The 274,791-nt window shown below is 50.4% G+C and overlaps 2 protein-coding genes, 1 long non-coding RNA gene and 1 other non-coding gene across 8 annotated transcripts; 1 reads left to right on the top strand and 3 right to left on the bottom strand.

The window, feature by feature from the left end:
- Window positions 1-31,971: 31,971 nt before the first annotated feature.
- Window positions 31,972-164,976, top strand: CORO2B (coronin 2B). 2 transcript variants are annotated; one of them, XM_042941570.1, is made up of 12 exons: window positions 31,972-32,023; window positions 101,886-102,086; window positions 141,688-141,804; window positions 151,109-151,258; window positions 151,923-152,087; window positions 154,103-154,219; window positions 154,345-154,449; window positions 154,989-155,085; window positions 158,635-158,747; window positions 159,086-159,176; window positions 159,378-159,517; window positions 162,998-164,976. In XM_042941570.1, exons 2-12 carry the CDS (start codon window positions 101,886-101,888, stop codon window positions 163,127-163,129), a joined length of 1,428 nt encoding a protein of 475 aa, XP_042797504.1. In that variant the 5' UTR covers window positions 31,972-32,023; the 3' UTR covers window positions 163,130-164,976. The 2 variants fall into 2 exon arrangements, with proteins under 2 accessions (XP_042797504.1, XP_042797503.1); XM_042941569.1 differs by lacking the exon at window positions 31,972-32,023 and adding an exon at window positions 32,561-32,635.
- Window positions 150,812-163,723, bottom strand: LOC122221869. Of its 4 annotated transcripts, XR_006203483.1 has the most exons (7): window positions 163,633-163,723; window positions 163,465-163,532; window positions 162,954-163,101; window positions 156,188-156,294; window positions 155,277-156,066; window positions 151,350-151,487; window positions 150,812-150,894 (listed from the first exon to the last, which is right to left on the bottom strand). It is a non-coding gene; the product is annotated as an uncharacterized LOC122221869 (long non-coding RNA). The 4 variants fall into 4 exon arrangements; XR_006203485.1 differs by lacking the exons at window positions 150,812-150,894; window positions 151,350-151,487 and having other exon boundaries at window positions 155,094-155,416; window positions 155,755-156,066; XR_006203482.1 differs by lacking the exons at window positions 150,812-150,894; window positions 151,350-151,487 and having other exon boundaries at window positions 155,094-156,066.
- Window positions 164,977-203,929: 38,953 nt separating the features above from the next.
- Window positions 203,930-244,162, bottom strand: ANP32A (acidic nuclear phosphoprotein 32 family member A). The gene is made up of 7 exons (XM_042941568.1): window positions 244,085-244,162; window positions 212,228-212,377; window positions 211,896-212,018; window positions 209,573-209,771; window positions 208,280-208,377; window positions 205,430-205,493; window positions 203,930-205,170 (listed from the first exon to the last, which is right to left on the bottom strand). The coding sequence occupies exons 1-7, from the start codon at window positions 244,136-244,138 to the stop codon at window positions 205,109-205,111; spliced, it is 750 nt and encodes a 249-aa protein (XP_042797502.1). The 5' UTR covers window positions 244,139-244,162; the 3' UTR covers window positions 203,930-205,108.
- A 21,282-nt stretch (window positions 244,163-265,444) lies between these two features.
- On the bottom strand, window positions 265,445-265,551 carry LOC122223298. The gene has a single exon (XR_006204183.1). It is a non-coding gene; the product is annotated as a U6 spliceosomal RNA (small nuclear RNA).
- Between the last annotated feature and the right edge of the window lie 9,240 nt (window positions 265,552-274,791).

Raw genomic sequence — 274,791 nt, 5'->3', positions numbered from 1 at the left:
AGAGCCTGATCGAGAGGTTGAGATGATAGGCTTCCTGAAGCTTTGCTGGATGTGTGTCTGGGTGGGGAAATGGTGCCTGGCCCTCCAGGGGAAGAGGACCCAGACTGCCCACCCCTTGGATGACCCTGGACAGGGTTCCTCTACTCAACCCTTCCTAAGGGTCACTGGCCCAGCTGGATGGAAAGGGGTGCGGTTAGGAGAAACTAAGGCATGACCCACAAGAGGCAGATTAGAGGGCACAGAGCAGGGATGCTCTGTGCTCTCCAGGGACTCATTCTGTGTGAGTGACTGGCCCCCAGCCCAAGCACCCAGGTACCTCACTCTCTGGGTCTGGGAATTGGGACACCCAGCAAGTGACCCCCAGGGGCTCTCCCTGTGGGCCCAAGACACAGCCTGGCATTAGAGGTGGCTCATCTCCTCCTGGAGATCCTTAGCCACAGGTCCCTACACAGGCTATGCACAAGGCTGTGCTGTCCCTCGCTCTTGTTTCCATCTCCAGGAGCAGAGAGAACAGAGAAGGACCGTCCCCCAGCTCTGCCTCTGCACCCCCTTCTTCTTCTCAACATCAGCCCCCTCCTGCATCCCCAACAGACCTGGGCCTTGACCAGACACCTCACTCCCTCTGAAGGTCCTGCATCGTCTCCAGGCAGCTCAGACCCCCAGAGCCCCTGGGAGGGACACTGAGTGGCTGAGACCCTGGGGCCAGGGAGCCACAGGGCCCTGACAGGTAGGTGGGGGCCTGGGCTGCTTCCATTTCTTCAGCCCACGGCCTCTTTGAAAGATGAAAGTTGACGACTAGAGTTACAAAGACTGCAGCTTCTTTTAAATACTTCTGGTTCCAGATTAAAAGTTGCCACATCTAAAACACGACAGTGACAATAACTCCCTGAGTATGACTTCTAAAGTTGAGATTTGGGGCCCTTCGTGAATGTAAGGCCCTCCTTACATTCTCCTTCCCTCTCCGTCCTATAGACCAAGATTAGCTACTGCGGGCTTGGGTGGGTTAGGGGAGGGGATAGCGGTACAGAGACTTGGCCCGAAGCGCGGAGCCCGGAGTCTGCTCCGTCTCTGCCCCCCGAGGTCCTGGAATCACAGAATGTCAGGCCCAGAAAGGGCCTTGGTGATCCGCTGGCTTAGATCCTCCCATTACAGGTGGAGAAACTAAGAACCAAGGAGGCGAAGTCCCTTGCTCAAAACACCCAGCAAGTGAGAGTCAGACCCAGGCCAGGATACCAGGTCTCCTGACTCCCAGGCTTTGCTGCAGTAAAAATGGGAAAGGAAAAATACCCAGGAAAGATTGAGGCTGAAACACCCCCTTGTTCCTCTGTCTTCACTTAGGCCAACTCAGCCCGCCTCTCTCCTGATGCCAAATCCATGACCCCGGCCACGGCGGTCACAGAAGCCGTCCCTTTCATCTGCTATCCTTGGTATTTGGACACAGAGGGAATCCGGTTCCATCTAAACACGAGAGCAATCTAGAAAGGGCACAAAGCTCCCAAGGGGCAGAAACGGCCATGAGAGGGATGGAGGGGGTGGGCCTCGTTGCTGGGCAACCAGCTTCATCTGTTGCCTCGGTGACAGTCCCATCAGAGGGAGGCTGTGTGCGAGTGTGTGCCTGCGAGTCTCCAGTCTTCTCAACACCAGCTGGCTGCAACCATCTTCTCCCCGATTGCAAACTGCCTCCTGGACACGATTGAGGCCCCCCCAAGCATGATCAGGACCCTCTCCTGCCTCATTCCCTGCCTTCTCCCCCATTCTCATCACAGAATCTCCCGTGATGAGCATCTCAGCCTCCCCAGGTCGTCAGCCTTTCCAATGACAACAGCATCCTTGATCTTGCCTCCAGACCTTCCCTCTAGCGGTTCTCCCAACCTGGTGGCTTGCTGGGTCGCTGCCTCCTAGGAGCAGAGGGGGTGGGGAAGAGGGAGGCTCACTGCTTGATCAGGATGCTTGCTTGGCTGGGGCAGAGGCTGCCTATGAGCGAGGCCCCCTGCCGTCGGCCTTCGGGTGCCTGAAGAAGCCAGACAGGTAGCCATTCATACACTTCAGTGAGCACCGCTGGCATGCCAGGCAACGTGCCAGGCCCTGGGAACATGGGAGCTCATAGGACGGTCCAGTCCCTGCGGTGTGGCCAAATGGGGGAGTCGGACAAGGAAACTGAGGGTAATACAGGTGGGTGTGGTCCGATAAAGAGATCTCTGGAAGCCGCGTAAGTACAAGGAGAGGTATCTCATCCTTAGCTGAGGAAGAGAGGGGTGTGCTAGGCTGAATAATGGCCCCCCAAAGATGTCCATGCCCTAAATCCCAGGACCTGCGAGGGTTACCTTATGTGGCAAACGTTTACAGGTGTGATTCAGTTAAGATTCATGAGATGGGAAGATGACCCTGGATGATCTGGGTGGGCCCAATGCAATCACAAGAGTCATAAAAAGGAGGCAGGGGCACCAGGTTGGGCATCTGACTTTAGCTCGGGTCATGATCTCGTGGTTTGTGAGTTTGAGCCCCGAGTCAGGCTCTGTGCTGACAGCTCAGGGCCTGGAGCCTGCTTCGGGTTCTGGATTCTCTCAAAAAATAAATAAACATTTAAAAAATTAAGAAAAAAAAGGAGGAGGAGGAGGAGGAGGAGGCAGGAGCATCAGAGAGAGAGGACCCAGGATGATGTAAACCAGAGGCTGGAGTGACTTGAGGAAGGGGTCATGAGGCAAGGAATACGGATGGCCTCAGAAGCCAAAAAAGGCAAAGATCAGATTTACTGCCTGAGCCCTCTGGGAGGAACAGAGCCCTGCCGACAGCTTGATTTCAGTCCTGTAAGACTCATTTTGGACTTTTGGCCTCCAGAACTATAAAAGAGTGAATTTTTTGTTGCTTTGAAGTTTATTTATTTGGAGAGAGAGAGAACGTGCACAAGCAGGAGAGGGGTGGAGAGAGAGGGAGACGGAGAATCCCAAGCAGGCTCCACACTGTCAGCTCAGAGCCCGATGCAGGGCTCGAACTCACAAACGATGAGATCGTGACCTGAGCCAAAGTCAAGAGTTGAACACTTCAACCAACTGAGCCACCCAGGTGCCTAAATGTTTGTTGTTTTAAACCACGGAGTTTGTGGTGGTTTGTTACAGAAGCCACAGGAAACTAACGTGAGGGGGAAGGCTTCTTGGAGGAGGTGATGTCCAGCAGAGTTTTGAAGAGTTAATAGGAGAGAATCCAGCAAAGGGGCAGAGGAATCAGCTTGGGGAAAGGCCCGAAAGCAGAAAGGCTCTTGGCACTCTCGTGCCCCATGCATGATACAGTGAGGATTTGGGGACGGGGTGCAGGGGGTGGGGAAGTGCTATCAGCGATGAGAAGGGAAACCAAGGCAGGGACCAGACCACGCAGGGCCTTACCAGCCATGAAAAGGAAGTGTGGATGTCTCCCTGAGAGAAATGGGGAGCCATTGAGGGTTATAAGCAGGGGGTGGCTGGATCCCATTGGAATCCTAGAAAGGTCATTCTGGCTTCCGAATGGAGAAAGGATTGCAGGGGACAAGAAGGACGTGGGGAGGCCAAGGTGAAGGCTGAGTAGCATTCCAGCAGGAAATGAGCTTGAAAGTGGCAGCTGGGAGAGGCAGTGACAGGGTGGAAGGAGCTCAGCAGACTGGTTGATCTGCTACTATGGAGAAGAGTCAAATAACACGGAGGGCTCGGCTTTGCCATTAGGTGGTGCCATCGGTCACATTTGGGGCACTGGGGGAAGCGGCTGGAGGAGGTCAAGGAGACTGGGCTCAGACACAGCTGTGGATGGACCACCAGGGGTGCGTGCCACAGGACGGGGGCAAGTGGGTGGACTCCCGAGCTGAATCTCATCTGGGCTCCACCGAGGGCTTCAAGCAAAGCCAAGCCCGCAGGAGGCCTGGAGATGCCTACCTGGAGGCCTGGGGGTCCCACCTGGAGAACTTGCGCTGCCAGGGCCTGAACAGATCTTACCTCCTCCCTCAGGCAGCCCTCCAGCCCAGGCCCTCTCCTCTTCGAAGACCCAGTGAAAGAAACATATCGGTTCTAAGACCCTACGACTGCCATTACTTGGGCTGGAGCATTTGGCCAGGTTCCTGGTCTTTGATTCCCTTCATTCCCCTGATAAACCACAGACAGAGTCAGTCTGGGTTTGAGGGAGGGCTTCCCTCACTGTCAGGGAGAGTTGGGGGCTACCATTAGCCCCCTTCACACCCTGCATGACCCCCATCTTGGGTTAGGGGGGCTCCATCAGCAAATGACTAGGAAACAAATGGAAAAAGACACTCACCTTTATGAGAAATCAAAGAAATGGCTATTTCACTGCGGAACGTCCTCAGGGTCAAAGGTGGCTGGGCTGGCGGAGATTCTGGGAGCCTGAAGCGTGTGTCTGGAGGGCAGCTTCAGAATCTGTAGCTCGGAAAAGGCTCATTTGTTTTTGCTCAGTAATTTCCCTGCTGGGAATGGGTCCTAAGGAAACCAGCAGGGATGTGGAAGAAAAGATCTATCTACAGAGCTGTATCTCATGGCCGTGTTATAATTGGGGAAATGGAAACAGTCTAACGAATAACAGGGCAATGGTTATGGAATTCAGGGTCCCTCGTAGGAAGATTATGAGGCCTTAAAAAAAGATGTTAGAAAAAAAAAACCTTAATGATGTAGGAAAATATGTGTAATGTAAAATACTTACATCATGTACAGTTGTCTTAATGGTATAAACAACTCCAGCAAGGAAAGTTGCAAAGAAAGAAACTTAAAAGCAATATGCCAAGGGGTGCCTGGGTGGCTCAGTCGGTTGAGCGTCCGACTTCAGCTCAGGTCTTGATCTCACAGCTTGTGAGTTTGAGCCCCGTGTCAGGCTCTGTGCTGACAGCTCGGAGCCTGGAGCCTCTTTCAGATTCTGTGCCTCCCTCTCTCTCTGCCCCAACCCACTCGCATTCTGTCTCTGTCTCTCCCAAAAATAAATAAACATTAAAAAAAAAAAAAAAAAAAGGCAATATGCCGAAGTGAAACCTTGATGGGCTATAAATCTGGTACTTTGGGTTTTTTTGTTTTGTTTTTGTTATTTTGTTTCCTCTGTTGTTGCCTCTCTGTGATTTTCTGAATTTTCTACATTTTCTACAATATATAGATATTACTTTCACAAAAAGAAAAAAATAATAATAAACCAAAAAATCTACTGGAAATCAAGAGCGGGTCTGCTTCCAAAGCCCGGGGCTTTCCTAGAACAGACCAGGGTCTAGACCTCACTCCACCACATCCCGTGAGACTCAAAGGGCAGGGAGCCCCTGGGTGCTCCTGGCTCTGACTCGAAGTCACCCGGTGCCCTGAAGGAAGAGAGGAGAGGCCTCATTCCCCCCTGCCCACGCCCCACATGCCCGATGCAGCCCCAACACTTTGCCCACACCCTTCGGTTTAACTTTCTTATCTGCCCTGTGGAAAGGGTATTGTTCTCACGTGGTAGGTGAGGAAACGGGGCTCAGAGAGCCTGAGGAAGCGGACAGGTAAGTTGCTCAAAGTCCCACAGCCAGGAAGGGTGGAGCCAGGGTTCAACCCCAACTACCCCAGTGTTTGGGCCTAAAGTTAGACGAGGCCGCCCTGACAACCGGTAAACGGCAGAGCTGGGATCTGAACCCAGGCTTGTCTGATGCCCAGGGGTTGCCTTTAACTAGAAGGCGTGGATTTAACTGGAACAACACGGTGCTTGCTGGCCCCGGGTGCACATTAGAGTCAAACCCGTGCAGCTTTGTAAGAATACAGATGCTGGGGCACCTGGCTGGCTCAGTCGGTTAAGTGTTGAACTTCGGCTCAGGTCATGATCCCCTGTCTGTGAGTTTGAGTCCCTTGTCGGGCTCTGTGCTGGCAGCTCAGAGGCTGGAGGCTGCTTCGAATTCTGTGTCTCTGTCTCTCTCAAAAATAAACACTAAAAAAAAAAAAAATTTTTTTTTAATACAGATGCTGATGGGGCACCTGGCTGCCTTAGTCGCTAAAGCAAGCGACCCTTGACCTCAGGATTGTGAGTTTGAGCCCCATGGTGTGGGTAGAGTTTACTTTAAAAAATTAATTAAAAAAAGATTTTTTTGTAAGGTTATTTATTTTGAGAGCCAGAGAGAGCAGAGGAGGGGCAGAGAGAGAGGGAGAAGGAGCGAGAGCATCCCCAGCAGGCTCCGTGCTGTTAGCACGGAGCCCAATGGGGGCTCAAACTCACGAACTGCGTGATCATGTCCTGAGCGGAAACCAAGAGTCGGATGCTTAACCGACTGAGCCACCCAGGAGCCCCCCCCCCCCAGTTTTTTTAATAATAAAGATACAGATGCTGAGGCCTTGCCCCCAAGCCAATTAAACCAGACTCTGGGTTGGGGCCTGGGCATCTGCATTTTTAATGTCCCCAGGTATTTTCAGTGTCCACACCGGATTCTCTCTAAAGTCCCTTCCTACTTGAACTTTCTGGAGGCTGTCTTGTCCAAGGTCACACAACTAATTAGAGATGAAGTGAGAGAGTGGGCCCAGACCTCTGGACCCCTGAGCAGGGCTCTCTGTCTGCTCCCTGCCCACTCTGGAAGGTCTGAAGAACAAGAACTCCTGTGCTATTTTTGGAAATGGAGAGATGGCTGTTTCAGCTGGTCCCCTGCCAGTCCCAGCCCTATGTACCAGACAGTTGTCTGACTTCTGCTTCTCTCTCTGGGGCCCGGGCCCAGCCTGCCGCACACCCCACCCTGCTGCACAGCGGGCGCTGGGGTGGGAGGCCCTTTCCCACACCGCCCAGCTTCAGGCAGGCCAAGTCGTCCCGCTTCGTGCGTACCTGTCCCCACCATCACTGAAAACGTTGTGTCGAGAAGGCCCCTGTGCCACTGCCTGCGTCCCGGGGAGCAGCCCGTGTCTTCTCCATGAGGTCACGGAACAGATTTGTTGGCCAATGAATGGGTAGGACTCGGAGGCTGAGAGCCTGGCTGCCCCTGGGTCATGGTCCTCCCAGCCTGTCCCCCACTGATGTCCCAGCAAGACCCTCCTCCTCAGTCTCTGCTCCCCACCCCCAGGCCAGCCAGCCGCTTGACCCCTAAACCCCTGAGTCCCCTGCATGTGCAACTGGTCCTCCGACCAGCCCTGCTTCCTCCTGGGTTGTTGGGAGGGTCAGAGTGGATGACAGGCTTGAACCCCAGTGACATGGCCTCCACGCTGGGTGACTTCAGACACCCAGGAGTCCTGATTCCCCCCACTCAGGTGCCCAGGAAGTCAGGGCTGGTGGAGGCTCGGCTCTCCCATCTTGAACCACACCAGGTGGCTTTCCACAAACGGCTAGTTCCCTTCCCCCACTTTCCCCCTCTCTGCAAAAACTGGAGAAGGTTCCAGGCCAGGCCCAGTTCTTTTTGCAAGTGAGCCAACAGAGGGAGTGGGGGAACAAACGAGCCTCCTACTCAAGGTGACCCAATCTGCTTATGTCAGAACTCACGGCTCTCCATCCCAAATCAGTGGTCTCCTCACCATGGACCGGGGGGCTGGCCATTACGGATGGCAGGCGACAGCCCCCCAGGACTCTGGGACTCACCTGCCTCTCACCTGGGTTGCCATCCTGTGTCTGGGCTCAGGAGTCTGTGTGCAAGATGTTGGGAGAGGGGCCCAGATTCTCAGGGTCACGGTGGGGATCAGGGAGCCAAAATGGACCCCCCCCACTCCCGCCATGGGATATGTGTGCCATTCTTCAGGCTGTCCTGGTTGCCCAAAAACAAAGGAAAGGGAAAACGTAATGGTTAACTGATAGAGGTCGCTGTCATGCAGGATGTGAGTCTCCATCAATTTATGAACGTCTTAATCATTTACAAGAAAAGGAGCAACCTCCAGGAGCCTATAGACTCAGTTTCCTGGAGCCCTACCATCCCCCTCCACAGTGACGTGGGGAGCAAAGGCAAGAAGAAAATGTAGATCAAATTAAATTTCTTTATAACCTGCAGCCTGCTGACAAATACTTGAGACAGGCAGCGTGAACCGTTCCTCCGAGAAAGTCCCAACTGTCTGGTCTTCCTGTTACTGCCTTACTAGGGGGAGAAACAATTTTAGCTCAACAATAGCAAGGCCTCCAGTATCCTAGGAATCCTCTTTAGCATATGAAAGTCCTTTTAGAAATCTCCTTTTCTCCTTCCCTTCCCCCAACCCCCAAGTATATAATCAGTCACTCCTCACAACCCCAGGGCAGCTCTTTCTACCCAGGGTCCATCCCACGTGCTTTAATAAAATCACCTTTTTTAATCTCCAGACCAAAGATGTCTGGAGAATTCTTCCCTGGCCGTTGGCTCTGGACCCCCACCCCTACTGCCAAACAGCATCAGTGGTAGGGGTTCTTGTTTTCCATCTTGATGAAATTTATGCGACACTGCATTGTCACCGACGAGAAGAGAAGGACTTTGTTCCCGGCCGATGGTTTCCCCAACTCTACAAAGACAAGAAGAGGTACACGGCCATCTCCCCTTTCCAATGCTCTTCTGATTATGCAAGGCAGAGTCTGGATGGAGGGAAGCAGGGGCTGGGTTCCCTCGGGAGTCAGAGGTCAAGGCCCGTCAGGTCAGTCTCAAGGCCACAGACGACCACCTGGTCCTCCCTCCACAACCTGAGTGCTAGGGAAGACGGTGTGGGCACGTTAGAACTGGAAAGAGTAAAGGTTGGTGCGTAAGGGGGGCAAGTTCAGAAAAGGAAAGGAGAGAAGGCCCACCTATCCCTGTACTCCTGGGAGTTCCTGGCTGGGACCCCAAAGGATGACAGGAGGTTCAGGGGCCGAGAAAGGAGACAAGTGCAGACGAAGGGAAACGCTCTCATTTTTACCGTCTTTCCACAATGCCTACTGATAATAAGGATGCATGGTGGGAAGAAAGATGAGGTCACGAGAGCCGGGCCGCCAGGAAAGAGCAGAGCTCTCACCTCCCGAGCTCCACAGGGAGCCAGCGGGGCAGGGCTCACCCAGGCTTCCAGTTGGGTGGGTCACCGCTGGGAGGCATGTCCCCCCTTTCCCAAACTAAGCCCTGGTGCAACACACACAGGATGCCCTTCCACACACAGTCAGTTGTTACCTTTAGTAATGCAAGTGTAAGCGTACAGGGGCGTGGGCCTTCCCAGCTAGAGATCCTCCATGCTCAAAAAGTCCACACATGTAAGGTTTATAAAGCCCAGACCCACATGGCTCAGGCCAGAGGTTCTGAGGTCAAATGGACCCCCAAGAGCAACCCCGGAAGAGCCAAAGCGCTTTGTGTGCGGAACAAGGTGAACCCCAGCCCATACCCCCAGGGGTGTCTGAATGGCTCTTTATTTCCATGAAATCACCTTCATTTTGCAGAGAGCTCAGCCCACCAGGTTGGAAAGAAGCCTGTTTGGTTATTATTGGGGGTCTTCTCCCCCTCCCAGAATTGCACCAGAATGGGAAGCATTCGTTCTGTGGCCCCGGCTGCCGACATCCTCACTCTCTAAGCCCACGTGATCCTTGGCCGGAGCCACCTCACAGACACCTGAGTACTTCCTGGGGCCCTCTTGAGGGACCAGTGGGCCTCTTGTCCCTACCTCTCAGAACCAGTCCCCTGCAGACCTCTCTCAAGGTCTTGGCATCCAAGCTGAGTCAGGCTTCCAGCTTTTGGAAGCTCTTGGAAACAAACAAACGGCTCTTGTTGGCCGTGAATGTCCCCGGGGTAGGAATATGCAAAGCCTAGCTGCCTCATTGAGAGGAAGGGGACACAGAGCTCAACACAAGATCTGTCCCACTTATGTTCTTGCCAGGGCTCTGAAGGGGACGCGTAGAGAATTGCTCTATGGAGTTTAATTCTCAACAGAAGCCTGGGAGGGCTGCAAATGAGGAAGCGGAGGTTCAGGGCTAATCCACCTAAGGTCCCACGTCTGGAAAATGGTGGTCTGACCTGCGCTTTGCATGCCCAGGTTTTCAAAATTAAGGCCACATCGTAACCATAACAGCACCTTCTCTGAGGGCTTACTAGAAACCAGTCACTGGTCTAAGTGCTTTACATGTAATCCAGGGAGGTAGACACCATTATTTTCGTTATCACTTTGAAACACAGAGAGGTTAAGTGAACGTCCAAGGCCACAGAGCTGATGGGTGGCAAAGCCGGGACTTGACCTTGGGCAGTCTGCCCTCAGAGTCTGCACTGCTAACCAGGCCTCCATAGGCAAGGACAAGGGTGTGGTGGATGATGGGTGAGAAAGTTGCTTGGCATCGTCCCCCTCCCAGGAATGTCATTCCTGCGTTCCCGTTAGACTGAGCAGGCTCCTGGGAGGTCCCAAAGGCATACCTCAAGTGGTGGGCGTTTGGGGACTGTGATGGGCCTTTGGCGGGAGGAGCGTGGTCCTGGCAGTTGAGGGATGTCTTAACCCAATGGCAGGCAGGGCAACCCAACAGGTACTTGTGGGCACCTCCTAGAACGGAATGGCAGGGAGGGTAGAGGGGGCACAGGGTCTTCTTCAGGGACCAGTGAGCGAGCTGGGGCTGGCAATGGCCTGGGGGAAGGGCAGGCAAGGGGAAGCTGACAGGTGAGGCTGGGTCCCAAACCGCTTTGGGGATACACTGAGGGGGGGTTCGGTGGGGATCCCCCCATACATAATGCATCTCTCAGCTAAACCCAGACTCTCTGGAAGCTGTCTCCTGCTGCCACTGCCTAGCAGGCCCAGGGGTTCTGCTGGAGCTCCAGATGGCTGGGAGGGTGGGGGTAAGAAGGAGAAAGCAACCGCCTTCCCCTGGAGAGGAGGAGGAGGATATGGGGCCACTGGCCTCCCTGCTAACTCCCTGTGGGCAGCTGTAGGAGAGGTAGGTGCAAAGAGCTGGACACATCTTGGAGCAAATCCCAGCTCTGCCCCGACTTGCTGTGTGATGTTGGGCCAGTTAATCCCCCTCTCTGAGCCTCGGTTCCCTCATCTCCAGGTCCTGCTACCCACCCCACTGAGGGGTTGTGGGGAATAAAAAGAAGCAATGGGTGAGGAAGTGACCCATACAGGCCACGGAGGGCGCGTGTTTCCCTTTCACCGCAGTACTGTCCTCATCTCGGCAAATATTTACAAAGCACGTTTCACGCTGGACGCTATTGCGTGCACTAAGAGAGGGGCGGGTCGGCAGATAAGTGTGAGACACAGCCGTGCTTTACCAGAAGAGCCATACATCTGAGGGGCAAGGAACAATCATAATCCAGTCACACCCCTGCTAGTTCAAAGCGGCAGGGTGTTTTACTAATGCTTTAATGCAGAAATTGTCCTGTGCTTTGTTTTGCCGGGAGCAGTTGCATAAGAAAAAATAAGAAACGGGCACATTTTCCCTGCCCCCTGGCAAGAGGAGTGATAGCCTCTGGGGGAGTTTAGGGCTCCCTGGCCCGGGGCAGCAGGTGGGACTTAAAAGCCTTTAATGAACTTACACACGGGCATTTGTCTTAGAAGCCCAGCCCATCTTTCTCAAAGTGTGATCAGTGGACTGAATCAGAAAGACGCGGAGCACAGACTTAAGCACATTCCTGGGCCCCCCTCCTACCCTGCTTTTGTAGCGTCTCTGCGATGGGGCATTTCAGCAAGCGGCCCTTGAGATCCAGAGCACGCAGAGGTCTGGGAAATCCTGCCAGGCCACTGGCAGGACAGGCTGGGGGGCACAAAATGCAGGATCGCATCGAGGGCATTGAAAGCTGGAGTTGGAAGGCTGGGGAGGTCAGAGGCCAGGCCACACGGAGCCCCTGAGGAGCCAGGGCCTGGGAGGGACGGCCTCAGTGAGCCCCGGAGGACCAGCCATGAGCTGGGAGACCTTGCAGCCTGCGGTGGGGGGGTCTCCCCCCGCAGTGGAACCAGGCCTGGGAGGACGTCTCTGCTCCCTGCAGCCCCTCTCGGGGAGTGTCAGTGCCAGCAGGGACTCCATGCAGCTGACGTGGTTCTCGAAGTGTAAAATGAAACAAACAAACGAGTGATAAAATAGATAAGTAAATAAAAATTTTAAGAATAAAATGAGGGCTGCCAGGGTGGCTCAGCCGGTGAAGCGTCCGACTCCTGATTTCGGCTCAGGTCACGAGCTCACGGTTCGGGGGTTCAAGCCCCACATTGGGCTCTGGCTGTGAGCACAGAGCCCTCTTCTGATCCTCTGTCTCCACCTCTCTCTGCCCACCCCCTGCCCCCGCTCACACTCTCTCTCTCTCTCTCTAAAATAAATAAACTTAAAAAAAACAATACAATAAAATAAAACGAAACAGACAACTCCTGTTCCATGTTAAACGCTCAGAGACCAAGAAAACCTGACACAGTGACTTGCGGGAATGTGAAAACTGAACTAACTGAATAGTCTGCTGACAACCAGATCAGGACTCACTTCAAGGCCCTCCGGTCCCCGGGCGCCTCCAGTTTAAACTCTGAACACTTTCCTCAGTCCCAGCCAGCTCGCTGCCTGCCTTAAAAATCCTGTCAGTACTCTTCCCAGATTTCCTCATTTTGGCCCCTGCTGACAGCCTGTGCGGGTGGACTCTCCCTTTCTGCAAGAGGTCTAAGAAACTGAGATTGACTTCATCAGCGGATCTCTGGTGTCTTTGGGGAAGTCCACGGTCAATTGCTTGCCAACAACCTTGGCTGGCGCCTGTGATGTAAAAAGAAATACAGATGGTCTTTGTCCCCCTGAGTCTTAAAACCCTTGGAATTTCCCAAATATTAGGAGGGTCATTCATTAGGAGTCCCTTTAGAGCACACCTCAATGTAGGCTAATGGGCTGACTTAGGATGGGGGCCCTGGATAGCCTCGGGATGGGGCTGGCCACCAGAAAGACCGAGTGATCAGAGGGTTAGAACATTCAGACCCAGACACCGACCTCCTGGAAAGGAGAAGGAGGTGGTGGCCACAGATTAGGCTCTATGTGACCAGCAGGAGTGGATGAGCTTCTGGACTCCTGGAGATGTGGGGAGGGGGCGTGCTCAGAGAGCATGGAAGTTCCGCACCTTTTCCCACATCCCTTGCCCTGGGCACCTCTTCCACTTGGCTCTTCCTGAGTTATATCCCTTGTATTGCACTGGTAAATGTACATAAATGCTTCTCTGAGTTCTAGGAACCGCTTTAGCAAACTGATCGAACCCAAGGAGGGGGTCGTGGGAACCTCCAATCCACAGCCAGTGACGGGGCACCTTGGGGGTTCAGTCACTTGGGAGACTGGCTCTTGATTTCAGCTCAGGTCATGATCTCACGGTTCGTGGGTTCAGGCCTCCTATCCGGCTCTGCACAGACAGTGGGTGAGGAGCCTGTTTGGGGTCCTCTCTCCCCCTCTCTCTGCCCCTTCCCCACTCGTGTGCATGCTCTCTCTCTCTCTCTCTCTCCCAAAATAAATAAATAAACTTAAAACAAAGCACAGGTGACAATGTGGGACTTGGGATTGGCATCTGAAAGGGCTGGAGGGTAATCTCTTAGGACTGTGCCCTTACCCTGCAGGATCTGATACGATCCCAGGTAGATAGTGTCAGAATTGAGTTAAATGTGTGGGACACCCGGTCAGTGTCCATGGAGAATTGCAGAATTGCTCAGTGGTATGAGAAAAAAACAAAACAAAACACTGGAGTTCCTCAATAAAGGTCAGTTTGGTTTAAGAAAATAAAGACTTGCCCCCCTTCCTACGCTCTGAAAGCCTGGGTTGAACCTTGCCTACTGAGTAGTGGCCCGAATAGGTAGGCTGGATAATGAGCCTCCCGAAGGAACCACCCTTGTTGATGCCTTGACTTTAGCCCAGTGAGACTGAGATTGGACTTTGGGCTTTCTGTAAGAGAATAAACTTGTGTTGTTGTTAAGCCACTAGGCTCGTGGTAATTCGTCAGAGCAGGAGTAAGGAGCTGTTACACCCGCCATGTGAGATAAAGGCTCTGAGATGGGCCGTGGGTGCAGCACGCTCAGTCCGTGTGGAAGAAACAACTTGCCTGGGCCAGGGGGACATGAGACTTCTGCGGTTCTTAGACAATTGGGTGAGGGAAGGGAATGGCCAGGTGGGAGGAGGGACCACAGTGCGGAGGGCCTTCTAGGCGAGAGTACCACAGTATAGGTTTCAGGCCAGAAAGGAATGGGCTCTGAAGGTCAGGCTTCCGGAAGGTCGCCTTGGCTGCAGAGAGGTGGAAGGACCAAAGGGGCTTGTGGGGGGCCAGCCACAGTTCGGGGAGCGCGGGTGAAGGCCAGTGTTAAGAAAGGGAGGAGGAGGGCAACTTTGACGGTACCCAAGCTGGCGCCCACAATTCGAGCTGACGGGACAAGATGGAGGGCAGAGGACAAGATAGTGTCACCCCCAGGGTCTATCTGTCTTTAATCCTTCTCCTCTCTGGGCCTCAGTCTCCCCGTTGGTAAAGTGATCCCTGACAGTCTCACGGTGAACCTGAGGCGGGAGCAAGACTGGCCCATGCTTCCCACCTGCCTCCCCTCCTGGGGGTGTAGTTCCAGAGGGTGTCCACCAGAGGGCGGGGCGGCCCACAGCCTCCTTCACGCCGGGACTCCGAGACCTCCCCGGGTTTCCGCCCAGGCGCACGCGACTGCCTGCGACTCTTGGCATCTGTGTCACTTTGAGTTCTGTCGTAGGAGTTACGGGTGCCGGAGGTTTGTCGGGGCTTAAACTTGTGGCAGCTGGGGAGGGAGGAAGCGGGACTGGCAGGGAGAGCGGCAGCCCCTGACCCGAGCCTCACTAAGTCTGGCCACTCAGCAGGGACCCCTGGAGCCCAGTCCGCAAGCTCCTTCCTGAAGAGGCCCAGGAGCCGCAGCGGCCTCCCCTCCCTCGAAGCACAAACAACCCACTTCCTGGGTCATCCCTTGCCGGCTGGTCCCCCCCTAGCTGCCCTCGGTAGGCCCTCCCCTTCAGGCACAGCTTCGGGGCCTGGGGGCCAGGCGGCCAGGCCTTCTGACTGATGGATTCAGTGTTGAGGGCAGAGCGAAGGACCACCTGAGGCGCCCAGAGGAACCAGGGCCCAGCCCTCCTCGCCCTGTGGTGGGGTTTGCACAAATTAGCACCCACTCTTTGGGTTTCCTATGGCACAATCAGGGTACTCTTCCGGGCCAGCTCCCCCCACCCCAGGGGGGCGGGTGAGGATTCAAAATGGGAGTGTGGGAGGGGCCACGTGTCCCCCAAAGGAATGGCACAGGAAGGGCAAGAGCCCTGAAGCCCTGTGGTTTTAAGGGGCTTGTGTGCTCCCCACACATGCTCCCAACACGACTCCACCTCCCCGTGTTGCTGGGGTCCCAGGAAAGGGAGCTTTGAAAGGGTTTTTTTTTTTTTTTTTTCCAGAATCAGTGAGGTCCGGGGGTGCTTGTAGAGGAGTGCTGGGCTACAGACTCTAGGCTGGGCTGGGTCCCTCCGCCCAGTGCCTCTCTGGCACCATGATGCCCATCTGCCATTGTGGAGCACTTGGGCAAGGGCCTGCTGCTCCACTCTCCTGGGTCCAGATGGCCGTCCTGTGCCCTCCTCTCCCGTGCTCTCCCCACTGCCCTCGCCCCCAGCCCCACTCAGAGCCAGGGCCTGGGTAAAAGCCAAGGCTGCCTCCCAGCACATTCTCCTTCCCGACTGGAGGGTCCTTGGTTGTCATGGAGACCAGGCCTGCCCACGTCCCTCAGCCTTCCGGCAGGGAGGGGGAGATGGCTGGGGTGCCCGAGTGGAAGAGGGACAGATATCCAGATAGAGATAGCAGGAGAAAATCCACCCCCCTCCACACATGCACACACACACACACACACACACACACACACACACTCACACGAGAGCCTGAGAAAGGACAGGCACAATGTATGAGGTTTGTCGTGACTGATCTGTTGTTGGGTTAAGAGAGTATAACCAAGTATGCAGATGTGTGCGGGGCCAGGTGTCTGTGTGAAGAGAACATGCCTCAGGGAGCCTGAGCGGACGAGAACATGTTTATCCGATGGTGTGTTAAGAGGTCCTGTTTGTACAGCACGCATGGGAAGGTGTATCTAGTAAAGACGTGCCTGTGAACGTGTACCCGAGCTGTGGTGACTGTGTGCACATGGGCAGGAGTGTGCATGCACTGTGGGGGGTGTGAGGGCTCGACTCCCTAGCTCCTACGCACTGGGTGAAAAGGTAGACTTTGGGTGCCGGTCATTGGGTAGACGATGAAGTATGGGTGGGAGAACCTTGGGAGAACCAGGAAGGAGCAGGGACCACGATGTAAAGACCTGACTAGCCCCCTTGCCTTCATGGTAAGATCGTGCTGCCTCTCTCCTTCCTCCTTTTCCCCAAACTGTAGGCCCCCTGTAGCAGGATTGTATTCCCCCCTTGAAGTGGGAGACCGTCCAAGCCAGGTCCTGGTTTGTCCCCTTAAATCAGAAGTTTCCAGAGTGTATGGCTTGACATTCTTATTGGAATAGGGTTCTCACTTAAATTTGAATTTCAAATAAAAAGGGAATAATTTTTTTAGTATAAACGCATCCCAAAGAGTACATGGAATTTACTTATACTAAAAAATTACTCATTGTGTCTTGAAATTCAAATTTAACTGGGTGTCCTATATTTTTATTTGCTAAATCTGGCAACCCTATCCTGGAAGCCCCCCAAAGACACAAATAGGTTGGAATGAAGGATAGAAAAAGATATTCTATGCAAATAGAGACCAAAATAGAGCTGAGAGGGTATACATACTAATATCAGACAAAATAAGATTTTAACTCAAAACTTGTTACCAGGGGCGCCTGGGTGGCTCAGTCGGTTCGGCGTCCGACTCTTGATTTCGGCTCAGGTCATGATCTTGTGTTTCATGGGTTTGAGTCCTGCATCAGGCTCTGTACTGACAGTGTGGAGCCTGCTTGGAATTCTCTCTCTGTCTCTCTGTCTCTGTACCCATGCTGTCTCTCTCTCTCTCTCAAAATAAATAAACTTTTTTAAAAAGTTGTTACCAGAGACAAGGACGCCGTATATTCATAAAAGGGTCAATCCAACAAGAAGTTATAACAACATAAACTAATGTGCATTTAGCAACAGAGTCCCAAAAAGATGAAGCAAACGTTGACAGAATTAAAGGGAGAAATATACAGTTATACAATAATAATAGAAGACTTTAATACCCCACTTTCAATAATTCATAGAACAACTGGAAAGAAGATCAATAAAGAAATAAAGGACTTGAACAGAGCTATAAACGAAATGGATCTGGAGGCACATACAGAACATTCTAGCCCACAACAGCAGAATCTGCATTCTCCAATGCTCATGGAACGTTCTCCAGGATAGACCATATGTTAGGTCACAAAACAAGCCTCCATGGATCTTAGAAAATTTAAATCATCCAGGCCATCTTCTCTGACCACAATGGAACGAAAGTAGAAACCAACAAATAGGGAAAACTGGGAAATTCACAGCTATGTGGAAATTAAACAATACACTCTTAAGTAACCAATGGGTCCAAGAAGAAATCACAAGGGAAATGGGAACATTAGAAAATACTTTGACACAATAAAAACAAAAACACAACATACCAGAAATTCTAGGATTCAGGGAAAGCAGTGCTTGGAGGGAAATTTGTAGCTGTAAATGCCTACATTGTGAAAGGAGAAACTTCTCAAATCAGGAATGTGACTTTATACTTTAGGAAACTAGAAAAAAGGGGCAGCTAGTGGCTCAGTTGGTGCAGCATGAGACTCTTGATCTCAGGGTTGTGAGTTCGAACCCCGAATACTTAAAAACACAATCTTAGGGGCACCTGGGTGGCTCAGTTGATTAGGCGTCCAACTCTGGCTCAGGTCATGATTTCGCAGTTCGTGAGTACGAGCCCCGCGTCAGGCTCTGTGCTGACAGCATGGAGCCTGCTTGGGATTCTCTCTATCCCTCTGTCTCTCTGCCCCTCCCCTGCTCAGGCGCTGTCTTCTCTCTCTCAAAAATAAACAAATAAACATTTTTTTTAAAGATTATGAGAATATGAACAATTAACTGTATGCCAAAAAAACTGGATGACCTAGATGAAATGAACAAATTCCTAGAAAGACACTAACTACCAAACCTGGCTCAAGAAGAAAATGAAAATCTGAACAGAATTATGAGAAGTAAAGAGACTGAGTCAATAAGGAAAAAGCTCCCAACAAAGCAAAGCCCAGAACCGAATGGCCTCACTGCTGAATTCTACCAATCATTTAAGGAAGAATCAACATCAATCTTTCTTCAATTTCTAAACAATAGAAGAGGTAGGAACACTTCTAACTCCATCTGTGAGGGCAGTGTTACCCTTATACCAAATCCAGACAAAGATGTTACAAGAAAGCTACAGGCCAATATTCCTTAAGAACATTAGATGGTCTAAGTTCCAAATAATTGCAGTATTTATTGTTAAATATGTGTGTGGATGGGGGTGTATTGTAAGTCAGCATTTTTTGCTTACTTACCCTTTAATAAACAGTGTTTTCAACATGTGAGTCAATATGGAGAAATTCAAATTATACAGCAGATCCTGTATATGTGAGTTTCCATATGGGATTGTTTGGAGAACAACTTAATTACAGCGAGATCTTTCAAACTTCCTCGCATAGTTTGTGTCTCAGTAGATTCAAAATCATCAGTGACTACAGGGTCATTGTCAAAATAAAGAATAGCACATGACTTCTTCAATTCTGTCATCTTTCTAATGGGTCCAATCATGTCAATATTCTCTACCTTTCAGTCATTTTCTCTGATTTTTGGAGAAGAAAAACTTCAGGTTTTGCCAAATAGAGTGAAATTTTTCTGGCGAAGGTATTTTACTGGAAATTTTTGACTATTGAGACATTTGTAAGCCACTGTAAGCCACTTAGTTTCAACTAAAGAAACAAAGATAGAAACATTGCAATTTCTACATTTTGTTGTGAAATAATCTCTACCAAATTGATCCTTATATTTAAGACTTTTCCTATTTGTTTATCTGTTGCTTCGTGTGGAAGGGAATCTTCAAGGGTAAGATTAATAATTGTTCTTTCATGAATTATGAGCAAAGATGAATGGACAAGTATGGCTTTAGTGTCATGAATTGAATATGATTTGGGAAGATTGATTTAGACATATTTACACATTTGCAGAGGCTATAATGTGATTATTTGCTACTATAACAGACTAATACAGAGATACAAGTTTTTCGCTATTTTCAAAAATATATTAATGTAACTAAAAAGTATTAATCATTGCTATTTTCCTTTTTTCATACTTTTATTTTTAAAAATTTTATTGGCATGAATAAATAAATGTATATATATACATGTATATGTATATATATGTATATGTGTGTGTATGTATGTGTGTGTGTGTATATATATATATATATATATATATATATATATATATATACACCTTTAAAACCCACTTTTAGGAGGACCTGGGTGGCTCAGTTGGTTAAGCATCCAACTTCAGCTTCAGCTCAGGTCATGATCTCGCAGTTTGTGGGTTCAAGACCCACATCAGACTCTCTGCTGTCAGCATGGAGCCCGCTTCAGATCCTCTGTCCCCCTCTCTTTCTGCCCTTCCCCTGCTCACACTGTCTCTCTCTCAAAAATAAATAAACATTAAAAAAAAAAAAACATTTTTACCATCTGTGTTTCTTTTCCAGCCATTTTTATTATTTCTTTCATTGCAAGAGCATAGCTACAAGTTCGCTGTGTCAGGGAAGGGATGACCCCCACACCAGATGTCAGATGCACTAGAAAGGGTCACTGCCTGGAAGAGGCACTTGTCTATGGCCCCAAGACCAGGCCTGCCTGATGCTCTGTGTCTGCCTCACTGCTTTCTGGAACCTTCCTGCCCAGCTAGGAATAATACCTGCTGGGGGGCCCCCAGTCTTAGCCGATGGTTCCACAACATCCCCCTCATCCCCTGGGCCTGGCTGCTTCCTCTGCCATGTGGTTCTCGGCCCCAAGCCAGCAGGGAGGCAGACCAGGGTGAGAGCAGAAGGGAGCCTCACGGTGTTAATTGCGCTAACGAATTCCTGCAGCCCCGTCTTTCCCTCTTTCCTTCACTGCTGCGGGGAGGCAGCTTTGCACTTTGCATCCTGAAGTCAAGCAGCCCCTTCCCCATGCCCTAGGTGCCCTGCACACATGAGAAGGGTGGGAACAAAGAGGGTGTTAATGTTAAAGATAGCACCTTCTCTGTGCCGGGGTCCTTCCTAAGCACTTTTCGTGGATGCTACTCATTTAAGCTTCGCAACAAGGCAGGCATTATTCGGAATCCCAATGTATAGCAGATAAGCAGCCAATATATCCTGAGTCTTTACTCTGTCCAGTCTCCATCCCAGGCCAGGGACAGACTTTGCCCCAGCAGGTGGCTGCTGTCAATCATTTTCTCTGTTTGATAGAAGAGGAAACAGGCCCGGAGAGGTTAGGTAATTCAACGAAGGTCACACAGCCAGCGAGTGGCAGAGACAGGATTTGGACTCAGATGGGGCTGATTCTAAAGTCTGACGCTCCTTACCACCACCCAAAACATCCTCTCTGAGGCGCCCCCACTTAAAATCCTGTCTCAATCTTGTGGATACAGGAGGTGCCTGTAGAGACCCCGGGCCGTCCCCTCCCCTCCAGCCTCGGGTCACACCTGCAGGGAGTCACATGCTGCAAAGACTTGCTTCTGGCCCTGGATGCCTCGCTGCTCCAGGCTCCTGCCTGCCCCCTCCCTACGCTGTGACCTATCCATTCTCCACAGGCCTCCTCCGTGGCGTGGCGAAAGAGCAACTTAGACTCCCCTGCTCCTGGCTTTCCTTTCCTGGCCTGGAATGTGGCAGCAGAAGTCACAAGGGGGGAGGAGCCCAGTAGTGCTGCCCGGTGCTCCTGGGGTGAATGTGGCAGGAGCCAGGGCGCTGGGGGCCCAGGTTTGGCCTCTCTTGACTATCGATTTGCTGGGGTCCAAAAGGAAGGATTTTGCAGGAACAGCTCAGCACAGTGTGCATTTCTCTCTCTCTCTTGCTCACTCATGCCTGACCCTACTGACCTCGTAGCAGCTCGAGGACCTGGGGGGCGGGGTACAGTGATGCAAAGTATTCAATAAAAAACTCCGACCCGCTGATCCCCACCCTCCTTCTTGGGTCTGACGCTTCCTGTTCTTTGACTTCCACGCTTCAATTTTCTCATCCGAAAGTGGGCATAAAAACAGAACCGGTTTCACAGAGTTCTTGTAAGGAATAAGTGAGATGACGTATGTCACATGCTTTAAAGGATAGTCCTGGCTCACGGTGAGTCCTAGAGGGATGTTGGTTATGGTCCTCATTTGTTATTATGAAGCTAATCCCCAGGGATCAGGCAACGGGGGGCCAACCCCTGAAGGCATGGGGTAAACCTGGAGATTGAATACAAGCATTGGGGCTTCCAGAAACTTCTTTGCCACCGACTAGCTGGTTGACCCAGGGCGAGCTGCCTGCTCCCCACCCCACCTGCTGCTCCCCGCCTTACCCCAATCCCATGCTTCAGTTTCTCACCTGCAAAATCCGGATGGTTGTAAGGATTAAATGAAATAATAAGTATAGAGTGCTTAACACAGTGCCTAGACATAAATGGTGGCTATTATCATCATTATCACTACTTACTCTCTGAGAGGTTGTCATGGGGACGGGAACAAAGAGCAAGTTTTTTTTTTTCTTGGTTTGCAACTAAGGACACAGGGACCCAAAAAGTCAAAATGACTGACCTGAACTCCACCGCCGATTTCTGGCACAGCTGGGATTTAAGAACATAGTATCACCAGTCCCTCATACTAATAAACTGACTTGCTGTCTACAAACTGTCTCCAGGGGCACAGGCTTGTTTATCCTAGCCTGAGACCTGGTCATTTTGCTTCCGTTATTTTTTTTTCTTTTTTTAATGTTTATTCATTTTTGAGAGAGAGAGAGAGCAGGGGAGGGACAGAGAGAGACGGAGGCACAGAATCCGAAGCAGGCTCCAGGCTCTGAGCTGTCAGCACAAAGCCCAACATGGGGCTTGAACTCATGAACCGTGAGATCATGACCTGAGCCGAAGTTGGACGCTCAACCGACTGAGCCACCCAGGCGCCCCTTGCCTCCGTTTTATAAAATGGGTTTTTATTGGGGCGCCTGGGGGCTCAGTCGGTTAAGGGTCCGACCTCAGCTCAGGTCATGGTCTCACGGTTTGTGAGTTCGAGCCCCGCATCAGGCTCTCCGCTGTCAGCGCAGAGCCTGCTTGGGATCCTCTGTCTCCCACCTAAGCCCCTCCCCTCCTTGCACTCTCTCTCTCTCTCTCTCAAAAGTACATAAACAGACATTTAAAATAGATTTTTATTTTTTAGGGCAGTTTTAGGCTGACGGCAAAATAGAGCAGAAAATACAGACTGCCCGCCCACCCCTGCCCCCAAACACAGACATCGCCTTTCTATCAACGTCCTGCACACGGCAGAGAGGGACATTTGCTACGATCCATAAACCTACACTGACACGTCATTGTCACCCAAAGTCCATAGTTTGCATCAGGGTTCCTGCCTGGTGTCGTTCAGTCTGTGGGTTTTGACAAATGCGTGATGTCCTGTGCCTACTGTTACAGGAGCTTACAGAATAGTTTCACTGTTCCAAAATCCTCTGTGCCCCGCCTATTCCTCCCGTCTCCCCCTTCGCCCCTGGCAGCCTCTGATCTGTTTGCTGTCTCCATAGCTTGCCTTTTCCAGAAGGTCATGTAGCTGGAATCATACCGTATGTGGCCTTTTCGGACGGACTTCCTTCACTTCATGACATGCGTGTCAGGTTCCTCCGTGTCTTTTCCTGGCTTCAGAGCTCATTTCTTTTTAGTGCTGAATGATATTCCGTTGTCTGGATGTACTGTTGAGGGTTACCCACTCCCCTGCTGAAGGACATCTTAGTTGCTTCCAAGTTTGGGCAATTATGAACGAGGCTGTTTACCGCTATAAACACCTCGTGTGGGTGTTTGTGTCGATGTAGGTTTTCAACTCCTTTGGGTAAATGCCAAGGAGCATAATCGCTGGATCGTATGGTAAGAGTATGTTTAGTCTGGTAAGACACCGTCACCCTGTCTTCCAAAGTGGCTGTGCCACCTTGCGTTTGCACCAGCGATGAAGGAGAGTCCCTGTGTCTCCACACCCTCACCCGTGTTTGGTGCTGTCACCCTGGGGAGCTTTGCTCCCATTTTGCAGGTGGGGAGACTGAGGTGCAGAGAGGGGAAGGCTTGGCCCCGGCAGTGACAGATCGTCCTCCCCCTCTCCCTTCTCCCCGTGCCAAAAACTCACAGTGTGGGGACCGATGTGTGTTCTTTGGCTCAGGAGTCATTTTTCCGGTGGGCTCTGTGCCCTTCCCAGCAGGCTCGGGGCAGAGTGTCACCTGCAGGGAGAGGCTTCTCTGGTGGTCACCTCAGCAAGCATCTTCGCAGAGGTGATCCTGGAACACAGGGCAAAGCTGCAGGCAGGGCTGTTTCTCTCTCCTTCCGTGGATGGTTGGGTGGTTATGGTAGGTGCTGTCTGGCTTACACTTCCCCTGGGGAACCCCAAGTAGGAAAGTCGGGGCCCTTCCATGCTCTCCTTTCTTTGTCCCCTGGGGGACCACAGAGACTGTGGAAGACAGGCCTGTCCCAGCTAAGCAGCAGGGGAGCACAGGGAAGGATCTGTGTCCAAAAAGACAAGAGACCAATGCGGTGCGGCAGAAAGAACCCAGGTTGGAGCCACACTGACCCAGAGGCGAATCTTGCCTCCATCACTGCCTCTTGGGTTGACCTTGGGCTCCAACTCTCCGAGCCTCCATTACTTCATCTGTAAAATGGTCATAAACCCCCTCTAGGACTGTGGGTAAAGACAGATGGAGACAATGGACCTAAAGGGACCCAGCCCCTGAAATGGCTCACCTTGAAATCCTTGACCTTGGGTCCCCATGTCTGATCATGGCAGAAAACACTCATCTTCCCACCTCCAGGGGGCCCCGGCAGGATTTTGTCCTTTGGGAAGGAAGTTTGGAGGAAGACGATTAGGAATTTGAATTAGCACATGCGGCTGCTGGCGACTAAAGACCATGCTCCGGGCTGAGGAAGAGTTTGGGGATGGAGATCATCTGTGAGCTTTTAGAGATGCAGAGTGTTCGTCCAGCCCCAGACCTATTGCACCAGAATCTACATGTTAACAAGATGCCCAGGGCGTTCATTCATGTTTGAGGAGCCCTGCCTTAACAGCAAGTTAAGAAGACACCCCCAGCTAGCCTTTACCTACCCCAGCCAATCCACGAGGAACTGTTGAGCACAGAAGGCCAAGGCAGAGAGGGAGAGAAAGAGGCAGAAAACAAAACCCTTCCCAGGACGGCAAAGATCTACCTAGGACAGTATTGCCCGCACCTCATGGAGTACCTTCTTCAAAACTTTTAAAATCCCCTGCTAGTTAGTACCTGACACCAGTCAGGGCCTACAGTGCCCCCAGTGCAAGATGCCTGGGAGCCTGGCCTGGACCCCACCTGAGCCTCAGTCCCCCATTCGTCTCCTTCGGGTACCCTTTCACCTTTCCCCCCAGGGCATGGGGTTGGCTAGATAACCCTCCACCAGGAGCACCGGGACTCACACTTGGGGAGCTGTCCCAGAGCCCTGTAACCAGCTCTCAACTCCGAGAGGGCGGACGGGTGGGTGGCTGGTTCCCACAATCGGGCTGGTGCTATCGTTTCTGCAGGGTGGAGGTCACGAGAGATGGCGCCACTGAAATGGGGCTGCCACACTGATGAGGAGCGATTCCCGTGCAGACTCAGGACAAGTTCAGGCCTCTGGGCTGCCATCAGTCTGCTGCTGACCCTCGGGCTCGAGCCCTGTGCGTGAGTCTGTGTGGTGGCTCTTGCCCATCCATGATTTGCCCATAGTGTCACCTCTGGCCTACAGCACAGTGTGACGGGAGTGTTAGCGAACGACCTTTGCCCCTTTGCCCTGGTGCCAGCCTCCGTGACCAGCCAGGGCACGTCTCCACCCCAGTGCAGTCTTCTGTGGCCTAAAGCACTTGTCATTCCCACCCTGGCATTCTGAATGGTCAACTTATGACCACAAAACGAATGATCCTTCTCGGTCTCCCACATATTGGGTAAGACTCGCATTTATGGGCATCATCAATAAAGCAGATGAAGACGCTTTGAGAAAGTCAGGGGAAGCCGCTGTTTCTGGACAACCCAACGGATGATGCAGCGTCATGACTGATGCAACTGGCATGAAAGAAACAGGAGCAGGGGGCTTCAGAGGTGAGCAGATCCATACCGTTCTGATAACGAGCAGGTTCCTAAGAACCGCGGCGTTGCGAATAATAACAGCGTTCTTGTCTTTTTTTCATGGTGGAAGGTAACGGATTAACCAGGAATGACATATAAAGAACAGGAAAAGAACAGGAAAACCAAGATATAAACAATCAAATTGTTTATATAGACATGGATCCTCCCCCAACACACAAATTTCCACAAGGCCCCCACGCGCCAAGGGCAGCTCCTTCCGGGGATGGAGATAAGCCTTGTTCTTGTGAACCAGAATCAGCACATCTTGCAGTGGGCAGAGACCTTGGCCACCATCTGGTCCAAAGCCTGCTCTTTACAAATGATAAGGGGCTGAAATGCAACAATGACACCTCGGGGTATTTAACACGGACGAGCTGGTGAGTGCTGGGAGCTCAGAAAAGGGAGAGGACAGAGTGTCCGGGTGACGGGGGTATCCTCGGAATGAAAGGGCTTTTTCTGCTGAGCCAACCTGGAGGAGACTGGCGCGGAACATTCCTTAGGCGGCGGTAGGGGAATCAGGCACCGAGGGGGAGAGTGAGTAGGACCTGGGGCGGGGGGGGGGGGGTGCGGGCACTGTCGGGGACTCGTCTGGCTGGAGTGCATCCGGGAAGGGCGGCTGGGCTGTAAGCGGATCTCTGAGACCCGTCTCTGAGTCTCTTGAGGCCCCACCCTTGCCCTCCAAATCGAAGAGCTTCTCTCCCATGAGGCAATCTGGATACATGCCATTCTCATTCCTGGGGGCGTCTTCGGGAAAGCCAAGGGGGGCTAACCCTGGGTGGTACCTGGAACCACTGAGTTTGCACACTGTTTCAAGCCAAAGCACGGAAATCCAAAGCCACGGCCCCTCTCTGAAGCTGTTTCAGGCCGACTCCCCTCGCCTCCTCCTGTCCCTGACGTGCCTGTAATCTTGTCTTCAGTGGAAAGATTTTAAAAGCCTCTGGCTAAGATTTTGAAGCCCAGGTTAACATTCAAGTACGTTGCCTGAGAGATGGAAATGAAACAGCCCCTTCCTCTCGGTTCTGTGTGGTTTGTAAAGCACCTTCTTACCCGTCTGCCAACGGGGCGCCCACCATACTCTATGGTGAAAATCAGTGTTTCTCAGAATCCCAGGAAGACTTATTTAAACACACTGCTGGACCGCACCTCCAGAGTTTCCGCATCAGTGAGCCTGGTGTGGGACCCAAGAATCTGCGTTTATAACCAGCTCTCAGGCGAAGCTGCTGCTGGTCTGGGACCCACACTTTGAGAACCACTGATATAGGTGTGATCAAAGTTGAGGTTCAAAAGGAACTCAAGGCTGGATATGTGGTTCCCAGGTCCCAGGTGGCTCTTTACAAGGAACCGCTCACACCCTCTGTTGGTAGTTGGGGGCATGGCAGGGTGGTTTTTCCCCTTTCTTCTTTTTTTCCCAAACATTTTTCATCTTTATCTATTTATTTCAACTAAGTTCATTTATTTATTCTGAGAGAAAGAGGGAGAGAGAGAGAGTAAGTGGGGAGGTGGCAGAGAGAGACAGAGAGAGAGAGAGAGAGAGAGAGAGAGAGAACCCCAGGCAGTCTCCGCACTGTCAGCACAGAGCCAGATGCGGGGTCCGAACCCACGAACCGTGAGACGGTGACCTGAGCCCAAGTGAGACGCTTCACCAACTGAGCTACCCAGGTGCCCCAAACATTTCCCAACTTTAATAAATGTTTGCCAGTCGGTATTTCTAGAGTAGATGGGTTTCTGTAATCTCATTCTGTAAATGAGTAAACCGAGGCTTGGCGAGGCCATGGGGCTTTGGTAAGCCACATGCTCACGCGTGGCAAAGCTTGAGCTAGAACTCAGACCTCCTGATTCCTTTCCCTGCACCCCGGAGGAGTCCTAACCCACAAGTTCCTCAGGCAGATACCCTGTCCCCAGTGCTCTGTCACTGAGATCCCATAACAGTTCTCCGCGACCAGTGTTGTTATTCTTCTCCGTGTTGGAGAGGAGGAGACCGAGGTACAAGGAGGTCAAACAACTGTTCTGATCACGCGGATAGTGTGGGGAAACCAGGATTTGAACCCAGACATCGTGGCCCCAGAGCGCAGCCCTTAACCGCTGCACGCTATGCAAGTAGGCGGTGTTTCTGGAACACGTCTGTCTCTGGGCTGCGCGTGCAGTGTCTGCCTGTGCAAACCGTCTTCCCTCCCTGCAACTAAACGTGTCTGTTTACCATCGTGGCCCCAGAGAGAGCTGGAAGAACAGACTGGGGGCAGGAGGCGGGGAGGCGCTGACCTCCGGCTTCCCTCCCTGAACCCCGTTCTGTGGCTCTTCCTCCTTCATCCACTTCCATGCCTCCCACATATGTGCAGCACGCCTATGGACACACACACCCACACGTGCTCACACAGGCTCACAGAGTGGGGCACGGGTGAAGAGCCTGTGGCCCAGGTGAGGGTGTCCCCAGCCAAGGACACACAGATGTGCCTACTTTCAGGAGGCTCACCGATCACCACCCCTCAGATACAGGGTGAAGGATGACACCCCACGTCGGGGGCCCCCTTGCCAAAGTCGGTATTATGTGCATTGTCTAGGGGCCAGGGAGAAAGGGAGTGAGGGACAAGGAGAGAGAGAGTGGGCGAGAGACGGACCGAGGCAGGGACAGGGACGTAGAGACAAAAGCACACACAGACATGAGAGGACAGGGGGGCAGAGCTGGAGGACAGACAGGAGGAAGAGAGAGCATGAATGTCCAGCGGAGGGAAGGCAAGAGGAAGGAGAGCCCCCAGCCAGGCATGAGGAGCAGCGGAGGGGGTGGGGGGTGAAGGGCAGAGTGGGAAAGGCAGGCATGAGTGGGGTCTGTTGGTGCAGAAGTGTGGAGAGGTCACAGACACGCAGATTCGAGGCATGGAAAGGCGGGGGCAGTGGCGACACGAGGTGGAGAGAACTCGGGAACTGAGGCAGGTAGCGGGGGAGAGAGACTGGGAAGACAATGGAAAAGAGATAGGAAGGGAGAACTGGGGACCAGGAGAATTGTATAGAGGGAAAGGGCCGAAGCGATGCGCTGGAACCACCGAGAAAAAGAGCAGTCCCTGTCCTCAAGCAGCTCCTCCTCCTCCAGGAAGCCCAACACACAAACAGGAAATGACAAAACAATGCGAAAGTGCAGAAGGAAGCTCCGGGAATATGGAAAGTGGCACAGAGGCTGGCATCTGAGCCATCACAGTCCTGGTCATAGTCCAGGGAGGCTCCCTGGAGGAGGCAGCATCGGAGGAAAGAAAGAGGAAGACTCCGATGGGCGCTGAGGGGGGAGCGATGGGCAAGCGTGTCACGGAGACAGGAAGCCTAGGGATTAAAGGGGCTGGGGTGTGCCTTGGAGGGCCCTGTTGGGGCTTCATCCTGAAGGCATCAGGGAGCCCCTGATGGATTTCAAGGAGGCAGGTCTGTGTGTGTTTCCTCAGGGAAGCCTGAGCTGCTGGGTAGAGAATGATTGGTGGGCACAAGATAGGAGGCAGGAGGATCAGTCAGGGAGGCCCAAGCAAAATAAATGGCTGCACTCGGCAGTGGTAGTGGAGATGGAGAGGAGGGGAAGGATTTGAGGGGCAGTGAGGTCTGCGGGGCCTGTCGACCGAGCACCCAAGGGCAGGCGGGATGTGCCTGTAGGTCAGCGGATGGCATGAACGAGGCGGCCAGTGAGCACAGGAGGAACACCTCCTTCCTCTGGGGCTCCATGGCTTTGGAAATTCCCCTCCGTTCCCTGCTACGGTGCAGCAGGTCTGGGATGTGTCCCCACGTCCGTGGGCAAAGACCAAGCCCTTCTCACTCCATACGGTGGCACCCAACATGACGCCCGGGCAAATGAACACGCTAGTCAGGGCGGAGCCTGACTTTGAGAGACCCAGCGCCTCACTCTGGGGTGCCGGGACCGGAGCCAAGGGGTTACTAAGGCAGAAGCTAAAGGCGACGTCTTATTGGATTGGTTGAGCCGTTACCCAGCATGTCCCATGTGTCAGCCATGCCTTGTGATTAGAAAGAGAGAACACATGGTCAGAGCCCATCCAAAGAGGACAAATCTACTTAGTTCTGGCCATTATGACACAGTTTGGATCAGGCCACTGTGGAGGTCGTGTCAGGAGAGCCACCTAGAGGAGGTGCCATTTGAGCTGGGCTTTGAAAGATGAATAGGAGTCTGCCAGGCAGAGAAAGTGGGGTAGAGGCATCCGAGGCCAAGGAGAGAGCATAGTCTAAAGCATCGAGGTGCCAAAGTGTCTAGGGGAGACAAGAGCTGCTGTCACGCACTCTCATTTACTCCCCAGTTTGCAGGGCATTCCCTCAGTTTCCCTCGGCTCCCATCGCAGCTCCGTGCCTGGTCCCAGAGATCACCTTCCCATTAGACCACCTGCACCCAACTCCTTTTTCAGGCTCTGCTTTCGGGAGACTCCAAACTAAGATGGGCTGCGGGGTGGGAGACCTGGGGCAGGAGGTATCGTGGTATAGACAACTGCACTACAGAAAACGCATTTCTGAGTATCTTCTCTGGGCCAAACCCTTGATTTGGCAAGTGGATGCAGAGTTCTTTGAGAGGGTCCTCACGCTCCCAGACCTCCGTCCTGACTGGGGAGATGAGACAAGAGGGGTGAGCCACCAGCACGTGAGGGATCAGGAACGTTTTCTGTCTGCCTTTGGAGCGCGTCACATGGGTTGTGGGCAGCAGATTGATGTTCCTAATTACATTTGGCTCAAGCTGATATTAAGTATTTGTCTCATTCCCAGAGCCCACAATGCCGGCGGATGGCGGGGAAGGTGCCAAGAGGGATGCTGGGTAGCTGAGGCTAACAATCTGGGATTTTAAATATCCATGAGAGATAAAAGTGGACAAGTCACAGCCATGGGGGAAGGGTGGCTGGTGTTCTTGAGTACCTTTAATGGCTTCCAAGAAGGACTGGAGGGGCCCTGGAAAAGGTCCTGAGGTCCATCTTCCTGTCTTGAAGGCTGACCTACCCAAGACCGTGGAGACAGGGAATGCAACCCATTTCTGATGCTGGATAGCTAGATGACAGAGCTGTTTTTGTGGATCTAATTTAAATTTCTTCTAATGCAGGTCAAAGGTTTATTTTGCTTGATTCGTTGTTAATGGCATTACAGATTCACCAAGCACCAACTGTTTGCGGGGGGGGGGGGGGCGTACTCAGTAAGAGGACATGCCTTCGTGCTCAGGACACTTGTCAGCTCACCGTCTCGACTGACGGCAAGCTCATGAAAACAAGACTAGGCACTCAGACCCAAAGGCAACAGGGGGAGTATGGGGGCTGGAGTTGCCAAGGGTACGGCTTCAAGCAATGTGGCCAAAGGCATGAAGTCCCACATGGAAATAGGAAGGGTGTGCACAGAGGAGCATCTGCTCCCCAAGAGAACTGGTAAGTCATTCCAACTCCTCACCTGTGGAACCAGGACTAAGAGCTGTCCTTCCACATCCTAGGACAAGTGTGAAGCTCAAACAAGGAAGCAGGTATGACTGCACCCCGGAAGCCACCGAGCCAAGGCACAAGGCTGATCTAAAAAGACTTCTGGGGGCGTCTGGGTGGCTCAGGTGGTTAAGCAGGGGTTCTTGATTTCAGCTTAGATCGTGATCTCAGGGTTTGTGAGAGCTGTGCTGTCAGCGCAGAGCCTGCTTGGGATTCTCTCTCTCTCTCTCTCTCTCTCTCTCTCTCTCTCTCTCTCTCCCCCCCCCCCCTCTGCCCCTTTCCTGCTCAGGCGCTCGCTCTCTGTCTCTCTCAAAAATAAATAACCATTTAAAAAATTAAAAAAGAAAAAACTTCTGTTCAAGTCCTATCTCCGTCACTGTGTAATCTTGGGCAGGTCCTCTCCCCTCTCTTGAGTCTGTTCACTCAACCAAATGAAGATGATAATTCCTTCCTCATACTCTTGCATGTAGGATTACAGGAGGAAATGAAAATAAAAATAGCAGGGCGATCCACAAAGCGCTCTACAGGTGCTGATTACTCTATTATTGTTGTAGTCTACTCGGTGGGCTCCTTGGAGGCAGGCAGCCGATCTCCCCTGTTCTGCCAGCACCTGCCACGGAGCAGGTGCCCCTACGCCACTTGGTCCACTGGGTCCTAGTTCATTACTTGCTACAATCGCGGTGGAGCTGGAAGCCAGCACTTCCGGGCTTGCAGAGGGAGAGGGGTGCGCGAAGATCCCTCCAGCCTCCGCCTCCGCCTCCGTGTCCACTAACCCCTCCTCTCCGGAGTCTCAGCGGTTCAGTATCTGCCAAACCTGTTCTGCTCAGGTGCTCGGGAGGGGGGCCTCCCTTCCAGTGGTTGTCCCTGAAGTCCATCAGCAGCTCCAGGGCATGGTGTGACCCAGGTCAGGACGAGCGCACCACGCAGGTCGCGCCTATGTTCCCCCAGAGCAGCGCTGCACCCAAGCGTGGACTCACCTAGGGCAGGGTTCGTCCAACCTCGAGAAGACAGCTTTTGTAACATGGGGTTCCGTGGAGACCTCGTGGCGACGCGGAAAGAGCGGGCGCCAGGAGAAGCGCCTGGAGCCAAGTATGGCCGTGTGCCCTTGTCTAAGTCACTTCCCAGTCTGGTCCTCAGTTTCCTCCTCTGTGAAACTGGCTGCAATTCCCTCTGGGCTGGCCAATCGCTGCGGGACTTAGGTTCAAAAGACTGCTAGCGCGGCCCCCCTCCCGCGACCCTGTGCGGGTCCGGCGAGGCCTGCGGCCGCCACGCCCCTCTCCGCTGCCGCGCGGCACTCTCGGCCGGGGCGGACGTCGCCAACCTCCAGGGGGCGAGCCCGCGGGCTTCTCGGCCCACGCGGCGCCTCGGTCGTCTGGCGTGTGACTTCAGCAGCGTCCCCGGGCCAACGGGGCCCTCGAGCGCCGGGGTGGCCGCGCGCGCCAGCAGCCAGCAGGTGCCAGGGCCCGGCCTCTCCCGGACGCGTGGCGTCCGCGGGCGCGAAGGGGTTAAGGCCGCGGGGCCAGGGCGCCAGGCCCGGGCTCCGGGAGCGGCGGTGCCCGGCGGCGGGCTAGCGAGCCCCAGGCGCAGGGCAGGGCAGCGGGCGGGCTTGCGCTTCCTCCTCCTCCTCCTCTTCCTCCTCCTCCTCCTCCTCTTCGTCGTCCTCCTCCTCCCTCCGCCTCCTCCTTTGTAGCGAGTTCCCGGCCCCTCTTCCTCCCCCCGCCCCCCAGCCTGGGCCCTCTCCCCCTCTCCCTTTCTTCCTGCCTCGCCTTCCTGCGGCGAAGGAGGCTCATCTATTATAAATGCACATTCGGGGCTGACATCAGCGGCGAGCGGCGGGCGAGCGCCGACGAGCGGTCCTGCGCGCTGCCCGCCCGGAGCGCGGCCCCAGGCTCAGCGGAGCCGCCCGCGGGGCGCGGGGAGCGGGGAGCGCGCCCAGAGCTGCCCGCGCCGCGCCGGACCGCTTCCCGCCGCCGCCTCGGGCCCGCGGTGGACCCCGGCCGCCGCCCCCGCACGCCGCGCCCGCGCCCCCGCACCGCCCCGGAGTTTCTGCATGACTGTCACAAAGGTAAGCGCCGCTCGCCCGCCCTGCGCCCGGGACCCGCCGGCGCCTGCAGCCCCCGGCCTCGGCTGCTGGGGGCGCGGGGGTGTGGGCGTGGGGAGGGGGGCACTGGTGCCGGGAAGGTGCGGCGCGCGCCTCCTCCGCTTCCCCGGTCCCTCCAGTCGTTCCGGGCCCCAGGGACTGCGGAGGGAAGGGGGTTGGATGCCGCTTTAGCAGCCGCGGTGGTTGGGACGACATCTCTCCGCACCGGCCCACCCGCGACTGCATTTTTAACCCTGCTTAGGATGCTGCATTTTTAACCCCTGGAGAGCAGTGTTAGGCGGCTGCGTGGTGTCCCCCATTGGAGCGCGCCACGGGGAGCGTCGCTGGCAGGACAGTGGGTGTGGGAACGGGTTTGTCGTCCTGGGGAAGGCCATCCGAGGGGAAAGCCCACCCCACCTGCTGGCCTCTGCCGCCCATCCCGTGAACTCTGGCCCCACTCCAGAGTTACTCAGTGGAGAAGGCGCTCCCCAGCCCCGGGAGTTGCTACCAGGGATAGGACAGGTTCTGTGGCGACTGGCTTAAAGAGGGAACGTGACAGGGAAGGGAGAGATGCGCATTCTGGCAGTTCCCATATTGGAGGAGAGTTCTTGGACTCTGGCACTGGGGCCCAGGTTCACTGGAGAGACTTCGGGGCCTCCCTGGTATGGAAAGCTGACCAGGGTGGTAGAAAGTGCCCAGGATTAGGACACCTGAGGAGACCTGAGTTCACTCCCCGGATCACCCCCAAACCCTGTGGATGACCTTGGCTGGGCCCTTCTGCTTTGGGCCTCAGTTTCCTCTTGTGGAATATGAGGACGATAATGTGGATCCTGGGGCTGGTGACAGACAGTGGAAGAACCAAGAAGAAGACCCAGGGTGTGAACCCACACTTCTCAGAGCGCTCCTTCAGGGTAAGGAGCTCACAGCCTGGCCTTGGCATTCGGTCCGGCAATCCACACACCCAAGGCCAGATTCCAGTAGCTGCCCACCTGGCTGTCAGAATCGGAGAGTCGGAGGCCAACATGGAGAGGGCAGCTTACTCGTGGTCAGAGTAGTGGACCAGATGGAGGGTCAGCTGTGGAGGTGATGGGAGGGGTGGTCCTGGCTCCTTCTGATAAGCCAGGGGCTACCACTGCCCCCATGAAATCTGCCTGCCATAAGACAGCATGTCTGTTCAGGGTCTTTGAGCTCAGTGCCCAAATTGTCTCTTAGAAACACTTCGGGAAGATGTGCCTGGGACTGAGGGTCTGCTTTGGCTAGACCTGCTTTGGCAGGGCTGGCTGGGAAGGATTATTATCATTAAGGTTATTAACGTCGAAGACGCAAGCAGGCCGAGGCAGAAGAGTAATGGATGGGCCTGGATGAGAGATAAAGGATACGAGATTTGTAATAATAGCACTCACATCTGACTCAATGCCTCCCCTGCGCCTCTTTATGTGCATGAGCTCAGGTAGTCTTCCTTCCCAGGAGGCCTGCAAGGAAGGAATGTTCAGCCCCCTTTAAGAGAGGAAGAAGCAGAGGCTCAGAGAGGTCAAGTGACTTGCCTAAGGTCACACAGCAAGTAAGTAGCAGAACTGGGGTTTGCCTTCAGATGCGTCTCAATCTATGGCCTGTGATCTTTCCATCGCTCTACACTGTTGAGTACCCTGGAGACTGGGTTATTCCCATGGAAGGGGGTCAGTCGTTGGAGGCTCAGGCCCTGGGGTGGAGACGCCATGAAGGAGGGTAGTTGTCTGCTAAATTCATTGGCAGGCCAAGCCTCTCGGTATCTAGTGATTATTCACTAATGCCCTCCCCTTTCCCCCACCCCCCGCCAAACCCTTCTGCATGTTTCTCCTGTTCTAACCAATGTGGCATCGGTTTAAACCAGCTCAGAGGATTAAATAAAATCCCCACTTTAACCCTATCTTCTCTCCCCTTGGCCAGCCCTTCACAGACCGGAAGTGTTCATGTGGGGAGGGCTACAAGAACAGGAGAAATGCAGGAGAGGGGTCTGGGGGCAGTCCTGCTGCCTGAGAGCCTGCCGGAAGAGGCTCCGCCATGATTTCCAGAAGAGCCACAGTGCCCTGGGAGTCTGAAGCCTGGCCTCTAGTCCTCAGTCACCCACACACAGGCTGTGTGATCTTGGGCCAGTCACTCCCATCTCTAAGCCTGTGTTTTCCCATCTGTGAGATGCAGCAGTGAGTTTCATTGATGTCTTGGGTCCCTTCTGCTGGGCCTTGGTACCGCTTCGGTGAGGAAGTCCGCTCTGATGGAGACTGGGGGGCTCTCTGTTCTGGGGAGGGGAGGGGAGGGGTGGGTCTAGTTATAGGCCAGATATGAAGAAGAATCCTGAAGGGGGTCTGGAAGGTGGAATCACTGCTTACCAACTGGAGCGACAGGCAGGGGAGGAATGGATTAGAGGGCGAGACCCCAGCCCTTGCCGAACCTCCTCGAGCCAAAGGTCCTCCCTCTCTGGCGAGCCTCGGCTGCCTCCCCCTTGGAGTCCTCGGGGCCAGGGTTAGGTGTGGATTGCAGCAGTTCTTATTAGCTCAGAGGGCCTGGAAAGTGCATAAGAGGAAACCAGATGACGAGTTGCTAGAACTTCAGTAGGACTTCCTGAGAGCAGGTGGGCCTCCGTTTTCCATTTACCATCCCCCCTCCCACACGTAGCCCAGCCGCCTTCGCCTTCGCGGTGAGGTCCAGCCGCTGAAGTGGCACATAGATCCTGGGCGGTTCTGGAGGGACCCCTGCCCTAAATGGCACTAGAGCTAAAGAGCCCTGCGGATCTCTGGAGGGTGGCCTTCTCGCCCGATGGCATGATTCCTGGTTGTGACGTTTTTTCAGCTCTATCTTATTGTGTGTAGTTTCATAAGCTGTCTTAGCTTCTTTATGTAACGAGGAGGAAAAGGAAGAAGAAAAGAAGGGATGCGGCTTCCCAGACCAGAACCATCCACGGGAGTAAGGTCCTTCCTGCCCCCAGTCTCAGTCCAGTATCTGTCCAGAGGGCAAGTCAGTGGTGAGGGAACGAAGGCCGCTTTCCCAGGAGCAGGATGATTTTGTTCTTTGCGTTCTCGCGCCTGCTCTTTATACTTTTTCTGTCTCTGTGCCATTTCAGTCATATGTCAGTGCTTCTCTGGTTCTAAATAGGTTTCTAAACTGCCATCAACTAGAAGAACAGAACAAAATACATTAGAATTGTGTGTAGAGCACAAGTCAACAGGCTATAAGAAAAGTCTGCACAGGCGCCTGGGTGGCTCCGTCGGTTAAAGCGTCCGACATCGGCTCAGGTCGTGATCTCGCGGTTCATGAGTTCGAGCCCCACATCGGGCTCTGTGCTGACAGCTCAGAGCCCGGAAGCTGCTTCGGATTCTGTGTCTCCCTCTCTCTCCGTCCCTCCCCCACCCGTGCCGTGTGTCTCTCTCTGTCTCACAAAAACAAATAAACATTAAAAAAAAATTTTTTTTTTTAAAGAAGTCTGCCAGCTGACATGCAGGACTTTGCAAACCCCTTTTGTTGCTTCTAGGGCCTTTGGAGTGATTTCTTGGCTTTTGTCTGGATGTGACCAGACTGGACCGTGGGGCTCGGAGGTAAGGAAGGTGATGACTTATAGTGACTGGGCTGCCTTGTTCCCAGGTGCGACTTGTTGGGTTAGACGCCAGTGAGCTCGGTGCTTTCTGCATTCCCACGGTCAGCTCAGGGGGTCAGCAGTCCAAGAACAAAGTGCCCTGAGGACCTCAGAAGGTCTTAGGAGAAGGAGTGAGTGCAAGGAGAAGACTCCAGATGCCAGCATCCCCCTCTAAGCAGCCAATTCCAGGTTCACAAGTGTTATCAGCAGTCACACCATGGCCCCTCGTTCTGTAGGTCACCCCTTCTCTCTTCTGTGCCTGTCCCAGCAGAGCACGGCTCAGGGAGGGGAGCCCATGGCTCCTCCTGAATGCAGTGGGACTGAGGACAGGGTTGCCTTGCCCAGGTAGTTACTAACAGGCCTTCATTTGGCAAGGTCATGTGTCTCTCGGGCCCTGAAGAGTGGCCCCAAGTCATCCAAATCTCTCCCTTGACAAATAGGGGAACTGAGACCCAAGGAGCAAATTATAACTTGCCTAAAGCAAGTGCTTTTCCCACCCGGCTGCCCTGCAAGGGGGCCCCCAGGCAGCCTGAGTGGGGACAGGGCCCCACTCCAGTCACCCTACTGCATCGTCCTGGCCTGGATGCTGGTGTCTGAGATTCCCTCTGCTGGGCAGCCACCCCCCTTGCTGAAAACTCCTCAGGGGTCAAGGTGTACGGGAGCCCTTGCTACACCCAGGGTCAGGATGGGGAGGAAGAGATACAAAGCCCTCTGCCTCCGACTCCTGGACCCAGGATCTAGCCTACCCAGGAGATGCCTGGACTCCCAGACATTCCACTTCCCAGCACTTCTTTCCTGTCTGGCCCTTACTGGGAGAAGAAATGAGAGAGCAAGCCTGTCACAGAGCCAGCTCAAAGGCGGAGACATTACCCGCACAGACCCAGCTCCCAGAAACCTGGGGGTGGCGTGGGGCTTCTGCTTCTCTGTTCCGTGTACCCATTATACCTCCTCCCTCCACTCAGTTCTTCTTCCAGAGCCCTGGCATTCTCATGCTGAAGGTCTGTGGCTAACATTCACGCATTCGTATCTGAGCTCCTATTCTGGGCCAGGCCCCGTGTGAGGCATTAAGGTCACAGAATGCCTGAGCCACAGGCCCTGCTGTCCAGAACCTTGGAGAAGATGGGTGGGGAAGGAGATGTGCCAAAGTCCTGAGTTAGGAGTCTCAGCGTCCAGCGGGCACAAGCCCGCTGTCGTCTGCATACTTTAAGTGTTCATAACTTCAGGATCTTTCCTTCCTTACTGTCTTTCCCTCCAGGCAATGCAGCTCACTCTCAGAAGAGCTCTGATGAGTTACTTTCTTCCCATATGTGCCCAGATGCCCCGTGTTCTCTTGCCTGGGGCATTGCCACCTTAGCACCTGTGGCAGCCCACAGAGGCATCTGGGATGCGTTGTGGGGCTCCCCAGGGCCCCAGAAGCCCCCTGGCTAGCTGGCCGTGTGGAGTCAGACTAGACTTGAGTTTGGCCGGTCTGGGAGTGTGGACACTGGCTAGACCAACGGCCTGGCAGCATCGGTCCCTGGCAGCTCGGAGATGGAGTGAGTTTTTCCATTTCTCTCCCAGGTTGGCTAGCCTGGAGCAGACATGGCCTCAGCCACCGCCGGCTCCTGGCACCGGGGCGGCCCAGATTCTGATTTGGATATGCTAGCCACAGAATTTGTCTGGTGTCCAGGAGATGAGAGAATGTGCAAATTCCCTCTGTGCCCAGCCCCCTCTCCTTCCGGCTTCTCCTGATCAGCTTGTTCTGTTCCCCTTCCTTTCCCTGCCTGGGGACCCTGCAGGCTCAGGCCCAGCCCCCCGAGTAGCCTGGAGCCTGGGAAGCTTAGAGCAGCTGGCACGGAGCAGGCCCTGCCAGGCAAGGACAGATGCAAATCCAGTGGCTTCCACATGAAAAGAAGCTGTTTAGAATGAGCCTCTCCTTTGTGGGCCTGGAGTGTGGAACCAGCTGCAGAGAAGGCACAAGTCCGTGGGGTGGGGACAATGGAGGAGGAGCCGTCACCCGCCTTTCTTTGCCCTCTCCCTCCCCCTCCCCCAGGAGGCCCCTGGAGGGGCCTTCCTAATTGGTTTCTGGCTGGCACCCTCCTTCCAATTAATTAACACAGCAACGGGAGGCACCCGGGTCTGCTTAGGACAGTCCCACTTACAGAAAACAAACATGGGCTACTGCACTGAATCCCTCCGAGGGTCCCAGGGTGAGGAGGGTTCCCCCTATTTACAGATGAATAAATAGAGTCTCCGAGTGAAAACATGGCCACACCCAAATCACAGAGCTAATGTGGGTCAGAGCTGGGATGCACACCCAGGTCTTCTGACTTTGAGCCAGAACCTTCACAATCCAATCACTCATGGTCCACATCCTATGAAGATTAATCACCGTCCTCACAAGAATAACAGTTATTAAGCAGGCATTGGGCACACTTGATCGCGTTGACTCTGTGCAACCATGAGATTGATTCTAGATCTGATGAGGTTGATTCTAGATCTGATCCCATTCTCCAGAAGATTCAGACGATCCCATTCTCCAGAAGAGGAAACTGAGGCTCAGTGAGCCTAAGTGAATTGCTCAAGGTTGCAGGTTTCGCGGGTGGGGGGGTGGGTGGGGATCTGTACCCGGCCATCTAAGTTCCAGGATTGTATTCTGTCCCCCACCCCCACCCCGTGGCAAAGGGCTCTTGTCTGGGCATCTGGGGCCCTGGCACCAAGGTGTGCTTGACAAGTGCTGCTTGCCTTGGAGGTGACATCTGTGGATGTGGTCTGTTTAGGCTTTCCTGTGGCCTTTGCTGGAGCTGGGAACCGTGTAAATAATTTGGGGGGAAAAAATGTAAGCTGAGCGAGTGAGGAGGAAGGTATCCTGCACGTGGCATCCGACATCAGACAGGGCCTCTTAGGCAAGGTGGCCAGCCCAGGGGGAGAACAAGTGTGATAGAGGCAGGGCCACCTTCTCCATTTCCACGAAGCTAGCTTTGTGTAGGGAACACACAGGTCTGTGGTCCAGACCTGCAGCCCTTACCCTCTTGAATATGCAAATTCCCTCTGTGCCCAGGGTGGGTGGCCCTCTGGAGATGGCCCCTGATTACCAGGGGGTGCTGGTGGCTGAGAATGCCAGCTTTAGAGTCAGACAGATGGCCCTGTATCATTTCCTTGCTGTTTGTTCTTGGGCAAGTTGCCTAACCTCTCTGAACATCTGTTTCCCCATCCATTAATTGGGATTGATAATAGTAGCACTTAAAAGGATTATTATAAAGATTAAATGAGCTGATCCGTGTGAAGCACTTACCACATGCCTGGCAGTTAGTGTTAGCTATTAACGTCGGGTAGACAGAAAATTAAACACGCTTACAATGAGTGTCCTGGGGCTTATGAGATGAGAAGTACAGGGAACTCTGGGAATAACAGCAGAGGGCCTGACCTAGTCAGAGGGGCGGGAAGGTGACTTTTAAGCTGATTCATGAAGGATGAGTAGGAGGTAGCCGGTGAGAGGGAGGAGCTGAGGAGTGGGTAACGGAGGTAAAGGCACAGGCAGATGCCGGGAGTCAGATCACTCGCCAGGAATGCTCCCCACATGCCAGCATTGTTGGTGAGAGCTCAGCACATGGATGGGTTCCTTTTATGCTCAGAGTGACTTTATGGTGTAGGTTACGGTCATCCCCACGTCAGGAATGAGGAAACAGGCACAGAGAGGCCAAGTAAGCTGCAGAAAGTTGCCCAGCCAGGCAGATTAGAGGCTGGTCCAGACGTGGGCCTCTGGACTCCCGCATTCTTTTTCTCCTCCTCTCTGTGGCTTCCTGATCTCGGGAGGATGGCTTTCCCGTGGGCCACTTCTTAAAGTCGACCTGGGCAAGGGGGGTACGGAAGTGCCACATTCAGTGGTCCAGCCTCTGCCGCCCCTCAGAGAGCCTCCCTGGTTAGAAGAGCTTTGTTTGGAAGGGCAGGGCCTCTCCTGGCTGGCAGGCAGCTCCAGGGAGGGGTCATTTGTTTTTCCAGAAGGAAACTTTGCTCTGGCAGGAAAATTTCCACCTTATATTTTTACTGGGCCCGATTCTAACCGGTTTTATTCTCGAAATCTTTATGATTATCTGGGCTGGCTCTTGGTCTTTAAAATAAAACTGTAGGGACATATACACACACGTATGTATGTATGTATGTGTGTGATGTTTCACAGGGCATGGCGCTCGGGCCACAAGGTGTGAACTTACTGGCCCCTGTGTGAGACAGATGATAACACCCTTGAAGGCTCCAGCTGCCCAGCAGGGGGATATGGGGACGCTCCCTCTGGATGGGTGCTCACACTAATCCCTAGAAACAAGCCCCCGTGCTCGGTGTTCAACTCCAGAGCTGTCTGAGGTCATCTGGTCCAGCCCTCTGCCTCCATGGCACTCCACGCTTTCTAGGAACATGAGGCTGACTCCTAATCTTAATTTAGACTCGTTTAACAAATACTAGTTTCTTGTAGGCAGTTCCCGGGCTGTCGCCGGGTGTTAGGTCCCTGCTTTCAAGAAGCTGACAGTGAAATAAGCAGTAACAACAGCAGAAGGCGCTGACCTTTCTAGGGTGCTTTGTTTATCCCGGGCACACAAAAAGTGTTTCGCGTGTATTTACTCATTTAATCTTCCGGTGTTCTTACTGTTCCCCTTCCTGTAGGTGCAGGCACAGAGGCCCAGAGAAGGAAGGGAGGTAACTTACTAAGGTCACCAAGCCGGTTGTGGGGGGTGGGGCGTGTAGCGTGCCTTCCAGGCCTTTCTTACCACTCAGTCTGGCAGGTAGCGGCAGGTAGCAATGACCCTGAGGCCTGTGGCCAGGTCAGGGGATCTGGAGGCAAAAGACTCGGGCTCTGCTCTTGTCTCTGCTCCTCCCTGCGTGACCTTGGGCTAGGCCCTCAACGTCTCTGAGCCTCTGTTTTTCTCATCTGTGAAAAGGAAATTCATTTCTCCACCTCACTAGGGCACGGTAATATGTAAGTAAGGCACTCTCTGTAGATGTCATGAGGGGGGTAGTTTAGTGTCTCTGTAATTGGCACCTGTCCTGCTCCCTTCCCCCACCAGTGTCCCACCGCTTTGGGAGTTAGGCAGTCCATCCAACAGCTAACCCCCTTCTCCCCTGCTGTTGTCCTGACTGAAAAACTGTTTCACACTGTGTCGGCAGAAAGGACCAGTTCATCTCCCCCAAACAGCCTCTATCTGTTTTAACTGTCAGGCTACTTTGGGGCCGATGAAAAGTTGCTTTTCCCTCTTCCTGTCCTATTTTGGCTGTTTTAATATGCTTGGGACAAATAATCTGGCTATAAAAATTGGATGTCCTGCTTTCGTTTGAAAAGTGAGGCGAATAAAGCCTCTAAACCTTGATCTGGATCCCTGCAGGCCCGAGCTCCCTGTGGAAGGTGGGGGAAGGTTTGTCCCAGAGCACAGTCTTGCCCAGGTCTCTGGGAAGAGAGACCCAGCCCCCACTGGCAAACGGCCTTGACCTTTGCTCCAGATACATCCTGGCACCCCTGAGGCTCAGACCCATTTTTCCTTTGAGTTTATAGAAAGAAAGACCCTCTACTAGCTTGAGGGACTTGCAGTAAACCATTTAAACATCTCGAATATGACTTCAGAACTAACAGCATTACGATCTGGGATCTGGGGGGAATTTCCAGGACAGCTGATGGAAAGAAAGGTGTTGGAGGAAGGGGACAAGAGGATTTAATTCCTGAGTTTTTGGTTTAGCTTCATGAAGAAAATGTTGTTCACACTTGCCCTGCTGACCTCCAGGTGAAAGATCACGTTGCAGGAATGCCTGGGGAAATTTGGGATTCCGAGAAATTTGGAATTCTGGGAAAGGGGATTTCTGTGTACCTGAGGGTCCATCTGATAACTTTTTATTATCACAACTGTGTCCTCTAAAGACCCTGGGTCTGCCTTCCTGCCATAGTCATTATAATGAGTGAGAACAAACTCAAGTTGTTATGGACTGAGGCTATTCTGTCAAATTGGCCTTTTCAGGGTCCGGATCTGCATTAATTCCCCTTTTCTGGGAGTTCCTGTGGGGCCCCGTCTCTACCACATCAGCTGTAGGTAAAGGCCCGATGTGTTCTGTTGTATGGGAATTGTTTTCGGAGCATGAACCTTGACTCCTTGACTTGATTGTGAGCTCTCAGGCCAGAGATGATGTCTGATTTTTTTGGTATCTTTCACAGCACTTGTCAAAGATGTGGTGTAGACTTTGGGGTAGCCGGTACAAAATACAAGGTTGGGTGGGATTTTGAGGAAGCCCAAACTATTCCCTGTATGTTGCTGCCTGGGCTAAATCCTTACTCCTGTAGGTCCGTGGACTGTGAGAGCTGGAAGGAACTCTGAAGAGGTGTAATGGGGTCCCCCATTTTGCAGAGGAGAAAAGTGAGGCCCTGAAAGGTTTACCTAAGGGGGCACAAGTGGCCAAGTAGGGAGTGGGGCTCCCTCTGGTTGATGGCAGGCTCAGGTTGGGTGAGTTTCAGTTCAGTCGGTTTTTCTAGGCCAAGGGCTGATTCAGAAGTAGGGGAAAGTTCTAGAAAGGAGACCCTGAGAACTTCACCTAGATGGCAGGGGGCACCCGAATGGAGAGGCTCAGCTCCCCAGGTAACCAGCCAGGACCACCCTGCCTGGCCGTGGCCATGGCAGAGGCAGTAGGAGTGAGCTCTGAGGCTCCTTCTGCTTGGCCAGGGGGCTGTGATTCCCGATATCTGGCAGCCAGGGGCCCCACGTTCCAGGCTGCCACCGTGGCCGCCACAGAGGCCCGTGAACCCCACTCTCCCTCCTGGAAGCCAGCCCTCCTGGCACGCTGGGCTGCAGGCAATCTTTCCCTCCTTTGTTTCTCTGAAACCATTAGAAGGGCCTCTGGGTTGGGAGCCTGGGTTGCTAAGAGCTTTCTTCTGGCCAGACCTTATCACTGGCTTGAGAAGTCTCCGGGCAAAGTTTTCCCTGGAACTCTGGCTTGGAGGGAGGGAGCCAGGGAGGGAGAGTGGGCGGAGGAAACAGAGGGGGCTCAGGAGCAGCAAACAAAGCCACCCCTCTGGGGGGCCCCTGGAGACCCAGAGTGCTGGACAGCAAGCTCTGTGGGCCTTTGCTTTAGAAAAGAGCAGGAATGATGTCGAGCCTGCCCCCCATGCTGAGTGTGTCGCATCGTTATCTCACGGACCCCACAATTCTGGTGTTACCCCCGCTTTACAGAGCGGGAGAACAAGCCTCAGAGAGGGCAGCAGTCGCCCCGGCTTGCACAGTGGGAAAGGGTGGACTGAGACCTGACCCTGACCTCTCTGACTGCACAGCCCCACGGACATGCAGAAACCTAGGGGCCCCCTGGCCAGATAGTGGGAGCTGACCGTGCTGTGTGATTGCTTTTTTAAGATCACCCTCCCAGCACCGTGCCCAGAACCACTACAGTCTTCAGTTCCTTTGGGCATTTCAGATGTTATTAAAATATAAGTTCCCCCAGGAGGGGTAATACCTTACTTAAGTGGTTATCATTGACTGGGCCCGGCCTGCAGATAGCAAGACCCGAGAATAATGAGACTGGCCACTCGGGAGAGGTTCCCAAGGAGGAGAGTGAGGCGGGAGGGGAGGACCAGTGAGCCAGATTTGCCGGGGTGACTGAGTGGCGAGGGTGGCCATCAGTCCAAGTTCCTCTCCACCCTGACTGCCCCGCTGTCCTGACCGCTGACTACCCTCCCCTTCCCCTAGGCAAATAAAATGAGGCCCTAGATTCGTTCAAAAAATATTTGCTGATGGGGCGCCTAGGTGGCTCGGTCGGTGAAGCATCCGACTCTTGGTTTCGGCTCAGGCCATGATCTCACGGTTCATGAGATCAAGCCCCACATCAGGCTCTGTGCTGATGGCGTGGAGCCTGCTTGGTATTCTCTCTCTCTCTCTCTCTCTCTCTCTCTCTCTCACTCCCTCTCCTTTCCTGGCACTCTCTCGATTTCTCTTTCTCTCAAATAATTAATTAAAAAAAAAAAAAGGGAAAAAAAAAGTTTCCTGAGCACCTGTGTGCTAGGCCCAAAGCATGCAGCACCCAGCATGAGGGTTACACTCAAGCAGTCCCCTCTGGGGGGAATCCCCGTCTAATGGGGGAGACAGGCCGCCCAGAGGGATACACAGCTGCGGGGATGTGGCAAAGGGAGGCCAGTGAGCTGCGGTGTGGGACGGCAGGGGTGTGTGCACAGAGTTCTGCAGCCAAGGGGACAGGCCGAGGAGGCCAGGGAAAGTTTCTGGAGAAAGGGAAGGTTTCTTCGCTCAGTCTCCGAGGATGAGTAGGCAGAAGCACATGAAGAGGAAGGAAGGGCATTCCAGGGAGAGGGGATGGCATGAACAAAAACATGGACATGCACACGGGTCTGGCTTATTCCACGAGAGGCAAGAACGGGGTGCGGCTGGGTGGAGAGGGCAGCTTAGTGAGCGGGGGAACAAGGCCCGAGGGGCAAAGGCAGGAGCCAGAGGGAGCTTTGGCTTGAGCCCTGTGGTGGCTCGAGGTGCCCCGGAGGGGTTTTCACGGAGGAGTGAAGTGATCAGATTCGCATTTTGGGTGGTCTGCCCCAGCCTGACCTTAGAGGACATTCCCAAAGCCTGGGCACAGCGAGGTGGGTGTAGGGGTTTCAGGTCCCCAGCCCGGATTCCCTGCATGTATCTCCCTGTGTCTGGGAGAGAGCACCTGTGCCCCTTCTCCCCCAAGGAGATACCCCTGGCGGGACCACTCCACGGTACTGGCCTCTCCCGTCTGCCTGGGGCTGCCTGAAAAGTTGGGTCTGGGGTTTGAGAAAACAGAAGGAGGGGACAGAGGGCCAGAAGTCTCCTGCTGGGAAGACGGCCTAGAGGGAAGACCTCTGCAGAGGGCTTCTAGCGGTCCTCCTAAACCCCAGCTAAACCCCCATTGGGTCAGTCTTGCCCCCCTCTGGTTGGGACTCTGTTTCCCCTTCTATCTTAGGATAACATCACCTAGTCCAAGGCTGGGTGCAAGAGAGAGCTTACGGATGTACTTACTCCCTGTTCTGCCCAGTCTCGGGCCCTGCCCCATCCTCCTCCCTCTGAGCCTAGCGCGCGCACACACACACACACACACACACATACACACACACACACCGCAGACTGCCAAGGTTGTGAAAAGCTAATAAAACTTGGGGATTGAGGATCAGGGTTAGAGTCCTGGTTCTGCCATCAGCTTGCCCTGTGACTTTGAGCAAGACCCTGAGCCCCTCTGAAACTTTGTGCTTATTCCCTCTCATTTGGTGTGAATATCAGCCCTTCGCACATGAGGGGGTTTTATCAGTCGGCCCTTTCCATGTCTCTTCCAGACCCCCCCACCTGTGCTCATTCTCCCTCCTTCGGCCAGAGAGCCCTTCTTCAACAAAAATTCTATCCACTTCTTATTGGTGACCTGGCGTAGGACAGGGTGGGGTGTGGTGTTAACTGGGATAGGGCACGAGAGAACCTTCTGGAGTGACGGTCGTCGGGCGAATACAGGCACGAGTAACAATTTTTCAAGCTGAACACTTAAGATCTGTGCACTGTGGGCACGTTGGGAATATTTTCATATGTTAATATTAAAATATGAATCTCTTATTTTCTTCTGTTAAATAATCATTGGTGTAATACATTTACCTATTAATAATACAGTGTTAATATTTCATATATTTATATTTGATTTTAAAAGCAAGCGGAAAAAAGATCCTTCCCAGCGTTCTGGTTCAAGCTTCATTGCCCTCCGTCTGTTCCTGTGTTCATTCCCTCTGCAAATGTTTGTGCTTCAGGCAGCCCAGGCATAGAGGTGTGTGCATTGTTGTGGGAGCTCAGAGGTGCAGGACCTGTAGTGGCCCCCATTGTCCTTAGAGGTGGTTCTCAACGCTGGTCGCACATCACCTGGGGAGGTCTGAACGCTTGCCCCCACGGCCGGCTTCGCGGGAGTGTGACCTGTGTGACACTGGGTCTAATGTTCTGCTGGCACTGTCTTGAAATGCTTATTCACTTTTGGTCAAGGGTCCCTACAAATTATGGGGGTTGGTCCTTTCTGCCCACCTTCCCCCCAGAATAATAGAATCCGAATCTCCGGGAGGGCGGTCCCAGGCATCAAGATTTCTTCAAAGCTGAATTCCCTTCTGGAGTCATGTCCAGGGGCAGCCCTCATCCCCAGACACCTGGCTGAAACAGAAGCTGGCACCTGGCTCTCTAGAGGCTTGTAACTGAGTTGGAACAATAAGACCTCACACGCGAGGGTGTCACAGGAGCAGTTCCCTCATGGCAGCGGTGGCAGGGACCCATGAGGGAGCTCAGGGAGGTGAGGGGGGGATCCTTGTGGGGGTGGGATGGTCTTGGAAGGCTTCCAGGAGAAGGTGGTGCATTCGCCCTCCTGAAAATGACGAGAGCAAAGAAGGGGAAAGGAGAAAAGGCAAAGGCAGATAGCATTTAGGGAGGGGAAGGACAGACGGGTCTAGGGGAGGGAGGGAGGAAGCAGGCTGACTGGAGTGTGCACTGTGACTTGCGTGGAGGGAGGTGTGGCTGGGAAGCCAGGGCAGGGCGGGGTTGGGAAGTGCAGGAAATGACCGTCTGAGGAGTCGGAATCCAGTTGGCAATGGGGAGCCGCTGAGTGTTCCGGCCCAAGAATGATGTGCTCCATGGACGTCCGAATGAATAAACAAAAGGAGGGTTTGGGGGAGCCTTCGGGGGACTGGCCTGCTCAATTGCCGAGGTTTCCAGCCTGAGCTCTGGTCCACCTGTTCTTGGACGCTCTGCACCCTCTTCCTCGTGGGCGGTGCCTGTCTGTGCAGGAACCTCGTGTCCCCTGCCGCGTGGTCTTGGGCAGCAGCGATTGAAGCGTCCCCAAAAACAACAGACACTGAGCAGACTATGTTCTCCCATTTCTAGGAACAGCAAGCAGTAGATGGGTAGGCGGGTGGGGTGCTTCTGGTAAAAAACAGGGCCGTTCTGTCCCGCTCCCACCAGGTTCCCAGGTTCCCCAACCCAGGTGGGCATCCCTGGCAGGAAGGGGGCTGTCCCTGCCATCGTGTACTTCCCGTGGCCTGGAGGACAACGCTTTGCCTGGGAAGGGGGTGAGGGTCCTGCCTGCAGTTGGGGAGCCCCCATTTCTGAGTAGCCAGCAGCAGAGCAAATGCAGATCTGTTTGTTTCTCAGCCTCCTGAAATATTTATGCAGGAAGATGAGAAAGGGGTTCTGTTTATTGAACGCATCCTCCAGGGAAGAAGCCGCAGGGAACGGGCTGCTTCCCGTGTCTGAGAGCCAATGAGCAGAGAAGGAATTTCTTTGGATTTAAAGCCAGACAGAGCCTGTGTGCTTGCAGAAGGAAGGGGGGGATTTCTGGAGGGGACAGAAGGCCCTCTAAACCCCCTACCTCCGGTCCCAGGAAAGCCTTTCTGCACATGCTTGCCTGGTGACTCCAAATAATAACAACTGAAATCTCAGCCTAGTTTCTATTCTGGGCTCTGCCTCTAACCTGCTGTGTGCCCCTGGGCAAGTTGCTTAACCTCTCTGGGTCTTCGTTTCCAACTCTGAAAAGAGAGAAGTATCTATGCAGTTCTGTCTCTCTGGTTAGTGTTTTTGGAGACTCAGATGGGCTGTGGAACGGGAAGCAGTGAAGGGGTAGGAAGGGGTGCAGGGAGCATTATACCATGCAAAAGTCCCAGTTCTGGTGTTCAAGGCCAGAGAACAGACTAGAGGCAGGACCGAATGGCCAGCCCAGCCAGCAGCCTCAGCTGTGACCTGCGGGCACCGGCCAGAGGGAATGCTCCCAGGACCAAAGCCCCCCGCCCCCCCCAGGACCCCTTCCCTCCTTCCTTCTCCAGCTGAGCCCCGCTGTTGATGTCCCTGAGAACTCTGGCAGGATTTCCTCCCAGGAAGGGGACGTGAGTGTCCAGTTTGTATCCCCTGGGAGTTGCGGGCACCAAGGAGCAAGGCTGAACTTTCCCCTGACAGTGGGACCGTCCTTGTCTTCTGAGAAGAAAGTCTGTGGCTCTGTGCCTCGAGCTTCATGGCAGGCCTCGGGTCACCTGCTGTCCACACTCAGGGCCCCGGGACTCCCTGTCCTCAGTTTGGCCCCTGGGGCAGGGCTTCAGAGGCTTCTCTTGGGTCTGGGGTTCTGTTCCCAGCTTCATCCCTGGCTTTTGCTGCTTCTGTGTCCCGCGGTGGGCCTTGCAAGAGGTAATAGTCAATCACAGCTTTCGCAGTAGAACAACCTGAATCTTAAGACACAGCACCATCCACTAAGCCCCTGCTCCGTGCCAGGCACTGCGCGGGCTCAGAGAACGCAGAGGGGACAGACTTCTCTGACCTTGGAGGAAGCTGGATTCTGCCTGGGAGGCCGACACAGATACCAGTGACGTGCTTGGGGCAGCGCTGGACGCAGTTCCTAAAGGCCGTGGGGCACTGGGGAGACTGGACAAGGCCTCTGAGAGGAGGTGATGTTTAAGTGTGATGTGCAGGACTTGGGAAAGGGCTGGAGCGGGGGCGTGCAGCGTGCGTAAAGGCAAGGATAGCCGCGCTCCTGGGGTATTCCAGAGTTTTGACGTTGTCCGGGGAGACTCCAGCGTGGAGGGTCAGGGGCTGGGAAGCTGGGGAGGGGGCTAAAGGAGTAGCCAGAGGGGAGGTGAAAATGGAGGCTGGGGCCTGTAGGGGATGAGTGGGTAAAGAACTTTTCATAGAAAAGAGACATGATGGGGGCGCCTGGGTGGCTCAGTCGGTTAAGCGTCCGACTTCGGCTCAGGTCACGATCTCGCGCTCCGTGGGTTCGAGCCCCGCGTCGGGCTCTGGGCTGACGGCTCAGAGCCTGGAGCCTGCTTCCGATTCTGTGTCTCCCTCTCTCTCTGCCCCTCCCCCGTTCATGCTCTGTCTCTCTCTGTCTCAAAAATAAATAAAACGTTAAAAAAAAAAAATTAAAAAAAAAAAAAAAAAGAAAAGAAAAGAGACACGATGGCGTCAGTAGATTCCATGACAATAAATATTCATTAAGCACATCCTAAGTGACAGGGCACAGCAACATCAGTGAACAGAAGAGAAAAAGGCCCTGCCCTCAGGGCATTGGCGCTGGAGGTGGAGGAGACAGGACAGAACAGAAATATAGAAATATTAGGATGTCAGGGGGTGGTAAACATTACTAAGAAAAATACATTAGGGTCGGGGCAGAGCAATGGAAGGGGCTATTTTAAACGCGGTGGCTCTGAAAAGGGGGACGCGGAGGCCCCGAGTGGAATGAGGGGAGGGATGGAACCACGTGGAATCTGGGAAGACCTTTGTGGCTGAGAGCAGCAAGCTCAAGGCTCAGAGGAGGAGGCTGCTGGTCACTGAGGGCACAACCAGAGTCCCTCGTCCGGGGCAGTGTGACGGGGAGAAGGTCAGAAAGGAGGCTGAGGCTGGGTCTGGGTCACACTGAGTCCTCCTCCCTCCGGCAGGCTGGCCCATGCTTCCTGCTCACTGATGTTTGTTGACTGACTGCTTGAGAGTGACCACTCATTGGAAGAAGGAGAGGAGGTGGGAAAGGTTGGGGGCTGGGAGCCCGGCAGCCACATTGAGCTGATGATCCGGGGCAGAGGCAGTGGCACCAGGGACGAGGACTGTCCATGCTTGGTGATCAGGTGGGAGGAGAGGCAGATTCCCGGAGCCGTCCAGAGAAGAGCCGGGTCCACAAATGCACGGGGCATTACCACTGGGGGCTCCCACATCCCCTCCCACGGCTGCTCGCCTGAGCCAGCCCAGCCCCTGATGGGGGGGGGGGCCCGCGAAGCAAAGCCAGAGCCTCACATCCCACTTGCCCTCTTGAGGATTCTCCAAACGGGGCTGCGTCCTCCGGCAGGACTGGCTGGGCTCCCCGCCCCCGCCAGCTTCACCGGGCGTCCAACCTCATTAGTATTTTGAGCAGAAGCATATTTATTATTTCCTGCGGGGAATTGGTGCCCTGCTCATTTCAAATTGAGTAAAACCAAAGAGCAATTAAGAGGCACAGCCTTCCCAGGTCAAGGAGGTGGGAGGGGAGAAGTGACGTTGCCGCTTTGCAGGCTGCTGGGCACCTCTGTTCTGGGTTGGCCAGGGTTTGGGCGGCGAAGAGGGAGGTGCTGTAGGATTTGAATTCACCAGTAACAAAATACTAATGATCAGTGTGTACTTGGTGCTGAGCAAACTGTTATACATGCATCTTATGACATTCTTTCAACAGCCCGTAGGGCAGCGGGGGATGGCTTGGGGTGCTGTTATGTCCACTTTGTGGATGAGAAAACTGAGGCTCAGAGCCTGTCCAAGGTCACACAACTGGTAAACTGATGGAGCCAGGGTTCCAGCCCATCCCCGCTGCCCTACAGAGTCCGTGTTAGCTGCCTGGCCGTTTTGTCCCTCAAAAATACTGCATGTAACCCAGAGCTTTTCTTCCTAATTTCTGTTTCCCTCCCATCAAGTAGGGAAAAAAGGACCAAACAAACAAAAAGCTCTCGTTGGGATGGAATGCACAGGCTTCACCAGAGTAACTAAGGTGAACCAGGGCAGGGAAGGGACACAGCTAACGTCCCGTCTGGACCGCGGTACCAATCCCAGGGGCCTACAGCTACACCCATTACTCTTGGTGGGCCTGGGGGCAGTGGACCTGATAGGGGGCCATCATGGGGGTCCGGGCAGGAGGCCCAAGCTGGCCAGATGGAAACCACAAGAGCTGGAGAGGAAACAGGACACGGGGTGACGTTTCGGAGGTGAGGAGTTGGTGGACGTGCGTAAGAGGGAGAAGTCAGCGGAACACTGGGGTTCCTGGGGCACAAACGAGGAGGCAACCCGGATCTGTGTCCCAGATCCAGCCCCCTCAACCAGACCATCTACCTGTTCCATAGTCTTGGCTCCGAGAGCACTTTCAGTTTCAGAAAATCAGATTCCCCCAGAGGCTGAAGCTCAGGAGGAAAGGGATGACAGCCATCTGGACCTGGGGGTGTCCCGGCTCCCAGGGAACAGAGCTGGGTTCTTGGCCAGAGAGAGAGAGATGGGGGAGGAGGCTGGGAGGGAGAGATTGAGAACAAACAGGAAGTTTTGGCATCTCTGCTTCTCTCTCTTGCAGGGTCAGTGATTTTTGCTAATAGCAACCTCCTGGAAAAAAAAAAAAAAATGGATCCCGTTTTCTCAGTAGAGTAGGGCTGCTTTCTAAAAAAAAACCCTAGACCTTAAAGAAGTCTGGGGTGGGGGCAAGTCCCTGGCAAGCGTCCCTCCCAGAGCCCACCAGGCCCTGGGGTCTCTCTGCCTTCTCTCCCCAGCTCCTTACTTCCCATTTGTAGCTCTGAAGCAAATTCCAACCCTCCTCACTCCCTTCCGCTCTCTGTGCCAGGCTCCTTGCTGGACACCAAGAGGCTAATCTGTCACCTGGTCTCTGTCTAGAATGCTGGGGGTTTTGTGCAGGAGCCTTGCCAGGAGAAAGCTCCTATTCTGCCTGAAACTTCTGGAAGCCGGGGACGTTGACACTGTTTGAGGGAAGCTGGGGGTCGAGAGCTAGGGGGAGGTGGGCTGGGGCAGCCCTGCTCTGAGCCTGTCCTGGGTTTAGGCCTCAGCTGGTCTGGGCTGTCCTGGCTTGGGGGTGGGCTGGGGGAAGGAGGCCCTACCACCCTGGGCTCCTGGAGTCCCTGGTCCACCTGGGTGGCAGTGTTCCCACTGTCCCGGACGCTTAGCTAGGTGTTCAAAGCCTTCCGTCTCTGACCGCGTTTACCTCCTTGGCTCCAGCCCAGACCCATCTGGCCGCATTGGTATGCTTGCTCTCCCCAAATTCAACTTGTGCTTTTCAGTTCCCTGTACTCAAAAGGGCCCCCAATCCCTGCTTTCAAGGCCCAGCCAAAAGGCCACCTCCTTCACGGAGCTTTCTCTGCTCTGTCCTCATTCCAGACCCCGTCCCTTGTCCCGTCACTGCTGTGTTGAGATGGTTATAGCTGAAGATGCCCTGCCTCCCCTACCGGAAGGCAAGCCCCCTGTCCTGAGTGGGAGGGAGCGTGGGATGCCACGGATCCCATGACGTTTTTCTCGTGCCTGGCCCATGTGTGTTCGGGCAGAGATTTTTGAATGACATGTTTGTGTTTTGCGCGGATAGAAGAATCTATTCTGCGCACGCAGCATAGCCTCAGCCATGTGAGATGCATTTGTTGGCAAATCTATCAAAGGGTGCAGAATAAAGCCTCCCAAGCCTGACCCCGGAAGGGCCTGGGACAGATATAGGGAGTTTATTCTTCTCCCTCCTATCCCCCGCAGCTAGCGCCTCGCTGCCCTTGAAGAATTCTAAAGGAGGGAAGTACTCCCCAGGGCCTCACAGACCCCCCGCCCACCCCTCCAAGAGAGGCAGTGGCCTGGTGACCTCGTAACAGCGGTATGCTCCCCTCGGGGGCCCTGCCATCCCCTGGGAGGCTGCCATATGCTTTCCGGACGTCCGGGCCTCATTATGCTCCAACTCAAAAATTCATCTTGTCTAATTGTGCTCAAGGCCTGAGTAAATTCAGGAACTATTCCCCAGGTTCTGGGGGCCTGGAGTTTCCATGGCAACGGAGGATGCGTCCTAATGAACTGCATCCTTGGAGACTGGCTAGGGGGTCCTGCCTGTCCCTCCATGTAGACTGTTGCTGCTTGGCGGAGGCCCCCTCCAGAGGGGGCCTGGGGCTGGGGAAAGGGGGTGGAGGCAGCCTCTGCAGAAGCCACCAAGACCCCTAAAATCCCCCAGTGCCGCAGGGATAAAAGACGCTCATAGATGATCTCACCACCTCATTGCAGGTCAGGGAGTTTCCCTTTCCTCCACAACCAAATAAACGAACACCCCTTCATCTAAAACACACACACACACACACACACACACACACACCCCAAATTCCATTGGTTTGAGTGCCCTTTGGTTGGCAAGTTTTTGAAAATCTGGAAGTTGCTCTCCTCCTTGAAGGCCTGGCTCAAATGCCACCTCCTCCAGGAAGCCTTCCTGGAATCTGTCTCTCCCAGCTACCTGTGCTTGGTCTGTGCCTCACGACTGTTTTTCAACACCGTTGCCGAGGAATGGACTTTGCCAAGTATACACCGGGTTTGCTTCATACCAGGTGGCAGGCTCCTCTCTGGAGCTTCAGATGTGGGGCCCCCCCTGGGGCTCAGAAGGAGAAAGGGGTCTTTGCTAGCAGCCTCTCTCTGCCCTCAGGCCCACCCTAAAGCCCAGGCCTGGGAGCTTCTCTGTTGATGTGGCCCCCAGGGCCTCCGGAGACCCTCCCGCCTCCCATGACTGAGGGTGACAGCCAGGGGACCACACTCTGCCTTCCTTATCTGGGGAAGAAGGGATGCCCTAAAACCAGGCCTTTGGGCAGAGTGGGAACAAAAAGGAGACTAGAAGAAATTAAGACAGCAAGCGGGGGACAGCTCTGGCCCAGCCCCCAGCCTCCGGGCTGCTGGGCCCTTTGGCCCTGCGCCTGGCCCCCTGCAGAAGAAGATTAGCGTGGGAGGAAGGCTGGGGGGGTGGGGATAGAGATGCAGACCCAGCAATTTTCTGAACATCCGCCACACTTCCTTCTCATCTGTCCTGCTGGCTCTTAGTTTCCAGAAGTGACCTGGAGACAGAGGAATGAGAGAGGGAGGAGGGTGCCTATCTGACTTTTAATTAAAAGGGAGAGGATACCTCCCAGCTGGCCTTTCGGGCAGTGGCACTCTATGACGTGGGTGTGTCCCTCAAGGGATGGGAGCAGTGGGCAAGTTTCTGGGTGTGTGAATGGCTGACAGACAGTAGAGATTTGAAATCTGTTCTCTGTATCCACTCCCCTTAAGGCAGCAGACTGTCCTTGAGCACCTGCTGTGTGCCAAGCCTTGGGCCAGGCCCTCTAGGGATGGAGCGGTGGATGAAGTGCGTCCCTGGCCTCTAGGGCTCCAAGGAGGGTGGTGGGGCCCGTGTGTCACTGGGCCTCCCTTCAGCCAACACCCCCTGAGCACCGCCTGTGTGCTGTGCCTTCTGATAAACACTGGGGGTACAGTGGTGAAGGTAGCAGCTTACAGTCAAGGGCAGCATGCCGGCGGGGAACGCAGGGTCTGACCCTCACAGCACTGGATGAGGAATGTAGGAATGAAGGAAGAACCAGGGGCCCAGAGGAGGAGCAGCTAACACAGTCTAGGGGGAATCAGGAGGCTTGCCTGCGAAGGTAGTTCTGAAGCAGAGGCCCAAAGGAAGAGGAGGGTTTGACCAAGAAAACAGTTGGGAAGAGGAAACCGGCATGTGCAAAGGCCCGGAAAAGAGAAACAGAGGCTCTGCAGAACAGGAAGGAGTTGAGTGTATCCAGGGCACATCGGGCCCCAGATGTGCCGGGGTGGGGCCGAGGCCAGCGAGGGCCACCGTAACCCAGCTTGCAAGGACTATGGACCTAATCCCAAGAACAGAGGAGGGAACTGCTTACTGGATTTACCCAGAGGAATGACACCATATTTATGTTTAAAGGGGCCACTCTTGCTTGTGTTGATTTTTTTTTTAATGTTTTTATTTATTTTTGAGACAGAGAGAGAGCATGAGCAGGGGAGGGGCAGAGAGAGAGGGAGACACAGAATCCAAAGCAGACTCCAGGCTCTGAGCTGTCACCACAAAGCCCGATGCGGGGCTCGAACTCACAGACTGTGAGATCATGACCTGAGCCGAAGTCGGACGTTCAACCAACTGAGCCACCCAGGTGCCCCGCTTGTGTTGATTTTTGATTAAAAAATTAAAAATATTCCCAGTGTTTCATGGAAGGTCACCCTCTCGGTGCCGTGAAAGGAAACAAGTGAGGGGCAGGGAGCTACCACAGCGTCTGGCTCAGGACACACGCACGTTACCTAGATGTTTTAATTCACCTTGACAACAGAAATATCAGGCCACTAAGGAGAGAGATGAGCACGTCACTGCCCTTTATGATGTATCTTTAACTCCCGTCTGTCCCTGTTGTGTCCCAGGTTAAGCAGGGGCCAGCCATCATGTCCATGGTTCCCAGCGCTCTTGTTGCCCTGCTTGGCGGGGGTCCCCTAGCTAGGTGGTTTCTCCTTTTATTGCCCCTCGTGGGGAAAGGTGTGAGGGCCATAGTTCTCCACTCTAGCGATGGAGGTTCAGCGAGAGAAGTAACTCCCACCCCCTTCCTCTCCAAGAACACAGAGAGGCAATTCCTTTCTGTTTTCTAACACATGGTTCATGGAAGCAAACCTGTTTCTGGGGCAAAGAGGGACCACTTGTACAAATCTTGCGCCTGTGCACACACACACACACACACACTATTATTTCTCTTGGTGGGGCACGTAATTTTATTTTCTGGGAGGCGCACAGAGTTTTGCAATCCCTTGCTTAGAAACAGCTACCCATTGGAGTAACACCTGTTTCCCTTGAGAGGGAAGACTTTAGAGAGCCCCCTGCCCCAGTTTGGGTTTGGGAGGGAGGTGACAGATGTCAGGTGGGGCCTTTAAGGAGGTATTAAGGTTGATTCAAGTAAAAAGGGTAGCCTTAATCCTGTAGGACTGATGTCCTTATAAGAAAAGGAGGAAGGGCATCTGGGTGGCTCAGTTGGCTAAGCATCTGACTTAGGCTCGGGTCGATTTGTGAGTTCGAGCCCCACATCAGGCTCTGTGCTGACGGCTTATGCTGACGGCTCAGAGCCCAGAGCCTGCTTCGAGTTCTGTGTCTCCTTCTCTTTCTGCCCCTCCCCAGCTTGCACTCTGTCTGTCTCTCACTCAAAAATAAATAAACATTAAAATTTTTTTTAAAAAAAACAAGGAAGAGACACAGGAGGGTGTGGAACACAGAGGAAAAGCCGTGTGAACACATACGCCAGGAGGAGAGGTCTCCCGGGAAACCAGCCTTGTTGGCACGTTGACCTTGGACTTCCAGCTTCCAGAGCCATGAGGTGGATTAAGCCAGCCAGCCTGGGGCATTCGGTTACGACAGCCCTAGCAGATGAACACATGTGGGGATGCTGGGGCTCCGTTGGGAGGTCAAGGTGGACAGAACATGGCGGGAGGAATTCAGAAGGGCAGCTGGTCTCCTTCGGAGGCTCATACTAGAACACATGCACCCTGGAGATTCAGAATAAAAGCGGGAGCTATGGGGTCAGACTGCCGGCATCCAAATCCTGGCTCCTTCCGCCTTCTAGCTGTGCGGTCAAGGACAGGTTGGAAACCCTCAGTTTCATCATCTGTAAATGGGGCTAATAACCGTAGTTGCTGTCCTTAACCCCCTGTTTTACAAGCAGCATTGTGAGCATTAAGTTTTTGCTTTTTTTTTAATTTTTACATCCTAAAACAGTGCAGAGTCTGTCCTAAGTAAGTCCTGCATAAACAGAACGCCCCTCTCCATCCTTATTGTGTTGGCTTGTCAGTGACATCACTTGTGGTGTCCTCTCATGTCACCTGAACTCCAGGGGCACCAGCCGTTGTCCAGAATACGTTAGGACCTACTTGAGAGCAGCGTTCATTACCAGCTTCTAAGGTCAGACAATCATTTGGAGCCTCAGGGCCAGTCTCCCCTCACTCCCCCAAACCATCTTCCCCACCTTGAAGGGACCAGGCTTGTGTCTAAGTGACTCCCCTTGTGGCTAAGGAGAGGAACCCTATTGATGAAAAAGATATGACCTCACTGAAGCTATCCCGAGGCAGTCCTACGCAGGATTTCATACCAGGAATATTTAAAAAGTGATTTTTTTGTTTAAAAAAAAAGAGTGATTTGATCTCAATGGTGTGGTTAGAATATGCACATGTCCTTTCCAGGGGGCTAGTCTGTGTATGTAGAAATAAGCCAGGACTCTCTGTGTGTATAAGCCCTGACTTAAAGCAACCATCCCTCTTCTGTATAAATTCAGCGAGTTCCTTGTGCTAGGATTCCGACAATCGGAAGTCCTGAGAAAAGGAGGCACTTCTGATATATTTGGTTCGACACCTCTGTCTGCCTTTCTATGCTGTATATTTATTATTTTGATAGTTACGAGACAACTAAGCAAACGTTTAAGAAGTCTTTTTAAAAAAGAGAGACAGAAACTCCAAACTTCCAGCTGCCCTGGACTGTCCTGGGTCCTGTGACTGTGTACTCCAGCGTCGTAGAAGTCATTATCAAAGACGCATAAAAGCAAAGGAGTGTCAGCCTTTTGAAAAGCAATTTGGCAACACGCATCACAAGCCATAAAAATGTCCATATCCTGTGACCTAGTAATCCCACTTCTGGGAATCTGTCCAAAAGAAATAATCCAAAGGCGGGGAAAGGCTCTGTGCATCAAAATGCTCATCATGGCATTATTTATAACAACAAAAGATTGGAAGCGAAATAAAGGCCTAACAATATGAGACTGGCTAAGTAAATGAGGCAGCATTTATTCAGTAGAACATTCTGCAGCCATTAAAAATTATAACACCAAAATGATATGGCAAAGTGGAAAGACGTTCATGTTAAGTGGAAAGGGAAGGATGCAGAGTTTTTTTGCACACCGCGATGATCACTGTGTAAAAGTTCTGTGGAAAGTACGGATGCTCTGAGGCTGAAAAATGGAGGGAGAGTGGACAGGACCTGGGGCCTGGGGAGAAGGGCGGGGGATTTGCAGGTGCTCTGAGGTTTGTGAGATCATCCGCTGGGTGGATGGAAGTCCTGTTTACTGGGAGTCCCAGTGGCAGAAGAGGGGCGGATAGAGGTGGGGAGGAGATCAGTAGTCCATTCCCACATGTCTGGGGAGCATCTGAACGGTTGGGTCTAGAACTCAGAAAAGAGGCCCAGGCCCTGGGGTAGAAAGCCCAGAGCCGGCAGCTTGTAGATGGTGTGAAATCCGAGTGTGGGTGACATCAGGCAGGAGTTTGGGGCAGTGGTTCTCACCCATGGCACTCTTATGTCGGGGTTGGGGGGGGGGGGCGGTCCTTCCTGGCAGGCAAGTTCAGAGTCTCTGGGTGGGGTCACATCAGCATTTGTTCAGAGCTCCCTGGTAATCCAGTGGTGGGGGCCGCAGGATCAAAGTGGAAGAGGAAAGGCGGGGTTTGAACCTGGCTGACACAGAGGACAGGAAAAAACGCTGAGGTAACAGAGAAGGTGTGGCCAAGGGAAGTCAAGGAGAGGGAATGGTGATCTGCACCAACTGCCGTCCAAAGGGCAGCATGAGGAGGCCTTGGCCTCTGCATTTAGCTGTGTGGATGAGGCCCTGCCAGCCCTGGGATTCCGGCTTCTAGAACCGCATGCATGGCCCTGCGGCGCCCAGCACAGGGCCTAACATGCAGGCAGCAGGCTTTAAGCATCCACTCTGCTGAACTGAACAGAACAGTTGTTGGTCGGTCACTTCCCTTAAAGTAAGCGTTTTCCATACCCCAAATTCTGGCACATGGTCTGCGAGATTTTTGAGCCGCTTCTGGGTGGAAGAGGCCACGGAGAAAATGCAGTGTGGATATAGAAGCATTGAAATGATGGGGATGTTTTGCTAGCTCATGGGTACAGCAGGGCAGAATATTTGGAACTGGGACAGACAGAAAAATCTGGAGCATAACTTAACACAGAGTTACACATCCCCCAGTCTCTCTGGTTAGCCTCTGATGGCTCCAGGTAGAGAGTGGTTTCTTGAGCACAGAGGGGTGGGCACGGAAGACGTTTCTGGCATCCCTTGGAGCTGCTGGCACAGGGCAGGCACTTGGTAGGTGTTGGGTACGTCCCTCATTAACTGTGGATGATTCAGAGCCATGGAAAGCGTGTCCCAAATCAGAGAGCACTACAAAAAGGAGCCTTGTCCCAAAATTCTGAGTGTCTCCCTGCTTTCCCTCTGGCTCACCAGGATAAAGACAGATACTAGGTTTGTTTGTTTGTTTGTTTGTTTGTTTTTTGTTTGTGTTGTTGTTTTTGGAGTTGGTGGAGGGGTTAGCAAGGAGTCTCGTGGATTCTGTCGGTCAGGCATTCAGACATGGCACAGGGAGACTAGTTTGTCTTCTGTTCCACAACGTCTGGAGTCTCAGCTAGGATAATGCACATGACGAGGGGGGACATGAACCTCTAAGGGGCTGGAGTCACCTGGAAGTTTCTTCACTCTGATGTCTGGTGCCTGAACTAGGGTGACTTAAAGGCAAGCTCATCTGGGGACTGGGGACTGGAGCATCTACACATGACAGCTCTGTGTGGCTTGGGCTTCCTCATGACATGGTGGCCTCAGAGCGCTCAGATTTTTTACGTGATGCTTCAGAAGCAAGCGTTCCAGCAAACAAGGCAGAGATGCATGGTCTCTTATGACCGAGCCTCAGAATCACACAGTCCCTTCCACACCTAGATTCAAGGGGAGGGGGACATGGAGCCCACCTCAAAGTCCTTTTCAAAAACTGCTTCTCCGGCTCTCTCCAAGGTGGATCAGACTAGATCTCCAGGAGCAGACATTGTCCTGTGTTCACGTCTCTGGCTTTCCCGAGACCCTCCGGTCTTTATCGTCTTCCAGTCACAACTCGGGCATGTACTTGCTGAAGTGGGGGCTGGGGAGTGGGGGGTCCCAGGGCTCAGCCGCAGCTGCTAGACCACCTCATACGGGGCTTTCTGGACTGAAATGCTGGCCTCCAAACCAGACCTGGCGGCCTTCCCAGGGCCCCTGCAGGCCTGGAGGAGGGAGTCACAGGCTGTCCTGTGACCTGGGCTGCGCAGGGCCCAGGGGGAAGTGATCCAGGTTTGGCCTCCTATGGCTGCCAGGCCAAATCCCAGCAGTGGTGGTTACAGTTTCCAGGTCTCCTGGGGAAAGGGCCAGCAGGGCACGTTCTCCATCCCCTATGCTCTGCTCCCCGGGCTGGGCCAATCTGCGCAGTATGACCTGATGGCTGGCCCACTAGCTGGCGGGGAACCCTGCTCTCTCCACCTTCTCGTGCGTGTGTGTGGGGGGGGGGGTGGGGGGAGGCATTTCTGTTTTTCAAGAATTTGACTCTTTATGCAGTGAAGTGATTTTTTTGGAAGATGATGTGAGGACCAAGGTCAGGGAACATACCCTCCTCTTCTTCCCCATTCCTTCTCTCCTAGAGAGGGATGACCCTCCGGAACCAGAACCCAGAGCCCCTGAGTGGTTGGAACCTCCAGGCTTCGTTCTCCACCCCTCCCCTTCCAGACTCCCGATCCCCCTTTCTCAGGACTGATGGGGCTGCAGGAGGTGACGTGGAATTCTTCCTCGTGTCACCATCATTGCCATCATTTTTCACCTCCCCTTGTGGGCATCATCCCAGCCCTTTACCCATCCAAGTAACGACTAAAGCTCGGGGAGAGAGAACCCCGACTCAGACCTGGTCCTCAAGGGGCAGCAGCGGGAGGCGCCCAGCGGGCTGGGGGAGTAGGGCAGGGGTCATGGACAAGCAGTGTTGACTTGCGCCTCTGGGCCTTGGCCCCAGCAGGTGGGGCCTGGAGAGGGGGAGGTGACAGGAATGGCCTTGTGGGGACCAGGGTGCAGGCCACCCCCATGGGGGCGTATTTGCTGCGGCAGGAGAATTGGTCTTCATCCGCCACGATCCCGCTCTTGAGCCTTTTCTGGCGGAAGGGGAGAGGATATGGTGACCTGAATCACACACGCCAGGCCGGTAGGAATGGGCCTGCATCTCTCTCTTGGCAGGGTCCGTGTTTAAGGGGCCCTGGCTGCGTGAGCGCTGGGAAAGGGGATCTATCAGTGGTCACACCAAGCAGCTAGTAGGTGGTCACAAGGGTCTGACCCAGGGTGGGGTCAACGGAGAGGAAAAGCAGAGGTGGAGTCGGGGAGCGTTGAGGTCTCCAGCTTCCCTTTGCTGCTGGCCTCCAGCTCCTTCCCATGCTTGGCTCTACGGCTTCTCACTCCCATTCTTTACCCAGAGCATCCCGTGTGACTCAAACAAGACATAAGAGCTACTGATGGAAGGCCGCGGCTCGGGCTGCCCGGGGGGTGAGCTGGGGTCAGTCGGTGAGGACATGGGACTGAGAGCTGCTTTTCACTGCACACGGTGTGGACGGACCTTCTGGGCCTCATCACGAGCTGTGATGGCAGACAGGATGGAATGGGGTGGGGGCGTGCCAGGAGGTCCCGTTCAGTACACTGGCTTGACCTGGAATCCGCGTGAATCATCCAGATTGGCCCCCTAGCCCAACCCCAAGGGGCTCCATAATTGTGCAACCAGCTTCTCCCCGCCACCCTCCCAGTTTTCTTAGTGGAAACCTGGCCAGAGACTCAGGCACAGAGAGAAAATGGTTGCGGTGGCGATTCCATTTGTTATTCAGAATTAACTAGGTGAATATCTGTGGGGTGAGTGTTGGAGATCTGTCCGAGGTGGACCCTGTCTTCAGGGAGCCACGAGCCCTCAGTAAATGCAAATGGGTGCAGCCCAGAAGTGGAGCTAGGGCCCCCAGGAAAGCACAGGGTCTCTGGTGTCTGGTTTACGAAGCAAGCAGTGAGCCACTCCCTGACCCCATGGGGGATGGGCTGGGGGCTGGCTTAGGTCCCAGGTGCACCCCTTCCCTGCCTACCCTTGATTTGACACCCAAGACCCCTTGCTGCCTGGCCCCACCCATCTTCCCAGGCTGATCTCCTGCCCTGCTCTCCAGATCCTCTGTTCTGCAGCAACAAGCTCCCCGCTCTTCCCCAAATGGCCCATGATCTTTCCCCTCTTTCCATGCCTTTGTGCCGTTTCCTCTACCCAAAATGCCAAGGCTGCCGCTCCCCTCCCTTGCCCCTGGTTCTGCGCTCCGATTCTGGAATCTGAGTTAAGCTTCGGGCAGACTCCCATGCCAGCTTTTCCTCGACGCCTTCCGCATCTTTCTGTCAGAATCAATCAGGCATTGTCCTGCCTCCTGTGCAGCACTGCGGTTAGTTGTTTAACTCGGACACTTACTGGATTGTGAGTTCTTTGAAGGCAAAAGTGGTGCTTTTTTTCTTAGAGGGAGGTTGAGACCTAGTGGGGTAACTTGGGTTAGGCTCTCAACTCAGCCACTTACCATTTTATGATCGTGGGCAGATGACCTAATAGGTCCGAGCCTCAGTTTTGTTGTCTGTAGAATGGAGACAGTAATACTTCCTAGGATTGTCACTAATGCTCAGGGTGGCTCGGTGCCTGACAAGTATCGCGTGTTCTGTAAGTGTGGTTCCCTTCTCCTATTCTGCTGGTCCTACTGTTGTGCCTTGCACAGATAATATGTTCAGTGATTGATGAATAAAACGAGTGGCTTGAGCCCAGAAATAAACCCAAAGCATATACAGTCAGCAAATGTTTGATAAGGACGCCAAGAATATACACAGTGTATATTCCCAAAACACTGTGGGAAAAACAGTGTTTTCAGTGGTGTCGAGAAAACTGGATATCCACCTGCCAAACAATGAAGTTGGACCCATATCTTAAAGCACACATAAAAATCAACTCAAGATGGATTAAAGACTTAAATGTAAGACATGAAACTGTAAAAATTCGGGGGGAAAAAACATAGGGAAAAGGCGCCTTTGCATTGGCCTTGGCAGTGATTTTTTAGATATGACACCAAAGCTCAGGCAACAAGAGCAAAAATAATAATTGGGACAACATCAAACCGAAAAGGTCTGCACAGCAAAGGAAACCATCTACAAAATGAAAAGGCAGCCCACAGATTGGGAGAAGACCTTTTCAAACTGTGTATCTGATAAGAGGTTAATATCCAAAATATATAAGGAACTCCTACAACTCAATAGGGAAAAGAACAAAACAACCTCATTTTAAAAAGTGGGCAAAATTTTTATTTTATTTTATTTTATTTTATTTTATTTTATTTTATTTTATTGAGAGCACAAGTGGGGGAAAGGGGCAGAGGGAGAGAGAGAGAGAGAGAGAGAGAGAGAGAGAATCCCAAGCAGTGCAGAGCCCTACACAGGACTCGATCCCATGACCCTGGGATCATGACCTGAGCTGAAATCAAGAGTCAGCCAGCCGCTGAACTGACTGAGCCACCCAGGCACCCCTGGCAAAGAATTTGAATAGACATTTTTTTTTTCCAGGAGAGACATACAAAGGGCCAACAGATACATGAAAAGGTGCTTACCATCCGTCATTATCAGAGAAATGCAAATCAGAACCATAATAAGATATGACCTCACACCTGTTCATATGGCTGTTATCAGAAAAATAAAAGGTGACAGGTGTTGATGAGGATGTAGAGAAGAGGAAGCCCTCAGGCATTGTTGGTGGAAATGTAAACTGGTGCAGCCACTATGGAAAAAAGTGTGAAAATTCCTCAAAAACACCAAAAGTAGAAATCCCATATGTTCCAGCAATTCCACTTCTGGATATATAGCCAAAGGAAATGAAATCATTACCTTGAATAGATATCCGCATCCCATGTTCATTGCAGCATTATATACAATAGCCAAGATATGGAAGCAGCCTAAATGACCATTGGGGGTGAATGGATAAGGAAATTGTGATATGTTCGTGATATTTGTGTGTGTGTGTGTGTGTGTGTGTGTGTGTGTGTGTGGAATGCAGCATGGCTCAGCCTTAAAGGAAGTCCTACCATTTGTGACAACGTGGATGAACCTGGAGGATGTTATGCTAAGTAAAATAAGCCACAGAAAGAAAGAAAAAAACTGTATGATCTCACTTATATGTAGAGTCTAAAAGAGCCAAATTCATGAAAGCAGAGAGCAGAATCGTGGTTACCAGGGGTGAGGAGGCGGGGAATAAGGGTTGGTCAAAGGGTACAAAGGGTACAAAGTGGCAGTTATATAGGATAAATAAATCTAGAGATCAAATGTACAACATGGTGACTATAGTCGATTAAATATTGGAAATTTGCTAAGAGAGTAGATTTCAGGTGCCTTGACTACACACACACACACACACACACACACACACACACAGCAACTGTGGAAACATGGATATGTTAGTTAGCTTGGCTATAGTGATCATTTCACTGCATATATGTATATCAAATCATTATGTTGTAGACCTTAAATATATACAATTATTATTTAAAAATAAAATAAAATAAAATAGTCTTTTAAATGAGCTACTTGATTGACTTGCATCTATTTTGGAACCATAAGATGTACAGATCAGAAGGGACCTTAAATACCATTTGGTTTATGCTCTCTGTTTCATATTTCCTGAAACTGAGGACTGGAGAGCACATGATGTACGGACGGGCACTTGAAGGAGTCTCATGGCAAACCTTAGTCCCCTGGTCCTAGTCCAAGGCTCTGACCATTCCTGACATGTTGGCTGTCCCTTGGGGCCACTGGGCATGGGCACGGCCAGGAGACATTCTCACAGGGATGTGGATCCTTTGTGACAATCCTGAATCTTCAAACACCTCTGCTCTCCCCACCGCACCCTTTTCCCCTACTCATCCAAGTACTTCTAGGGAGTTTGGCATGGTACCCAAAGACGATAGAGCCCTGGCATTTCCCTGGCTGTGCAGGGATGCAGCCATTAGCTCTAGCTTGCTGATTTCCCTGGAGAAGGTTGTCTCCCATCCCTCTCTTGTGCTCTTTGTTTTGGTGTCACGTCCCTTCTGCACTTTCCTTCATGCCCCCTCCTCTTCTGCGTCCTCCCCACTTCCCCAACCCCCCCCTCCCCGCCCGCTTTCTCCCTCCCCACAAGCACGCTGTGCCTTTAAGTTCTGTTGGTGGAAACATAGTCTCAGACTAGATCCCAGGTCCATCTTCTATACCTGAGGGTACACCGCTCCCAGGGTCCCATCTCTCAAGGAACTGATGTTTTCATTTCACTTATTCAAATGGCTTCTCACCTTGCAGAGTACCATACTCTACTCCCCAGGAGAAGAATTCTGGCTTCTGTGAGACAGGTTTGGGGGAGATCAGCATGGCATCAGGCTAGTCCAGAATGTTCACATCTAGAAACAGAGCATCAGAGTGCAAATGGGCCTTAGATCATCCTGTCCCTTGACTGCAACTCGGAGACCCCAGCCAACACCCACGTCAGGTAGCACCTTTCATTCGACACCCTGAAAGGGGCCAAGGAAATAACCCAAGAGGAAGAACAAAAGAAGCACTTTGCACAAAGTTTTATTTGTGTTAGCAAAAAATTGGGAAAAATTCCATGTTACATTCCATGAACATTTCATGAACAACAACCAAGCTAAGCCAACTGTGGTTCTTCAGCCTGAGGACAGGATACTGAGTATGACAGGTGTATGTGCTCACCATGATTTTGCCCCTTCCATTGTATTCATTTTTATATTTATTTTTTAAATGACGTTATCTTTTTTGTAGGGGCTCCTGGGTGGCTCAGTCGGTTAAGCGTCCGACTCTTGATCTCGGCTCAGGTCATGATCTCACGGTTTGTGGCGTTGAGCCCCGAGCCCAGCTCTGCACTGATGACGCGGACCCTGCTTGGGAGTCTGTCTCTCCTTCTCTCTGCTGCTCCCCTGCTCACTCCCTCTCTATCTCTGTCTCGCAAAATAAATAAACTTTAAAAAAAAACATCTTTTTTATATTATAAAAATGATATATGCTCATTTCAGAAATTTAGAAACTCAGAACAGTATAAAATGGAAATAAAATATCACCCTCTCAAGATACTACCCTTGGCATTTTAGTGCCTCTCCTTTCACTTACTGTTGTATTCTTCTTTTTCTTTTTCTTTTTAATGTTTGTTTATTTTTGAGAGAGAGAGAGAGAGAGCAAGGGAAGAGCAGAGAGAGAAGGAGAGAGAGAATCTCAAGCAGACTTTGCACTGTCAGCACAGAGGCCAACGGGGGGCTCACACCCACGAACTCTGGGATTGTGTCCTGAGCTGAGTGATCACTGACTGAACTACCCAGGCACCCCACTATTGTGTTTTTCCTGTTAGTGTATACGAGTATATCCTCCCCTGTGTGTTTTTTTTAAATTTTTTAAATGTTTTATTTATTTTTGAGACAGAGAGACAGGGTGTGAGCGAGGGAGCGGCAGAGAAAGAGAGAGACACGGAATCTGAGGCAGGCTCCAGGCTCTGAGCTGTCAACACAGAGCCAGATGCGGGGCTTGAACTCAAGAACCGCGAGATCATGACCTGAGCCGAAGTCGGACGCTTAACCGACTGAGCCACCTAGGCAACCCTGAACTTATTATTATAACATTGTGTCAGTGGCATTTCCCCATTGGCCATAATATTTTACATTTTATGAAATGGAATTGAGATGTCTTTTTTAATTGATAACATTTTATAGTTAATTACTTCATTTTTTTCTCCAAAGAACATAAAATAATAGTTGTGTAAGTGGTTGAATTGGATTTGATGAAATCTTATATAAAAGTCTATCATATAAATAGGAACATACTTGATTTTATCACCTTCTTATTCTTGGACATTCAAGTCGGTCCAGCTTCCTAATTTTTTTTAAATGTTTATTTTGAGAGAGATAGAGACAGCACAAGCAGGGGAGAGACAGAGAGAGAGGGAGGGAGAGAGAGAGAGAGAGAGAGAGAGAATCCCAAGCAGGCTCTGCACTGTCAGCACAGAGCCTGATATGGGGCTCTATCTCAGGAACCTCAAGATCATAACCTGAGCCAAAACCAAGAATCAGACGCTTGACCAACTGAGCCACCCAGGCGCCCCTCTACTTTTGAGAAACATCCAATTTGTGAAATGTGTCCACATTACTGGTTGTTTATTGGAGTGGATTCTCAAGAATAGATACAATGAGACAAAATGAATGAAGGTTTTAAAGGCTCTGGATGCCTTTACCGTGTATGTGTTGACAAGGATCAAAAGTGAATATAGAGGGATGGACGGGCATTGCCTTTGCCAAGTTCTTATTTTCTATGCAGTTCTTTGTGTGCAGTTATCAAAATGATGATCATAAGGACAAATTAGGAGTAACTCCATTTATTTATAGGGAAGGGGGTGCAGGATGGAAGGAGAGAGAGTGGGAGAGAATAGGAGACTGAGAACACCCAGCCCTGCAGGGGAGCCCTCAAATACTGGAATGGATGATGCACGAGTGAGTTCTCTGAGGTTTGGGGTGGGCAGGAGAGCTGTCGGGATGAGGGAAGATTGTTCGGTAAGATTTTGCACACCCCTAAGTTCCTGGGAGCTGGGATCTTCTACCGATTGGAGCACAACATCTAGAAAGAGCACTGAACAGGGTGGGGCCAGGAGACCTGGGTTCAAGCCTTGGTCTGCTGATACCTTGCTGTCTAGCCAACCTTGAACACGTGACTTGCCCTCCTCACACCTCAGTTTCCCTCTCTGTAAATGAGGGAGCGGGATTGGATGATCTTGGGATCCCTCCCATCTGCAAATGTATAGCTTGGGACTGCCCAGCATGTGGAGGGAGACAGGTGGCAGTGGCTGGTTCATAACTTACCTCAGCCCTCCCCACCCCTGGTGACCCACTTGTTCCTTGGGGCCAGGAACACCTTTTTTGGCATCCCTTACCCAGAGCCATTAACCACCCCTGGGACCGCACAGGGAATTAGTATGGCCAGGCTGAGCATAAGGTTGGACCCCCTCCCTAACCTCACCAAAACTGAGGACTCCTCAGAAACCCAGTGTTCTCCTCTCCCTGGAAAGTTTCAGGAGAGATAGTGGGAGTGATGGAAGATGGAAAGCTTTTAGTCCTCGCTTGTGTGGCTTATCCTCACTGGCCTCTCTAAATCACAAGTCAGAACTCCCCTCCCCCAGGCTCATGAAAGAGGGAGAAATGGGAATCAGAAACAGGAGTTGGGGCGGAGCTGCTCTAATAAAGACCCAGAGTGGCATAAACAACATGGCAGTTTATTTTTCTCTCACGTCACATCATCCAGATGTAAGTATCTGGCTGTCAAGGTGGCTCTCCTTTTCAAAATGGTTAGGGGCCCAGGTTCCTTCTCTCTTTTAGCTCTGTCACCTAAGATGGCTCACCCCATGCCCATGTTTCTACCTGCAGGAAGGGGGAAGAGAAAAGGAGGGTTCCCCTTTCCTTTAGAGGACAGGACCCGGAGTTGCCACATGGTACAAGTGCTCGCATCCTATTGGCCGGGACCTCATCACATGACCACACACTTGGCTGCAAAGGTGGCTGGGAAATGTAGTCTTCCCACACCCCCACACTCCCCCACACCCCCCCCCCCCTCTAAAAATTGAGACTGCATTACTATAAGAATAGGACAGAATTGAGGACGGGGGGTGGGTGGGTGGTGAGCAATTCCTGCAAAAAAAAAAAAAAAAAAAAAAAGATCTTAAAGCCCAGAGCTTCAGGGCTCCAAAAAGCAGCTTGTTAAAATGATTTAACCAAACTCAGATTTATCAAAATAGATTCAACCAATCAAAATAGAATGAACATGGCTCTTCCCTTACTCACCCCTCGCATGCCTTCCCTCTTTTCTTCCTACACAGCAAATCTTGAAGGACTAATCTTCAGTCCACGGGCGACTGAAGGCAAGGCTCTCCCCAAGGGTCGAGAACAGATTCGGAATTGCAAGCTTTTCCTTGAATTCTTGAGAGCCAGTGAAGTCCAGTTCCACAGAGTTTTGTTTTCACACACAACCAAAGGCTGCTTGCAAATATCCCCCTGTATTAAACAGGGATGATCAAACGATAGTATTTGTAAACCCAAATTATTACATTTGCAGAGTTTATGGGGGCGGGGAGGGGGGCTTGAAATCAGTATTCTACCAAGACTGGTGCCTTTGCAAGACCTTGGCAGAGCTCCTACTGTGTGCACCTTTATGGCTAGCTAGAACTCCCAGAATTCTCAGTAAGGTCATTTAGCTTCGGTGTCATCTTGAGCTGGCTGCAGTGTCCAATCGCTGCTTTCCCTGCTTTTATGTTATAAATTGCTATGAGTTTGGCTCCATCACTATTGACTTAATTTGTGGTGGGTTGGTTCGTGTAGCACCAGTGAGTTTATTTGCATATTTGAAACCTATAATTTTTCATTAACCGTTGTGTCTTCAAGTGTCATCTGTGGACCACCTGCATGCAAATCTCTTAGGCACTAGTTAAAATGCAGATTCCTGGGCTCTCACCCAAACCTCCTGACCCAGAGTCTCTGGGAGCAGGCTCCAGAATAAACATGTCCACGCCAGTGAGAACCTCTGAACACATTTTTATTTTTTATTATTTTTTTTAAATTTTTTTTTAAGGTTTTATTTATTTTTGAGACAGAGAGAGACAGAGCATGAACGGGGGAGGGGCAGAGAGAGAGGGAGACACAGAATCGGAAGCAGGCTCCAGGCTCTGAGCCGTCAGCCCAGAGCCCGACGCGGGGCTTGAACTCACAGACCGCGAGATCGTGACCTGAGCTGAAGTCGGACGCTTAACCGACTGAGCCACCCAGGCGCCCCGGAGATGCTCTTTTAAAGAAGGAATACGAGGGGGCGCCTGGGTGGCTTAGTCAGTTAAGCATCTCTCTCTCGATTTCGGCTCAGGTCATGATCTCACAGATCTCACAGGTCGTGATCTCACTGATGGTGCAGAGCCTGCTTGGGATTGTCTCTCTCTCTCTCTCTCTCTCTCTCTCTCTCTCTCTCTCTCTCTCTCTCTGTCTCCCTCTCTGTCTCTTCCTCTCTCTGACTTTCTGTCTCTCTGTCTCTCTAAAAATGAATAAGATAAACTTAAAAAAAATAAAGAGGGAACATGAGGACGAAGACAAGGCCACGTCACAAGGGAGAAGCAGCTAAGCCTGAGAGTCAAGGATGTGGCTGGGGGCTGCACTTGGAGGGTGTTTGGGAGGATTGCAGGACTCCCCGGGCTGTCTGGGGACCGCCTGGGTCTCCACCCTTGCACTGTGTGTTGGGGGAGGGGCCGGTTCCAGGGCCCCAGCAGCCCCTTTATCCGCTGCCCTCAGCTCTGACTGGAGCATTGTGTCCTGGCCGTGTCCTTCACAGCCTCTTAGTGACGGGCCTGTTGTCCAAAATGGGCCCGCGGCTGGTCCGGGCCTGCGCCCATGGATTATGCATCACCAGCTCAGACAAAGCTTCTGTGTGTGGGAGCCGGGTGGGGTGGGGGCTTGGCCCCTCACAGAGTTCTGTTTACCAGGCACTGGATGCCCAGAGGGTGGGATGCCGGCGGGCTCTGTGTACAGGAGGTGGGGTTTGCAGTGCGGCCTCTGGGACATCACTGATGGCACAGCAGACCTTCCTGGCTGAAACGGGACAGCCAGGGAGACAGTTGCTTCCACCTCCCAGCGCTCCCAGGCCTGCTTCAAATGCACCGTTGGGTCATGAGCTGAGGCTCTCTGGCCAACCCGGGCCCCCGCTAGCCCATAATTTCCTGGGGTGCCTGTGGTGTACCCCGAGGTCCTCAGGCATCCAGGAGACGGGACTGATGCCAACCTTCCTAATCAGAACGGACAGGGAATCAGTCCATTAACCTGGATGGGGAGCCTCTTGAAGGGTGCAGTTGGGGCTTGCTCCTCTCTGTATCCCCTAACTTGGGGGCCCAGGGCATGGCAACCACGCAGTAGATGCTTGTGGAATGAGGAAGGGTTTTTTGAGCCTTCGTGGTAGGCCCACAGGCTCAGGCTCGGGCTCAGAGGAGAAGCGGAAAGAAGACGCACAGCCCCCACTTCTGTGCTCACTCGCAGCCTGCCAGAAGACATAAACTTGAGGGGGATGAGACTGGCACGTTAGGGCCCCCACTGAGGGCCAGACCTGCTGGGAGGTTAACACGCAGGGCATACTCCCTCCTCTCAGCAGCCCTGTCCAAGGAGAGCTTTTCTGTATTCTGTGCTGGAGGAACCCTCTGTCCACTGCCCGCAGCCGACCGGAGCGCGGCGCGTTGTGCCCGAGACTGGTTGACCTTCGCTCGGTTAAGCATGGTACCCTGGCTGAGATGGCCCAAGGATGGCTCTACGCCTTGTGCTTTGGTAGTGAACGGTGCAACGATGGGCGTACCTGGGTTGCCGTGGGGGACATGACCGATCAGAATGATCTCAGAAGCCTTTTCAAAATAATGCCCACGCCTCTTCTCTACCACCCGGATGGTGATGTACATTTATAAGGGGTGGGGGGTTACGAATCTTGGGCAGGATGTATGTCGCTTGAGAAAGCCTCCCGGTTGTCCCACTTCCTTCTCAGACAGGTATTTAGCCTTATTTTTAGTGTTATTTATAGATGCTAGAATTTTACTGTGACTCCGGCAAAAAGACAAGGCTTTGCTCAAGGCCACCCAGCCTCCAAGGAGTCTTGCTGCCTGGCCCGCTGGCCTCTCTACCATGCCTCGCTCCCTGAAAGGCAGGCGGCTGCCCTGGATCCGAGTTCAGACCGCCGGCTGGATGCTGTGGGCCATTGGGCAAATCTCCCAAGCCATGGCTGGGACGATTCTGACACGCCGTGAGCGTGGCTGGGCAGCACATGGGCCGCGACACGTGCGGGGAATCCCATGCCGCAGTCGTCTGTGAGATTCCCATGTGCCAGGGCCCGGCACTGCCCAGGGCCCCAGATCCGGGTCCTCTCTCCTGGGCACCGGCAGTGTCATGGCAGACACACAAGGAGCGATCACCGTGTGCTGACGTGCATTTGGTTCTGGAACAAAACACACAGGCAGGCTAATTCCAATTGCGTGGATCGGAGAAGGCTGTCAGAACGGGGGTTTTGAAAGGAGGCAGTGTGTGTGTGTGTGTGTGTGTGTGTGTGTGTGTGCATGTGAGTGTGCATATGCGTATGTGCAGAAGTGTGTGCTAAGTGTGTGCACATGTTCGTTCACAGCAAATTCTGTGATCCCAGGTGACAGGTGACTGGCCCATCTTTTTGATGGACAAAGGACCAAAGAGATAAAGAAATAGTATCCAGGGGCCCCTGGGTGGTTAAGAGTCCGACTCTTGATTTTGGCTCAGGTCATGATCTCCCCGGTTTGTGAGTTCGTGCCCCGCATCGGCTTCTGTACTGACAGAAGACTGCTTGGGATTCCCTCTCCCCCTCTCTCTCTCTCTGCCTCTCCCTTGAAGGATTTGAGTGTTGGACTAGGGACCATGGACGTTGTTCTCCTAGTGGAGGGACATTGAAAGTGTTAGAGTGGAAGAGGATAGGGTCAGAAGGTTCTGTTTTTACTTGGAGGAAATCTCCGAGGGTTTCCGGGGAGGTGGGAAAGGAAGGAACTAACATATACTTACCTTCTCATTGACTCCTCCGAAGAACCGTGGACGTGGAGAGCAGTGTCCAGGGTCACCAGATAAGGCTCCGGGGATGTGAGGGGTTAAAAAAATGGCCCGGGAGTTGTTGGGGCTGAGTCACAGCCGACATGCCTGCCTCTGAGCCCATGGTTTCCCACGACACCAGCTCCCTCCTGCTCTGCAAAGCAGGACAGGTCTCTACCCCAACACAGGTGGCCACGGGGCAGGGGATGGGATCAGGGGAAGAGGCATGTGGGCCACTGTGGCCTCTGGTCTCTCCAGGCCCTGGAGTTGGGCCTGACAGCACCTCTCAGTCTGGAAAAGGACCTTTGTACTTGTCTGTGTGCTCCTCTGTCTAAACCACTATTTGTCCTCCTCTCTTCTCTCTTGGTCTGGGGACCAAGGGACTTGTTTCTAGCCCCATCTCTGCCACTACCTTGCTGTGTGACCTTGAGCAAGTCGCTTGCCCTCACTGGGCCTCCACATTCCCCCCTGTGAATGAAGAGCGGTGTGTGTGCCTGTCTGTGAGTATATGTGCGTGTGTGCGAGTGTGTGCCTGTGTGTGTTCTTTCTCAGCCAGACCAGAGGGGCTCTAGGCCTTTCCTTGCCGTGTTCTCTCCCCGTGGGGTGAGTGATGCTGGAGGGCGTCCTCAGTAGGTGGGCACTAAGCCACACTGTTCTTTTCCACCCACACCCAACCACCTCAGTTCTGAAATCCATCCTGGTTTGGCCACCATCCTGCTGGGTGGGTCCTGTGGCATGGGGGTTTATAGTTTGTAGTTGAATTTTGGGCACCCAGGATGCCCTGGTAAATATGCTATTCTGAATTACTGGATTTTCAGATCACTTCAATAGCGTTTACTGAAAAACAAAGGCAAACAAAGTAATGTTTATTGAGTATCTACTATGTGCCAGGCTCTGTACTAAGTACTGGGGACAAAGAAGTGAACCTGACTTGGTCCCTGCCCTCCAGGAACCCACAATTAGTGCCGTTGCTTTCAGACGTTCCTTGGCTATGGCTCCTAATTGGAAAAGCACTTTATATTGTCACCAACTATGCACGCACACACACACACACACACACACACACAAGTATATATTGTGCCTACAAAACCAAATCAAAAGTCAGGCCATGCACTCTGATATTTCTCAGTCTTTTCTACTCTGTCTCATTTTTGTTTTCAGTGCTGGTAACATCCTACCACTTTGATTTCACAACCTGCTGGTAGGAGGTCACCCTCGAGCATGAGAAACGCTGATTGAGTGTAGCATATAGCTCCTATATGGTATTGCGTATAAATTATGTGCTGTGGGGAAAGAGGGCAAGGAATGGGCTCTTTTGACTGGGAAAATCCGGGAAGGCCCCCAGTTCAAATGGCACTTGAGCTGGGTCTGGATGAATGATAGGGTTTCCTCAGAGAAATCTGCCTGTCAACAGAGAATGGGGAAAGCCAGCTGGACAGAAGTAACAGCAGGAGCACAGGCCAGGAGGGAGGAGTGCATTGGGGAGGAGCTCACGTTGATGCACCTGGCAAGCGCTTTGCCTGGGTTACTACATTCAGTTCTCATTATAAATACCAGGAGACAAGAACTCTTTATACCTTCATATTGTGGATGAGGAAATTGAGACTCAGAGAGGTTGTGTAACTTGCCTAGGGATCAGGTGGCTACTGAGGTAGAGGCAGAGCCCAGATTTGAACTCAGGCAGTTCTACTGACATTGAAATATGAAGCTCCTAGAGATGTGACCTTAAAGGTATTTGGGGGTTAATTCATGGGGATGCTTGAGTATAAGCCTGAAAATGTTTAATTTCACTCCAGAGGTAAGAGAAAAATAGTTTACCTTTTTCAGAAAGGGAAGGGACATGATCAAAGCTTTATTTGGGGGAAGATCCTCAGCATAGGACATGGGCTCAAAGAAAGACAGGGACACCTGTCAGGAGACGGGAGCAGCATTTTTCAGCCCACTTTTCAGTCTCAGGGACCATTATATCATATTTATCTCAGTGCACTTAAGGACATTGCTTATATATCATATGAAAGGAAAATAATTCGTGTTTCCTTTTTTACTTTGGCTGCTAGGAAGCTCAGAGTTCCAATCTGTGGTATTCTCCATGGAGCATTCAAGAGCTCCAATAAGCTTTTTATGTGTTTATTTTGCCTTGCCTTTATTCTGCTACCCTCACTTTCCTTTAATCTGAATTTCATCACTGCTTGATTTTTCATCTCACTGTAATGTATGCATTCTGGTATGCCTTAGAGCAGGCTTTAAATGAAATACAAGGGAAACCCACTGAAGCAACTGGGGAGCTTTTTTTGTTGTTGTTGTTCAGACAAGATTGGGAGCTCCCGGAGAGTAGGGATTGACTTACCGTCTCCCACATCTTCTGTCCCAGGGCTGGGTGCCAGATGAGTATATCACGTTGATGTAAACCTTAGGCCATCAGAGCCGCGAAGGGCCTAAAGCCTCCTTTCTCCCTCTGTTTCTCCAAGAACAGACAGGAACCACCAGGGATATACAAGATGGTTTCACTGGGGCCTGGGTGAGTGTGGTTGGGTTTAATTGTCACATATTTATTTAATGTGTACTAGAAAAAATGCAGCTGACACATCGAACCGGTTACATCCTGGATAATATCGCTGAGAAGGGGGCTTGCGCGGATATTTAAATTTTGGAAAGGATCAAGTTAAACAATATTCTTAAATAAATATGGCTCAGGTGATTTACAGAGATGGCAAGACGGTGTTGGCAATGGTACACAAATTGTGAAGTCTGGCAAACGCTGGTTCATTTTAACCCCTCTTCTGACACAGGACGAGGCAGAAGCCCAGAACACCCTCGCATGTGGGTCCTGTAGGTCATTTGAAGCCACGGGAAGAAAGAGAGCCTTCCTTCCAGCCTCATCTGGCCCCACATCATGCTTTTGAACCATTTTTATGTTTCCAAAATGCCTTCTGTCTTCTACTCACTTAATACCTTTTACCCCAGCCCTCCAAGGCAGACATAGCCGGAGTTGTTTCTCCCATTCTGTGGATGAACAAACTGAGGCCCAGAGCGGGGATCGCCCAGCCAGCTATGGAGGGACCGGGGTTAGCACAGTTCCAGGCCTTCCCGCTGTGTGTCAGGCAGGGTCAGGCGGGGAGCCAGGGTCCGTGTTGAAATCCTCCAACCAATTGTAGAAAGTCGGCTGGGTGAAAACAGGCCGTCTGCTGGCCAGTGTCCGTTTGGGAGCAGCTTGAGCCATGCTCGCTGCTGACTCCATGCCGCCCCGCTTCCCCAACGTTACTGCTTTCCAGAGGAGCCCAGATGTCCTCGCCTGCTTACGAGGGGGTTTGTTTCCCTGTTCCGTGTGGACGGATGATCTCAGCAGTGAACGTACTCCACTCTGACCACCGCCAATCTGCGAGCGCCCTGCGGGGGACCCTCCTGGCCATGAGTAATGAAACCACAGCATTTAGTGAGCGTCTTGGCCATGCCAGGCCCTGCGCTCACAGATGGACGCTCACGTTGAATGAGCCGCTGCTCTGCGGCCGCCAGGGACTCATGGTCTGGTGAGGGAGGCAGACGCATGAACAACTAGCCAGAAAGTAAAGTGCTAGAACGGAGGGAGGGACCAGCTCTGCCTGCCGGGGCTCAGAGAGGCTCCACAGAGCAGGAGACATTCGGATTGAACTGTGCCCTTGCATAGGGCTTGCATAGGGAGAGAGGAGAAGGCATTCCCGGCAAGGGGCCAGGCTGAGCAAAGGCCCAGCGGTGACCGGGAAGGGTACTGTCGGGCTGGGGTACTGAGCTGAGGGAGGCAGGAGCGGAGATAAGCAGGACCCCGCTGCTGCTCAGGGTTCCACGCTGGCACGGACCTGGAGACCAGCACAGGTGTGGCCGGGGTGAGAACGTGCCAAGGTTGGGATGACGGCTGGGCTGGAAGCAGCCTTTTGAGAACAAGTTGGGTCCATTTTGGTTTGGCTGTTGGTTTGTGTTAGGGACGCAACGTGGCTCAAGACAACAGGCTTTGGAGCCAGAAAGAACTAGATTCAAAGCCCAGCTTCGCTCCTACCAACCATGGGGCCTTGAACGAGTTGTTTCACCTTCCGAGCCTTGGTTTCCCATCTTTAAAATGGGAATAATGAGCCCTTCATCTCAGGAGGGAGAACTCAGTGAGACCAAGTCAGAGGAGGGCTTAGCCCAAACAAAGCCTGGTTTGTAGTGAGTGACTAGTATGTCGCCAATGTTGTCCGTGGTGACGGTGGCGACCGCCCAGGGAGTGGCTGTGTGTGTAAAGTGCACTTGAGAGTGTGCAAGTCTGGACTTCGGTGTGATTTTGAGACCGTCTGGGTGGAGTGTGTGACCACAGCGTGAGGATGCGAGGGCTGGTTTTACACACCCTGGAGTATAAGTCCCCCAGACGCCATTTGACTGAGGGCTGCCGGTGGCTGGAAAGGATGGGATGCTGTGGGAGTCCCGCCTCTGACACCTGTGCCAAATGACCTTCCAATTTCATTAATTGCCTCTGGAGATGGGGAACTCACCACTTGAAAATAATCCATTCTCTCATTGGACATCACTGGCTACTCATTCGAAACAAAATGAGTGGAGTGCCTTCCGAGTCACAAAACACATCTCTGTCCTTCCTTCCTTCATTCCTCCTTTTCTTCCCTCCTTCCTTCCTCCCTCCCTCCCTCCCTTTCTCCCCTCCTTCCTTCCTCCCTCCCTCCCTTTCTTCCCTCCTTCCTTCCTCCCTCCCTCCCTTTCTTCCCTCCTTCCTTCCTTCCTTCCTTCCTTCCCTCCTTCCTTCCTCCCTCCCTCCCTTTCTTCCCTCTTTCCTTCCTTCCTTCCTTCTTTCCTTCCTTCCTCCCTCCCTTTCTTCTTTCCTTCCTTCCTTCTTTCCTTCCCTCCTTCCTCCCTCCCTTTCTTCCCTCCTTCCTTCCTTCTTTCCTTCCTTCCTTTCTTCCTTCCTTCCTCCCTCCCTTTCTTCTTTTCTTCCTTTCTTCCTTCCTCCCTCCCTCCCTTTCTTCCCTCCTTCCTTCCTCCCTCCCTCCCTTTCTTCCCTCCTTCCTTCCTCCCTCCCTCCCTTTCTTCCCTCCTTCCTTCCTTCTTTCCTTCCTTCCTCCCTCCCTTTCTTCTTTCCTTCCTTCCTTCCTTCCTTCCTTCCTTCCTTCCTTCTTTCCTTCCTCCCTCCCTTTCTTCCCTCCTTCCTTCCTTCTTTCCTTCCTTCCTTTCTTCCTTCCTTCCTTCCTTCCTCCCTTTCTTCTTTTCTTCCTTTCTTTCTTCCTCCCTCCCTCCCTCCCTTCCTTTCTTCCTTCCTTCCTTTCTCCATAGATATTTGCTGAGCACCTACTACTACAACAACTATTCGAAACCCTGGGAGTGCCACAGGGAAACGAGGCGGACACGAGCTCTGTCTTCGGGGAGTTTACAGCTTCGTTGACCTTGTCTCACAACACCCCTGTGAGGCAGCCGTGGTAGGATCGCAATTGCTTCCGTCAAGGGGGCGCCTGGGTGGCTCAGTCGGTTAAGCGTCCGACTCTCGATCTCGGCCCAGGGCATGATCTCACAGTTCGTGGGTTCGAGCCCCACATCGGGCTCTGCACTGACAATGTGGAGCCTGCTTGGAATTCTCTCTCCCTGTCTCTCTGTCCCTACCCCAAACCTGGGCTCTCTTTCTCTCAAAATAAATAAATAAACTTAAAAAAAAAAAAGAATTGTTCCCATTTAACAGACTGGGAGACTGAGGATGGTGGTAGTGATGAAGACAGCAAAAACTTACAGAGGTCTGGAATGTGTCAGGTGCTTTATATACTTTATGGGAATCTAACCTTCACCTCAACCTTTTGAGGTAAGCACTATTAATATCATCCCCTTTTATACATGAGGAAACTGAGGCTCAAAGAAACTGAGGCTAGACGTCGCCTGCCCGGGGGTCACACGGCAAGGAAGTGGCCCGTCGTGCCCTCCCCGAGGGATTAAGGCTCTGAGATTTGCCAGAGTAGCAGAGCTGAGGCCAGAACTGAAGCAGCTGGACTGAGACCCCGGCCCTTTGCACCGTCGGGAGGTCCTTCGGGAACCCTGGCAGTGTCCCAGCGTGTGCAGGCTGACACGGGTGACCTCCAGCCCTCCCCACCCAGGGCCACGTGTGCCCTGGCCTCCTCAGCCCCACCTCGCTTCACCCCGAGGGGACAGAAGAGGGTGAGGTCAGCCTCTCCCAGCAGCGAGGTGCATGAGGCCGTCCCGGACGACGGCCAGGAGTCATCGCGGGCGGTGGGGCGGACTCTGGTGGGAGACGCCAAGGGCAGCCTGCAGACTCCTTTGCTCTGGAAATCTCGTCGGGCTTCCCCATCGCGGGCCAGATTTCAGCACCCTTGCTGCGACTGGGCACGGGGAGCACAAATGGGCTTCTTGGTGTGGGGATGGAGAGGAGACCCTTGCTGACTCCTCCCTCGCTGCCCACCCCTCCTCAGTTGGGCCTCCAACCGGAAGGAGGATTCCAAGCCCTGTAGCAGCAGGATGATGGAAGGCAGGAGGGATGGACCCCATCCTGGCAGGTGGCCTCTCCTCACTCTCTGACTCTCTTATCTCATCCGATCAGTGGGGATTAAAGACGCCGGCTGCCCGGTGTAGATGAGGTAATCCGTGTCGGAGATGCTCTGTAAGCCTGAAGCACCCTACAAGGTTAGACGGAATGGACGATGAACACGATCAGCAGCACAAAGAGTAATGGGGATGTAGGATCATCAGGACCTTCGGAAGGTGCCACCCACCGTGTTTTCTCCGCCCAAGCTCATATCAGGAAGCACTGTCTCCAGGACCCAAAGCCGATATACCACGTATCTCGAGTATTAGTGTTGCACTGAATCACCCGAGGGGCTTTTTAAACATCAGACTGGCAGGTTCTGGGTCAGCCCCAGAAGATTCTAAATCCAGCGGCTCTGGGGGTAGGGCCGGGGTCTCTGTTTCCCCTCCAATGCTAGTGGCTGAAGGCCACACCTGTGCAGAGTGGGGACACTACGGGACGAGTGGCAGCGTGCCCAGGGAGGCTTCCTCTGTGCCACACTAACCGGTGGGTGTCCAGAGCGCTGTCACTGCATGGGCAAAGGGACCGGGTCTCCTCAGGGCACCTCACAGGGCCCTCGGAGTCTCTAAACTTGAAGTTTTCCCATAGTTTCTGGTATGCAACTTTCTGTACTGGGGACCAGGACAAAAATGTCTCCGAGTAATTTTTTTAAACGCCGGGTTTATTGAGGTATGATTTCCATGCAATAAAAATCATCCTTTTTAGGGTGCAGTTCCGCGGGTTTCAGCAGTGACCTAGAGTTGCGTAGCCACCGTCGATTATGACATAGAACATTTCCGTCACACCCTCCCCCAGATTCTGTCCCACAGCTTTGGAGTCAACCCCCCCTTCCCACCTCTGGACCTTGCCACTGATCTGTTTTCTGTCTTTATTGTCTTGTCTTTTCCAGAATATCAGATAAGTGCAGTGTTTGTGCCTGGCTCGCTTGGGTCAGCGTAACATATTTGAGATTTGCCCGCGGCCCACTATATCAATAGTTTCTCCCTTCTTATCCCTGCGTAGTATCCCGTTGAATGGACGTGCCACAGTTCATCTTCCTGGGGTAATTTAATCGTCCCTGGCTTTCATCCACAAATGCTATCTAGCAAGAAATGCGATTTGTTTGGTTCACATGCAGACCTTTCTGCTCTGGCTGCTTCAAAAGTCAAAGTAGACTCACTGTTCAGCAATACTCTTTAAATTAGCTACTACATGCTTCTCTCCGGGGGCATAGGTCAAGTGTGTACAAGAGTTACAAGAACCGTAATGGGGAGAGGTGGCTTAGGCATAAGTGGAACACCCCACTTCCCTTCTGAAGGAGCAGCAGCGGGGAACGTGGACTCAGAAAGGAGTCTGGATTTTTAGATGAAGTATCCTGATTTGGGGGCACCTGGCTGGCTCAGTCAGTTAAGCGTCCGACTTCGGCTCAGGTCATGATCTCACGGTTCGTGGGTTCAAGCCCCGCGTCGGGTCTGTGCCGATAGCTCAGAGCCTGGAGCCTGAGTCGGATTCTGTGTCTCCCTCTCTCTCTGCCCCACTCCCACTTGCTCTCTGTCTCTCTCTCTCTCTCTCTCTCTCTCTCAAAAATAAAATAAAAACATTAAAAAAATTTTTTAATATATCCTGATTTTTTTAATGTTGGCAAGTAATGTTTTTAATCACCGTGCTGACCCTTTAGCCCCACATCTGCGGGCCAGATTGAGTCCGTGGATCTCTGTCTCATGGCCTGTGGCTTTTGCTGTGCTGAGTCCCAGGGATGCAGAGAGGAAGGATTCTTGCCTCTGAGTTGATCATGTACCAGTGGGAGAAACCAGACTGGAAGAGCAGTAAGGGTTCCATGGGCCACGTAAAAAGATATTTTGAGAAGACAGCCCTGTACCTTGTACCCAGGACTATCAGGAAAGCCTCCCCAGATGAGGTGACCTTGAGGTGGACCTTGACGCATGAGTAGGAGTTCGCCCACAGGAGGGACATGCCATTCACGAGGATTAGCCTGGGCAAGAAATGTGGGCACAGAAGAGGCTGGACCCCGCGGAGACTGGTGGGTCGTCAGGTGTGAGGGAGCACTTTGGGCACAGTGATTGATTTAGTTATCAGTGTCTTTCATGGACTTGACCCTGAAATACTGTATTTTCAAGTCAGGAGGTCAGCACCGCCCCGGGTTGTTTTGCTCTCATAACGTATTCTACCAAAGGCCTAACTGTCCATTGTCCTGGAAATCCTGCCACGACCTTCGGTGGACGAGCTGTGGCACTATGGCCAGCATCTCACCCCTTTCCCTTGGAGGCCCGGGGCCCTGGGGCTCTCTGCCTCTTTCTACCAGATGCGCTTGGAGGGCCAAACCCAGCTCCTGGGAAGGATTGAAGACCAAATTGCCCAAACGTGTAAATAACTGAAAAGCCGCACCAACGGCTCGGGGAGTTGGAAGGATGTCATTAAGCCTTGAGGTCGGAAACACCGAGGGGGCAAGGGTCAGCGTCCTGAAGGAGGTGACGAAAACCTGAGACGCGTCCCGACTCACGTTCATGTTCTGAGGCTGCTCTGGCTGCAGCACGTGGGGCCTGGTGCCACGTGCGAGGCAGCCTGACCCGGTTGAGCTTCGCTCTTTTCACCTCCCCTGTGCCCCCTGGGGAGGAGTGATGTCGGCAGAGAGGGGATGATGACACAGGTACAGGGTTCCTGGCCTTGAAGTGAGGTGAGGAGGGGGCAGGATAGAGGATAGAGGCAGGGACCTCACACCAGTCACTGCCTTTACAGCGGTGGCTCTTTCTTCTCGCCGAGGGGGGAGCTCTTAAAAATGCAGACGCCCTGGCCCCATCATTGGTGATTCCATCCCCTTGGCCGGGATGGTCCAGGTATCAGCACGTGCTAAAAAGGAGCTCCCCAGGTGGATTCAGGGTGCTGCGAGGGCTGAGAACCACTGCTTTGGAGAACAGCCGGGAGGCCCTGGAGGGGTGACTTACCGATTTGAAGGATGGGTAGGAGGCCGTTTAGCATCCAGAGTGCAGGGAACAGCTGTGAGCCCAGGGCCCGGAGTCAGACTCCTGGTTTAACTCCCAGTCCAACCGCGGGACCCTAGCAAGGCACTTACCTTCTCTCTGCCTCCATTCCCGCATCTGCAAAATGGGCACAGCGATGTTGGCCTAATAAAGGTACCGGGGAGTAAAGGTCATTCAAGTGCATCGCTTCTAATGGTGCCCGACACGTAGTAGGCTCTGAGTAAATGTTATTTGTGAAATCACTTCTTACTTACGAAATTTCACTTTTACTTGTTTATGTATTTGGTTGGCTTTATTCTGTGGCTCCCTGACTGTTTGTACCCCGTGTGGGTTTCGTAGGGGGAGCCATCGACGACCAAGACCTCATCCTAACCCTCGGGGAATTTAGAGGGAAGACCTGAGCACGTGAAAAGCGGCGTGCCAGGGCAGGGCAACTTATTCTTAGTGCCCACGGGCCCTGTGAAGCGACCTTCAGTGTGGCAGGTCCCCAAGAAGGAGGAGCGTGTTGGCGGGGGGGTGGGGGGGGCACTGGGGCTGTGTGGGGGAGACGCGTCGGATTCCAGGACACAGAGAGAAAAGTGCAGGTGTCCCCTTGGGCCATTTTGGGTCGGGGAAGGGAAGTAACCACGCGCCAGAGACTCTAATGGGGACACTAAGAGAATCTGGCTGCAGCATCAGTGGTTAGTGGAGAGGAGACTGGAGCACTGGTTTGCTGAGTGGCATCGTGACAGGTCTGGTCTTTCCCCAGGGTGCAGGATGCAGTGTGGGGTTGGGGAGATGTGGGCAGGAGGTGAGCAGGGAGAAAAGGGGCCTGGACAGACCCCGGCTGAGCCCCGCCTGAGGGGATGACCGGGTGCTGGCCAAGCCGGGCCCGCGGAAGGAAGGAAGGGTGGCCCGGGGTGTGCCCCCTGGTGAGGCAGAGCCCCTGTCCTGGTGGGAGGGAGCTGCAGTCTCCCCATCGCCCTCCACATCCAGCTGGGCCCTCCTGTTTTCACCTTCCTGCCCACTCTGGCGTCTCATCAGTGGTTCTTCAACGATCAGGTCACAGAAGAGGTGGAAGGGAGCTGTGTCTCATTTATTCACTTATTCACTCAACAAACAAGCGTTCGTTAAGCCTCTGCTGTACGTAAGGCCCCACGGGGAATGCAGACATTACAGACCTGGTCCTTGCTGTCCGGGAGCCTACAGTCGAAGAGTCCTTGGCCTCATTGTGCTGTGACTGTAACACAAAGTAGGCATAATGGGGTGGGGCGGGGCTGGAAATACAAAGTGTTCTTTTTTTATTATTCTTTTTTTAAAGGTTCATTTATTTTTTTAATAAATTTTTTAAATGTTTATTTATTTTTGAGAGAGAGAGAGCAGGGGAAAGGGAGAGAGAGGGGGCAGAGGATCTGAAGCGGGCTCCAGGCTGACGGCAGAGAGCCAGGCTTGGGGCTCAAACCCACAAACCAAGAGATCGTGACCTGAGCCGAAGTTGGCCGCTTAACCAACTGAGCCACCCAGGTGCCTCAAAGTTTATTTATTTTTGAGACAGAGAAAGAGAGAGTGCACATGTGCATGCGTGCACACAAGTGGGAGAGGGGTAGAGAGAGGAGGGAAGAGAGAATCCCAAGCAGGCTCCACACTGTCAGCACAGAGCCCGATTAGGGGCTCAAACATGCAAAATGAGATCGTGACCTGAGCCAAAGTCGGATGCTCAATGGACTAAACCACCCAGGCTCCCTTAGAAATATAAAGCGTTCTGGTGGCTCAGTTGGTTAAGCGGCCAACTTCGGCTCAGGTCACGATCTCACAGTCCGTGAGTTCGAGCCCCGCGTCGGGCTCTGTGCTGACAGCTCGGAGCCTGGAGCCTGTTTCAGATTCTGTGTCTCCCTCTCTCTCTGCCCCTCCCCTGCTCACTCTCTGTCTCTCTCTCTCTCTCTCTCAACAATAAAAATAAACATTAAAAAAAAGTAACAATGATAAATGTTCGACAATAATGACGCATTGACATAACGACAACTACGGAACGCCTTCTGTGTGCCCAGCACAGTGCATGCCTTATCTCATTTAATGCCCACAATAGCCACCAAGAAGCTGTATGGCCTGTTTGTTGAGCATACACCCGGTGCAGCTGGAAGGCTTGGGTTCAAGTCTCCCCTCTGTCTCTTCCCTATGTGACTTCGGGCAAGTTACTTAACCTTGTGCCTCAGTTTCCTCCCCTGTAATTGGGGGAGATAATAGCACTGACTGTAGCTCTTAATTGCTATGAAGAGTAAGTTAGTATTTGCAAAATGCTTAGAATAGCGTCTGACAGATAGCAAGCACAACGCATTATATTGCTTCATCCAAGTTAGGAACAAGGAAACAAGAACAGCTTAGTCAAGGGACCTCACAGTAGCTAAGTGTGTTGGGCACATAATGTGTGTCAGGTAACGTCTGGAGCATTCTACAGGCGTTTCCGCACTTAATTCCCACATCGAACCACCACTGTGGTTTTAGGAAGTACGACCTATTGCCTTATTTGTCTGGCAACTTGTGACCGTAGTCGGTTGTTGGTAGAGAAAGACCTCTAACCGGGGCAGGATGAGAACATGAGACCGTAGTGCCCGCAGGCCCCTCCCATGTCTCCCGGGATAGGTGTGTGGTTCATCTCCAGACAGAACAGGGAGTTAGAATTGGGTGATAGAAGCACTATGACGTTAGCATTGGCAGAGAAGAGTCAAGGGTGTGAGACCTGCCAGGAGGCGCTGGCTGAGCCATGGGATTATACTGGGGAGTACTAAGTAGGTCTTGGTGTTTTGTGAGCTGGTCTGCCCCACATTGGAAGTTCTGGAGTAGTCAGAGTCCGAGAATAACATTTAGGTCAGAAACACAGAAAGGTAATTGGAAAGGCCCTGTGCGTGGCCACCATGTACAGTTGTGCAAGTTGTGCCCTGCACAAAAGAATCTGGCAGAGGAGCGAGTCTAGCGCATGCTTCGCCCCCCACGTTACGGGCTCTGGTCTGGATCTGCATCTGCCCGGAGAGGGGGCACCATTTTCTATTTTCACAAAGTGCCCCACAGACTGGGGTGGTCCTGATTCCTTGGGAGGGATGGATAGACTTTATCTGCAGGGATGAGTCTGCGGAGGTCAGTGGTTGCCAGTGGGCTGGCACCTGACGACCTGCCGCTTTGGCTTCCATCGTGACCGGGAGGACCCGAAGCAAAGAACATAGCCTGGGCCCGGGACAGGGCTGAGACGATGTAGATGGAAGGCTGGGCACCGAGCAACTTCTGGGGCTTCCTGGCGTGCTCACGACGTGGCTGGGGACCCGCAGAAGTGTCAGTGACAGAGCAGCCCCTGTGGGGATCCCATCAGGAAGGTTTGGATGGGGCTGAAGAAGAAGCTGAGCCTGTGACCCTGACCCCAGCTCACCATAGAGTCAGGGAGGTGGCGCTCTTGAGCCGTGTGTGTGTGTGTGTGTGTGTGTGTGTGTGTGTGTGTGTGCACTCACATCCAAGTGTGTCAATACCACGAGGGAAAGGAGAAAGAGGACTTCCGAAAGCAAGAATCCCAGTGGGCCGTGGGAGGGTGTCCTGCCAGAGGTACCGCCGCCTTTCGGAGCCACCCAACGGCCATGTTTTGTCACCCACTTTGCCGTTATGTTGGAAGGGAAGAGGCAGGGTGCTCGTGCTTGCTCCTCGCCCCCCAGGCTCCTGCCAGATGTTTTATACACATGACCTCATTTTCCCCTCCACCCCTCTTCCTCGTGGTTTCTGTAGCAATGACAGCTTTCAGGGGAATAAAACAGCGGGGAGGGGATCTCCTTTCAAGTCTCCACAGCGTTGCAGACCCACAGCGTGGCATGTGGGGTGTCTGGGTAGCAGCAGGCAATGGGCATCTGATTCTCGCTCCCCACCCCCGCCGTGATCATCGCTATTACCCTCCCCCGATCCTTGGGACATTTCCAGCATGTTCTGCCACACAGGAGGCAGAGGCAGCTGCCTCGGCCCACCCCGAGGAGCTGTAGGAGAGGGACGAAAACCTTGCAGGGGAATGTAGGGGTCCGCGCTTTTCTTCCCCCCTCTGGCAGAGGCCCCGGGCCGGGTGTGGGCTGGGCGTTGTGGTGTCTGGGCCTCCTCACGGTCTCCGGAATCACTGGAGTTTTGGCTGTGGGGGCAGAGCCTCTGAGACCTAGAGACCTCATGGAGACATGTCGTAGGCAGTGTCCACAGACTCAGCCATCTGCTGCCTCCTGCTCTTGCTTCTTTTATCAGCTGGGATGCTTTGGGCTGCAAGTAGCAAAACAAAACGAAACAAAGACAAATAGAAACAAACCAACAAATGAGAACAAAAACAAAAAACAGAACAAAAGGGCAACCGGGAATGCCTCGAGCTGTAGGCATATGTCTGTTTTATTGAACGAGAGGCGCGGAGCGGGGAGGACCAGTGGCCAGGTGGGGGCTGCTGCCAGGCGATGCCCCAGGTGCTCAGGCAGGGTGAGTCCACAGGGTCAGGGTGCTCGGTGCAGGAACCTCTCGAAGCCAGCGCCCATGCTGGAGGAAGTCCCGACGCATATGCGCCTTCTCTTGAGCTGCCAGAGACGGTTGTTGACCTTCCGCGTTGCTGGAGGGGCTTCTCTGTTGGTTCGTAGAAACAGACTCTATTACCCGTTAGTAATGGAAGGCAAGAGAGTGACTGGCGGGCAGGCCTCACAGACTCCCAGGGGCAGCCACACGACCGGGCATCAGAAGCCTGGAATGACGTTGCAGATCTGCGCATGCACAGGATCCCTCGGGCCATCCTGTTGGCTCAAGTTTGGCCTCTGGGACAGTGATGAGAGCCCTCTTCCTCTGCCTCTGGCCTCTGGCCTCTGGCCTCCTCTTCCTTGGGAAGGGACTGGCAGCACCCTCCCCCACGCCAGCCCACGCTCTGTAACCCCAGGGGGCGCTCTTCACACGGTCAAGTGTGCAGTGCACGGCCTTCGCGGCCTTCCATGGCCGCCCTGACAGCTCGGATGTGCAGAGAGGATACAGAGTCTTTATTTTCTCCAAAGCTGATGTGATCTCATTCAGAAGCCCCGCCTCGCAGAGTCATGGTGATCAAACACATTCAGGCCAGTCCGGGGCGGGGAGGGGGTAGGCGGTCACTGGCATAGCCTTGTGAGGCAAAGCCTCAGCCTCTTTGGGTAATTTAGCTTCTGCTTGAGTGATTCCAGAGGGCTCATCTTTCAGAGCTCCTCCTCGTCTGGCTCTTTTTCAAAATGACATCTGTGGCTATAGGTGGTTGGGGCTTATGTGACCTCAGGTGTTGGGAAGGGGGACCTCTGGCTCTGTGCTGCTCCTTAGACATGTCCTGACTAACAACCACTGAGGTGTGGCTGGTCTGTCCTGTCCTGGAGCATTCTTTGAGCACCTGCCACTGAAGTCTGCAACTGACGAACTCAGGGTCCATTTTTTTCTCGGCCCCGACGGTCCCAAAAAGTGAGCTTTGTCTCACATCCATCTTGCCCCCAGCCTCTGATGCAGTTAGCTTGCCCCTGCCATGGCAACTTCTTGGTGGCCCATGGCTTTTACACCTTCCATGTCCTCCTTCAGGGACGTGCAGGGGCGGACTGGTGGGTTCTCTCCACCAGCCAAGAGCTGAAGGGGGCTCAGGCTTGCACACCCAGCCCCCTGTGGCCCTTCCCCTGGGCCATCTTAATCCTGCGAGGCCACTTCTTCTTTGAATAGCAGTTTCTCTCCTTCCAGAATCCTTTTTTTTAAGGTTATTTGTTTTGATGGGGCACCTGGGTGGCTCGGTCGGTTGAGCATCTGACTTCATTCAGCTCGGGTCACCATCTCGTGGTTCGTCAATTCACATCCCACATCGGGCTCCCTGCTGCTGGTGCAGAGCTTACTTTAGATCCTCTGTCCCTCACTCTCTGCCCCTCCCCTGCTGGTGCTCTCTCAAAACTAAATAAAACATCTTAATAAAAAAAAGGTTTATTGGCGTGCCTGGGTGGCTCAGTTGGTTAAGCGTCCGACTTTGGCTCGGTCTGTGAGTTCAAGCCCCGCGTCGGGCTCTGTGCTGACCGCTCAGAGCCTGGAGCCTGCTTGGGGTTCTGTGTCTCCCTCTCTCTCTGAGCGCCACCCTCCTCCCCCCGCTTGTGCTCACGCGCTCTCTCTCTCTCTCTCTCTCAAAAATAAACACTGAAATATTTATTATATACTAGAGAGAGAGAAAAAGCGCAAGTGGGGTAGGGCAGAGAGAGAAGAGAGACCAAGAATCCCAAGCAGGCTCCGCACCACCACTCCAGCGTGGAGCCCGAACCCACGAACCGAGAGATCGTGACCTGAGCTGAGGTTAGACCCTTAACCGACTGAGGCACCCAGGCTCCCCTTCTTCCAGAATCCTAACCAAGAAGTTGGAGCGAAACTCCTCACCCCTCTGCCCTGAGTGCGCCCTCCAACCTAGCGAGCGCATCGCCCCTGAGATTTTGGCGCAAAGTGTGGCAGATCAGGCCGCACACCTGAACATGAACTTCGCTTCTCATTGCCCTTCACACCCTCAGCCTCTGTCTGTGAGAAGGGGGCTTCCCAGCCTTCCTCTGCTGTCTCACCAGAGTTAGCCAAGGGAGACTCTTCAAGTTGCTAAGGGCAGGGAGACCGGAATGGAGAAAAGCCTCTTAACTCCGGTTCTTAAGATTGTTGTGGAGCTACAAAATTCTATTTTGGATGTCAGAACCTGCATGTTTTTTATTCCTGCTTTGACCGCCCTAAGCCGCTCTGGATGAATGGATGCTGCCAAGAGGAAGAGGGGCAAGGTCACAATTAGCAAGTGTCAAGGAGCGAAGCTTGCTTACATATCTAAAAAGGAAGAGTGACCCTCTTTATGCCTCTCTGTGCCCTCTTCTCCTTACCCCTTCCTTCTGCTTGTGACTTCTGCCTCGGCCACCAACTGCTGGCTCACGTAGCTCACATTTAAACCATCCAAGGAAGGGGGCGGCTGGGTGGCTCAGACGGTTGAGCATTTGACTTCGGCTCGTGGTTCATGAGTTCGAGCCCCGCATCGGGCTCTGTGCTGACAGCTCGGAGCCTGGAGTCTGCTTCGGATTCTGTGTCTCCCTCTCTCTCTGTCCCTCCCCTCCCTAAAAAACAAACAAACAAACAAACGTCCTCCAAGGAAGGAGCTGAGTGGCTGAGCCAATCACCACTGAGTGTGGGTCTCCCTTGCCGTACAGAGCTCTGGAGCTTAGCTAGAGGTCCTTGTGGGACACAGCATGGCCCCCTAGATGAGGCTGTGTTCCTCGTGAGTCTGGCCGGCAGTGGCTATCCTAGGGGATTCGTTGGCCAAAGATCCAAGAAGGTTCCCCTTAGTAGATGCTTTTTATAAGGCAATGAGTGAAAGGTAGAGAACATCATGAGACCTTCATCAGTCAGTTGGTTTTTTAAACAAACACCTTTTTATTTTCTCCGTGACATTAAGTTTAATCAAAAAGTTTCCACTCTCTTTTCTAGACCATCAGCTGATGAAGTTTCTCCAGTGTCTTGGAGAAAATGGTAATTCCTATGCACACACACACACGCACACCCCACACACTTGCACACGCACATCCCTAGGGGACTGGTGAGCCGCACAAAGAATTTATCTCCAAATAAGCTGTGTGCAGGGGCGCCTGGGTGGCTCAGTCAGTTAAGCGTCCAACTTCCGCTCAGGTCACGATCTCACGGCTCGCGAGTTCGAGCCCCGCATCGGGCTCGGCTCTGTGCTGACAGCTCAGAGCCTGGAGCCTGCTTCGGATTCTGTCTCCATCTCTCGGGCCCTGCCCCCTCCCCAAACAAATAAATATTAAAATAAATAAATAAGCCGTGTGCAGGTGGCCTGGTGTCTGCTTCTCTGTGGGCAGGCTGATGCTCTGCCCTGTCTATACCCAAGATGATTAACGGTAGCGTAACGGTCTTCGGCTTTCCCTTTCTAATTTGGGGCACTGAGACATGGGTCGCCTCCCTCTGTTCTCTAGCAGAGACACTAGTCCATAGCAAGAAGACCATCCCGCTCTTCCGTGCCCTCCCTGCATTGCATTCCAGATAAATTATCTCTCGGGAAGGGGAAGGCCCAAGCCAAGTGACCACATTCCTCCTGCAACAGTTTATCAGCCCGTCTTTGCCTGCGCTGACGGGTGACAGGGAGCCAAGGTCTCATTCCGAGAGGTAGGCCGTCCCAGGGAGCCCTGGCTACGGAGACCGACAAGCGGAAACCTTGGACCCTGGGAAAGCTCATGGAACTCCGCCCACAGGCAGCACTGAATGCCCCCTTCCCAGGAAGCATGCTTGGCACATTGTTTTTGGAGGTTTCCTTGACTGTGCTGGGTCCGACCTCACACACATATGAGCCCTGAGGTGCGCTGGCTTGGGGACACCCGAATGAGCAGATCCCTCCACGGGGAAGGACCCCTGCAATGCAGGTGTTCCGGGGGCTGGGCCGGGAGTCCTGCACATGAGATCCCAAATCATCCTAAGCATCAGGCAGGACATTTCACGGGTGAGGTGCCTTTGGGGGGGGTCTCCCCAGCTCAGCCTATAGCCTCAACTACCGAACAATATTTAAAAAAAAAAAAGTTGCTTAGCCTCACCTACCAAGAAACCAGAGGGCCGTGGAGCAGGGTGGGAGGAAAACCTCAGTGAAAACCTCAGTGGAAAGAGAATTGGGCTGAGAACCAGAAGGCTCAAGGGGAATCCCACCAGCCTTATTAAGCACGGACTGCATATGCCTGGCCTTGTGCTCCGCAGTCTAGGAATGTAGAATAAATCCCTCAAGGAACACATTAGGCCAACTCTTGGACTGACCCACCCTACAGCAGGGTGGCTGTTAAGGGCAAATGATATCCCTTCAAGTACTATTTAAGGTACAAATGGATTTATATAGTAACTTTGGTTCACAAAGTGCTTCCACACTTGTCATTATATTTCACTGGGGCCTCACAGCTATCCTAGGGAAAATGGACGAATTCTATCCATTTCACAGATGGGGAAACTGAGACTCAGCAAAGCAAAGGGATTTACGAAAGGTCACAGAACCGGGGCTTCCGAGGGCACAGTGCCCCTTGCACCGAAGCTTAGGGGCTTCCTTCACTCCGGGATCACCTGGCAACTTTCTAGAAGGCAGAGTCTCAGGCAGCACCCACCCTGGACTTCCTGAATCACACGCTCTGGAATTGGGGCCCAGGGGGTTAGGCTTTAACAAGCCCTCACTCAAGGTTGAACCAGAACACTGCATATCTGCAGACCACCTGGGATCTAACTAAACTGGATTCTGCTTTAGTTCCAAGTGGGGCCAGGATTCTGCATTTCTTTTTTTTTTTTAATTGTTTTTAATTTATTTTTGAGACAGAGAGAGAGAGAGCACAAGTTGGGGAGGTGCAGAGAGAGAGGGAGACAGAGGATCCAAAGCAGTCTCCACACTGACAGCAGAAAGCCTGATGTGGGGCTCGAACCCACAGACCGTGAGACCATGATCTGAGCCAAAGTCGGATGCCCCCAGGTAATACCCGTGCTGTCAGTCCACAGACAGTACAATGAACAGTGGGGATCACCTGCGGAGCTTCATTCAAATGCGGATTCCCTGGCCCCCCTCGCAGAGAATGCGATCCGGAAGTGGAGCCCAGGAAGCTGAATTTCCACAGATACCCCAGGAGACTCTGAGATCACTGGCCTGGGACTCACACTCTCAGGATCCCTTCTCTGGCGTTCAGGCTTGAGGACATCCACCCCAGCCTCGTTTTCAAAGGTTTTCCTCCTCCACTCCCCGTCTCCACCAGCCCTGAACCACCCACTGATCCCCTGCCAAACTGTGGGTTAAGGGGTGTGAGTGGGAGGCCATCCCTGAGCCAGTGGGGCCCTCCGTTCCTCAAAATAGGTCAGAAGTCTGGCACAGACCGGGCTCAGTGGCTGCAAATAGAAACCATCTGTTGGGCCTGGGCTTTGAGCTCCACTGCCCCTCCCTCACTGGGCAGAGGAATATAGAACCCCAGTGGTGGGTGGGTGCTTCTCTGGGCAAGGCCTGCCCACTCGGGACACTCCCACCGGGTCCGCATGCAGAGGAAATTGGCAGCCCCATGGAATACACACTGTACCCCTTCACCCTTCCTCACCCTTCACCCCCAGCAGGCGTCTTGCAGTGTGGACCGGTCATCATCGTATCACCTTGCTGTGTGATCTTGGACAAATCCCTTTCCCATTCTGAGCCTTAGTCTCTGAAACGAGAGGCTGGATTTTAGGGGACCCAAGGGTGCTTTTCTGCTCCGACAGGCTGTGTGGTTGGTTCCATGAAAGCCTTTGCGTGTCAGGACCCGCATGCAGGAAAAGCTGGGCCCATAGAGGGGCAGACATCTCCCCAGCTTGCTGCCCAGGTCGGATCTTACGAGTTGGGATCTTGTCCTGCAGATCCCCACGGGGGGATGGGCAAGGTTTGTGATCTGGGAGCATCAGGGGAGCTTTTGGAGGCTATGAGGGGCAGTGACAGAGTCGCTTTTCCTCATTCCTGTCATCCCTTCATTCGTTCACGTGTTTACTAAACCTTTATCCATACCGTATTGAGCCTGATGGTGAGCCCTGGAAAAATGAGGAAGAACGAGACATAATCCCTGCCCTCCGTAACATCCAGCGAGATTGGGGAGCAAACACGGGTGTGAGATCTGAGTTCCGATCCCATGTCGGCTCTTGCTGTCAGTGCGAGGAGGCCAGGGAAAGGGGAGCACAGGACAGAATCTGGGAGCTTCAGGAAAGACTTCCCAGCTCGGGAGCCATCCTGAGGGCGGTGGGAGGCTGTCCTGAAGAGCCAGGAGCAGCGCAGGCCGGCAGCCTCCTCCTCACGTGTCCGGTCCCGCTCAGCGGAACAGGAAAGACGGCAGGGATTCGGGGCAGAAGCCTGCTCCAGGAATAGACTGCACGTCTGGCCAGACTTGCGTTGGGTGATAGGCAGCGTGCAGCATCTATGGGATGCTATCTGTATCCTCCCATCTGCAGGCTGTTGAGAAGGTGCCGTCCCAACCAAGTTCATTCCCGTTTTGACCTGCTCTCTGACAGCATGAGGGAGGGAGACAGGACAGAGCGGGGAGGGATCCCATTGCACGGCGGAGGAGGGCTTGGGCGAGAGGCTCTGGGAGCCGGTGGGAGCGCCGGCCCGGCACCCAGGCCTTCCACATCTGCTGGGGGTGGAGAGAAGGTCATTGGGGTGACCCCAGACCATGGTCTTCCCGGTCCCTCTACATTCTTTCTGGTCAGTAACTATTGGGTCAGTAACTGTTGGGTCAGTAACTATTGGGAGATTCAGTTTGATTATTAGCCTCTACTAGGATGTGACTTCTGGGGGCCAAGCAAGATTCTACCGCCGCTGTCCGATCGAGTTTTTTGCGATGATGAAAATGCTCCGTAATCTGTCCTGCTCAGTGTGTTGGCCGCTAGCCACATATGGCTACTGAACACTCGAAATGTGGTTAGTCCGACTAAGAAACTGAATTTTTAATTTGATTTTATTTAAAGTTTTTTCTATGTTTATTTATTTTTGAGAGAGAGAGACAGAGCATGAGCGGGGGTGGGCAGAGAGAGAGGGAGACAACAGAATCCGAAGCAGGCTCCAGGCTCTGAGCTGTGAGCACAGAGCCCGACGCGGGGCTCGAACCCACAGACCGTGAGATCATGACCTGAGCCGAAGTCAGACGCTCAACCGACTGAGCCACCCAGAGGGCCCAGAGCTGTTTGTATTCAAGTCGAGAAGGAAGCTGGGAGCACCTTCATGCTATAGGTTGGGACTGCACTTTGGAACCCTGGGCCTACGTGGAAGTCAATTTGAGAACCTCTGGTGTGAGGAACATGCCAGAAACCTGCATTCCAGCTCAGGTCATGATCCCAGGGTTGTGGGTTAGAGCCCACATGCTGAGCATTGGAGCCTACTTAAGATTCTCTCTCTCTCTCTCTCTCTCTCTCTCTCCCCCCCCTCCCCGACTTGTGCACTCTCTCTCTCAATACATACACACATACATACATACATACGTAAGCAAATAGTTCCAACTTTGCCTGTTTATTACCCTGTGTGTCCAGTCCCGGGTTCGGGAAAGCAGAGCCAGCTCAGAAATGGAGGAGGGCCAGGTGACCAGCATGCGGGCTCAGGGCCCCCACACGTTGTGGGCACCTCTCCGCTGTGTCCTCACGTCCCGTCCTCACAGAGATTTGGGATGGAGGTGTGGCTGATGCCCACACGTTGCACAAAGAGGCCACTGATCCGGGAGAAGGAAGGCGGCTCGTCCCATGTCACACAGCCTGTGATCCCAACAAGACTGAACGTGTCAGCCTTTCTCTGGCAGCACGTGGCCAGAAAGTGGCTCTCCCATAGATCCCGATGGGCCAGCGCAGATCCCCGTGGCCTCCTGGGCTCTCTGGCTGACCGCTCTCCCCCCTCGCAGCCGCGAGCTCCCCCCTCACCTGAGTCGGAGACGTTTTTGTGTTCCAGTTAAAGGACTACATTTCAGTCACCATCATCTAGAAAATGTACCCGCTGGCCACAATAAATCATTTCTAGGATCGGAGGACAGGATACAATTTGCTTCCATGTGGAGTGTACATAGTGATTATCTCAGAGGAGAAAAAAGCCAGCCTCCATTTCTTAAGAGGCTACAAGGGCCATTCAGCTGCGAAATGAATGCTCCTTCCTTCCGGGCCCTCCTCCTCTCGGAGGGAGACCGGGATGGCACTGGGCCCAGGGAGAGGCCGCCAGGGAGCAGGCCCAGCAGCTGTGCACATCTGGAGGCCAGAGCCTCTCCCTCCCTCCTCCTGACCCTCAGCCCAGCCCCCTCCTCCTCCTCCTGGCGGATCCTGGCCTCCCCAAGTAAACACTTAATTGAGGTCAGAGCCTCTCCCTTACAGGAGAAGGGGAGAGGCTGGGCCTAGTGTTTGGCAAGCATCTGCCCTGTGCCAGTCACCTTGTATTTGGTGACTTCATCGCATCCGGTGAGCTGGGAGACATTATTTGCATTTTATGGATAGACAAACTGATGCTCAGAGAGGTTGAGCGACTGGCGTAAAGTCACACAGCTGACAAATAGTAACTTTTGGATTCTTTCTGACTCCCGAGCTCTGCCTACTCTGTAGTTTCTTTATACTTTTGTATAGTGCCCTGTGTTATACGGAGCGAGGGCAAGGGGATGTGAGTTTAGAGAGAGGCCAAAGGAAAAGAAGATGAGTCCTAGATTGGAAAGAATGGTAGGATGAGAGTCAAAAGTTCTTGGCTGGTCTTGGCCCTGCCACGTTCATAGCTTGTGACTTCGGGCTAGTCTCTTAACCCCCCTGAGCCTCAAATTAGTCACATACGTACTGTATATTTTCAGTGAGGTTATGGTATCTGCCCACTGGTCAGCTGGGGCGGAGGGAGGAGAACGAGGTGGTGTCTAGATTGGGCCGTGGCTATGACGTGGGGGGGCTTCTTGGGGTGGTGCTGCGGGCACTGGTCGCCTTGCTGATACTGTGCCGTCAGCAGCAAGGGACTCGCGGAGCCCTAGACGGAGAGCTGTACTGAATTCAGAGGCTTTGGCCTCCCGGGGACAAGGAGCCCAGAGGAGATGGGGCTGTGTGACCGGCAGGACAGACACACTGCAAGGAAGGCCGTGGACCTAGAGGCACTAGTGGGGAGGGGGGCTTAAGGACCGACCTTCATCCTGTGGGCAGGAGTGGGGCATCCGTTTGAAAAGGAAACTCAAGACCTCAGTAAGCTGAAGTCAGCTCTGGCGTGAGGTTCCTGGGGGAGGCTCCACCGTGTGGCATCCAGGGAACCGGGCAGTTGTGCCTGACCTTGGCTCCTGCCCTCCCCCCATCCTACGAGCTTATTCAACCAGGGTCACTGTGAGGCTCCTGCTACACAGGATGGTCCAGGACCGGGCCGGGGCTGGGGTGTGGCGGTGCGGGGGACAGAAGGAGTTGGCTGACCAGGGAGCTCACAAGCTAGCAACAGGAGAGAGAAAAATCCTGGCCAGGGCGACAGAACCATGACCCTTGCTGGCCACTCTGACCCCAACGCCCCTTTCTGTTACAACACAGTGTCTTTCACAGAGGAGCTCTGTGATCTCATCTTGGGGCCAGAAGACCAGCTAGTCCTACCCATTTTTCCACATCACCCTGATCAGAGGTCATCCACCGGAATCTTGAACCCTTCCAGGGATGGGAAGCTCACTACCCATCAAGGCAGCTTCCTTTTCCACTGCAGGCAGCCTTAACCGTGAAGAAAGTTGTCCTTTTTAAGGAGCTCCAATGTGTCTCAGTCTGTGCTGATTGCGCTTGAAAGGTTCAGAGAGGGAGTGTGCGTCCCACCCTCACTAGAATTAGCTGGGGGGATCCACCAGGATCAAGGCTGTGCTTGGGGGTCAGGGGGGGAAGGGAAGAGGGCTAGATTTTAGCTCATCTCTTGTCTTGGCTGCCGCACTGATTTCCCTTTGAGGTCTGGGCAGCTCCTCCACCCCAGCCTGGGCATGGCCCCCTCCTCGGGCAGAAGAGGGAGGAGTGTTTTCTGTTCCCTTGCCTGCACGCCCATGCAGCTGACCTCAGAGTGAAGTCAGCCCCTTAGCAACTGCGGGTGGCAAGGTCAGCCCCCCGGGGCCTGCGGTCCACCACCCTTCAGAACAAACCCTCAGCGCACCCAGCCGGTCCCTCACCGCTCTCTGTCGGACCAGGTGCTTGGCACTCGTTGCCTCTGCCTTCTCCTCTCCATCCTCGCCCCCACCAAAGCCAAGCGACGAGTAACAGGGCCATCTTTAACCTGAGTCAAATCAAAGCTTTACTCCTGACTCCTAAAGCTTCCAGAGAATACAGGAATGACTTTGAAGCTGTCACAAAGCAACATGTGACAGATCTCTGGAATGTTTTATAACACAACTAACTTGGTGTCTTCAAAAACTCAGTGCCATTAAAAAAAAAAAAAGAAAGAAAGAAAGAAAACAAAAAAAAAGATGACGGGGATGTTCTAGATGGAGAGGAGGCAAAAGATCACCACCAAATGAAACACGTGGGAGCCACGTGGCTCCCCGTCCTGGTTGTTCACAATATGGGAGAGCTGTGAAAGGCATTTGGGAGCACTTTGAGTATAGGCTGGCTCTTAGATGGTATTGAGAAACTGTTAATTTTCCTAGATGTGATCGTGGTAAAATGTGCTCGTGTAGGAAATTGTCCTCCTTTGTAGGAAATGCATGCTGACGTAATAAGGGGACAAGAGTCATGTCGTTTGCAACCTCCTTTCAAGTGATTCCACAAAAGAGAAAAAAACAGACGTGCATGTGTGCACACACACACACACACACACACGGGGAGAGAAAAAGAAATGTGGCAAAATGTTAATGATAATTAACCTAGGTGATGGTGATTATTTTACCATTCTCCCAACTATTTTTTTTAATATTTATTTGTTTTTGAGAGAGATAGAGAGAGAGAGACAGAGCATGAGCGGGGGAGGGGCAGAGAGAGAGGGAGATGCAGAATCCGAAGCGGGCTCCAGGCTCCGAGCTGTCAGCACAGAGCCCGACGCGGGGCTCGAACTCACGGACCGCGAGATGGTGACCTGAGCCGAAGTCGGACGCTTAGCCGACTGAGCCACCCAGGAGCCCCCCAACTATTTTTCCGTATTGAAATCTTTCATCATAAATGGTTTGAGCAAACCTGATCTGGGCTGTGGAGTCAGGAAGGCAAGAACAGGTTCGAGTCGCCTCGTGGGCTTGCCAACTGTCTGAAGCTGGGCTGGGTTGTTTCCCAGCCTGTACAAGGACAGCCGTAGTTCCTGCCCACGGGGATTGTGCACGGCCCCCGTGCTGCCTCCGTGCCTGGTACAGGTGGATGGCCTCTGCCCCTGTGAGGCCCACAGTGACACCCCCCTTCCCTGATGTCCAATTCCCATGGCACTTACGTTCCACAGTCTGTTTGCCAACACACGACGGTTAGATTACCGTGAACTTGTCAGGCACCGGTTTCATCTCCTCCATACTTGAAAGCAGAATGTGAGTTGCTGCTCTCCTGGACGCCCCTCAATAGCCTGGGCCCACAGGAGCAGCAGTGGTGTCTTGAATGGGACTTACACCTATGTTACCTCCTTTTGATCCTTAGTAAACAACCACATAAAATCACAAACTACGGATCTTGTTTTAGAGCTGGAGCACCCGACACTCAGAGAGGCACAGTGTTTTTCCCAAGGCTTAGCGGGAGTCAGACCGGGGAATGGAAACCCAGGACCGCAGACGCCCGGTCCAGCCCCCTGCCGTGCACGCTTGCTGTGGGTTTTGAGTGAGGTGAGGCCGCAGGCGCAGTGATGAGGACCACGCGGGTCCCCAGCCCTTCTGAAGGCCTAGCCGAGAGGAGAGAATGTCTTTGGAGATCCGGCCCCAGCCTACCAGCCAGTGGGAAGAGGCCAGTGCCGGGCTTGTGGAGAACAAAGCCCTTGGAAAGACACTCTCCACTCTTCCCAGGAAGCAGGCTTACATCATTCTAGGGCCTGCTGGGGCCCAGCCCCAGGAGACAAGCTCGTGGGAAGAACAGGCCTTCCGAGTGCAGGCCCCAAGCCCCGAGGGTTGGGCTCTGGACCCTCAGGCTGCAGCATCCAGCTCAGAAACACTAGCTGGGCTATGAGGGACACCAGTGGGATGTGTTTAAGAACACAGGTATGCCCACCAGGGGCCTTGACCACAAATGCCTCTTTGTATACACCCCGAGGGATGCAGCACCGGGGAGATGGGGGGAGGGAAGAAAGGGCAGAGAGTGGGACAGCACAGAAAGGGGAGGAGGCAGGAGGAGAGGAGAAGGCAGCGGAGGTGAAGTCACACGGGAGGATAGACCTAGGTACAGCCAGCACCCGTGGGCTCCACCCGGGGTAACGTGAGTGTTGTGGGAAAGGCTCCGGAGAGCCCGTCAGGTCAGCTTGCCTGAATGTCGCCGGAGCTCTGGGACTCGACGTTTCTCAGGAGGCCCGTGTGGATCTGCCCGGCCATGGCAGACACAGGCTGGGGGCCCTGAGGGCCTGGGCGTAGGCCCCACGCCTGAGCATGTTGGGCTCTGGGGGAGAAGCGGGGAGTGCAGGGTGGGGGACTGCACAGAGCCCAGCCCTTCCTCTCTCCTGCCTCACTTTCTGCTCTATCAAATGAGCATCCAGAGGGGTGCTGGGCCTGTGCTGTGCACGTCACGGCAGTTTGGCATTGACTCCTCCGCACACGTGGAGGTAGCGGGGATTATTACCCTCCTTTATATAAGAGCCGACGGAGGTATAGCACAGAGAGGTTAAGTGGCTTGCCCAAGTCACACAGCTAGGCAGCAGCAAAGGTGGCAGTGTATCTGGGGCTGTGTGGCTCCCGGTCTGGTCCTTGTTACCCTTCATCCTCACAGCGACCCGTGAGGCCCTGCAGTGAAGTCTGAACCGGGGAAGAGTTTAGTGCTGGGCTGTCATCGACGGGCCTGGCTCAGCCCATCCCAGGTGCCAGGCCGTGGGTTGTGCTTGGAGCAGAAAGAGAAATTGTCGTCCTGCTCTCCAGACGTGGGCTAGGAAGTGGCTCCCGGGGCCTTGCGGTCTGGGGGAGACTGAACTGCACGCTAGCTGTCTACCCCCCACCCAGGGAGGGGCTGGGCCTGTCACCGGGCCGGGTGCCCAGCAGGTCTCCCCATGGCATCCAGGACTCACGGGGACTACCCAGGAAGAGCAGAAACCAGTCTTCAGTCTGGCTCAGAGACCTTGGGGGCACCGCCTGCCACCACAGAGCTGAGACTGTCCTCCTGGGAAGAGAGAGCTCATGGAGACTAGTTGCTCAGGGAGAGGTGCTGGCCGTCCAGGGGCTCTGAGGAGTCCGGGGCTGTTGAGTCGGTCCCCAAAGGCTAAGTCGGTCCCCGTAGGCTGGGCAGGGAAGAGGGGTGAAGGCCGGGAATGCACCAGCATGGAACAGGAGTTGGAATTTCTCTTTCTTTCTCTTTCATGGGAACTGTGGAATCTAGAATGTTCCAGTGGAAGGGACAGAGCAATTCCTAACACTCCCACATCAGACTGTATTTTTGCCAGGTCTATGCTATGGTTTTCATACTGTATTTTTTTTTAATTGATTCATTATTTTTTAACTTAGTCTTGTTAGCAGTAATATCTGTGAAATCGTAGATTTGGCATGCAAGTTATATTATTTCTAACGCAAATTAAAATAAACACGTAACTACTAAAATTTAAAACTTCATCTCTGTACCATGTAAGGGGATCATGAGTGACCACCTGGGACCCCACTCTGGGCATCGCTGACGTAATCCTGACACGGAATTGATGCCTTGAGAGTGGAGGGGGCTTCCCCAAGATCATGCAGCCAGGAGTGCTGACCAGGCTCCCATCTGGGCTCAGTGCACTTGCCCTCCAGCAGGACTTTGTCGTGACCAGTCCTGCAAACTTGGGCAGGGACCAGAGAAGGCAGATGGAGTGGGTGGCAGTGTGGGCAGAGGCTGGGAGGGAGGGGGGGAGGGAGGGAGGGAGGAGTGGCAAGCAGGGAGGAGGCCCCTTGGAATGTGGAGTGACCTGGGCAGTGGAGAAGGTAGGGGTGAGGTGGCTCAGGGGAGCGGGTGGGAAGAGGATTTGTTGGCAGGTGAGGAACCTTCCCTGAGATTCTCAGAGATTCTCTTCCCCGAGATTCTCCTTATTGGATCTGAACTCCTTCCTTCAATGAAGAGACCTTTATGGCTGAGCTCCTGGCGTTATTTAAATCAAATGCAAAGTTTTGTTTTCCAGTTCCCAGAGCTGGTATCCTGATTCTGCGGAAGTGCTTCCTTTTGTGTTGACTTCCCTTGGAAATTTCCTGTAAGGATACTACCCTTGCCTCTTTCTGTCCTGAGATGGGGTGGGAGACATCAGGAGATTTGGCAACAAGGGGAAGGCATTGATGATGGCAAAGTTGGGCCAGAAGCATGTTCATTTACACAGCACTGTTGAGCTCCAGCTGCGTGCCAGGCCCCAGCTGGGGACTTGCGTGTGGCCCGTCGCACGTAGAGACATGTCCACCAAGAGAACTCCTATGTGGGCTCCATCTGTGATGATGCCCATTTATAGGGCTTTCCCCTAGGAGGAGCCATCTTGTAGCGAAGCTGGACTCCACTGTGGGCTGCCCACTCAGTCTTCTACGCACCTATTCGTGCGCATCTGCGTTCTTGGCTGCATGGCACGGGACACGCATGCAGTAGGGGCCAGCTGGTTGGTCGGTTGGAGCCTGTGTCATCAATGGTGGGTAGCGAGGGGCTGGGAGGGGCACCACTCCCTTGTCTAGAACAGGAGCTCTCAAACTTCAATGTGCCTCTGTCTCACGGTGTGTTTCCTGCAGGTGGGAGGAAAGCTGAATTAAAATGCCAATTTCTGGCCCCAGCCCCCAAATACTGGATTCAGTAGGTCTGGACTGGGACCCAGGGGTCAGCATTTCTCACAAATGTTGTACGAGGCTCAGATGATTTTGATACAGGTGATCCTTGGACCACGCGTTGAGAAACCTTGCTCCGAAGGGTAGGCTGGGATAGGAAAGAGTCTCAGGTTGCCAGTCGGGAGACCTGTGTTCAAGGCTCTACTTATTAGCTGTGTGGCCTGGGACAAGTCACTTAACTTCTCTGTGCCTGGTGATAATGGTGAGATATAGGACTAAGAGATTTCTGAGGATGCATTTGTAGATTAGAAGCTCTAGAGAGAACCAGAGGGGGGGATGGTAATGGATGGTTGTGTCTTTGCACCTAAAGGGGGACATCTCCCCCACCCTCATCTCCCCCACCCTCTACTTTTGTGGACACCCAGCCTCCTCTGTCTGTACCTCCCATACTGAATTGAGCACCGTCTTTGACATACAAAAGGCAGCCCATACGTGTTGTTGGGTGGATGGTCTGCTCTGTCACATGCCATGTCCCTCGAAAGTGAAAGGACCTTACATCTTGTCTGGAGGGTGGGATGGAAGTGTGTGAAAAGACAAGAAATGTGTGAGTGCCCTCATGCCGGTCTTTGCTATTGCAAGAGTTTGCTACGACAGTAAGTCCTCCAGCATGGGGCGGGGCACACAGGGGGCCCTGCATTCTCGGAGGCCCTTTCCCTTGTCTCCACGTCCCTCCACCCAGTGCCCAGGCCAGGCCCTTCTGGAAGCAGTGACCTGCCTGACCCTTGTCTCTCCTGGTCCCTCACAGATGTCCTGGCGTCCACAATACCGCAGCTCCAAGTTCCGGAACGTCTACGGGAAGGTGGCCAACCGGGAGCACTGCTTCGACGGTATCCCCATCACCAAGAATGTGCACGACAACCACTTCTGTGCTGTCAATGCCCGCTTCCTGGCCATTGTCACCGAGAGCGCGGGAGGTGGCTCCTTCCTGGTCATCCCCCTGGAGCAGGTAGGACCCGCATCTCCCTAGCGCCGGCTGTGGCCCAGAGCAGGGAGAAGCCCTTCTTGGTCACTGTTGAGCCTGTTGCCTCCATTTCCCTCTGCACCACCACCCTCCGCCCCGCCATTTTGCTTCCTCGTCATGTGTCGGGTGGCTGTGCCCTCCCCAGGGTTTTCCTGAGGTTCGCCAGAACAGGTGCAGGCCAGGATCCCTGAGACCTGAGATCTGTTCCCAACACTTCCCCAAAGATTGTTCCCGGAAGCGCTTGGACAAGTCACTTCCCTTCGGATACATGGGGTTCCCGTTAACTGGGGACTGGGACATCGGATCTCTGGGTGACCCCTAAGACCAGGTCCGGCGCTGCCATTGTGTATCCCGGACGCCCTTTTGGTTTGGAGGTGGGCAGGGTGAAGACCCAGCCATAGGCACGTGGGGCGGCTGCAAAAATGACACCCTCATTAAAAAAACATTTCGAGCTCTCTGCTGAGAGGCTGGAAATAATTTATCTTCTCCCTCGTCCCCACTTCCCATCTAAAGGTTTTCCTCCTTCTGTGGCCGCCTTTGTGAATATAGCCAATTAAATCTGCAAAACCCAGATCATGAAATTTTGAAGCTCTGCGTTCAGGCAGAGTCCCTGGAGGCCCGTGGGAGGTCACGCGCCTCAGGGAAAGTGCTCGCTGTCAGTCTCGCTTGTTTATGGCTGAGCTCTCCCTCGCCAGCCTGACTCATCTCTACTCCCACCCTCCGCCAAACCACTCAGGGGAGGAGCGGAAGGAAGCGTCAGTTCTCAAAATCCGCCATCAGTTGGCGGTGGAGGATGGATTTTTCCAGTCTCTCCTACCCACGGTAGGAGAACACAGATTTGGGAAAGCCGTAGGCCATGTCCTCCCCCCACTAAAAGGGGCAGCTGCAGTGACACTGAGGACATGACCCTGGTGGCAGGAAGCCTGGATTCTGGTGGGCTTTGCCACTTGCCAGCCACGCGATCTCAGGCAGGTCACCTAACCTCTCGGCACCTTAGCTTCCCCTAATGGCAAAACGGGGATGCTGAATCCTCCCCGTGCATGATGTTGGCATGGACTGGGATGGTAGGGTATGGAAGCTCTTTGTGGACCACATAGCATAGGAAAGGCGTTTGGGGATTTTCCTGGCAAAATCGTTAGCTCTGCTCACGGACTTTGCCCACAGATGCCCACAACAACTCTTAACACGTTCGGAAGGATTCTGAAACGTAGCTCGTCTCCCCTCTCGAACCAGATGGGCTCAGATCTCCGTCTACTTACGGGACCAGCTAAACTCCAGCCGAAGCAGGTCCCCAGCCACGTTTGGGTTGGTCCCAACTGGGGCTCAAGCCCATTGCTGGCACCCCTGCGATACTCCACAGTATGTGTGGCTTGCAAAGGACAATAGTCAGTGGCTCACACTGTAACAAAAATTAATTCCAGATGTCTTAAAGATCTAAACATTAAAAGAAAAGAGAAAGGAGACAAGAGAGAAAAGAAAAAGCTGCAAGTATATTACAGGAAATGGAGAGTATTTTTTTATTATTTTTTTTAATGTTTTTTTTTTTGAGAGAAAGAGAGACAGAGTGCAAGCAGGGGAGGGGCAGAGAGAGAGAGGGAGACAGAATCTGAAGCAGGCTCCAGGCTCTGAGTTGTCAGCCACAGAGCCTGACGTGGGGCTCGAACCCACATGTGCGATCATGACCTGAGCCGAAGTCTGATGCTTAACCGGCTGAGCCACCCAGGTGCCCCGGCGAGTATTTTTTTAAATCACGCAATAAGGAAAGGATTTCTAAGCAAGACGAGGATCCCCAAACCATAAAGGAAATGATGAATAGATTGGAACAAAAAAAAATTTTTTTAAGGTAAAGTTTCTGTACTGCAATGAGACAGGTAAGGAAAATTTAAGGCAAGCCACATCACTGATACAGGATTGGTGCTATATAACAGACAACAGATCCATGTTCAGAATAGAGAAGCAGTCCAGAAAAACCAATGAGAAAAAGAACCCAGGCAAACAATATGAAAAGAGGCAAAACCCAGGCAAAAGAAAACAGGCAAACAATATGAAAAAGTAGTTCACAGAAGATGAAAATCAGTCTTTTAACCTACTAAAATAGGAAAAGATATAAAAGTATGATCATCTTTGGTATTTCAAGGCTGTGACAGAACACATTCTTAGTGTACTTGATGTATTTACGTCAAACTTACAGGTAGCTTGGCAATAACCATTAGCATGTAAATACGCATATCCACTGGCCCAGCAATCCCACTTCAGGGAATCCGTCCAACAGAAACAGTCTCAAGTTTACAAAAAAAAAAAAAAAAAAAAAAAATGTTTGCAACATTCTTCAGTGCTCGATCTTTTGTATGATTATTTCCTACAGAGAGAAAATTTCTCTCTCAAATTGCTTAAAAGTCTCTAAACTCTTCCTCTCAGTTTCTACAGTGGTACCAACGAGTTTGCTATTGTCAGTAAAAGCACTGGTCTAGAATATGATCAGAATTTGTAAACATTTCAAGGACAGCAGAAAAAACAGGTACTCTGTATGGAGTGTGAGACTCTGGTTGGAGATGACGTATCTGGACACATACGTATGTATTCCACGTACACAGAGCTTTTCAACTTTGTTCCTTCACGTTCTGTGATACGTTGTGTTTAAGGTGACTGATAACGGGCTGGCGGTGACTCACTCTGCCAGTTGGTTTCTGTTGTTTTCTCTGATTTCAGTAAGTTTTCACTCGACAGAAGTGCATGATGGTTCATGCAGCATTTTTATAATAGTGAAGATTGGAAGCAACCTGCAGGTCTATCAATAAAGAAATGTGTGAATGAATTTAGGGGACATCCACATGAAGGGAAGGTCTGCAGCCATCGCAACTGATGATGTAGGGGTGCCTGGCTGGCTCAGTCAGTTACACATCCGACTCTTGATTTGGGCTCAGGTCATGACTTTGCTGTTCTCGAGTTGGAGCCTTGCATTGGGCTCTGTGCTGACAGCGCAGAGCCTGCCTGGGATTCGGTCTCCTGTTTCCCTCTCTCTCTGCCCCTCCCCTGCTTGCTCTCTCTCCCAAAAACAAACATTGTTAAAAAAAACTGATGATGTAAAGCAGTTGTGGCCAAGTGCTCAGCTCAGAATCACTTTATACTTTTTTAAAGTATTGAGGACGCCAAAGAACTTTTACTTAGATGGGCTCTGTCAGTATTTGGCATATTCAAAATAAAAACAAAGGAATTTCAAAAATAGCTATTTGTTCATTCATTTATTTATTTTTATTTTTTTTAAATGTTTACTTATTTTTGAGAGAGAGAGAGACAGAGCTCAAGCAGAGGAGGGGCAGAGAAAGAGGGAGACACAGAATTGAAAGCAGGTTCTAGGCTCTGAGCTGTCAGCACAAAGCCCAATATGGGGCTCGAACCCATGGACCATGAGATCATGACCTGAGCCAAAGTCAGACGCTTAACTGACTGAGCCACTCAGGAGCCCCTAATTCATTTAAAATAACATTAATGAACCCGTTTCACGTTCTCCCAAGAAACATATTTTTATGAAAAATAGCTATTTTCCAAAACACAAAAAATTAATGAGAAGAAAAGCATTGTCTTACCCTTTTGCAAATCTCTTTAAGTTCATCCGGCTTAATAGAAAATTTGCATGTTATATATGTATTTATATTAGATTTGTATATCTGCTCCTGCATTCAGCCTGTTTTAATACCGTGCACACAGCCTCTGGAAAACTCTGCTGTATACTTGTGAGAGAATAGCAGTGAATAAGACACATCTTGTCCTCGTATTATTATAAAAATAGTTTCAACCCAACAGAATCCCTGAAAGTCTTGGGAATCTCCCCAGAACACACTTTGAGAACGGCTGATGCAGGAGAGTGTTTGACGCGAGAAAATTTCATGACCAACTGTTAAGTGAAACGAAAAGGTCAAACATCATTAATCTCATTAGAAAATTTCTATTCCATCCATCTACCGAGCCGGAAAAGACTGGGAGAAGATACACTTGATGTTAATAGGGGTTATCTCTGAGTATTGGGATCTCGAATTCTTTCATTTCCTTCTTTTTCCTTAGCCATAGCTTCTAAATTTGTTTTTAGGGGAACACTTAATGTTTTGTATTTTAGAGAAAAAATAAATAAATAAAAGCAGTTTGTTGGCAGAAAGAGGGAGCCCTTGAGTTCTCAGAGGCGGTAGAGAGGGGCTCCGTTCGGCCCTCCATTATGTTTGTTGCAAATGTTTCCTCCCAGAGTTACACATGCATGTAACTTGCTGGAGAAAATGCTAGCAAGATGGAAGTATCTGCAGTGAGGGCGAGGGGTGTCAGTGGGGTGGGTGGCTGAAGCAACTTTTTGATCTAGGAGGTCCCCTTAGCTTGAGGCAGGACCGAATGAGACCATGGGGATCAGGGTCCATGCCCAGAGAGGAGGTCCTCGGGCATCAGGGCAAATGCCTCCCCTCTTCCGCTTCGTGGGCCAAGCCTGCCAGTCTCCTGCCCACTGTGGTCACGCCGAGCCTGCAGGCCTGGCCCAGCTGGGCTGGGGAGAGGCTTACAGACAATAACAATAATGCCAAGTTCAGAACCCTCTCATTATCTGTCAGCAGTAGAGAGGAGCTGTTCCACGTCGGTCGATTTTCGGAAGAAGGTTCTATTACTTTAGTGCCAGGTTTTCTTTCCCCTCAGTTTGACAGAAATCGCTCTAAAAACAGTTTCCTGAGTTTTTCAGTAGAAACACCGAAAACATTTGGGCCCTTTCTTGGTGGATCCTAATCATGGCTTTGAGCATCAATTATGCGCTGTGGACTCATGAAGGCACACTTTTGTCCCTACTCGGACTGGCTCCAGGCTATTTCCTCCCCCCAGCAACCAGAAGGCCACAGAACATTGTCTGCTTTTGTAGTTCTTTTCTTATCCACCCCCACCCCCCACATCAGTTATCAGGTGGCCTTCCCATTCCTTTCTTGTCTCTCTGAGAGGCTCAGGCCCAGTGAGAACAGCACTAGCCCGGGAACCCCAAATCCCCGTCCTGAGTGAAACTTCTGAGAGAGAGACCCCAGCCTCTTTGCCTAGGATTTCAGTATTTGTGACTGAAAACTTCTGCGGGGTAGGAAGCGTGGCCACAGCGACTCCAAACAGCGGCAGGGATGATGCCTTGCCTTTGTACAGCACTCTAGCCCAACAACACCTGAAAATCAGTCCTCTTGGGCGGTAGACAGAGCCATCTGCGTTTTACAGATGGGGAAACCGAGGCTGCAGAAACGGGCCTACAGTTGGTCAGCTCAGGAGCTGGACCCGAAACCAGCTTACCAACTTCTGAATCCACACCCCTTTCCACTGCTCAGGACGCTGGTGGGCAGATAAGTTCTGGCTGGCAGATCTTGAAGAAGTGCGTTTGTCTTCCCTGGGGCTCTCGCTCGGGCTGCTGTTGTGAAGGCCGAAGGCTGTTTTTTCCCTAGTTAACATTCTGCCGCCAGCTCTGTCCTCTCTGGAGTGGAATGTTAAGCCGCAGATGGGGGAGCAATCAGCACCCTGATTGCCTGGCACAGCTGGAGGGGCCTTATGAATATTCCAGAGACCAGGCACTGTGCCCAGCGGCCTGATTAACCACTTGGGCCTCCCCAGGTGCACCGCCCCTTTCCTGCTGCAAGCCACCGCCTCCAGATCCCCGGCTGCAGGAAGGCCAAGCTGGAAGCAGAGTTTTTGCTTAGCCAGCTACCTGGTATCCCGAATGACAGCTGGTAGAAAGGCATGAAACCTGGCCTGGACATCAGGAGTCTGCGTCTCCCCGTAACCCAGTGGTTCTCAGTCCCGGCTGCATGCTAGAATCACCTGGGCGGATTTGCAGAGTCTCACGTAACTGCTGCTTTTGAATCTCACCTCAAGTCCCATGATGAACGTAGGGCTATTCTCCCCATTTTAAAGATGAAGAAACAGAGGCTCGGAGAAGTCAAGTGACTCCTTCAAGATCGCACAGCGCACAAGTGGCTGTCCCAGCAGCGGGCCTGCCCACCTTCCAGAGGGTCAGGCAGAGGCGTGTCTGGACATGTGCCTTGTATTGTTGCTACCATTGTTTGAATGTCTCCAAGGATGTCCTTGGACATTAATTCAACGGGTATTTTATGAGCTCCTCTGATTTGCCAATACCATTCGTCCATCCCTGCTGGAGGCCAGGAGAGCCAGGTATTTCCTAGACTCTGTGGGAAGCTTCCTGTCTGAAGGACTGAAGCAACGGTTTCGGTCAGCAGGAAGAGGTGGAGACAAGTGTCCTGGAGCCAGAAACCAGACAAGATACTGTCGTTCCTTCAGTCACTGGGCTTAGACTGATCACCCAGCCCCATGCTGGGCGCTGGGGCACTTGAGTTACATCCATCCTGGTCTCTGAGAGGCTCAGGGGGCATCCACTGGGGATCCAGGCAGGTGGGAGTTTCCTGAGAGGGTCCTACCCATGTATATCTTGCTCAAGGAACCAACTCCGTGGTGCGTGGAGGAAGCTATCGAACGTGCCCGTCTTAACTCCTCCCTGCCAGCCGTTCACGATGATTGGGCATTATCCTCCAGAAACTGGGGCCCTGGTTTAAATTATATTCAGATTTAGCTGCGTATAATGAAAATAACCTGATTCTGGGACTGGGATGCTAGCCTTGGTCTCTAGGTGGGGGTCACTTCTACCCCTTTGTGCAAGTTCTATGCACCTGCCCCCCACTCCATGCCTGCTGAGGGTTAGTGACCTGGTGGCAAAACATTTCCCCCTTGAACTTGGGTCTGGGGTGTTGCATTCTTCACCCCCAATCCCATCAGTGTGGCCTCTCTTGCTTTTTGTCCCGTCTTTGGTGTTCAAGGGTAGGGGGTCTTAACCAGAGCTAAACAACTGCTCCCCATCTTCCCAGCCCCACAAGAGTAAGTGGTAGAGGTGGGCTTGAGCAGGAATGGTAGCAAAACTCCACAAGGTGTCTCAGGGAAGAGAGCAGAGCCCGGAGCAGGAGAGCAACACAGGATGGGCAGCTAAGAGATCAGGCTCTAGAAGCAGGCAGACCTGGCTTGAATCTCTGCCTTGCCACTTAGTTGCCGTGTGACCTTAGGTGAGTCACTTGACCTTCCTGTGCCTTAGTTTTCCCTTCTGCAAAATGATTAGGTTAGGCCACATGCTCTCTCTCATTCAGTTTAGCTGTCACGCTCTCTTCCCTTCTAACACCGTTTTGTTTGAATATGTCCTCACGAGTGTGCTGCTGGTAGGCTCTGTGCAAAATACAAGAATAGCTCCTTCTCATTCCACAAGACTCAACTCAAATGAGGCCAGTTCCATAAAGCTTTCCCCATCCCAGTACCCACCCAGAGGCATTCTGTGATCATGGTTATTAGGGTACTTCCTAAATGCTTCATTATTTTCTAAATAATTAGTGTATCCATCTATTTTTCCATCTCCTCACCCATCCATCCATCCACCCACCCACCCATCCATCCACCCACCCACCCATCCATCCACCCACCCACCCATCCATCAATCCATCTGCCCATCCATCAATCCATCTGCCCATCCATCTATCCACCCACTCACCCATCCACCCACCCATCCATCAATCCATCCACCAATCCATCCACCCATCCATCAATCCATCCATCCATCCATCCATCCATCCATCCATTCATCTATCCATCCACCCACCCACCTATCCACCCACCCATCCACCCATCCATCCATCCATCCATCCATTCATCTATCCATCCACCCACCCACCTATCCACCCACCCATCCACCCATCCATCCATCCATCCACCCACCCATCCATCCATCCATCCGTCCATCCATCCATCCATCCATTCATCTATCCATCCACCCACCCACCCATCCACCCATCCATCCATCCATCCATCCACCCACCCATCCACCCATCCATCCATCCATCCATCCACCCATCCATCTATCCATCCATCCATCCACTCATCCATCCATCCATCCATCCATCCATCAATCCATCCATCCATCCATCCATCCATTCGTCTATCCATCCACCCACCCATCTATCCACCCACCCACCCACCGATCCATCCACCCATCCATTCAACAAATGTTTATTGAGCACCTACTACATTTCAGTCACAATTCCAAGACCAGGGATACAGCAGTAAACAAGACCAAGTGTTTGTCAACATAAAGTTTGCAGTTCAGTTAGTTGCCTAGATTGGACTGAGAGCCCTGAGGGTGAGGAACATGTCTGACTTGTACAGGGCTGCACACAGCTGGTGCTCAGCTAGGGGGCATCGGGCTGACCTGAGGCCAGGTCCCGAGATTCCCGTGCCCCATCTTCCCAGCTGGGGTTTTCTCTTTGCTGGTCCTGGGGAACCCCTCTCCTGCAGGCCCTAGAGATGAGGTGGTGCCCTGCAGGGGCTTCCCAGCCTGAAGGGGACTGCCCCTCTGTTAAAGACCTTAGAACAGTATTACTGACCCAGCTGCTCTTACTCTGGAACCGACCCCAGAAGTTGGCAGACCAGTTAGCTCCATGACTCACAGTACATTCGACGCCTAATAATAAAAGAAAGGTGAAAAATGAGTGCCCAGCCTCGTGCTGAAGACTAATAAAATCAGACTTTTTGCTCACCCAAAGCCTTTGCTTCCATTCCAGATTTCTGGAACACTCCCTCCCTATCACTCCCCACATCGGCACTGAGCTCCTCAACCCTGCTGGCTCCCGTGGAAAAGCCTCAAATCTCCATCACTGCTCCCTTCTGCAGACAGGTCTCCCCCTCTCCAGGGGGAATTCAGAGAGCCTTTTCCAAATCCATTTTTCAGATCTTTCCTCAATCGGTCTTTGTTCTTCAAGCTGCCTTCCGCTTGGTGCAATTTGCATCTCAAAGCCTGTGACAGCCTGAATGTACAGTAAGTGACTTTGGGGAAAGGGGGGGGAGAATTGTGCTCTGAGAGAGAAGTCACAACTTCATTCCATTTGTCTGAGGGCCGAGATTGACAGCCTCGCTTTATGTTTTTCCCTTTTTTGGAAGAATGACTGCCTTTTTTTGAGGGAAGTGAAGGCAAGCTCTTAGGCAGACAGGGAAGTGTTGGTCCCTTATTTTAGTTCGCGGTTGTGGGCTGGGACCCCGGGATTTGAGGTACAGGGGACCAGGGAGGCAATCTGACTAGTGGATATCCTGAGAGGTCAAAGAATCTCACCCCTCTGCCTTGGGTCAGGGCCTCTGCTGAACTGTCTCCCTGGCTTCAGTCCTAGCAGAGCCACTGAGGTTGGAAAAAATAGGGCCTGGTTCATTAGGACTTTGTGAACTTGGGCCATGGGCCTCACTCCCCCAGAGGCACCAGCCTAGACACCAGACCCCTTTGCCAGCTAGCTGGATCTGCTCCCCACTTTCCTTCTCAGGCCTGGAGACTCCCACACCTTTAGAAATCAGAGCTCCATCCCTTAGCTGTGAAACCCCGGGCATGTACCCTCTCTGTGCCTCACTTTCTCTATTTGTGATAATACTGATACTTCTCACGGCGCCAGGATGATTAAACAAAATGCTATATAAAGCACTCAGCACATAGCCTGGCACAGTGTGTGCTCTGTAAGTAGGAGCTTGGTGATGACAAGGGCTTTTGCCCACTCCCTCCTCTTCCTCGGTCCACCCAGGCCCAGAAATAGCCCGTGGGCTTCCCAGCCTGCAACCAGCGAGGGGGAGGCTTGTCTCTGGTTGATACAGTCACTGAGCATTGTAGAGAGGAAGGTACTCGCAGCCCAGTCATTTGTGCCCAAAAGGGAACGGGGCTGGGGGTGTGGGGGCACACTGGCGGGACTGCTGGGAATGCCCAGAGGAAGGGGAACTTGGGGAGGGGCCTGGGGGCATTTTGGCACCTGATCATGCCCTTCTGTAGTCAGCCTGCCTGCTTATCGGAGCCCCCCCTGTCTGCCAGGGTTAAATGAGATAAGGCATGTGGAGGTTTACCGTGACGGCTGGTATACAGCAAGGACTCAATAAACTGAGCTATACCTCGTGTATTGTTAACTACCATAACACGCTTCGTTTCACATCATGGGGAGAAGAGGTGCTGGGGATCGGGACAGGGGGCTCTCTGGAGTCTGGCTGGCTCAGATCCAAGGCACAGGACCTCTGGGTGGGTGTGAGTTTGAGATTCTGTGCTCTGAGCCGGCCTGAGGCCTCACAGCCCTCCCAGCCGCCCCTCCTCACCCCCCTCCCCAGTGCCCCAATTCCAGCCTCACGTTGACACATTATCAGGGTCGGAGGAGCCTCCAGTGATCACATGTTCTCACACCTCCCTGTACCCATGAGAAATCCTGGCCCCAAAGAGAAGTGTCTTCCCAGGGCTGCAGGGCGTGCCCAGATGCCCTCGGGGCTCTTTCCCAGGGGTTCTTGCCCTCAGCCCCTGGCCAGAGTCCCAAATCAGACCTACCGAGGTGTTGGTGGTGACAGTGGCTCCCCTCCAACCCACGGGATTCGCATTTGGTTAAGGTTAGGGTAAGATTTAAGGAGACCAAATCCTTGAGACCCAGAGGAATGTGCATGAGATCTGTTCACCGGAAGGGCCTTCCCCAAGCCCTGGAGAGACACTTGCCTGCTCTGTGAGGCGTGAGGCCACGAGGCCTCAGCGTCTGCAGCTCCCGCCTCCTGTGTCCACGGACTCCGAACGCTTCAGGGAGCAGAAGTGATATAGGGGACGGGAGGGGCATGGTAGGGATGGCCGTGCTTAAAACCCTGCATTTTATAGATGGAGACACAGTGGCCCAGAGAGGGCGAGGGACTTGGTCAAGGCGGCACAGCTAGTGGGTGCCCCCACGTGTCAGACGATCAGCTGGGGCCCCAAATCCTTCAGAATCTCATCTCCTCACTGCTCCCTGTCCCCCCTCCCCCAAGAGAAGCACCCAGGCAACAGCAACACCCCAGGGACTTTCTGTGAGAAGCTTCCGTCTGCCCGGACAGGGAGGCAGAACGCCCAGTGATGAGGCATGAAGGTTCTGACGTCCGTGGGCCTGGACTCCAGTCCCGACTCCACCATTTACTAGCCATGTGCTTTGGGCAAGTTACCTCCTATTCTGTGCCTCTGTTTCCCCAGCTGTAAAATGGAAGACACGCTGAGTCTCAACCCAGAGGCCCTCCTGAGGATTCAGTGAGATGTCACAGAAAGCCTCAGAGGGTGCCCGGTATAGGGCGTGCCCGCGGGCTCCCCACGTAGGGTGCCAGCCCCCTTCCCTCTGGTTTACTCCTTGATCTCGAGTGACTCCGGCCCCAATCTTAGTCTCCTGAGGTAATAGATATAGCACGAGAGTTTTCAAACTTTAGTTCTTAACACTGGAACATGCTGTGCAAATAAACCAGGTTCTTAACGGTAAGGGGGGGGCGGGGGGGGCAATCTGGATAAGCCCATGGACCCCTTCAGAGAATAACATTTTTTTTTTAACATTTATTTATTTTTGAGACAGAGAGAGACAGAGCATGAACGAGGGAGGGTCAGAGAGAGAGGGAGACACAGAATCTGAAACAGGCTCCGGGCTCTGAGCTGTCAGCACAGAGCCCGACTCGGGGCTCGAACTCACAGACCGTGAGATCATGACCTGAGCCGAAGTCGGACGCTTAATCGACTGAGCCACCCAGGCGCCCTGAGAATAACATTTTTAATTACACAAACTAGGATTAGAAAAGAAACCAACAGTACTGACATATAGTTACCAAAATGTATACCAGAACTATGACATAGGAGGATATGTGCTTTTATATTAAGTGTAACACATTAATTAATGTATATTAAATAACACATTAAATAATGTAGATTAAATATAACACATTAAATAACATGGCCAAGGGGAGCACCTCATAAGTGCTGTAATTTCACAGTAGTGCTGAATGTAAGCATTATGTGGGGACAACAGTAGCAGAATATGATGTGATCTGAAAACATCTGTGATTAGTGATGAAAAAGTTACAGGTTCGGCTATGCTTGCTGGGCTTTGTTGCCTACATTTGTAAACAAAGGAAATAACAAATTGCAGTCTGAAGCTGGTGACATTTCTCTCCTGTCCAAGCTCACAGACCTACGGGGTCTGTGGACCCAGATAAAGACCCCCGAGATAAAGTCAGAGGTGGAAGTTCATTGTATAAAATCAGGACAAGTTGGGGCGCCTGGGTGGCTCAGTCGGTTAAGCGTCCGACTTCGGCTCAGGTCATGATCTCGCGGTCCGTGAGTTCGAGCCCCACATCGGGCTCTGTGCTGACAGCTCAGAGCCTGGAGCCTGTTTTGGATTCTGTGTCTCCCTCTCTCTGACCCTCCCCCGTTCATGCTCTGTCTCTCTCTGTCTCAAAAATAAATAAACGTTGAAAAAACAATTTTTTTTAAATAAAAAAAATAAAATCAGGACGAGTAGAATTGCTCTGGTGAAAGCTTGGTGGGGGAATGGAATGGAACCTGCCTGAGCCCCCCTGACCCCTAAATCCTAAGCTTTGCTGGCAGTGAGGAAGCCTGACTTCTCTGCCTGGTTCCTTGTGAGCTTGGACAGGTCTCTTTGTGTTGCTGGGCCTCAGTTTCCCCATCTGTAAAATGAGCCGTTGCACCCATTGTTCTCTAAGATCTTGTCCAGCCCTGTGGTTCAGAGAGTCACGCTTCTCCCCGCTACTCCGGCCGCCGCCACCCCCAGAGACAAAGGCCTCAGAAGTGTGGGTCTGCAGGAGCCCTGGACCAGAGAGAGGGAACAGCTGGGGCCAGGCTGGCCAGCTCCCAATTGTTCAAGGCAGGAGGAGGAGGAGACGCGTGGTGCTCTCCAAAGCGACAGCTGGGTGAGCCTGGCTGGGGGCCTCGTCCTCGCCTGCCATCTGTGCCTCCTTCCTGCAGTCCGCCAGCGGGGGGGCGGGTGGGGGTGCGGATGGGGCCCGAGGCCAGGCAGCAACCTGGCTGGGAGGAGGAGGGGCCGCCTGAGAAAGAGCCAGGGTAGAACACCGTTGCCTATTCTCTTTCCACCCTCCTTTTTCCCACCCTGGTGGCAGAGAGTCCCGGACGGGGGAAGATGCACAGGCCTGGGTCCAGTTAGGTTACGTAATGGCTGTGTGACCTCTGACAAGTTACTTAACCTCTCTGAGCTTCACTTTCCTCCTTTGTCCAACAGACATCGTTCCTAAAAATCATTCCTGGGTATCTGAATGAGATTTAAATGATACAGGGTAGATGAGGTACCCCCCCCCCCCCCACAGTGCTGACAGAGATATAGCACTGTGGGCTCAGGGCTATAAGCCGTCCCGAGAGCACTTGCACCTGAACCAGTGAGAGCACCTGCTGGCCAGAATGCAGCTTTGGGGCCAGGATGAGGCTCTGGGCAAAGGTCTGTAAAACACCCTCATGGTCCCCAGGCATTCGGGACTTCGTTCCAGCTCTTCCCCACTCGGGACTGCCCTTACTCACCAATACCTGCAAACAGAAAGTCTTACCCATTTAGAATAACATCAGTTTCTAAATAAGTATTTCTTTTCGGGGAGTAAAACCTTCACGGAGCTTAAACTTCAAGAGCAATCAGAAGACGGAGAGTGAAAAGTCTGCCCGAGAGTCTCTTGAGCCGAAGTGGTTTAACAGGGCACGGAAAGCAGAAATTTATAAAAACAACGGACAAATTGGACTTCATCAAAATGAAAAACTTTTGCTCATCGAAAGATACCATTAAGAACAAAATGATGAAAAATAAGTGAATGTTTAACAACAACAAAAAAGATACCATTAAGAAAGCGAAAAGGCAAGGGCACCTGGGTGGCTCAGTTGGTTATGTGTCAGACTTTGGCTCAGGTCATGATCTCACGGTTTGTGGGTTCGAGCCCCGCGTCGGGCTCTGTGCTGACAGTGTGAAGCCTGCTTTGAATTCTCTGTCTCCCTCTCTCTCTACCCCTCTGCCACTCTCTCTAATAAATAAGTAAACATTTAAATAAAAACTAGGGGTGCCTGGGTGGCTCAGTTAAGCATCCGACTTCGGCTAAGGCCTTGATCTTGTGGTTCTTGAGTTCAAGCCCCATGTCAGGCTCTGTGCTGACAGCTCAGAGCCTGGAGCCTGCTTCGGGTTCTGTGTCTCCCTCTCTCTCTCTCTCCCCCTCCCCCCACCCCCCCAAAATAAATAAACATTAAAAAAAATTATAAAAAAATTTTTTAAATAAAAAATAAAATTCTTAAAACAAAAAGTGAAAAGGCAAACCACAGACATGGGAGCAATACGTACGGTGAGTATTCCTCACAAAGGACTGGTATCCATAATCTACGACTGCGTTCAAAATGGGCGAAGAAAGAAAGGCAAGACTTAAATGAGCGTCATGTAAAAGTGAATATCCAGAAAGGCCAATAAGCCTATGAAGAGGTGTCCATCAGCAGGATAAACAAATCGTGGTAGATTCAGGAAATGGAATAATACACAGCAGTAAGAAGGAGTATCTACTGATACCCACAGCAGCATGATGGATCTTTAAAATACATTGATCAGAAAAAGCCATACACAGAACAGTCCACATCATATGATTCTACTTACTGGAAGTTCAGGACGAGGCGAAAATGATTTACGCTGACAGACGTGAGAAGAGAGGTTGCATTTGGGGTTGGCATGAAAAGACTTTTAGGGTGATGGAAATGTTCTGTGTCTTCATTGTAGTGGTAGTTACACGAGTGTGTACGTATATAGAAATGCAATGAGCTGTGTAGAGAAGATCTCTGCCTTTTATTGCATGTAAATATTCCTTAGTTAAGAATTTCACATTAGCGGGAAAGGGCAGGTGCTTTTGAAATTTCGATAGATATTGGCACAATTGTCTCCCGCTGAGGTTGTAACGGTTTACGTTCTCACCAGCAAAGTGTAAGTGTGCCTGTTTCCTTGCCCCCTTAAAACTGGAGTGTTGGCATACTTTTAAAGTTTTTTGCTAAGGTGATGTGTGGGAAACTTTTCTCAGAGTGGTTTCCAGTAGCATTCTATTAAAAATGAAGTTGAAATATCTTTACGTGTTTAAAATCTATCTGCAGTTTCTTTTGGTGGGAATCGTCTATGCATTTCCTTCATCTGTTTTTCTAAAAGGTCATGGATTCTTTTATCGATTAAGTTATTTGTATATTAGGGAAATTAGCCCTTTTGGGGGATAGGAGTTGCAGCTATATCTCTCAAATGGTGTTGCTGTAATGCAGGTTTCTTGTTTTAAATCTCAAGAGGTCTAATTTACCAGTCTCTTCTTTTATGGCTTCTGGATCTTGGGCCATGGTTGGAAAAGCCTTCCCTTCTCCAAGGTTATACAGTAGTTTCCCTCCATGCCTCCCAGTACTTTTACAATTTCATCTTTATATTTAAATCTATATTTAAATTTACCTTGGTGGGGGCACCTGGGTGGCTCAGTCCCTTGATTTCGGCTCAGGTTGTGATCTCACGGTCATGGGATTGAGCCCCGTGTTGGGCTCTGCACTAACAGCCTGGAGCCTGCTTGGGATGCTTTCTCTCCCTCCCTCTCTCTCTGCCCCTCCCCCACTCATGCTCTCTCTCTCTCTCTCTCCCTCTCAAAATCAATAAACTTAAAAAAATAATAATAAATTTGCCTTGTTTGTGAAGTATGAGGTGTAGACTCATCTTAATTTTTTTTTCCCATCTGGTTGTGTTCATACCACTTAGTGAGTCATCCATATTTCAGATCATCTGATTGGAGCTGCAGCCTTTGCTACATTCTACATTTCTGTATGTGTTTGGGCTTATTTAGGGACCGTCCAATCTTTTCCACTGCATAGGATAAATTAGAGAGAGTGGACAACCTTACGATGTTGAGTCTGTGTTTGTAGTTTGCTTGTTCTAGTCCTTTGTGCCCTTTTGTAGTAAGTTAAAATTTTCCTTCAGATAGATCTCTGCATTTCTTGCCATCTGTATTGACTGTTTTGCTGTTGGTCTTGTATATGGGGCCCTTTTTTCCATTATATGGTGCAAACTGGTGACTGCATATTAGAAAGCCATTGGTTGCTATATGTTCATTTTTTATCTCGCCATGTTACTAAATTTACTGATTGTTTATGGTACTTTCTCAGGATATTCTCTCAGGTATCCTAAAGATATTATCTTCTCATTTGCAAGTAGTAATAGTTTCACCTCTTTACTTATAATTTTCTAGCAACTTTTTCTTTTCTAATTGCACTGGCTAGCACCTCTAGGAAAGTGTTAAGCAAATAGTAGTACTTTATTCCTAACTTTGATGAACCTACATCACATGTTTACCCATTAAATACTTTGATTTGAGGTGGGTGCCTGGGTGGCTCTGTCGATTAGGCGTCCCACTTTGGCTCAGGTCGTGATCTCACAGTTTGGGAGTTTGAGCCCCGCATCATGCTCTCTGCTGTCAGGGCAGAGCTCGCTTTGGATCTTCTGCCTCCCTCTCTCTTCTCCTCCCCTGTTCTCTCTCTCTCCCTCTCTCTCTCAAAAATAAATTAAATAAATAAATAAATAAATACTTCAAACTGAGGAAGATAGCTTTTTTCCACCAACATTTTATTATGAAGCTTTACAAACATACCTTAAAGTTTAAATAGTTTTGCAGTGAACACCACCCATATTCTACTATCAACAGCATACTGTATTGGCCAATGCTGGGTGCTCTATTTGTTTGAGGCAGAGAAGGGTCTTCAGACAGAGACTTCCTTGGAGACATGTTGTGTAGTTGGCAGAGGACCTGGCTCACGTTGTGCCATCAGATGATGCTTAAATGTACAAATACCGAGAGTCAGGCCCCAGGCCACTTAGTGCCCTGCCCGAGGTGTCACATAGGCGAGGGGAGCCCAGATTTCAGGACATGAAGCGGGTGAGGTGATGCTCAGCTCCCCCAGCCCCTTGCCCCTGTGTTCTGAGCTTCCACAGGACCCAGGGATCATGGAACGCATTTCCAAGAGACACCCTCTTTCCTGACAGCTGGGGGGGATTTCCTTTCTTCCTTCCTTTCTCCGTCTCCGCCTCCTGCCTAGCGGACCCCTCCTAGCAGAGCCCCAGACAAAGAAAGGGAAGCGGCCTGAGAAGGTATTTCCCTCCTTCTCCGGGTGACCTCTTCCTGGACAGCTGGACTGGGCAACAAGGCGAGGGTGTGGGGGCCCGGGGTCTGGGCACGAGGAAGGAAAGGGCCAAGGTAACTGCCTCTCTCACCCCTGTGGTGGACAGGAGACCTCTGCACTGTCATTTTTCTTTGTATATTGCAGTCACCTCCTTCAGTTAAAAGCAATTAATTAATTAATTTTATCTATATATTTTTATGTGTAATACACACACACACACACACACACAGCCGCATAGTCAGATAGACTTGAGTTCAAATCTTGGCATTGCCAGGAATAAGCTGTGTGACCTTGGGCAAGTTATGGTTCTCACTCCTCCTTGGGGCAGTGGAAGGACCAGTCTGCTTCTGTCAGAGGAAGGCCCATGGCAGACGGGCACTGGGTGTCCCTGTCCCCAACCTCATCTCTGCCGACTCTCCCTCACTTGCAGGGGCCCTCTTCCACTCTGAAAGCTCCCAGGGTCTCCCCTCTCTTTCCGGGCTAAGCTCACACCTGCCCTGGCTCCACGGGATCTCCCCCGCCCCCCACATGCACCCCTCCATCCCACCCCTGAGCTGGTCCTGGTCTTACCCACCCTTGTGCCCTTTTTCCTGCTCGCGGTCCTCCCCCCACGGCTCTGGGGCACCCCCTGGGGGAAGCCCCCGGGACTACCATGTTTCTCCCTCTGGTCTGCCACCAGATTCTGCTCACACCGTGCCTACCACGTGGCTGGCCTCACTCTGTTTTCACACCTGTTCCTGCTACACCCACTGGGCTCCTCGAGACCAGGGACAATGCCCTCCCATCCTTCTGTTCCAACACCCAGGATTTCACCAGGATACTGGGCCAGGATCTTTTAGGACCAAGAAACGTTTTGAGGTACGGGGTGGTGACAAATGTTGGCCACGGCCCGCAGTCTTCTGGACTACAAGCTTTGAATTTAAGGCCCTGAGGGGGGGTAGTGAGACCCTGTGGATAAGACTGAGGCTTCTGACAGACCCCAGCTCAGCCACCTGCAGCCATTCTCCCACATGAAAGAGCAGCCTGGTTGGGCATCTGGGAGCAGTATCCTGTGAACTTAGCATCACGCAACAGGGTTTGCCCTGGGCATCTCGGCTCACCCACAAGCCCCTTCTCGGCCTCAGTTTGCCCCATCCATGAGGTGGGAGGGTGCACTAGAGACCGCGGTAATGTGGGCACCGCCTCGTGCTGGAGGAATACAGAAAGAGCTAGTTCTGTATGTGCTAGGAGGCAGTTGCTGGGAAGGGGGAGCGAATTCAGACCAGTTAGCTCCATTTCTGTAGGAAGAATTGGAATATGTGGCCATGAAGTCAGGAGCTTTGGGGCTTAGAATTCAGCTCGGATTCAGCTACTTCCTAGCTAAGCTACTAGACCCTAAAGCCTTGGTTTCTTACTTCTAAACTAGAGGCAATAAATCCTACCTGACAGGGGTGTTGTAAGAACAACAATTGCTCACACCTGTTGAGGACATACAATGGGCCAGGGACTGCTCCTTGTCTTATTGGAGTGCTCACAGCAGCCCCATGAAACAGGGGCTGCCCCGTGTTACAGATGAGGAAACTGAGGCACAGGATAGCTGGGTAACTCCGCCGAAGTCACACAGCTGGAAAGTGATAGAGCCAGAAGAAACCAGAATGACACAGACCAAGAGGTCAGCAGTCCTTGGTGTATACCAAGCCTCGGTCAGCATCACGACCTGGGGCTTCTGCTCCCCTGATTACACACATTTGGCAATCTGCAGGATGCAGGTGGGGGGAGGGGCATGGAGGGAGAGCAGGAAAGGGAGCTCCAAGAGATCAGAGAAGCTTCTGGATCATGCAAACAGTATAGACAGGTGTACAGACAAGGTTTCTGTTCTCAGGAGCTGTGTGGGCCAGTCAAGGAGACAAACAATAAACAAGGAAACAAACCAGTCGTTGAGGTTATTTCATACACAGTAGGTGCTGTGAAAAAAGCCCAACTCAGTGATGTGATAGAGACTTGGGAGGGACATATTAGATAAGATAGTCAAGAAAGACCTGTCTGAAAACTTGGATGGAAAGGAGTCAGTTATGTAAAGTCCACATGGAAGAGTGTCTTAGCAGGAGGAAACAGCGTGTGCTAAGGCTCAAGGCAGCAAATAAGGCCAATATAGGGGAGGCATCATGGGTGATCAGGAGAGCAGAAATGCAGAAGAGATGAACAGTTAGGCAGGGGCTAGATTATCCAGGACCTGGAGATCATACTAAAGAGTTTGAGTTTTTACCTCGGTGCAGTGGAAGCCATTCAAGCTCAAGGTTACTCTGCTTGAGCTAAACAAAGAAATACACATAAATACACATCCCTTAGAAAACCTGAGACAGGATTTGACCTTGAGAAGCAGGGCATCTTGTTCACATTTGGACCATGGTTTATTTGCTGGCACGTTTGTCTATCTGCGCATGGGGAGGCTTCCTGATGAGAATGGTTACAGGACCTCTCTCTGGCCAGGGCAGAGTGGGGGTGGCTGTGAAGAGCTTGGTAGACTTTTCTCACCCAGTAGGTGGGATGTGTTCTCTGAAAGAAATGGCAGGGCTTTGCATAAACGCGGGAGCGGGCCAGAGCCAGGAGAGCTAGCAAGAAACCCAGTCCTGCGGTTGCCCCTGACTTTTGGTGCATCACTGGGTGGCCCCATTTTCTTGGAGAGCAGTGCGCAAGGCTGTCCCTTAGCTTGCTCTGATTTGATGCCCCTGGGCCAGAAATAAACATGAACTTACTGGAGAGATCATTCCAGGGTGGTTTGAGGGCTCCATAAAGAAATCCCTGACAGTGTCCTGCTGATAAAAAGGTTGTTTTTGTTATAGATAACCAACCATGTCGGGAACTGGATAGGGACCAAGAAGGCAAAGTAGAAACGTTTAGAATCATTAGTTTTGTATTCGTTTTCTAGTGTTGCATAACGAATGACTGCCAAACTTAGCTGGGTAGATCTGGCCCAGGATCTCTCATGAGGCTGCCGTTCGTTTGTCTGCTGGGCTGCACTCAACTGAAGGCTCGACTGGGGGCACATAGGCTTCCGGGCTCACTCACAGAGCTGTTGGCAGGAGGCCCTAATTCCTTGCCACCTGGGTCTCTGCGGAGGCTAAATGTCCTCACCCATGGCCGCTGGCTTCCCCTGAGAGGAGATCCAAGAGAGGAGGGCCCGAGGCAGAAACCACAGGCTTTTATAGTTCTCACCACATTCCATTAGCGTCACAGACCAACCCTGGTAAAATGTGGGAGGGGACTACGGGAGTCGTGTCTACCAGGAACTAGAGACTGCAGGGCACCACCTTGGAGGCTGCCTCCCACCACATCCCACGGTTAAAATGCTTTACGGGATCAGGTAGTGTTCTGAGGGGGGACAGGGATGGGGCATAGGCTGATGCGTCAGCTCACAGGAATCTGACCATGCCGGACTTTTTCAGCAGCCCAGGAAAGTGTGATGGGCAATTCACAGAATCAGTGAACAGGGAGGGATGAAAGCACTCTACTCCGCTTATTCACTGAGTGCAGCTTGGAGAAGACTTACACCCCAAATAATAGGATTTTCCCCGGGGATAACAGAACGACTTGATCATTTGGAGTGTGTGTGTGTGTGTGTGAGAGAGAGAGAGAGAGAGAAAGAACTTGTTGAACGTCTTCAAGTTGACCTCTTTGAGTACATGTAACCGCATAGTCCTGACTCAGGAGAAACCACAGATGATGCAGTGGCTCAGCTTTGGAAGTGAGAGGAAGCAGCATCACCAGAACCAGGAAGAATGCTGGTCCGGGACAAAGGGGCCTGGGGGGGAGGGAGAAAGAGAATAAGATCAATCAAGGCAAGAAGCCAGGCCCTCCGGGTTCTGAGGTGGGGACCTGCCACCCACAAACCCATCCTTCCCGCTCCCCACCGAGTGGCCAGGCATTCTGGGGCCACAGGTGGAATGTGAGCTCAGTGACCTGCGGCTTGGGTCAGATGGGTTAGTGGAAGGTGTCAGGGTGGCCTGAGGTGACAGTGAGCTCAGGTGGAGGTGGCTGAGAATACACAGCAGCCAGGGGAACCCAAACCCCGAGGGAAAGGGGCTAAGAACAGGCTGTGGCTTGGAGGGTGGTGAAGGAGTGTTGGGAGCCACTGTGAGTGCGGGAAACCCCAGCCAAGAGGCGGGGGGTGCAGGGTCCCCTCTTCTGCCCTTCAGCAGGAACTCTTAAAGGGGTGTCATTGGAAATGTCAGAATTGGAAAGAAGAGCTTCAGGATTTATCAGGATCCATTCTATTTTCTTATAGGTAAGAAATAAAGACCCAGAGAAGGAAAGTGTCTTGCCCAATGTCACACAGCACTGTGGATGACCAACTAGGAAAGAGACTTCAGCTCCCAAGGGCTGGCAAATAAAAAAGCAGTTGACTTTTTCTGTGTGGCTCCAGAAGCAGAGTTAGGGCGCTTATGGCAAGACGTACAAGGAGGTGGATTTTCATGGCCATATAAAGAAGAGTTTTCTGGTGAACTGAGCATAATAGCGAGCTACTATGACTGTGAGCATTTAGGTCAAGGCTGAAGCATGTCTCAAGAACCCCAGCCTAAGGAAGAGCCGGTCTGCTAAATCTCCTCCCACACAGTCTAAATACAGAGTTCTGGATGAGGCTGAGAGCAGCGCCGCCACCGCCCTCTGCTGGTGGAAACGCAGTAGCACAGCTTCCCCGGCTTGGCCACTACCCTGTCCTCTGACCAGGCGAGGCTTTCCAGATGAGAAGCGACCCTTCCGGATCTGAGAGCTCCCTGCTGGGGCTTCAGGAGAGGGGGTGGGGAGTATCCCCTGCACAGATGTTCCAGAAGGCAGGAGGGGGAAGCAGAATGCCCCACCAGTGTCCGTAACGTGGGAACAAAGCCCGTGAACCACCCTCGGGTGATCTCTGTGCTCCCTTCCGGTGCGCAGGGCCCCCAGAACTGACAGGGTGGGGACTGGGCACCGACCTGTCTGCAGACCTGGGTGTGGCCCTGGACATAGCCATTGTTCACTCCCCCCCTGGGTGACTTGAGCAAGTGCCCTCGCTTCTCGGGCTTTCACACTGATGGTGGGGTGTGCAAGGGGGCAGGGGCTCTGACCACTGGAGAGGCTCGTGGGTAGGAGCTCTCCTGTGGGACACAGCATGAAGAACACCATCCTCGGTGATGGCCAGTGACCTCATCAGCCAGAGTCTGAGGTTAAGAGTTTGCACCCACCCCAGCCACCGCATCGGTTCTCACCTCCCCCTCTCCCCCTTTTAGCCAGTAGCCTTAGCTCTTTCTCCTCAGACCTGCCTCAAGGAAAGTCCCCAAAGCATACTCAGAATGAGTACGATCAACAACATCTCCCACCACCGCACTTCTCCGGAGTATCGACGTGTAAAAAGCAGCAAGGTGTAGCACCAAAGGAATTAATCCCTAATGGTGGAGTTTCGGGTATGAGTCAGCTGAGGAGTCAGTGATCCTTTCACAAACCAGTAAGATCTTAGAGTCAAGAAAGGAGGAAATCTTCCCCTTCCCTTTTGTGCTGGCCAGACCACGGGCTGGAAGTACAGTATTGCTCTCAGGTCTATGAGCCATCCTTTAATTGGGAAATAGAGCAGAAGGTAATCTGAAGAAGGCAGCCATGATGGTGAAAATACTTGGGATCCAGCATGAATTGGAGTGTTTGTGCCGCACCCCCCTTCTGTGTGCTCCAATTTCCCCTTCCAGCGTCTTGCCTTCTGCTTTGCTGTCACTCCTTTAGAAGGATTTCACAGTAACGGAGGGGAAACAAGCCTTGTTACTTCTCCTTCCTCGGTCAGTTCAGCCTCTGCTTGGGCCTGCAAATCTGTCCCCTCCTCTAGCTTATCTTCCTAGAGAAAGCACACGTTTCCGAGGGCAGGAACATCATTTTCCAGGAGCTGCCTTAGTGTCTGAAAAGAACCGGGGCTCGGGGGGAGAGTGTGAAGTCCTAGGTGCTGCTTTCAGCCCTGATACTTTTTTGCTGTGGGACCTTGTGCAAGTCAATTAACCTTTCTGAGCCCCAGTTCGCTCATCTCTAAAATTAGGGAAATAGTACCTCTCCCAGGGGAACAGTGAGAATTCCGGTAAGATGTTTATAAATGTGTTTGCAGACCATAAAACCAATGTCTCTCGTAGAATAATACACATAGATACGCCCAGCCCCTGCAAGACAGCTTTGAATTCTGCCTCTCCCCCATGTAACCTTAGGCAAGCCATTTGTAAAATGGAGATAATAAGCGAACACACATTTAAAGTACTTAGAAGAACACCAACAGTAGGTGCTCAGTAGATGTGAATTATTATTACGTCTCCTGGAAAGAGAATTCATTCAGCCGACTGATTTTTGCTGAGCAGCTACTATGTGCCAGGCACGGTTAGAAGCACTTCGGGACGCGGCAGGGAACAAAACAGACAAAAACCCTGGCCTTCTTGGGGCCTACATTCCAGTGGGGGAGACTGACAATAGAGTAAGTTGTATAATGGAAGATAAGGCTAGGAAGAGAAATCAGGGAAGGGGACAGGGATGTGGGAGGGTGAAGGGGCAGTTACAACCTTAAATAATGGTCGTCGGGTGCTCTGATTGGCTCGGCTTGACTTAAATGTTCCTCCTGGTCCAATCAGCTGTCTATGAGGGAGGGGGTGTGAATCAGGCTCAGCTTTAATGTTCATTCTGATCCAATCAGCCGTGTGTGTGTGTGTGTGTGTGTGTGTGTGTGTGTGTATGTGTGTGTGTGGGTGCGTGGGTGGGTGTGTTTGGGGAGGAGCTAACATGGCTGCAAACCTCCCCATCTATGAATAAGGGCCGTAGTTAGGGAGTCACTGTCAGCTGCACAGACACTCCAAGGGAGGACCCCTGAATTCAAGCAGAACCTTCTCCTTCTCTTCCTGGCCCACCTTGGCTTTCGACTTCCTAGAACCTATCTAGCTGAAGGTCTTCTCTTCAGCTATCGGGATTGAGGTGACAGAAGTTAAGGGAGCCACTTGAATAGCAAGGATAACGGCCCCCGTGTACCCCAGGTGTCACTGCCCCCTCCTAAGGCCTAATGTGCACGTGACATCCCCAGGAGAGTTGCTTAGCACCCATGTTGCTGGCCGCTAGCTCACCCTGCAGCCCCACGTAGGGTACAGCCCCTTCCCACCCGGTCTGTGGCCTGGGGCTCCACAGCACAGGGTGTGCGCTCTGGCAGACGAGAGGGCCCCAGTCTCTGTGCTTATGCGAGCCCTCTCTTCCCACTCTCACCCAGAGTCCCCAGGAGGTGGCTTGGGGGCAGGGGGCAACCACAGATGGTGTCCCAGGGATTGGCTGGTGGGGAGCCAGGGCCAAGCTCAGAAGAGCTGCCCACACGGTCTCCTGTGGGGGGCCCCAGACACACAGGCACTGCACCCTCAACCCCCAGCCTTCACGGCTGCATCCGCTGCTGTCCCACACAGACCAGGCCTCGCGGATTTATTGTTTGAGAATCAGAGTAGCCCCGGGTCCCTGGAAAGATAATGGGTCTGGCTTGACGCCAGGTGGCTGGCCTACCGGGGGCTGTGTTCCCCTCCCCACCCCGTCCCGCAGCCCAGCCGCTTGACAGTGGGAGCCAGCCCCTGCCCTGGCCCTGTGGGTGGGTGAGGGAGGGTAGGGACCCTCTGGAAAATGTCACCCGCTTCTCACTCATACATCCATTCCATAAATACTTCTTGAGAGTCTAGTCTGTCCTGTCCCCAGCACTGTGCTAAGTGTTGGGGATACAACAGTGACCAAAACAGACAGCGTCACGGAGCTCACATTCAAAGGAGGGATTTCGTTTCTAAGTGGCCAGTGCCAAGCCCAGGGAGGGTCCTTGTCTGTGTCTGATGAGCAAATGGGTGGAGGTTCAATTTGTAACCATAGGCTGTCAGAGCGGGAAGGGCCCCGGTGTTTCAGTTCTGTCCCGCAGACACTCCTGAGCTCGTGTGCGGGGGGCCGCGCTAAGTCTGGGGTCGCGAGGATGGGTTAGGCACCTGCCCCATCCTTGAGATGCAGCCTCAGTGAAGCACAGAACCCAGTACGGGGAGCGAGGGGGGAGGGCGGGGAGGGGGCTGGGGAGGGGCAGAGCACAGGGGCGGGGATTTTGCAGACGATAATGATAACTGAGATTGGTTGAGTGCTTATTTGGTGCCAGGCTGGGCCGAGGGAGGTTACGGTTATTGTCTCCTGACGACACTGAAACGCTGGGAGGAAGGAACTTGCTCGGTCACGCAGCAGTGTGAGCAGAGCCAGAGTTAGAGGCCGGCCTGAGCCGAAGTCGGCCGCTTAACCCACTGAACCACCCAGACGCCCCTGACTCTTGATTTAGGCTCAGGTCATGATCTCACGGTTTGTGAGTTGGAGCCCCGCATCGGGCTCTGTGCCAACAGCCCAGAGCCTGGAGCCTGCTTCGGATTCTGTGTGTCCCCCTCTCTCTGTCCTTCCCCCACTCGTGCTCTCTCGCTCTCTCTCAAAAGTAAAGGGATAAACATTAAAAATTTTTTCAAAATAAATAAACTTGTAAAAAGAATGAAACATAAAGGGGGTTTCAAGGCCATTGATGTCCCAGGGCCATTGCCTTGGAGGTGGGGCAGCCCCTGTGGCCTGGTGGACCAAGGCTGAGGGTCTGAGCCAGGGGTCCCCTGCCCTGCCCTCGGGTTCTGCAGCCGCCGTGTGGGCAGTGCCGGCCCAGGACTGAGTCTTTGCAAGGAAGATGCCGGGCATTGGACCCTGCAGAGTCTGCGTGCTCTTGATGGATGGTGGGTTCTCTCAGTGGACAATTCCAAAAAGACAGAGCAGAGGAGGGCCCAGCTCTGAGAAGTATGAATAGTGCCCGAGGATCCACTCCCACTACTGACAAAAGCAGCATCTGGGCAACTGGCAGCGTGTGGTTGGGGGGTTATTTGATGCTGAATACAGACTGACATTGTATTTAGGGCCAGAGGGCATAAGAAGCATGCCTTATACTTCTTAGGTTTTATTTGTATCCCACACTCTGCTGAGACCCGTCCATGGTTTTCTCATTTAAGATGGAGGTGCTGATAAGCTCTTGGAGAAACAACCAGCATCCGTGAAACGAGGCAAACAATACAAGGCGGGGCTAAGTTGAAAAGCAGGGCAGCATCATGGTTAGGCCCAGAGAACCACAGAAGACCATACACCATGTGAATGGTACCCCTTTGATTTGTGCAGTGCACGACCCATGCAACTATACAGGGGATCTGGTTAGGTCCAGAGTTTGTAGCATTATTCTCACCCATACAGTTTATGGCATTCAACAAAAATTTCCTGAGATCCTACCCTCAGTCAGGCACAATTCCAGGATTCGGGTTACAGCAGAGAACTAGGCCAAGCACCACCCTTTGTGTAGCTTATATTCTGATTCAGAAGTCACCCAGACTGAGGCTTGGGTTCTGGCCTTGCCGCTGTATTAATTGATCCCCCTGAGCTTTGGTTTCCTTATCTGCAAAATGGACACAATGATACGTACTTCATAAGGCTATTGTGACAAATAATTTAAGTGACACTTGATTTCAGGTCTGACACGTGGAAGGCCCTCAGTAAATGACAGCCAGCATTATCCCCAAGAGTGGGTTACGGGGAGAAGGGCTACGGAAGCTGATGGAAGACAGGCAATCACGAGATGTGGAGGAGTCAGACAAGATGTCTTAGCAGGAGCAGGAGGCAGGGTCGCTCCTGAAGGATGGCCAGGGCATACAGAGGTCCTTTTAAAGATGGGTGTCCTGAGGAATGTGGGGGTGGGAAGTGAGGCAGTCGTGGGCCAGTGGGAACCCTCCCCCCCTGACTTGGGGACCATATTGTCCCAAACCAAGGGTCAGGACACACATGATCTGGCAAAGAAGCTCTGTGTTTCTTCCAGATGCGAGAAGCAGTCTGAGAATTCTGGGAATTAGGGAGATTTCTTGTATTTTATGAGGATCTGACACATAACATTTAACACCGGGTCTGTCTCTTGATAGTCTGAAAAGTAGAACCCCAATAGAGCTGAACAAACTGGGGGGTGAGATTGGGGGAGCGCAGGTGGGACCAGGGTGCGGGCCCCTCCAAGGCCAAACAGATAACCTGGATCTGATGACATAGGGACAAGGCACGTGACGCAGTGAGGATTCCTGGTTGCTAGCAACAGAGGTCACGCTGGCCCTCTTAAGCAGACAGGGACTGGGGGGCCTTCCCAGGTTCAAGGGGCTGGGGGCGATGAAGAACCAGACTGGGAACGCTGGGAGGCACCAAGTCAGCCCCTGAGGGTCCCGAGCAGGAAGTGGAGTCAGTCATCTGCCATCCCAGGTGGGAGGTCTGATTGGCCACACCGGGTCACATGCCCCTCCTTGGCCAGCAGAGGACCCTGGGTAGGAAGGGCCCCTCTTCACCTCTCATCACAGAAGGTGAGGTGCTACATCCCATCAGTGGAGTATCAGCGGGAGCCCCCCCCCCCCCACCACCACCACCACCAAATCAGGAAAAGAACTTGGATATCCAACAGCCCAAATTCCTACAAATGGTTACAACCATGGAAGCTTCTGGAGGGGCCGTAGGATTAAAGCGATAATTATGGAATGCCGACCTCACCCTGGGGTTCGAGAAGAGCCAGGCACCAAGGAGACGAATTGGAAGGCTGCTGGAGTACCTCAGGGGGGTGTGGGCGCCATGGGTCTGGAGAGGAAAAGGCAGATGTGGAGGCATCTGTGGGGCTTAACTTACCAGAGGCCTCGGGAATCCTCTCTGAATGCTGAGAGGTACCCTGACTCTCAGGGGCTTAGCGCACAGCTGTCAGAGCTCTAGAGGGTCACATGGTCCCAGGCAGACATTCAGACGTCCCCATGCTGATCACCAAGAAGGATCACAGGGCTCAAGCGGGACGTGGTGAGCCATTAGCCATGCCTGCTGTAGAGACAGAAGTCCTGGGGGTGGCAAGTGGACCACGTGTCTTATCTGGGGCCCTCCAGAATGCCTCCACTCTTCAGAGGGAGAGACTGAGGCCCAGAGAGGCAGTAACTTGTCCCAGGCCACAAGCCAGTGAGCGGCAGGGCTGAGATAAAGCCCAAGTCAGGGGACTCCCAGGCTACTGGCCTTTCCAGTAGCAGCCCTCGAACCTCGAGTGGACTGGACAGAAATAATAACCCCGACTGAGTTTCATTTCACACCGCAGGAGACATATGCAGGGATGTCGCAGCAAGGGCCTCAGGCCAGCGCGTTCCCCTTTCTCTCCTCCTTCTGTGGCCCAGACAGCAAATGGAAGGGATTTTTATATTCTTGACAACATCCCCTTGGAACACACCAGAAGGCCAGGGGTAGGGAGTCTCTGTTGAGATGACCCCTGGTCTGTCAGACGTTCAGGCCTCTGGGCCAAGAAGCAGAGGGCTGGGGCGCCTGGGTGGCTCAGTTGGTTAAGCGTCTGAATCTTGGTTTCCACTCAGGTCATGATCTGTGGTTCTCAAGTTCGAGCCCCGCATGGGGCTCCATGCTGACAGTGTGGAGCCTGCTTGGGGTTCTCATTCTCTCTCTCTCTCTTTCCCTCTCCTTCTTCCTCTCTCTCTCTGCCCCTCCCCTGCATACTCTCTCTGCCTCTCTCGAAATAAATACATAAACTTAAAAAAAAAAAAAAAAAAAGCAGAGCTCCTGACCTTGCCTAGGCTTCACCTCAGGGTCGTCCATGCCCCCATCCCTCCCCGGGCTGCACCCATTTGGGGCGGGTCTCCACCAGGGCCCTCTCTGTGGCAGGGCCTCTGGGGAGCGGCCCCAGGCTCACAGAAGGAGGCCTGCTTGGGGCCAAGAAACGGGGAGCCCCTGCAGAGCCTGTGTGGTCGACCCCACGGAGCTCCCCACCTTCCGGGAGAGCGGGGCTCTGTGGCAGGGAGGAGAAGGCCAGACCCCCGTGCTCCTGCTGACGGCCTCGAGAGGGTGTGAGCACCCTCTTTTGGTTTTCTGCCTGAACGAGAAATGTGTTTTTCTACTCATTCAAAGCTACGTCTTTCCCCGCAATTTGCACAGATGCCGTCTTCTGTTTTGTACTTTTTTGTATTTTTCGTGTATTTTTGCCCTTTCTGTTACATTTCCAGCGGTTCACGGGTTTCTGCCCACATCCTTCTTCCCTACAGTGGGACACTGGGGCGTGATGGGGGACTGGGATGCTGGAGACCTCTTTCCTCTGCGGCCTCTCCCCCACGCCCTCCCCCATCACCCTTAAGGCCTGGGAGACCAGGAAGCTTGCTCCTTGGGCTGGGGGGCCCTCCCCGACCTCCCTCCGGCTCCTGGGCTCCCTGAGTATGACATAGCTCTTACTCTGCCGCGACTGCCTGGCCCATCTGGGTCCTGCTGCAGCCCATTCTCCTGTGTTAAACCATCAATGGCTCCCCTTGCCATGGGGTAGAGTCCAGACTCTTTCGCAAGGCCAGCAGCTTCCTAAAACCATCTGGTGTGGGCCTTCCTCTGAGGCCTTGTCTCTCTCCGCTTACTTGGCTTTCCCAAATACACCCAGGCCTTTCAGGTGCTTGTCCTTCTGTGTCTTCAGCGTTCCCCAGGCTGTCCCTGGCTGTGTGCTCTCAGTCCTTTGGATCTTCAGCACCTCCTCTGGGAAGGCCTTCCTGATTGCAGGGTCTCTAGTTCTGGTCTCTCCTCTGTGCTCCCATAGCTTCCCCTCCCCTCCCCCCACATTCCTCCCCCCGCCAAAGCACAGGGCACCAATTGTCTGGTTCTTTGTCTTGTCTCCCCCAGTAGGTTAATAACAGCCAAGGGCAGAAACCCACCCCCAGGACATCCCATCAGAATTCTCAGGCACAGTAGGTTTGGAGTTTTCCTACCTTCTGTATGTGTTTTAGCACAGGGGGTTTTAAAAGGGGCCAGTAATCAGGAAACTGCAGAGACAAGCATTAGGCCCCTCCCCAGTACACACACACACACACACACACACTCACTCACTGGTCACTCAACATCTTCTATCCCAGACTCAGGGAGCCTCTTGTCTCTTCTCATGGAGTCTGTAAATGGATACCGCCTAGGATCGTGGACAAGAGAGGCCCCATCACCTGTCTTCCCGGAGCCTGGGAGAACTGTGTCTCCCAGAACTGAAATACCAGAAGCAACAGGATTCCTTACTGCCCTTCCCCACACAAACCCCCTGCCCCCCAGAGCCTTTCCCCCCTCCTCTGCGGGCACACATGCATACACATGTGCAAAGTGCCAAGGATCTTAACTGGGAAAGTCAGCCAACCCTTCTCATCTTGAGAAACACAAAGATAAAAGAAAAGAAGGAAAAAAATCAAAACAGGAAGTCATGAAGTTAGGAGGCTTCCTGAGGTCCTGCCATGAACTTGTCTGTGTCTGGACGAACTTTAGAGCGTTCACAACCCTTATCCCGCACTCTGTCCTTTGACTCTGGGTCTACCCCTGACGCTCAGCCCCAGATGTGGTCTCTCAAGGTCATAAGAGCAGAATTATCCAGAATTATCTCCCAGCCTAGGGACAGGAGGGAGCATTTGTCTATTCCCTGGGTGATATTTCTAGGTGCTGAGGATGGGAAGGGGAGTCAGGGTGAGGGAACAGCCTGAGCAAAGGCCCAGCGGTGGGAAATAAGGCGGCAGTCATTCACCCAGCTTGAATTCTTGCTATGAGCTGGGCACTGAATGAGGCCCCAGACATGCGTTTATCCAGGTCACTGACCTCGTGGTGCTCATAGCCTGGTGGCAAGGATGAACCAGGAACAAAGGCCATCTAGGCAGCGGGAGCATTGGAGGCGGGGACGTGGAGGTGTGTGTATCAGCACAGTGTGGCACCAGCAGCGGGGTGAGGGAATCTGTCAAAGCAGGACCAAGCTGGGACTGCAGCAATGGCTTTTATGTCTGAATGAGTTGGGCTTTTCGAGTCTAGGCAATAGGGAGCCATTGAAACTTATGGAGCGGGGGAGTCGTGGCAGCAGAGCCGGACTTTAGGCGAGATTTTGTAAGATGAATTGGCGAGAGAACTGAAGAAGGTAGACACTAGAGGCAAGCAGACAAATCGGGGTCCCACCTCAGGAATCTCACGGAACCGTCCTGGAAGCTCTAATGTGAATTAAAGCCCTCCGCCCAAAATAGATCTCCTAGCAGACTGCCTGAGAATCTGAAAAGCCGGAGAGTGCCCCTGTGGGCCAGACGGCTTTCTCTAAAAGGTTCCTGTCAGTGTGCACATAGGTGACCGGCAAGATAATGGGACTGACCCATTATCTCCCAGTGTCGTCCTTAGAAGGCTTTCGCTTATTGGATTAACTGGCCGAGGAGATCAGGGCCCTGAAGTATGGGACGTGAGACCAGTGCGTTCTGATTGGGATGGAGACAGGGAAGGAGGAGAGACAGAGACCTGGACAGAAACGGCCACGTGGGTTGTGTGTGCATGCGTGTGTAAACGTGTGTGTGCACGCAAGCGTGTTGGGGTCTGTCACTAGCAAACTAGGGGAGCACCCACACTTTGGATGAAGGGCACACAGTGTTCGGAGCAAGAGACACCCCGCTTGCCCCCACCGGAAGGGCCATGGTGGCAGTCAGAGCTCTGAACCTGCACAGACTTGTCCTGGCTGTCACTTCCGGGTGCGGTGACCAGGGACAACTTTCCTTCTTTGTCCAGCCACACTTCCCCGGGCAATATTCATTAAGTACCTGTATGTGTAACTGCTTTGTGAGGTGTGAAGGGCTGGGAGTTGGGAGCAAGGCTTCCTTCCTGCCCAGGGCCAGGACACAGGGGGCCTGACATTTGCCCAAGGCCTTGAGGAGAAGGACTACGCTTCCCATTTTCTGATGACCCCCTCTTATTTAATACCAGCTTACATCTGGAGGAGAGAGAGCAGAGAAGACTGCAAGCAGCCGAACTGGGGGGTCTGGGAGGCATGGGACAGCACATGGCAGAGGGAGTGTGATGACTGACTGGGTGCCCTGCCCAAAGATGGCTCCCCCACCAAAGCCTGGGATTTCTCTGTTAGACCACCCATCCCCTGGCTCAGCATGCTCCATGCCCTGGGCCCCTCTTTATTTTTTTTTTTTTAATGTTCATTTATTTTTGAGAGAGAGAGAGAGAAAGAGCACATAGGGGAGGGGCAGAGAGAGGGAGACAGCGGATCCCAAGCGGGCTCCACGCTGACAGAGAGCCCTATGTGGGGCTCGAACTCACGAACGGTGAGATCATGACCTGAGCCGAAGTCGGACGCTTAACTGACTGAGCCACCCAGGCGCCCCAGGGCCCTCCTTTAAATCACCCATCGCCTGATGTGACTGTTACCTTCCTATTTGCTTCATCTGTGCTTTCTGCAGATGAGCCTATAGTAAGTGTGCGGTGATGTTCTTTGATTCCGTGGTGTCCTTACCACAGCCCCTGCATCCCAAGGGTAACTTTGGAAAGCTCTCAGGTAACTCTGACAGCCCAGCGGCCTCTGACCCGGTCTCAGAATGCATGCCTGTTACCAGGTGTTCCCTGAAGCCCCAGCAGAATATGGAACCCCTACGGTCGTAGTTCCCAAACTTGTTGCCCATTGGAACGCTTGGGGATCTTTAAAAAATACTGATGTCTGGCTCCCCCATCCCAGTCATTGTGATGAAATCCATAGGGGTGCAACCTGGACTTAGGATTTTTTTTTTAACTTCCCAGGAGATTCTAAAATATAACCATGTTTGAGCATCACTAGGGAGAGGGGAGAGACTTGAGTGAGGGAGGGGGGGTCTTCGAGAGCAAATTCAAGGGGATTCACAACAGAGTTGCCAGCCAGCCCCTCCTGAGAAGGTCACGAGACACTCTAAGGTCCTACTTCCGATCTGTGACCATTTTCTCCCTGATTAGCAAATGTCTCACCTACGGTCTGAAACAGGAGGCAGCAGAACGGAGGTGGCCTCAAGGCAGATAACGCTACGTGCACACTCTTATCCCCGTGCCTCCCAGCTCCTCACCTTCCAGCAAGTCAGTTCAAGAGTTCAGTTTTCTTATCCCTAAAGTGGATTGTTAGGGGAGGGTTAGAAGCATTTGATAAAACTCTGCAGGGTTGTTACGAGAATTAAATAAAACGGTGTACGTAAATTGCTCAGCACAAGGCTTAGGGCTTAGCAAGCCCTTGTCGAATGATCTGTTATTACTGTCCTTGTCATCATTAGTGTTGCCGTCCCACGTCTTTCTGACAGCAGACTGTGTGACTCTCTACGTTCTGTCCGGGTACCGGAGGCAAGGTGCTCTGGTTACAGGCCAGCCTTGCTTCATACAGCAAAAAGTGCAGCCACGAAGAATCATAATGAGCGATAGCCCAGTGGGGTAGGACTCTGGGAAGCCCAGAGAGGCCAGGGGCCACGTTCAGGGTCACTCAGCGGGTGAAGTGAGTGCCCGAACTGGGCCTGGAAACCCTACCTCCTGCTCCAAGTCTGTCCTTGAAGTCGCGCTGAGCTGATCCCCCAGGTAAGAAATGTTGTGCTTCTGTGTACAGAATTCAGCTTTGCGGCGATGGGAAATTCTAAGAGGCTAAAGCTGCAATGCAGGTTGTTTTGAAAGTATCTTGTGGTCCAGTCAGTTCACTGGGTTCAGATAAGAGCCTGGACGGAGGCCCAGAGCCCCTGCAGCTCCCCCTGGGCAGCCCTTCCAAGGGAGCGCCTGGCCCTCCACGGCCCGCATGTACGCTGTGCCCTCTGCAACCTGCTTTCAGTTAAATAGGCAGTTTTATTCCATTTCGGGGAGTTTGTTTCCCCCAAAAACATTTGTGGGGTAACAAAGGAGTAGAGAAGGCTGTGTGAGCAAACGTATTTATGTTCCACAAAAGCTCTGGAGCCGTGTAAATCTGGGAGACACAAGTCTGTGTCTCACTTCTGGAAGACCTGTGCGGTCACAACCAGAGGGAAACACTTTTCAGTCAAAGTTACGGAGCATGCCTGTGTGTGTTTTTTTTTTTTTTTTTTTTTTTAGCGTTTATTTATTCTTGAGACAGAGAGAGACAGAGCATGAACGGGGAGGGTCAGAGAGAGGGAGACACAGAATCCGAAACAGGCTCCAGGCTCTGAGCTGTCCGCACAGAGCCCGACACGGGGCTCGAACTCACGGACCGCGAGATCATGACCTGAGCCGAAGTCAGCCGCCCAACCGACTGAGCCACCCAGGCGCCCCTGTGTGTGCTTTTAATAACGTCTATCTTTTTGATAAAAATTGTAAATGTCTTGGGGAAGAATTGGAAACCACGAATGTGCAACTAGCCAGACATTGCCACTATTAACATCTTGATGGATTTTCTTACAGACTCCGTGGGGTCTTTTGTTTGTTTGTCTTTAATTTTTTAAATTTATGTATTTATTTTGAGAGAGAGAAAGAGAGAGAGAGAGAGCACGTGCAGGGAAGGGGCAGAGAGAGAGGGAGAGAGAGAATCCCAAGCAGGCTCCCCACCATTAGCACAGAGCCTGCTGTGGGGCTCGAACCCACAAACTGAGATCATGACCTGAGCCGAAACCAACTGTTGGGAACTTAACTGAATGAGCCATCCAGGTGCCCCAGACTGGATGTTTTTTTGTTTGTTTGTTTGTTTTTAGTTTTTTTAATGTTTATTTATTTTTGAGAGAGACAGAGATAGAATGCGAGTGGGTTAGGGGCAGAGAGAGAGGGAGACACAGAATCCAAAGCAGGCTCCAGGCTCTTTGCTGACAGCACAGAGCCCGACGCGGGGCTCGAGCTCACGAGCTGTGAGATCGTGACCTGAGCTAAAGTCAGATGCTCAACTGGCTGAGCCACCCAGGCGCCCCACTATGTGTTTTTTAATAGATGGGGAGCACTGTATGGGTATAACTTGCTTCTGACTGTTTCACTAACCATTAGTTCTTGAGAAATTCCCAAGTCATTAAATATTCTTTGAAAATACGATTTTCAGTGACCTCATAATATTCTGTAATGTTGGTGTCCTATAACTCCTTTGGGCAACGCCCCACCGTTGGGGACTGATTATACTGTTTGCTATGATGAATAACCATGCGGTGAACGTCTTGGCGTGCTTGGCTGCTGATTTTCCTGGGATGAGTTCCCCAAGTGGAGTTATTGGCCAAAGGCTATGAACCTTTCAAAAGTCTTTGCGAGACTAGGTCAAATGCACCTGCAGGAAGGTTGTCCTACTTCACACCCCCTTCCACTGCACAGAGAGGCCTGTGTGCCAGCCCCTACGAACTCTGTCTTTTGGTCGATGAGGTATATTTGAGCCACGACCTGCTGCCACCCCCCAGAACCTGGCTCCTCCTTGAAAAGACTCAGGGTGTATGGCAGCCACCACCCCACATTTGATGTTGAAGGTCTGTCTCCGTGCAGGGGCTGGATTTGTTCTTTGAGGCTTCCGGGATAAGGTCCGCACCAACGGCATGAAGATTTCCCTAGTGATTATAGGATTAGAGACTCCAAGGAACGGACTTCCCCTCCTCACCCCAGGGAGCAAGGTCTGTGCCTCAGTTCTGTTGAGGCTGAGGCGCTCTTTGAGGTTCAAAGACCAGACGGCAGGTTAGACCCCTACCACGGGGGCAGTTCTGTGAACTGACCATCTCCACAGTGATGCTGACATTATGAAACACTGAAAAGCCTTGACTCTGCTCCTTAGACGCTTTCTGAACCTCCGCTCCCTCAGCTGTAAAAGGTGTTATGTGAGGATAAAATTTGATCTCAGGAGGGGTCACTGTTAGCATCAGTGTGTCAGGATGAGAGTGAGTGTAGAAGGCAGTGTGGTGTGGCAGTTACGAACCAGACCTGCGTTGGGTCTCAAGTCGTCCCCCCCCCTACAGAAATGGGAACAGGGGGCGCCTTGGGGGCTCGATCGGTTAAGTGACTTCGGCTCAGGTCACGATTTCACAGTCTGTGACTTCACAGACATTGAAACAGAAAACAGCGGCGTTTGGGGGGGGGGGGGTCTGGGGTGGGGATTGTTCCCATGTAAGAAAAAAACCCAACAGAACCAGCTTCCTTTAGAACGCCTAGTGTGTGCATTTTATTTATTTGGGCTTTAATTTTTATGGCCATCGGAGCGATAATTGTCCAGAGTTCATAAAGCCCAGGGCTACTTTGAGGTCTAGGGTACAAGTGGCTTGTATCGGCTTGTGAGAGCCCGTTGCCTCGCCAATTGGTAAACATGGCCGTTGTTAAAAACCAAGTTATGCAAACTTGCAATTAAATAAATTATATCAGAAACAAAGGTACTGAATGTTAATAACTCATTACCCCCTGGTTACTTAGGTAACTTAGGTAATAGACTTGTGTCTATTATACGTCCATGGTAGAAAGCTTACGTAATGGGTCTGTTGTGAGGCTCTCTACTTTTGGTGACATCACCCTGGTAGATTACAATTAGCGTAGTGGGAATATTTTTGCCACTGGGATTGGCAGATGCTCCAAACCAGGGCCTTTTTCCCTCGGAGAACCAGTTAAACAGTTACCAGCACACGACTGCCTGTAACCAATCCCTCTCCCCCTTTGCTACACACCCCGAGGGGACCTCTGTTCCTTGCTTTTAGCTGTTTCTTTTTGCACTTATCCCCATATTTCTTAATTATATGCTTTCACTGCCTTGTCTGGATTTTTTTAAATCTTAGACATTGTGTGTTGACTTCCTATTATGGAATTTGAGGATCTGGCTCTCTTCCAGCTCAGTCTCCCCTCTTACTACACACACACACACACACACACACACACACGCACGCACTTTCCCTATCTCTGTGCTCCCAGTATGTTATAGTGTAACTCTTGTTTAAATAAATATTCAGGATTTATATTGTTACAACTATGTAAATGTTGTACATAAATCATTATCACTATGACTTACATTCGCTTTCTTATACAGCCTTCTTCCTGGGGTTAATAATTGTGTTTTTTAATTTACTTGATTTCTCCATAGAACAATGGTTTTCAGACATTTTTTCTTAGCAGTGGATCTCGTGTTGCAAACAAAATGTTATGTAGAACCCTACGATATAAACAGGAAAAGCAGGGTTGCCGGGTCGAAAGTGGGGGGATCTTCCCTTGAGGGCTGCTATTATGTACAGCCAACCAGGTCTCACACTGCACAACCCTAGGGGGTCACCGTTCACATAAGCAACAATGTGATTTAGTCCTGACAGTCATAATTCCCCACCCCACCAGGGAATGTGTCCATTGTGTAAGGCGAGGTCCACCTGGGGTATACATTACATCAGGATCATTCTCAGCTTTAAAAAGACGAATTCCTTTCCCAGTGCAGGGCTCTGACCTCGCCCCATTCTCAGTGGACTCCAGTGATGCCGCTTAACCTGTCCGTCCGGTGCATCACCCGCACAGGCTGCTGGCCAGAAGCTGCTTTTAGCTGATGGCCACCTATCGACTGATTCGGTGCCCCTCAGATTTGCCTGGGCTGGGCTGGGCTGGGCTTGGCTGGGCTGGGTGCCAAAAGCTTAATGCAGAAGATTTGCTCGGGGACCGCTCAGATGCAGCCTTTGGGATCAAATGTAAGGGACGGCTCTGTCAGAGGGGGCTGTGAGCTGTGGGAGCAGACAGCGCAGTGCCTGTCTGCCCTTAGAGGTCAGACTGCACGAGGGGAGTTGGCCAAAATGAGCAGAGTGGGGTTCGAAAAGCTTAGCCTTGAGGGTTACCCCTCGGCAGGAACCCCTGATTGGCCTTCAGCCGGGTAAACTCGTGTGAGTTGCTTAAGCTCTCTGGGCCTGAAGGTCCTCATATCTGAATCACAGGGTGTGTGAGAGCCAAAAGAAGATCATGTGTAACCCTGACCAAAGCCATGGTCACATGCGGCTCAGTCTCTGCTTAGAGTCTCGTTTTAAAGAAATAGTCCAACAGCCCAAAAGTCATTGAAATAGGCTTTCCAGCTCTAACTGCATCCCCCCAATAAAATGGCAAAGGGGACCATTTGTAGCTGGTGGTGGTACACCCCAGACCCTTTTCGTCCATTCTGTAATTTTCCCACAATGCACAATGTCAGTGGAGCTCTCCTGAGTACCCCTCGGGTGCTGTTTTCCTCTCTCTCTTTCTCCACCATTGCCACTTTCTCTTGGGTCTGTTTTTTCTCTACCCGTCTCACCGTTGCCGTGTCACAAAAAACCCAGCTGATCTGGAAATGAGCCGATGGAGATTCGGACAGGAAGTGGGTGGGGAGAGGTCATAGCAGGACACATGTTCTGAAATAACCCCACCGTACTGGTGAGGCAGAGGGCACGCGAGCAGAGGCTTTACAAAAATGGACTCTCTTCTTCGTTATTCAGTGGAGGAACCTAAAGCAGGGAGGTATGACCTGCCTAAGGTGCCTCTGAGGACCTAACCACTCTTAGCCAATGGGCGGTGACTGGGAAGATCCTTCCTATTTCCTCCGATGCCCCAAAAATCTAGCATTAAAAAGCCTGGGGATGGAAACACAGCTTCTGCCTGTCATTTTCCTTCCCTTCATTAAACGGACTTCCCTTCCCTTCCCTCCCCCCCACCCTCCATCTTTTGTGGAATCAATTCCCTTTGAAGGATGTCTTTCAGGTCATATACATAGCATATAGTGCGTGCCGGGCTTGTAAGGAGCTGGACAATCAGAGACAAGAGACAGGTGATGTCCTCAGTTGCTCACGGACAAATAGAAGCAGGCTGCAATGGTGCATGATGGTGCCTGTAATAGAAGAAAGCACAGAATGCAATGAGCACATAGAGGAGGAGCTCTTAACCCATTCAGGGATCAGGGCAGACTTCCTGGAGGAGGCGTCATTATCTAATCTGCATGAGAATACTACTACCATCATATATCGAGCATTCACTATGATGATAATCTACACACCAAGCACTTTGCTAGGCGTTACCTCATTCGGTCTTCACAAAAGGCTAAGAGGCAGGTGTTACTGCCCTCATTTCAGAAATGAGGAGACTGAAGCTCAGAGAACTTCACTGAGTCTCCCAAGGCCACGTACCTAAAAAGTAGCAGAGCTGTAATTCAAACACAGGCCTGTGTGACTCCATAGAGTATGCTTTGAACCACAGGGCACTGTGTACAGGTGTTTAAGATACGCACTGAACAAGCATCCACATCTGGGAGCGGCACTGGTCACATCGTAGGCAAAGTAACTTATACGATAGTGTTTAGGTGGACCCAGAGACTCAGGCCTCTTTGCTGACTCCTGGAGCAGCAGGAAGGAGCCTCCTGCTGACCCTGGCGCCTCCCTAGAGGGCAGGGGGGGAGTATGGGCACTGGGGGGAGTATGAGAGCACATGCCCCGTGGCTGGATGTGTGGACTGCCACGCCTGCTGCCCTCTAGGCTCTGGTTGTTCAGGTGAACAGGAGCATCTTAACTTGAAACTTTCACTTGGGGAAGGGGTACCTCTTCCAAAGTTGCACAGGGGCATGGTATGGACCAAGGGTGTATCACTCTTCTGTGTCCCCTGCCCCATTACCATTCAGGGTTGGGGAGGACACAGCCACAGAACAATTTGGACCAACCTGGTGCAGAAATGCAGAGGTGAATAAGATAGTGGGTAGGTCCTCGAGGACCTTCCAGTCCAGTTTAGAAGCCCAGAATAAAGGCTCTCCTCTCAGGACCACCCTAGGCCCATCAAACTAATCCCCTGCTCTCTCTCTCTCTTCCTCCTCGGCAGACGGGCAGGATTGAACCCAACTACCCCAAGGTCTGTGGTCACCAAGGCAACGTGCTGGACATCAAGTGGAACCCATTCATTGACAACATCATTGCCTCATGCTCAGAGGACACGTCGGTGAGCAGGAAGGGGCCTCCCCCCTGCTTCCTCCTGGAGGCCTCCCTTCCTAAACTCCTCTCTTTCTCTGTCTTTGCCCTTCTGCCTTCTTTGTCACCCTTCCAGCCAGCCCTGGGGTGGGGAGGGAGCTAGGGAAAGGACGAAGAGAGCGAAGCCACGGACCGTTTGGCAGATCTTGTGCCTTGAGTGTGATTTCCTTTGGAGGTGTCGATTTTGTAGGTGAGAATTAAAACAAGGAGTTTAGGTACGTGATTCGGCACTTGTCAGTGGTCTCAAAAGGAGACCTTCCTCCCTGTGTGTGGTGTCCCTCCTGCCCACCCTGGGCTGGGAAGGACACAGCTGGAGCTGGTGGGGCGGGAGGGCTCAGTGGTCGGTGCGCCAGGCACTGGGCTGGGCGGGAGAGGGGGGCCAGTGGGGGAGCCGTCCAGCCTTCTCGTCCGGGTGCAGAGAGCCCACAGAGGGGTGCGGCGACCCCAGCCAGCTCCGTCCCTGCCTGCTGAGGTGTTGGCGACAGTCATCAGCCATGGGGGGAGCAAACACGCTGAAAGTGGGGGCTGCCTCCTACAGAGCTCCCCCTCTCAGTCTGAGCTGGAGTGTGGTGAGTCCTCCTGTGTGACAGGGGCACTGCCGCCCCCAAAGTGAGGGCCGGGAAGGTCACACAACTAGGAAGCCGAGGAGCAGTCCTCTAAGAGCTGGCTGGACAGCCCGTGCTCTCCCCGCTCAACCAAGTGACGTCATGACACGAGTCCACACCGTCCGAGCTGGAAGCCTCTGCCCGCCCCCCACCCCGCCCCAGTGTCCCGTGTCTCACCAGGACAGCCAGCTGGGAAAGAGAGGAGCAGTGACCAGCTTGACGCGGGGAGGGACAGACAGGCCAGGGCTCTCGGAGCCCTGGCTCCACCTCTGGTCCAAGCTTCTGCCTGACTCAGCGGGAGGGAGGAAGGGTCGCTCGCCCTGACAGCCCTGCCCGGTTCTAGCTCAGCACCTTCTTGCTCTGTGAGTCAGGTGCCTTTTGCTCCAGGAGCCTGGCCAATAAACCAGCTATCCGCGCCCCGTGTCAGGAAAAGCATCAGGCCCCGGCCCCGGCCCCGACCACACCAGCCGAGCGGCCCTCTTCAGGGTCGCACGCACTGACCAAAGGACCGCAGTGTGCCCGCCGTGCTCCCGGATGCTGCCCTTCAAAGGGAGCTCGGCTGTGGAATCCCACGGGCCGGGATTGAATCTTGGCATCACCGCTTGCCAGCTGGGTGACCAAGGGCGTGTGACTTACCCTCTCTGAGCCTCAGCTTTGCTCCTCTGGGTAACGGCAAGAGTGATCCGTGCCTCTGGCAGCCGCTGTGAGGGGGAAAGGAGGTCTGTGCCCAGCATATGCCTGCTGGTCTCTGTCCCGCTCCGGAAACATCACCAGCAGAAGGGCGCCACTCGCTGAAGTGCAGGGCAGAATGAAGTCAGAGCGATAGGCGCACGGGGAGGCGGGATTCGTTTTGCTGGAAGTGCAGGCAGGGGACAGGGAGTTAGGGAAAGCTAACTGCAGGCAGAGAAGGGGCTGAAGGAGGCCCGGGGAGAACACACAGGCCTGCGGGCAGGGGCGGGGGGGAGGGGAGGTGCGGGGGGTCATAGTCCCCGGGCCACTGTAACAAAACACCAGACTGAGTGGCTTGTAAAGTGAGTCACTTGCTCACAGTTCTGGAGCTCAAGTCCGAGATCAGGTGCCAGCGTGGTCAGGGGAGGGCCCTCTTTTCCTTGCGGACCCACATGGCAGACGGGGCTGGGGTCCCTCTGGAGGCTCTGAAAAGGGCACTAATCCCACTTTTGAGGGCCCCACCCTCATGAGTTAGTCACATCCCAGAGGCCCTGAGTCCGCATACTGTCAGCTGAGGGGGTAGGATTTCAACATGCGTAGGGGACGCTGTGCACCCCAGGGATCAGGGAAGGGGAGCTGGCGGGCCGGAGGGCTCACGGCTGGCTCTGTAGAGGAGGCCCCCCCTCCCGGAGCCAAACAAGCCCTGGAATGTGGCTTGGCCACCCCAACGCTGGAGTAGCCCCTCCCACAGAAGGTCCCTGAGGCCCGAGGGGGAGCACCGAGTCCAAGGTCACGCAGGGAGGCGGGTACAGGTGGGGTCAGAGCCTAGGTCTCCGGACTCCCAGGCAGCACTCCTCAGCACCTCACCAACAGTCTTAGGTTTACAGATGAGGAAACTGAGGCTCAGCGCCGCGAAGGCTGGCAGTTCAGATCCGTCAAACACTCAGCATTGACATCTCGGTGTCTTGTCTGAGCAGGCCCCGTACCGGGAACCCACCGAGGGCACACGGAGGGGCGGCATCCTCCGCAGGTCCTGGGATGTGCGGGGAAGGAGCCCGCAGCTCCCAAGGTCAGGTGAGGAGGCCAGTCAGACCTGCCTCCGTCAAAGCACCTCGAGGGGCAAGACACCCTTCCTCAACCCACTCGGCCCAAATGATCAACTTCCTGCACACCAGACGTGACATCCAGAACCAGGGTTAGGAGGTCAGTCAGCAGACCTACTAAGTGCCAGGCGCTGTGCTACTCACGGGCGGCTAGGGAGGGGACCCGCCGGCAAGGGCTAGAGAGGAGCTGTTTGAAGCAGATCCAGACCATGTCTCCAGGCGGTGCCTGCCCACCTCTTCTCACCCCTCCACTGCCCTCTGCTTGTCTCTCAGAGCGTCCAGAGGACACTGAAGGGAGCCAGCAAGCCCTCCCAGCTCCGTAGCTCCTTTCCCATATGCCCCATCCCTGAAAATCCTCCAGTGAAATCCATCCCCTACCCCCCAACCCTCCCCCAGAGAGAGAGGAGGGCCTCGGGAGTCTGACCCCGTCCCGCCAGAGGTCCAGTGGAACATACCCAGGCCCTTTCCCGAGGGGCTCCCATCCTGAGGGAGAGATAGGGGCCATAACTCTCCCTGGCATCTGGCAGAATCCAGTCCTTTCCGCCGCTGGGTGATGTCACCTATTGTTGAACGGCTGTGCTTTTTATAGCTTCTGCTGCAGCTCGGGAGGGTGGCTGGCAGGCGGCGGGGAAGGGTTCTATGGGTTTCCAGCCTCGTGCTCCTAGCCTTCCCAGAGGGCCAGCAGCTGCAGAGAGACGGAGAGGTTTCTGACATCTCAAGGAGAGGGAAAGGGTGGTCCCGGGGAGGGGCGGGGTGGGGGAGAGGGAGGCAGGCCCCTCTCCCTGGCGGGCTGAGCTCAGCAGCTTTCCTCTGCCTTCTCTTCCTCTGCTCCTTTATCCAAAGGCTGCCCTCCCGCCCCACCCCCACCCTCAGAGAGGATGCCCCTCTCCCGAGGCACTGTGAGTGGGATGGGGCAGGATGTCAGCCCTGCGGGGAAGCAGCCAGAAGCCACCCACCACCCTGCCCTTCCACACACACACACACACGCACACGCACACACACCACCCTCTAGAGAACCAACACTTCTTGGAGCTAGAAGGGAGCAACGTACCCCTTTCAGAGATGGAAGGACAGGCACCCTGAGAGAGGTCGATGGCCTGGCTGAGGCCTCACCGACAGACTTGCCACTCAGGCTCAGGAGTCCATAGGCCCGGGTTCAAATCCTGGTTCTGCCCCTTCCCAGACCTGTGACTTTGGACCAGTTTCTTTTAACCCTCTGCACACAAGTTGCCCCCTGTAAAATGGAGATCATACTGGGCTCAGCATCAGAACGAAATACACCATGGTTGGTGTTTCTTGTCTACTGAGAACTCTCTCTAGAGCCCCTGGGGCAACCAGAGAGCTGGAGTCAGAGACCCAGTGCTCTTTCCATGTCATTCTTTGCTCGCTGGGCCCCCAAATAGGCCTTCTGTCACTGGTTCCCGGGTAAAGATGAAGCTGAATGGTGAACCTCAAAATCCAAGAGAGAAATCCCCCCACCCCTTCCAAACTAGGATTTCAGGGGTGATTTCGCATCTACCCAGCTCACCACCAGCTGGCGTAAGGCCTCTGCCAGGTCAGGGGATGACTCATGACTCATTGCTGAACCTGCTGATGATGTGATAGCAAAGCTTCTGGGCTTCTAGGATTCTTCCATTGCCTCATTCATTCAACAGGTATGTGCCAGGCACCGTTCCTTGCGCTGAAGGCAAGGATAGTGACAGGGGATCTTACCCCTGCATGGAGGAGTCGACCATCCAGTGGGATGGCCTGGCAGGTTGTCTGTGCCCTGGCACTGGGGAGCTGCTCTCTTTTTCGGAATCGATAGGCAGAAGGACAAACCGTGCCCTCTCTAAGGTGTCAGATTCAGTCCAGGCGAGAAGGAAGGAATGGGGGAAGCCGCTGAGGTCAGAGCATGGATTTGAATAGAGCTTGTTAGACTGCAGAGCTCTCCCTTTGTTCACCAGCTGCCCCCTCCCCAGGCACAGGGACACTTGGTTTTGTAGCTTTATTAACCTCCTTATCAGCCGTCTCCCATTAGCCTTGTCTGCCCTGCCTGCTGTCTCCCCCACAAAACTGTGAGCTGCTGAGGTGAAGGATACCCTCTCCTGCCCCGTATCTGGTGTGTGTGACATAGGGAGCCATGGAACATATTTGGTTGCATTGAATGTAGCTGACTTAAACAGGGCTCTGAGCCAGGGACCTGAAAAGGGGCGCAGCTGGCTTGCTAGAGAGAGTGTTTTGCCACCTTTCTCCACCCCTTCCTTCCAGAAATCCGGTTTGTCTGCCCTTACCAGGTTTCCTGTTGAATGGAAGTAACTTTCCAGAGCAACCTCTGAGCCGATCCGCAGGGCTCCTCCCCCACGCATCGGCTCTTTGCTTCAAACAAACCCCTTGAAGACCAAGGGGTTGGAATTCCTTTTCCAGTGGCTTAGGCCCACTGTGAACTCCAGCTCCTCCTCTGAGCTCCCATGGCACACGGTGCCAGCTATGTGCTATAGCAGGAGACCCAGCGTCTCGCCCCCTTGCCAGTGATACATTCGATGATGTCAAACGCAGGGGACTTCAGGAGATTAACTAGTATGGCCTCAGCGTGCAGATGAGAAAACTGGGGCCCAGGGAGGGAAGTGGCTGGTATCAGATGGGGGTGAGGCGAGGTGCCTCTCTCCTTCTCCGTAGGACATTTTCCATCGGGTCCCCCAAGCCCTGCCAGGGACCCTACACCTAACAGTCATTGGTGAAAACAGCTCTTTGGGCCTTCCCCTGCAGGCCTCGGCTCCATGGATGGGACTTGGATCCAGTTCAGAGGCACAGACACAACCTGCCGTCCCCATCCCCTTGGCTCAGCCCCTGGGTCCCTAGGCCGAGCTGTCATCCCAGCAAATCCGTTGCTGTGGCTAGAAAACCTCAGACTCCCAAGGACATGAAGCCCAGTGTAGTCTGACCCTACATGGGGCACATGTCTCTCTTCATCATCTAGACAAGGAGCCTGAGCCTCAGAGAGGTCGGCTGGCTTTCCAAGGTCATCCAGCAGCAAGTGGGATTGGAACCTGGGCGGAACCCCACTTCACAGCTTCCCTCGTGCCTCTACCTTAGCCTGGCATGGGACACGCCTCAGTTAGCTGACGCTCAGGAATTGGACTGTTCTGCAAATGGGCTCTTCCTGAGACTTGGCCCAAGCGAAGCTGCTTCCTGAGGCCTCCGTGATTAGGTGTGACACACAGGGCTTCTGGCCTCCTCCGCTCCCTGCCGGCCTGCTCTACCCCGGCCAGGCTGCGGTTCCCCCAGGCACCGTGCCGGAACCCCCCATGCACGCTGGTCCTGTGTCTGTCTCCTCCCCCCTCCCCACATCCCCAGCCTCTCTTTTCAAACTTGGGCCAACATCCTGTCTTCTAGCCCTGCTCTGCCAAGACCCTCCCCACCCTTAGCCCCCCTTCAGCTCTGTTTCCATGGGTTCTCTGCCCTTAACTGCCCCACTGTGGGCTGCTCAGGAGCAGGGCACCGGGCGAGCTCAGCACAATCCCCTGGCTAGCAGGACTGTGGCTCATAGAGGTGCGCGTGTGGAATGAATGAGTCTGTAATCTCTGTTTCAGAGATCTCTCTCAAAGCCCAGAGGCCACTCTCCTGCCTCAGTCAACACTTAGGCACTGACTGCCTTGGTGTCCACGTGTATATACTCATCTGTTGTCCTCAGGACACGGTATAAGGTGCCCATAGACAGCATCCTCTGCCTCCAGACATGTCCACACTGGCCTTTCATTACGACCCTCAAAGGCTCATCCCTTTGAGTCCAAAAGCTTCCAGAGCTTCCTCCTCCAGCGCAAACAATAAACACAGAAGACAATGCCGAGTATTTCTAGGAACCAAAGAAATGCAAACCCGAAGAGTGAGATGTCATTGTCAACCTATTGGGTGGACAGAAGTCTATTTTTGAAGGTAGAGTTAGAGACCTAGGTAAAGAAGTGCTCTCAGGCTCTGTTGGTGAAAACTGGGACAGCTTTTCGGGGACAGTTTTACAGTGACTATTAAAAAATGAAACGCTTGTAGGCACGTGCCCTACAGAAATATCCACACTCAAGCTTGTATTACAGGACTGTTCGACACAGAGTGAATTATAACAGGGACAAAAGTGGGCAGAACCCTGGTGTCCGTTAATAGAGGTTGATTAAATCCATCCTGGCACAGTCACGCATCAGGTGCCCCCCCCCCCCCCGGCCACTTAATAAGATAAGGTAAATCCATGTGTCCTGGGGTGGAAAGATGTCCACTACCTGTTACGGGAGAAAAGCAAGTTGCAGAAGAACATGTGTAACGGCCTCCCTCTGGGTAAAAGACAAAGAAGTGTGGGGTGTGTGGTTTGTTGGGTCCTGCTGGGTCCCCTATCACTTCGCTCCCCCAACCCCCACCACCATGCAGGGCTGTGTGCGAGCTCTGGGCTTTGTTTTGTTTGTTTTAAGTAATCTCTACCCCCAACATGGGGTTCAGACTCATGACCCCCAAGATCAAGAATCACACGCTCTACCAGCTGAGCCAGCCAGGTGCCCTGAGTGGTTTGTTGTTGTTGTTGTTTTAATGTTTATTTATTTTTGAGAGACACAGAGACAGCGCATGAGTAGGAGAGGGGCAGAGAGAGAAAGAGACCCAGAATTGGAAGCAGGCTCCAGGCTCTGAGCTGTCAGCACAGAGCCTGATATGGGGCTTGAAACCACGAACCGTGAGATCATGACCTGAGTGGAAGTCAGATACTTAACCAGCTGAGCCACCCAGGCGCCCCACTGAGTGTTTTTTTTTTTAAGTTTACTTATTTATTTATTTTGAGGAAAAAAGAGAGATGTGGGAGGGGCAGAGAGAGAGGGAGAAGAGAGAGAGAATCCCAAACAGGCTCCATACCATCAGCACAGAGCCCGGCTCAGGGCTCAAACTCACGGACCGTGAGATCATGACCTGAGCGGAGGTCAAGAGTTGGACGCTTAACCAATTGAGCCACCCAGCAACCGCCCCCCACCCCAAGTGTATTTCGTTAACAGAATGATACACCTAAGGGTGACCCCAAACCTTTGATTGAACCTGCCTTTCTCACCCCATGCCTCCCACGTCTGCGTGTGCAGAGCTGGGTCTTCCGGGGAAACACACATGATGTGGGAAATACTCATTGCTAGAATCTGCGGGGGGAAACATCAAGAAGGGAAACCGCCAAGGGAATTCCCTCAGGGGTGCCCCCAGTTCCCAGCCTTCTCCCCTGTCCCTAGGACTGTCTTTGGCTTTCCCTGTTTACTCATGGGCTTCGGAATTATCATTGAACAGCTAACATCGCATAATGACATAACGTATTAATTTGTTGCCCTAGTGTTGGCCACTTTGAGTGTTTCTAAATTTTCCCTGTTGCAATGAACACCTTCATGCATGGAGATTTTTGCTTATGTTGGATTTTCAGAGTGAAATTACTAGGTCAAAGGATACAACATAAATGTCTTTATGGTTCCTACTAAAGATTGCCAAATTGCTTCCAAAAGAGTTACTCTGATTTATAATACTACCAACACCGATAGAATCTACAAGTTCCAGGAGATAATCTTGCCAACCCCTGGCCCTTGTCCCCTCCCAGGGTGGCTATTTTGGAAGGTTATAAACGGTATCTCAAAGCTGTTTTTCCCATTTGTCTCTTTACTGGCCAAGGTGGAGTTCAGATTTTCAAAAGATTTGCTTTAAAGGTGTCCTAAATGGCAGTCACGTGTGTTCTTTCCTCTCCAGGGAGCACGCGATCGATGGCATTACTGACGACAACAATTGTAACGAGGACTAGAACTCCTTAGGTCTTTAGAGCACTTTACAGTTTACAGACTTTGCCAACCAGCATCTCGTTTGATTCTACCGGTAGGCAAAGCAAGGCAAAGAGTTTCCTCTCCCATTTGTAGATGAGACGGTTGCAACCGCGCAGGGTATGCTTGGCCAGAGACACGGAAGTCCCCCACGGCTAACGTCAGTAACGAGGGGGACACTCAGAGATGGCAGAGAAACTGCGCACGTCCTCTCTCTGGGGCCACACGGCCTCTGCTCTCTGCTTCTCCGTGTGTCCCACCTTCACTTGGCCCATCATCTCTGGTGCTTCTTCTTTTTTTTTTTTTAGTTTATTTATTTATTTATTTATTTATTTGACAGAGACAGAGACCGCGTGAGCGGGGGAGGGGCAGAGAGAGAGAGGGAGAGCGAGAATCCCGAGGAGGCTTCTCGCTGTCAGCGCAGAGCCCGACGCGGGGCTCGAACTCACGAAACCGTGAGATCATGACCTGAGCCTAATCCGAGAGTCAGATGCTTAACCGACTGAGCCACCCAGGCGTCGGGAAGACTGCAAATAGTGGCAGCATCCAGGCTCTGCCCATCCTCCCGGGGGGCTCCAGCGTCCCATCCACCTCTGCCCCTTAGTTCTTCATCTCTCAGGAGAGACTCCGGGCCTCCCAGCCTCCCAGATGGCTTTTCCTCTGCTCACGTGTCCACCCTTGGTGGGGGCACAGTAAGGGATGGCTCCATGGGGTATCAGCAGAGTTGCTGAGACAGAGGTCAGAGCTCTTAGAAGGGTGTGGGAAGGGAAGCGGAGGCAGGCTTTTCATACAACACTGGCCAAAAGCGGATTACTGTGTGGCCCTCTGGGACGAGCTAGACTGTAGCAATATCCCGGCAGTATGAGTTGTCTAGGGCTGCAGAGGCCTGCCAGAGAAACCCCCCAAAGGCGCAAGAGATGGTCGCCTTCCTCTTGAAGTGCACCCCGGAGCCTCCCCCGGGCCTCAGTCAGGCTCTACCCGCCTCACTGGCCAGCAGATGCCTCACTGGGCAGATTTGGGAAGCCTGGTGTCCGAAGGACGGGGCGTCAGGGGCTTCTCCTGGCCCTGCCCACCCAGCCCTCCATCCCCGCCCTCTGCAGGTGCGGATCTGGGAGATCCCCGAGGGTGGGTTGAAGCGGAACATGACAGAGGCTCTCCTCGAGCTGCACGGGCACAGCCGGCGCGTGGGGCTGGTCGAGTGGCACCCCACGACCAACAACATCCTCTTCAGTGCCGGCTATGACTACAAGGTGAGCTGCTAGGCCGCGGCTGTGGGGAGGGGGGCGGGGGTGGGGGGAGCAATGTGGGTCTTGAGGAGCTGCCTGTAGGGGGCGCTGTTACCTTCCAGAGCACGTTCATCAACATTGTCCCACCCGCCTGTCCATTCATTCGTTCAGTCGCTGCACACCACCGGGCATCTTCTGTGCGCCCTGTCTTTCCCGGGGTCCGCGGAGGCTGCCTGTCTGGCTTCTCTGGCTCCTACAGGTTGGAAGAGAATGCCCACTCCCTGCCCACACCCTCTGCCGGGCCCCTTCTTAAATCTAGAAGTGGCCGCTGCCCTCCTGGTGGGAAAAAGGAGCAACCAAAGTTGGTGGAGGGAAGAGAACGGCAAGCCCTCAAAGAGGCGTGCCAGCCACGGGGCCCTGGCCAAGAACATGAATCCTTCTTGCTGGTAGCAGAAACCGATCCCGGCTGGGGCTGGGATCTGCCGAGGGACAATAGTGGATTTGCGCAGCAGGGAGCATCAGCCTTTGACATAGAGTTTAACGTCACCCCCCCCCCCCCCCGCCTCCCAGTGCACCCCGACCCTGCACGGGGCGTCTCTCCCGGGGCCACCGGGTGCAGACCGGGACAGACGCCTCACGGCGCAGCCGCAGGGCTGACCCTGCCTCCGGCATGCCCACCCCCTGGCAGGTCCTCATCTGGAACCTGGACGTGGGTGAGCCGGTGAAGATGATAGACTGTCACTCAGATGTGATCCTCTGCATGTCCTTCAACACCGACGGCAGCCTGCTCACCACCACGTGCAAGGACAAGAAGCTTCGCGTGATTGAGCCACGCTCTGGCCGCGTCCTGCAGGTGAAGCCCCACCGTCTTTGAGGGGAAGGGAAGGTGTCGGGATGTGGGGCTTGGCTTTCAGGCAGGCCTAGAGGAAAAGGCTGTGCCAGCTCCCCTTCTCCCACGCACCTGGCCTGCACCCCTGCTGGCCTTGTAGATTCTGGGTGCTTCTCGGGGCCCTGCTTAGACTGGGTGGGGAGAGACCTCAGCACCCTTTCTCATCCCCACTGCACCCCTCTCCCCAGACGGGCTTCTTCTGGCCTGCTCCGGGGGCAGAACTGGTGGCACCCTTCAGGGCACAAATCTTTGGGTATCGCCCAAGTCCCATCGTGGCACAGGAGAGGGGATTTGGGACTCGCTACCCAGGCACCTGCGTGGGGACCGGCCTGAGGGAGATGCCTCAGGGCACCAGCCCCAGAGACGGTTCCAAGCGGGGAGGTTGATGGAGAATTTAGCTCCACCTTGATCTTTGAGTGTTCCGGGTCTTGACCGCGAGGAAGGGATTAGATGCCGTTGGGGAGTAAGAAATGAACTTCTCGAGCACCCACTGTGTGCCGGGCGTGGGGCATACATGGATGGAATGGGAGGGAAACTTTGGGAGAAATGTGAGGTTTACCTCCTACCCAAGAAAGGACCGATGCTTGACCCGGCTGTGTTTCTCTCAGAAGAGTCCGAAGTGGCAAGACCAAAAAGCCACCTACTACCACCGTCGCAGAGAATAACACTCATAGTTATTAGCATCATTAGCATCAACCGCCATTTACTCAGAGCTCCCCGTGTGGCGTGCACTGTACCAAGGGCTCCAGGACGTTACTCGTTTAATCCTCACGACAGCCTTTGGGGGGGGGGGGGTGGCGGGGCTCAGCTGCGCTTCCCCCTTTCACGCAGGGGAACTGAGCCTTGGAGGGGGGTAGAAATGGACACTCAGTTACGGGCAGAGTTTTATGTGGATCCTGAGAAACTCAACAGAAGACCATGGGGGAGGGGAAGGGGGGGGAAGTTACGGAGAGGGAAGGAGGCAAACCATAAGAGACCCTTAAATACTGAGAACAAACTGAGGGGGAATCGGGGGTGGGGGAGAGGGGAAAGCGGGTGACGGGCATGGAGGAGGGCACCTGTTGGGATGAGCACTGGGTGCTGCATGGAAACCAGTTTGACAATAAATTATATGTAAATAATATAATAATAATAATAAATAAATGAACATTAAAAAAAATTTTTTTTAAAGAATTCAAACCAAGCTGGGGTGGGAGGGGGGTGGGTGCAGAACCCATGCTGAGCGGAGAAGAAGTTAAGGAGCTGAGAACCCAAGCTCCACCCCACAGACGTGACGCGGGCCAGAGGGGTGGGACTCCTCAGGGCCACCCTTCTTTGACAGACGTGGAACTGAAACCCAGAGCAGGTGACGCCAGCCTGAGTCTTTGCACCACCCCGCCAGCCTCTGGTATCCGACCTGATGCTGACTCATGCAGGCAAAGGGCTGTTGCATGTTAGGAGGAGAAGGAAGGGACGAGAGCCGAGAGGCAGGGGGAGTGGAGGCGGAGGTTGGCCCTGTTAGAAGGAGCCCTGGATGAAGCAAGTTATCGAGAAGTGACCCCGTGAGTCCCCTGTGCTCCCTGGGCTCCTGGTCCCAGGGCTCTCTTGCTCCACAGCACCTGACCTGGCTTCCTCTGGCGGCTGTGACAAATCGCCACAAAGAGTGGCTTACAGCTCTCTCTCAGCTCTGGAGGCTCTGGGAGAGAACCCTTCCTTGCCTCTTCCAGCTTCTGATGGCTGCTGGCTTCCTTGGCTGGGAGCCACATCCTCCAGTCTCTGCCTCTGGAGTCACATCACCTTCTCCTCTGTGTGTCTGTATCTCTCACCTCTTACAAGGATGCTCGCCATGACCTTTAGGTGATCCAGGGGAGTTAAGGACCCCATATCACAGATTCCAGGGACTAAGGCATGGACATATCTTTTGGGGGCCCCCATTGAGCCTACTACGGTTTCCTAGTATCCAGCGGCCGTGGCTTAGCAGCTTTCTCTGTCCCTGCCAGGAGGCAAACTGCAAAAACCACAGAGTGAACCGAGTGGTGTTCCTGGGAAACATGAAGCGACTGCTCACGACAGGGGTCTCCAGGTGGAACACGAGACAAATCGCCCTCTGGGACCAGGTCAGCCACGGGGAGGCCAGGCGGTGACACGAAAGAGTTGTAGTCCTGGGGGCTGTGCTGGGGTCGGGGAAGGTAAGGGGCCATCCTGCCTGGACGTAAGCTGATATGGGCCTTCTTCCCTGCAGGAGGACCTATCCATGCCCCTGATCGAGGAGGAAATTGATGGGCTGTCGGGCCTCCTGTTCCCCTTCTACGATGCTGACACCCACATGCTCTACCTGGCTGGAAAGGTAGTCGAAGATTGGGGGGTGGAGAGCGCTGGGGCAGCCTGTTGGGAGACCCCCTTCCCCCACCGTTGTGCCCCCCGCTCCTGCCCTACCCCCTGAGGAGAGCCAGGCTAACCTCTCTGGTCGTCTCTTTCACTCTCTTCCATCGAAACCCGCCCTCAGGTCTGACACTCATTCTTACTGAAGTGTCAGTGACTGACAGTTCTCTCTGAGGTGCACTGGGGTGGGGTGGACACCGGGATAAGGCTCAGAGCCTGAAGTGTAGAGGGCAGTGACTAATGACGGCATTCGAAGCACCTGCCGGGAGCTTTTTGGCAAACATGGCCTCGTCTATCACAAACGTTGTCTACATGCACACACCGCCTCCACCCCATCACCCCGTAAGTCTCCTGTGACGACCGGCCACGGGTCTAGAGGCCAGGTCTCCCTGGTCTTCGGACCACCGCTGAGGCTTTCTGCAGCAGACCCCCGGGACCGGGGCCTGCTCAGCCCAGCCCACCCCCGCCCCCACTTTCCTCACCTCCCTCTCTCCCTGCCCCCAGGGAGATGGAAACATCCGGTACTACGAGATCAGCACTGAGAAGCCCTTCTTGAGTTACCTCATGGAGTTCCGCTCCCCAGCCCCGCAGAAAGGCCTAGGTAAGGGGGTCCAGAGGCTTCCATGGCTGTTATGCTATAGAACAAGAGACTGGATGTTTGGTTCATGGGTCACCCCTGCCTTTAAATGAAAATCAGAGTCAGAAGCCCACAGCTCATGGGCAGTCAGAACCTGCAGATGCTGCCCCTGGGAAGGTCCCCCTGCCCTTCTTCGCCAGCCTGTCACCACCCACCTGACTGACTGTCATTCCATGGTGCCTGACATCCTCCATCACCTCTGGTCATCAGCGGCCCACACTGGCTTCATTCCCATTTGCAGATGGGGATACTGGCGCTCCAAGTGGCTCTGAACTCTTGTAAGGCGGTTGAAAAACTAAAGGTCAGAGAAAAGTCTGGGTCCAGACACTTTCCTGAAGCCTTTAGGAAGCCAGGACCCCAGTCTCCAGGAGCAGCTCTGTCCCTGCCTGAGAGGACAGGAGGAAGTCCCAGGGTGTCCCCATCCCTGCACCCCCAGGCTCCCCAGCCTCTAAGCAAATCCTTCAGAGGGTCCAGAATTGATGGAGCGTAGTGAGTTCTTCACACCCCACGTTCTACCACCGCTAAAGTCTTACAGCAAAAGTTTCATATTGCATACGGTTCAGCAACTTCCTGTTTGGGGTCAGAATCAGCCCGTTGGAAGAAGTTTCTTCGGGGGCCCCGTTCCCTCCTTACCTCGGAGCCCGAGTCTGGCTTGTTCCCTCTGGGGATCCGGTGCTACGGATACGGCCTGAGAGCCAGCTTCCAGACCATCAGTGCCGGAAGGGCCCGAGAGCCCGCCTCAGTGACTGGCAGCAAGATGGCGGCCCTGAGATAGGCCCAGTGACCATTCCATTGACTTCACCCCTCCCCGACTCTGTCGTCTCCTCCTCCTCACTGTCACCTCTTCGTCAAGTAGAATAAAAAGCATCCTGGACTGTAGAGTCAGACCTAGGTCGACGTTGACTCAAATGTATAGCTCACCCTTCTGAGGCTCAATTTCCCCATCTGTAAAAGAGGGAAAAATCAAGCCTACCTTTCAGGGCTATTGTAAAGCTTAGATGGAGAGCACCTGGCCGAACACCTGGCTCCTCCTGCCCTTTCACACCATCGTTCAACGAACACTTACTGGGTATCAGCCGTGTGGCAGTCTCTAGACTCAGTGGGAAACAGTGCAGAACCCAGCCTTCCTCTTGGGATCTCACATTCCACGGAAGGGAGACAGACAATCAACACCTAAGGAAGGAAAATACTGGATGGTAGTAAGGTCTAGGCAGAGAATCAAATGAGGCAATAGAACAGAGAGCGACTGGGGGCTATTTTAGGCCAGGTAGTCAAGGAAGGCTTCGCCGTGGAGGTGACCTTTTAGGCCGAGATCTGAAAAGCAGGAAAGAGGAAGAGTAGGACCAGCAGGAAGGATCATCGATGCAAAGTCCCTGGGGCAGGAATGAGCCTGGCATATTCTAGAAACAGAACGGAGGTCCAGGTGACTAAGCGTGGACTCTGTGACATGGCAGAAGATGGGGAGAGGCTTGGGACATGAATCTGGAGCTTAGGGCAGGGGCCGGATGCCATGAGATGGGTTAGAAAGGTATAATCACGAGGGGTCTTCAGAGAAACAGATCTGCTGGCTTCCTGGAGACCCAGGAAAGCTGGAGGTGACGTTCGGTCCACGTCCGAAGATCTGAGAACCAGGAGAGCTGATGGTGTGAATCCCAGTCTAAGGACAGGAGAAGGTGACAGGAGCTGTCCCAGCTCAAACAATGAGGCAGGAACAAAAGGGGTGACTTCCTCCCTCCTCTGCCTTTTGTTGTATTCAGACCCTCAACGGATTGGAAGGGGAGGGCAATCTTCTTTCCTGAGCCCACTGGTACATACAGCCATCCGTCACACAGGGGAAGGAGTTTGGGTTTTACTGGGAACCCACTGGAGGCCTTTCTTTGTCTTAAGCAGGCGGGTAGGAGATGGGACAGCATGACGCAATCTGAAATGTTAGTCCAAGATTGCTCTGGCTTCTGTAGGGAGAACGGATTTTGAAAGGACAGGAGGCAGGCAGCGAGACTGGTTTGGAGGCCACTGTGGACTTCTAGCCAAGAAACGATGGTAACTAAGGAGGCGGCAGGAAAAGGATGGTAACTAAGGAGGAGGCGGGAAGATGGGGAGAAGATGAATCCAGGTGTTTAGGAAGTCCAGTAGCAGGACTTGAGGAGGAGAGAGGAACCAAGGAGAACTGTCTCTCCTCGCCCCCTGTCACCTGCGGCCACTGCAAAGCATCTGCCATGAGCCAGGCACCTTTCACAGGTTCAGAGTGGCTGGGTGACTCACCCCGGGCAGGTCACCTAGATCCTGCATGGCAGAGCCAGAATTCAAAACCGGCCCTACTGGCTCTAAATCCCCCCTGGGTACCATGATAGTACTTCCCTGCAGCTCCTAGAATTCTGGTATCTAGAAGAGCAGACCTCCATTCCAGTCAAGGAGAGCTGCAACCTTAACTCCTGTTCACATCGCGGAAGAAGAAACTAACATCCCCTGCGCTCATGAGGGTGGCAGGCGGTCAATGAGCATCTTCTGGCCCAATCCCCTGACCATCTCGTGAAGGGTCATACTGTTCTCCTCTAACCCGCCAAGGAACCTGAAGCCTTCAGAGAGGCAGTGATCTACCCAAGACCTTCCCAACCAGAAAGAGGGGCAGAGTCAGGACTCAGAACCAGGTGTGTCCGACCCCAAAGCTTGTGTTCCTCACCCCACACCGCACTGCTTCCCCGGTGGGCGTCGAGTAGAGGCAGCCGTTAGGAACGCTGTGGCGAGTGGGGACACACGGATAATACATGCACCGGGCATGCACACCCTGTCAGTCCTAGATACACAACTCGACAGCAGTCTCGGGCTCTAGGGTGCGTGGAGAAAGGGTTCTCTCTCCTTTGTTCTCTCTGAGGACCAGAAACACAGAGGCTTAGGGGAGCTAGTTTATTTTAGGTGACAGGCTCAAGGCGCCTGGGTGGCTCAGGGGGTTGAGCATCCGACTTCGGCCCAGGTCATGACCTCACGGTTCGTGGGTTCGAACCCCACGTCGGGCTTTGCACTGACAATACAGAGCCCGCTTCGCATTCTCTGTTTTCCTGTCTCTGCCCCTCCCCAGCTCTCCCTCTCTCTCTCTCATAAATAAATAAACATTTTTTAAAAACCTTAAAAAAAGAAACAAAAAAGGTGACAGGCTCTGTGGCTCTGCCCCAGCCATACTCTGTGACCTGGGGCAAGCCCCTTCCCCTAGACCCTTAGGAGTTTCATCTATGAAAAGAATGGAATTGACTAAACTATCCCAACAGCCCCTTCCAGTTATAAAAGGCCCCATTTCTAAAGCATGCACCCTGGTGAGGTAGGACTGGCTTATTTGAGACCTTACTACTTAGAGACAGGGTCTGACTCAAGAAGCCCCCGGTCCACCTGCTGCCCTCAGCATAGAGCATTGCCTCCAGACCTAAGTGCTCAAGGACACTCTTGATCAAGGACATCGGGGAGGAGGGGTGCTGACGGGGATCCCTGGGACCCCATGGAGCCACGTGTGCCTGTCCACAGGGGTCATGCCCAAGCACGGGCTGGATGTGTCAGCTTGCGAGGTGTTCCGCTTCTACAAGCTGGTGACTCTCAAGGGCCTGATTGAGCCCATCTCCATGATCGTACCCCGGAGGGTGAGTGGGGCCATGCTGGGCTCCAAAGGGACCCCCGCATTGAATCCTAGCTGGTTCGCCACGGACTGCAAGCCTGAGGAGCCCAGAAGAAGGTCCTGTGGACTGGGGTCTTCAGGCCCAATCTGGGGTGGGAGTTGGGGGCCGTTCTAGGGTGGGGTCAGTCTGGCTTGCTAACGAATGCAGGGTGGGGATTCCACATGGGAGACACCTGAGTGCAAAGGCTTGGAGGCGGGACGGCGGGAGCTGGGTGGGAGGTCAGCGAGGAGAACCGGCTGCTGAACAGCAGGGGTTCTCACAGCGGCCCCTATGTGTCCACTCTTCTGCTCCCCTCACTGCAGTCGGATTCCTACCAGGAAGACATTTACCCCATGACGCCAGGCACGGAGCCAGCTCTGACCCCTGATGAATGGCTGGGGGGCATCAACCGAGGTACCGTGCGGGTGGGCTTCCCGGAAGAGGCTTCGAGACTGCAGCTTTTGCCTTCACTCGAGTTCACCCATTTCCCCTTTGCATGGCCTCTGCTCGACTCCCCCACGCTCGGCCAGCTGCCAAGGATGGTGTGAATGAAAAACACCATCACACGACACTCGACCAACCTGCCAGTGTGAACGTTTCCCTTGCCTTTCGTAGATCCCGTGCTCATGTCTTTGAAGGAAGGCTATAAGAAGTCCTCAAAAATGGTATTTAAGGCTCCCATCAAAGAAAAGAAGAGCGTTGTGGTCAATGGAATAGATTTATTAGAGAATGTCCCACCCAGGACAGAGAACGAGGTAAGGAATATAAGTTATTACCTCCACAGGTCCTAGAAGAGCGAGACCTTTACATTTCAATTATGGGCTGCAGGCCTTTAAGCCGACTCCATCTGGGGCATTTTTCTTTCTGTGACAAATGCCATAAGTAGCCTGCTATTGGCTTCCGTTGCCTCTGACCCCAGTAAATAGAGGCTGGGATGTGGCAGCGATATTGATGCCCCACCCCCAGCCCTCGCATTCACTAGCCCACGCAGTTCCGTGGCTCATGAATCCGTTTCGGAACGTCGCTGTCATTTGCTGTTCCGGGAGTTATAAATTCCTGGCTAACAGAGGAAAGCCTGGCCTCAGGCATTACAGCGCGGCCTTCCTCCCTGGCACCGCGGCAGCGACGGGGTCTGACAATTTCCTGTTTGGCAGGGAAGAGGCTGTGTTTATGAAAGTACTCTCTGTATCATTTAGAAGGAGGGCAGGTCATCCAGGGACAGCCATAGCTGGGTCTTACCCATGCCCCCCGAAGGCTTCTCCTTTCGACGGTACCCCCTGTCCCTGGTGTCAATACCAGGGACTGAGTTCAGCCCAGCCAGGGTTCACAGATGGCTGCCCTGTGCCAGGCACGTGGCTCGTTGCCACTGGAGTAGAGATGACTACTTGGACTCCACTGCTTTTGATTCCGGGCTCGGCCGTTTCCTGGCTGTGCCCGAGCAAGTTTTCTGACCTTTCTCGTGGTAAAATGGGGATATGAAATGCGGTGAGCATTAAAGAGGTATTTTCTAAGAGTCTAGCACTCTTCCCGGCCCATATTCAGTGCTCAATGAGGCTAACTGTATCAGGTATCTATTGCTGTGTCAAACATCACCCCAAAACTTAGTTCTTAAACCCACAAACCTTTATTATCTCATAGTATCTCATAATGGACGCCCACGGCTCAAGGTCTGTCATGAGGCCGTGTGCTTAAACTGTCAGCTGGGCTGCTGTCACATCTGAAGGCTCAGCTGTGAAAGGAGCTGCTTCTGAGTTCATTCGCATGGTTGCTGGAAGGACGCATTCGCTCACAGGTTGTTGGACAGAGGGTTTCGGTTCCTCGTGGGCTATCAGCCAGAGGCCTCCCTCAGGTCCTTACCGTATGGACCTCTCCGTAGGGCAGCTCACAGCGTGGCAGCTGGTATCCCTCGGAGTGAGCAAGAGAAGGTGTCCAAGATGGAAGTCATAGTTTTTTTGAAAATGACAGACCATCACTTCTGCCTTTTTCTATTCATTTGAAGCAAGTTACTAGGCCCAGTCCACCCTTGAGGGGAGGGGATAACACAGCGGCCATCTTGGAGGTTTCTTGTCACACCAACTTAACGATCATCACTATTATTTGTCAAACGAAGACTATTCCTGACCTCTGGGACCTCACAGTCTTGAAGGGAAATTTGAAAGACAGACTGACGATTGCTATAAGATATATTTCGTACCATTGTAGGGGGATGTTCCGATGCCTAGGGCTGGGTGGAATCATGGGATAAATGAGATTTGCTTCAAAAGAATCCCTGGAGGCAGTGGGACAGGTGAATTGGGTAGGAGTAGAGAAGAAGCAAAAATGGTCACGTGTTCTTTCTTGAAGCCAGTTGACGAGTTCTTGGAGGCTCATAGCGCGGTTCTTTCCACCCTAGTATATATTTGGCATTTTCCACTTAAAAAAAAAACACTTTTTAAGCACACTGAGAAGGTAGAGGTAGGAGAGTTGCTGCGATAGTCCAGGTGGGCCATAACAAGAGCCTGAGGTCGGTTCTAGTACCCAGCGTGGAAGAGGCAGGGGTGAGCAGCAGTGAAATCAAGTAACATTGAGCTACGACTGATTTGTATGAACCAAAACCGACCTGGAGGAAAGTTTTCAAGGGTCTCTGAGCAGGCGACACAGATACCACAACCTGCACTAAAGCTCGTGAACCTTCCTTACGGTGAAGAAACTCGCTCAGAGCCTGCTGACTCTGGGTTTACCCACAATTTTAACCACCGCCGATTGGGATCAACCAGTTAGACATTTAGGCTGTAAATGGTGGACACAGTGGTCTAAGTATGAAGAGAAACTGGAAGTGTGGCACAGAAGAGAAGACTTACGGTTATATGCCTCTGAATATTGCTAAAATTCATTTCACCCAATTTTACTAAAATTTGCTGTTGCTAATTGTACACTTAAAACGAGTGGCATTTATGGTATGTGAATTACACTTCAGTACGGCTGTTTTTTCTTCTAAACGAAACCTGACCAAAAGGTTAGGCAAAGAATATTCGAGAACTTGGAAGCCACAGGAGTGTGTGGAATCATTTAGCACAAGGGCAAATAGCACATCATCCCTCTGAACAGATGTAACCGGTACTGATTTGATTTAAAAAAAAAAAAAAAAAAAGTCAGTTAAAGAAAGAATCATAGGGGCGCCTGGGTGGCTCAGTCGATTAAGCGTCCGACTTCGGCTTAGGTCCAGATCCCACGGTTCGTGAGTTCGAGCCCCTCATCGGGCTCTGTGCTGACAGCTCAGAGCCTGGGGCCTGCTTCTGCTTGTGTGTCTCCCTCTCTCTCTGCCCCTAACCCACTCGCATTCTGTCTCTGTCTCTTTCAAAAATAAACATAAAAAAAAGAAAGAAAGAAAGAAAGAAAGAAAGATTAAAAAAAAAAGACTTCCCTTTCAGGGGAGAAAGAAAGAAAAAGAAAGAAAGAAAGAAAGAAAGAAAGAAAGAAAGAAAGAAAGAAAGAAAGGAGGGAGGGAAGGAAGGAAGGAAGGAAGAAAGAAAGAAAGAAAGAAAGAAAGAAAGAAAGAAAGAAAGATAAAAAAAAAAAAAAAAAGACTTTTAGAAAGGTTCCCTTTCAGGGGACTCTGAAAGCCAGTGCCTGGCTGGCTTAGTGGATAGAACATATGATTCTTAATGTCAGCGTCGTGAGTTCAAGCCCCACGTTGCGCTTGAAGCCTACTTAAAAAATAATAATAATATGGGGCACCTGGGTGCCTCCGTCAGTTAAGCGTCTGACTTCAGCTCAGGTCATGACCCCACAGTTCACGAGTTCAAGTCCCGCATCGGGCTCTGTGCTGTCAGTGCAGAGCCCGATTCAGATCCTCTGTCTCCCTCTCTCTCTCTGCCCCTCCCCGCTGGCTTTCTCTCTCTGTCTCAAAACTGAATAAACATTTAAAAATTAATAATAATAAAGGTCCCCGTTCCAAATGGCAAGTAAGAGTATTATGTCTGCCCCCCTAAAAGGGTGAGCTTGAGATATGTGGGAAAGGGGCCCATGTGGACTCTCTCATACCTCCCCAGGGAAGTCGGAGCCATGACCTGGGTCCAGAGAAGGGCATGCTGCAGGGACAAGAGCCTCCGGGGACTAAAGCGGGGTCAGGGGGAGGCCTGGGAGAGAAGGGCAGAGGCTGACAGGGAACAGGGGCGGGCACGATACCCACTCGGGAAATTGCCTTCTCACCTGCTCTCTCCCGGCCGCCTGGCCCCTCTCTTCCTCCACCCCAGCTCCTCCGAATGTTCTTCCGGCAGCAGGATGAGATCCGGCGGTTGAAAGAAGAGCTGGCCCAGAAGGACATCCGCATTCGGCAGCTGCAGCTGGAACTGAAAAACTTGCGCAACAGCCCCAAGAACTGTTAGCTCGCCGGCTGGGCTGCCTTCTAAGCTGACCTCCGATCTCTCCGTGGTTTCTACTCGTCCCTTAACTTCCCCTTCTCCGGTGACCCCAGGGACATAGCCGGGACTGGAGCTGGGGACAGCCTGAGGACCCCACCTGCTGCCTCCAGGACTGGAAGCTGACCTTTGATCTCTTGACCTCATGCTAATAAAGTCCCCAGCCTCTCCTGGAGACCCACCCTTTGGCGGCCACCCCAGGAGCCAGCTTCTCCCCTGCGGGGCAAAGAGCACGGGCTCCCTGAGGGGTGTCCTCAATGGACCAGGGAGCAGAGGGGGAGGCCAGGACCCCCAGTACTCACAGAACTTGAACTTTTGTCGCCGGGACGTCTCGGCACTCCCCGCTGGGGCTCCCAACATCCCCGCTGGACTGCACAGAAAGGGCTGGATTAACAGGCATCAGCTGTTTTGCCTCCCCTCCCCGCACCTCCCTTTCTTCCCCGGCAGCCAGCCCCACAAGGCTCACTCACCTGACAAGGGTTGCAAGCAGCCCGGCTCCTTTCTGTCTCTCGCCCCCTCTCTCTTGTCTTCAGGGAATTAAGAGGATTGCTCGCCAAGGCCATAATGACCCCTTGCCTTCCCATGATTCTCTTCAAAGCTCTTGGAACACCCTTCTCCCATTTAACTTGTGAGGTAGGCAGGGTAGGGAATAGTGTCCCCGTTTCACAAAGGACAGAACTGAGGGTTGCAATGGGGAAGTGACTTACTAAGTCACCCGGAAGGTCAACAGTTGGCCCAGGACCAGGACCCAGTGTATCCAGACTCCGGGCCAGGGCCCTTCCCAGTGCGTCACGAGGCGGCTCCCACAGGGGCTTCGCCAGTGCCCAGGTCTCTGTGGAGAATGAGAGCCGGAAGCCACTGCTCCCGTCTGCCCGACACCGGTAATGCCAATGTATCACACTGCCTAGTTGAGGCCCTCCACACTCAGTGCCCCTCTACCCTCCTGGCCCCCACCTGCTGCTCTCACTCCCCAGGTGACTCCCTCAGATGAGGCCTCTTCCTCCTGGAAGCTGAGGCTGAGAGGGGCGGAGCTCGGCCCTGGGGAAGGCAGAGCAGGGGTCTGACCACTTGAGGGCTGCTCCACGTGTGCCCCTCACCGCTTGTGTCTCAGCCACTTTCGGCCTTACACTTGTAGAACGACCACAGCCCCTCGCGTCCGTATAGCACTTTAAAGTTTACGCGGTTCTTTGACACGTAGGGTCTCACTTGAGCCTCACATCTGCTCCAAGAAGTAGGGAGCATCCTCCCTCCATTTTGCAGATGAGGAAAACAGGAGTGGCCCAAGGTCACGCAACTCTTTGAGACGCCAGATTTCATTTGGTCTTCTACACATTTTCTTTTTTCTTCCCTTGTTTTCTCCCTTCATTGCCCACTACCCACCGAGTCTATAAACACTGCTCTCAGAAAAGCCACAGTCTGGGGGTGAGATCTGGCCTGGGGGGGGGGGGGGTCAAGAGACGGGTGTCCACTCCTCTCTCGTTAGCATTATGCCCCCACACCTGCTTGTCCCTTGGCCGCCCTGCAGCACATTCATCCACAGAGGCCAGGGCTCCCTAAGCGCCCCCCCCCCCCACAGGTGACCTGGGTGGGGAAAGCCCCACCCCTTGGGCTTTTCCTCCAAGAACCCTCCACCCTCTCTGCCAGCTACAGCAGGGTCTCCTCGCCCTCCACCCCCTGCAGCTAGACAGTGTCCCCTCTCATCTCCTCACACTTCTTGACCGTTTTTTTCTTCCCCGGTGACCTTTGTGGTCTTTTGTGATTATTTATGCTGCCTCCCAAGGATAGAATTGAAATAAAATGTTTTCAACTTCTCACACCCGGGCACGACCATCTCATTTTAACTCCAGTGGCTCCTGCCCTTGGTCACCATGGCATCTTGATGGTCCGCTTCCCAGCCACAGCTCCTTGCCTTTCTGGAACAACGAGCCACGTCTGTATCTACAGATATAATGTGACACTTTTGTTCATCTACCGCAAGGCTTCTGAAGCAGCACTAACTGACATCTGGGGCCAGATAATTCTTTTCTGTGAGGGCCGTCCTATTCACTGTAAGATATTTAGCAGGACCCGTCAGATGCCATAGCAACCCCTCCCCGGTGGTGATGAACAAAAATGTCTCCAGATATGACCCAGTGTCCCCTAGGATGTGAACATCACCCCCGGTTGAGAACCACTGTTCTCCAGATACTCAGTAAGCATCCTCTCTGGATGAAGCCCTGTGTTGAGGCTGGGGGACACCGATGTCTTACACTGGAAGGATGCCTCCCAGTTTACAAAGCAGCCCTAGCTGCTATGGTCTAATATCATTTCCATTTTCAAGAAGAGCTGTCAAATCCAGAGCAATGACACGTTCAAGGTCATTCAGCTGGTATAGTAGGGAAGACACAGATCTTCTGAGCCCGGAGCCAGAAGACGCACATGCTTCCGGTCCGCCAGCCAGGCTCAGCATCGAGCAGAATCTGTTCCGAGAGGAGGGCCAGGGACCCATCATGAGACAAGGGGAGAAGGGCAGGAGCCGCCAGGCCTCTGGGAGACACTGTCTCACCAAGCCAGGATTGTCACGGAGCAGAGTAGTCAGGCAGCTAAGTGGAGAGACGTGTAGCAGTGTGGATGCCATAGGGAACTCAGAAGAGCCACAGGAAAGCAAGGAAAGTCTTAGAAAAGAGGGCTGGAGAGGAAATGGCAAAGGGCTGCAGAGAAGCATTGGGCAGGATGCCGGGGACTGGCGGGGTGGTCCAAGCCCAGATCTGCTTCTAACGGGCTGTGCGACATTGAGTAATTTGCTACTCCTCTCTGGACCTCACTCTCTCTTTCTAGAAAATGAGGGAATAGGACAATTTTAAGGTTCCTTCCCGGTCTAACACTTAAGTTTCCATTATGCCAGCAGTCGAGAGAATGGGACAAATCTCCAAGAGCCCCCCGCATCCAGCATAAGTAATGCAAACAAGAAATATGTCAGGAGAAGAGAAACAGCAGAACAGTATCATGTGCAGATTTGGGTGCAGGAAAGTACTTTTGCTAAACATGAGTTTGAAGAAAGACACCCCTAGAGTTTCTGCTCTAGATCAATTCACGAAGTCCTGGGCTTGGAAAAAATATCAAGGTCGCTGTGAGTTACTGAGAGTTCCGTCTCCTGGCTGGGATATGCTGAGGAGGATACATTCTACCTTGACCAAGACATCACCCTCCCCGGGTCCAAGGGAGCAGGAGAACCGACAAGGAGTCTGTCTCATGTGTGCCTCTATCCCACCAAATCCCCAATTCTGAGCCTAACTGGACGGCTCTTTAATCATTACTTACCATGGGAAATTGTCCAAGGTCAGGGTCAGATGTGATTTCCCCCACCCCTCCCCGAGTAGCCCATTTTCCCAATTGCATTGTTGAACAGCCCATCACTTTCTCATTGGTTGTCTTTATATCCTTCAGGTCTTCATATACTAGAAAATACTCCGTGCCTGGTCTGTTAACACTGATCCCTCTTGCCAGTTACGGCTCGCCCACCACATTGCTTTGATAACTGTAACAATGTAGGACAGGGTCTTTGAACAGGTTTCTACTGCTGTGTTCCCCACCATGTGCCTGCTCCCTTCTTTTCTCCAGGTGAGGACATCTTAGGCTGACCTCCCTTCTCTTCTACGGACAGGTCCCTCCTGGACATGCCTAGAAGCCCTTGTCCTGCCCCGCCCCCCCAGACACCTGCTTGAATTTTCAAGCGTCTAACACACACCGAGTAGCTGAATTTACTCAGTCCTGGGCTCTGGAAACCCATCAACAGGAAAGAACCAGGCCTGCCCTTAAGGGCTCAACCAGCGGTCAATCTGTGGGCATCATGTCACCCAGTGGGACACAGAGCCCCTGGAGGCTGGAATGAGCTTCACCTTCTGCTGGCTTCCGTGTGGGGTAGGCGGTTGTTTGGGGATTTGTTGTCTCCTGGGTTCTCTTCCAGCCAGATTCCTGAGATCCCAAGATGGGCTTGGGGCATTTTTAGACTCTCTTCTGGCACAGAGCAAACTTCCCAGGTTGCCAGTGGACCGTGTGGGATGTGGGAGCTTCTTCACTGTGGGAAATGACTTCATATTGAAAACATTCCCGCCACAAGGCTCCTGCTTCTCAGCCTTACTGTGGGAAGGGCTGCACGCACAGACAGGGGCTGCCCGGAGCAGGAGCAGACACTTAACCTCCACCACAGGAAGCATTGCCAGATCCTTTTCCTCCAAAGGGCGTGTGGAGCAGGGAGGGGAAGTGGGCCCTGTCTGGGATGTTGGCAGAAGCTCTCTGTTCTCTGTGCATGTGTGTTTCTATTTGGAAACAACCTGCAGCCCATCTTTCTTTGGAATTTTAATTCGGTAACAAACACAAATGGGTCAACCTTACTTGACAAAGGGGAGGTCAGGTCTGAGAGGTTCTACAAAGCTCCTGGCTCAGAGCCCCTCCCTTAGACGTGGCTGCCGCATTGCCTGCTGTCCCCCATTAGCACATAGTCCCTTCGGGTTAAGCATTGCCCCTTGCCAGAGCCCTCTGCATATACATATGCATCCTGGGGCTGGGATGTTAGTATGAGTAGGGTTAACGGGCCCAATGAAGGAAACGGGGCAGTGAAAAGGGTCAGGCCTCAAGTGGGAGGAGGACGGTGGAGACCCTGTGGACAGAGATTTGGGATTTCAAGGTCACAGCGATTAAGGCAAGATTCCAAGACCAGAAAGAGTCTGCTGGGAGCTTGAATCCAGCCAGCAGGTGGCAGTTGATGGCCTTCCTATCAGGCCCATTTTTCCTGAGCTGGGTCCCTTCTGCCACCTCCCACGCCACCCCGGAATTCATGACCCAACCATGGGCACCAGGACTTCATGGCAAAGCAGGCACACGAACGAGTCAGGATCTGAAACGCCCCAAGTATAGGAGAAAGGAGGCTGGGAAGAGCAGCCTGGCCTCCGCCCTGCCCCAGCTCAGCTGCCGCCAAGAAGCATCCAGAGGAGGGCGCTCACCACACCTCCTTCCTCTGAGGTGGCCTGCCCAGAGTAGCTGGGAAGAAGCTGGATCCAGGTTCCTGTCCCAGCCCAGCCCAGCCCTTGACCTAGTCTGCGACCTTGAGCTGCTTTTTCCTCACCACCCCCTTCCCTTAGGGACAAAGACAGAGAGGGCCTGGAGAGTCTACAAGTCAATGAGGCTTGGGCCTGAGGAGGCGGCTGAAGAGCTGGGGAGGCACAGGGTAGGGGAGAAAAGGAGGGGAGGGAGGAGCAGGGGTTCAGGCCAGACCTCTGCTGCCTGGTAGTTCCAGCCCAGCCCAGCCCTGGGGCTCACCAGCGCCAGCCCCGTGTGGTCTCCAGGAAGTTACCAATGAGAGTGACAGGAGCGGCCTGGGGCACAGGACGAAGGGTCGCAGCCAGACCACGGAAACCCTAAACCCCTGCTCTGGGGGGCCGGACTCCACTCACTGCAACCAGGAGCCAAGGAAGGAATGGAAGCAGGAATGGACGTGTCCCTCTGGCTGCTGGGCTGCCCCGAGGGAAAAGAATCAGAGGACAGCCCTGAAGCAGGGAGTGGGGGCCTGGTAGGCCAGTGGTCCAGGGGCGCTGTGGTGGGGGTGCTGGGGCAACAGTCAGGGCAGACTTCACATCTTTGGTCAGGGGGGCAGGGCGGGAGGAGGGGGAGAAGGGGATGGGGGGAAAGGGGAGGGTAAGGTGTTAGGACACCACCCAGGAATGGAACCAGAACTTGGGGGGGGGGGGGGAGAGGAACCACCCTCTGACAGACCACAGATGGGGACCTCCACAGAGGGTGGCACCTCCCTTAAACCAGCACCACCCAATGGAGGACCTAGGACAGCATGGCTGCACCCAGCTTAACAGGTGTCCTTTGCATTAATTCAGTTCTTTTTTAATATCTGCCTTTTTCCACAATAAACCTTTTTTTCTTTTTTTTTCAATAAGAGAGGAAGTGTTTTTTAGCTTAAAGGTATTTTAAACACATGTAAGAGCCTAGGATTTGCCACCAACTGTTTTTCCTTGGGATGAAACCTCAGGCTTGTAATGTTCGGTCCCCCAGGTAAGGTCGCTGGGGCTTTTCCTACCGCATCACCACTGTTCCTCTGGACCGGAAGAGGTTGCTCACGTGAGGAGCTGGATGGGGTGAGGGGACTTAGGTCTGTCCGGGTGTTATTTCTGTTGGACGCTTGAGAGGTAGGGTCCTCACAGGAGGCTCCCAGCTGCCTGCCACGGAGAGGCACGGCTCACACGGATGCCTGCGGGAAGTAAAGGAGGCAGCAGATTTTCACCAAGCCTTGGCTCAGCCTTCCCTGGATCCCCTTGATGCTGACTTGGCCTTTCTTGATCCCTCTAGGTCTGGTGCCACCCACTGACCTCCTCCCACTCGACCCCAGGTGTCCCCAATCCCTAATCTAGCCTATGGAGGAGCGGGCTACACCGGCTGTCTTCACCTAAATTCCCTGTGCGGGGCATAAACCTTATGACCCGGCATCGAGCCCTTTCTCTTCCAATCAAAACTCTCGGCTTTCAAGAGTCTTGACTCTATTGTGAATTTTTGAAAATTGGCTTGGAAACTCAAAAGCTGAGTAGTGACCATTTTTTTGTTTATGCATTCCTGCTATCAGAATCCTGACCTTCCCTTGGAGAATGTATACCTCAGGCTGGGGGTGAGGGGGAGGGGAGGTATATCAAGTAGAGGCTGCTTTTAGGCAATAGGTTTGAGCAAGGCTAAAAGGCCCACGGTGATCACCGAGCTAAATGCGAAAAGGATCATGAAGTGACCCACCTCGAAACGCCCTGACCAATTACCACCAGGCACAGTTCCTAAGATTACCAATAAAGGGACTATGTCCCAGTCCCATGCTCCCTCATTCTGCCCTATAACAATAGCCCCTCACCACTGCTTCCTCTCAGTCTCTCCTTCGCTGTCCTGCCCCCTCCCTTGCAGTGTATTCAAGAAACTTCTATCTCTTTTGCTCTGCCTTGGGTAAATTCTTTCACCGGCACAACCAGTCCCCTTCCAATTGGGACACCCCATATTCGGTGCCCCCCCCATCTGATCAAAGCACCGCACACATCAGCGACTGCAAAATCACCAACTGATTTCCAAGATCTACCCTCTCCGCCCCCTACAGCATGCACGGGTGTGTGAACGCACACGTATATAATAACTGGATTGTTAAGATGGCCAGAAAGATTAAGATCACACAGAATTGGGAGAAATGTAATTAATGATATGAAACTGGAGAACAGTGTCTTTTTGCTAATTTCCAGTTAACACCTGCTGGACAGTGACATTACATTAGGTGCCAGTGATACAAAACCGACTGAGATACACAAGTCACCGGCCTTGGGTTTACTGAGGAATGCGGACTTGTCCACGAGTAATTATAATTCAGTGTCATAACTACTATCCCAGAGCTATATAGAGGAGCGATCGAAACACAGAAGACAGACCTCATGGTGATAGGTAACCTGAGCTCTATTTTTTATTTATGGAGATACGATTTACATGTAACATTGTGTACATTTAAAGGATACACACGGCGGCGTTAGCTGATATCTCCATCACGCCACAGAATTGTCATTCTTCTTGGTGCTGGGAGCATTTAAGATCTAGTCTGGGAGTCCCTGGGTGGCTCAGTAGGTTAAGCATCCGACTCTCGGTCATGATCAGGTCACGATCTCATGGTTTGTGAGTGTGAGCCCTGCATCGGGCTCCAAGCTGATCCTGTAGATCCTGCTTGGGAGTTTCTCTCCCTATTTGCCCCTCCCCGGTGTGCATGCACACACATCCTTGTTCTCTCTCTCTCTCTCTCTCTCTCTCTCTCAAATAAACATTTTTTAAAAAGACCTAGTCGGTTAGCAGTTTCGGAGTATATAATACAGTATTGTATTACAACATATTGTGGTATCACGTTGTATGCAATTTCACGGTATAATACAGTGATTACAATCATTATTCTACACATTAGATCCCCAAACTTATTTATCTCCTAGTTGCAAGTTTGTACCCTTTGGCCGACATCTCTGCAGTCCCCTACCTGCCAGCCTCCAGGAACCACCATTCTACTCTCTGTTTCTAGTAAGTTCAGCGTTTTTAGATTCCACCCAGGAGTGATAATCATACAATATTTGTCTTCCCTGTCTGGGTTATCTCACTTAGCATAAGGCCCTCGAGGTCCATCTATGCTGTTGCAAATGGCAGGACTTCCCTCCTTCTAGGAACCTGAGCTGTTGAAGTGAAGGCAGTTTCCACTAGAGAAGAGAGAGAGGCATTCCAGCCAGGGAACAGCATGTGCAAAGTCACAGAGGGGAAACGACTGGCATCTGGCAGGGGAATTACAAAGGACCGGGAGTTGCTGAAGCCACGAAGAAGGCCGGTGAGCAGCAGATCGTCTGCACAGGGCCTTATACTCAGGCTATTTATTTGAAATGCACTTTTAAGCAATGGAAAACCTCAGGAGGTTTTTAAGCATCAGAAAGGTCAGTCAGATGAAATCTGCATTCAAGAAAAAGCCGGGGGGGGGGGGGGGGGGGGGGGTGGAGCTGAAAGAGAGAGAAAGTCTAAAGGCAAGGAGGCTGGTGAGAAGCTTCTGGGAGTTCCAAGTATGCTTGAGAATCAGGAGCAGTCGAGAGGGAGCTGGGCTCAGCGTACAACCAAATTCCACACTGTGTGGTGGAGATTAGATTAAAGGGATTATTCTTAGTGGGCCATGATATCAATTTGGTGGGTTGAAACCAGCATTTTTTTTAATGTTTATTTATCCTTGAGAGAGAGAGAGAGAGACAAAGCGTGAGCAGAGGAGGGGAAAAGAAAGAAGGAGACACAGAATCTGAAGCAGGCTCCAGGCTCCGAGCTGTCAGCACAGAGCCTGAGGCGGGGCTTGAACTCACGAGCCGTGAGATCATGAGCTGAACCGAAGTTGGATGCTTAACCGACTGAGCACCCAGGTAAGGGTAAGTATCTGTGTGCAGAACTTTTGGAAGTAGTGTACCTGTGTGTCCTGCTTTATGTGTGGGAGGCAGAGAAGGAGAGGGTGGTGTGGTGGGCGGACCAAGATGCAAGGCAAAATGCGTGTTTGTCTCTGAGGGACGAAACCAACCACGTTTGCAAGCCACTGATCTAGAACACGCTAATGGTGCAAAGCAGAGAGTAATTGCCAGCAGGATTCCTGGGAGAGAGACTCGATCCATGTGTTTGGCTGTCAGGGATGGCTCCCCAGAGGGTGTTCGGGAGCGGGGATGGGCATCCAAGAAGACTAGGGGAAGGATGGGGGAGAAGCGGGAGCGGCATCCATGGTGGAGAGAAGGCCTTGAGAGGTGGGGCTGGAGAAGTCCTGCTGGATCCTTCCCCAGCCTAGGCCACTTCTAACGCCTCAAGATGGTTATCTTCAGGGGTTAACCTTTCAGTCTCAACAAAGAAAAGCATCTGCTGACAGCTTATCTTTTCGTCCGGCACTTACGTAAAACCTATCTGCCAAATAATCCATGTCTCTTCGGACCTCCCACAGGGCTATCAAGTTCACTCTCGAAACAGCTCCCCTGACTAACAAGCAAGCAACATTTTCCATTTTCAGGGAAACTCTCAAGGGAAAGAGAATTGAAGGAGCTGGAATCTGGGTTCACGTTCTGGCTCAAAAACGCATTCGTCTGGTCAACGACCATTTCTAAACTCCATTTTTGCCCATCATAAAATGAATTCATAAGAACCACCCAGCCCTTCTCCCAAACCTGTGAGCACCAAATCAAATCACACGATGGGGGGGGGGGGGGGGGGGACCTAAATTACCAGTGCAGACCAATTACTTTTCCGGTTGGCCAGAAGGCCCAACTAAGGTCAGATCTCCCAAAGAATAAACACAATTTGGCAACCTTGCCTTGTTATAGCAGATAAGAGAAGCTATTATTTTATCAACTGGCACCAGAGTTCCTTTTAGGGAAGGAAGTGTCTTTGTTTAGGAAAATACCTTCATAGGGCCCTTGGGGGTAGAAGGTGAGGCCCTAAGGACATGGGTGGAGAGGAATAAAACAAAGAAAGCTTAAAAAACTCTGCCTAAGGGGGCGCCTGGGTGGCTCAGTCAGTCAAATGTCCAACTCTTGATTTTTGATTTGGGTCGTGATCTCAGTGTTTGTGAGATCGAGTCCCACATCAGGCTCTGAGCTGGCAGTGGGGATCCTGCTTGGGATTCTCTCTTTTCTTCTCTCTCTGGCTCTCTCTCTCTCTCTCTCAAAATAAATAAATAAGCATTAAAAAAAAAAAAAAAACACCAAAAAACAAAAATCGTAAAAACTCTGCCTAAGAAGTGAACAAGAATTTGGGGATGAGGAAGAACAAAGAAGAGAAAAAAAAAAGAAAGAAAGAAAGAAAGAAGAAAGAAAGAAAGAAAGAAAGACTAAGCAAAATAGCCAAAGATTAAAAGTGGAAAGTTGGAGAAGCTTTTTATGGTTTCTTTTTTTGATGTTTATTTATTTTTAAGAGAGAGAAAGACAGAGCACAAGCGGGTGAGGGGCAGAGAGAGAGGGAGACACAGAATCTGAAGCAGGCTCCAGGTTCTAAGCTGTCAGCACAGAGCCCAGTGGGGGGGGGCTCGAACCCACGGAATCAGAATCGTGAGATCATGACCTGAGCCACCCAGGCGCCCCAGGAAAGCTTTTTAAAAGGAGAGATATCTGGGAGCGCCTGGGTGGCTCAGTCAGTTAAGCATCCGACTCGGTTTTGGCTCAGATCATGATCTGACAGTTTCATGAGATTGAGCCCTGCATGGCTCTGTGCTGACAGCACAAAGCCTGCTTGCGATTTTTTGTACCCCCCCCCCTCTGCCCCTCCTCCACTCATGCTGTCTCTGCCTCTCTCAAAAATAAATAAATAAATAAACTTTTTAAAAACCACAAAAGAGATGTGTGGCTGCAATCCTGTAATCCAGCCCTCCATTGTAATCCATTCCCCAAATCGCCAATGAATGTCTACTATACAAAGCTACCTTGTGGGAGGAGGGCTAGAGGGTGTCAAAGAGAAGGGGTTGTATTCAACTCTCAGGGGCAATTCTGGGATAGAGATAAAGGTGTGGCCACAATTCAGCGAAGAAAGAAATTGAGAGTCAGAGGCGACACTGAGAAATGGAAATCCAAGGAATTACCAGACATCTTAGAGAAGGCCTGAATTTTCCCCGCCTTGTGAGATGGGCTTCAAACCAATCACATGGAAAGTTGGCTGAGGTGTTAGCATTACACCAGCAGACGTTGGAAATCATCAACTATCCGATTCTTATCTATTATCCCAATAAACATTTTTCCAGGCTTCTGTCTGGCTGAAGTCAGTATTATCTGGCTAGTATTGATTGAACTTCAGTCATAATTTAAGCATCAACCACAGAAGAGAGTATGGTAGCTTGTATCCTCTCTTTTCTGACTGCATCCTGACCAATATATGCTCTGGGCAGTACCAATCTAATGCAGATAAGTAATTCCTTTATGATAATAAACTGCTGCACCTGCATGCTATGTAAAACTCTTTTACCATTTTAGCTCATTGAATACCAGGTTTTCAAAATAAACTTATGAAGCAGGAAAGATGTGAATTATCAAATGCATATTAACAGTGAGGAAACTGAGGCCCAAAGAATCAAGAAATTAAAAATTGGATTAGGTATAGGGATAATTTCAGATCTTTTTCTTTTTTTTGAGAGAGAGAGAGAGAAAGAGAATACACACGAGCATGCTAATGGGGAAGGGGCAGAGGGAGAGAGACAGAGACAGAGACAGAGACAGAGAATCTCAAGCAGGCTCTACACTCAATGTGGAGCCAGACACAGGGCTCAATCTCACAACCATGAGGTAGTGATCTGAGCTTAATTCAAGAGTCAGACACTTAACCGACCGAGCCACTCAGGTGCCCTGATAATTTCAGATCTTAAGGACTATGGGATTGAAAAGATATAAATGCATGAAAAGCCAAATAACAGCATAAAAGAAGTAGGAATAAATATAAAAAGAAATGTTGTAGGGGCTCCCGGCTGGCTCAGTTGGTAGAGCATGCAATTCTTGATCTTGGGGTTATATCTGGCCTTTGTCTATCTTCCTGACACAGAGCTCCTGAAGCATTTGGGATTTCCTGAGTGATAGTATCTTTGGTTATTCATAATAAGTCCCTTCTATCACACTTGAGTTTATGCTAATGAGGTGACTTAAGGTGGGGCCCCTAGATAGCCTCAGGATGGGGCTGGTCGCCAGAAAGACCAATGATTCCAGGATCAGAACCTCCGCCCCACCCACAACCTGCTGGGAGTTGGGGAAGGGGATGCTGGAGGATGAGGTCTATAAAAACTTGGACAAGACCCTGAGAGTTTTGATACTGGTGAACATATTCAGGTGTTGGGAGGGTGGTACACCTCAACTTCATGGAGACAGAAGTTCCTGTGCTTGGGACTCTTTCTGATGTCTCCCTATGTACCTCCTCATCTGACTGTCAATTTATATCCTTTCTAATAAACTATTAAATGTAAATAAAGTGCCTTCCTGAGTTCTGTGGACTGATCTAGCAAATTATCAAACCCAAGGTCATGGGAACCCCAATTTATAGCCAGTCAGAAGTATGGGTGATCTGAGGGACAGCTGAGTGGCTCGGTTGGTTAAGCATCCAACTCCTGATTTCAGCTCAGGTCATGATCGAGGCCCTCATTGGGCTCCATGCTGAGTGTGGAGCCTGCTTAGGATTCTCTCTTCCTCTCCCTTTCTCTCTCTAGAAAACTAAATAAAATTAAACAAAGAAGAATGGGTGGTCTGAGACTTGGCAACTGGCATCTGAATTGGGGTCATTCTTATGGGAATGGGCCCTTAAGATGTGAGGTTTGTGCTGAGTAGTTAGTTTCAGAATTGAACTGAACACTCAGCTGGTGTTGGAGGATTAGTTGGTGTCAGAAAACATCCAGATAGATTTTTGTTTTGTTTTCCCAATTTCCTGAACTGTGTTTCCAGGCACTCTGCCTCTCGGCCTTTGTACACATCATCCCCTCTGCTTGCACCACTCCTGCCCACCCTCGTGGTCTGGTTAATTTCATTTCATCCTTCATGTCTTGGCTTCTTTTTTTAATTTATTTTTTTAATTTAATTTAATTTATTTATTTATTTTTATTTGAGAGATAGAGAGCAAGTGGGATAGAGGGGCAGAGGGAGAGAGAAAATCTTAAGCAGTCTCCACGCTCATCACGGAGCCCGACTCTAGTCTTGATCCCACAACCCTGGGATCATGACCTGAGCTGAAATCTGACTGAACCACCCACGTGTCCCATGTCTTGGCTTCTATGCCACCTGCCAAGAGAGGTCCTTCCCATCACTGTCGCACATTAGCACCTACACCCTGCTCCTTCATAGCATCTTTGACTTCCCCTTCTCGACACTCATCACTTCACAGCTGTTACTTATATAATTGTCTTCTCCAAAAACGAAGGTTGCTCTGTAACTCACTGATGGGTGAACCATGTCTGTCTTGCTCCCCATCAAATCCAGCACCTGCTGTAGTCCCTAGAGTGTCATAGATACTTAATAAGTATATGGAGTTCAGAATGAATGAATGGAATTCATTCAAATTGTAGGAATTTAGAAGGAAAAAAAAAAAAGAAATCAGTATAGCTTGAGGTGGTCAAGAAAGAGGTAGGCTAGGACTTGAACAAGTGGAGAAGGTTTCACAGCCATCCAATACATCAGTGATAAACCATGGCTCCTTCCTCTATCCCAGAAGGCAACTACAGTGTGGAGGACAGAGCACTGAACTATAAGACAGTAAAAAAAAAGTTTTTTTCAAGTAATAAGAAAGCACTGATAAAATATAGGGATTATTTATTTGGCGCATTGAGTACGTATGCACACACACACATACAATATTCAAAAGAGAGAGGTTGGTTGAGAAATGCCAAAAAAAAAAAAAAAAACTAGAAAGAATGATATCTTGGCAAATAAATAAAGTCACTTATATTTGTCCCTCTAGGACAGAGACTGGGCAGGTCTGCTTGCAGAATATTAGAAAACATGGGGTTTATTTATTTTAAAACAGTTCTACTGAGGCGTAATTGATGTCAAAGAATTACACATATTTAATATGTACAATTTTATGAGTTTAGATACGTGCAAACACTCATGCTACATTTACCACAAACAAGATAGCAGACGTATCTATCGCCCCTCAAAGTTTCTTTACATCCTTTTGTTTGTTTCTTTGTTTATGATAAGAACACTTAACACCCTAATCATGACTCAAAGTCATGAGGTGACTTCCAGGCAACCTGTAGGTGACAAGGACAGAATCAAACAGGGAAGTTGTTGGTCCCAGGGCCCAGTGAGATGCTGGACTCCAGGAAGTGATGCAATCCTGGAAGTTACATATTGCACATAAAGTGGCAATTCCGGAAGTGGTGTTTTAGTTCCAGTTGACAGCGTGGGAGGCAGACATCCCTGCTGAGAGTCTGTGTAGGGATCTTCCAAAGCAAAGGGCTCAGGGTGAGAGGCCAAAGCTTTGCAGGAGATGCAGAGGCTATGGAGGAAGGAGAAGACAGTGCTGGATGTGCCCGCCCCCTGCCCACCCCCCCTCCCCGGAAGGGATGCTCCATCGACAAGTACGTTCAAGAGACGACGCAGGACCAGGAAGCAGGCTTCTCGTAGGCTGCGTATTTGCTCTATGTCATCATGAGGGAAGAACGGCCGAAGAGAATAGACATTTTAAGTACTTCTGTGAAACAACGTTTTAGTTAAGTAAGGAAATAAAGAAAAGGAGAGGAAAAAGGAAAAGAAGTACAAACACCAAGTACCCACCAGTGAGGATAAAGCAGTGAAGGCAAGGAGCTCAAAGATGGAAAATTCTGTCCATTTTTGCTATAAAGCCCTGGGTGTGACTTCCAGCGTAGGGACCCGGACCATGGCCAGAGACTGTAGATTCCTCCAGTTTCTGGATGCAGAGGGAGTTTGTATGTTCAGGGACCATATCAATTCAAGAAACCCCTTCCAGTCACCTGCAGGATAGCAGGGCAGAATAATAAACAGGAAAGTGAGTTACGGGACAGTAAAACAGGGTCCCCAAGAGACAGCAAGCGTCACCTTTTAAGATCAACAGGAAAGAGGGAAGCAGAAACTTTTTCTCCTGAAAACCAAATTCCCAAATACTCCAGAAAACTCAGAAGAGGAATGAGAGAGAGAAAAAAAGAGCTAAAGTAAAGGAAGAAGGCAAGCTGAATGCCCCCAAGAAGTATAAAAAACGTGATAGAAAGGAGAAGAGGCCTGCACAATTAGGATCCCCTACAGGGTGCTTCCTCCGAAGCCTGAGGCTCCAGAACAAGGTTGGAAGGTCAGGTGTACCGAAACATGCTTCCCGCTGAGACCTCAGAGCACACTTCTTTATGAGAAGATGAAACTTTAGTTCTTCCTTCTCAACGTTGCTGGCAGAGAAGAGATTCCTTAAAAATTCCCTTTACGCCATCTCAAATCATCTTTTTCTAAAGAGCAAACCATCATTTTTTTGGTGACTCTCCTTCCTGGAAAACACGAGAGCCCAGCTCTCTTCCCAGAAGCCTGGGTTGACCATGCACCAACCTCAGGGAGGTGCTGAGGGGCAAGACGAGGCCCCTTCACGGGCTGGGCTGCCTAGGAGCCAGACTATCTCCCTCCTAGGCAGATGCACCTTGCTCTCTTGACATCAGCAATGACTCCTCGTCACCAAGTGAGCTCCCAGGCCGACTCCACCATTCAGCCTGGACTGCACCCATCGAATAAGGGATTCCCTTCAAAAGGATCATTCGTAGGGATGCCTGGATGGCTCCAGTTGGTTGAACATCCAACTCTTGATGTTGGCTCAGGTCATGATCTCAGGGTCATGGGATGGGGCCCCAATGTCAGGCTCCATGATGAGTGTGGAGCCTGTTTGGGGGGATTCTCTCTCTCTCTCTCTCTCTCTCTCTCTCTCCCTCTGCCCCTCTCCCCAGCTCAAGTGCTCTCTCTCAAAAAATAAAAAAAAATAGTAATAATGAAATTAAAATAAAAGAATTTTTCATAGACACCTTCCACATCCTTGTGAAAAATATCTTAAATTTCACTTTAATCAGTAGGTAGAGATTCAAATCAGCTTAGGAAGATTCTAGGGAGCAAAAGCTTAGAAATGGAGGAAACAATTCTAATAGCGTTTAAAAAAAATATTTTTTTTACAGATGGATACATACTTTTTAAATTTTTTAATTAAAAAATTGTTTTAGAGAGAGAGAGTGAGCAGGGGAGAGGGAGAGAGAGAAACAGAGACACAGAGAGAGAATCTTAAGCAGGCTCCATGCTCAATGCAGAGCCTGATGCAGGGCTTGATCCCATGACGCTGGGATCATGACCTGAGCCAAAATCAACAGTCGGACTCTCAACTGATCGAGCCAGCCAGGCACCCTGAGGCATACTTTTTAAAAATTAAAGCGGGGTTTTTTGAGAGTGCGAGTGAGGGAGGGGCAGAGAGAGAGGGAGAGGGAGAATCCCACGTCTCAGTGCAGAGCCCAACATGGGGGCTGGACCTCATGAACTGAGATCATGACCTGAGCTGAGATCAAGAGTGGGAAGCTTAACCAACTGAACCACCCAGGCACCCCTAAACTGTATGTTAATCATTTAAAGAACATTAGTATTTAGCGGCGGCTGGGTGGCTCAATTGGTTAGGCATCTGACTTCGGCTCAGGTCATGATCTCACAGCTCGTGAGTTCGAGCCCCGCGTCGGGCTCTGTGCTGACAGCTCGGAGCCTGGAGCCTGCTTCGGATTCTGTGTCTTCTTCTCTCTCTGCCCCTCCCCCACTCAGGCTGTCTCTCTCTGTCTCTCAAAAATAAATAAACATTAAAAAAACTTTTTTAGAAAGCACATTACTATTTAATAAGTGACTTTAGCAGGCAGTCATGCTGAATTATTGTCAATGAATACGGTAGTACAGACCAGCGCTGTTTATCTCTTAATCTGAGTTGGTTCTTTTTTTCACTCATAGGGGCCATAATGCCCTTTCACATCCAGTCACTTTGGGTGTTTCTGATGATGTTGGTGCAGGTATGAAATAAAATGTCAGGTATCTGGAATTAAATGCCTTCCTAAAATTGTACAAGAACACACACATCATGAAAAAGACTCAAATAATTTGGAAGTATACAAAATGAAGTCCCCTTCCCTACCACTCTTTCACGCCTAGGGGCATTTGGGGTAAATATCCTTAATTGTTTAATTACCCTTGCAGACCTCTTAGTATCTATCCATCTATCTGTCATTGATTGATAAATCACATACTCACACATATCAAAATGTATTCATGCTATGACAACTGCCCAGAAGCTTCCCTTTTCATTCTTTTTGACAAGACAACACACTATGGACATATGTTGAGGTTGTTATATAAAGGTTTACTTCATTCATTATCATGGTCACATTGTCTCCTACAGTGTGGGTTTATCATGATATTAACTAATTCACTATGGGAACTCCAGGCTTCTCAAATATTTTTCCATGACTTCAAAAAGTGTTTTAATGTTTATTTTTGAGAGAGAGAGAGAGAGTCGGGAGAGGCAGAGAGAGAGGGAGACACACAACCTGAAGCAGGCACCAGGCTCCGAGCTGTCAGCACAGAGCCCGACGAGGGGCTCGAACTCGCGAACCGTGAGATCATGACCTGAGCCGAAGTCGGACGCTTAACCGACTGGGCCACCCAGGTGCCCCCAAGCAGCCTGGGAATCTAAACCTGAGCTTAGAACACCTGCCAAAATTTCAAATCCCAGTACTCTCTAATCCAGCAAGTGCCAATTCTAGGAACTGATCCTACAGATACGCTAACGGGCTTGCCAAAGGACGCGTCGACAAGGTTATTCTTTGCGGTATTGTTTGTAACAGCAATAGACTGGAAGCTAATAGGAGACTGGTTAAATAATTTATGGCTCATCCACACAACGGATTACTATATAGCCACTTTTTTTTCAAAAAAGAGAGAAGCTGTCTTTGTACCAATACAGAACAATATCCAAGATGTATTTTTAAGCGAATACAAGAGTGTAATAGCTAACGTTTGCACCCTGTATTTCATCAATTCTGGGATGTGCATTTTTTTCACTTTGTTACAGTTTTGAAATAAGGATGTGTTACAGTCAAAGGCACGTCATAATTTAATTGGAATGGTTTTTCTTTCCTAGCCCATGAAATAATGATGTCTTACAATCCATGGCATCTTGGATTTGATGAAATACAATAGGGCTTACCAAGCGCAAGGCACTGTTCGTTTCAATCTCACAACAACCCTGGGAGAAGTACCATTCTTTTCTACATTGTACAGGTGAGGAAATGAGATTTGACCTTGGACAGTCTCACTCCAGGGCCCATGCCCATAGATTCCCGACACCACACCTGCCTTGGATGACAACACCACATATCCCATATAGAGGACTCACTGCATGCCAGGCCCCTACCCTAAATGCTTCCTACCTGTATTTGCTCACTTAATCCTCAATTACCATATGAGTCAGATGCTATTATTGTCCTCATTATACAGAAGAGGAAACTGAGGCACTAAGAGGTTATGAAATTTGCTTAAAGCCACCCAGCTAAATAGTGGGAGAACAGGGTCTGGCTTCAGAGGTTATTCTCTTAATACCCTTTATGTTGCCTTTTATATAAAAAGAGGGAGGGTGGGGTTCCTGGGTGGCTCAGTTGGTTGGGCGTCCGACTCTTGATTTCGGCTCAGGTCATGATCTCTCAGTCGTGGGATCGAGTTCCACATCGGGCTCCACACTGAGTGTGAAGCCTACTTAAGATTCTCTCTCCCTCTGTCCCTCTCCCTCACTAGTGCTGTCTCTCTCTCTCTCTAAAATAAAACAAAAAATTAAAAAACATGGTGGAGTTATAATGATACAATCATATTTGAAAAATGGCGTCTTAGAAGGAATAAAAGAAACAATTACGAGTGTATCAGTAAGGTAGTGGGTAGGAACTAAGTAACTGGGGAGGGGATGAGAAACTAACATTTTATTGTACACCTTTGCGTTATTTGATTTTTGACTCATGTGAGTGTCTTCCATATTTAAGCCAAACACAATGCCAATTTAATGTTGCTGTGTATTAATACACCAGTGGTGTGAGAGCAATAGTCCTAAGTATCCAGTTAATAAGACTTCTGTATCCATTTACTCTTAATATCTATCTTTTAAGGCTCAGAAGGATTTTGTTCTATTGTTTTTATTTTATTTACTTATTTGTTTGTTTGTTTAGTTTTAAGTAGACTCTATGCCCAGTGTGGGGCTTGAACTCACAACCCTGAGATCAAGAGTCACATGCTCTACCTACTGAGTCAACCAGGTGCCCCTGGCTTTATTATTTTCTTTCTTTCTTTCTTTCTTTCTTTCTTCCTTCCTTCCTTCCTTCCTTCCTTTCTTCTTCTTTCTTTCTTTCTTTCTTTCTTTCTTTCTTTCTACTTTAGAAAGAGAGAGCAAGTAGGAGAAAGGGGCAGAAGGAAAGAGAGAGCATCTTAAGCAGGCCCCACGCCTAGCACGGAGCCTGACTCAGGGCTTGATCCCATGACCCTGGGATCATGACCTGAGCCGGAATCAAGAGTCAGGCGCTCAACTGACTGGGCCACTCAGGTGCCCCATTTTATTGTTTTAAAGTAGCAATGGATGACAGATGAAAACCTCCATCCATCCTGATCACAATACCATGATGTCAAGGCTTGGGTCCCATCATAACACCACACATATGGCTCTGCCAGACCGTGCCAACACAAGGACGGTGGCACATCGCCCATGCACAGTTCCACCGCTCTCTTCGACTGCTGCTGCTTCCAGGGAGTGAGCAGCAGAATAGCACAAGCATCAGTTGTGTAGTGCATTGATTTTTTAAAGCCTTTTAACTCACTGTAATGTTCAATTTATAGAGCCAGTGGCTCTCCCGACATTTTTCTCCATCATCATTCAGAGAATCTGAATCTCTTGAATATCTGGGTTCCCCACCCCCCCCCCCCAAATCCTGCCCTGAAAGGCTGGGACTTGGGTCGCCTGTATTTAGATGACACCGTGGTAGCATCAGCTTTAAAGTGAATTCTTAAAAAGCTTTGGCTTCCTAGAAAAGATAATACAATGTCTGCTTTTGATTTGTGTTTAGCTTTGGAAGCTCCCCTGCGAGGACTTACACAAAGGACATGATGAGATCCATTTTGGCTTTGTTAAATGGTTTACTTGAGTTGGTACTCTGCACTGCAGTCTGATGCTTCAAGGGGGCGGGGGAGAAAGCAGCCATTCTTTGAGTGTTGACCTTTCCACGTGTTGTTCCAGCACAAGGGGAAAATACCTGGGTTCTGTTTCTTTCTAGATAAAGTCCTAAATAATTAGCTAATAGGATCCCAGTACTCCTCGATCAATTCCTAGGTCAATTCCTAGTACTCAAAGGACTCAGGGTTCACTGTAGATTGCCCAAGTCATCAGAAGAGACCTCAGCTAGTGCCATTTTTTAGGATTCCCGGTGAAGTTATAAAATGAAGAAGCATCCAAACGGGGCCACAAAATTATGGCATATTTTAAATATACACATGTTTTATGTCAGTCTCTTTAGTATTAAAAAAAAAAAAAAAAAAAAAGAGGGGCGCCTGGGTGGCTCAGTCGGTTAAGCGGCCGACTTCAGCTCAGGTCATGATCTCACGGTCCGTGAGTTCGAGCCCCGCATCGGGCTCTGTGCTGACAGCTCGGAGCCTGGAGCCTGTTTCGGATTCTGTGTCTCCCTCTACTGACCCTCCCCCGTTCATGCTCTGTCTCTCTCTGTCTCAAAAATAAACAAACGTTAAAAAAAATTTTTCAAATAAAAAAAAGAAAAAAACAAAATGTACTATATTTGTGCTACTTGAAAAATCTTCACAGAATTCATAAAAATATTAATTCACAGCACGTGATTGGCAGCGTGCTCCAGTGATGGGCCACAATTTAAAGGCTCTGGGTTAACATCTGCTTTCAGTTTTGTGGCTGTGTTTCTGTGGTTATACGTATAATCTCATTTGGAAATAAGATTAAAATTCTATATTTAAGATGGTCTGCTACCTTGAGGCCTGGGGAATTCAGCAAAATTCTTGAGGCGGGGAGAATTAATTCCCACAAAACAGAAATTAGAGGGCTTTTGATTTTAGTTCTGCTCTTTGGCATAAGTTCTGCAAGGATTGGTATAAACCAGCTTCAAATCAGCCACATCAAAATTACTAGGATTTGAGTTTATTTTCTTATTAATTCGTTTGCCCACAGAAAGGCATCGAGAGAGTAAATAAGTGAATTCAGCAATGCTGCTTGGCCGTCGCACTTTTAGATTCTTTACATGACGGGTAACTAAGGGTTCACTATAGTTTTTATAGTGTTTACAATATTTAATTAGAATTCTCATCAGCCATTTTCCATTTTAAAGAAGCTCTTTAGAAAATATACCTCCAAAAAAAAAAAAAAAAAAAAAAAGGGGGCGCCTGGGTGGCTCAGTCGGTTAAGCGGCTGACTTCGGCTCAGGTCATGATCTCGCGGTCCGTGAATTCGAGCCCCGCGTCGGGCTCTGTGCTGACAGCTCAGAGCCCGGAGCCTGTTTCAGATTCTGTGTCTCCCTCTCTCTCTCTGACCCTCCCCCGTTCATGCTCTGTCTCTGTCTCAAAAATAAATAAACGTTAAAAAAAAAAAAATTAAAAAAAAAAAAGAAAATATAGCTCCCATGTAACGGCAACCTGCAGAAGAACAAAACTGGACCACTTTCTTACACCACACACGAAGATAAATTCAAAATGGATGAATGACCTAAATGTGAGACCTGAAGCCCTAAAAATACCGGAAAAGAGCATGGCGGTGATTTCGCTGACATTGGACATAGTGACTTTTTTTAAAGGTATGTCTCTCGAGGCAAGGAAAACAAAAGCAAAAATAAACTGTTGGGACTGCATGGGGTGCCTGAGTGGCTCAGTCGGTTAAGTGTCTGACTCTTGATTTCAGCTCAGGTCACGACCTTGCGGTTTGTGGGTTTGAACCCTGAGTTGGGCTCTGTGCTGACAGTGCGGACCTTGCGGTTTGTGGGTTTGAGCCCCGAGTCGGGCTCTGTGCTGACAGTGCGGAGCCTGCTTGGGATTCTGACTCTCCCTCTCTCTCTTTGCCCCTCCTCTGCTCATGCTTTTTCTCTCTCTCTCTCCCAAAATAAGTAAATTAACTTAAAAAAAATTCTTGGGGTTACATCAAAATAAAAAGCTTCTGCACAGCTAACGAAAAAATCAACAAAACAAAAAGCCAACTGACTGAAAGGGAAATGCTATTTGCAAAGGATACATCTGATAAAGGGTTAGTATCCAAAGTATATGAAGAACTTATAAACTCAAGACCCCAAAAAAATCCAATTTACAAAATGGACAGAATACACGAACAGACATTTCTCCAAAGGGAAAAAAAAAAAAAATACAGATGGCCCGCTCAACATCATTCATCATCAGGAAAATGCAAATCAAAATTACAAATGAGATATCACCTCACACCTGTCAGAATGGCTGAAATCAAAACCACAAGAAACAAGTGTTGGAGAGGATGTTGGGAAGTAGGAAACCTCATACACCGTTGGTGGGAATGCAAGCTGGCACAGCCACTGTGGAAAACAGGATGAAATTCCTCAGAAAGTTAAAAATGGAACTATCCTGCCATCCAACAATTACACCACTGGGTATTTACCGCCCCCCCCCACACAAAAACACTAATTAAAAGGGATACATGCTTATATCAGCATTATTTACACTAGCTAAATTATGGAAGCAGCCCATGTCCATCTACTGATGAATGGATAAAGATGTGACACATATCCATACTATGGAGTATTATTCAGCCATAAAAAAATATAAAATCTTACCATTTGCCACAACATGAAGGGAGCCAGAGAGTATAATGCTAAGTGAAATAAGCCAGGTAGAGAAAGACATACGCCATATGATTTCACTCATGTCTGGAATTTAGAAAACAATCAAATGAGCAAAGGGGAGAGAAAGAAGAGAGATAAACCAAGAAACAGACTCTTAACTATAGAGAACAACTGATGGTTACCAGAGGGGAGATGGGGGTGGCGGGATGGGTTAAGTAGGTGATGGAGATTAAGGAGTGCACTTGTCATGATGAGCAGCGAGGGTTGTATGGAATGTTGAATCACTGTATTGTACACTTGGAACTAATATAACAGTGTATGTTAGCTACACTGGAATTAAAATGAAAAACTTAATTAAAAAAGAAAATATAGCTCTCATGCAAATATCAATCCAAACAAACAAACAAAAAAAAAGGCAAAGCAGGAGGGGTTATGTTATTATCAGATAAAGTAGAGTTGAGAGCTAAGAATTTTACCCGGGACAAATCATAATGATAATGGGACCTATCTACCAAGAAAGCATGGCAAACCCTAAACGCGTGTGCACCCGCAGTAACGCTGCAAAATATACGAAGCAGAAACTGATACAGTTAGTGGAGAAACAGGCATGCTCACACTGGGTGTTGAAGACGTCAATACCCCCTTCTCAACGATTGATGGAATGACACAGAAAATCCACAAGGATAGAGAAAAACACAACAACCAGTGGGAACCTCACTGACATTTTTAGAACATTCCACCCAACAACGGCAGATCAGACATTCTTTTCAAGCATTCGTGGAACACATACCAAGATCTCCCAGGATAGATCACATACTGGGCCATAAAACAAGCCTCAACAAATTTAAGAATTAAAGGCATTCTGAGTTTGTTCTTTGAACACAGTGGAATCGAAGGAGATAACAAAAAGTTACCAGTGAAATTTTCAAACAATTGGAAACTAAATAACACACTACTATAAAAACCCACGGGTCCAAGAAGAGAGGGCAAAAGAAATTTAAAACATACACTGAACTGAATTCAAATCAAAATAAAATATATCAGACACCAGGGTGGCTCAGTTGGTTAAGCACCCGACTCTTGATCTTAGCTCAGGCCTGGTCTCAGAGTCTTGAGTTCAAGCCCCGCCTTGGGCTCCATGTTGGGTGTGGAGCCTGCATTTTAAAAAAGAGAGAGAGAGAGAGAGAGAGAGAAAATAAAACAGCAATTTGTGGAATGCAGGTAAAGCAGCACTGAAGGGGAATTTTAGAACTAAATGCGTACATTTGAGAAGAGGTAAAATTCCAAGTGAGAGATCTACACCCTTACCTCAAGAACCTATTAAAAGAGCAAAATAAACGCAAAGCAAGAAGAGAAGACAATGATAAAGACAAGTAGAGAAATCAACGAAATTGAAAACAGAAAAACACTGGAATTAAAAAAATCAATGAAACAAAGAGCTGGGTCTTTGAAAAGATCAATAAAGCTGCCAAAACTAGGAAGATGGGAAAAGAAAAGAAGAAAAAAATGAGAGAACACATGAATTACCCATATCAGGAACGAAAGTGAGGATCGTACTACAGACCCTGTGGAGATGAAAAAGAAACTGTTGGCACCTGGCTGGCACAGTGGGTAGAGTATGCAAGCCTTGATCTCAGGGTTGTGAGTCCAAACCCCACATTGGGCATGGAGCCTACTTAAAAAAAAAAAAAAAAAAAATTAAAAAAAAGAAACTAAGGTGATACTATGAACAACTCTACATACATAAATTTGACAACATAGATGAAAAAAGCCAATTTCTCAAAACACACAAGCTGCTACAATTCACCTAATGTGGGATAGATAAATCGAGTAGCTCTGTAACTACAAAGAAATTGAATTCATAATTTAAGAATTCCAAAAAAGAAAACTTCAGGCCCAGGTGGTTTCACTGGAAAATTCCACCAAACGCTTAAAGAGTTAACACCAATTCTACGTACTGTTATTTAGAAAATAGGAGAGAATACTTACAAATTTATTTTATGAAATATTACCCTGATACCAAAATCAAATAAAAATAGTACAGAAAACCAGAACCCAATATCCGTCATAAATATAGATGCAAAAATCCTAAAGAAAATATTAGCAAATAGAATTCAGCACTATACAAAAAGAATTATACACTATGACAAGGTGGGTTTCTTCCTAGGCTGCAATTTTGGTTCAACATTTTAAATCAATTAATGTAACCCACATGAGCAGTCTAAAGGGAAAAAAAGTCACATGATCTTATCAATCATTGTAGGAAAAGCATTTGGCAGAATTTAGCATCTATTCCTGATAAAGGCACTCAGAAAAAAGGGAATAGAGAGAAACTTCCTCAATTTGATACTAAAAACCTCCAGTAGCATTATTACTGGAGAAAGACTGGATGCATTTTCCCAAAATTCAGGAACAAAGTAAGAATGTTCACTGTCATCACTCTTATCCACATAGTGCAGGAAGTTCTTTCCAGTCAGAGCATTAAGTCAAGAAAAGAAATTAAAGGCATAAATATCAGAAGGAAGAAATGAAACTTCCTATTTGCAGATGATATGATTACCCACATAGAAAACTTTCTTTCTAGACAGAAAACTCCAACGAATCTTAAACAAAAACAAAAACAAAAGGTTGCAAGATACAAAACCAACGTAAGAAATTTCAATTGCGTTCTTATATCCTAATAATGAACATGGAGACAGTGAAATTAAAACTAAAATGCCATTTAAAATTGCTTTTAAAAAAAAACTCCAAAATACTTAAGTATAAATCTAACACATGTACAGGACTTGTGTGCTAAAAACCACAAAACACTGAGAAAGAAATCAAAGAATATCTAAATGGAAAGACAGATTGTGTTAACAGATTAGGATACTGAAAACATAGTAAGGATGTCACTTATCTCTAAACTGATATATGTTTAATGTAATTTTTATCAAAGTTCCACAAAGAATTTTTTGTAGACACAGACAAGATTTTTCTAAAATTTATATGGAAAGGCAAAGGGACTAGAATAGCTAAAACAATTTTGAATAAGGAGAATATGGTGGGAGGAATCTGTCTACCTAATTCAAGATTTATTAAATAGCTATATAGTAATCAAGACTGATGGAGGGATAAACACATAGATCATTAGAATGGAGTACCCAGAAATAAATGAATGGATGAATGAGTCTATCAGTCAATCCACATATATCCCCAATTGATTTTTTTTATGTTTATTTATTTTGAAAGAGAGAGAGAGCATGGCGGGGGGAGTGGCAGAGAGGGAGGGAGAGAGAGAGAATCCCCAGCAGGCTCTGTGATGTCAGCATAGAGCCCAATATGGAGCTCAATCTCACAAACTGAGCCAAAATCAAGAGTCGATCGCTTAGCCAATTGAACCACCCAGGCATCCCTGCCCAACTGTTTTTTGACAAGCGTGCAAAAGCAAATTGATTACTCAATTTCAATGGAGTAAAGATAGCCTTTTCAAAATATGGTGCTGGAATGATTGGATACACGAAGGATTAGACTTAAATGTAAAATGTTCAGGGGCACCTGGGTAGCTCAGTCGGTTGAGCCTCGGACTCTTGATTTTGACTCAGGTCATGATCTCGCGATTCATGGGATCAAGCCCTGCGTTGGGCTTAGTGCTGACAGCATGGTTAGCCTTCTTAGGATTTTCCCTCTCTCCCTCTCCTTCCGCCTCTCCCCTGCTCACGTTCTCAATCTCTTTCTCGCAAAATAAATAAATAAAACTTTAAAAAATAATAATAAAATGTAAAACCATGAAACTCTTGGAAAAAACACAGGAGGAAATCTTCCAGATTTAAGACTAAACAAAGAGCTGTTTGTCTTGATACCAAAAGCATTATCCATAAAAGCATGAACTGCATTTCATCAAATTTAAAATTTTGCTCTGCAAAAGACCATGTTAAGAGGACGGAAAGACAAGATGGAGACTGGAAGAAAATATTTGTAAACCACATATTCAACAAAAGACTAGTAACTAGTACATATAAAGAACTCTCAAAATTCAACAGTAACAAAAGAAAGAAGCAATCTGATTGGAAAGGATATTTCACCAAATAGGATATAGTGATGGCAAATAAGCACATGAGAAGATGATTAACTTCATTAATTATTAGGGGGATGTAAATTAAATCCTCCAGGACTTATTGCTTCATACCCATCAAAATTTCTAAAATAAAAAATTGTGACAAAACCGGGGTGCCTGGCTGGCTCAGTTGGTAAAGCATTCAACTCTTGATCTCAGGGTTGTGAATTCGAGCCCCACGTTGGGTGTAGGAATTACTTGTTAAAAAAGTGACAAAACCAAATGCTGGCAAGGATAAAGAGACACCAGATTATTTATACATTCCTGGTGGTATTGTAAAATGGTACGGCCTCTGTGAAAGAGTTTGACAGTTTCTCTGGAAACTAAACATGTGACTACCATACAATCCAGTCATGCACTCCAAGGCATTTACTCCAAAGAAATTAAGACTTATATTCATTAGAAACCTATACAAGAATGCTTACAGCAGCTTTATTCATGACCAGAAACTGGAAAGAAAGCAGATGTCTTAGAATGGATGGAAGGCTGAAACGAACATGGAACACTACTCAGTGATAAAAAGGAACAAGCTATGGATCCAGGCATCAACTGACATGGATCACCGGAGAATTATGTTGAGGGAAAAGAGACAATCCCAAAAGGTTACATATTGTATAATTTCATTCATATAACATTCCTCAAATGACAAAATTAGAAAAATGTAGAACAGAATAGTGGTTGCCAGGGGCTAAGGAGGGATTAGGGGCAGGAGGGAAGTAGGTGTCACTATAAAAAAGGTAATATGATAGAGGTTCCATAAAAAATACAAAATAAAAAATAGAACTACCCTATGACCCAGCAATTGCACTACTAGGAATTTATCCAATGGATACAAAAATCCTGATTCAAAGGGGCACATGCACCCCAATGTTTATAGCAGTACTGCCAACAACAGTCGAGTTATGGAAAGAGCCCAAATGTCCATCCACTGATGAATGGATGAATGGATAAAGAAGACGTCCATCCACTGATGAATGGATAAAGAAGATATAGATATATAGATATATAGATATATAGATATATATATTACATATATAATATAATATAATATAATATAATATAATATAATATATATAATGGAATACTACTTGGCCACGAAAAAGAATGAAATCTTGCCATTTGCAAAAGTGTGGAGAGAACTAGAGTGTATTATACCAAGCGAAGTAAGTCAGTCAGAAAGACAGATGTTACATGATTTCGCTCTTATGGAGAATTTGAGAAACTCAACAGATGAACATAGGGAAAGGGAAGGAAAATTAAGATAAAAACAGAGAGGGAGGCAAACCATAAGAGACGCTTAAAAACAGAGAACAAACAGAGGGTTGCTGGAGGGGGTGGGTTGGGGGCAGATGGGCTAAATGGGTGATGGGCTTAAAGTTAAGGAGGGCACTTTTTGGGATAAGCACTAGGTGTCATATGTAAGAGAGAATCACTGGGTTCTATTCCTGAAACTAAAACTACACAGTATGTTATCTAACTTGAATTTAAATAATAATAATTTTAAAAAGGTAACAAGAGGGATCTTTGTGATAATGGAAATGTTCTGTAGATTGACTGTCAATGCTAAGATACTGTGCTACAATTCTGCAAGATCTTACCATTAGGGGAAGCTGGGTGAAGGGTGTGCAGAATTTCTCTGCATTATTTTTTTACAGTTACATGTGAGTCTACAATTATCTCAAAATAAGAAGTTCAATTAAAAAATATTCAATAAACTGGGAAAAATATCTGTAGCAAACACATAAGGCATGGGATTAATAAACTCATTTTACAAACAGCTTTATTAAAAAAAAATTTTTTTTAATGTTTATTTATTTTTGAGACAAAGAGAGACAGAGCATGAATGGGGGGAGGGTCAGAGAGAGAGAGGGAGACACAGAATCTGAAACAGGCTCCAGGCTCTGAGCTGTCAGCACAGAGCCCAACACAGGGCTTGAACTCACAACTGCGAGATCATGACCTGAGCTGAAGTCTGACGCTTAACCGACTGAGCCACCCAGGCGCCTCTTATAAAAAAAGCTTTAAATCAATACCTTTTAAAAACTTTAATACATCAATGTAAACATAATAAAAATCCTCCCAGAACAATAGGGAAAGGATGCAAACAGATTAATTCAGAGAAGAAATACAAATCATTAACAAAAATTTGGGAAAGGAAATGTTTAATAATATCCAAAGGAATACAAATTAAATTTATAATAAGATGCAATCTGCTTCCTACAAAATTTTGGCAAAAAAAAAAAAAAAAGAAAAAGAAAAAAGAAAACAACAACAAAAAAACCCAAACAAACAAAACCCCACAAAAACACAATGAAATTAAAAAAATATATTCAAAAGTGACTAAGTCTCAGGGGGAAAAGGGCGCTTTCACATACTACTTGGGGTATGTAAATTGATATAACCCTTCTGGAACGCAATTTGCTAGTATTAAATGTAAAAAAATGTTCCTAACTTTTGACCTAGTACCCAGCTGCAAGAAATCCATCCTAAGGAAAAATCAAAATGTGCTCAAAGATGTATGTACTGTAACATTCCCCCTAGCTTTGTTTGCAATAGAAAAACTTGGAAACAAGCCAACATTTAACAATAGGGAATGATTAACAATTTTATATATAGTACATACATACAATGGAATGTAATACTATCTAAAAAACACATTTTCAAGAAGATTTAATGACCGGGAATGTTCAAGATATGTTTAGTAAGAAAATATACTATGTTGTTAAGTGATTTTCTATGGGCCTTGGTATAAGAGATTTAAAATTTTCGTTTCTAAAAAAAAAAAAAAAGAATTTTTGTTTTTACTCTGCATATTCCAAAATTTCTATAATAAGCTTTTCTTTTTTACTTTGGCAATACAGAATTATGTGAAAATATTTTAGCTGAATACAAAATACAAAGTTAATGTTGTAGGTGATTAAAAAATCACCCATAATCTTAATTCTAATAATATATCTTTGTTTTGCATGTTTTCTTTATCTTTGTTTCGCATGCTATCTCCACATCATTATTACCATCCTGAAAATTTTCCACATACAGAAAACTTGGAAAAATTGTGCATCAAACAGTCATATATTTACTACCTAGCTTCTATAATTAACATTTTGGCCATATTTATTTTATCACATATCCATCAATCCTTCTTATTTTTTATGAATTTAAAAATAAGTTCCAGAAATCAGTGCCCTTCACCTCTAAATACGTCAGCATGCATATCATTAGCTAAAGTTCAATATTTACTTATGGTTCTTACTTTTTTTAGGTAAAATTTACACACAGTGAAATGCACCAGTCTTGTGTTTGACGAACTCTGATGAATGTACATACATTTGAAACACAAACTCTAATCAAGATAGAGAATAATCCTTTCAGCCCAGATAGTTCCTGAGGCCCCTTTCCAATCAATCCCCAGTTGCATACCCCAGAGGGAAAGCAGTGTTTGATTTTATCACTGTAGATTAGTTTTGCTTGTTATTAAAATTTATGTAAGTGGAATCATACAGTCTGTACTCTTTTGCGGCTGGCTCGGTTTGCTTGGCATAACCGTTTTGATATTCTTCTGAGTTGTTGCGCTGGTCAGTCATTCATCTGTTTTTTATTGGTGGGGAGTATTCCATTATTGGGTCATCCTACAATTTGTTTCTTTATTCACCGGCTGTTGGACATTTGAGTTGTTTCCAGTCTGAGGCTATTGCAACGAAGATACGGCTCTTGTACAGCATCTTGTGCTGTCCTTGCATTCTTGTACAAGTCTTCCTGTGAGCATGTTTCATTTCTGTTGGGTAAATATTCAGGCATGGAATTGCTGAATTAGAGGGTAGGTATACAACTGTAAAATTTAAAGAAATTGCAGGACTTTTTCCAAAGAGGCTGTACCATTTTATGCACCCACCAAAACCACAGCAGAGTCTGGTTATTCAACATCCTCATCAGCTTTTGTTGTTGTCAGTCTTTCTCATTTTAGCCATTCTGGTGGGTGTGAGTGATAACTCATTTCCCTGATAGCTAATGATGTTGGGTACTTTTTCATGTGCTTATTGGCTATTTGTATCTTCCTTTGAGAAATGGCCTGTTCAAATATCTTTATTTTACACATTTTTATCTTTTTTTTTGTTCTTATTGAATTATACAGCATATTCTCTTTTTCATATGGCAAAAAACTTTACATATTGTTCTTATTTGTATGCATATTGTTTTCTGTTCTCTTCAATAAGTATTGCATAACAATTGCATAACATTTCTCCTTTTTTCCTCCTAGACAGGAGGAAAATGTCACCCATTTTATTTTTTTTATTTATTTATTTTGAAAAGATAACTTCAGTTTTATTAATACCTAATGACTGGTTCTCACCTGGGATACAATACCAGTCATCTGGGGAACTTTGAAAAAAAATTTTTTTTAATTTTATTTTTTATTTTTTAAAATTTACATCCAAATTAGTTACATATAGTGAAACAGTGATTTCAGGAGTAGATTCCTTAGTGCCCCTTACCCATTTAGCCCATCCCCCCCTCCCACAACCCCTTCAGTAACCCTCTGTCTGTTCTCTATATTTAAGACTCTTCTGTTTTGTCCCCCTCCCTGTTTTTATATTATTTTTGTTTCCCTTCCCTTATGTTCATCTGTTTTGTTTCTTAAAGTCCTCATAGGAGTGAAGTCATATGATTTCTGTCTTTCTCTGACTAATTTCACTTAGCATAATACCCTCCAGTTCCATCCATGTAGTTGCAAATGGCAAGATTTCATTCTTTTTGATTGCCGAGTAATACTCCATCATATATATATACCACATCTTCTTTATCCATTCATCCATCGATGGACATTTGGGCTCTTTCCATACTTTGGCTATTGTTGATAGTGCTGCTGTAAACATGGGGGTGCATGTGTCCCTTCGAAACAGCACACCTGTATCCCTTGGATAAATGCCTTGTAGTGCAATTGCTGGGTCATAGGGTAGTTCTATTTTTAGTTTTTTGAGGAACCTCCATACTGTTTTCCAGAATGGAAACGTCACCCATTTTAAAGTGTCATATGCCTTTTTGCATGCTGAGACAGTTTTAAGAATATTCAGTTCAGGGGTGCCTGGGTGGCTCAGTCACTCAAGCATTCAACTCTTGATTTCGGCTCAGGTCGTGATCTCACAGCTCGTGGGTTTGAGCCCTGAGTTGGGAACCTGCTTGGGATTCTCTCTCTCTCTCTCTCTCTCTCTCTCTCTCTCTGACCCTACCCCGTTCATTCTCTGTTTCTCTCTCTGTCTCTCTCTCAAAATAAATAAATGCAAGAAACTTAAAAAAAAAAAAAAAAGAATTATCAGTTTGCGTGGTTACTGATCAAATTTGGCAAAATTTACTTTGTCACCATAAAATCTCATGGGACAGCTCAAATTCAGATTGTGCTGAATCTTGAAATCAGGGAGAAGACAAGCCTCCCTAAACTCTGTAGTCTCACCCAATTCCTCCCACTAGGGCTGGCATGGTGGTCAATGACTTGCTTTTTCAATATTTCCTACACGGTGGTCCATTTCACGAACTATTGATCTGTGGGGGAGAATCTGACTCCCTAGTATCAACAGACCCATCAGTTTATCCTATTTAAGAACTCTTGCTGTGAGGGCTCTAGTTCTGCTCTCTTTTGCCTTGCAAGGAATTGAATGGCACAGCCTGGAGGTGGTCAGGTCAAGGGCAGCCAGGAACCTAAATTATGGAGATCTAAGAGACTTCCGAGGACCAGTCACGGCCGCTGAGAACTCCCAAAATCTGAATAGGGTTCAAAGAAGCGGGCAAACACAGGTGTTGTGACAGGGGTCCGCACAAGATCTGGGGTGCAGGAAGCGTGAGCAACAAAACGCAGAAACTAATTCCTCCACCAAGCTTCAGGTGCTTAGCCTGTCCACAGCCTCTCCCGAGAAAGGGGGCCCAGGCGGCTCTTTCTGCACAGTTGATAGGGCTTCTCAGTGGGAAGCTGGAGCCCCCTTGGCCGGATGACTGAAGCACGAGTTGGTGTCCAGGCCAGAACCTGCCCAACAGTGGAAGCCCCCCGCTGCTGGTGACTAACCGGCTAGGGCGGCTCATTTTTGCCTGGGGAAGGGCAGGCCTGATGTGATGTGCGGAGAGCAGGGGAGTGCACTGAGTGGCTGAGGCCCTGGGGGCTGCCATGATATGGGAGTGACAACGTGTGTGTTATATAGTCCTCCAGGGGCCAGGACACAGAAGGGTTGGGCTGGCATGGTGTTTCCCGCTTTCCTCCCTACCGCTGGAATCCCAGCCACGGAGTTTGGGATGCTGGGCCCACGGCGTGTAAGATCTGGCTTAGACATCTGGCCAGTGGATGTGCGCTCATGAGCTCTTGCCGGAACGGCTCCGGAGGGAAGAGTGGCCATGAGCCCACAGGCAGAGACCACGACCTGTGTGTGGCTAGAACCAGGGAGTGTGGAGTGCGGGGTCCCAGGGAGTCGGCAGCCGGTGGGGAGGAACCAGCAAGCGCAGAGTCCGACGGCAAGCGGATTGCACGAGCTTCCTCCGTGGACGCCCACAAGCGCCACGATGCGAAAAGCCCTGATCCTTTTCCCTGCCCCAGCCCCCCCCCCCCCCCCCCCCCGGCCCCTGCCAACGTGAAGATCCACGGAAGTTGTATTAGGGAGAACAAGGGTTATTCTTCCCCCCTTCCACCTCTCACACCTGCAATCGCGTGAGGTCCATCCGTAAGCAGCTGACGGACCCCCCTCCCTTGTCCCAACTCCAACCTAGTCCTACCCTGAGGGCCCCCCTCTGCTGCAGTCCCGAAGCCTGGAACCAGAGACTTTTTCCTGTTCCCCATCACTGCTTCCACGTCTCCTTCCTCTTCCTTTAAAAAGTCGTGAATGCCTCTCTGTTGCTGTTTTCTGCCTCCTCTTTGGCGAGGTGGTCCATCATCTCTTCTCCCGTTGTGATTCCTGTCATCATTCTCAGCAACTTCAATGATGCCGGGGATGAACCGTCCAATGCCTCGACCTCTCGGCTCTGCGGCCTCCTCACCTCCAGTGCAGATCTGCTCTGGCGTCCCGCTCAGACACCCACCTCCACGGCCCTGTCCTTGACCTTCTCGACAGTAAGTACGCCCCGCCCCGTGGGATAGCTCCACTCCCTGAGGGCTGCCTCCTCCCGCAGCAGCTCACACACCTTGGTGGTCCCAGCCCAACAGCCCTTCCACTCTGGCAGTTCACCTTCTCGCACCTTCTCCCCATCAGTCATGACTCACTTCTCTCCTGAGCCGACTCAAGATTCCTGGTCTGTCCTTACAATCTCGTAGACACCCCCTCTCCCTTGCCCACGCTTTATGCGTTAGAATCATCCAGCTAGTTAAACAATTTTTTACAGAGTTTATTTATTTATTTTTGAGAGAGAGGGTGAATGGAGGAGGGGCAGAGAGAGGGGGAGAGAGGATCCCAAGCCCCGATGCGGGGCTCGAACTTCTGAAACCGAGATCACGACCTGAGCCGAAACCAAGAGTTGGGTGCTTTACGGACTGAGACACCCGGGCGCCCCTCATCCAACTAGTTAAATCCAACTCTCTGCCCCCCCGATGCCCACACTCAAGCAGCTGGGCCATGTTGACCGGTCCCCCCTTTAAAGTTGTGGTTTCCAGTCGCAGGTAAATGGGCACTGGCCCCTCCCAGGCTTCCTAGGGGTGGTCCCCCCGTCCTGAACAACCACAACTGTCTCACGCCTTCTGGTCTCTCTTCAAACCCTCGCTCCCAATCTGCCCCCTCCGCCCCCAAACTCCACTGACCACGGTGCCTCCTATTTCCTTCAAAAGCAGCCAGGAACCCTGACACCTTCCCTCCAAATCTATCCACCTTTCTGTATCTACAGCCTTGCACTCTCTTCTCTCCTGCTACAAAGGGTGAAGTGGCGTTTTTTTTTTTTTTCCCTCTGCCAAAGGCTAAAGAGGATCCCCTGCCCCTGGTTTTCCCCAAGATGCTCCCCATTTCGTGTACATCACGCACGCCTCCTTCTCTACTGGGTCATTCCTGTCAACATGCAAACATGCTCCGCGCCTCGGGACGCTTCTGGGATGCAGACGCCGCGCAGAGGTGGCCTGTCCCAGGTCACAGGGCCTCTGGGCTCTAGGCCAGGATGGTGCCCCCAGCTGTGCTGCCTCTTCCGATGTCTTCAAGCATGGGAAGGAACTGCTGTTCCTCCTTCAAGACAGCCGGTGTCCTCCCTCTCTCCAGAGGTAGAGATCTCCTTGCTCCTGAGGTACAAGTCATTTCTGTGGCAGACGTCTGCTCCCAGGGACTATGGAGAGCCTGGTTTCGTCACAGACTTAGGAGTCTGGAGAACCGCAGAGCTGAGTGGGAGGACCGTACTGGGCCTGAGAACTGGATTCCCGAGAAAAGGTGTGAGATTAGTCAAACCAAGATTTGGAGATGAGTCTTTGCTGCAGATCGTTGTAGACTGCAGAGGACTGAGAACTGAGGAAATGCCTCTGTCCTTCAGGCCCGGAAGCTATGGGTTCCCGCGCCTGCTTGTGCCTTCCCGGCTGTGTGATCCGGAGCAAGCTCCAGAATGTCTCTGAGCCTCAGTTTCTTCTGGGAAGAGGAAAGACTACCTACCTCAAAGGCCATTGTGCTGTGAGAATCTGTGGGCCCCGAGACGGGTCGGTTTTAGCTCTCCTTCCGTATTGGGTCAGCTGGGTGACCCAGGCAATTGCGGGTGTGGGTAGACCCGGCTATCTGTCTACACGGTGAGACCTCAGAAGTGCACCGGCCTCTGCAGAAAAGGCTGTTTCTGCCACGTTGGACCCTTCCTCCTGGCACCTGGGAGTTTGGGCAGGGACTGCCTTTACCAAACTTCCTGTTCAACCTAGGCCTGATTGGGGGGCCTCAGGGCAATGAGGGAAAGACTATCACAATGAAGTCCAGACGGAGGCTTCAGATGTAATGTCATCTGCATTGCTCTAGGACATAAAGCCAAGGTGTCTGCAATCATCCAGCCAGTTAGTCTCAGAGCAGGGCTAGGATGGGAACCCAGGCCTCCTGACTCCCTGAGCCCTGGCCAAGACTCAGAACACCTCAGGAGGCGGGCAGCAAGATTGAGGATACTCCCAGAGCACAAATTCAGTTCTTTTTACAACTAAGATCTTTATCCTGACTGTGGCTGTTGATACAGAGAGTAAATTTTATTGTATGTAAATTTGTTTTTTTTTTTTTTTAATTTTTTTTTTTTCAACGTTTTTTATTTATTTTTGGGACAGAGAGAGACAGAGCATGAACGGGGGAGGGGCAGAGAGAGAGGGAGACACAGAATCGGAAACAGGCTCCAGGCTCCGAGCCATCAGCCCAGAGCCTGACGCAGGGCTCGAACTCACGGACCGCGAGATCGTGACCTGGCTGAAGTCGGACGCTTAACCGACTGCGCCACCCAGGCGCCCCATGTAAATTTGTTTTTTTTTTTTAATGTTTTTATTTATTTTTGAGACAGAGAGAGACAGAGCATGAGCAGGGGAAGGGCAGAGAGAGAGGGAGACACAGAATCCAAAGCAGGCTCCAGGCTCTGAGCTGTCAGCACAGAGCCGACGCAGGGCTCGAACTCACAGACCATGAGATCGTGACCTGAGCTGAAGTCGGACGCTTAACCGACTGAGCCACCCAGGCGCCCCTATTGTAGGTAAATTTTTAAAGAATGTGGGGGATAAAAGTCTTCCATGTAGATTATTAATTACCAAGTGGTTTTTAGGACTTTGTTTTCCACTTCTTATAGAAAATATGTGGGTTGCTTGGGCCTCTTTTTTCATAAAACTGGCCTCTCACTCTCTCTCCTCTCTCCTTTAAAAATTTTTTTATTATTTTATTTATCATTTTTTTAAATGGTTTATTTATTTTTGAGAGAGAGAGAGAGAGCAAGAACGAGCAGGGTAGGGACAGACAGAGGATCTGAAGCAGGCTCTGTGCAGACACCAGAGAGCCCGATGTGGGGCTCGAACACACGAACTGTGACATCATGACCTGAGTCGAAGTCAGATGCTTAACTGACTGAGCCACCCAGGCACCCCCCCCACCCTCTTTTTTCTTAAAGTTCATTTATTTATTTTTTAAAGTAATCTCTACACCCAACGTGGGGCTCGAACTCACAACCCGCAACATCAAGGATCGCATGCTCTTCTGACTGAGCCAACCAGGCGCCCCTCCTCTTCCCTTATTAATAGCAGATTTGCTTTCCACTTTCCCATCGCCTAGCAACCAATGAGGTACACAGTAGGTAGGATCATCCTCTTTCTGCAGCAAGTGTGAAAGCCAGGTTCAGATCCCAGCTCTGTCACTTGCCTGTGTTAGCTTGGGTGGGTTACTTAACCTCTCTGGAGCTTCCCTTTCTCAACTTTAAATGAGCATGGCCATACCTTCTTCAGGAGGCCATCGTGGGTACTTAGTCCCCAGTGATGAGAATCCTCTGGGTACTTGTTAACACACAGATTCCCGGCCTCGATCCAGAGCTACTGAACCAGAATTCCCAGGGGGTGAGGTCTGGACCGCTGACAAGCCCCAGGGATTCTTATCAGGGAAATTTGGGAAACATCAGGTTGATTTCTTTAAGGCATTTATAGTTGTCTGCCACTAAGCGGCTAGTATTTATGGAGCACTTGAATGTGTTCAATCTTGGAAATGGGGGTAATAACGACTACCCGATGGGAAACAAGCAAAATAACGTACGACGTCCAGCAGACAACAAGTTCTAAATATATGTTGCGTGTCTTCACTCCCTCATAGTCGTCTGGACTCTCCCAGGCTGACGCAGAATGATCCAGAGGCTTTGTCCAACGGATGTGCCTCCACAACTCCCGGGCCTCCGACCTCCCAGCCCCAACCAAACCCCCAACAGGAAGTTGCTCATTTTCCAAATTCCAGGGGCCAAGCCTCATTTAACCAGTTTGGGTTCCAGGCTCTTCCCTGTACCACTCAACATGGTCTAAGTTCAGAATACACTGATTGGCCAGGACTGGGTCATCCCCGGAACCAGAGCGGGTAGCCCTACCTGAACTTCAGGTCCGTATCCACACGAGTCCTGCTGGTGGTCCCTGTAGTGTTGTTGCCAGACCAACTCCACGGATGTCCCCTGCATCGGCTTCTTGAGTCACAGTCGGCCATCAGGTTGGAATCTTTCTCGTCTCTCCCCTGCTGGCGTGCGCATGGCCTGCCTGATTCGGCCTGACCTGCCCTCCTGCGTCCAACCACCTCTCCTCGGCCCTGCTTACTCACCCCTGGGCCCAGCCTGCCACAGGGGCCTGTCTAAGGGCTGGTCCAGGGACTCAGGGCCACCATTGTGCAAAGCTGCTTATTAGGGACCCACTGTGGGAATCCTTCCAACCATGAACAATGAGTTTCTGAACAAGGATAAAAACAGCCTTTGCAAGTCAGCAAACGAGAAAAACGGAATTGCTCACCCCCCCTTCCCTCAGCCGCCTGGCCCTTTTAACACAGTGGATAAGAACAAGTCTTCCAGCGTCAGGACGTAGGCTTGAGGCTTAACTGCCACTTACTAGCCAGGCTAGTTGTCTTCTCTTTGAACTTTGATTTCGTCAGTGAAATCTGTACGAGGATTAAGGGAGGCCATGGATATAAAGCGCATGACACAGAGTAGCTCCTAATCTAGAAGCATCATCATTACGCTCTTTCCAGGCACTGGTTCTGCATCGGGAAACACACACCGATTCCAGGGATGACCAATGTCAGACACTATGGGGCACATTTAAAAACACAGGACACACTCCGAAGCCAATGGAGCACCTGGGTGTGCCGTGGCGCTCGCTCCGTCCTGCCCGCCCAGGGCTTAGCGGTGTTCTTCCTGGAAGGCACTACACTGTGTATCTTCCACTTCTGGAAGCCCACAACAGCTGGGCTTCCCGCAACCACAGTGCAGCTGCGGAGGTCAGAGCAGCAGCCCAGGAAAGGGGGTCCTGCCTTCCACGCCGGGCTCTCCCACCGCCTTGCTGCATGACCTTGGGCACATCACTCTTTTTTGGTCCCTGATTTTGGTCTCCTTTTTGGTCAAATGGGACGGTTGAGGACTGGGTGATTTCTAAGGGCCCTTCCCTCTCAAGGGTCCATCCTGTTCATTTGCTGGCACTCAGCGGGGAAACCTCTGTCCTGGGGGCACCGTGACGGGCAAGGAGGAGGTGGCTGCAGGGATTCTGGTGGAAGGTAAGAGGGCTGGGTCTGGAACCACACACCCCTGGTTTATTACTGGCGCTGCTCCTTCCTGCCTGCATGACCTTGGGCCAGTCACTAAACCACCTGTACAACAGGGATAACGGCACTTACCTAAGGCAGCTGTGAGGATTCCGTAAGATGGAGATGACGCACATACAGCGTGGTACCTGGCACACAGCGAGTTCAATGAATAGGCTTTTAGCGCCTCCCCACCCCCCACCCGCCCCTTGGGCTGAGCTTCCTCTTCCTCCTTGTCATTCTTGACTAACTTCAGTGAAATGGAAATAGTTCAAACAGACCTGGGTTTCATCCTGGCTCCACCTCTTCTTACCTCCACATCACTTGACCTCAGTTTTCCTCATCTGTAAAATGGGCACAGCAAGACCTTTCCTTAAGGGTTGATGTAAATACTTGGTATGATTGCTACAGATAGTCTGCTCTTCCCTTAATCCCATCAACACTAACCCAGTCATCACTATGCATTTTACCTTACATTTTATAGCATGTATGTCCATTATCTACATGAGTCAGCTAGTCTCTAAAGCCCCCAAGGAGGCAGTCAGGGTCAGAACACCCAGGGCCAGGTCCGAGACGCTCTCAACTTCACCCCCTCCCCATGTTCTTTGGCCGGCTCCGGGAGGCACAGAGCATGCCCACCAGTTGATCTTCACCACCCCGTTGCTTGGCATGGGACCTGGCCTCTGGGAGGTCATCTTCCCCGCCTTCCACCTGGGGCTGGAGGATGTCTTTGCCAAAGAACAGGACAGCAGGTGTCTGGGCACCGCCCAGAGACGGGGTGGGTCGGTCTCTCCCCAAGAAGCACCTCATTCTGCTGGAACCACGCAGAACCAGGCCTTGCTAGAACTCAGGGTTCAAAGACGTAAGGCAGAGAATGAACATAACGTGCATACGCATTAACTACCACAGTATTCTACCATGGCGTAATCCTCCTGGAAAACACAGAACCTTGCACGGGAGCCTTAGAAATGTCCAACTTTTGGTTCCACGACCCTGCTTCTAAGGCTCTGTGCGGAGAAATCCACAAAAAGTAGAACAGAACCGTTGCAGGGGGAAGTGAGAAACAACTCAAACCTCTAACCATGTGGTTAGACTGAGAATCAAGCGAGTCAGAATAGTTAATGGACTACTACATAGCCATTTAAGATCCATGCTTTTGAACTCTTCAGAGGTAAGAGAAATTACCGTAACGATGGTTAAGGAAAGAAGGAACAAATTTGTTTTATCCCTCCCTGGGGGCTTCAGGTGAGTATTCTTTCCAACAAAACCACGAAAGAGAACTCAAAATAAGGTCCCAAAGTTGGCCTCACTTTTGGGTGACTGTTTCGGTGTTCGAGGAACTCTTTTTCTAGCTTTACATCTTTTGGGTTTTTACTCTGAAGACGAAGCTTTTAATGAAGACCGCACACCACTGAGCCTGGCTTTGAGAACCCCAAGCCTCCAAACTTGGCACCAGGTTCCATACTCTGTAAAGAAGCTATTTTAATCAGGTAACCGATGCTAACGCTTCCCCGCATCAGCTAGCAGGTTATCTGGAATGCATCTTAGAAAGATCAATGGCCTGCTGGACTCAAAGAAGCCATCCCCAAAAAAATTGTATAAAAAGATTTATTGAAATTTATCAATGACAAACAGACATAAAACTCAAAGTTTGGCTCTTCTGAGGGGGAGGAGAAAAACCGGTGCAGATGTTCTTTTATACAGATGAAACGCGGGCTAGGAAAGAACACGTCACTTCTAAAGCAATCCAGAAGGGGGACACGAAAGCAAACCTGTACACTCACTAGGAATTTGCAGTCATTTCAGATTTCCACTAGGTAAGAAAATACAATTTTGCGTTAGTTTATCCGTGCTCGGGTGTATGAAAAAAAAAACCCAGCCGACATGCAGCACTGCCTCCCGTGCCTAGGTTTGTAAAAACGGTCTAAGCACAGAAGGACACGTGGAAGAATTCTCTGGTCATTTTTGTAAAACAAGGCGTTCGAGTATTTTACAGAACAAGATAGGACAGTTTTGTGTTTTCTTAATCTTATTTTAAAGAGGTTGAAGTTTGAGGGTTTGCTTCTTCTCTTTTAATTGTCATGACCGAATCCGTTCTACTCATAACCCATAAGCCTGCTGTTTTCGGCTCTCTGGCTCATAGCTCTGAAGAGTGACGCCACAGTCTTCTTCACAGAGCAAAGCCCACCACCATCTGTGAAGAGGGAAAGGAATGAGAGACGGGGAATGTCCCCCAACCAGTGCCAGAATACGCCTTTAGGTTGCTATTTACAAACCAGGGCGTTGGATGCCTCTAGCAGGCCCAAGAAATGCAGAAATCACGGGAACCAGCACAAGAGGTAAGACGTGGCTGGTGCTCAGCGCCTTCTGGGCTTCGAGAAACCAAACGGAGGCCAGCCACGACCTTCCAACTGACTCCAGAGACTCCGGAAGTACCAGGAGACAGAAGAGCCCTCCAAACCATCCTCTTTGAGAGTAAGAAACAAATGCTCACTTGGTGTGTACCTTAGCTATCGCATTTACAGGGACAAAACCAGACACAAAGAAAAAGTAGGGGAAAAAAATAAAGAGTGGCAGTAAAAATAGTATTTTATTCCACCCCCTCCCGCCCTCCCTCCCCCCACAACCCCCAGTACACGTTTCCCCTCTCGTTCCCACAGCAACGTTACAATCAGAAAAAAATAAGTTTCGGGGGGCGGGATTTCGGGGGGGGGGGTATGGGTAAAAACAGTCAAATCACAATAGGAATTTTTCAAAATAGGTTATTCCACTTAGTCATCGTCTTCTCCCTCATCTTCAGGTTCTCGTTTTCGCTTCTGACCCCTTTCTTCTTCTGGAAGAGGAAGGAAAAGGCGTTTAGGTTAAAACACTGAGCCTGCCTCTCACTCGACCCACCTGCTGGGAAACCAGGGGACCATACGTCTGGGAAGCTGGGCCATCCCTGGCAGATCTGAGGGGGCAGATCTGCAAGCCAGGGAGGCACGGGGGGCCTCGGATGGGTGTGTTCTACCCTCGGGCAGGTCCCCAGGGCCTGTGCGGTCCGCTGCCGACCGAGGGGGCCAGGTTAGCTGAGAGTAAAAAGGCTGCCATACCACCAACATCTTCTTCGTCTTCCTCGTCGTCTACTTCCCCATCGTTATAACCCTCTTCATCCTCCTAGAAGAGAATACAGACAGCAGACATTAGTGATGCCCCTGGCCCAGGGACACGCTGAAGAGGCCACTTCCCCAGACAGTGAGACCGAGAAGGTGGGGGCCTCTCAGAGCCTCACAAGAACCTGCCACCTCAGGATGGATCCAAAGCAGACGTTCTCTTGCATCAAGGATCCCTTTGAGAAAATGACAAAGCTCTGAACCCCTTCTCCAGAAGAAATCGCCCACATCACACACAGTATCTGCAAACAATGTTGGGGGGGATGGCAGATTCTAACCCAGTTCAGAATTCTGACCTGGAGTCCCTGTAACTCAAGCAGCTTTCCAATCTGTGCGCTCTCGGGAGAGGAACTTCCCCAAGCCGACTCTGTCATGCACAAGCCAGCCGTGCTTTTATTTGCCCTCAAAGTAGTTTTCGCTTCAAGGGAAGACCCCGGTTTTAGCAAATCCAGGTTCTGTGGGCAAGTTCAACCTCACGCTACCCAGCCCGTCCACCGCCTTGCACACTTGGATCACTCGGAGGGGACGATCAATCCCAGGCCCCTGGAGGACATCATTCCCAGCTCCTTGAGATTCAGCAAGGTGTGTGAATTCATTCTCAGCACAGGATCCCTGTTTTACGCTGCTTCTGAAGTCCTATGCTAGCTGAATCTCTACATGTTGAACACTGTTCCTAAAGCATCAGGCAACCCATAGTTTAAAAAGAACCTGGTGTGGGGCAGTCAGTTAAGCGTCTGACTCTTGGTTTCAGCTCGGGTCATGATCTCTCCGTTTGTGAGTTCAAGCCTGACATCAGGGTCTCAGCTAACAGTGCAGAGCCTGTTTGGGATTCTCTCTCCCTCTCTCTCTGCCCCTCCCCTGCTCAGGCTCTCTCTCTCTCTCTCAAAATAAATAAGTAAACTTAAAAAAAATAAATAAAATAAAAAGATCTTGATGAGAACCTTCTTTTTGTCAAGAGACATATCCTTTTATAAGATCACCAAATAGTTTTTCAGTCTGTCTGCTAAGACTTTTTTGGTCTGTGTGTAAGTTCAACTTCACTGGAAGCTAGAACTCTTGCAGATGGTCAATGAGATTACAAAAAAAAAAAAAACAAAAACAAAACAACAAAAAAAAACCACAACAAAACCCTGCACGTTGGGACTCCTGTGACAGGAAGCGCAAGATGAAAAATCCATTAGCTAACATGACTTACTGCCCTGTCCTGGGGGGGACTGTTTTTCTAAGTCTTTATTTTTTAAATATTTGCAATATTCTTGCAGCCTACCCCTAGGGAAAAGGGAAACCCAGCAGCAGAACTCGGCGGGAACCCGATCTTTTTCTATTTGCCTTGCCTTGTGCCTCTCCTAAGTTTGGGGTGGGCAGGAGATCCTGTCCAAATGGGTCTGTGGCAGGATAGAGACAGGAAATCGGAGAAGGTAGGTACCCTGTCCATGTTGTTCTCACTTTCAGCCTCTCCAGGTGTAACTTTTTTTTTTTTTTTAACATTTATTTTATTTTTGAGACAGAGAGAGACACAGCATGAACGGGGGAGGGGCAGAGAGAGAGGGAGACACAGAATCGGAAGCAAGCTCCAGACTCTGAGCCATCAGCCCAGAGCCCGACGCGGGGCTTGAACTCGCGGACCGCGAGATCGTGACCTGAGCTGAAGTCGGACGCTTAACCGACTGAGCCACCCAGGAGCCCCTTTTTTTGTTTTTTTAATGTTTATTTATTTTTGAGAGAGAGAGAGAGAGAGAGAAACAGAGTGCAAGCAGGGGAGGGGCAGAGAGAGAGGGAGACACAGAAACCAAAGCAGGCTCCAGGTTCTAAGCTGTCAGCACAGAGCCCGATGCGGGGCTTGAACCCATGAGCTGTGAGATCATGACCTGAGCCGAAGTCAGAGGCTTAACTGACTGAGTCACCCAGGCGCCCTTCCGGGTCTAACTTTTGTAACCAGGAAAAGCTGATTTAGAATTCTGAACAAGTCATGGAAAATGACTATTACAGAGAGACTCCGAACATCCAAACAGAAAACCTAGCACAAGACCTTGGAGAAGGGTGTAAAAGCCTAAAATAGTAAGTGGTATTACCTACAAATTTTTATATTCTCCTAAGAATTCACTGAATTGATCCTTCTTTACAACTCAGATGTAAAACAATACCTATCTTACAGATGAAGAAATAGGCTCAGAAAGGTTAAGGAACTTGTCCAGGGACACACAGCCAGCAAATGGTAGAGCTGGGATCTGCCCTCCTCAGACTGTGCTATTAGTAACCCTCACAGACACGCACAAACCTTGTTAAGACGCTGGGAGCAAGCCAACGTATTAGGATCACAGCATTATTTCCACGTGTGCTAGGGACCCTTGTCACTCTGAATGGCACCAAGCAGGGTCTTCTCCTATCACCCATGAGTTCAAAGCAGTCTTTGATTTTCTCTAACACACTCTAAGTGCTCAGTAAATATCTGAATTAACGTATGAATGCAAAAAGGCAGAAAATAAGGATGTGGATTCCCTAAGAAGTAATTTTCGCATATAAACCAGGGCTAGGTTTATTCCACCAGCACATGGCTCCCCTCCTGACCTGCCTCCAGAATCTTCTCCCTCTTCCTCTCCCGGGGCTGGCTGCAAGCCTGGACTCCCCCATAGCAGCCCCATAAAAGGCCCTGACATGGTCTCGTTTCCCCAACCAGGGTTTCCTGGCTGCCAAAGGCCGATCACTGAGGCCTTTAAGTTGGACGGAGTCATAGGCAGCAAGTAAGGGGGACTCTGGGAGCTGGTGCCCCTGCCCGGTTCAGCCTCTTACCTCTTCTTCTCCACTCACGTCCTCCTCTTCTCCTTCCTCCTCCTCCTCTTCATCCTCCTCGTCTTCCACTACCTGAGCATCTTCATCATACTCTTCCTCTGTGCAGCAGAAATGGGGACAAGGGAACTGGTGGTGAGCCCGCCTCCCTCACAGCACGAGCCCAGGCTGTGCACGGGTGTTCCATACAGGTAGTCTCCCGTGGGGCCCAGGACCCTCCCACGCCCACTCAGGCCCAAAGCCTGGAAGCCCCAGTGTGACTGAACACACCCTAGAGTCATCCAAAAGCTAAACCCTCCTCCCAAGTTGTACAAAAACGAGAAGGTCCTGGGTGGAGGCTTAGCCCACAGAGAACTCGCTGGATCACAGGAACAAGTTACAGGGTCTAGGAAGGCAGAGAAGTCAATTCATTTGCCAAGAGCATCTAGCCAAATTCCTTGCTTTAAAGGTGAACATCCGAGTCCCTGAGGGGGGATGTGACTTGTTCAAGGTCATTCGTCAGAGTTAGCCACGGAGGTGGGCCTAGAAACCTGGCCTCAGGACTCCTGTCCTGGGCCCTTCCTGTCATACCACAAGATGGAATAAACTAAGGCAAATGGGTGTCTTGAGTATCTGACCTAACAAGGAAACTCAAAAATCCTATGTCTGAATTAATGGGCCAAATGTCTCAACTCTCTGTTACTGTGGCCATGAAGAACCCGCTGGGAAACTACACTACGCTGGCACAGGGGGGAAGGAGACAGGACGCGCTCCTTTCTTTTCTTCCTTCCTTCCTCCCTGCAGGTCCTGCCGCTCACTGCTCAACCTCACCCTCCCCGTACCACCCGGGGGCCCAGCATGCCACACGAAGCAGCCTCTTGTACTTCCGGGGTCCCTGGGGGCCCCTGGGGCTCCAGCATCCACACCCTGCAGGTCCCGCCTGTGGTCCTGTGGGCTGCAGCCACCAGGGGGCCCCACAACCTCTCCAGCTCATGACCTCATCTCCACTGCTGGACACCCAGGTGAATGGGACCCTCAGGCCACACCCCACCTTCCTCTGTGCGCTCACCAGCCCTGGGCTGGGGAGTCCACAGTCACACTACAGAGAGACACTGTAGGATCTCATTCCGGGGGTGGGGACTTCGGAAAAGAGGAAAAACCGGAAGGGAAGGTTTAGTTAGATTTCTTAGAGAGTTACTGCACTATCAGGCAGTGTCACGACGCCTCTCTGGGGTTCGAGCCCCAGTGAGAAAGGTGAGGGATGGTGGCAGCAAAGCAGCCCCACTCTCCCCACCCCCCCCACCCCCCGACACCCACCATCCTCGTCCTCCTCATCGTCGTCCAGCCCCTCCACATAGCCCTCGGCGTCTGAGTCGGGGGCCTCCTTGTCATCCCGGTCGTAGCCGTCGAGATACGTGAGCTGTGGGAGGAGCTTGAACACGTTTTCTCGGTAGTCGTTCAGGTTGGTCACCTCACAATTGAAAAGGTCTAAGCTCTTGAGGTTTTCTAACTTTTTCTGCAAGCAGAAACATGAAGTCGACAGTGAATGATCTGTGGGAGGGCGGGAGGGCAGGGGGGAAGCAGGAGGGGGGACTGAGTCAGGTGGAGGAAACAGCTTTGCTCTGCCCAGCCCCATCACCCTGGTTGGTGGGCCTCAGTTCTTTCACCCATGGGAGGGTGGTTCCTTCACCTTCATATGGGAGGGTGGACTTTAGGGCCTTTGAAGCTCCATCCAAGGCTAACACATTTAGTCTGCAAATACAGCTTTGGCCGTGTCAGTGACCGGCTTCAAATTAACCTGGGGCTCCCTGGGGCTCCAGCCAAGAGTTTTGCGGCTGCCCCTGTGACGAAGGAGCCAGAGGGGAATGAAAAAGGCGCCACGAACAAAGAGACTCCTGATGTGTCTATTACTAATGATGGTGTGGATGACGGCCATTCACATAGCACACTAGGTATTAACTCAGTTTATCCTCACAGCCCCGATAAGGTAGAAGTGATTACTAATGTTCAGTTGCTCTCAAGATCTCAGGAGCGAGAAGTCATTCTCAGCAGGTCAAGGGCAGGGAAGGAGTCTGGGCTGTGGTCTGGGTGGGCGAGCCCAACACCCTCCCCCAGCCTGAGGAGGTGAGCGTAAGGCATCAATCACATTGATACCCAGGGAAGGAGAAGCTCCAAAAACATGTGTGGTCTGTGCAGGGAGAATAGGGTGTGTCTGTCTGTCTGTCTGGGTCAGACCTTTCATCGTAAGCCGAATCACAATGTTTTATATACACATACGCTTGGTCTCTACACCTGCCTCCCAAAATACACATATACAGAACTTCAAAGATCTTCCTAGGAAATCACGAAATCAAGGCTTCCAGGTAGATCCAAATAGTTTTGCTTTGCCCTAGGAGGTTGGTGGAAGACCTAAAAAGAAGTTCTGTGGGACGCATATACTCATAGTTGACTCCACGCCACAACGGGCGAAGTCGGAGCTTGGGAAAGATGTGCCGGCTTCTGGTTCTGCCGTTCTGGCCCATCAACCTGCCCCTCGAGCGTCCACAGAGGGCAGGGAGTGCCTTTTGGACAAGAACCCTACAAACCCGAACTGAGGGATGCCCCAACTTCTACTCTGTAAACCTAGAAAGTGTGGCAAACTTGGCAAAATACCCTCATGACCTTTCCCTGACTCTAAGGTGGATGGCTTGCGAGAGGGTTCTTACGTGTATGTTCGCAGTAAGAATGCCTATTTAACGTGGTAGCATTTCCGTATGTCAAGAAAGCTATTAGTCAAGGACAGCTGAAATCAAGGGAACACAATCACTCAGATCCAGGTAATGGAGAAATTGTTATTGTGACCATGCCTTGTCTCTTTCTGGTGAGTAAACCCATGAAGTTTGGGGTGTGTTCAGCTCTATGGAAATGAACAGGAGCCAGAAACACGGCCCACGTCTCTGAGGCCCTGGTCACTATCACACCAAGGACTAGAGACCATGGCTCAGTCACTCTCCTCTCTGCCCCTCAGAGCAAGGCCTGCATCGAGGCTCTTGCCCCATGCCATTCTGTGCCATCCAGGGGGCCATCCCACCATTTGGGGGTACCAGCCTCAGGCCAGCAATCCAAGGAGAAAACAGGTGGCCACTCCCAGGGGCAGCTTAATTCTTGGGTGGCTCCTCCCTCCCCAACGAGGGACTATGAACCAAGCTCAGGTTCCCAAAGCTGAGCAGAAACTGTAAGAAGAAAAGCACTGGACCAGAAGTTGAGGCCAGGGTCCTACCCCACCCGGCCCCCTGACTACCCACTCTGGCAGTGTGAACTTGCTCAAGCCATTTAACTTCGCTAGGCTTCAGCTTCTCTGCGGACAAGGCAGAAATAGTAGGTCCAAGTTGATCTCATAGCACACGAGAGTCAAATAAAGTAAAAGAAGTGGGAAAAAAAAAAAGAAAGGAAAGGAAAAGGAAAAGGAAAAGGCAAAGGCAAAGGCAAAGGCAAAGGCAAAGGCAAAGGCAAAGGCAAAGGCAAAGGAAAAGGCAAAGGCAAAGGCAAAGGCAAAGAAAAAACAAGCCCCAAACATTCTACAAACGCAAAAGTAGTATTCCCTGATATCACCTCCTCCCCCCTCCCACCCCGAGGAGAGGGAAGGACCAGAATGACTCACCAGTGGCTCTATTGTGCTGAGGTCTTTAATTTTGTTGCCACTTAAATTTAGATGCGTGAGGTTCGGACACTTTTCTGCCAATACTTCCAGGCCCCCTGAGATTCTGTTATCGCTTAGTTCAAGCTAAACAGGGCAGGGAGGGGAAAAGCAGAAAGAGCTCTTAACACGAAGGTGGAGGGCCCAGGGTGCCCAGCCCTCAAAGTCGTCTGAGGGCCTCGACCACGGGCGTGTTGGCGCACGTGGCCGCCTCACCTTCGCTCGCGCCCCCTCAACACCAAGCAACGAGTGACCCTCTCCCCTCCTCCCCGCGCACACTCCTAGACTCTATTTACCTTCTTAAGTTTGTTTAACTTTGGTAAGTTTGCGACTGAGGTGAGGCCTACGTTGATTGTACTTAAGAACTCCAGTTCTTCAAATTCATCTGTGAGGCCCTCGATTTTGCCTTCGATTGACCGGCAGTTGTCCAGGACGAGCTCTTTCACCTGCAAAGGGAAGGCCAGCGGGCGGTCAGACCCAAAGAGCAGTCAGTCCGTCCTACACTGCAGGCTGCGCCTCCTCTGTCTCTTCAGGGGCATCGTGCAGTCAGCACCCACCCGGGTCCTCCTGCCGTCTGCGGTCCTGAGGGGAAGGATGGAGGGGGTAGGCACACGCCCCGGGCATGGTGGTCTCGTTCCAACGCCACGGCCACACTTCTCCAAAACTCCCCTTAAACATAAGCCGCCACAGTCCCCAGCTTCCCACCAGCGCCAGCCACGCCATCAGATCCCCACCTCCCTCCTCCCAGGCCCTGTGGCCTCAGCCTGACCACCTCCCACGGCCAGCTGCTTCCCCTCCTTCTGCCTCCGTGTGCCTGTGACCCTCGGCGTGCGGACGGGGCCCAAGACACACACGTACGCCACCCTCACCAGCTCACCGGCCAGAGCCTGCCCACTCGTCACCACAGTCACCCGCTTGGCCTGGCCCCTGGTAGGGGCCGCAGACTAGGGAGCCCCCCACTCCCCGTTCCCTAGACCAGCCCCGTGCAACAGAACCTCCTGCAACGATGGATGCCTCCTGCTCTGGCCAAGAGAGGAGGCGCTAGCCGAGGGTGGCCACTGAGCACCTGTGACCCGGCTGGTGAGACTGAGGAACTGAGTTTTCACTTTCATTTTCCTTAATTCAAATGTAAAAAGATACTTAGAATTACCATACGGGATAGTGCATCTCTAGACCCTGCTCTTCCGGGTCCTGAGCATAGATGTGAAAGGAAAAGAATGGAAATCCGCAACCCTAGGACGGCCCCGTAATGCATAATGAGGTCGTCGAAGTACAAAAAGTCAGTCTTTGGAAGCACCTCTGTGACCCTGTCTGGCCCTTCTTTAAAACTCCCTGGAGGCAATTTTGCCACTGGAGTTCTTAGATTCTCTTCTTTTCTCTTCTTACTCCAATCTGGGTCCAAATCCTTTATTTCTGATGATGTAGAAAAAAGAGTTTGGCTCAGGTCATGATCTCATGGTTTGTGAGTTTGAGCCCCACCTCAGGCTCTCTGCTGTCAGTGTGGAGCCTGCTTGGGATTCTCTCTCTCTTCCTCTCTCTCTGCCCCTTCCCCGCTCTCTCTCTCTCTCTCTCTCTCTCAAAATAAATAAGTGAACTTTCAAAACACCCCCCCCCCCCAAAAAACTGAATTCCTTTATTTAAAAAAAAAAAAAAAGACTCCTGAAAAGCAACTTCTCATTAGGTGGTTAAAAGGTAGATTTGGCTGAAGGGAAGATTCCAGGCTCCAGTACAGATGGTGGGGAGACAAGCTGAGGAACACATCAAGTCCCAGGCCTCGATGTCTCTGGGGAGTCAGCAAGGGAAGCCAGGGTGCCCAGCCCTCCAGGAGGATGCCCCGGTGACCCACTCCTGCCCCAGCAGTCTGGCTGCTCCTTGGCCACCCAGGGCTGGCAGGCACCTTAAAGGTAACTCTTCCTGGCCGCATCTGGTGCTGGACACAACATCCCCACCTGTCTGCTCCCCACAGCCTCAAGGAAACACACATCACCATGTCGGGATCTGCTGTCCCCCTAGGACTTCCCCCTACAGGTTCTGATTGGTCACGGATGGTTCAGACAGTACGATCTAGTTCTTCCAAATGGCAGTCCCACACTGTCCAAAGGGTCATGCCAGCCCCTCAGAGCCTTTTCTTCTCCTGGACAAGCAGATGGCCTTCTGTTCTAACCAGCCCCTGTCCAGAGCTCCTCCAGCCCCCTGAGCAGGCCAATTTGCTTAGACCTTCCTGCCGGGCCCAGGATGACCGGCTTGCCACAGTCCTCCAATCCTCCCTCCTGCTCAGGCGTCTCGAGGCCAAGCAGAAACCTGGGGGGACAGAATCTACAGTGGGCCTGCTGGGCCCCTTCTCAGCCCACCCTTGTCAGCGGGCAGACCAGGGGCGCTCGGGGCACATCTGGACTGCAGAGCCCCCACAGTTACCCTGCTTTCTTCTTCCCTGGCAGACAGAGGTGGTGTGCCTAGCCCAGCGACAGTGGCAATCTGCCAGGAAGGGCAAAGCCAGGCACAGGAGCTCCTTCCCAGAGCTGACCCGTTCTGGGCCTAGGCAATGGCCGCCAAGTCCTGCCTTTCCCCTCGGATCTGGGATGGGAGAAGTTAAATCCTTTTCCACTCCCTCAGTCCCCAGGAGAGGCCAGATGTCCAGGTCAAGCCACCTTCTCAAGGTCACTGGCAAGAGTGCCTGGGAATAAATCCTGAGAGGCCTTCTGCCCTAGGGCAGGAAATCAGTGTAGAGCCAGGAAGCCAGGCCTTAGGGGAGCAGGGCAAACGGAGGGAGGTTCACAGTGCTGGGGAAGGGGGTAGGCCCACCTCCTTCATCTGCACCAAACTCTGGAGCCACAAGGCCTGCGGTCTTCGGAAGTCGCTGCAGTTTCTTGCAGTTCCACCAGAGAAAGACAAATACGAGCAGGGATTCCAGTCCACCCTCAAAGATTTCAGACATGTGGTTTTTCCAGACGGGTCAAGGGCTTCTCCTCTTAACGACCATTTGCCAAGGAAAAGAAAGCCTTAGAGATGGGGGTGGTGGGGCTGGGAGTCAGGGGAATTCCTCCCGGAAGTCAGCCTCTTTTCCAGAGAGCCACGGCGCTGCCTGGGAATTCTACGGACAGGCACGGGGTCCCAGTCCCGGCACCCCACACGACCGCCACCTGGGGGCCATTCCTCCCGGGGGAAGATATGCAAGCGGCTGCCACTAATGTTTTTATTAATAGGAACCATCGGATCTTTCCAGAGCCTGCACAGGCCCCCTTGAAGTGCTTTGCTGGCACCAGCTGGTTCACTGGTGGGAATGGGATTTTCCCATTCCACAGCCACATCAGAACCACCTATCCTAATGGCCCCTGGAATGGACATAAGACCCCATGCAGTGAACCAAGGTGGTCAGTGTTGGCTCCTGACTGGTCCTCAGATGTTCCCAAATGTGAGGCGCGCTCTCCCAGACTCCCCCAACTCAACCCTATAAGCTCCCCTGAAGCCCCTTCCAACAGGTCCACCAGCAGGGTGGGGACCGCTCCTGGCAGTCCCCGCCCTGGTTACACTTCCTCCGTAACCAAAACAAAATCCCAGCCAGCCCTCCTTCAGATGACACTGCGATTAGGGAGCAAGGATGTGGAGAGGGGCTGGGGGACCTGGCACCCTGCTCTTGCCAAGCGGGAAGAGGCTGCTTCCAGCCGCTTGGGCAAGTCTATGCCCTCTGGAGTGCCAGCGGTGGCCAGTTATAGGTCAGGTCTGCGGGGCCTCTGGGACCACCACTGGTTTCTGCGTTTCCTTCCTGGCAGGAGTTTCGGCAGTGTTTGGGGTGAGATCAAAGATGTGAGAGAGGGGCAAGGTTCAGACACTGCGGCTGCTGATATCACCAAAAAGCCCCAAAACCACGAGGGGGAAACCCACTGCTGCTTTGGGGAGTGACTGTCACTTTGGGGATGGCAGGTAAGCCGCCTGTGAAGTGCCTGAAAGTGACCAAACAGGAAAAAACAAAAACACCGGCCCAAGAGGTGATCTGGAGTCATTCCATGCACGTCCCCCGGGTCCCCCTGGGTCCCCAGAGGGTGGCCCTTTCCTAGAGCTCCAGGACAGACTCCCACGTTTGCAAACCTCCAACCAGCCCCAGCGCTCCTCAAATCCACTCTTGAGCTCCTGATCCAATTCCAACCCACTTCCTCCCGTCTCTGTGCGGTGGCCGCCACTCCAAGCCCTTCCAGGCAGAGAACATATCCCTGTTACATCCAGGGTGTGTTCTCCTTAAAAAAAGAAAAAAAAAAAAAAAAAAAAATTAAGGTCCACTTCCCCCTGCCAAATCCTGGGTGTGAGCTAAGTGCAAAGTTAAAATTAAACTGGAAATTTGTACTTTGGGTTGAGACTCTCCCCCAAGCTTCACTGGCCCTTTAAAAATATCTGAATGTGGTTGCTCTCTAGCCCAACAACTGGCTTACTCTGCTGGTAGCAGAAGCTTTTCAAACACCCATGGACAAAACTACACAGGATTCTAGGCTTCACTCCTCAGGTGTCAACACCCAAGAGGAGTCTGCATGTTCACACTCAGCCCTCACGAGAGGTCAGTGGGGAGGCCACTGAAGCTTCCCAAGAAATCAGACTGTCCGGCTCCAGCATTTCCTGAAAAACTTGTCCCCAAAGCAAGGACACAGCAATCATTTCTCACCAATGGGAGCTGAAACGTCCGTGCTAAACACAAACACATTATTACTCTAAGGAACAACCCGTTGCTTGTTTCAAAACTGTGAAATCTTGTCTTCACAGCTCTCTCAAATGTGACCATTTCCTCTCTATCCTCTACACCGCAGTCCTGATCACAGTCATCGAAGTCACTCTAAGTCCGATTCTGCCTCCCAAGGGGGTCTCTGTGACAGCGGGGGACACTGGACTACACGAACAGGTCAAGGACCTGGCTGGCTGAGGACCCTGACTCTGTCCCTGAGGGCCGCCTCTGCGGAAAGAGGAGAATGGGATCTGTTTAACTTGTGAAGTACAAACCCCAGCCTAGAACACATTCCTTGTGTGTGTGTGTGTGTGTGTGTGTGTGTGTGTTTCGGGGGGAGGGACGGGGGCTCCAAGTTCCTACACTGACCTAAGTGGGCCCTCCACTCTGACCTCTCCTCAATCTCACCCTTGCATCACAAATCGAGTTCAGGCCCCCCTCCTCCCCAGGAAACCTTCCCCACACCCAGCTCTGAGCATCCCAGGGCACTGAGGGCAGCTGCCACATGAATCATTTAATCGTGTATTAAGCATCCGATCCTCCTAGAGGTCAGGGACTGTCCTTCCCTGTAATCAGCCTAGCGGGGAGCGGACACCAGAGCAACTGCTTAACAAATGTCCTGCTTACCGTGCCAGGCACAGCACTAGGTGCCGGGAGTACAGAGTGAGTCAAACTTACAGTGTCGCGGGTCCCCTACACACTGAATGAACCCGACCTCTTATAAACAACGTTTTCCACGTGTCTTGTGTCCCCCAGGAGGCAGGCCAGCTGCGCACACTCCTTTTGACCTGACCCAGTGCTCTGCACGCCAATCTCTCGCCTATTAAAAAAACCCTCCCTCCACCAAGGGTGCTCCTATGACACTGTTCACCTGGGTAAATGCTGAGGGGACTCAGAGGCAACGGTGAGCCGGTGAGCCACAGCGGGGTCCCTGCCAGCAAGAGGTGTGGTGGCGGCTGGGAGGAGGCAGACGGCTGGTAAATAACCTCAGAGCAGCGTGCCAGGTAGCAGGCCGAAGGCTGGGACAGAGTGCATTCTTCAAATGCCTCTGCCCCAGCAGGACAGGCATGTTAAAGGAAGACAGGAGGGACCCAAGCAAGGGGATGTACTATATCAAAGCCAGGACTGGCTATATCATTGGCAGGGCTTCGTGCAAAATGAAAACATGAGCCCTCTTGGTCAAAAATTATTAAGAACTCCAAACGCGCGACAGCAGCGCATTGAGCCCAAGGGAGGGCCCTCCTAAGCACAGGTCACATGCCCGTGATCAGCTGGCCCTGATTTAAATGGACAGCTTGGGCCTAAAACAGAGCCCTCTGAAGGCCAGAGCCAGAGAGAAGGAAGCTTTAGTGAGAGCAGCTCTTTATTTTCCCAGCACTTCCGGAGGCAACGTGGAGAGGTGGACAGAAGGCAGGCTCTGGAGTCAGAGAGACTTGGCTCAAGTCCACATTCTCCACTTGCTAGCTCATCTCACCTCTCCTGAGCTTCCGTTTCCCCCAGTGACAACAGTGCCCATCACCTAGGGCTGGATTAAGTGAAATAATGAACGCACTTAGAGCATTCCCAGTTTGGAAAAAGCCACTTGCCTTCTCCGTGATCCACAAGCCACCTTTACCACGGTGTGTGGACACCATGCCACAAGAATGGGAACAAAGGCAAGCCGCCACATCTGAGCCACCAAAGCTGTCTCTCATGGAATGCACGAAGCCTCTTAACATTCTGGAGAACTAAGGTAGTAGGCCCAAAATATACCCCTCTCGACCTTACATCTACACCTCTCGTTTTTGGCCTTGTTTTCCCCCACTGGCCTCGAGTCTCGATTTTCTTTTCTTTCCCTGAGCAAGAATTCAACAAATATTTGTAGCTTTGGTTTTTACCTGTCCGTCCCTGACCAATTTAGTTTTCAGGTTCCAGTCTTGCACAGAAGAGGAGACTCAAATCAAATTGACCCCGCGTTTTTTTTGGTGCTCATGGGTTTTAAATAGGTCAGCTTTTAAATGGGCCATCCCCTGCTGCAGATCCCATTTCTGGCTAGAAGGCCAAACTCGAGTTCTGCTTAACAGTCTTGTGTGGCAAGACCTGCCAAAACCCAGTCAGGTTCCATGGAGGGGAAAGTCAGGCTCTGGGAGAAAAGTCAGACATTTCGAAAGCTGGAAAGGCCTTTTGGGATCATCTAGGTCAGTGGCTTTCTGACCACAACCCACAGTAAAAATATATTTATACCCTGGCTCAGTGCACACATGTCCTGTGTATACAAGATATGCACACCAAAACGAAACGTACCCTATTACAATTACTGTTTTTGTTACATTAAAAAAAATTTTTTTTTAATGCGATTTTTTTTAATGCGACCCACAGTTTGTAAAATGCTGGTCAAGTTTAGCCCTCTTTTTTTTCCAGAGGAAAGAGCAAGGTCCAGAGTTGGCCCAGAGTCCAGGAACCTTGAGCTGGGTGATTCTTCTGTCAAGCTACCCCATACCACCCCTCTGAGCAGAAATCAGAGGCCCCAGTGGAAGACTGGGGAATCATCCACATAGCTTTCGAATTTCTGCTAACAGGAGGATATTCTGCAGCCTCAGTGGTAGCCAAGACTCTGGCCTCCACACCTTAAAGATCTTTTAAAATCTTAACTTAAGGGGCAGGGTCCCAACACTACCTTAAAACCAAAAAAAAAAAAAAAAAAAAAAAAAATCTCTCCAAGAAAAAAAGCATCTGAGTGTCTGGATTTTGTTTGTTTCCTACAATAGAGCTCTGAAGGCACGGGTGGGAGCACATGGCCGCGGGAAGTCGGTGACGCCATCCTTATTATTTTAGGGAACCGTGGAACGCAAGCCGAGGCGCGCTGCAGCGGTAATTAAGCTGTCGGCCAGGGCCCGGGTAATAGGCTAAGCGCCGGCTGGGGGAGGGCCCGCATTAACATAAACCCTGTGACTGGCTCCTGCTCCGCCTGGAACCGGCTCCCTACCTCCTCCAGCGGGTGCGGGGAGGTCTCGGTTTCTGCCTCGGAGACAGAGAGGAGCTGGTTCCGCTGCGGATGCTTCCTCCAGCCAGAAGGACAGACTCGCAGTAACCGGAGGCGGGCGGGGATGGCTGTAGGACCTGGGCTTCCGGCTTGTGGCATGGGCCCCACTTGGCGACTGAGCCCCCGGCACAGCCGGGCCTCCTCCCTGATGTTTCGGGCCCTGGCTTTCCTCCCCTAACACCTCATTCCTCCCTCCGGGGCCAGTCTACATTCTACTCCCCTTCAAGACTTGTCAGTTCCACTTCCCTGACCGCCCAAGCCCCTGCCCTAGCCCTGTCCGCCTTAAGTGTATGGGAAGCAAAGTATTCCCAGAGCGGCAGAAAATAGGGCCAGAAGGCTGTTTGGACCCAGGACGTGGGGAGGGGGTGTCTTGGTCTGACTTTGCTGGGGGAAGGCAGTGTAGTGGGAACAGGGAGAGATGAGGTCTTGGCTCCGGTGGATGATGCGATCGGTTGGCAACCTAGCAGGCTACATCTTCTCCATGGTTGTCCCTTCCCACCTTTAGTGGGTACTGGATGAAGCAGGAGTTTGAAACTGGCCCCAGAAGGTGGTATCTGAATGGTGACCAGAAGGAGGAAAGAGGGACAAGAAGCATGAGGGTGCTGATCAGGCAGTCAGATGACCTGGACCCTGGTGCCCACCTTGCCAGGGACTTGCTGTGTGCCTTGGGGGAAAGCCACATTCCTCTCTGGGTTTCTGCCAGCCCTCTAATTCACACACTGGACAATGGAGCCTGAGCACAGAGAGGAGATCCTTTCTAGCTCCAAAATTCTGTGGGTCCATCTACTTTTAGTCCCACTCACATCCAAACTCAGCCTCTGTTCCTCCAAAAGGAAGTGAAAGATTTCATGGACCAAAAGAGCTCAGGAATCATCACTGAGGGACGCCAGAAAGGAAATTTGGGGCCCCAGGCAATTAATGAAACACAAAAATCAATCGTGTAGTCTCTTAAAACACACCAGGGTCACAAAAACAGCCCCCAGAGACCCAGGGTGCTGGGTTCCAAATGCAGCAGTCTGGCATCGTCCCATCTGATGTCTGCCTTTTCCCAGGGCAGCAGGGAGCAGGCACCTCAGCTCACAGGGTCCTATTCCCTGCTCAACAATGCTGCGGTTCATAAAAAAACCACACTGTTCACAATGATCTTATTAAATAGCCACAGCACTGGCCCCACGCAACAGAAAAGCCATGAGGAGATTGAAGGGGAAGGCCCAGAGAGCAGAGGGGTAAATCCTGACCAATCTCCTAAAACGCTGCTTTGATCATGTCCTATCACGTCCCGTCACTCCTGGTCCACAGACTTTCATGGCCACAGGGACTGCAAAGCCGGAGAAGGATTCCCAGCCCCTCAGCCATCAGTGCTCCTGGACCAAAAACCCTGTGCCTCTTCCCAAGGCAGCTTGTCCCCACCTCACCTCTGCCAGCCTCCCTGCCCTGCAGCAAACACGGTGGCACCACCTGGCATTTCTTCCCTATATGACAGTTTACAAAGTGCTTCCCCAGGCATCACTGCATTGAATACTCAGACAACCGGAATTCTACTCATCCTACTCGTCTCCCAGGGAAAGTGCTCCTTCCACCAGGGTCCTCTGAGAGCTGCTGCTCGGCCACAGAGGGCATCTGGCAGTTCTTCTTCCTGTGATCTTTTCTCCAAACACAAGCTTACCAAGGGCTGAGGTCTCAGTGTTCCCCGCTGGTGCCCTGCCCAGAGGGGCTGGCTTTCAGTAAATACTTGCTAAATGGTCAAACTGGAACGGGTCACTGAAGCTAGAGCAAAGAATGGAGTGGGGGGGGGGGGGTGGTGATGGCTCTGAAGAATCTTCTAGATTCTAAAAGGCTAACTAATCCCTAATTCACTTTCCTTTTTTTAAATTTTATTATTATGTTTATTTATTTTGAGAGAGAGAGACAGAGTGTGAGTGGGGGAGGGGCAGAGAGAGACAGAGACACAGAATCTGAAGCAGGCTCCAGGCTCTGAGCTGCCAGCACAGAGCCCGACGTGGGGCTCGAACCCATGAGTGAGATCATGACCTGAGTCGAAGTCGGACACTCAACCAACCGACTGAATCACCCAGGCGCCTCCCTAATTCACTCTCTTTAAAAAAAACTTTTTTTCTTAAGGTTTATTCATTTCTCAGAGACAGAGAGACAGAGCGTGAGCGGGGGAGGCACAGAGAGAGAGGGAGACACAGAATCTGAAACAGGCTCCAGGCTCTGAGTTGTCAGCACAGAGCCTGATGTGGGGCCCGAACTCACAGACCGCGAGATCATGACCTGAGCTGAAGTCGGACACTTAACCGACTGAGCCACCCAGGCGCCCCCCCCCAATTCACTTTCTGAAGCAAACCATCCCATTAGTTCCACTCCTAGACAAATCAACAAGCATGGCTTCCTGGGCCCTCTGTCCCAGCTGCCTGATGTGGTTGATCTGGACTCCTGAAATCAGATTCAGGGACTGTCAGCCTGGCTGACAGCAGGGGCACCTGTGGACAGCAGGGGCAGTCTGATGTGGAAATGCCACTGGAGTCCTCAGGTCAGCAGAGTCCAAAAAGAGGGCAGTGGGCCCAGTGTGGACCTTGACTGCTACCCACTCCCTGTGGACCCCCAAGTGGAAGAATGGTCTGCAAAACAAAAGTTAATTCACTTCCTCAGATCCACGAGCTGGCAGGTCAACCCTCTGCCCAGCCCAGCCCAGCAGCACAGCCCATCTGAGAAGACACCTCACTACCCAGACTCAGACTCAGAGGCTGGGACGCGCGTCCCACAGCCTCTGGACGTGCCTCAGCCAAATTTGCAGCTGGCTATTAAAAAGTACATCACAGAACCAAAGGACCCCATCATCACCACCTCTAGGGAACCACCGATCCTCTCCAGCTCCTCAGGCAACTGATGAAGCTCTGTGAAAACCAACCCAGTGACTCACCCAAGGTCACACAGCCCATTACGGAATCAGACCTTGGGCTGTTCTCAATTCTCCCACACCCTAAAGCACAGGCCTCTCCGTGATGAACTCCTGGAAGCAAGAGGAAACAAAGGAGGAAAAAGAAAACAGCTGTGAGGAAAAGAGCCCCATGCCTGAACCTGGCCCTCCTCCCTCCCTCCCTCCCGCCTCCACACACACACACACACACACACACACACACACACACACACACACACACACCCAGCAGGACCGGAAATGCCGAAGAGGCAAAGAAAGGCTCAGTGGCCTCAGAGTCGAAACTCTCGACCTTGGCCTCCTTCCCTGCCACCTCTACCCAAAATGACAGTGGCATTGGCAATGACAGAAACAGAGCAAGTAGTGCGGTGTGGAAGGCCTCATGTCCAACCACCAATAGGAAACCGCTGATTTGGGCAGAAATGGGAACCCATCATGCAGAAGAGCCTAAAGCTGGGGGCTGAAAGTTTTTTCTATCCAAGGCCACAAAGCAAATTAGCCAAGGGTCACACATGAGAAGCAATTTAATCTCCGTTCTTTCTCCTTGAGAAAAATGGGACACGTGCACCTTAGCCTAAGCCTGTAAATGAAAGGCTATGGTAAAAGTATTTGCAATGGAAATGCTGAGAAGTAAGTGTTAGCTCCCCCTGTCTACTAAGTGGGAGGGCAGGGATGGGAGCAATGGCAGGAGGGAGAGGGAGGGAGGGGGAAGCGAGGGGTGGGCGGGAGATGGAAGGCAGAGGGACAGACAGACACTGAGGAAAAGACACAGGCAGTCAAAGGCAGGAGAAAGAATAAAGTTGAAGGCTCTGCACGTTTTGCTTTACTTCCAGAGTTCCACCCTCTTCACGTGGATTTTGGAAACAGAACTTTATTCATGTTTACTATCTTTTAAAATAGGGGACAGGGTGGGGCACCTGGGTGGCTCAGTCAGTTGAGTGCCCAACTTCAGCTACGGGCATGATCTTGCAAGTTCATGAGTTCGAGTCCCAGGTCAGGCTCCGTACTTACAGCTCAGAGCCTAGAGCCTGCTTTGGATTCTGTGTCTCCCTCTCTCTCTGCCCCTCCCCTGCTCACTCTCTCTCTCTCTCTCTCTCTCTCTCTCAAGAATAAACATTAAAAAAAAATAAAAATAAAATAAGGTACAGGGGCACCTGGGTGGCTCAGTGGATAGAGTGTCCGAATTCAGTTCAGGTCATGATCTCATGGTTCTTGAGTTCAAGCCCCGCATCGGGCTGGCTGTTGTCAGCTTAGATCCTGCTTTGGATTTTCTCTGCCCCCCCCCCCCCACCCATCTCTCTGTCCCTTCCCTCTTGCACTCTCTCTCTCAAAAATACATCTTAAAAAAAATTTTTTTTTAAATGCCAGAAGCCAAAACCAAAAACAAACCCTTATAATAACCTTTATGATTCTTGAAGAGTCCGAGAGGGGCTCAACGACTAGAGACAATGTAAAAGTGAACAGAATGCGTTCTGTCTCCCAGACGAGGTCATCCCAAGGCTGTGCTGACAGCAACAGGTCAACAAGGACCGAGGCTCCTTGGGCAGGGTCTCTATATACACTCTGCTCCGACGGGACTAAATCTTGAATTCTGAAACTTGAGGCAGAACAAACTTGAGGAAGCACCCGGGGTGGGAAGGCCCCTGACAACGGTGGCACCGGGAGAACCATCAAAGGGACCGGTGATGTTTTGGCCGGAGGGTGGGGGAGAGCCTTTCGACAGCCATCTTTTTCCAACTATCTTGAAGGAGTGTCCTGTGCACACAGAAGTGCGTTTATTCCGTGCTCTCCTGTGCTTCGAGAACGAAGATCAGTGTGCAGGAATTACAATGAGGCAGTTTTCGGCCCCACGTAAACTATGAGAGTGTTTAAATCATTACAACTGTCCCAGAAAAGAATAGGCTGCTCTGAAAAAAAAAAAACAAAAACAAACCAGTGAGCGGTCTCCCTAAGCATACAAATCAGAGGCCTCTAAGTGACCGTCTGCAGAGGGCTCTAAACAGGGCTGAACAATTATTAAATGGAGTGATATTGTATGATGAAGCGCTGCAGAGAGACAAGCCTTGGGTCTTTTCGCCTTTACAAAAGAGGCTATGATTTGCTTCTTTCCTCTTTAAAGAAGTGTTACTTGTTTAGGCCACAGGGCAATTTACAATTTACCTGTTCAATACTGTGTACAGAGTATCTATTAGATGCTGGGCACCTGTGCTAGGCAGACGTTAGGGATACCGTGCAAAGCCCAACTTGCCAGGCTTCGTGGGCTCGCACATCGGAGGGGACGGGGGTGAGGCAGGAAAGCGATCAATGTAGTCTGTATGTAATATGAACAGACACCATAAAGAGAAAACAGCAGTAGTGGGGAGGGATGCCACTTTCCTATCCAAGGGAGTTTCCAGTGGGGACTTGAAGCCACGGAAAGAGCTTTTCAGGTAGAGGGAGGGAACAGCCAGGGCAGAGACCCTGAGCGGGGAGCATGTGTGGCTCTTCTGGGAAAGAGGATGACAGAATTTGTGGAAGAAGGGAAGGAAAAGAAGAGGAAGCGGTGGCAGGAGAAAGGGGTGGCGAGAAGGATGCTGTCACATCCACCCTTACACACGCCTGGGACATTCTGCACCTAACTTGTGGCAGGGTGGTGGGTTTCACAGGCAGTGGAGGTCTGAACTGTTGGGACCACAGCAAAGGGGGTTAAGACCCAATGTGTGACCATAAGCCTGAGGTTTCCACTGCCCTTCCATAAAAGCGAACAGTGAAGGAGGCTTACTGAGGACTGTGCTCAGCTGACTGTTTCCAGGTAGAGACTGGCCCACACCACACACCTCCGGGAAATCTCCTGTGGCGGAATGTTCTGCTTACGAGCGTCTGGGCTCATGAAGAGCATCACAGAAAATCTGGTTTAGTTCCAGGCTCTACCACTTAGGAACTGTGTGGCTTTCGTTGGGCAAGACTTCACTGAGACTCCATTTCCTCATCTGTGAAATGGGGAGAATCCCTCCCAACCCCACACGTCTGAGGGACCAGATGAGGTAAACTGTGCAGCCCTGGACGGTATGAGGAGGAATTTTACACTCAAGTTTCTCACCCAAGACTTCACACTCCGGAGAGCAGAGATGAGATGTTATGTAGCTCTGACTCCCCCACGCTGCCTTGCACTTAGCTCTCAATTAATGTTTGCTGAACTGAAAAGCATTAAAAATAACCTGGGAAAACATTCTGCCATTTTTTTTCCTTCCTATTAAACTGCAGCACTTTGCCAGAAAGCTCCAGAACAGTCTCTCTTCACTGTAATCCTCCTGTTTGAGGGAAGAACCAACTGAGTCACACCAGGGCAGGGTGTTCAGAGGATAAACTGCCAGGCACGGGGACAGGAACAAGGCCCAGACCTCGGCAGAGGGCTCCTTGCTCTCTGCCTCGCCCCGGCCTTTCTCAAACAGCCAGAGCTGATCCAGGTCGAGGCCACCAACAGAAGGGACTGCAGACCTAGGACCAGGTCAGTGTCTCCTGGAAAAGCCCACAAAAGTCAGAGATACACACAATATACACAACGTGATGAAACCTTGCTCTAATCCAATCGCCTCGTTGTTCAGATGGGGAGACGGGTTGCCCGGACAGACAAAATAGCGAGTCCAAAGTGACTTCCATTATTTTTTTTCTTTTTACTTTTTTGAAGAAGTTAACATTCATTCTCATGGTTTCAAAACCAAACAGCAGGGGCGACTGGGTGGCTCAGTCGACTAGGCGACCAGCTCTTGACTTCAGCTTGGGTCATGATCACACAGTTCATGGATTCGAGCCCCACATCAGGCTCTATGCTGCCAGGGCGGAGCCTGCTTGGGATTCTCTCTCTCTCTCTCTCTCTCTCTCTCTCTCTCTCTCTGCCCCTTCCCTGCTCATGTGCTCTCTTTCTCAAAATAAATACTTAAAAAAAAAAAAAAAGCATAGGATAAGCAGTCAATTCTCCCTCCCATCCTGCCTAGTTAACCATCCCACCCATTAAGTATATCCTTCTAGAATTTGTTTACACATACACAAATTCAAAATCTTATTTTTCTCCCCTTTACCCAAAACTAGTGCATATTAGCATATTATATACTGATCTTTGCCTTTTTTTGTTTTCGTTTTCCATGAAGTTCATGTGACATAGTACACAAAAACCTTTCTTGTTTCTTATTTGCACCGTTTGGAATGTGCCATCATTTTTCTTCACCGGGCCCTTATTGATGAGTATTTGGGTCGCTTCCAATCCTTTTCTACATTAATGTTGCAATTCAGATAAACGGGTACGTATGTCATTTTGTGTTCATCCCACTTATTAACCAAAGAGCTGGAATCAGATCCTACTTCTGACCCACAGAGCAGCTGTCCTGGAGCCTCGGAGTCCTACAATGGAAAGGCTTCACCACTGCACCTGTGTGGACAAGTTACTTCCCCTCTGCTCGTTCGACAACGCTTAGAGCCTACCAAAAACGCCAAGATGGCACCGCACCAGGCACCAGGGACCCAATGATAAAGGTGTCCTTGCCCTCTGCCCCCAGATTGGCCAGTCTGGAGGGAAAAGCAGAAGGGACTGTTAGGACACATGGGGGCAGTTCGGCGTGCCTTGAGGGCCATCTAACCTCAGGGGGCCAGTTTCCCTGTCTGGTAATGGGTGTCCACATGCATACCTTAGGGGTGTTCTTGAGGATCAAAAAAGTGTTGTTTGCCAAACACCGAGCTGGACACAAGGCTTGCAGTAGGTGCTCTGTAAGGGGGCAGCCTGACTCCTTTCCCAGAAGGGGTCCTGCCGATGGCCAGGCTGCAAGGGGTTCCAGGGAAAACACGCCGCCAGGCCCGTTCCACAACCTCCTACGCTCTCTCCTTACTCGAGGTCAGAATACGCTGCTGTGCGGTTTTTGAGGCAGCACCTAAGCCCCTAATTGTCTTAGCCTACTTTTACCGGAAAAGAATTTGGTCTTCCCCCACTTCTCAGACCCTCTTTAGTACTCTGAGGCACCCTAGGTAGGCTTCTCATCTGTGCGCCCAGGCCCTCGTGGTCGAAGAATGTCAGAAACACGGAGACGTGCAAACAAGACTGGCACAGAAAGGCAAAGGAAGGCACGTGGAAAGCGGATTTTGCTGGGATTTCCCCGACGATGCAAAAAAATCACTTAAGGGGAAAAATCCGAAGGAGGGGTGCCTGGGCAGCTCAGTTGGTTAAGTGTCCGACTTCGGATCAGGTCGTGATCTCACAGTTCGTGAGTTTGAGACCTGTGTCCGGCTCTGTGGAGCCTGCCTGGGATATTCTCTCTTTCCCTCTCTCTCTGCCCTTGGCCTGCACGCTCTCTCTCTCTCTCAAAATAAATAAATAAACTGAAAAAAAATCCATGGGAGAAAAATCACTGAACCTCACATTTACTTCATTCACTTTGATGTGTTCCATATCACAATAAAATATATATTTAAAAAAAAAAATTTTTTTTTTTAATGTTTTTTTTGAGACAGAGACAGAGCATGAAAGGGGCAGGGTCAGAGAGAGAGAGGGAGACACAGAATCCAAAGCAGGCTCCAGGCTCTGAGCTGTCAGCACAGAGCCCGACGCGGGGCTTGAACTCACGGACCGTGAGATCATGACCTGAGCCAAAGTCGGACGCTTAACCGACTGAGCCACCCAGGCGCCCCTAAAATATATATATTTTAAACCAGATATGTTGGCATCATATGTCCATCCTCCTAGGGAAGACAAATGCAGCAGATTTTATAGAAAAGAGAAAGAAATGAAAGTCAGGAATCTAGAGCATTCTCATATTATCAGCAGCCCCAAAGTGGCTGGGAAGATGGGGGAAATCACAGTTAAGATTTGAGGCTATGTGCACAGCTCTGAAGTCAATGACCTGGCTTTGTACCCAAGCACAGCTCCTCAGTAAGATGTGACCTTGAGCTAGTTGCTAAACTAGCTTTCTGAGCCTCAGCTCCCTCATCTGTTAAAGTGGGAATAATCCCACTCAGCTTGTAGCATTTTTTTATACAGATTAAATAAGAACAAATATGGTATCTGGCACACAGCTACTCAACGGTTAAAAGCAAACAAAACACATAAAAAGATACTACATTTTTCTCAATATTTAGTAAAAGGATGAAAACCTAGCTCCTCCTTTTCAGAAGCCCAAACCAGAACAGTGGTCATCAAATTTATCCAGCCCCCCTAATACTGGGAAGCCGTTTCCCTAACAGGCTAATTAATGAAGTCTTACTTCACCAAAAGCTCCTTTCAAATTCACGCAGGACACCTTCTTCTAGATGAAAACTATCAGCCAATTAAGGCTCTTCCTGGTCCTTGGGAGAAGACATGGGTCAGGGCTGGTTCTCTGACCTGATTTTACAGTGTGTTTCTCCCTGAAAGTAAGCCTGGGGGGAGTGGGGGCGGGGGGCTCTGAGTCCTGCCTCACCATCTTGGGTCAGAGGTAAGGGCAGGGTCTCCCTAGCCCACCCAAAGGCACCTGGCCCCTCAAACCAGGGTGGGAGGGCTAGATGGAATCCAAAACGTAGCAATGGGACCTTCCAAGAAATTCTGCCATTTCAGAAAGAACACGAAAAATCCCACTTAGAGGTGCCAGGGTGGCTCAGTGGGTTAAGCGTCCAACTTCGGCTCAGGTCATGGTCTCGCGGTCTGTGGGTTCGAGCCCCATGTCCGGCTCTATGCTGACAGCTCAGAGCCCAGAGCCTGCTTCAGATTCTGTGTCTCCCTCTCTCTCTGTTCCTCCCCCACTCGCACTGTATCTCTCAAAAATGAATAAATGTTAAAAAAGAAAGAAAGAAAGAGAGAAAGAGAGAGAAAGAAAGAAAGAAAGAAAGAAAGAAAGAAAGAAAGAAAGAAAGAAAAAAGGCAGGGAGAGACCAACACCAGGTGGTCAGCCCTTGCCCAGAGGGCTCACTAGCGGTTACAAGATGTGTTTAAACTTTGTGCCCCCCACCCTCTGACTCACACAGCCATAAATGAGAAAATAAATCTGCTATTGTTAGTAAACGCAAATTTGCAAGTACAGATCTTTCAAAGCCGGAGCCTTAAGAAAATAATAAGACCTTCTGGGATGAAAAGGCGGGGTGGGGGGGGGGGTCAGCTGGCCTGGGGAAATGACTAACGCTGGTGTGAGCAGAGTACTGGCCACTTATGTTTTGTCCCACTCTTCTATCACATCATCTTTCCTACTTATCACCTCACGAATCTGCACCTTAACCTCGCTGGGCCTCGACTTGCTCGTCAGCAGGATGATTCGTAGGTACTCTGAGATCAGATACTTTAGGTTCTGGTTCACGGGGGCCAGATGTCCAGTGTAGGTTACCGAGTGACTGCTCAAATGCCACCTCATCAGAGAGGCCCTCCGGGATCACACACCCCCTTTAGCACAGCTCTGTCTTCTCGGGGCTTAGCACACAGCCATCGTGACTCTTTACCGACCACCTCCCTCAATGGAATGGGAGCACCGCATGGGCAGCGCAGATGAGAAGTTTGTCTAGTTCACCTGCATCATGCAGAATGCCTACCCAGTGCACAGTGGTCATTCAATCAATATGTGAAATTGATGCATTGAATGACCCCTCCACAGTATTTGCTATCTGCAGAAATCACCCTCATAACTCTGGTGAACATCAGACGCTAGCCGGCCAAGTGCTGTTTATCACCAGAGACATCTGTGGCCGTCATAAGCCTCCCAGGGCTACTAACGAAGCATCTGCCCGAGACAAGTCTGGTTTGCCAGTACAGTGGGCACCTTGCAGACCAGGATCCCGACCTTGCTGGAGTCTATGGCCCCTGGTCAAACTCACAGATGCATTTGCACTTCCACTTTAGACACTCCCCTGTGGCCACTCCTGGCAGTGACCACACTGGCCGCTGGGACTGAGGGAAGGTTCCCAAGTGCCTACAGAGGCCAAATGCCTGCCCTGAACCACGTACTCCTTCACTGTTAAGAGGAGAGCATTCCACTTCTGCTGCCACGACCGCAGCTCCTCCACCTCCACCCAGAACAGCAGCCCTAGAGGGAGGGCCCTGCTCTGGGAGAAGCCTCCCGAGACTCACAGAGCACACCTAAAAGGACAGACACACCAGCTCTACACAGGCACATCTGCAACAGAGCCGCAAACTAGACGGGGGCTAGGAGCACAGCCACTCATCATGGCGGCAGGCCAACCTCTGCAGAGAGGATTCTCCAAGCCTTCCAGACAAAGCTGAGGAGCTGTACCAAAGTGCATGCCTGCCCACCCTTCCCAGGCTGCACCCAGGGTGCACCCGAATCTCCGTAGGGAAAAGGAGACAGGCAGAAATGGCAGGAACGCCCCGGGTGACTGTGATGGCCAATTCCCGGCCCTCCATATGGAACAGGCCCCTGTGCCAGAACAGACAGATCCTTCCCACAGGCAGCTAGGCGGGAGGCTGGAGACACATGACATCATCACAGAGCCTTCCTGGGGCCCCCAGCTGCAGGGGAGCTGCCCCGGTCTCTGCAAACCCTCAGGTCTCTGCAAACCCTCAACGCCACCCTCAGGCAGGGGGAATAAAGAGACACGAACCTGACCCCACAGAGAGCTGAGCCACAGTGGACGTGAGGTGCCATGGAAATTAGCGCAGAGGAGAGCACAGCTGGAAGTCCTGGGGACTTCTGCATCTTGACATCACCTGGGAGGAGGGACATGAATCGCACCCTTTCGTCCGGGTCAGTAGAGGAAGACTTCCTGGAGGAGGCCCATCGGGAGCTGTCTGAACGAAAAAGGCCTGACTGAGGCACACCTGGGGTCCTGCAGCCAGGAGGGGAGTTGAGAGGCAGGAGGGCCTGCGGACAGAGCAAGTGCTCCAGAAAAGAGAAGCCAGGCAGAGAGCCCAGTCACCCCTACTCCACAGGGAGAGGGAGGCCCTGGGGCAGGGGTGTCTGCAGCTCGCAAGCAAGCAAGCAAGCAAGCAAGCAAGCATTCGGGCTGTCTCTTGCCCGGGGCTCCTCCAGCCCCCTCCCACCTGCTTGAGCAGCTCCAGGGGAGGCCTCCTTCTGGGACAGGCAAAGACAGCTCTCCCCAAAATTGCTCCGGCCACACACAGGCTCAGACACCTCAGAGCAAGGGCCTTCTTCAGACAGGCTGCCCCCTCCCCAACCCGGTTCAAACACTCCTTCAAGCCTGGGCTGGTTAGAATCCACTAGCCTTCAGGGGCTATCCGCGACCCACACCCGGCACAAACATTTCTTTCGGTCCTGACAACAAGCCGGCGTTATTGTCAGTCACCATTTTACAGACGAGGTAGCTGAGGCTCAAACCTGCTGGGTGTGCTCTAACAGTGGAGTCAGCGGCTCGGGCCCGGCCCGAGACACCCGACTGCTTGGCCCTGGGGTCCCGTCCTCCTTACATAAAGGTCCCCTGGAGATCAAGGAAGGGCCAAGTGCAGTCTTGCTCAAGAAACCTCACTCGACAGACACTCCAGCAGCAGCCCCGTGAGGTCCAGGTTCACATGCGAGTGTGATGAGCCGGAACGTAGGCCCGTGAGGGGGCCAGGCCAAGGACCAGAGCCCGGCACCCCGGCGGCGGGGGGATTCTGGACCCCTCTTTCCCCTTCCCTGTTTTCCTTCCTCCATTTTCCTCGTCTTCTACCTCCACTTACTTTACTTCCTCCTACCTGCTGTGGAGTTCTGCACCCTGCCTCAATGTGGCGGTTCCCAACTGTGCCTTAGAGCCCCCTTTAGAGCAGTCTAAAAATACACTGACTGGGCACCACCCTCGGAGACTGATTCTGTAGCTGGGTAGAGCCTGGGAATTTCTTAAAATGCTCCCCTGGTGGTTCTGATACACAGCTGGGGTTGAAATCTGCCTTTCTAGCCACATGCATTCTTTCCCCTGTCCATGCTCTATCTCCCCAACCCCACCACAGAAACCATAATTCCACTGGTCTGCAACCCACTCCCCACCCAGCTCGTGAACCACCCCCCTCCCCCGCCCCCCTTCCCCCAATCCAGAACATAGGAACTGCATTCACTAAATTCAAGCTGCTACCCAGATACTTACGTGGCATTCACAGAACTCCCTGCATCATTCTGGATGCTGGGCACACAGGCCGTGTCAGTGAAAGTGGGCTCCCCTCACCCTCCCTTCACAGCCACGCCATTTGGGCCTGCTGGGGAGGCCAGCAGCTACAGAAAAGTTGGTTACATAATGGGGGATGAGGGCCTCCACGGGATGCATGCCCCTGAAGAAATCTGTAATCCTTTTAAATTTACTATTACAGGTTCTTGCTTCAACCCGCCCCCTACGCGCGCGCGCACACACGCACACACACGCACACTCTCTCTCTCTTCCTCTCTCACCACCACCCCCCCACCCCCGACTTCTGAGGGACGCAGCAGAATCCAGTGACCTGGCCCTTCTGGACACTTCTGACGGCAGAGTCCCAGCACAATGTTGCTCACGGAGACACCACAGGCCTTTCTCGTCCAGACTTCACTCTGGCCCTCCATTCCTGTTCTTCCAGCCCGCAGCAGAACCCTGCCTTTTCCTTATTCCCAGCCGGAGGACAACTAGGGGGGAAAGCCTCCTCACTCCCACTCTGCTAATGGAATCCTCTCACCTCAGACATGTCTGAGCCTCACAAGACATCTGCAGAACAGCCCAGGGGGTTGCCTTCGCCGGACCCTACGGGATGGCCTGAGAGGACTCTGGTGGGTCTGTGCACACAGCCTAAGCAGACAGCACCTACTAACACAGAGCAACGGATGCTTCCTCTGCTGGGGATCTCAGGCAGAACCCTGCACCTTCCCTGCTTGTCAAAGAAGGGTAAAGAATGCTCTTCACCCCTAACCCATCACACACCAGGGCTGGGAAGTTCTGAGTAAGGAAAGAGTGCTTGGTAAGGTACAGGCATTTCTTGTATGGCATGAACTTTCGTGACCAAATTAAAAATAAAATAAGCCACAGAGTAGAGCAGTAGTCTCCTAACGCAATCCACTGACATGCAGGAAGGAACTATTTGGACCTTGAAAAATACTTTTGTGTTTTATTAGTTTTTTGGTGTTCTGCTTTGCTGTGTGTGAATAATCCACTAAACTAAAAGGCAGACAAACTAGGGCTGAGGTTCAGATGTAAAAACCGGAAAAATCGGAGAAGCACAGGGCGCTAAGAAAGTGTGAATCACCCACTCAGAGGAAGAGCTCACACTCACCCAGGGGAGAGCTGGAGGGGAGGGGGTTGGTGGGCAAAAAACCCTACATTGTTTCTGATGCTTTGTTTCAGGGGCTTGTGCTTGGCTTTCCAGAAGGCGATGAAAATGACAAGAACACGCAAGGACCCTGGTTTCTTCATTCACCTTCATTTCTAGAATGCCCACCATGTGCCGAGTGCGGTGCTGCGCTCCGAGAGCACACAGTGATGTGTACCAAAAGCAGGGCCTTTAAATCATGCGGCTACACAGGGGGACAGAGATGCTAATTAAAACACTCACATTCGGGAATGTATAATTACCAACTGAAGCACTGTGAAGGAAATTTCTGTAAGAGTTTCATAACAAAAGAACCAGACCCAGGGCTGAGGAGGGTGGAGGGTGAGGGAGCTGGTGGAGACAATTAGATGCGAAGTCAGTGATGGTGGCTGTTATGGCCTGGAGTAGATATGCAGGAATAAAGGCGGTGAGTGAGGCCAGTGCCGTGGCAAGGCGGTGAGGGAAACAGTGAGGGCAACCAGTGGCCAGTCCCTGCAAAATCTTCTCCTAAGAACACCACGTATTTGAAGCGCGGCGACACAATTACATCCGCGTTTCGGCGAGAGCATGCTGGCTCAAGTCTGAAGCGTGGCTCGAGGGGGCTATTGATGCAGGGACATCAGCTGGCAGGGAGTAGAGGATGGTATTGCGAATAGACAGGACTCGTGACGGATAGAAGGTCGCGGCGCATCTAGGGGAGGACGGAGGTTACAGAGGTCATGGGTTCTTTCTTGGGCATTTGCTTGTGGGGTGATTTGGGGACACTCAGGTGGAGACATCGGGTGGGTCCCGAGCTTAGCCAGGAGTCCAGGGCGGGGACGCACAGCTCAGTCACAGAGTGAGCACGGTCCTTTCAGCTGTCGGTGCGGGAGGACACCACATGGTGTGGAGGGAATGCAGACCGAGAGGGCCCAAGGCCCGACCGGGCAAAATGCTTCGTGGCCACAGAGAGGAGGGCAAGGGACACTAGAAACGAGGAGTGACCAGAGCGGTAGGAGACATACTGGAGAAAGGGAGCGCGGGAGGGAACACGTTTCATGAAGGTCAAGGGTGCAAATGCTGCTGAGGAGTGATGTAGAAGACGACAGTGAAGTCTCTTTAGAGCTGTTTAGGAAGCAAAGCAGACGGAGGAGGGTTGAGGTGTGAGAGAAGTGAGGGAATGGAGAAGGTGGTTCTAGACAACTCAGGAAGTCTGACTGTAAATGGGAAGACAGAGCTAGGCAGCAGCCACGGTGACACAGAATCAAGTGAGGTTTTCTGCTGGCTGGAAGATGGGAGAAACACCACAAGCTTGAAAAGGTCCGAAGGAGAGGAGCGGCTTAGGTGCCCAGGGCGAAACACCGAGGACACCTGAGCTGGGCACAGATTCCGGCTAGGCATTTCTTAGGAAACCAGGCGTCACTTTTCCATGAAGAAGGCAGGGGTGGCCAGCAAGGGGGCAGGCTGGGAGGGCGGTGAGGAACAGTGCCGTCACCCCGTCCGGGGGAGAGAGAGAGTGGTGACCTTACCCTCTGCACAGACTACCTGGGACCCATGGCTGGAGCTGCTCCGTGATGGTTAGTTGTGCAGCTATACTCACATCCAGAAGCCACGCGTTTACTACTGAATTGCTTGCTCGTGGGGAAAAGACTTCTGCCAAGTTAAGAATCTCTAGCTTCTAACCTCTTTTCTCACTGAAACGAACGTTACTTTTTTATATAATGTGTGTTGTTAATGTATGGGTTTTTTTTTTTTGTTTTTTGGTTTTTTTTAAAGCGAATGCCAACTATGCGGTTCCAGTGGGACAGAGCATAATACCAATGACAGCTCTGGTTTCCTGAGTGCTTACCGTGGGGTAGGTACTATCACATCGTCACGTTACAGAGACAAAAGGAGGGAGGCGCTGTGAGGTGAAGGGGCTTGCCCAAGTGCCATGGCTGGAAGTAGGGGAGACAGGATGCACCCCCCCAGGCAGGCTGGGTGGGAGCAGAAGCCAAAGGCACCCTCCTCACCCTCTCTCCTCCACACTGGAAAACGTGGAAGCCAGGCCCCAGGCAACCTGCACAGTGTGTGGCACCTGAAGGATGGAAGGCACTGGGTGGTGAGCGTGGAGAGAAGGGGGTGGAGGAACAGGCTTGGCTGAGGGCCACTGGCACAACCAGGAACCTTGGAAGGCATCCACTTGGGGGTAGGAATTTAGGATAAGGATTCCTTAATGCCATGAGAAGGTTTGGGGTGGGAAAGAGCTAGAACTAAGGAGAGAGTGTGCAGTTGGAGAACATGGGACCCAGGGACAAGCGGTTTTTGTTTTTGTTTTTTTTTTTAGTTTTATTTATTTTGAGAGAGAGAGAGAGTCCAAGCAGGGGAGGGGGTGGGGGTAAAGAGGAGGATCTGAAGCAGGCTCCGTGCTGACAGCAGAGTCCGACGCGGAGCTCGGACTCACTGAGACCATGACCTGAGCCGAAGTCAGACATTAAAGGACTGGGCCACCCAGGCGCCCCTCGAGCTGGCTTAAAAGCTGGAGAAATCACTATTGACCCTCAACGGAGGGAGTTCACAAAGCTACACATGGCATTCCCTCATCCCCCCAAATCAAACCACCAAATATTTGAGTGCGAAGGAAGCTCAATACTCATCTTTTAATGTCTTTCAAACAATAACAACTGACGCGATCAATTAATGGGTCAAAGCCAGCACACTTTTTTTAATGAACAGAAATGTTTTACATGTAGTAAGGAAGCGTCTTGTCATTTGTTGGTAGAACATATGCACGTATATACCTACCGGGTAGTGGTGCAAAACATATCTGTACTGTTAGGATCAAGAAGTTTGAAAGCCACCAATCCAATTCAATACTCTCATTTTAGAGTGAAGGAGACAGAGAGGCCCCAAGAAGCCCAGCAACTTGTCCAAGTTAGTTAATAATAGCAAAACTGAGAACAGCACACAAGTCTTTAATAGCCCTCCGCTAATTTGCTCACCAAACCGGAATCTCCAAACGCAAATATCTCTGGGAAAGACAGCCTTGACTTTAATCCACATTAGGGTAAGTGATAGTGGAGGAGTAAGCTGATCTTTTAGATCTGCTGCCTAGGGCAAGTTCTGGTAGAGAAGATAGATGAGCGTCCCAGGGCAGCCGTGGGGCTAAAACAAAATAAATGCGAGTGGATACATGGGGGTTGCAGGGTGTGGCTCGCTGGGCACAAGACAGGGACTAGTGTGGGAGGGCAAAGATATTTTATCTTGTTTACAGTTTTTGTATGAACAAATATCATCAGGACAACTGGTTCTATGGAAGGAGGCTGTTTCCACGTCCGGGCAGGTGGCCCAGGGCCACGGGTGCTTGGCTCATCTTGTTTCAACAAATTTTATTAAATGACAAGTTCTGAGTAACAGGTGCCTTCGCAATTCTCCATCCCTGCCCAACTCCATCTCTTTAATGAAAACATCACTGTTGGGTATTTATCATGTGTACAATTGTATTTCAATGTAACGTAAGATTCTAAGATTCAAAGTCGGGTCCCTTTTTCTCTGTATTCGTGGGAGGAAAGCGGTGGTGATGCGGAATGGGTGGAGCGCACTTCCCAGGAGCCGAGACAACCAGCTAGGGCAGCGGGTGGGCAGGTCAAAATGGGGTGGGGAGACACGGCAGTACACATCTGTGAGGGAGTGGCCGCCTCTGGACAGCAGAGTAATGAGCCTCCTTTTCGTCTCAGAACTCAGGCCAAACAACTGGGCCAACCAAGCTCATGTGACCAGGGCTCCTCATCACTCAGCAACAAGCTCTGTGCTCCCCTCCCAGGCGGAGACACCAAGGTAGAGGGGGCAGGCACAGGGGGGAGGAGTCGCCTGATGAGTAGCCGATACGATATCCATAAAGGGTCACTAACAGTCCCCGAGTTTTTTATTTCAACGTGGGATCATTCATTCGGACGGAGGCTCTGGGATGGCCAGCCCCCAAAGCTCAGTTAGGTGCCTGTATTACAAATAAAAAGGATTGTGTAAGTCTAGCATTAAGTCACCTTGAAAGGCTGGTGGTGCAAAAGCGGCCAAGACAGGGACCTGGGTCTGCAGTCCGCTGTCCTTAAAGCATACGCCAAAGTTGTGGGGACTGAGATTCCTCCCCTTGGATTTATCTCCTCCTCCCCTCAGCCTGGCCAGTCTTACTCCTGCTCCCTCTGCTCATTAGCTCGGGCACAAGTGGCTAGAGGTAGGAAGAAGGCTCTGAAACTCAAAGCCACTTTGTTGAGGGTGTGTTCCCCAGGAAACATGCATGGGGGAGGGGAGCAGCAGGGCAGGACCAGAGATTTCAGGATTATCTGTGGCTTTCAATGATCTGTGTTCTGAGGGTCTGATGTCAGCCATGGAGGACACAGCTGCTGCACCTTCTGCAGGCCTCAAAGCTCCGAGAAGACATTTGAAATTGAAGAGTAACCATAGAACTACAAGATACACAACACCCTTTTGAAATACGGAGTATGCAAGCTGAAGAATTTTAGTTGGTTACACAGAAGAACTTCTAGATAGAAGGGGCACTCAATTCTGAACTGGTAATGAGGACAATTTCTCTTCTGATGGAGGTTCTTGGATCAAAGCCAATTTCCACTAGGCATCAACTAGTTAAAGGGCACACACAAAAGAACTTGGAAACACTCCTAGAGCACCACCCAAATGAATGGTCTGCCACATGCTTAATAAAAAATTTAAGAATTAAAAACAATAAAATAAAAAAATCCAGATCCCAGCCCTCTCTTCCCCCAACTAAGAAAGGGATCACCAAGCTTTCTCTGTAAAGGGCCAGGTAGTAAACTTTACCTAGAGGCAAAACTAACAATACAACACAGGCACTTTTATAATGACAGAAAACAAATTTCCACAATTCTTTTATTGATGAAACTTAAGATCTGTAATAAATACAACTCGGGGGTCAGGGTAATGATGGTCTAACGAGACAAGTGGAATTCTTTTGGTGGGGGAGGATAACATTTCACATCATTGGAATTCAAAGTTAAGCGTTCCACATCATCAAATTGATTGCAGTATTTCTACGTACAGATTATTCTTAGCTCATGATACCAAAACAGGCAGCTGACCCTGAATTTGACAGCACTTGTGCTAAACCAACATCTAGGGGTGCCAGGAACCTGCATTTTACATGCTCCCTAGGTGATTCTGATGATGGATGGGCCATGTTTGGGACATGATGGACTAGACAACTCTCAAAGCCCCTAATTTCCAACCAAAGAGGCCTCTGGTTTTACAGTAGGAGGAGAACCCAACTCTGTTGCATCCCGGGACCACCCTCACAACATGGAGGATGTCACACAGCTTTGCCTACCCTTAATTAGTCGTTAGGAGAGTTCAGTGAGATGATCCATGAATTGTTACTAGTATACCACATCTTAGGTAAGAGGACATGCCAATTCTCTTCAGTTTTTTGGATGCAGATGGTGACAAATAAAACCAGAAAATGCATTCCATGCAGGATCCCATACAAACCACTGCCTAAGAGTCTTCTCATTACTAAAATGTGTACCCCAACATCTAAAAGGACAGACTTATTTCAGCGTCAACAGATGTGATGTTCTAAACCAAACTCGGAAAGTGTATGGCTTCCCTCCTTAAAATGACAATTCAGAGCCCCCCGGTCCTGACCACCCACCTCAGTATCTTCAAGCAGGAGGCCGTCCAGGGTTCATTTCAATACCTTAAATGACAGGAAACTCAATCTCTCATGAGGTGGCACTATTTTAAAGCCAGAGAAGAAAAAGCTCTCCCCTTAGTGTCTGATCAAAAAAAATAAAAAGGTGCTTCAGGAGATGGAACAGAGAGTAAGATGATGAGTATGCAGACTGGCTGTGATAAGCTCTCTATGCCTCAATTTCCCTGTGTGTAATATGAGGATAATAACAGTACCTACACCTCACAGTGCTGCTGTGGGGACTAGATTAATTGATCTGTATAATCCACTTAGAATTGTGCCAGGCACAGCATGGTGCTGTGTAAGCACTCGCTATTATTATTGTTGTCGTGGTGGTTGTTGTTGTCCAGAACTGCAGAGAAGCTCAAAGTTGTGCTCTATTATCTCTCCAAGACCAACACTATCCCATATTGGGCACCTGACGGCCAGAACAAGCCAGTTTTGTCACTTACTCATTAGACCAGCTCACTAGTCCCCTTTCAAAGATGAGGAAATGAAGGTTTAAAGAGGAGGTTAGGTTACCTGCCCAAGATCACAGGGACAGGTTAACTTACCCTACCTCTTTTTGGCCAGAAGAATTCAAACGCAGAGGTCTGTGCAGCTCCAAAACCCACCTTCACTATGGAGCCCCCAGACTCAAAACTACCAGCAGCAGCAGCAATCCAGGAACAAAACATCACTGACCATGACCATCCGGAGCCCCAGTTCAATTTTCTGCCTGTGGATCCTTGGTTGGCTTGCATAAACTGGAGTTAATATCAGGCTACATGAACCCAATTAGGCAGTAGTCTGGAAAACATCATGCGACGTATTCCAAAGGTCAAAGTTAAACCTGGCTTCCTGGGCAGCCTTTGCCAGGCACTGCCATCAAAGCTAGTCTCATGCAGACACCAGAGTTTAACCAGAGAGGTGCTTAACCAGCACTGACATCGGCTTTTAAAAAGTCCCGGAGAGAAGCCAGAGACGTGACGCAGAAAGGCGGTCGGCAGAAAGACATCGCTTACTTTTTAAAAAAGCTAACCTTATTCCCTTCTCTTTTCGGTTTAGGGTTACTACCGTGAACTGCCTTCCCCAGGGCAAAAATAAAAGGGGGAGGGGCAGTGGAAAACTGGGGTGGAGGGGGGGCCTCCCCTCGCAGACTGCAGGGCGCTGTAACACCCACCTGAAACACGGGGCGCGACCTACCTTCCCGGAGAGCCCAGCCCCGGAGGGCGTTTCCCCAACACATCGACAACTCGTCCCTCCCGGGTAAGCGGCTGCTGTCCTTGGCTCCAGTCAGGGCCGCTGGAGTCGCGCGCGCCCCCCTCCCGAAAAAGAAACCTCATGTTTAATTTCTCCCCCGACCCTCCTATCAGTTTCTCCGAAAGAGCCAACACCCGGGCGACCAGTACGTCTTTAGGGCCACATTTAACTACGTCTGAAAACGCCAGCAGGAGGAAGGGCGAAACACTGGAAAGAAGAGGGGGTGGGGGAGGTAGGGAGAGCGATGGGGGGTGGGGGGGAGCACTTGCGGGGAGGATCGTCGCCCTCCCTGGGCGACCGCCGCCGCGACGCTCCAGCCAAGCCTCAGGCCGTTGTCTCGGGGAAGAAAACCCCATCGGGGCCCACAGCACGACCGGGGGTCCCCGGAGCCGGCTTCCCCTGCTGCCTCCACGTCCGGGGCCGTCGGGGCGATGGCGCAAGACTCCGCACACCACCCCCACCATCCCCCCCCCCCACACATACACAGCGACAACAGCCACGGTGACAAAATGGCAGCCCGGCGCCCGGCAGTCGTGCCACAGGCGAGCAGGGCCCCGGCGGCCGCCCCTGCCCCCCAATAACGCGTCGGCGCCCTTCGGGCTCGGCCTCCGGAGGGCCTGGCCTTTGCAAAAATAATAATAATAACACAACACCTCGAGCTCCAAAGCAGCGGGGGAAGCCAGGAGGCCCGCCCGGGGCCGGCCCCGCGCGCCCGCGCCCGGCCCGTGCGCACGAGGCCCGTCCGCCCCGGCGCCAGCCCGCCCGCCCGCCGGCCCGCGCCCCGCGCCGCATGGAGCCCGGCGCCCGCACTCGCAGCCCCGCGCTCGGCGCCGGCCGCGCCATGGGGGAGGGGCGGGGCGGGCCGCGCGAGACCCGGGAAACATGGCTGCTCGTCCTATTTCGGCGTCGCGGCGTGGCCACCAGCCCCCGGATCCGAGTTGGGAGAGGCTCCGAAGGTGGGTATGTGGGGGCCCCCGGGGGGGGAGCGCGGCGGGGAGGGGCGCAGGGGGCGCTCTCCGAGAGCTATTTGTCTTAAGAACGTTTACAAAAAAATAGTTCCTCCTCCCCCACCCCTTTTGTCCCTCATTAGCAAGCTTTCTCGCTCCCCCTCCTCCCCAAATGTGCAGAAAGTGCCCCCTCCATCCCCACCCGCGCCCCACCCCGCCTCGAGGCAGGGGGCAGGCGAGTGGGCAGGGAGACTCGGAGGCGAGGGGGCGAAGCGTGAGAAATCGCTCCCAGTTCGGCGCGGCGCGCTCCCCTCCCCCAGCACACACTCGGGGAAGTTTAAAGAGCCGGTTCGACCCGCTTTCGATCTCGCTCCCAGTTGGCCGGCCGGGTGGCTGGGGCCGGCCTGGCGAACCGCGCCTCCACACCCACCCGCCACGACCCCGGCCCCCCACTGCGCGCCCTTCCCCCTCCGCACGGGGGGCTTCCGGAAAGTACGCGGGAAGACCGCGGCTCCGGCCCCCTCCCCCATCACCACACCCAGCCCCCAAATCCTCCGGCTCGGGGTCTAAGCCGGGATGAAACCGGCCAGAGAAAGGCAAACCGCCGGCAAATTGTTCGCGGAAACTCCTGCCTTCTCGGCGGGCACCCCCTCCCCTCCCTCCGCCACCCCCTCCCCGCCCTGCGCGCCATAAGGCACTGCACGTCTACAGTCCACAGCTGCGTTATGGTGGGGGGGGGGGGGGGGCACAAAAAGGATCTTGTTTTCAAAAGTCTCACTCAGGTTTGGGGGAGGAACTAGAGAAAAGAGGAAGCAAGGCCTGCCTTCGCCAGGGATTCGGGTTTTAACGGGCTGAAGGGGCGACAGGTCAGCGCACCGTGCTACCCAAACTTCCAACTCTGTGGAACCCTGGCCACCGAGGCTGGAGGAGGGGTCCTCCGGCCCGCGCTGCCCGGGTCTCGGAAGGGGCCGCGAGAGGAGCCGGCCAGGGTCTCCGCCCCAGAGCCGGGGTCTCCGCTGAGCCGCCAACTCACATAAAACACTGTTTGAAAGCGAGAGGGAGACAGAAATACAAACGAGCGTTCGAGTAACCCACCCTCACCTTCCCCCTCCTTGGGGGTGGGCTTTCGCCCGAGCCTCCCAGTTCCCATCCGTGTAAGTTTCCTCCGGCCGTACTCCCGCCGCTGCCCAATCAATAACGGCGACCAGAAGGCAAACTCCCATCCCGGAGCTGCGTGTTTCCTATGCCCGCATAAATCTGGACCCGGCCAATACCCACCACGGGCACCAGGTCTGGGCAGCTCGCGTCCTGACAAAGTTTCCCGTGCCCATTTATTAACCAGGCGCCGAATGGCTGCCGAGGAGCCCACCCTGGAGAAAGCCTGGCCGGGGGGCGCCAGGGCTCAAAGGCTGGCATCTCAGCGAGGCCGGAAGGAGCAGGGGCGAGGGGGGACCGGGACGTAGCCTTTGGGTAACTTGCAATAGCGATCGCTCGAGGTGGGGAGGCGCGGGGATTATCTGTGCCTTAGCACGTTCGAAAATCCCTCCCCCCTTCCAATTTATCCTCCCTTCGGAAGGAAAGGAAGAAACATCAGCATCTGGCCCGAAGGTGGGGTGGAAAGAGTGAGGGAGAAAGAGGAGGAGAGGAAGGGAGGCAGAGAAAGGGAGGGAGGGAGAGAAAGGGCGCGTTCACGAACACTACAAAGTTACAAATATGGCTCCCCCGTCTCTCGCCTCATCACTGCAAAGAAATGAAGACGCACTTTAAACTCGAGCCATTCCCAACTCCACTGCAGCCCCCTCCCCACGCGCTCTCCCCGGGGGCCTCGGCCCACATTTATCAGAAACTAAACCGGACTCGCGAAGCCCAAAACTTATTGTGTGTGTGCGAGCGAGAGAGAGAGAGAGAGAGAGAGAGAGAGAGAAAGGGAGGGGGAAGGCGCGGGAGGGGGGCGGAAGGGGGGATTCATTTATAAAATATAAAACCCCCTTTTTTTGTTGTTAAATCCAGGAGGCAGCCCCCCTCCTCCTCTGCCTCGTTAATCTTTCCCCCAGACGGAGTCAAGGGAGCAGCGAGCTCAGAGGGTTATTTTGCCTCATTCTCTCCGACCCAAACGCGTGCGCCCGCTGGCCCCCGGTGGGTGCACACTCGCACGCACACTCTCGCACCCACACTCGCACACGCGGGAGCACACGCACAGGTAGTCACACACCAAGGGCAGCGGCGGCGGCAGCCGGAACATGCTCGGATGGCATTGCAACCCCCCAACCTTGCAATTCATTTGCAGTCCGACCCCGAAACCCACACCTCCCGGGCGCCCCCCCCTCAAAAAAAAGTGCCTCCCCCCAACGCACACACACACACAAAGTAGGAGAATGGACCGACAGAGATATTTTTGGCAAATGCTCACATCAGAGGGCGTCCTGTTCCGCAGCTCTAAATGAATCCGTTTGTCCATTTCCATCTCTCGCGCTCTCTCTCTGCAGAGGCTCCCGCGCCGGCGGAATTCAATCAATAAACCCCGAACCCACGGCCGCGCGTTTTAGGACTTTGAAGGCTCAACCAGCTCCGCTCGGTTCTCGAGCCCCCAGCACCCGCGGCGCACACTAACCTGATCACGGTGGAGGCGGGACCTGCGGGCCGGCGGATGAGCGGCAACAGCTGGAGCCAATCGCCGCCGAGGGTCTCCGGGCAACAGCCAATGGTGGCAGCGGCGGGGGGGGAAGGGACCAATGGGCGGGCTGCGCAGCCGGCCAGGGAGGCTCAGCCATTTGGTTGTGGTGCCGGAGACGGACCCCTTTAGATTTCGGGGCGGCTGAGGAGCGCGGCGGCTGCTTGGTGGCTGAGCTAGGGGGGTGGGCAGAATGGCGGGGGAAGGGAAGGTGACTGCGCCTCGAGAGCCTAGCCGCTCGGCCTCGCCAGCCCGCCGCCGCCGCCTCAGCGTTTGGCCGGGGGCGGGGCCGCAGGTGCGTTACTCGAGGGGGAGGGGCGCGGCCGGAGGGGTCGGGGTCGGGATCCTCGCAGGGCCGAGGGCTTCGCGGGGACGCCCTGGGCCTGCCCGCATCGCTGGAGCGGGTTGGTGAAAGAGGTGGACGTCCGGCGCGAGGTCTCGGGGCCGCGGGCTGCCCCGCGGGCGGGCTGATGAAAGGCCTGGAAAGAGGGGGGAGGGGTCAAGGGTGCAGTGGGAGGAGGGGCTGGTCATTTTCTGGGTCCGGAGGGCCGAGCGGTGGAGCGTGGCTGCTGCCCTCCACCCCCTCCGCGGGTTCCCACCCCCCGGCTGCGGCTCACAGCCCGCGCGCCCCTTCGCCTCCCGCCTCGTCCTCGTCCAGCCGCGGCCATCGCCGCCCCTCTAATAAACAAGTAAATGAAAGCAAGATGCGTCCACCTTTGGATGACTTTCCTCGCGGTCTTGACCCTCTCTCTACGGAGGGGCATTTCAATTTGCTGTCATGTAAGGTCAGCCTGGAAGGAGCGATCACCAAGAGGCACCCAGGATCTTGTTCAGCCAATAAATGAATGGAGACCATGGATTAAGAGTTGTTGCTGAATATACTGAATATTAAAAAAAAAAAAAAGTGAAAAGGGAAGGTGCTAATAACTTCTGGTTTTCTGGTCCAAACATAATTTGATGGGCTTTGTAGACCTAGTGAAAGGAAACGGCGCACAGTTTATTCTAATCGTCCACCTGACTCATTTGGTTCAATTTGGGTTGCCAAAGAGGCTCTATTTGGAGCACTTTCTCCAGGTTTTACGGTTTGCTTGCTTTGGGTTTTTTTTGTTTTGTTTTGTTCTGTTTTGTTCATCACATTAGTTTTTAGACCTTAAAGCCTTCATCCCCACTGGGTTACCTACTTCTTATGGCCAGGCCTTGGACCTTGTCATGTACTAGGTTGGCTGCCTATGGCTGTTAATAAATCATGGGAATTGTTGTCAACAAGGACGGATCCATCGTTACCCTTCCACACAAGTGTTTTTCAGTGCTTCTATTTCTGTGTGTCCACACTTTTCCTTATACACGCCAAGGTGGTTTTTACGTAGGGATACATTGTATTTTATTTTTCAGGCACATGGGTTCAAGGGAGCGATAAAGCAGTATGTATGTTGCAAATTTGAAATATTGTTACATAACACCAATACAGTTTCATTCTTGAGCATATAAAGTTGAGGAGGAAATAGAAAGTGATGGAATGTAAATAAAACGCAGAGAATGCTCACACTGGGGAAGAAACTGTAGTAACTCTGATACTGTAACCTGATGGATTGTAAACTTAAAATCCTACAGCCAAGCATTTTACTCAGTAAATTTTTCTTTCAGATAAAATAATAAGTGGAATTTGAAAAGTGATAATGTTTACCCTGAGTAGCTGGGAAATCCAAAATAAAAATGGAAAGCCATCGTTTTATTTCATCGGGGTAGTAGCGTATAATGTATTTGACTTGTTGACTTAGCCGACATGTTTGTCTTCCTCAGTTTTTATAATCTCGTTGAACTCAGTTTGTGTAGTTGGAATTTATTTATTTTTAAACTGTATTGGCTTTGTTATAGGACATACAGGGACCCTAAATTACCTCTCTTTGCCAGAGTCAGTTGTTATTTCTGGATATAGCATTTAAGGTGGTTTCGAAACAGCTTTTCATCACATACATTAAGTCCATATGATGTGTAGAAGATATGTAACAGAGGAGTACTGAAGGTTATGTTCTATTTGATGGTAAATGCTTGTCTTCAATTTGAATTTTTAACCACAGTTAAGTCCACACTGCTAGCAATGTGATAGGGAAACAGGGCCTTTCCAGAGGACTAATCCTTTAAAAGCCAACCAATCAAATGCAGAGATGTTCCCTTATCCAGCTCTGCTAAACAGAAGCAAATAGCTCACCTTGTCACACAAAGATTGCAGAAGATGACTTGGAAGCCTAAACCCCCGTGAAAGAGAGTTACGGGACAAATTAAGGTTACAATTGAAAAAAATTGTGGTTTGGTCACTAAGTCAAAATATCAAGCAACAATTGTTTTTAGAAGGATCTTTTAAACATTTTGATAGCAGATTTTGTATTGGTGTCAGAAAATTGAAAGAAGGCTTCACTAGATTCCAATCGTACAGAAGTTGAAATATCCAAAAAGTATATATAACCAATTGAATACTTAACTTCCCATCTTCCAACATACTTTTTTTAAAAGATTTTTTTTTTTAAAGTAATCTCTGTACCCAACATGGGCTCTAACTCACAACCCCAAGATCAAGAGACACTTGCTCTCCCACAGAGCCAGCCAGGTGCCCCTCCAACATACTTTGAAAGGACAGACTTCCTCTCACTTCCACAAATAGATTTGTTTGTAGTTTATTTCTAAGAAAATTTTAATGATTCTGACTTTTTCTTACCAAAAGGAAATGGAAATTTCACTCTAAAGCTGAGCCATTTACCCCATGCCACTTGACAAAAAAAAAGAACTCTTAATATTCCTTATTTTATGGAGTTGTTAAATTACATTTCATTGCATAATATAGTATTAAATGCTCTGAATGATTCTGAATGTCAGAAGATAGAGTAAGAAAAGCGCATTCTATAGTGGGAGTTCGGTTATAAAAGTTGCAGTCTGTAACTTCTGGAGCTGGATTTGATTCACACTGAGAAGAATAAATGAGCTACAATTCAAAGGCTTGAGCCCATAGGGAGAAAGATGGCCTTCAAGTAAGGAAAGATGTCTTCCTGCCTTCCAGGATATTCTAGAATGTTTTTCCTTCAAGAACCATTCCAAATAAATGAGCATCCTATGTTCTCTAAGAGGTCTGATCTGAGCAATGGATGTCTTAGCTTCTTGATACATGTTAGAAAGTACTGTTTTATAAATAACCCACAGTAAGGCTGCCGCCATGTAAGCTCATTTGCCCTTGCTTGGTGTCCAAAGATGGAGGCCCTCTGGTTAGCATTCTTTTTAGGAGTTGAACGAATGTATTCACAGTTCAACTTTTTGTTCTTCAGCCTGAATCACATACATTGGAACCTGGCCATTGTACTTTTTCACCTACATCATGGTTCTGCTGCCTGGACCCCAAAAGACAATGATATGGAAAGACTCCAGCTTAATTATGTTCTCTTTTGTCTTTCTATATAAATAGCTTTTAGAAATGTAGATTATTCTTTTGAAATCCATGGTAACAAATGTGAAGACTACTGCATTTTGGTTTGAATAGCAAAAGACTGTTGAGGTCCAGGATCTAAAAAGTTAACTATTAATTCTTTTGCTTAATAAAGCATTGAGTGGTTTTATTTTTTAAATTATTGAATAGTTACTTTTTCAATGAGTTGGGCATAGAGAAAAAGCACTGCTAGATGAAAAGTCATTCCATGTGATTTTTAAAATTAAATTAATGGTAAAAATTTTAAAGCCACCTTAAGGATGCTTTATTTTGAAAAGGAAAAAAAAAATCAACATCACCTGCACACTAGTTTGGAAATCACTAGAGTTTTTTTGAATCCGATTCTTAAATATATTTATTAAAGATAATTCAGGGGTTGTAATAAGAGAAAGTTGATTACCGTTCACCAAGAACACCAGAACTATAAGCTCTGGTGTCTGGTATTAAAATATGACTAAAAATAGATGCCTTAAAGGCAAATAATGGAATGAGAAGCCATTAGAACAAGACTGTGACTAAGGGTAAGCTAGGCTGAAAAAAACAGAAATGCAATTAATTTCGAACTTACTATTTGTTTTATTTTATTTTTTTCCTTAAGTAGACTGCATGCCCAGTGCTGAGTCCAACATGGGGCTTGAACACACAACCCTGGGATCAAGACCTGAGCTGAGATCAAGAGTCAGATGCTTAATCGACTGAGCCACCCAGGCACCCCCCTACTCATTTGTTTTAATCTATCTGCAGTTGAAGTTTGCCACTGAAGAAAAAGGTACTAAAGTCTATTAAGATATAGGAGGTAGAGAACAGACTTTCTAAGAACTTTTAATATTTTTAGTATTTGCCAGTAGTGTTTGTAATTGTAAAAGTTCATAGCAAAACTGTCCTCTCAGATTATCTCCTTTGTGGCAGTAGTTTACTATTTGTACCTATAAGTAATTATTTTAAAATATGAACTCTATAACTCTTCTTGAATTGGAGATCAATTTCATGCATTCTGAGAAATTAGCCATTTTTAAATGAATTTCTAGTTGAAATAGCAGGTCCTCAGGAGAGTATACCTATACCCTAAATTTTCTCTGGAATTCCTGAATCCCAGCAACTTGAATCTAAAAATTATGCCTTTATTTGCACATGACCGAACAAAGATAGCCATGTTAGGTATTTGAGGACTTTTACCCACCAGAGGAGCACAGGCTTTCCCCTGCTAGATTAGTTCTGTCCCAAGAATTCACCTGAAATCATGTTATATGCCTTCACTTCTCTCCTTTCTCTCTCTCCCTCTCTCTCTCTCCCTCTCTCTCTCTCCCTCTCTCTCTCTCCCTCCCTCTCTCTCTTTCTCCCTCTCCCTCGGCAGAGAGAGAGAGAGAGGAGAGAGAGAATTCCAAGCAGGCTCTGCCCTGTCAGCAAGGAGCCCGACACCGGGCTCAAACTCACAAACCATGAGATCATGACCTGAGACAAAACTAAGAGCCAGACTGAGCCACCCAGGTGCTCTTCTACATATATTTATTCGAAGGGAACTTGAGTTGAGTGTGACAAGTATTCTTTACTAGGCTAGACTAACTCATTATGTCTGTGTTTCTTTTCTCTTCTTTTTTTTAAAATTTATTTTTAATGTTTATTTATTTTTGAGAGAGACAGTGCGAGTGGGGCAAGGGCAGAGAGAGAGGGAGACACAGATTCTGCAACAGGCTCCAGGGTCTGAGCTGTCAGCATAGAACCTGATGCGGGGCTCGAACTCACAAACCGTGAGATCGTGACCTAACTGAAGTTGGATGCTTAACTGACTGAGCCACCCAGGTGCTCCTGTGTTTCTTTTCATATGGAGAAGCAATGCTATAGATGAGGCTAAATAGCAGGCAAACACCAAGCCTGTGGATTGTGGTGTGTAGCACTTTTTATAACAGCTAAAGAAAGAAACAATATATTCATGTGCCCAGGAAAAAAGTTTGGGAGAGTGTGCCAGAAAATGTTTCAAATATTTTTTTACAAAGTTTCTCTATGGGTGATGGGGTTACAGTGTTTTCTTGTTTATGTTTTTTCAGTTGATAACTTTTGCAATGAGATAAAGTTATTTGTAATGGAAATATAGGTATAGCAGATTTGAGGGATGCTTGTGCTAGTTGGAATTCTTGGCTGCAGACAACAGAAGCTTTCCCTGACCCGTGCAAGCAGAAAATAACTTCATATAAGGCTATCACAGAACCTAAGCAGAACAGGGTCCGGGAAAAGAGCAGGAAACGGGAAGCTGGGCAGCCTGGGATTGCCAAGATGGTGTTCCATGTATAGTCTGCAGAGGAACCCCCCCCCCCCCCCCATACCTCAGAAGTCATATCTGGACTGTGGACTCTGCCCTCCTCCATTGCTGCAAATGATCTCTCAGGAGCCTCCATTTTTGTGTCACTCCCTCAAGGTTCAGAGCCCTTGGCAGGAACATTTGCAGATGTCCCGGCTATCAGGGAAAACGATTATCTGCCCTCTTTAGCTTCTACAGTGGGATGTGTGACCCTGCCTCCTATCTGTTTCAGGATTCTGCCCAAAGAGTATTCTGACGTGAGGTGACCAAAAGTAAAATCCACTAAAGCGTTCTGGTTGAATAATACTGTGAATGTTTCTTAATGACCCGAATTACCCCTGTCTTAGCTCCTCTCTGGCTCTCTACTACTTACCAGGAAAAGACTTGCTATGGTCTGAATGTGTTTCCCCCAAATTCACATAATGAAATCCTAATCCCCAAGGTGATGATATGAGGAGGAGGGGCCTCCAAGTAGGAGGTGACTAAGTCATGAGGCTGGGCCTTCAGGACTGAGATTAGCGCCCTTATTAAAGAAGACCCACAGAGCAACTCAGAAGACGGTGGTACCTGATCTCAGACTTTTAGCCTCCAGAACCGTGAAAAATAAATGTTTTCTTTTGTTCCTAAACCACCCAATTTGATATTTTTAAAAAAATTTTAAGTGTTTATTTTTGAGAGAGAGAGACAGAACATGAAGGGGAGAGGGGCAGAGAGAGAGGGAGACACAGCATCCGAAGCAGGCTCCAGATTCTGAGCTGTCGGCACAGAGCCAGACGCAGGGTTTGAACCCACAAATCGCAAGATCATGACCTGAGCCGAAATTGGACGCCTGACCGACTGAGCCACCCAGGCGCTCCCCAATTTGGTATTTTGTAGTAACAGCCCAATCAGACTAAGACAAGACTGCAGCATCTTCCTAGGGTCAACCTAAAACAGAGCTAAAAATCTGAAATCCTTGATTCCCTTCATTTCCTTTCAAATGCTTCCCTGTCCAAATCCTAAGCCATAATAAGTGATATATACGTGTGTGTGTGTGTGTGTGTGTGTGTGTGTGTGTGTGTGTATATATATTATTGTTCATGTCAATGAAATACTTAACCAAAACAGAGCTGATGATAACTCTGGGACTTTGAGAAGAAGGATCCCAGTAGAGATATTTGATTTTAAGTCACAAGGAATTTAGTCCTGAGGAACACACCAAAGATAGGAGTGATCTACGTGTTATATTTCATGACTAAACGCAGCAATCTCTGGATATCTAGTGATCTAAGATCTTGAGTAGTGATGCATTACTGGCAGTGGGTTTCAATGCACTACTCTGAGCACAGGTTCAGGCTCCAGTGCAGAACTAAGCTGAAGTGGATGAGATTTGTTGTAAAAATTTATGGGGAGTAGGCAAGTGGTCACAGGCTAAGTAAGGGATCATAAAAGGATGCAGTCACTTTAAGGACAATTTTGAAGAAAAAAATGCTGATGGTGAGAAAAAATGTCAAAACCACAAACACATCAAAGAGGCCATATTCCTGGGAATAGAGAGGAAGGCTGCAAAGGATCTGCTGATAGAAAACATATTAATCCTGGGGTATTGTCTCTTTCCTCTTGCCCCCCATCTTCTCAGGTCACTTAGCATAGATTGCTTTCAGTGAGAAAAAGCAAATGATAACCTCGCAAAGACTCTGAACAATGATCTAGGCATTCAGCTGTTTTCTCGTTTGATATTTGTAACTATTAAAGCATGGCCTAACTGTTACACGAATAGAAGTTCCTCAGGAATGGCAATAACTTCTCTCCAGAGAGGCAGTGCTAAAGATGCTGTCCATTGACACACAACATGCTCTTCGTGACCAACTGCTTTATTTATTTAAATGTAACATTTACTCAGATGATTTGATGCAAATTGTGGCAGGCTACTAACTATTCAACAAAATCTATTTCCTCTTCTTCCTGGACACAAAGTTTGACTATGCTTCCCAGCTGCTCTAGTAGTTAGATCAGGCCATATGACCAAGTCTTAGGCAGCAAAGCGTTCTGAGAAGTGACGTTTGCCGGTTTGAGGCCTTATACCTCCCACGCAAGCCGACTGAGATGTGGGTGACAGTGACCTTAGTTAGAAGCCATGCGTTGTTCTTGAGGGTGGAGCCTTCCGCAGCTTGGGTCTCTAAGGAGAGCTGGTCTACCAACCTATTCACTTGCTAATCAAGAGATAAACTGTGACCGAGACAGAAACTTCCATGGTGCTGGGCCATTACATGTTTGATCTATTTATTATGCAATCCTATGCTAACTAATACACTAATAAAGTTGCTTTTCCTGTCTTAGTTTTCCGTCCATTTATGATTTTGTAGATGCACTGCAAATTTGAAATATTTATTATTGTGTTTGCAGTGTATCTTTGAATCATAGGTTCTCAGAAGTACCATAAAGCAGGCATAAAAGAATTGTGTTAAATAACAAGGACTTAATGAAGAAAAGACCATTGTAAGAGAGTCTACATAAATGACACACAAATATCTCTTTCCCCACATATAATGCTCGGTTCATAGTAGGTGTAAAATAAATGTCTGTCATCTCATCAATAAATGAGCCTCCCTCGCGAGCTCCACACTGACATCTCCATTGCCCGTGAGACAGTTCCAAACAGCTCTCCTCAGGAACATCCACAGAACATTCCCCAAACTAATCTTCCCTGTCAGCCTCTGCCTGCTTTGCTTCCACCAAAATACCATCGTGCTCCTCACTCTCCTGTTTCTGTCCGTCGCACCCTTGGCGTTGTCCTCTGTTGACTCACATGGCCAAACGGTTGCCGGTCTTCTGAGTCTGATTTCCCAAAACTCTTCGTCCCTTTCACCCATTTACTCTACGTTAAGAGTGCTTGACCCAGCTCCTGTCTCCCTCATGTCGACGTTGACCAAATGCGACCTAAAGTTCCCAGGCTTCTGTTTTTTCCACCAAAAATGTTTCAAAAAAAGTGTTTTAAGGACCAACATAGGATTACCAAATTTTACTTTTGCCAGATAAAAAAAAATTTTTATGGTTGAGAGATGTATATACACACACATACACATACACATACATACACACATATATAAATATATGTTTATATATTTTCTTTGTCCGTTCATCCGCTGATGGTCCCTTAAGTTGTTTCCATGTCTTAGCTAATGTAAATAAGTCTGCAGTGAACATGGGCATTTATCATTTATTTATAGACTTTTAAAAATGGTAATGTAGAGAGGACTCATTCAGAATATAGGGGAGTCCTTCACATTACATATTAATTTTATGCAAACTCACCACAGTGTCCCCAAGACTTTCTACCCACGTAATTGGAAACTCTCCTGTGGGCCCTTGCTTGCCCTGAGGTCCCAATATCCTCTTATGGCCAGATGAATGTTGTTCTGAGCTGTGGTTACAATACTCCCATGACCAACAGCCTCTGGCTCCCGGTGGCCTACACCCTCCCCCGCCTCAACCCCCCCCCCCCCCCCCCCGCCCCGCCACAGCCTGGCATTGAAACTCCCAACAAGGAGATCCCACACTACCTTCTCCCTGTTCTCTCTAGTTTCCAAACAAACTGGACCTTCTGCTATTCCCTTCTTTTCTATCTTGCACTGTATGTTTCTCCCAGCTTACATATTCTTTTATTTATTTTTTGCACCAGTCAAAATTCTACCCAGAATTTAAGACCAAATTTGATGCCACTGCTTTCGTGAAACCTTTTATGATCCACCCAAACAAACAAGATCTTTGCTCACCTTGACCTTCTGTAACAGGTCAAGGGCAGCAGGGGGCTGTGCCTCCAGGTGCTTTTTTATCGACCCCTCCCACAATAAGTCCCCGAAGATAAGAATAATGTTGAACACATTTTTGTTACCCCTGCCTTACTGGAGCATTAAATATTCGGTATATATTCAGTAACTAAATAAATGTTTTGAACGTACTGGGCACCCTATTTTTAAAAAGCCCCTTTGACACATTTCAATAACTTTAGTCTTCAGTGTCAAGTAAATAGCAATTGAAACGGATTGCTAAGTAAAGTATTCTTTCTAACATGAGGGAAGCAAGAATAAATCCTTGTTTCTATGAGCATAACACAGAAACTTTCCTACTATAAAATTTTTATTTTAGGCTTCTACCCAGGAATTGTCTTGTCTTTTATTTTAGGTTCCCACCCAAGGATTGAATTGTCTTAAAAGCAATTCGTAAGAGAGATGGGAATTACAGAGCTCACTAACTCTAATTTTGTGTCTATGCCAATTTTAAAGAGGATACACAATTTTCCTTCCTTTGGGTTTTGCATTCTTCAAAAAGCAAGAAGGAATGAGATGGCAAAGCTCAACGACGTGAAACCATGAAACTCCTAGAAGAAAACATAAGGGGTAAACTCCTTGACATTGGTCTTGACAATGACTTTTTGGATGTGACACCAAAAGCAAAAGCGACCAAGGCAAAAATAAATAGGTGGGACTACATCAAGCTAAAAAGCTTCTGCACAGCAAAGGAAACCATCAGCAAATGAAAAGGCAACCTACAAAATGGGAGGAAATATTTGTAAACCATACATCTGAGAAGGGGATAATATCCAAAATATATAAAGAACACATACAACTGAATAACAAACACTCCAATGATAAAAAATGGACGGAGTGGGGTGCCTGGCTCAGTCGGTGGAGCATACAACTCTTGATCTCAGGGTTGTGGGTTGAAGCCCCACGTTGGATGTAGAGATTGCTGAAAAATAACATCTTTTAAACAAACAGATGGGAAGAGGATCCGAATAGACATTTTCCAAAGAAGACCTACAAATGGCCAACAGGTACATGAAAAGGTACTCAACATCACTAAATCATCAGGGAAATGCAAATCAAAACCACACAGAGATATCACCTCACACCTATCCAGAAGGTCTAGTATCGAAAAGACAAGAGATAACAAGCGTTGGTGAGGATGTGTGAGGAAAGGGAACCCTCGTGCACTGTTGGAAATGTGCATTGGTGAAGCCACTATGGAAAACAGTATGGAGTTTCCTCAAAAATTAAAAAAAGAGCTACCATATGATCCAACAATTCCACTTCTGGAATATATCTGAAGGAAAGGAAATCGTTATCTTGAAAAGATATCTGTACCCTCACATTCACTGCAGCATTATTTACAGTAGCTAAGACATGGAACTAACCTAAGTGTGCATCAGTGGATGAATGGAAAAGAAAAATGTGAGATATATCTGTTTATCTATCTATAACTCAGTCATAAAAAAGTAGGAAATTTTGCAACAACACGGACAGAACTTGAAAGTATGCTAACTCGTTGTAAGTGGAATAAGTCAGACAGAGAAAGAAATATTATATGATCTCACTTATGTGTGGAATCTTAAAAAAAACCAAAGTCATAGGTACAGAGAATAAGATTGTGGTTGTCGGAGGGAGGGGTCAGGAGGTTGGACAAAATGTGTGAAGGTAGTCAAATGGTATAAACTTCCAGTTTATAAGTTCTGGGGGTTTATTGTACAGCATGGTGACTGTAGTTACTACTGTACCATATATTGAAAAGCTGCTAAGAGAGTAGATCTTAAAAGTTCTCATCACACACACACACACACACACACAATTGTAACCATTTGTGGTGATGGAAGCTGACGAAACTTACTGTGGTGATCATTTTGCAATATGTGCATATATCGAATCATCATGTTACATCCCTAAAGCTAATACCATGTTATGTGTTCATTATATCTCAATACAACTGGGAAAAAAAAATTCTGACTTTTTTCAAAAAGAGGGAATGAGAAGACAAAGCTCGTCTGTTTCATTCTCCTTTAACAGCTGGAGTTCTGAGCACTTGTGCTGCCATGTTCTGTCTCTGACCAAAGAAATCTAATTTCCACCTCTCATGGTCTATAAATATGAACATCAGTATGTCAGTGTTGCAGGCTTACTCCAATTATATGAACAGGAAATTTAGCAAAGGTGAGGATGAGTATATTTGATTAAGCTATTCATTGTTTTATGGAAGGTGTGAAAATAAAGGACTTTCGACGTGGGATTTGAATTTGACAGAGACTATTTGGTAAGAGGCTTTATGTGTTTAGCCTCACACTAGAGTGAGAGATGAGAAAAAACAGAACGGTTCTTTAAATTAATTCCTTTTAAAAAATGAATTCTCTTGACTTCCAGCTCTAGTTATGATTGAGTGCCTGACATTGGACTCACCTTCCTGCTGTAAACAACAATAGAAGCTAGACAATTGTATAAGACAACAACTGCAGGCTTTGAACAGAAACCAAGGCAGGGTTATTACCCTTCAGAAAAGGGAAGCGCATGAGGTCAGCCTTGCATTCATCCCAGCACAGGGACGTGGAGCCCAGGCAGGGAGCAGCAACGTCTCTGGGCAGAGGAAATAGAGGTCAGAGCGCAAGCCCTCTAACACTGCTGGGTGTGGAGGGCAAGGTGCCTGGGAGGAGGGAGTTGCAGAGAAGGAATCCTCCACAATTGCATCCAAACTTCCTCTGAGTACTTGGCCCACTGGTAAGCTGTGTATGAGCAGGGCAAGACTCCAGGAGACCCAGCAGGGAACAGTTTCCAGGAGGTGATTGCCAAACAGATTTCAGAGGCTTCACCATCAGGGGAAGGAGACAGGGGAGGTTAGGCCCAGCCTAATGCAGAATGTATAAACATTCATGAATACGGAGGCACGCATGGAGACCCCAGAAAGGTCACACCCCGGGATTGAGGACCATGAAATATCAACGTCAACAGAAGTTTGGAAGTAGTGGATTCCAGTCCACGTGGAGGACTTGGAGGGGTCAAGTCTTCAGTGGAAGAAGTAACTGCGGATGTGGTAGAAATAGCAAGAGAACTGGAAATCGAAGTGGAGTCTGAAGACGGGACTGAATGGCTGCAGTCTCAGGATAGAACTTAATGGATGAGGAGCTGCTTCTCATGGGTGAGCAAAGAAGGCGGTTTCCTGAGATGGAATCCACTTCTGGCGAAGATGCTGTGAAGATGGTTGGAATGACAACAAAGGATTTAGAATATGACACAAAGTTAGTTGATAAAGCAGCAGCAGGGTTTGAAAGGATCGATTCCAGTTTTGAAAGACTAAAAGATAGATTTCCAATTTTGAAAATGCCACGAAACAGCCTCACATGCTGCAGAGAAATCGTTTACGAAAGGAAGAGTCAGTCATTGTAGCAAACTTTGTTGTCTTACTTGAAGAAATTGCCACAGCCACCCCACCCTTCAGTCATTACTGCCCTGATCAGTCAGCAGCCATCAACATCAAACAAGACCATCCACCAGCAAAAAGTTGATGACTCACTAAAAGCTCATGTGATGGTTAGCATTTTTTAGCAGCAAAGTATTTTTTACTTAATGTACATTGTTTTTTAGACATGATACTAACTGCACACTTAATAGACTATAGTGTAAATAAGCATAACTTAATCTGTGCACTGGGAAACCAAAAAAATCACTTGGATCTTTATTGTTTTATTCACTTTATTGTGGTGGTCTGGAACTAAACCCATAGTACCTCTGGTATGCCTATATACTGCAAACTATGAACATTGTGAGAAGATTTAGCAAAGACCTAAATAAAATGAAATGTGTAATGGTCATTGAATAAAAAATTTGATATTATTAAGATGGCAGTTTTCCCCAATTTGACCTATAGATTCAACGTAGTCCTTTTTTTTTAATTTCATTAAATTTTTTTAATGTTTATTTATTTTTGAGAGAGAGAAAGAGCGCGCACATGCACAGAAGTGGGAGAGGGGCAGAGAGAGGGAAACACAGAATCTGAAGCAGGCTCCAGGCTCTGAGCTAGAGTACAGAGCCCGATGAGGTGCTCGAACTCACAAACCATGAGATCATGACCTGAGCCAAAGTCGTACGCTTACTTCACTGAGCCACCCAGGCACCTTAGATTCAACACAGTCCTAATCAAATTCCCAAGTAACATTTTTTTGGCCAATCAACAAGCTGATTCTACAATTTATATGGAAACCCAAAGGACCTAGCAGAAACAATCTTGAAAAAGAAAACAAAAGTGAAGGACTTACACTACCTGATTATAATGTTACAATAATCAAGTACAACAGGGGTGTTGGTATCTTAGTAAACTACAGATCAATGTAACAGTATAGAGAATACAGAAACAAATCCACATGTATACAATAATTGTTTTTTGACAAAAGATTCAAGGTCATTCATTAGAAAATGAAAATCTTTTTTAACAAAAAGTATAGGTACAACTGGGTATCTGCATGGAAAAAAATAACCTTGGCCTTTGTCTCACAGCATAAACAAACATTAATTTGGGGTGGATCAGAGATCTAAACATAAAATCTAAATTTTAAAGCTTTTAAAAGAAAACACAGAAGAATATCTTCATGAGCTTGGAGTAGGCAGATATTTTGGATGGAATACAGAAACACTAGCCATAAAATTAAAACTCATAAGTTGGACTTCATAAAAAGTAAAAATTTCACCATTAAGATAATAAAAAGGCAAGCCACAGAGTGGTTGAATACATTCTCAATGTATACGTTTAAAAAGGACCTGAATCCAGAATATATGAAGAACTCTCTCAAATCAAGTAGACACCTGACAAAAGAAGATGTACGAATGGCCAATAAGCACGTAAAAGAAGCTTATATCATTAATCAGAGATATGCACTCTAAAAACATAAAGACTATGTCATACCCTATAGAATAATTAAAATTTAAAGGACTGGCAATAGGTCCATACCCCTTGCTCTGTCCCTTCACTTTCCAAATGATTCAGTCCTAAAATCATTATGTGGAACAGAGCAAGGTAGGTGCCACATGATGGAGATTTGGGGGAAGGGGCAGCCTCATTGGGTTAGAACAGTGTATCAGGACTCTAGCAGGGTGAGGGGGCAAGCATGTTTAGGAACAGTTCAACATGGCATATTAGAGCATAAGCAACTTGGGACAGGTGCTCACACAGAGGGAAGCCTGATATTAGATGTCAGAGGCTGAAGAGGAAGAGCCCAGAGTCCATAATGGGAGATAGCCTAACATGGGGAGTTAGAGCCTAAGCTGAGTGAGAAGGTATCCGTGTGAGGGTGACCCAGCATGGAAGTCAGAGCCTAAGTGGACTAAGGAGGTCATCCACTTGGACAGGTGGCCCAAAGCAGGGTCTCAGAACCTGAGCAAGGAGAGGAGGGTATCCTGGTAGAAACAGTGAGAAGGGTGACAACACTGGGGAGGAGATAGCAGTGGACATGGGAGATTGGATATATTCAGTGTATTGATCAAATAAATGAATATAATGATAACATATGTCAGAGAAAAGAGCTAAAAATATGGAAAGTGGAAAAACAAAAGTGAACCCCACCGTATGAGTTGTGTTAAAATTGGAAGTATTGGTGTAGACTCATGGTTTTCAATCAATGTAAAGGGGGTATGGAAATAAACATAGATGTAAGTGTGTGCATAGGTGTGTGTGTGTGTGTGTGTGTGTGTGTGTGTGTGTGTGTATGTATCCATCCACGTATTCCCTAGTTTTCTCCTGAGAGAGGCCTTGGAGCAGTGATATGCTAATAACAATGAGCACATGAAGTGCCTAAATCTTGGTTTCTAAATACCATCTTCCATTAAAAGAAACAAAGGCTCCTTGGATAAATGGCTGATTCCAGAGGTAGGCAGAAAAAGTTCACGGCAATAGTGAATTTTCTTGTGCCAGAAAGCAGAGAATTGTTCCAAGAATGATAGGGACATTTCAAAAGGACACAGAAGTCACTTTATAGGGCCAAATATGGTACAATTTGAGTATCAAAATAAACAATGATAGTAAGAGATTATTACCTACTGAAGAACATTGGAAAACACAAGTCCATGCGGATATAAATTAATAAATGAACAAACTGAAAGTTTGCAAAGCAATTAGTTACCTAATATCAGAGTACTTTCCTACAAAAATGTAAATTGCAAAGAGAAAAGAGTAACTTTATATTGGAGAAGACATGTAGACGCCACCTTATTCAAATGATCAGAGTCAATATTATCAGTAAGGACAAATTAAAGTCATGTACCTTCTATGATAATCTTGCCAAAGATGTATAACATGGATACAATTATGAAGAAACATCAAACAGCCCCCAAATTTGAGGCCATTCTACAATATAATTGGCTTGGAAACTTTAAATCTTTAGGGAAGGCAACCTGAGAAAAGTTCCCGTTTAATGAAGACTAAAGAAATTTGACAACTAAATGCACCATATACTTTTTGAACAGGATTCTTTTACTAGAAAGAACATTATTAGGACAATTGTTAAAGCTTGAATAGTGTCTGAGGATTAGATCGCTGCAGTGCACCAAGATTAACTCCCTAATTTTGATTGTCATGTAGAAGAATGTCCTTGATTGTGTAAAATACACACGAAAGAATTAGGGGAACATGGAGCATCACGTTGGCAAAGGAAAATGTTCTTTGTACGGTAGCTGCAACTTTTGTGACTGTGCTACAACCTTAACAAAATATATTAAAAGTATGATCACACACACGTACAAGATAAGATCGAGTTTTGGCAAGGATGTGGATCAGCTGTTCCCTACTGTGGGTGGATGGTTAAATGGTACAGCCACTTTGGAAAAGTGTATGTCAGTTTCTTATAACATCAATGTTACACCTACCCTATGCCCCATAATTCCACTCCTCGAAGTGCCCATAAAAAGTCTTTTATTAGAATGTTCTTAAGCAGATTAATTTGACATAGCCCCCAACTGAAAGAACCCATGTGTCCATCAATAGGTGAATGGATAAATAAATTGTGATTTATCCACGCATTGGAAAACTTCAGCTATAAATAGAACTGCTGATACACAGAATAACGTGAATGACTCTCAAAAGAATTATGTTGAGGGGTACCTGGGTGGCTCAGTCAGTTAAGCATCGACTTCAGCTCAGGTCATGGTCTCATGGTTCATGAGTTTGAGTTCCGCGACCGGATCTGTGCTGACAGCTCAGAGCCTGGAGCCTCCTTTGGATTCTGTGTCTCCCTCTCTCTCTCTGCCCCACCCACCCCCCTTGTGCTCTCTCTCTCAAAAGTAAACATTAAAAAAAAAAAAAAAAGAATTATGTTGAGTGAAAGAAGCCAGACACCGTCAATTTATACTTATGATTCCATTTATATTTAGTTTAAGAAGAGTCAAAACAAAACCAAAGAAATTGAAATTAGAATAGTTATTGTTTTGGAGAAATAAAGATTGACTGGAAAGGGACAGGAGAGAACTTTTTGGGTGCAGAAATGTTTTATAGTTTGATTGGCTGATGGTTATATGTGCATATGTATGTGTCAAAACTGATCAAACTGTACATTTAAGATCTATCCATATTATTTTTATAATCTATACCTCAATTTAAAAAGCTACATTTAAAAAAATTCACCAAATCATCAGCAGTGGTTACTCTAAGGAGTGGGATTCTTTCATTTTCCACATAGTGCATTTCTGAGGTGTTTGAACTTTCTTCAACATGTATGTGTTAATTATTTAAAAGAACCACATTTAGAATCCAAAAATATAATTACATAAAGGTAGGATTTGTCCAAAGGGTGCTCAAGCAACTAGGTGTTTCAGGAGGAAGTTAAGTTAGACCTTCTTCTGTAGTATACACCCTGCCCCCAAGTTCAGGTAAGTGAAAGAGGTAATTAATGTATAAAGTCAAGCCATAATTTTAAATCAAGCCATAAATAACAGAAAATAGAGGTTAGCCTTTATTTCTGAATGGCAAATAAACTAATATTGAAAGCAATGTTAGGAACTCTAAAGGAATAGATTTTTGCTACACAAAAATATTAAGATACATAATAAAATTATATGCAAACAAAATTAAACACAACAGGAAGTTGGGGGAATTTACAAAAATACAGTGTTTGACAGATTTATAGGCAAAGCATGTGAATTGTAGCAAGGAAGGAAGAATAGAAGGGATGAAGGAGGGAGGAAAAGAGAAAAAAGGAAGGAAAGAAAGAAAAAAGGGAAGGGATGAAAGAGAGGAGAAGAGAAGGGAGGGTAGGGGAGGAGAAAGGAGGAAGGAGGGGGAAGGGAGGGATAGGAGTTAGGAAGGGAAGGAAGAGGAGGAGGAACACAATGGCTAATCAACAAGTGAATAAAAACTAAACCTGAAATTTTACCTATCCAATTAGCAAACATTATTGTTACATTCTAGTATTTGATGGCAGGCATAGTCAGGCAAGACAAATTCTTGGTCACTACTTGTAGGAGTGTAAATTGCTATATTTCCGAAAATCAATCTAACAATGTGTATTCATAATCGTTAATATGTTTATATTCTTCGAACCAGAAATAACACTTTTTGGAATCTTTCTAAAGGAAATAATCATAAGAGTCACTCTTTTCAGGATTATTCATAATTGCCCAAATGATTTTAAATAATAACCCAAATGCCAACAGTATGGGACTGATTCGTTATATCATAGGATATCTGTTTGATGGATTATTATTCTACCATTAAATAAAGCTTACAATGAGTTTTCAACAACTCTTTTTTTTTTTACGCTTTTTTTTTTTTTTTTTTTTTTTTTTTAGTGCTCATGATAAATTAAGACCAGCAAGGCTGACTCCAGTTTGCCTCCAAAACAGAAATTTCCCACTGGTGCAAAAACACTGTCTCTAGACACACCACATCCCCCCCTCATTATATTGTAAATATATTAAACGTTAAATGGTACCTCTGCCCCATATGTACTATTCAGGGTTTGTTCAGGACAACACAAGCCACTTCACGTCTTCTGGGTCTACAGGTTTAACACAGCAGTAGGGGTTTACACGGTCGTTGGACGAGCAGGGAGGGAGCAGAGCTGGGACAACTGCTGCGAAGGCACAGGTGGACGCTGGAGGTCTCAGCCGGAAGCAGGGGTTCCCCGAGAGCTTGCCGGACAGCCTCGGTGACGCGCATCTGCTCAGCATCTGGCTGTCACCACCTCTGGAGAATAACAGGTTCCCTTTCCCTTCTACCTGCCAAATTTCCCCTGAATTCCTTTCATGCAAACGCCAACCTCCAAGTGGGGGCATTCTGGGAAATGTAGTTCCTGGCTGCTCTGCATTGCGGAAAAGGGGTTGGAGGGATGCTGTGCTGAACAGTCTATCTGGCACTAGGTACCAAGTCCGAGGATTGTCCTCACACTCACCTGTCGAGTCCGCAAGTAGTCAGGAGGCCACAGGCGTTAGGGTTGAATAAAAAAAGAATTTGGATTAGAGATAACAGAAGTTGAATTATATATTTTCTTATTAAAATAGCTCATTTTTTCACACATGAGGCATTTCTAGCTCATTTTATTACAAATTGGCAAAGCAAAACAAAGCACCAAGCTGTATGAGTGAAGCCAATTTATAGATCCTCTTTAGAAAAATTAGAAAATGGCATTAATAAAACTACTCAAAAAACTATTCAAAACCCTCATACACTGGTAGGAATGTAAAATGTGGCAGCCACTGGGGAAAACAATCTGGCAGTTACTCAAAAAGCTAAGCATATTACTCAAAAAAATTTGTAGGGTCGCCTGGATGGCTCAGTCGGTTAAGCGTCCGACTTTGGCTCAGGTCATGATCTCGCAGTTTGTGAGTTCGAGCCCCGTGTCTGGCTCTGTGTTGACAGCTCGGAGCCTGGAGCCTGCTTTAGACTATGTGTCTCCCTCTCTCTCTGCCCCTCCCTCACTCGTGCTCTGTCTCTGTCTCTCAAAAATGAACAAATGATAAAAAAAAATTTTTTTTAATTTTTTAATCTTTAAAAATAAATAAATAAATAAATAAATAAATAAATAAATAAATAGGCACCTGGCTTGCTCAGTTGGTAAAGCATGTGACTCTTGATCTCAGGGTTGTAGGTTCAAGCTCCATCCTGGATACAGAGTTTATTTAAAATTAAAAAAAAAATATTTTCTCAAAGAAGTTAAGCCTAGAATGACCATATAACCCAGCAATTCCACTCCTCGGTGTATAGTCAAGAAAAATATAAATATATGCTCAATATGCTCACACAAAAACTTACACACTAATGTTCATGGCAGCATTTTTCTTACAAGCCAAAAATGGAAACAAGCCAAATATCCACCAACTAACTAATATACAAGCCGAATACCCACCAACTTACTAATATAATGACTTATACTAATGAATAAACAAATGTGGTATATCCATACAATGGAATACTGTTTGGCCCTGAAAAGGAACGAAATACTGACACATGCCAACACGGATGAACTTTGAAAATACTATGCAGTGTGACAGACATAAAAGCTATAGGCTTTATTGTATCCTTTGTATAAAATGTCCAGAAGAGGGAAATGTATAGAGATAGAAAGTAGATTCAGTGCTGAGGAGAAACGGGGACTGGAGAGCGACTGCTGGCAGTAATTGCTAGTAATCGCTAATACCGGGTTTCTTTGGGCAGTGATAAGAATGTTCCAAAACTACAGGGGGTGACAGCTGTATGTCTCTGTGAACACACTACAAATCGCTGAGTTTGCAAAACTTGTGGCAAAACATACATAAAATAAAATGTATCATTTCAACAACGCTCAGGTGTATGGGTTCTGTGGCGTTAAGCACGTTCCTGTCGCTGAGCAACCATCACCTGCATCCGTTTCCGGAACTCTTTCTGTTTTGCAAAAACCGAAACTCCGTGTCCCATTAAACAATAACCCTCCGCTCTCTCCCCTCCCAGTCCTGAGCTGGACTTCTTGAGGGTCCTGGTGTAAATGGACTCGTACTCTTTATCTTTTTGTGACAGGTTTATTTCACTGAGCGTGATGTCCTCACGTTTCATCCATGTTGGAGCATGTGGCAGAATATCCTTCCTTTTCAAGGCAAGATAATATTATGTTTATCCCTTCATCTGTTGACAAACACTTAGGTTTCTTCCATTCTCTGGGTCTTGTGAATAATGCTATGATGAACATGGTTGTTTAAATGCCTCCCCCCCCCCCCCCCCCGCAACACCCTGCTTTCAATACTTAGGAGTATATACCTAAGACTGGAATTGCTGGGTCATATGGAGGTTCTGTTTTTAATTTTTTTTAACGTTTATTTATTTTTGACAGAGAGAGGGAGAGAGACAGAGCATGAGTTGGGGAGGGGCAGAGAGAGGGAGACACAGAATCAGAAGCAGACTCCAAGCTCCGAGCTGTCAGCACAGAGCCCGATGTGGGGCTCAAACCCACAAGTGGAGAGATCATGACCTGAGCTGAAGTCACCCAGCTCAGTCACCGACTGAGCCACCCAGGTGCCCCTCTTATGATAGCCATCCTAACAGATGTAAAATGGTATCTCGCCGTGAATTTTTTTTTTTTTTTTTACAGTTCACAAATTTGTGTGTCATCTTTGTGCAGGGGCCATACCAATCTGCTCTGTATTGTTCCAGTTTTAGTATGTGTGCTGCTGAAGGGAGCACTCATTGTGGTTTCGATATGCATTTTGAATTATTCGCTTTTTAAGGGGTAATTTTATGGTATGTGAATTACATCTCAATTTAAAACAACTATTCATTGAGAGGCCTTGTGCCCTGAGCATACCTAATGTCCGGATCTTGGCTTCTATGTTTCTTCACTAAAAGAAACCTGATCTGTGGTGGAGAAAGGACAAAGTGAGCCTGGGATATTAAGCAAGGAAGTGCTTAAACAGGGATGCGGCCTGTCTAAAGGACACTGGCCAAATTGGGGACAGATTGAGCATCAAAATGAGTAAGGACTACACTTGATTGTAAAATATGGCATAAATAACAATCCATGAATTCATGGCAATAGAAAGGGAGAGAAAGAGAGAAAACAGTGATTCTTTATAGAGGAGTCCCAGCTAATAGACGTAAAAGGAATTAGAGAATTTAGAAATCACCATTTTGCAACTCCTAACGAAATAATTGGTTCAAGCAAGGGTTCGGTAATAGGTGCTAGAACCATTAAGTGAACAACTATTAGGAAACCGAACATTCACATGGTGGCATCTCCCAGATTACTTTTAATTACAAACGGAAACATACACCTTTGCAGTGGAGAAATCTGGCAATTACTACTTTAAACATGCGGTCAGTTTAAACATCATGAATGGTAGAAAAACTTGACCTCTGTGCTTCCGAATATGACGCAGTAGTAAGTATACAACATCAGCTATTATTCTTACTAAAATGTGTGGCCTGAATGTAATCAGCCTTCTCTAGACCTGATCTTCATTTTCCAGGAATTCAGCAGATAGTGGGACTATTCTCTAAGACAGTTCACCTAAAATCTTCAAAAAGTTAAGGCCATTTAAAAAAAAAAAAAAAAGGAAAGAAGCAACAGCAGCAAAGGGACTGCTGTAGATTAAAAGACACTGAGGAGGGGCGCCTGGGGAGCCCCTGGGGGCACTCAGTTGGTTGAGCCTCCAACTCTTGGTTTTGGCTCTGATCATGATCTCACGGTTTGTGGGGTAGAGCCCGGCATCAGGCTCCGTGCTGTCAGTGCAGAGCCTGCTTGGGATTTTCTACCTTTCTCTGTGTTCCTCCCTGACTCACGCTGCCCCTGTCTCTCTCAAAATAAATAAATAAACTTTACAAACAAAACAAAACAAAACAACCGAGGAGCACCTGGGGGGCTCAGCCTGTTGAGCATCTGACTTGGGCTCAGAGACCCTCTGTTCCCCTCTCTCTGCCGCCCCCCCCCACCCCCCAGCTCACTTTCTGTCTCAAAAATAAACCAAAAAGACACTTAAGAGACCTAATTAAACAATAGCAGCAACAACAAAACTTCACACCTGTTCAGTAAGGGTCTATTGCTGGCTGCATGTAGATTTTGCAAACTGGTGTTAAAATTAGGGAGGCACATTATCACGCTTTGGTGATAATCTAAAATACTTATTATTAAAACTTGTTAACAAATGGAAATTTTCATGGCAAATCTCTTTTGTATTCCCTCCCCTATGGGAAAAGAAATCATAATCACAGAAATGGCTGCCCTTGAAAGTATGTAATACAGCATGTGCTTCAAGATATTTTTATGATTTATCACTAAATCACAGATTCAGCATGGAAGAAAAGAGAAATGTACAGACAACTTCTCATTTCACTGAGCATGCAAACCCTTTCCACCTGTTAATGTCATTAACTGCAGTATGGGCCACTATAACATAACATTTCCAGACAAATGGAGCTTTTTAAATAGCACTGCCCAATGGAAATATAATGTGAGCCACAAATGTAAACCCATGTATAATTTTACTTTTTTTAATAGTCATGTTAAAAAAAAAAGTAAAAAGAAGTAGGCAAAATTCACTTTAACAATATATTTTACTTAACCCAATACATTCAAAACATTATAATTTCACTAAGTAATCGATATAAAAATTATTAAAAAGACATTTTACATTGTTTTATTGTACTGCCTTTGAAATTGGTATATAATTTGCACTTCTCGCACATTTCAATTTGGACTGACCACATTTCATACACATATAAGTTGGACAGTACAGGCCTAGAGTATAAATACTGAAATACTGAGTCTAAACAGAACTGGTTTTAAGTGCTACAAATGAGCAGTGTCAAATACAAAACTTTTTCCTAATTATATACATTTGATTTGCTTTTGCACTAGAAATTTTTTCAGGGATGAAAAAAAATAAGCCGAAAAATTCTGTTAACCAACCACGTGACTAATATTTTTGTATTTAGGGTAAAAGAGTGGAAATAACCGTGGGGGGGGGGGGGGAAGAACCTCCAATTTTATACATACACATTCAAAGTCATTAAACACTAAATTACCTTATAATGCAGTTTACCCAGAGTATCTGGATGCAAGGGACATAAATGTTCCAAATTCTCCCGCCAAGCCAGCCTTAGTTATTTTCCTCTTAGGTTTCTACCACCCAGACCTTAATGCACCAGCACCTGGGCTGATGCAGTTTCTCACAGCCACTACCTGCCTCACAGACACTACCAGATCTGTCCTCCTCTTCCACGTCCCCGCCTCACAGACTGATGCTCCTGTAGGTGCAGCATCCTTCCAGCCATCCTGGATGGAAGGTTTCTGTTATCTGGCTTAACCCCGTCTTCCCATCTTGAATGCCATCCACCTTCCCCCAGTAGCCCAGGCTTGCCCTTGATGTTGCACTTTCTATCTCCCCTCTATCTCTATGCTCCCCTCCCTCTATATCCCCTCTATGCTCCCCTCCCTCTATCTGGCAAGTTAAGTCCTAGCTGCCTTTCCCTTTCTGGTATAAATTTCAAGTCTTTCAAGGAAGCTTAGCTGTCCTGCCTGCCAGCAAGCTACTCTCACCCCTTGTGACCACACTGAGTTGCCTGTTGTCCACTGCCATTCACTCTCGTGACCGTCCCCAAGGGTATCTTACCTTGCTTGTGAGCCCGCAGGGCCAGATCACTGAGTGCTGCAGTTTGTTGCCTCACACTGGCCTCAGCCCCCTGCATGGGGCTGCAGTGGGCACTCAGGTATAGAATTGCCCCCTTCCCCTGCCCCCGGAAGCCTTCTCCACAGTTCACAGATGCCTACAAAGTCCGAAGACATGCATAATTCTTACACTTAAAAACATATGTGTGAGACTCATGGCTACTTTTGGACAGAGCGAAGATCAGGGCCTTGGAAGATATTTGCCCCTTGTGCTATTCTTAGTTTTTTACCCTGTTGTGTATCCACGCCTGCTGCAACGTGACTTTGCCGCTCCTCCTGTCGAGAGATGGACCCCACTTCCCCAGCCTTGAATCTGGGCTGGCCGTGTGACTTGCTTTGGCCATTAGAATAAGGCAGAAGAGAGAAAGTGCCTGTGGGACCCTAGGCCTCCAAGTAAACCAGGATCCGTGTGGACACAGTGGGAAGAAAGGGGGGTCAGGGGTCTGCCCTCCCCCTCCCACCGTATGCCAGTCTGGCTCTGCCAGTAATGAAGGAAGACACCTAAGGGCAAGGCCCTTCACCTCCTGGACCTCGGTTTCCTCATCTACCAAATGAAGAGATCCAACCAGGATAATGCTAGAGTCTTCTAGATCTTTATCATTTCGTGCTCATGAAAACTATTTACACGTGTATTATGTACAGCCATTCTCACCCAACTGGACTACTGAATTAAATTTTTGCCAGCCATTGTAGAAAACGAGAGTACCCTCTATGTGGAGCAGATAATGCAGACAGGGTGTTCAATGTCTTAGCAATCATTGAAATCTTAAACCATCTTTGAAAATAGTCACTAAAATTAGTCACTAATTCTCCAAGTGCTTTCACGTACCATTGTCTTATCTCATTCTTCCAACCCTGCAAGATGGTTATCAGTTTCTTGTTTCTTTTGGCGAAACAAACCCCCTATTGGTGAAACTGCTGGGGGTCGCACAGTTAGTGCATGGGGGGTAGAGCTGAGATTTAGACCTTGGTCCTGCCCAGAGTCCATACCCTGCCTGCCAGGCTGCACTGTCTTGCAACAATTGGGGTGGCTCAAAATGAGACATAGAAGTTAGTGCATAACTACCTTCTTGCATTCTGGTGTGAAGACAAGTCTGGTAAAAGACTTTTATTTTTTTATTATTTTTTCAATTTTATTTTTGAGAGAGAGAGAGGAAAAGAGGTGGGGAGGGCCAGAGAGAGAAGGAGACACAGAATCCAAAGCAGGCTCCAGGCTCCGAGCTGTCAGCACAGAGCCCGACGCGGGGCTCGAACTCATGGCCCACGAGATCATGACCTGCGCCAAAGTGGGACTCTTAACGGACTGAGCCACCCAGGCGCCCCTACTAAAACACTCTTAAAGCTGGCAATTTTTTTTTATACCTTCATCCTTTTCTTTCAGAGTTTATGCCTAGGGGCAAGGCCTCAGTTAGACCTTTCTGTTTAATTTGCGTTTCTCTGGTACAGTTCCTCCCGTTAGAGCCTGTCGTCGCCAGGGATTCACATTTCACAGAACGGCACTCACATTTACAACGTGGATGTTATATCACAATGTGATGATATCTCTACTTACAAGGTACACTGACAAGAATGGGGGGGGGGGGGGGGGAGGAGTTGTTTTTCTTATGATTTTAAATTTGTGGCCCTTTACTGGATACCAGTGCTGATAGAGCATTGTTAATTAATAGCCTTACAATCCTTCTGGGTATCTAACAAATAACAAACTGTAAAGAATCACATGTTTTGTATTTTGAAAAAGGTCATGTTCGTTATGCACAAACATTTAAAATATGCTCTCATTTTGTTAACTCCAGCTTGAAATTTCTACATTTTATAATACAGCCTCGATGAAAGGAAGAAATGGGCTCTGTACTGAGAACAACATTTTCCACTCACATCTGAGCCCTTCAGGGTACAGAGAACCCGAATCTGATAGGATGGCTGGTTTCATGTTCTTTCTAGAGAGGAACAGAATACATCTACTTTCCTCCAGCACCTAAAGAGGGAATTACTCTAGAAGGGTGGCTGGCGGTCTACACACTCTCCCGTCCTTTCCCCTGAAATGACACGGGACACTAGCGACTTACCAACTCGAAGGAACAAGAAACAAAAAGCGCAAACACAAAAACCAAAGGTAGACGTCCGCTTCCAGCTAGGACAGAGTAGCTGGTATCAGATTTATTCTGCTGAGAAGCGCTACGAAAACCACATTTTTAAAAAAAGCTGCTTTTGGGGGCGCCTGGGTGACTCCTGATTTTGGCTCGGGTCATGATCCCACATCTCATGAGATTGAGCCCCCCTCCCCCACCGCCCCCACAGCACGGAGCCTGCTTAGGCTTCTCTCTGCGGCTCTCCAATGCGTGCATGCGGGCACGCGTTCTGTCTCTCCCTCTCTGGAAGTAAATAAATAAACGTTATTAATTAATTAATTATTTCTTTATTAAAAAGCTGCTTTGTGACTGCATTGGAGGGTAAGCAAGCCCGCTGGCGCCTGGAGGAACAACATCCTAAAGCCGGGAGAAGCGCAGCGACTGGGACCTACACTTTTAGTAACGTTCCCCCTCGAGGTGCGTTGCCAGTTCGCGGTTCTGGCGATAGAGACTGCAAAGCAGCAGCGTAGCACCTGCAGCAAACTTAGCAGGTTGTGGAGGCAAAAGTGGGAGTACAGGGCTATCGTAAGGTAGCCAGGATTTGAGGCGTGAAGACCCCAGAAAAAAGGGAAATACAAAGAAGCGAGCCTGAGATTGTATTTATAATCCCATCTCCAGACATTTGTTGACACCTAAATTGAACTCATGAGACGCCAAGAAAATTAACAGGCAGTTGCTAAGGGGCTAAAAAGCTAAGCAGAGATTTTGGCAATCTTGCCAAAGGAGACAAATATGGGAATTTAAAATCCACCAAGGTAAAACCCAGGCCCTCCTGCTGAGACTCATGGATGGTCATTGCTCTAAGGGGTGGACATAGACCAGCTTCAACTCGACCAAGGTGGTCTGTCTGAATCTCTCTGTCTGCCAGGATGAGGAGGGCATCCATGTGGGCGGGTGGCCCAAGGCAGAGTACAGGAGCCAGAACACCAGAAGAGGGGCTCCTGGGTGGCTCAGTGGGTTAAGCATCCGACTCTTGATTTCAGCACAGGTCAGGATCTCATGGTTCGTGAGTTCAAGCCCCCACATTGGGCTCTGTGCTGACAGTGGGGAGCCTGCTTGGGATTCCCTCTCTCCCTCTCTCTATGCCCTTCGAAGCCCTGCTTGCTCTCTCTCTCTCTCAAAATAAACTTAAAAAAAAAAAAAAAAACACCATAAGAAGGGTATTGCATAACAGAGATGCCCAGCACAGTGTGAGAAGGATAGTCATGTGGCAGGGGAGGGGCAGACTGGCATAGGAAGTGCATTCACAAGTCGGGGTGGCCCATGCTGGAGACTCAAAGCCCAAGCAAGGTGAAGAGGAGATCCCCATAGAGACAAGGGCTATCGGGGGTTGTCAGATACTGAGCAGGATGGGGGCACTCAGGAGGCCCCGAGTGGGGTGTCAGAACCCTCCCAGGAGAAAGAAGGGCATCCATCTAGAAGGCCAGCCTGGTATTGGATGTCGGATCCCAAGCAGGGTAAGGACGAGTGCTTATGCAGTGGGCTCGTCCAATGTGAGAAGCTGAAGCCCAGATGGGAATTTTGCATGAGTGAGGGGTTGGTGGCAGTGATGTGAAATTGGTTATACACCAAATAACTAAACATATTAGGGATGATGGAGCCATGCTTCTCACTGTCAGAAAAGAGTTACAAATATGGAAAAGGATACAATTTGAATGCTGTGATGTCAGACTGGAATTCAAGGTATTGGTATGAGCTTCTGGCTATCAATAGATACAGATAGAAATAAATATGGGTGGAAACACAAGCTTATGTTTATACCATATACATACATATGTACATGCACACACATGTGCCTGTTCTCTTGCTCTGTCTACTGAAAGGACCTGTAACGAGGCACATCCCCACAGGGATGAGCACAGGTGAGCCTGAGCTATCTTATGCTGGAAAGCCAGGAAGTACTCAAAAATGTTGGGGATATGTCAGGGGACATAGATACCAGCTTGAAGGACTCTCATTAGTCAAATCAGGGACAATTCGAGCCTCAAAACACATAATGATCGCAATGGATTATGACCATCTAATCAGTCAGGAAACCATGAGTTCATACTGCTATAAACAGGTGAATAAATAAATAGCAAGTATGATGAAGAACAGGATATTATATAGTTTAATATTACTTCCCCGTGAATATGAGTTGCAAAGGGCAATAGAATAACCTTAGCTATTATACATACTGCAGAATTCCACTTATATGACATTATGGAAAGGGCAAAACTACAGGATGGAGTACAGGTCAGTGATTGGTAGGTGTTAGGAGTGGAGGGTAGACTTGACCGAAAAGGGGCAGCGTAAAGCAGTATTTTCTGGAGGGACAAAATTGTTCTGTATCTAGCCCCTGGTGGTGGTTACATGACTCCACATATTTGTCAAAACTCACCGGACTGCGCACCCAAAAACACATTTTACCATATACAATTTTTAAAAAAAATTTTAAAGAAGTACCTTTGTGGTTGAAAAGCCTGAGAGACAACACTTTAATCAAACAATCAAAGTGAAAATCATCAATAATGGCACCAACTGAAGCCCAGCTTCAGATCGTGTACACGTTGTGTTAGATTCAGATGCAATAACCAGCTACAGATCGTGTACACATTGTGTTAGATTCAGATCTAGGTATTCCACTTGTTTTGCGGGGATTATAAGTGGCCTTGTGTTTTAAATTTTGTTTTGCACATGTTTGTTTTTTTTTTTAACGTTTATTTATTTTTGAGACAGAGAGAGACAGAGCATGAACAGGGGAGGAGCAGAGAGAGAGGGAGACACAGAATCTGAAACAGGCTCCAGGCTCTGAGCTGTCAGCACAGAGCCCGACGCGGGGCTCGAACTCACGAACCGTGAGATCATGACCTGAGCCGAAGTCGGACGCTTAACTGACCAAGCCACCCAGGCGCCCCTGTTTTGCACATGTTTGTTGCTAGTATATTAAAATGTGATGGACTTTTGTGTGTTGATTTTGGATCCTGGAACCTTGCCAAGGTGCTGTCTCTCAGGCTTTTCCTTGAACATTAGAACTTTATGTGACTTAACCTATGCTGGGTTTTTTCTTTCCCAGAGTACTAGATTCATTTATTGTTAAAAATCCACGCTTTTCAGTACAACCTTCTTACCATTGCTTTGTTGTTGTTGATGGAATGACTTTCTGTTTGTTTTATTGTGTGAGAACATTTTTTTAAAAAACACTTTATTTTTTTTAAGTTTATTTATTTATTTTGAGAGAGAGAGAGAGAGAGAGAGCACAAGCAGGGGAGGAACAGAGAGAGAGGGAGGGAGAGAATCCCGAGCAGGCTCCTAGCTGTCAGTGCACAGAGCCTGATGCGGGCCTCAAACTCACAAACCGTGAGATCATGACCTGAGCTGAAATCAAGAGTCAGATGCTTAACCAGCTGAGCCACCCAAACGCCCCATGGTGAGAACATTTAATGTGAGATCTACTCTCTTAACAAATTTTTAAGAATATAACACAGTATTGTTATAGGCATGATATTATATAGCAGATCTCTAGAACTGATTCATCTTGCTTCACTGGTTGAATAAGAGCTCTTTATTCCCCTCCTTCCTGTTCCTGGCAACCACCATTCAGCTTTCCGTCCCTATGAGTTTATTTTAGTTTCTTCAGATGAGTGGAATCAAGCAGTGTTTGTCCTTCTGTGACTGGCTTATTTCACTTAGCATAGTGTTCTCCAAATTTGTTTACATTGTCACATACAGCAGGATTTCTTTCTATTAAAATTTTTTTAAAAAATATTTATTTATTTTTGAGAGAAAGAGTGAGCGGGGGAGGGGCAGAAAGAGGGAGAGGGAGAATCCCAAGCAGGCCCCATGCTGTCAGTGCAGAGCCCAATGCAGGACTCGAACCCACGAATTGTGAGATCATGACCTGAGCTGAGATCAAGAGTCAGACACTTAACTGACTGAGCCACCCAGGTACCCCGTTTTCTGGTTTGTTTTTAAATTTATTTATTTATTTTGAGCGCCTGGGTGGCGCAGTCGGTTAAGCGTCCGACTTCAGCCAGGTCACGATCTCGCGGTCCGTGAGTTCGAGCCCCGCGTCAGGCTCTGGGCTGATGGCTCGGAGCCTGGAGCCTGTTTCCGATTCTGTGTCTCCCTCTCTCTCTGCCCCTCCCCCGT

The sequence above is a fragment of the Panthera leo genome, chromosome B3, assembly GCF_018350215.1.
Source record: "Panthera leo isolate Ple1 chromosome B3, P.leo_Ple1_pat1.1, whole genome shotgun sequence".
Classification (NCBI taxonomy): domain Eukaryota; kingdom Metazoa; phylum Chordata; class Mammalia; order Carnivora; family Felidae; genus Panthera; species Panthera leo.
Note: the sequence above shows the minus strand (reverse complement) of the source record. Positions and strands in the feature narration are given on the sequence as shown.

What these genes read in the sequence shown, in the direction of transcription:
- ANP32A (XM_042941568.1), bottom strand. Translation starts at nt 244,138, where the DNA reads ATGGAAATGGACAAACGGATTCATTTAGAGCTGCGGAACAGGACGCCC. An exon ending in GGAACAGGACGCCCTCTGAT is followed by an intron (nt 212,378 to 244,084) that starts GTGAGCATTTGC and finishes TTCCCTTTGCAG; the next exon opens with GTGAAAGAGCTCGTCCTGGA. An exon ending in AGTTAAACAAACTTAAGAAG is followed by an intron (nt 212,019 to 212,227) that starts GTAAATAGAGTC and finishes TGCCCTGTTTAG; the next exon opens with CTTGAACTAAGCGATAACAG.
- CORO2B (XM_042941569.1), top strand. An exon ending in AAATCGCCCTCTGGGACCAG is followed by an intron (nt 154,220 to 154,344) that starts GTCAGCCACGGG and finishes TCTTCCCTGCAG; the next exon opens with GAGGACCTATCCATGCCCCT. An exon ending in CCATGATCGTACCCCGGAGG is followed by an intron (nt 158,748 to 159,085) that starts GTGAGTGGGGCC and finishes CCCTCACTGCAG; the next exon opens with TCGGATTCCTACCAGGAAGA.